Source organism: Zootoca vivipara, chromosome 5, assembly GCF_963506605.1.
Source record: "Zootoca vivipara chromosome 5, rZooViv1.1, whole genome shotgun sequence".
Taxonomy (NCBI): Eukaryota; Metazoa; Chordata; class Lepidosauria; order Squamata; family Lacertidae; genus Zootoca; species Zootoca vivipara.
In genome coordinates, this window is record NC_083280.1 from 5504049 (window position 1) to 5789467 (window position 285419).

Consider the following 285419-nt stretch of genomic DNA (forward strand, 5'->3'; position numbering starts at 1 on the left):
CGAGGCAGCACCAAGCAGGAGGGGGTCACCCCTGCAGGCCTCTGCCAGACTTAACAGAACTTGAGCTGCTTTCTGGTTGTATTTGAACCCCGTGGACCCAACCTCCCCCCCCCCTCCGCCGCCCCCGTTTTTGTACATTTGTTGGGAGGCTTGAGAATTTACAGCCTTTTGTATTTTATTTGATATTTGTTACAAACTTAATTGAAAGTGACTTTGTCAGAAGGATTGTTTTCTTTTTCTATTAAAAAAAAAAGTCAGCGTTGAAATTCATACCCTGGCTGGAGGCTCAGTGTTTTGTCATTAAGTTGGTTTTAGACTTCAGAGAGCTCTGGCGGGTAGAGCAAGGCACTCAAGGGCAGCGGGGGGGGGGGTACAAATCTACGGCACAACCACATGTGTATACTTCTGGTCGCCTCCCCTCAAAAAAGGACATTGTAGAAAAAGTTCAGAAGAGAGCAAGCGATCAAGGGGATGGAGCGACTCCGAGATTCCCAATGCACAGAGTTGGATACAGAGCTCCAAGCTCGTGTGAGGCAGCCGCACCATCCTTTGGGGATCCAAAAGAGGTCAAACTGCAGGTGCAGTATATTTAGGGCCAGGGAAGGCTGGGGCAGCTGTGGTCATGCAGACAACCACCAGAGGGCAGCAGGGCCCTGTGGGTGGCAATAGCAGCAAGAGGGGGCCAGAAGCACCTCCCCTAAAACACACGGGGGTTCATGGCAGTGCAGTTTGCATACAATCACACGTTTTTTTAATTTTATTTATTGTTAAAAATGACATCCCACCTGCTGCACGTCGTATGGGGAGGCAGAACACTGGCTGGCTGTGCGCATGAAAGAACCACTTTCAAGCTCTCTTAGGCAATACAGAGAAATGGGTCCAGGTGGGCTTTGAGATCTGTGAGCCTCAGGCTTCCTGAGCTGGAGCAGGGGATTTCAACAGTGGAGCCGGCAAGGATGATGTGTTGAGTGCCTTGGGTAGTAGAAATCTGGGCTCCACAGACGATAATGAGCTCCACCACCGGCGCTTTCCATGTGGTGTTGACCTCTCTCGGTGCCAGCAGCGTACCGGGCTTTGAAACCACCTGATCCCAGTGCCTTATGGGGAGTTGGCTAGCTAAATTGCCAGGGGGGTAGGAAAGGAGAGGTCACATTTCCCACGTGCAAGTGGCCTCTCTCCTTCACTACCTGGGCCCATCAGCAGCGAAGGAAACCTGAGAGCTCGGTTGGTTAGAGCATGGTGCTGGTAACGCCAAGCTTGCAGGTTCGATCCCCGTAAGGGACAGCTGTGTATTCCTGCATTGCAGGGGGTTGGACTGGATGATCTCCGGGGTTCCTTCCAGCTCTCTGCTTCTATACAATATTTCCTGCCTACCTTAACCACTAAGGAATCCGATGATGCAATTATCCAATAAATAACTCCCTCCTAAATATGAAATACCTGGTTCAGCTTTGATCCCATCCCACCCATACTATGGTGGGGGTGGGGAGCTTGTGCCCCCCCCCCCGAGGATGCTGGAGCCGATCAGAGTTGGGAGTCCAACAACATTAGAAGGGACACCGGTTCTCCGTCCTTGTGCCTCATGACCAGGAAGCAAACGTGGCTCTCCAAATCTCTCCACCTGGTCCTCTGAGCTGTCTAGGTTGCACCTCTCCCTAGCCTGTAGCCACCCCACCCTGTATTTTTGCCTGGTTGGAAGGTGCCTTGAGCCATGCCAATGTCTCTCGCTTGTCCAGACGGAGGAAACCGAGGAACCAACCTCCTGTCCAAAGGCCAAGTTGACATTTGTTGCTCCACAGGGCAGAGCCTTCCTTGCCACTGAGCCTTCTGACACGTGAGAGGACAATCCATACCTCTTGAACATCTGCCTTTTGCACACCCCTTAAAACCGGGACAGGAAAGCTATGGTCCTCCAGGTGTGGGCTGCACTACGGCTCCCATCATCCCTGGCAGCCGCTCATGCTGGCTGGGGCTGATGGGAATTGGAGTCCCACATCTGGAGAGCCACAGGCTCCCAATCTCTGTAAGCCACACTCTGCACCCTCTAGTAGTAGACCAGGGTGTCTGGATCTCTGTGAGACGAGCGGGCAGCAATTTGATCCCGGGCGGGCACCTGCTGCACCTCATCCTGTGCAGGCAGCCAGGCACTGCATCAGAAATCCTGGTGAAGGCAGGATCGAGGGCCAGCCGGCTGCCATTAACTGGCTGTCTGCTCTGCCACACTCCTGCCAGTGGCCTAATTGGTGCCTTGTGACAGAGCCCAGCTGTGCTAAGGAGCCAGGCGCGCTCTGGTTCGTTGCCCCTTCTCCGCTTTGAGCCTCACCGCCCAGCATGTTCACAGAGGGACATGCCAGCAGCATCGCCTCACAGCTCGTTTTCTGCCCTCTTCCCCAGCCCAGCCGGATCACATGGGCAGAGCTGGATCACCTGTTGCAGAGCCCAGTCCTGGAAACAGGTGAGATTCTTCCAGCAGATGAAAAGTGTCTGGCAGCTCGGGCAAAGCAGGAGGGAGCTTATGCACCTTTTGGAAATTCCCTCTTTTATCTTTTATCTCTTGCTTGGCCTACTACAATGCGCTCTACATGGGGCTACCTTTGAAGGTGACCCGGAAACCCAGAATGTGGTAGCTAGACTGGTGACTGGGAGCGGCCGCTGAGACCACATTGAAAGACCTACATTGGCTCCCAGTACATTTCCGAGCACAATTCAAAGCATTGGTTCTGACCTTTAAAGCCCTAAACGGCCTCGGTCCAGTATACCTGAAGGAGCGTCTCCACTTCCATCGCTCTGCCCGGACACTGAGGTCCAGTGCCGAGGGCCTTCTGGCGGTTCTCTCGCTGTGAGAAGCCAAGTTACAGGGAACCAGGCAGAGGACCTTCAAGGTAGTGGCACCCTCCCTGTGGAACGCCCTCCCACCAGATGTCAAAGAGAAAAACAACTACCAGACTTTTAGAAGACATCTGAAGGCAGCCCTATTTAGGGAAGCTTTTAATGTTTAATAGATTTTTGTATTTTAATATTGTGTTGGAAGCCACCCAGAGTGGCTGGGGAATAATAATAATAATTATTATTATTATTATTATTATTATTATTATTATTATTAAACTATTAAAGGTGCAGGAGCCCTTGTCCCCTCTGTTCACCTAGCCACCCAAGTTTTATTTAGATAATTTATATGCCACCTTTGCTTAAGCCACAGAGCAGTTTGCAGCAGGCAAAAAGATTTTAAATACTCCATTAAAAAGGCACAACAAATTGCTAACAGCAGCAACCAGGTCTCTACTCCCAATGCCTGCTGAAAAAAGATGTGTCTTAACAGCCACTTAAAGTTATGAAGAGGTAGTGCCAGAAGCACCTCAGTGGAGGGAGGGAGGGAGGGAGTTCCACATACAGGGAGCCACCACTGAAAAGGCCCTCTCCTGTGCTCTCAACACCACAGATCTCGTACAGTGGAGAAGGAAGAACCCTCTAGGCAACCTTATCTGCCCAGGCAGAGCTGTACGGAACAAGTTGGACAACGGGAGACGGTAGTTATGCCATGTGCTGGTCAGGACCTCCTGCAGGTTTTACATCCAGAAGACAAATTATCAGCTCCTCCACCCCATTGGGTCACTGACAGGTTAGTCTCCCATGAGATCTCTGAGTGATTTGCAGGAGATTGGCAAGAGTTTCGGACTGAATTGTTTTAACAACAGCAAAACCCACAAATTGGCTTCCCCCTCCAACTGGTGAAATGGGGAAAAAAGCAGAGCATACATTTTTGTGTATGGCTGGACTGTGAGCGCAATTAAAGCTAATTCTGTTACATCTGTTCTTAGCACCCTGGTCAGGAGATCCTGGAGTTCTGGGATTTGACAAACAGATTTGACAAGCCTGTAAACTGCTCACCTCCTTTCTTTTTGTTCCACCATAAAACATGCAGCACAGGATTTTGAAGTGCTACAATAACCTCCTAGCACAGGGGTTGTCAACCTGGTCCCTACCGCTCACTAGTGGGCATTTCAGGATTCTAGGTGGGCAGTAGGGGGTTCTATGGCACAAGCTGAATTCTCCTTCCATCGAGCACTGGTGGGCGGTAAGGAACTTTTGCCATCAAGAGAGATGCATTAGTGGGTGGTAGGTATAAAAAGGTTGACTACCCCTGTCCTAGCAGATAGCACTATGGGCAACGGCACCTCCTTGGGCAATTTTCAGCTCTCAAATACAGTATTGTTTATTGATGGATTGAGAGCCACTTTCGTTTCCTCACCTGCGTGTGGTCCCCGGGAGAGGCAACAGCATGCCCTCCTGTCTGCCACATGTATGGCTGAGGTTGCTTCCTGCCTTGCGCACAGGAGGTCCCAGGGCTCAAGTGTTGGTTCTGACCTTTAAAGCCCTAAACGGCCTCGGTCCAGTATACCTGAAGGAGTGTCTCCACCCCCATCGTTCTGCCCAAACACTGAGGTCCAGTGCCGAGGGCCTTCTGGCAGTTCCCTCGCTGCAAGAAGCCTAGTTACAGGGAACCAGGCAGAGGGCCTTCTCAGTGGTGGCACCCGCCCTGTGGAACGCCCTCCCATCAGATGTCTAAGAGAAAAACAACATGCCCTCCTGCCTGCCACATGTATGGCTGAAGTTGCTTCCTGCCTTGCGCACAGGAGGTCCCAGGGCCTACCCCTGGCATCTCCCACTGCAGCTGGCATGGCGGACGTGTGGCTCTCTCACTGCTGTTGGACTGCAACTCACGTCAGCTCCAGCCAGCATGATGGGAGCTGGAGTACTACAACCACCTCTGGAGGCCCATTTATGTTCGGCATGCCCATAGAAATTGTAGATGGGGACGAGGCCCAAAGCAAAATGAGTACCCCAAATCATTCATGACCGAAAGCCCTTCCCATCAACACCACTTCTGAGAAAACTGGAGATCTTACTTAGTTACCAGCTACCAATTCCAATATATTTACAGCAGCTGATCTCTGAGCAACCAACAACTCTTAGAGGAGTAAAAAGAAAGACAGGTTACAAATGGTACATGGAATGGTGTTTTTTTTTCTTCTTCAACATTTTCCAACTATTTAGGACGGGGAAAAGAAGTTACAATGCTAGACTCCTTTTCATTTAGTTACATAAATAAAATTTTTATAAATATCTCTTTATAAACAATATATAAATAGCTTTACAACATAAATACATTTATGCGTGACATGAATGTACAAACAGCTTCCTCAGTCTCTGGGCGTGGAGCGGTCCTTTGTCGTGGGTGGGGTTGTTGGTGTGTAGGATACATATATGTGTGTGTGTATATATTGGGTATGATAGGAAAAGAGCTTTTGGATTTCAAAAACAAACCCACCCCGGACACCCCACCCTCACCACAACCCCCCCCCAAAAAATTGCTGGTTCTGCTACAAGTCCTCGTACCAATAGGATAAGCCCAGCCAGGCCTTTTCCGGGATGCCATCAACATTGACCCTGCAAGACGGTGAGGAGATGGCCAAGAAATGTCCTTGGGATGGGGTGATGGAATGCAGAATAACCCTTGTCAGTTCAAAGACCTGGAATGAGAAAAGAGAGGTGATGGATTAGGAACTTCCCAGGTCATCTCTAGGTAGATAGGTTAAGATGTGAGTTATACATCCGGTATATATATATAGACAATGCTGTTTTCCTAGAAAAAGAGGTGCCGGAGCTCACCATGAACTTCTACCCTGTTCTCTTAGAATGGGAATGGCACCCACCTGCCTCCTCTTTGGCTTCCTTCCCCCGCCCTGACTAAAAGCAAATCCAGCTTTTCTGATGCAGCACTACACATCTTCCAGTGGGGGCTGCGTGACGACAGCCTTACATTTCTCTGTATACAGGAAGATATGGTATCTGGTTTTGTATCTATATATAACTATAAATGGGACATGGAGTATTAATCAACAAAAGTCGCAGGATAATAATACAAGAGCTTGTATCCAAGGTAGCGCTAAGTTAACTCTATCTAGCGGTGTGCTTGTTCTACCGGTGAAATGTTTATCACCAGCAGAACATCGCAGTGCAAGAGAATGCATTCAGCAGGCTGCTGGCAACGTTGCTGCACAATAGATTGTGTTAACCTGTTGCACAAGAAGTTTCCACTAGCACAGCTGTTGCGTTGGGACTCCTTTGAAGCGCAATATTATTATAATTCTAGCAGGCAGAGAACATTGGAATCAGCCCAAAAGATCATTCATCAAAGCAGTACAAGGCCACGACATAACAATATTAGAAGGATAAGAATGAAAGAAAGTCCCTTCAAGCTAAAGAATTAAAACTTGCCATTACCAAGGCGGCGTCTCACATGTTTGGGGGCTAGAAATTGAACAGACAATGATCCCATGCATGCACATGCCCACAGCTGCATATAAAAAGCAGAATAATTACACCAACTCATATCTATCGCAGTAGTTGAGACACTTAGCAAAGAAAAGACACAGCAAAGGCGTTTGACCATCCAAACAGAGGGTTCTTCGTTGGGTTGCCAAGTTGTGGGGCTAAGTGAGCAGGCTTAGGATCCAGTTTAAGTTCCCCCTCACTGGTCCCATCCCACTTTTGGGGGACTCAACACCAGTCTCATCTCAGCCAGCTGAGCCAGGATGAGCAAATTATGCTGGTTTATCTTTGGCTGAGTCATGGTTGGGGACTTAGCTCAGTCATCTTAAACTGCTTAACCCAGCAGATCTTGCCGTAGGATTGCCCCGCAAGAGATGTTCCTTTAAGTTGATTAATCATCTGCCTTTGAGCCACAGGAAAGCAGCAGGCTACTTTGCTGCTCTTATTTGAAGCTTCCTCTCTGGGGAAGGGCTGGCCAGTCCAAGCCCAGGTTAAATTCAAAGAAGCCTGCGAAGGGAGAGCAGTCACCGGCTGGAGAAGCTACAGGCTGAGCCGGACGATCTGCTCAGTCTTCCCAACTATGCTGAGAAGTATATCTGTCTCTCGGTCTGTTACATTTATGTCACAGCCTTTTGCCTGAGTGCTCAAAGTGGTGTGCCTGATTCTCCCCACCTTCTCCCATATTTTCTCCCCACAACAAGCCTGTGGCACCCAAGGTCACCCTTGTGACCAAGAGGGGGTTTGAACCCCGGTCTCTCCCAGGTCTCGGTCCAACACTCTAACCACTATGCTGCACTGCCTGTTTTACTCTAACCACTAGACGAATCTGGCTCTTGCGGCAACTGTGGCAACTGTTTCTCTGTTGGCACCTAAGCATATAAATCAGCATAGGCACACATCCCGAAGCTATGTGCCCTCTGCCAATGCACTGGCGCCCCCCCCCTCAAAGTGTCTGTCTCTACATAAGAAAAATACAGCAAAGGAAGAGACTTGGAGCAGCCGAAACAGCATGGGGCGATCTGCAACCTCAGCTGTGCTTGTCTTCTCGAAATGAGCAAGTTAGAGCCACTTGCCCATCCATCCCAACTCTCATAATGAGCCCCTTGCCTGGGCGCTTTTCACGGTTTCCTAGTAAACCTGCTGCCAACGCCTGGGAATGCATATCCGCGCAAGAGGGCTGGAGGAGGGAGGCTGAGCTCCTGGCGGAGAGAAGGGCAGCTCTGTGAAAACCATCAATGTGGTGTTGTTTGCAGCCAGTGCTCAGCAGGAGCAGGGGAATTTGCCCCTGGCCCTGGGTTCAAAGGGGTCGTGCGAACAGCCCTAGCTGGAAAGGAACCTGTTGCTTGCAGCAGCACAGATAGGGGGGTTCTTGGCTTCGTGGCAGCTGTGGCTTGATAACTTTGTACATGACAGATCCCATTGCATGGATGTCTTGCCATTTATGCTCAGAATCCTCCGCAGCTCTGAAGAGGAGGTGGATCCACGCCCCGTGATCCATCCCTAGTAGGTTCCCCCAGGAACCTGAGTTTTCCCCAAGCCCTGAGGAGACGCCTTTGGCACTGGTTGGGTCTGCAGGCTCCTTGGGGTAACAAGAGGAGAGAACCCCACCGCTGGAAAATCAGTTTTCCCAAAGGTGTCAATGGCTGTGGCAAAAGACACCAGACTTTAAATGAGCTGGGAGGCAGCGCTGATGGACAGGGGAGCTCCTCCTGTCCATTACTACATAACCCTGCTATCAAACCAGTTGCTCCAGGAGCTGGCTGGGATGCCTGTAGTCCCAGCTGTGCAGTTCCTGCGCCAGAGGGAACCTCTGGCTTGGGCTATGATCCCACCTTTGTGGTGGGCATCCCTGTGGCCTTTAACCCTGGCGTTGAAGTTGCTGAGGTCCTGCCAGGCTACCAGATACCAGGCTGCTGAAACCAGGAATCTGGGCAGGACGAGCACTGCCTTCCTCCTCCTGTCCCTCCACTGCGCCACCAAGGCTGCCAACTAAAGGGGAAATGAAAGGGAGTCTTGACCAGGCAGTGGGTCTGGCTGGTCAAGCAGCTCCTCCAAAGCAAGGCCTGTGGCACCCTTTCAGCCAAGTGGGGCTGTTTGGCTGCCTCTCTGGGCCACTTGCTGTGATTCTGTGATTCCCCACTAGCCAGCTCCCTGGCCTCGCCAGCCCCACTCTCAGATGTGGTGACTGTGGCCCTGGATTCCCCTCATTTTCTGCACCACAGATGCCACTGCTGCTATTGCCTTGCCCTTCTGCAACCCTCCCATTCACAGGGATTGGATGCTGCAAGCGTTTCGGGGAGAGTGTCTGCCCAAACCTGGCACTTTCCTGTGGCCAGCTGGCAACCTCAAGAGACACTTGGACATGTCCTCCACTACCTGCTAGTCTCTCTTGCAGATCAGCTCCAGCTCATTTCAAAGGGGTCTGCACAGAACTTTGCAGTGAATTGTAGTGCACCCCCCCCGCTACAGTTGGTTCCCCCCCCCTGCCACTCTTCAGAGACCCCCACCTCACATGGCTTCAGAGCTCTGTCCGCTAACAATGGACACCCCGGTTTAAAACAGCTCAGCTCCACTTCGCTTCTTATCGCCCGTGAACAGCATTCACGAGGCCACACAAATAGCCTGTGCGGGAAGTTCAGAGGGAGTTCTAGCATCCTGGCTGCAAACAAACATTCTGAGTGCATAGTTAAATGATGGAACTCCCTCCCACTGGAGGCAGTGGAGGCCACTGACCCAGATAGTTTTAAAAGAGGGTGAGAGGGCGAGCAGTTTCTACACGGAGTTTAGCTCAGTTGGTTGGGCATGAGTTGCTCAATCTCAGGGTTGTGGGTTTGAGCCCCATGCTGGGCAAAATATTCCTTTCAAGGAGTTGGACCAGACGACCCTCGTGGTTCCTTCCAACTCTATGATTAATTTCAATGAGAGCAATCTAAAATGGGCAGCTGGATTGAAGGGAAGCTATGGGCACACATCAGACACCTTTCCAAACCTCTGCCCAGCTGGATCTTCACTGGGGAAGGGGCTGTTTGACACGGGGAGGCTGGTACATTGGGGAAAGTGGGGCCCTGCCCTCAGACAGCCCTTACCTGCCCATCTTCCTTCTTACAACCAGACTGAGTTGGCTCTGCCGCCACCTACTGGCGGCCTCCCTGCCTTCTGCCCTACCAGTCGCAATGGGCACCAGCCACCACTGTGTATGACAACCTTGACACAGACCCGTACGCTGTCTAGAACTGGGCCTCTCCAGCCTCCTATTTTAGTTTCCGGCTCTCAGCAGGTGCCTTAGCCATCTTTGCTGTGCAGGCGAAAGGAAGGAGGCTCTCTGCAAGGCAGCATGGGAGATGTATAAATAAATAAGGAGCCCCCCCCCCAAAAAATACCCTTTGGATTGTTTGAAAGCCTAACTATAGGAATAAATTCGCAGCGCCTAATTTGAGAGGAAGCAGGTGTGAGCCAAATCTGAGGGCTGTCTTCAGGAAAAACAGCTCCCTGCTCCGCACATGTGGGGGGGGGCAGGCCAGTTTTGGATCTGAGGCATTTGTCACTGCTCCACACCCCAAACCCTCACTGTTTCGGCCTCTGAGCAAAATATTTAGTTATTTTGTGGTCTGCCTCTCGGACCCCTGCGGATAATTTATGCACTTGCCTTTAAAGAATAATTTGCTCAGATGTTCTCCTAAAATGCCCCAAATTCTTATACACACATCAGAGGGGTGGATTTAAAAAAAAAAAAGAAAGAGGAAAAGTCCCCCGTTCAAATCTCACATTTACCAAGAAGAACCTGCTATGTGGCCTTAGCTGAGCCTTTATCTTTCGGCATCAGTCCTGCCTCCAAGGTGGGAACAATAACACTGACCTAACTTAAAGGCTGGTTGTCAATATTATCCGGACATGAAAAGTGCTTTGAGAACTCGAAAGTGCCACATACTTACATGTTTGATTCATGGCAAATTTATGCAAGAGACTGGGGGGGGGGGGGTAGGAGAGCTGGGGGGAGGAAGAGGATCACATCTGGCACCCAAGGAGGCTTAGTTTGGTCAGAATCGAGTATACACTTCCAGAATTAATGTTAAATATATTACTTAAATATATTACACGGGTGGCGCTGTGGGTTAAACCACAGAGCCTAAGGCTTGCCAATCAGAAGGTCGGCGGTTCGAATCCCCGCGACGGGGTGAGCTCCTGTTGCTCGGTCCCAGCTCCAGCCAACCTAGCAGTTCGAAAGCACCTTAAAGTGCAAGTAGATAAATAGGTACCTCTACAGCGGGAAGGTAAACGGCGTTTCCGTGTGCTGCTCTGGTTCGCCAGAAGCGGCCTTGTCATTCCACATGACCTGGAAGCTGTACGCCGGCTCCCTCAGCCAATAACGCGAGATGAGTGCTACAACCCCAGAGTTGGTCATGACTGGACCTAATGGTCAGGGGTCCCTTTACCTTTACCTGTATTACTTCCAGTCAATGAACTACCATAGCTGCTAGACAGCTGTGAAAATTTGTGTCCCAGGCTTTTTGGACTGGTCTACCCATCTGAAAGCGGTACGTTGGTTGCCAGATATGAAATAGATCGGCATTATTTCCAGCTCTGCCTCCACAGCTTCAGGCAGCGGTGCTTTCAAAGAATAGTTTGTCTGGATTCAAGCACAAGGGCAACTCTCCCTTCCTGTGGTTTCCAGCAACCGGGATTCAGGAGCATCTCTACCTGTGATCTTGGAGGCAGAGCATAGCCATTGTGGCTAGTAGCCCTTGATAGCCCTCTCTTTCCACGAAATTGTCCAACGCTCTCTTACATTTAGGTTGGTGCCAGCGCCAGATTTAGGGCTGTGTGGGCAGTTCTGCTGCACAGGGCACTGAGACAAGGGAGCGGCCAATTGAGAAGATCCCTAACTGAGAAGGTCCATTTGGGGGGTGCCAAATGTTGGCCTTGTACAGGGTGCTATATTAGGAAAGATGACCAAAGGGTCTGGTGGCCAGTTGGTGGACATTGCCAATGGCCGACCTCTGAAATTTCAGTGGCGCCCTGTGCATTGCTGCGCCTGAAGTTCCATGCCAACTTGAATAAAATATTGGGGGAAGGGGCAGGTAAGCCCTGCTGCGCATAATTGATCACATGACTCAGTGCGCACACATCATTTGAATGGCGATGCCCTTTAACTTTGGGGCAGCCCGGCCCACTCAAATGTTTTAGGGATTGACGAAGACCCCTTCTCACCAGGGAGTTGGCTCCCATGCTCCGTGCTCAGTGCGGCAGAGCTGGGAACGCTCTCCTAAATCCTCCTCTGATATCACTGCCTCCTGCGGGAAGGAGTTCCGTAGCTTAACTACCTGGTCCCTGCTGCGTGAAGAAGGAAGGAGAGAACCACTTGCACCCCGTCGAGCTCCTGGGAGGAAAAGGTGGGGTACAAGTGCAACACACACAGAGAGGGGGTGGTGGTTTTGAGGCGCTGAAGGTTAGAGCTCACTTTTTGCGCAAGCGTTAAAACGAGCGCCGTCTGGGTTCGGGATGGACGGCAGCACGCTCTGTCTACTCACCGCCGCGAGGTGTCGCCCGCCGGCCGCCCTCGACGGCTCAGCAGCCCAGGCCGCTAATGGTGCCGATGCGGTCCAACTTGAGGCCGAAGCAGCTCTTGGAGGAGCCCTTCTTGGAGGGGCTTTTGAAGCGCCGCGACCCTCCGCCACCGCCGCCTCCTCCTCCGCCGGCGTGGTGCTCCGGGTGCGCCCCCCGCGCCCAGGTGGCCCGCGACTGCTTGGTGTCGGTGCGCAGGTCCCGCATGAGCCTCGACGACGACGACGAGCCTTTGCCCTTCTGCTGCGACGAAGAGCCCTGCTTTCCTCCTCCGCCGCCGCTCCGCGCACCGCCGGCTGCGGGCCCCGACGACGCCTCCAGCAGCTCCGCCAGTTCGCGCCCCAGCGCCGCCAAGCTGCCCGACGGACCCTGCGCGGAGGAAGCGAGATAGAGGGGTTAGCGGGGTGCTGGATGGGGTGCAAGTGGAGGGAATGAGGGGCAGGGCTGCCCCACTGCAGCAGCCGCAGGAAATAACAGCCCAGATGGTTTCTCCAAAGCCGAGATCTCGAGTTTCACTTGGGGGAACGGTTCATAGAATCTGAGAGTTGGAATGGGACCCCGAGGGTCATCCAGTCCAACCCTCTGCATCGCAGGAATCACAGCACCTCGAGGAACCTCGGATTGCCCAGGGCTGCGGGGAGAGCGATGGCAGGGGAAGGAGGGCCGGGTCAGTGCAGGTGAGAATAGGACGCATCAGGACGTATTCGCGCACCCCAACACGTGGAGATTCCTCGTGCGCTCCCTGCCACGCCAGGGCTTCCCCCCCCCCCGAGGAATATCCCCCGTCCTGGGGACTGGGAGGACTGGCGGGAGGGCGGGGGGCGCGAATTGGGCGGGCGGCATCCTTCCCATTTGTCAAACCCACCTCGCCGCCTCAGCCTCAGGCCAAGAGAACTGTCCGGGCCACAGGTTTATTCGGAGAGAAGGAAGAGAAATGACAACGCGGAGTGAGAGGGGGCTGGAGGAAATCCCGCTTGAACGTAGGAAGAGGTTTTTCTTCGGGATTTATCTTCTCCCCAGATCAGACCTGTATAGAAGACCTCCCCTACCCGATACAAAGCAGCCTAGATCTCGAGTTTCACTTGGGGGAACCGTTCATAGAATCGTAGAGTTGGAAGGGACCCTGAGGGTCATCCAGTCCACCCCCCGCAATGCAGGAATCTCAGCGCCTGCTTGGCAGATGAAGAGAACTGGGGGTCTCCTCCAGGAAAGTTCCTCCGCTTCCAGGCTCCGCCTGGGACAAGGATGTCCTCACCATTTCCACTGTCACCCCATAGATCTCCAGAGGAACACCCACCTTCTGGTCCCCCTTCAGCGCTGCCCCTCGGAAGGCGCGGGGGCTCCCGGTGGGTCCCCCAGCTTCCCGCCCCGTCTGCTTCTCCTTCTAAAATCTAGGGGGATCGAATCCCCCGCTCCATTTCCCTAGCGCCTCACCCCAAGGAGAGGCTCCTCTCCGCGGGCACGGAGCTCGGAAGGCGCCCCGTCGCCGCTTGCCTGGACGCCCTCCCCTCTCCCTCTCAGCACCACGGGGCGATGGAGAGCAGCCGGCGGCAGCTGGAGTCGCCGACCCACCTACCCGGCCTGAAAGGAGGACGGCGGAGAGAGTGAGGGGCGTCCCTCTCACCCAGCCCTTCCTGCCCCACTCGCAGCAGAAGCCACCCCGGGCTGGACCGCCCCGTCGGAGATGCAAGAGGCAGGGGTACGCGGGCGAGAGGGATCCTTCTTCTACAACCGGGGACCCAGGCAAGATCGCGCCCGCTGACTCCAGAAAGTTATCCGGACGTCAGCTCTACCCGTCAACCGGCTTTAAGGCAGGAGACGACAGCCACTCTTTCAGCCAACCACCCTATAAAGCGGGGCAACTTAATCCGAATTAACGTTATTGTGAGGACTCCGGCAGACCTCGCTTCTGCCCCTGTGCAGCCATCTCTCCTCACCTCATCCCGAATCTGCCCGTCCATCTATCCTTTCCCTCCTATTCCCGAAGCTTCCAGAGATCGCCCTCGACAGAGAGGCAGACCAGGAGCTTTCCCGTCGAATCTCCCCGCGCCGCCTTACCTTCTGCAGGTTCTGAGGAGCCGGCTTCGCCTCCAGCGCCAGGGCGAGCAGGGCGAGGAAGAGTCCGCAAGCAACGACGTGAGAGATGTACATCCTGGACCGGGCGTCAGGAGAAGAGAAGGAAAGAAGAGAAAGGAGCAGAAGACTCGGGAGGCGGCGGGCGAGGGCGGCCGGACAGGAGTCCCCTTGACGGCAAGGCGAGTGAGCGCAGCTGCGGAGGATCGACGGTCGGCGAGGCGCGCAGGGCAGGCTGCAGTCTGTGTCTGAGGGCGGCGCGTCTGCAGACTAACCTCTCGCTCTCCTTCGACGGCCAGAACCGATTGTAGCGCCGGGATGGCCCTCGGCCCTTTATAACCAACCTGCGGGGTGATGTCATCCTCTGCCTCACTCGCACGCGCGCGCGCGCGGGGTGGGGGGTGGGGAGGTGAAAGAGAAGCCGCGATCCCGGAGGGGGACTTCGCGCTTCTCACTCGACGGGGCGCACGGGGATTCTCACTGGAGGGAGAGCCTTTGGGTTAGTAACCTGCAGCGTGTGAATAGAATGGACGGGTGTTTGTGTGCATGTCTGGAATACGATTCGTGGAGGTGAAACGGCCGCGCTTGCGGGAGACTTTAGGGAGCAGGCAGGCGCGTCGTGGTGGCGGTGGTGGGGGCGCTCTGCAGAGATGCCTTATCTCCCCCCCCCCCCCGCACCTGTAGGCTTGCAACGCGTGGGAAGTCAGCACCGAAGACCCTGCATAGACTATTGCAAACTTGTAATCTCTCTCACAGACACGTGTCATAATGAAATCACACACGCACACGTGTCTCTCCCGAAATAACGCTGCTGCTTCCTACCTCCGGAGAGCACGTTGGTGGTGGTTGATTTAAGTGCGTGGGGGAGGGTTGTTTGTTTTTTTAGGTTTAGGAGGATGGGACACACACACATCAGATTGAAGCGTACACAAAGTTCTTCTCTTCAGACTTTCGTCTGAAAACCCACGGGTGAGCCGTTTTGAAACGGAGTCTTGGGGGTGGCGGCGGCATAATTTGTCAGCTAGACCTGTAGCTTTGGGACGCTTTAGCTCCGAAGGCGGCAGCTTGGGTTCCCCCCTCGGGGATCCGGGAGAGAAGGCGGTGAGATCCCCCTCCGCTCCGCACCTAACCGAGAAAGAGCGGCCGATGGTGGGACTTCACCCGTGAAAAGCCTCCCGCGCGAGAGACGCGTGAGAGAGGCAGGTTCTTGAAGACCTAGCAGCCGAAACTCAGAATGCAAAGTAAGGTATGCAAGCAAGCAAGCAAACAAACAAACAAACAAACAAACAGCAGCCGTGTGTATGTATCTAACAACCAAGCCCACGTACCAATGCTTGGGGAGCTGGTGTTGGATAACCACGCCTGATTGTGTACATACACACATGCACACGCGTGTATGGCTTGGCATATCTATCTATCTATCTATCTATCTATCTATCTATCTATCATCATCTAGTTACAGGTAGGTAGCCGTGCTGGTCTGACGCAGTCAAAATAAAAATTGGTCTGACGCAGTCAAAATAAAAATTCTTCAGATATCTGAAGAAGTGTGCTTGCACACGAAAGCTCATACCTATGACAAACTTAGATGGTCTCTAAGGTGCTACTGGAAGGATTTTTTTAATTTTTATTTTGACTATCTATAATCTATTTATCTATCATCTCCCCTATATTTAGGGGAGTGAGGTATGAGGGTCTTGTGGCATTTCTGTGTGTGTGTGTCCATACCCAATGGTGTGAGAGAGGATATCTCCCTTCTCCACGGATACAAGAGCATAACTACATGCCTGGGATTCACTCTCCCCTTGTCATTTTCTTCTTGCTGCTCTCCCCCCAGATTTTGGTTAGGGCTGCAGGGGGTGGGGGAATCTAACTCCTTCCCCTGGGTCTCTTCTGGCCCTGATCCAAATTGTCCCATTTCACGACTGCTATGGGGAGGATCAGTCGCTGCTGCTTGATTTCCACTCCCCACTTTGCTCTCCCGGCAGGACCTCTTCCTGGCCCTCACATAGAGACACGGCCTCTCCCCATCAGAATTAACACACACTTAAAAGGTTCCGTTATAAGCTGGTTTGAGACTTTAGCCGTCACCTAAAATGGGCAGCAGAATCAAAGTGGATTTACAATATTAGAGGAAAACGGGGTGGGGAGGGCAGAGGAAAACAAGCAACCAATGTTGTCATTTCATTTGCTAATCAATTTAATCACCCACTGCTTTGGCATCTTCCCCCACCTCTTCACCGAATGATACCTGATTTCCCCACCCTTTATTCTGCCTAACCTTGTGGCTTTGGAGTCCGCTTTATCTGACAAAACAAGACTGCAGAGTCTCTCTGTGTGTCTTTTAGGGTGTATAACAGGCATAGGCAAACTCGGCCCTCCAGATGTTTTGGGACTACAACTCCCATCACCCCTCGCTAACAGGACCAGTGGTCAGGGATGATGGGAGCTGTAGTCCCAAAACATCTGGAAGGTTGAGTTTGCCTATGCCTGGTGTGTGACAATCAGGCCCACTGGCAGACCAACTCTGCAGTACAACGATGTCTGCCAACGCGAGGCGTCTGCAAACTTGCAGGTGTCCACAGTGCCAAGAGACAGACAGTTGTGCATCTATAGCAGTGACCAGAGGAGGAATGGCTGCTGGGAGGAATCACAGAGAGAATAAACGCCACGGTGCGTCTGCAGCAGCACAACTGGACGCCTTCAACTGCCCCAGCTGCAACAAAACATGTCTCTCCCGCATGTCTATGGCCACAGCAGGCGATGTAACTCTCAAACAGTTTGATTTTGCCTCCAGAGGCACATTCTTCAATTGTCTTATGAGACAGATGGGTGTCAATGTTAGGGGAACCAAAATGTTAGGTTCATTCAGAACCAGAACCCTTGAATTTGGTACAAAGCCACCACCACAATCATTACTATTTGCATTTATTCATTACTTTCTTTAAAAATAAAAATAAAGCAGCTTGCAAATATATAAAAGACGTCATTCAAAACCAAATTCACGGAATAAAGCCCGATTAGAACAAAAAGGTCTTCATCCAAGAATGGGAATAAAAAGGACAGATCCTGCCCCACCCTACTGAAAGATGAAGAGTTATGATGATTAGGTAGGGAAACGGACAACTTCTGTACACTTTCTCTCCAAAAAACCAGGGAACTCCAGATGTACCCCAAATGGTTATATTAGCCAGAAAGCAGAGTTTAGGTATGCATTTTGAAAGGTCTCTCTCTCTCTTTCTCTCTCAACAGTGGGGCTCAAAGGGAAATGTTTGCGCTGCTCTGACATTCAGTACAAAACTGAAGTTTGGACGGCACATAGCCTGAGTCACTTTGAATACTCTTCAGAAAGTTGGAGCAAGAAGTGAACCCCAAAGAAGTGGAGGTGCTTGCAGGACAACGTGGAGAGAAAGAAAAATGAGACATTTTCATATTAAAAGAGAAAAAAACAAGCACATGAAACCATGAACATAAGACGTTGCTTTCCTAGAGTCATAGAATTGTGGACTAGGAAGGACCACAAGGGTCATCTAGTCCAACCCCCTGCTCTGGAGACAGAGCTTCCTCCGCCCACTAGGCCTCAGTGTTGCAATGGTAAATCCTCACCTGCAGGTGTTTTTATTTTTATGACAGACATACCTCTTGTATCCCAGCTCGATCACCGAGATCTTCTGTAGGAGTGCTTCTGAGTTGGTGAGGCTCGTTTAACAACAACACTAAACCAAGTCTCTAGAGTCCTGTGGAATTCTCTGCCACTAGAGATTCTGTGGCAACTTTTAAACACACACTGAAAACTTTTCTATTCTGCCAGACCTATACAGGTAATTAAGAGTACATCACCCACTATGGTCTACTGATGTATTTATTTATTATTGCTTTTAACTTTTTGATTTTACTGTCTAGTATTATGTTTTACTTTTGTTAAGTAAACCACTGTGATGTATTTTTATGACACAGCAGTATATAATTATTTTTATAAACAAATAAAATAAATAAAGATGACTGCTTTGCATTTTTGCCCAATGCAGACATTCTGACTTCAAATTGGTAAAGCATGAGACTCTTATTCTCAGGGTTGCGTGTTCGAGCCCCACATTGGGTGAAAGATTCTTGCATTGCAGGGGGTTGGACTAGATGACCCTTGGGGTACCTTCCAACTGTATAATTCTATGATTCTATGAAATCAATACCAAGGCCAATCCCCCACGCCTCTCAGCCCCGCACCACTTCTACTATACTGATGAATAAGTTTTCTGGAATCAAAGGCTTGCTCTCTGTTTTGTGACATTTGAGTTGGTAAGGGACTCTGGGATTTTTTTTCAATACAAAAGTTGGAGTTGAAGCCTTAACCATGTGTTAGCTCTTTCTCCGTTTAGATTATTTAGTGCGCTTTCTCTCAAATTGTGCATTTGGCACACAGAGAACTGGTAGAAACTGTCCCAGGAGGTTAAACCTTTGACTGCAGCACTTCATTCCTGTACCACTGTCTCTACTCCTGGGCTGCCTATTGTTCCCCCTAGTTACAGGTAGGTAGCTGTGTTGGTCTGACGTAGTCGAAACAAAATAACAAAATAAAAAAATTCCTTCCAGTAGCACCTTAGAGACTAACTAAGTTTGTCATTGGTATGAGCTTTCGTGTGCATGCACACTTCTTCAGATTGTTCCCCCTGACTGTCGACGACTCCCAAAGGTCTCCAGCAGAGGGTCTTCCACAGATTTGCTGCTTTTCATATCTCTCTCGGCTGCGGCTGCCAGGGATTTTAAACCTAGTTGTGCAAAACCAGAAGCTTTCTTATTAGGGATTATAGGTACCGAGATCCCAAAAGTTCAGAATAAACTCTTTATGTATGTTACAAAGGCCCTCTGGATGCTGCTAGCCCAGAGATGGCAGGAAGAGACAGCCCCGACTAGAGAAGAAGGGCAGATCAAGCTGATGGACTCTGCCGAAATGGTAAAATTAATTGGGAAGCTCAGGAACCAAGAAGACAAGAAATTTTAAAAAAAGAATGGGAAATGTTTATAATGTATATACAAAATCATTGCAAACAGGTTAAAACATTAGCAGGCTTTCAAATGCACTTGTAATGTAATAGAAACTACAGATATAACTTAGGAAGATGAAAATTTTGGAGAAGTATTGATATGCAGATGAAAACAGCAAAAAGCGGAAGTAGATTAATAGGTACCGCTCTGGCGGGAAGGTAAACGGCGTTTCCGTGCGCTGCTCTGGTTTCGCCAGAGGCTGCTTAGTCCTGCTGGCCACATGACCCAGAAAAACTGTCTGCGGACAAACTTTGGCTCCCTCGGCCTGTAAAGCGAGATGAGCGCCGCAACCCCAGAGTCGTTCACAACTGGACTTAACTGTCAGGGGTCCCTTTACCTTTACCTTTATGGATGGGATGGGGGGAAGTCAGGAGATTCAGAGTAATCTCGATATGTGAATGTGTAAGATATTTGGATTTAACCTTAACCGTATTTCTTCTTGTTTCTTTTTCTTTTTTCTTTCTAAAAATCAAATTTTAAAATTATAAAGAAAAGATAAGAAAGTTTTCTGGAAGGCCCCTTTCCAAGGTTGCAACCGCCTCGGCCGTCATCAACAATCAGGCAAAGGGCACTTGCAGATGACCTGCTCACTGAACATTCATTCAGATTTGTCTGCAGGAAGCTTAGAACATGCCAGCGATTGAATGAGCATTCACTCTGATTCGCTAGCTGGGAGGTTGGGTGATGCTGTGTCAAAGCAAGTGTTGCTTCACACTTCCCAGTGTGTTTCACCCTCACTTTCCTTATTGCTAAAAAAAAAATCCCAATCTTATTTGGAAGCAGGTTTGTTGCGCAAGACGCAATGTACTCTTAATTGCACAACCTGAATTTCCTGGTATGTGACTGAATCTCACCCAAAGACAGTGACAGTCTGGCGGTGCCAAAAGTGCCTCCGGAAAGCTGATCCTACCAGCAGACCGAGACAGGGGGCTTAAGTAATAGCGAGAGTGGGGCAATAGAAGCATTTGATCCAGAATGCCATGCCATGTATCTTTAAAATGATGTCGCATCATGTCACATTCTTTGTTCAGTTTTCCAACCAATCTGCATCTCAGGGATGTCTTACCCATAGAGGCTAGTGGTGCAGGGCGCCAGAGCACCAAGTTCTGGAGGGCGCCAGGGCAGAGGCTGGACGTAGCGGCTCCCGGCATCAGCTCACTGCCCTCACCCGCCTCCGCCATGCCGCGCTGAAGCGGCGCTGCACCCGGAGCCTCCGTCTGCCGTGGCCTCCACGCCATGAAGTGGCCAACTGAGCCGGGAGCCGCCGCATCCGGCCTCCGCCTCTTCCCCGCCGGAAGAGCTGTCCTCCAGCCACTGCCTGCCTCCTCCAGCCCCGCAAAGCTGGCTGCATCGCCAGCAGCGCTGTCCTCCCTAAAAAGGGTCGGCAACTCTGGGAAAGGGGGGAGGGCCCGGAGGGATCTTATGCTTAAGACGGCCCTGCTGCATCCTATAGATTTTTTAAATTATCTACCCCACATTGAACCTGTTTTACTAACTGAAAAATGTTGTGATGTTGTGATGTTGTGAAATGGTTTGCTGAAACCTAGTTATGTTATGCTAGCAACCCAACAAAACCTAGTTATGCTATGCTAGCAACCCCACAAAAACCGAGATAAGACAAGTTTGGTAGGATTCACAATCAACTAACCCATGCTAGTTTCTATTAATCATTGTGTCGTTATAAAACTGCTTCCTCCAAAGCCACTCCTTTACAATCCGTTCTTGTATCTTCCCTGGAATTGAAGTCAAATTGAGCTTTATGAAGACTTGAGGGAACATTAACTTTTTCTCAGTCTTGGGGCTAGAGATGGAGAAATAGTCTGACGACTAAGTATAAGGCAGCTTTTGATGCTTCTATGATTGTTTTACTCCAGGAACTGTCCAGCAGAGACTATCTGTCTCAGATCTCCATTGGGGGCTGGAAGGAGAAACGTCAGACAGAACAAATTCATTTCCTGACCTCATATTTACTGTAAATGTAAAACCATGCAGACCTTTTTCGCTGGCATTTATAAGAATGTATTAAAAGGGGATAAATCCAGCCAGCTGACTGAAATGTCGATTTCTTTGCCTTGGAGAAAGAAAGAAAGATGTAGAATTGAGACATGCAAAGCAGGTTAAAGTTGAGGTTTCACAGAATATTTTCCATTGGTGTCCGATAAATGACATCACCAAGCCTATTTTGTAACCATTTTTGACATCACTTGCAGATTCTGGTAAGCAGAACAGATTGCTAACCTTTCGGCGAGCCAAAACACCCAAGCAAGTCAACAGACAGCTCTTAAAATCAAAACGACAGCCTGGGGTTTTTTTAATAGCCATTTTATTAATTCTGATTACGACTCAGGCAGACATATTAAGTCACCCAGATGAGCTCCTCCCTGCCGCCAAATTTGCATGTGCAAGGAAAGGGTTGTGTCCAAGGATAGTCTTCCTCGGAGTAGACCCCCTGTCTGGAGATGGGCTGTGAAGCCAGTGCAGCTAGCTACCATCAAGCGGAGGGAGAAGGATGTTGCTAAGACAGTGCTTAGAGGATTTGGTGCTCAGGCCCACCATACAAATTTGCACAACCCCCACCTAATAACTTCATTGCAGGCTGTGGAAGAGCTGAACAGAACTGGCTGTGTTATAAGGATCATGGCAGAGCAGAACATAAAGTAGCAAGAGGCCCTAGAAGCGGAACTACAACCTGCATTATCTGTATTTTAATAGATCTGTTTTTTTAAAAAAATATTTTGATTATATTTAAGCTTGCTTTTTAACAAATATCCTTTATGTATATATTTTTTGCTTTCCTTATTTTATCCAGGCAAATTTGTGTAAGCCGCCTTGAGTCCTGGTCTGGGGAAAAAGGCAGGGTAGAAACAGAAACAGAAATAAAAGCAACAGCAACAAAACCTATATTGTACCATCTCTATCTCTCTATATCATGCGCTACATAAACTGAGATATAACGAAATAACCTGTGGTACGGAAGCTGTACTTCTCGGGACAGAGCAGGGCTGTGTAGAATTATTAAAACAACAGAGAGCATTATTGGCTGCTCACTCTCCACCTTAGAACAAATCTATATCACCAGGTGCCATAGAAAAGCACTAGACATATCAAGAGATCCAACGCACCCTGGTCACCATTTCTTTCAGCTCCTGCCATAGAACTATAGAAACCATAGAAATATAGAACTATGCAGGCAAGAACGAGCCGTCTCAGGAACAGTTTCTTCTCTAGAGCGATTTTGGCCTTAAATGGAAAGCCTGGACTTTGAAGTCATCTTATTTTACTTGTTATTTGTATTATATTTACTGTTTTTAATTAGGTTTTGTAATTTTGGATTTATGCCAGCAAGTTTGGAAAACTCAGCAATGGCCAGAGGATTGGAGAAGATCAGTCTACATCCCAATTCCAAAGAAGGGCAGTGCCAAAGAATGCTCCAACTACCGCACAATTGCGCTCATTTCACACGCTAGCAAGGTTATGCTTAAAATTCTACAAGGCAGGCTTAGGCAGTATGTGGACCGAGAACTCCCAGAAGTGCAAGCTGGATTTCGAAAGGGCAGAGGAACCAGAGACCAAATAGCAAACATGCGCTGGATTATGGAGAAAGCTAGAGAGTTCCAGAAAAACATCTACCTCTGCTTCATTGACTATGCAAAAGCCTTTGACTGTGTCGACCACAGCAAACTATGGCAAGTTCTTAAAGAAATGGGAGTGCCTGATCACCTCATCTGTCTCCTGAGAAATCTCTATGTGGGACAAGAAGCTACAGTTAGGACTGGATATGGAACAACTGATTGGTTCAAAATTGGGAAAGGAGTACGACAAGGTTGTATATTGTCTCCCTGCTTATTTAACTTATATGCAGAATTCATCATGCGAAAGGCTGGACTAGATGAATCCCAAGCCGGAATTAAGATTGCCGGAAGAAATATCAACAACCTCAGATATGCAGATGACACAACCTTGATGGCAGAAAGCGAGGAGGAATTAAAGAACCTTTTAATGAGGGTGAAAGAGGAGAGCGCAAAATATGGTCTGAAGCTCAACATCAAAAAAACCAAGATCATGGCCACTGGTCCCATCACCTCCTGGCAAATAGAAGGGGAAGAAATGGAGGCAGTGAGAGATTTTACTTTCTTGGGCTCCTTGATCACTGCAGATGGTGACAGCAGTCACGAAATTAAAAGACGCCTGCTTCTTGGGAGAAAAGCAATGACAAACCTAGACAGCATCTTAAAAAGCAGAGACATCACCTTGCCGACAAAGGTCCGTATAGTTAAAGCTATGGTTTTCCCAGTAGTGATGTATGGAAGTGAGAGCTGGACCATAAGGAAGGCTGATCGCCGAAGAATTGATGCTTTTGAATTATGGTGCTGGAGGAGACTCTTGAGAGTCCCATGGACTGCAAGAAGATCAAACCTATCCATTCTGAAGGAAATCAGCCCTGAGTGCTCCCTGGAAGGACAGATCGTGAAGCTGAGGCTCCAATACTTTGGCCACCTCATGAGAAGAGAAGAATCCTTGGAAAAGACCCTGATGTTGGGAAAGATTGAGGGCACTAGGAGAAGGGGACGACAGAGGACAAGATGGTTGGACAGTGTTCTCGAAGCTACGAACATGAGTTTGACCAAACTGCGGGAGGCAGTGCAAGACAGGAGTGCCTGGCGTGCTATGGTCCATGGGGTCACGAAGAGTCGGACACGACTAAACGACTAAACAACAACAACAATTTTGGATTATGCGGAATGCTTTATCTGAGTGGATGTAGCAACCGAGTAATTTCGTTGTTCCCGCAAGGGGACAATGACAATAAAGATAGCTTATCTTATCTTAATAAAACCAAGTGATATTAATCAGAAGATGGGACACTGGTTGAAAAATCTGTTTGACTGCTCAGTCTTTTCAATCCAGCTGTTTTTCCATTGATAAAGTCTCAGCCGTAAGCACATCTGACTACTAAATATCTAGCGCAATAATGCCAAAAACATATAAATAATATGCAATTGTTGCGCTTGCCCAGGTTGGATAACTATAAATGCTTTGCCCAAACAATATGCATGTGCTCCTCGGGGAAAAAGAGAATCAGCTCAGGTTTCCAAGAGACACCATTTGCAATCTTTCCCATGTGAAAGATTACAAACAGATGTTGCAAATAGGAGGATAAATCAAAGTTAACATTGGACACATTAGCATTTCCAGAGTTTAAAGTGAAAATCCAGCAAGCCTCACAGCTGCATGATACTAGATGTGGATCTTTCCCTTTGAAACAAGGCGTGTGAATCTGTTCTCTGTGTTCCATCTTCTGATTACAGTAATATTATTTGGTTTGGTTTCATTGCATCATAACTGATGCTGCTTAATCTATATCTATCTATATTACAGCACAGTAATGCTTTTATATTCCAGGTCTTGGTCTTGCTGTGGTTGATACTAGAGCATAATAATAATAATAATAATAATAATAATAATAATAATAATAATATTTGTATGCCACTCATCTGACTGGGTTGCCCTGGTCACTCTGGGCAGCTCCCAACAGAATATTAAAAACACGATAAAACATCAAACATTAAAAACTTTCCTGAACAGGGCTGCCTTCAGATGTCTTCTAAAAGCCAGATAGTTGTTTATTTCCTTGACATCTGATGGGAGGGCGTTCCACAGGGTGGGCGCCACTACAGAGAAGGCCCTGCCTGGTTTCCTGCTATATTGTTTTTAACACTCGATTGGGAGCCTGCTAGAGTGGCTGGAAAAACTCAGCCAGATGGGCGGGGTATCAATCAATCAATCACTCAATCAATCAATATTCCTGTAACCTCACTTCTTGCAGAGTCTCATGCTCTTCCAAATGAGCAGTTTTGGAGTACAACTCCCATAAGTCTCAGCCAGCACACTAACCGGAGGGCACCACGTTGGCGAAGGCTGCCCTAAACAATAAGGGTCCCGAGTATCTCAACCTCTCTCATATCACTCTACACCAGCAGCACAGTGTTAAGATCTGCCAATGAAGTCTTGTTCTGGGTACTATTAGTTTCAACTTCTAGGTTGTCCTCAAGAAGGAGCAGGGACTTTTTCTTCGTGGCCCCCTTCTTTTGAATGCCACCCCCCTGGAGTTTCTGCAGCCGCCATCTCTCTTCTTTTTTTTAGACAGGGAAAAAACACTTTACCTCCAGCAATTTGGTTCAACTACTTATTTTATTTGTTCTGATGCCCTTTTTTGCTTTGGTCCCCCTGCCCTGCTCCTGCTATTGTGCCAAACTTTTTGCCTTTTGCTTTTCAAATTTGCTTTTTTTTTAGATTGGAGCTGTTTGCACTGCAAATTGTTTCTGAGTTTTTGTTGCTGTTATTCTCCCCCCCTCCTTAAGCCGAGGTGTACACTCACTGCTGGTGTCTGCTTTTATGGTTTATCACCTGAGATGCAAAGTCCACTCTCAAGCAGACGTTGTCACTTATATTTATAAATAGAAGCTTTGCTTTTACTATGATTCTGTGATTGATAATAATGTCTATATTGTTATCTAGCTATATGCCATGTGGCGCTTTAAAGGGCTGCCTGTGCAATGATGTGAGGAGGCAAGAACAGAATCAGGTCAAAGGGGATCCACCTGGACCAGTATCCTGCTCTCAGAGCAGCCAATCAGATGCCCCAAAACGAAGCCCACGAGTGGGACCCGAGAAGAAAAGCAATGCTGAGATTTGATGTACCGATGGTATTTAACTCCTAGCAAATTAGCAAAACCAAGATCATGGCCACTGGTCCCATCACCTCCTGGCAAATAGAAGGGGAAGAAATGGAGGCAGTGAGAGATTTTACTTTCTTGGGCTCCTTGATCACTGCAGATGGTGACAGCAGTCACGAAATTAAAAGACGCCTGCTTCTTGGGAGAAAAGCAATGACAAACCTAGACAGCATCTTAAAAAGCAGAGACATCACCTTGCCTACAAAGGTCCGTATAGTTAAAGCTATGGTTTTCCCAGTAGTGATGTATGGAAGTGAGAGCTGGACCATCAAGAAGGCTGATCGCCGAAGAATTGATGCTTTTGAATTATGGTGCTGGAGGAGACTCTTGAGAGTCCCATGGACTGCAAAAAGATCAAACCTATCCATTCTGAAGGAAATCAGCCCCGAGTGCTCACTGGAAGGACAGATCCTGAAGCTGAGGCTCCAAGACTTTGGCCACCTCATGAGAAGAGAAGACTCCCTGGAAAAGACCCTGATGTTGGGAAAGATTGAGGGCACTAGGAGAAGGGGACAACAGAGGACGAGATGGTTGGACAGTGTTCTCGAAGCTACGAGCATGAGTCTGACCAAACTGCGGGAGGCAGTGGAAGACAGGAGTGCCTAGCGTGCTATGGTCCATGGAGTCACGAAGAGTCGGACACAACTAAACGACTAAACAACAACAACAAATTAGCAAAAATCTATAAAACATGCTCAAATGTATGCTGGAAATATAAGGAAAAAGAAAACACCTTTTATCATATGTGGTGGAACTGTTAGGTAGTAAAAGGATTTGGGGAAATGATATCTAACGAGTTGAAAAAAAATGTTTAAAATAACCTTTGCTTAAAAAAATACCTGAAGCTGTCCTTTTAGGAATTCTAGGTGCTGAAATCCCAAGGGAGCATGAAAGAAAGACTATTTATGTATGTGTCCACGGCTGCATACATGTTACTGGTCCAGAGATGGAAAGAAGATAAAGTCCTTCTACCAGAGAAGAACGACAGATGAAGTTGATGGACTAGGCTGAAATGGCTAAAATGACCAGAAGAGTCACAAATAAAGAAGACCAAAATTTTAATAAGGAATGGGGGAAATTTATAACTTATCTTAAAGACCATTGTAAGCAGTTAAAATCGTTAGTAGGATTGGAATATCATTTGTAGTTTAAGGGTGAATTCTAGATACTGTACAATGGAGATGTAAAAGATTTGGATCATCAAAAAAGATGCTGGAGAAAATGATTAATAATAGGACCCACAAAGAGGAGGATGGAAGTCCAGGAGATTCCTTGGAATCTTCTTTTTATGATTTATGTTTGATATATCCCTGTAAAATTGTAATTCGAAAAATCAAATAAATATTTATTTATTTATTTTTTAAAAAAGAACGAGAGCAACGCTCCCCACCTGCGATTCCCAGCAACTGGGATTCAAAAGCATTGCTGCCTCTGACTGTGAAGCTAGGTAAAGGTAAAGGGACCCCTGACCATTAGGTCCAGTCGTGACCGACTCTGGGGTTGTGGTGCTCATCTCGCTTTACTGGCCGAGGGAACCGGTGTACAGCTTCCAGGTCATGTGGCCAGCATGACAAAACCGCTTCTGGCGAACCAGAGCAGCACACGGAAATGCTGTTTACCTTTATCTACTTGCACTTTGACGTGCTTTCGAACTGCTAGGTTGGCAGTTCTGTGAAGTTGGAAGTTACTGTGAAGCTAGTAGCCACCAATAGCCCTCCCCTCCATAGATTTAATAATAATAATAATAATAATAATAATAATAATAATAATAATTTATTTATACCCCACCCATCTGGCTGGGTTTCCCCAGCCACTCTGGGCGGCTTCCAACAGAAAAATGAAATAAAAAAATCTATTAAACATTAAAAAAAAACCTAAACAGGGCTGCCTTCAGATGTCTTCTAAAAATCTGGTAGCCGTTTTTCTCTTTGACATCTGATGGGAGGGCATTCTACAGGGCGGGTGCCACTACCGAGAAGGCCCTCTGCCTGGTTCCCTGTAACTTGGCTTCTCGCAACGAGGGAACCGCCAGAAGGCCCTCGGCGCTGGACCTCAGTGTCCGGGCAGAACGATGGGGGTGGAGACACTCTTTCAGGTATACTGGACCGAGGCCATTTAGGGCTTTAAAGGTCAGCACCAACACTTTGAATTGTGCTTGGAAACGTACTGGGAGCCAATGCAGGTCCTTCAAGACCGGTGTTATGTGGTCTCGGCGGCCGCTCTCAGTCACCAGTCTAGCTGCCGCATTCTGGATTAGTTGTAGTTTCCGGGTCACCTTCAAAGGTAGCCCCACGTAGAGCGCATTGCAGTAGTCCAAGCGGGAGATAACTAGAGCATGCGCCACTCTGGGGAGACAGTCCGCAGGCAGGTAGGGTCTCAGCCTGCGTACCAGATGGAGCTGATAGATTTGTCTAATCCTCAAAGTTTGGTGGTCATCACTGCCTCTTGTGGCAGTGAGTTCCATATGTGCTGCACGAAGAAGTCATGCCTTTTGCCTGTCCCAAATCCTCCATAGTTCACTTCCCCAATTTGCTTACAGTGTTTATTTTGACACTCTCTCTCTCTCTCTCTCTCTCTCTCTCTGTGTGTGTGTGTGTGTGTGTGTGTGTGTGAGAGAGAGAGAGAGAGAGAGAGAGAATGCAGCAGGAGCTCCCAAACTTTTTTTTTTGTCCTGCGGGCACATTTGAAGATCTAAGAAACCACCATGGCCCTCACAAAATACCCACGTCATGGAAGGAAAACGTCAGGCAAAAAATCCAGGAGAAACACTTTCCCCTCCCCACAACAAACAACACACAGATATGACCGATCAAACAACAGGAAGCCCTCCCCAAACCAAACAACCAAAGAAAACAACTTCTTTTTGGAAGGGGCAAGCGTCCCTGACGGGTTTGTGTGTGTCTGAGACCCTCCAAGAATAGGGAGATGGCTGAGTAAAAAAAGGTAAAGGACCCCTGACAGTTAAGTCCAGTCACGGACGATTTTGGGGTTCCAGCGCTCATCTTGCTTTAGTGGCCAAGGGAGCCGACGTTTGTCCACAGACAGTTTTTCCGGGTCATGTGGCCAGCATGACTAACCGCTTATGGCCAAACCAGAGCAGCACACAGAAACGCTGTTTACCTTCCCGCCTATTCATCTACTTCCACTTTGACGTGCTTTCGAACTGCTAGGTTCCCCAAGAATAGGGAGATGGCTGAGTACTCTTAGCCATTTTGGGCATCTCCATTTGGAGGGGGAAGTGGGGTATCATCCCATCCTGACGGAGCCTCAGGTTGCAAACATGATCCGTGCGGGAGGCACATTCGCAACCCACAGTGCCATGTCTGCGCATGTGTGTGACGCGATTTGGCGCTTCTGCGCATGCGCAAAGCGTGATGTAGCGCTTCTGCGCATGTGCGAGTGCCAAAAGCCGGAAGTACCATTCTGGTACTTCCGGGTTCGGTGTGTCCGTAACTCGAAAACACCCAACCCACAGCGATCGCAACCTGAGATATGACTGTATAAAGCAACAGTGTCTTGTTGGCAATCTCTGACTGGAAGAGTGCTCCAGCGGGTCTTGTGGACGGGAGGCACTGAGCGGTCCCCCATAAAGAGGTGCGTCCTGAGATATCTTCCTGTGCAACTTTGAGATGAAAGTCCTTGTGGGACGTGCCAGCATGTGTGGCTGGTGTCGAGCGTCCTGCTGCCAATTTAATTAAAGAGCAAGAGTGGTGTGATGGTTTGAGTGTTGTCGGACCAGGACTTGCGAGAGACCCAGGCTCAAATCCCCACTCAGCCATGAAGCTCCCTGGGCGACTTTGGGTTCTCAGCCTAACCCACCTCACAGGGTTGTTGTGGGGATGAAGCGAAGAGGTGCACAACCACGTTCGCCACCCTGAGATCTGGAGAAAAGGGGGAGATATAAATGCAGTCAGTCAACCCAGCAGCATCCTCTAAAAGAGAGCAGACCAGTTGAGCTATGTTCTGACTCTGCAGCCGGAGGCCAGTTGCCGGAAGCTGCAGAAGGCAAGGTCGTTTTTTTGCTCAGCCTAAAGGATTCCCACAGGCATCTCCCACTGTGAAGACACGATGCTGGTCAAGATGGGCCAGCATGACTCTTATGTTTTTATGTTCTCCTGGGCTCCTTCCGTCAACCAACCAGCCTCAAGCACGTGCCTGAGGCCATTGGTTTTTCTGGGTGCCCATCCCAGATCCGTTTGAGTAGATAAGAAGGGATGCATACAGGCCACGAAGGAGCCAAAACAAATGCCCGCACTCTTTCGTCATCTCTAATTACCCTGTGGTCAACCTGGCTGCTGGGAATTCCCTGCGATAATCCATTTCACAAAAGGCAGAGAGGCAGGCAAGTTGCCCAAGATGCAAATGCAGAAACAGAGAAAGCTGGTTTATAACCAAGGCAAAGCACTGGCCCACCTGGCCCGGTAATGTTGCATACCCTTCAACATTTCTCCGGTGAAAATAGGGATGTCCTATTATTTAATAATAATAATAATAATAATAATAATAATAATAATAATAATATCCCACCCATCTGACCTGGTTACCCCAGCCACTCTGGGAGGCTTTCAATATATATAAAAACATAATAAAACATGAAACATTAAAAAACTTCCCTATACAGGGCTGCCTTCAGATGTCTTCTCGAGGTTGCATAGTTACTTATCTCCTTGGCTCGGTGGGGGGGTCACATAACTCCATACCCTCCAACCTTTCTCTGATGAAAACATCCTAAGGAAAAGTGGGACATTCCGGGATCAAATCAAATACTGGGACAGCTTCTGTAAATGATTGTCTCTGGGAAACAGGGACATTTGGAGGGTCTGTTGATGCACGCCACCCATACCTGCCAAGTTCCGGACGTAAAGATCCGGGATCGGCAGCGCGCGCATGACCGGAAGTTGCGTGACGCAACTTCCGGTGGCGCTTCGCCCTTCTATGGGCACCAGAAAATGGCGGTGCCAGCGCCGGAAGACGTTTCCGCGCATGACCGGAAACACGTAAAAGCGACTTCCGGCGCCGGCGCCGCCATTTTCTGATGCCCATAGAAGGGCAAAACGCAACCGGAAGTCGCGTCACGCAACTTCCGGTCATGCACGGAAGCGACTTCTGGCGTCGGCGCAGCCATTTTCTGGTGCCCATAGAAGGGCGAAGCGGCACCAGAAAAATGGCCGCCGGGCCAAAGCTGATTTAAGGGACAATACCGGGATTTTAACTTAAACGGGAGACCGCCGGGAAACGGTAAGAAAAAAGGGGTTTTCCCGGCAGATACGGGATACTTGGCAGCTATGATGCCACCCCAATGTTTGAGCGGCGGGAGACTCCTGTGGTTCCTGAACTTTCCCAGCCAGGGTTTGGTTTCCTTGGAATGAAGGTCAATAGTGACTGTGGTGTCTTGTATATGGTTTTATTTACACATACATACATACATACATACATACATACATACATACATACATATACATACATACATACATACATACATACATACATATCATGAGCGTAAGATGGAGGGTTCATAGAATTTATATGCCATTAACCTTCAGAGGTTAATGAAGACGCAGGTGGTGCTGTGGGTTAAACCACAGAGCCTAGGGCTTGCTGATCAGAAGGTCAGCGGTTCAAATCCCTGCAATGGGGTGAGATCCCGTTGCTCAGTCTCAGCTCCTGCCAACCTAGCAGTTCGAAAGCACGTCATGTGCAAGTAGATAAATAGGTACCGTTCCGGTGGGAAGGTAAACAGCGTTTCCATGCACTGCTCTGGTTTGCCAGAAGTGGCTTAGTCATGCTGGCCACATGATCCAGAAGCTGTACACTGACTCCCTCGGCCAATAAAGCGAGATGAGCGCTGCAACCCCAGAGTTGTCTGCGACTGGACCTAATGGTCAGGGGTCCCTTTACTTTTACCTTTAACCTTCAGAGGATGAATGGGTTGAGCAAGTCTAACTCTTGCCTGGGGCCCAGCACCCTCCATTCGTTCGCCTCAAACCATTTCCATCATCCTGCACAGCCCAGGTGTTCCTCTGTGCCACTATCACACAGGATAGTGATACAGGGATGCACTGAGCAGACCTTAGTAGCTGCAAGATGGCCAGCGGCCCAGGAAGACTGGGAAATCTTAATCATTGTGAATGATGACAGAGTGGCTGGAAGGAAGTGGGTGTGTGTTGTACCTTTAAGAGTCAGTTGAAAAAGGGGTTTTTCCCCTTCATAAGGCATTTTGTGAAGATAGAGGACTGGGTCCGTCTAGGTTGGTGGCCATCACTGGCGCCTGCAGCAATGAGTTCCATTGTTAACTAGGCATAGCACGAAGAACGACTTTCAAATCCTATCTGTCCTAAATCTTCCAGCATTTGGCCTAACTGGATGTCCACAAGTTCTAGAGTTAGGAGACAGGGAGGGAAACTTTTCTCCATACACTTTACCCAAGCCATGCCTAATTTTGTAAACTTCTTCAAGGTCGCCTCTTCCTTGCCTTCTCTCTAACCTAGACAGTCCCAAACGCTGCAACCACTCTTCATAGGTGAGTCACTCCCTCCCTGTGAACATTTGGCTGGTGGCCCTTTCCCGAACCTTTTCCAACTCTACAATATCCTCTTTGAGGTAAGGTGACTAGAACCATAGATTTGTCATTCAGATTGGTGGTGCAATCCACCAGCCACAAAAAAAGAATGAACTGGTAGCAGGTAGACCGTAGACCAGAGGAATGGAGGTCAGGCCTCCCCTGTACCTTTAGTTAAAAGCTTTGTTGCAGAGGGCATTTCAGCCAGTGCAGCTTGTTGTGCAAGAGTGGTGGTGGAGGAAGCTTAGCATTCCCCACAAAGGTTCTCTCTTTTTTACACCTCTAGAAGGTGCAGAAGCCCTCTTCTCATTGCAGAGCCTGGCCAGTAGTTGAGGGGACCAAAATTGGTGGGGTTGTTGGGAAGGTGCAGGAGCCGAGACCGAAAGAGATTTATGAGCTCTGGATGCAGCTACTGTGTGAGAATTTCGCTCCAGATCAGTGAGGGTCCTCAGAGCTTCAGACATGGCTGGGAAGTGGAGCTGCCGGGCTTCCCATCCTTCGAGGGGACGGTGTGGTGGGACAGGCCCCAACCCCCGCCTCTCGGCAGCCTGGTCCTCGGACGTGCCGTGCCACCGACCTCCCTTTTTGCAGCCAGACAGCACAACAATGGGAGGGAGAAGAATGGGCTGTGCTTTTCTGAGAAAGCTAGTGCATGAACTAATACTGATAAGTAGGGGTGGCGGTTCTCGCCTCCTGGAAAGCACTCGGTGTGGCCTGGGGGGGTCACCCCTCACAGCTGTGAGTCAGAAGCAATGGTGGCGTGTCTCACGTAGGAGAGAACCCACCAAGCATTAAAAAAACCCACCACCTGTGGTTCACTAGCTGGTACTGGACTCCAGCTCCTGACATCCCTGACCAGTGGTCATGCTGGCTGCTGGAGCTGCTGGGAGTTGGAGTCTGGCAACATAAAATAATAGAATTGTAGAGTTGGGAGGGACCACGAAAAGTCATCTAGTCCAACCCCCTGCAATCCAGCAATCTTTTGCCCAGTGTGGGGCTCGAACCCACAACCCTGAGATTAAGAGTCTCATGCTCTACCGATGGAGATATCCCATTACCATTCTGGGGTGTATGTGTGTGTGTCACCCCCTGAAGTATGATCAAGAAGCAAAATGGTCAAGGGGAATGGGGGTGATTCCCCCTATGAGAAAAGGTGAGTAACTTTGTGCTAGGCATGGAGGAAGCAGGCAAAGTTTTTCTCCTTCTCTCATAATGCTAGAAGCGGTGGACATCCAATGAAGCTGACCATTGGAAGGCTCAGGACAGATAAAAAAAAGTCTCCTTCTTCACGCAACACATGGACGGACTATGGAACTCACTGCCACAGGAGGCAGTAATGGCCGCCACCCCAGATGGCTTTAAATGAGGATTGGACAAATTCCAAAAGGGTAATACTATCATTGGATAATGGCTTTATTCTGCCTCCACAGTTGGAGGAGAGATGCTTCCAAACACCAATTGCTGGAAACCACAGGAGGGAAGAGAGTGCTCTTGTGTTCAAATCCTGCTTGCTGGTTTCCCACAGGCAGTGTTTTTTTCTTAAAAAATGTTTAGGGGTACTCTCATTTTGACTCAAGGAAATGTTTAGGGGTACTCTCATTTTGACTAATTTGTTTAGGGGGTATGCTTGCCCTTGCGTACCCCCCAGAAAAAAGCACTGCCCACAGACCACTGTGGAGAGCAGGATGCTGAGAACTAGGTGGGCCACTGGCCTGATCCAGGAGGCTCTAAAAGCTAGGATAGCTCAGTCCGTAGGGCATGAGACTTTTATTGTCAGGATGGTGGGTTTGAGCCCTATGTTGGGTAAACAATCCCTGCATTGCTGGAGGTTGGACTAGACCACCCTCGTTGTCCCTTCCAACTCTACAGTTCTATGATTCCATACATAAAACAATATAAAGGCCCTGTTCATTTAAAGGAAATAGTTTGGGTGGGGTGACAGAGCAGCATGAATACAAGCTACAATCAATGTTCTAATGGTTACTTGCAATAGCAGTTGTAATTAACTGGCTGGTTTGACAGTAGCTCAAAACAAAACAAAACAAAACAAAACAAAACATTTCAATCCAAATGGTTTCTCTCTTTTACTTAAAAAGGGATAGAAATATAGTGTATTGTGTCACACACTTAAAATGACACGATTTGTAGTTTTCTTGAAAATGTTTCCAAGAACAGCTGCTTTGCAGAGTGCAATTGATCCCACAGATACTCGGATGAGCAGGTTACATTGTTTTGCACTAGTAGAAGAGGAGTTCAGATTTGATACCCCGCTTTATCACTACCCGAAGGAGTCTCAAAGCAGCTAACATTCTCCTTTCCCTTCCTCCCCCACAACAAACACTCTGTGAGGTGAGTGGGGCTGAGAGACTTCAGAGAAGTGTGTCTAGCCCAAGGTCACCCAGCAGCTGCATGTGGAGGAGCGGGGGATCGAACCCGGTTCCCCAGATTACGAGTCTACCGCTCTTAACCACTACACCACCTTTACACCATTGCATTTATGAAGCACACATGGAAGGGAGCATCACCATGGTGGATATGCTTCAGCCACAGATGATTAAGACCCAGCCGACACCACTTCTACTTTACTTATCTTTGCCAGGAAAGAAGCTTCTCATATGCGATGCTCCCTGGCCAGAGGCAAGTGTCCTAATCTGAATTGTTGGCAGGCTCTGTTTGTTTTACTGTATGGAAGCCAGCTAGCCATCCAAGTTGGCTTTCCAGGTGTGTGGGGAGGAGCCTGTGGCCAGCTAGGGACCTTGATCTCCCTGAGCCATCATATTCAGGCTGAAGCTGAGTGAGGCCACAAAAGAACTTTCCCCACGCAATTGAGCACTTTGTGGAATGGGAGGCAGAGTCTGGCTCTTCCAAAGACTGTGGCCACATCTGTACCATATGTTTAAAGCACGACAGTGTCACTGTAGGACAGGTGTTGTGTATTAAAGTAATAGCACAGCCAAGTATGTATTGTAATATAATATATAGAGTTTATTTGAATGCATAAGTTCCAGCGGGAACGTATATCATTTGCTGGTTCAGAGTGCAGGATTTGGATCCGCTGCTGGATTGGTTTACGCTGGAGGGAATCCTTGCCATTGGTTCCCGCCAAAATGTATCTTTTCCCTGCTAGTTCTCTGTTACTATATAAGTCCCAGTTTTCCCCATTCCCTGTGTTCTGGCTCTTACTTGTTCTTTGAAGTAAAGAGATGTTGTACCAGATCCTCGCCTCCTGCTTCTTATTTGCACTGAGCTGAAATCACTGAAGACCCACTACACAACATGCTGGCGACGAAGGTGGGATCCGGCTTGCCCTGAATGGATGTCAGAGGTCGGCATCCGGAATCAGAAGAAGAGGAGGAAGAAGTCATAGACGCTCCTGAGTACACCATGGCAGGAAGTAAAATCATTGAGCCATTTAATTCGGGAACTGCTGAAATCACTGAAGACCCACTACACAACAACAGGCATGTCCAAAATCCATTTCGGGGGCCTAATTCGGCCCACCGGTCGATTTAATCTGGCCCCTGTGGCATTATATGTCCTGGGCTAAAATACTAAAAAAAAAAGCTCAACAACTTCAATCCTAAAACATGCTCAACAACTTTGGTTGGCCCTCACATATGTTCACTTCATCAAATCTGGCCCTCTTTGAAAAAAAGTTGGGGCACCCCTGCTGTAGGAGATGGCAGTCAAACATGCATGGCTGCTAGTTAGCACGTGAAGAGGATAAAGACCAGAGAGTTGTATTGCTAGATAGGCTCAGCTGGATGGTTATTTCCAGAGGGTGATGCTTGGGAAATGCTCTTCGGCTCCATGGAGCCTCCAGTGTGTGGTTCCTCATGTTCGTTTTTATCCCCTACGCTACTTAAAATATACATGAAACCGTTGAGTGGGGTTATCTGACATTCTGGAGTTTGTTGTCAGCAATATGCTGATGACACACACAGCTCTACTTCTCCTTTACATTGGCGGGTGAGGCAGTGGAAGTGCTGGACTCACTAATGGACTGAATGAGAGTTAGCAAACTGAAGCTCAATCCAGATTAGACGGAGGCACTGTTAGCAGGCAGTTCCCTAGACTGGACGTGGGGGAGGTTGCCTGCTCTTGAGGGGGTTACTCTCCCTCTGAAGGATCGGGTACACAGCTTGGGGCTACTCCTGGATCATTTGCTGTCGCTCAAGGCTCAGGTGGCCTTGAGTGCCTTCCATCAGCTTCAGCTGGTGACCCAGCTATGCCCCTATCTGGACAGGCATAGCCTAACTACTGTCTATGCTCTAGTAACCTCTAGGTTAGATTACTGCAATGTGTTATATGTAGGACTGCCTCTGAAGACGGTTCAGAAACTTCAGCTGGTACAGAATTCAATGGCCTGGTTGCTCACCGGGACAAGACGGTTTGAGCATATTACACTGATCCTGGTCCGACTCCGCCAGCTGCCAATTAGTTTCTGTGCCCAATTCACAGTGCAGGTTTTGACTTATAAAGCCTTAAATGGCCCAGGAGTGCAATGCCTCAAGGACCACCTCTCCCCATAGGAACTGACCCAGACCCTCTGATCATCATCGGAGGCCATTCTTCATATGCCTCCCTCCTCCACAAGAGGTCCAGAGGGTGGCAACACGAGAACAGGGCCTTTTCTGCAGTGGCTCCGTTTGTGGAATGTTCTCCCCAGGGATGCTTGACCGACGCCTTCATTATACACCTTTAGGTGCCAGGCAAAAACGTTCCTCTTTAACCAGGCCTTCAGTTGATTGTCATTCAATGCCCCTTTAAATGTGTTGTGGAAGTGGAAATTGTTGGGTCTGCCTTTGATTTCATTTTCATTATGTATTTTGTGATTTTTCTATCGTGATTTTATGTTGCGAACTGCCCTGAAGGACAGTATACAGATTTAATATGTAATAATAATGAAAATAATTTGTCAAAATGTGATCAGAGCCACACAACATTCAACATGTTTTTCTTCACATAATTGTTATCTAAAGTCATGTACAGTACTTTGCTCATGTGTTTTACACCCTAAAAAAGAATTTGTCAGGGTGCTACATTCATAGATCTTCAGTCATCAGTTGTAGTAACAAATATTCTGCTCCACTGCTGGATATTCCGTTTTCTTTCACATGCACACTCATCGGATTCCATTGATTCAACACCTCCACCTGTTCTTTCTTATCCTTCAACATTGTTAGTTTAACCACATTCAGCTACTCCCACGTTTTCCTACTGGTGTCTAATTTATTTTTGTTTCTGTACATTCTTCCATGCTGTAGCAAACACACTCCTTGCAGTCATCAACAAGACACACTTGTATTCCATAAACAATAAACAAGTATGCTCAGCAAACATATTGGGGGATCTAAAGGGACTTATTCCTGGAAAATGTATCTGGTTATTTCTGTTACTTAGGCCCTCCATAACTTGTTTTTGCAAACTGCTTGGCCCTTTTCCTTTAAAAATAAAATTAAATAAAAATAAATATTAAGCAGTTCAAAAATGCATTTAATGTAAACAAACAAACGTTTGCTTTTTTAACGATGGTTTTTCCTTTGTTTTTAGCGGTTCTTGTTTGCAATCTGTAAGCGGCCTCGAGTCCCTGTCAGGGAGGAAAAAAAGGCGGGCTGTAAATAAATATATAACCAACCAACCAACCAATAACTAACCGAAGCTAACTATATATATTAATAGAAACACAGACACCCGAACACGTATAGACAATCAATAAATAATAAACATACACATATATAACTAGAAGCTAACGAAATAAACGTAAACGCACAAATACACCGACAGAAGCTAAGTAAATAAATAAATACAAACACGCACGTGCAAACGAAGCGAGCTGGGCAGCCCCTGCTTTCGACGGAATACGGTAATGCCGGCTTGCAAGGGGCAACCGGCCCCCCGAGGCCACCCCAGGCCAGCGGGGCTTCGCGCTTGCGCGCTCTCCTCGAACCTTCGCGCGGCGAGGTGCAGCTTCGCGCCACGCGGGGTTTTGGGCCCTGCCGCTGCCCGTAGAGCCACACCTGACCCGGAAGTAGAGGGAAGGCAGGAAGTGGGGAAACCTTTGAAGGCTCCTCAGTGATGCGAGTGGGGAGTTTGGGGCAGGTGAGTGAGGGGCAGGGTGTGTGTGTGTGGGGGGGGGGGCTCATTGCCCGTTTGCGGGTTGGGGCCGCCGCCGCTTATGGCCATGGGGCTGGTCTTTCCCCGCATCGCCTTCCCCGCCTGGCTCCAGGGCTGGGGCTGAGTCACTTGTGTGTGTGTGTGTGTGGGGGGGGAAATGACCCGGTGGGCTTCGACCCCCCTCACCCCCAGTTGCCCCCGGGAAGCTGCCTCACACCGAGCCAGGCCACCGTCCCATCTAGCGTAGCATTGCCTGCACTGGCTGGCAGCTGCACTCCAGGGTTTCAGGTGGGGGCGTGTGTCTGTCTCTCCCGGTACTACCTGGAGATGCTGAGCAGGGGGTGAACTTAGGGCCTTCTGCATGCATGAGCTATGCGCTTTCTCAGAGCCTTCCGTAGCCCTGGGTCCCGAATCACTTGCCCCTCCACCTTTTTTCTTTTTCTTTCTATTTTAAAAAGGGATTTGCATATTCTTATCCTGCCACTGTTAGGTGTGCTGTATTGCCTTATGCATGCATGATATCTGTCTTGCCTACCTGTTTGCCCCTGTTCACTTCAGAGTGTGTTTTTCTTTGCCTTTGCCTGTTTGTCTTGTATGCCTGAATGGGGTCCAAAAACGCATTGGCAGCCAGTGCAGTCGGACCAGGATTGGTGTAATATGCTCAAACTGTCTTGTCCCGGTGAGCAATCTGGTTGCCAAATTCTTCACCAGCTGTAATTTCCAAACCATCTTCAGAGGCAGCCCCACATATAATGTGTTGCAGTAAGCTACCCTAGTGGTTACCAGAGCATAGAGGACAGGAGTTAGGCTATCCCTGTCCAGATAAGGGAACAGCTGGGCCATCAGCCAAAGTCAATGGAAGGCACTCCAGGCCACTGAGGCCACCTGAGCCTCAAGCGACAGCAATGGATACAGAAGTACCTCCAAACTGCCTACATGCTCCTTTAGAGGGAGAGTAACCCCCTCAGGAGCAGGCAACCTCCCAGGCATCTGGCATAGGGAATTCTTGGTGTGAACATTGGAAACCACCTTGTATTGCTGGGCCATATAGCTCAGTATTGTTTACACCAGGCATCCCCAAACTGCGGCCCTCCAGGTGTTTTGGCCTACAACTCCCATGATCCCTAGCTAACAGGACCAGTGGTCAGGGATGATGGGAATTGTAGTCCAAAACATCTGGAGGGCCGAAGTTTGGGGATTCCTGGTCTACACTGACATAGCAAGTGCCTCTCTAGGGTTTTAGACAAGAGTCCCTAGAGGTTCTACCTGGAGAAGCTGCTAGGAATTGAACTCGGGATGTTTGCGTGCGAAGCAGATCCTCTGCCACAAAGCTATGACTGACCCCCACGGTATGAGAAATATGTAAGGGTCTATCTACCAGTAATTCTATTTGTGATTATTTCATGTACTCCAAAGGGGTTAAAACATTATATAGTTTGGGCAGAATTGTTGGTAGTCCTTCAGTGGATTCCTCACAAGCCACAGCAATGTGCTGAAACTCTTCCCCCCTCCCCTTGCATTGTTTTCTGTGGTTGCCTGCTTCCACTTGTTATACTTCTAGCAAGGCATGGGACTTACCCTACTATAAAAGTGGTATACCGTAGCTAAGACCTAGGTATATTGTAACTGAAATAAATACATACGGTATTCTTCCTCTGTTTATCCCTGCCTCCATTTTCTTCCCCTTCGTCTCTTGCCTCCCCTGTGATTGCAAACTCTGAAGGGCAGGGACTTGTGCATTATATTTTCTCGTTACGACATACAGCAAAGGCTGCAACTAGGGCCTAATGCAGCTTTGATCTGCTGCCTTGGTGACACCCAGTATTTCTCATTGCAAGGGGTTATAGTGTGTTTAGATGAGTTTCCTAGAAAAGAGGGCGTTGTTGCCCAGGGAAATGTGTGTTTTTTTCTTGCTAGACTGTCTTCTTTCTTTCTTTCTTTCTTTCTTTCTTGGGTCTAAAGGGTGAGTGAGAGCAACTTTCTCCTAATCAGGGCAGCCTGTGTGCCCCTGTGATTGGGATATCCCCAAAGAACTGAAAATGTAGATCAGGCCAAACCCCATTTTCTAGTGTTTTATGATCTGGTATTCAGAGGTACACTGTACATAGGCGTTTCATTTGTGGGATGTAAATAAACTCACTGAGTTTGAAACAACAAAAAGGGAGCTATCTTCCAGTGTCTAGTCATTTATTGTGGCTTGCTGTGTTAGGAAGAAGTTTGATCTCCTTTGCATCACAAATGAGGGTGTTCATTCCACCCATTCGTTGGGTCATCCTGGACTGCCACAACATAAAAGCATGAAGTTGGGTGGGGCAACACTACATCCTCCGTATAATTTTGTTTTGGGAATACTATTATTAAGTATCTGGGTGTGATTATAGCACTGAGCATACTTAATAACCTTTTCTATTTTTACTCTGAGCTTCCTTGAGGCCGATATTAAAGGTTTGAAGGAATCCCTCCCCCTTGCCCCCACCCCCAGTCAAATGGGATAGAGACTCTGGGGTGTGTTTGTGTGTGGGAGCTTGATGGCTTGTATGCAGTTGGATACTCCTTTGTGAGACACGCAGAACCGTTTCCTCTGCAAGGTGCTGCCTTTTCCTTTGTACTTTCACTCTGCTTGTGAAACTCTCTGGTCTGCATGTTCTGGTGAGCCAATGGACCTGTGTTTGGTTGGTGGGGGCAGGTGTGTTGGGCTGTGTGGCTGTGGATCCCTATTGCTTTTTCCTGGAATTGTAAATATCTACCCACATGCAGGTGTGTGTGCAAGTAAAAGAGTGGTCGCTGGTTGAGCTCAGAGGTGTAGGTCACTGGGAAATATCTGCCACTGTGACAAGCTTTCCTTCTGAACGTCATACATCTCTGAAATATGTTGACACCATGAAGTCCCACATGGGGATGAGTGGGTCTGACCCTGGCAACACAAGATGGGGTGCCTGAAGGAGAAAGGAGTGTTTAGGTGAGAGATTGCTGGGAATGAAGGGGAAGGTTCAGCTCTTTTCTCTCAGGTGCCGCCCCCCACTTTATATGTGACTGGAGCAGATGTGTGTCAGGGCTGTGTGATACCTCCTTTTCAACATCATGATAAATCATCCGCTAAACATCGTGATATGCCGATATATCACGACGTCTGAAATAAAGATGTGTAATTTCCGTAGACTTAAGGGTCTAAAGCTGACACATTTTTACTTGCCTTTAACCAATTGTTACAACCATTTTTTTATAAAAATAATACAGAACAACAGAGGCAGCAGGAATCATGAGAGAAGTGATGACTAGCTTCACGTTTTTCCCCATATCACAATTTTTACATAGCACAGGCACACATCGTGGCCCATGATTTATCGCCATGTCAAATATTATGAAACTGTTATCACGATGTGGACTTCAACTGATTTTGGACTGTGTATTGATACATCACCCATCCCTGGTGTTTTGTGTGCAGTTTGATGCTCACTTTATAGCTCATTCCACTTCCTTTTAGTTTTACTTCATATATACCAGAGAAGGGGTATCTGTGGCTTTCCAGATGTTGTCCCACCTGCCCCAGCTAGCAGGCCCGCAGTCAGAGATGATGGCATCTTTGGTCCAAGAATATCTAAAGTGGCACAGATTGCCCATTCCTGATAGAGGGAAGGAAGATAGCTAGCTGGTGTGACTCTGTTGCAAAGATCTGGAGCCTCTTCCTCCTGTCCTGTGTGTGTATTGGTTTTAACTGCTGATGAATAATTACATTTTTAGTGCTTTTGCGCTGAGCTCCCTTTAGGATTTCTACTGTTTTAAGGTTATAATAACTTGGCCGAACCCTCTTGCCTGTCAGTCCTACTTCCACCCCTGAATCTAAAGTTGGCTGGAAGTTCCTTGGGACAGAGAACTATCTTCTGCTTGTCCTACTCTGCCCTGTGCCCTGTACACTGGTCGATACTGCTGTGCAATTAAATGATCAGGGTGGTCCTTCATACGGGACTGAGGAACTGTGCTGTCCTCAGTTGCCGGAGTTTACCACTTACGAGGTTTGTACCCTGTTTCTCATATTTTAAGGCATCCCCATAAAATAAGCCATAGCAGGATTTTTAAGCATTCAAGGAATATAAGCCATACCCCGAAAATAAGACATAGTGATAGGAGCAGCAGCAATGCCGGCCGCGGCAGGAGGAGGAGGAAAAAAATAAGACATCCCTTGAAAATAAGCCATAGTGTGTTTTTTTTGAGGAAAAAATAAATATAAGACGTGTCTTATAATATGAGAAACACGGTATTGATGTAAACCTCTAGAACTTCTTTGGTATAGCTAACTATTTAGCTCTATCCCCAGTATATTTTATCTTATTGCTATGGCTAGCAGCTAATGCAAATAAAGTTTCTATCTATCTCCACCACTTACGAGGGAATCTCCACCCTTCCTGTTGAAACCATCGTAAGAGTTTCAGAAAGAGAGAGAGAGAGAAAAGAAACATGGTTATTTTTGGAGAGCCATGATCGGGTTTTTGTTTTTGTATGATGACTGCTCCTTTAGCTTGGCCACATTTTCTTCTTAGGAGCAGAGTGGGTTGAAATGATTTGTGGACGGCTAGGATGGAAATATTTGGCTCAGATGCTTCTCTCTCCCTCTCTGGAATACCGCCACATGCACTGCTCGGGTCATAAACTGGTCACTCCTGCCCCAGTTAAATATTGCGAGTCTTCTGATGTAATAAAACTACAGAACTACAGAAGTGCTGCTACCACGTTCTACATCTCTCGCTCTCCACTCCCCTCACAAATGAAAAAGAGAGAAAGACTAAAGGGAAGGTTTAGTAGCTCTGTAGTAGAAAGCATGTTTGGCAGTGGAGAATCCCCAGCCCAGCGTTCCAGATAAGGATCTCCACTTGCACTCTGTTTAAGGCTCTGCGTGTGCATCTCTTTAAATGGGCTTTCACCAGTACGCAAACCATTCTTCCAAGTCTTGAGCTAAATTGCTTTGCAAATATTCCTATCCCCAAGAAGAAGGCACTTGTAACAATTATTGGAGCTTTACATATTTATTTTTAGAACCATAGAATCATAGAAAGTTGCTAGGGACCTCAAGGGTCATCCAGTCCAACCCCCAGTGCAGGAGTCTCAGCTAAAGCATCCATGATATATGGCCATCCAAACTCTCCTTAAAAACCGCCAAGGAAGGAGATGTCCTGTCAGACTCTCCTTTCTTATAACTCCAACCCATTGGTTCAGGTCCTACCCTCCAGAGCAGCAGAAAACAAGCTTCTTCCATCTTCCATGTGACAGCACTTCAGATATTTATTCCATTTCCTCTCAGTCTTCCCTTTTCTTGGCTAAACATACCTAACTCCCTCAACCCTTTCTCAACAGGCTTAGATTCCAGACCGTTGATAATCTTTGTCATGAATTTATTTATTGCGTTTATATCCTGCCTTTTTGTCCAGGGAGCTCAGGGTGGCATACATGGTTCTCCCTGTCCTCATTTAATCCCCACAACAACCCTGTGAGGTAGGTTAGGCTGCGAGACATGCAGTTTGGGGGAACTGAGAGCCAAGGAACCAAGGGAAGGGTGGGATGAGAGCCTCATACAGCAGGGTTTCCAAACCAGTCTGCCTCCAGATGTTTTGGGACTACAACTCCCATCATTCCTGACCACTGGTCTTGCTAGCTAGGGATGGTGGGAGTTGTAGTCCCAAAACATCTGGAGGCACACTGGTTGGGAAACACTGTCATACAGGACCTAGGGCAACCTTTCCCCAACATGGTGCCCTCCAGAAGCTTTGGACTACAACTCCCATCAACCCCAGCTAGCACAGCTGATGGGAGTTGTAGTCCAAGTGATCTCTGGGGGCACCAGGCTGACCCAGAGACAGGAGCGGCTGTGTGGCCTTGGTGGGAAAGGATGTGGGGAAGGGCCATTTAAAACAACGGAGCCAAATCTCTGTCCTCGTGGCGTTCACATCTTCCTTCTTGCCTGTCTTCTTTGTGTCTGATTTGCTCGTGCAGTCCTGTCGCGTAGTTGTTCTGACGCTAGTACGTAAAACTGCTCATCTGCTCAACGCCGACCTCATGTTTACGCTCCTTTGATGGCAGGTGACACTCCCGGGATATGGAACCGCAAGGATGTGCACGAGGCGCTCCCAGCCACGCTCCGAGGGATGGACCCAGCAAGTCCGCCATCCCTCAGAAAAACGCATACGCGAGGCTCGTGCAAAAGCACCACAGCGGGAGGTTCCGTTCCTACCTGAACCACATCGCTCAGAAGCTGCAGCTGGAAGAGGGGACCCTCAACGACTCTGGTTCGGATGCAGAGCCATCCTTGAAAAGAGGCCTGGTGAGGGAGGCCCTGTCGAAAAACGGGGTGAAAGCGCCCGGGACTTTGCTGGCCAGAGCCCTGCATCCATGCCAGCTGGAAAAGTCTGAACGCCTGAATGAGGAAGGTTTGATCAAGAGGCAGAGCCTTCAAAGCGAGGCTGGCAAAGGTGACTACGAGGAGGATGCCGTGGAGGAAGAGGATGATGACGTCTCTCCCAACCGCCACGGTGATGCAGCTGCCTCTGCAAGGGCAGGGCAGGCGTTGGGAGGCAACAGGACGTTGTCCACAATGGCCTCTTTTCTGCCGAAAACCCCCAGCTCTGGAGAGAGGGGCAGAGAGGAGTATTGGAGGAGCAAGTGCAGCGGCAGTGACGGTCCTGCTGCCTCGGAGAGAGCAGACAGATCCGTATCTGCTGGACAGTTTGGCGTGGATTTGCCCGCAGTGAATTCCAGGAAGGCCAGTCCCTTCTCCAGCCAAATGCATGGTGAGCTACCGAGTGTCTTAAATGGTTGCAGTTGTTGATGCGAATAGCAGCGTGTGGCTTATCTGTGCAACCTGAGATTGTTACAGCTTGAGTGCTGTGTTAATCGCTGGTGTTACCCGGGCTCGCATTTTGTTGAGGATGATGGTGATAAGAGCAGCTGAAGGCTTGCAGCTGCTTTAACCTGCTGGCATCCTCAGCAAGGAACAAATAGGTTATATATAGATTTGGGTTGCTTAGAAGCCACCTCTAACCGAATTGTTAGGCATTGGCCTCAGATGTTTGGGTGTCTGGAATATTTTTCAGCCCTGTTTCTCTCTCTCGCCATTCGTCCATGTGCCATGTGGTCTGTACTGCTAGCTTTACCCATCAGCAAGATCCCATATAGCTCCAGTGATTCCTTGCTTGGGCTTGCCATCAAGGCAGTGAGCTTGTTTGTGCCTGCTTGTTATTACAGGGCGCACAGAGCGCCTCTTTGTAAACAGGGGCACACCCTGGTCTCATCAGGCCTACATGCCTGTCCCAGCAGTTGCCAGCTTTGTAGGGGATGCTGGGGCTCTGTATATAGGGGGTCCTGTTACTCTTGCCTGTGTAATCTTACTGCTGCAGCACCCCAATATGATATCCTGCTGCTGTCAAGTTTGAGGCCAATCTAGGAGCTCATTTCTGGGCGTAGGGTACCACAAATGAGGCATGTTGCGGCGTAGCATAGTAGCCTTGAGACTGAGCTAAATTGGGAAGCTCAGGTCTTGCTCCAACTATGAACACATTAGAGGGCCTCAGACAAGTCACACTCTCTCTCAGCACCTGCAGATCTGCAGTATTGGGATAATATTGGCCTACCTCCCAGTATTTTTGTAAGGATCATAACAAAATATTGTGTGTTACTCCCTTGGAGCATTCTGAAGTGCTACACAGATGCCAATAATTATTCTTAGCATCTGTTATGTCTTTCTTTTCCCTTCCCCGTGATGACGGGAGTGGGCAGAGGGCACACACTGGTGATGGGAGGGTCTCCCTTCCTCTCCTTCCCAGCCCTTCCTCTTCTTTTAAGCATTGTCCAAGCCTATTGAGCTGGTTGCAAAGGGTGGGTGGGTGTCTGCCTGCACACCATGGAAGGAATTCAGGGTAGATCATGCCATCAGCGCAAACATTTCTACTTTCCTGATGGAAGAAGCTCCCCTCTCATCCCACTGTGTGTTGTTCTGGTGGTTCTCTGGCTCCTCTCCCAAGCCAATTTGGGGAGAGGCACAGGGGGAGGGGATGTGGGAAAGCCCCTTTGAACTGGTGAAAGGCTTTGTGCTGGCTTTTGCTGGCAGGACCAGTTAGCTGAAACCAGCCCCCCACCCATACATTTAAAGCACATTCCCTACCTGCCTGTGTTTGAGAGGGAAGCATTCCAGCTATTTTACGTGTAAAATGGGGGCACACACCTGTGCTTGTTTCTAGCCACTAAGCATCATTGCCTCTCCTGCTTAAGGTTTTTGGCTCTTCTGTAAGTTCCTCTCTGCCTGCTGTATCTATTTGATGTGTGATCAGATTTCTGAAGCAGGCAAGTTTGTAAACTGACCGCAACACTTCTCTTTCCTCATCTGTATTTCTTAATTTTTATTTTTCAAATACATGCCAAGCTTTTTAGCCTTCAAGGGGTTTTACATTTTTAAAGACCCTTGGAAGTGTTTAATAGCCTTTCCGGTCAAGGTGTGATTGCCCTTGTAAGAGAATAAGAACTCGCTTTCATTCAGCAGCAAGTTAAACTAAGTGGATAGTTAAACTAAGCGGATAAACTGAGTGTGTGAGGATGAAAGAGAAGCTTGCACCAGCCACTTTTTAAATATAAAAAAATGCACCAGCCCAAAATGGTGGCAAAATTGGGAGAGCTACTTACCAGGAACAAGAGCTGTAGAAACCTCTAGGACCAGTGACTGTTGATGTTTTGTAGAACCCTTCCTTAGCAACAGCTCAGATTGGCTAGCAGTGATTCCGTCGCAGCAGTTGTGCTTGGTGGTGACTTTTGCCTTCCATTGCAGCAGGCGGCCAGTCAGGTCAAGCTTGCTTAAGCCGCATGGAGTTTCTGTTCTACAGGCGCACCTTGGCGTAGGTGGGGCGCTTAGTTTACTCCTGCTTTCTGCACAAGACGCGGCGAGGTGTGGATTGTACAGGTTGAGCTGGCTGTGGGATGGACAGGGAGATGAGATATTGAGAGACGGTTTCAAACTGTTGGCCATTTCACGGTATGAAATGAGCTTCCTGGCAAGTAAAGTGCCATGGGAGAGTCCTCAGTTGTTCTAACCAGGAAGATGAAAAGATGTGAATGGCAGAAAGATGGTGATAGGTGGAAATTCTCATGACGCCGGGGAAGGGTTGAGTAATTGAGTGTCTTGAAATCTTGTGTAATATATTTGATTCCAGCCCATTACAATAGTAATACTGCCACCTTTTGATCCACAAGGCAGCGTATTTGAAATCCTTACAAAAAACAAAATAAAGACTGGACAGCACAGCAACAAAAACTAATAAATGGAAGTAAGGAAGTGGCAGAAAAGGGCCACCAAAACAATGAAGGTGCTGGGCGTTGGAAGTTTCAGGGCAAACAGAGCATAGTTAAAACTCTGCTGGTACAAGGTGGAGATGGCTGGCAAACTGAATGGCTTAAAAACAAGTTTAAACAAATTTAAAGAGGGCAAAGCTGTCAGTGGCTACTAGCCCAGATGGCAATGTTCTGTTAGACATGGCCTCTGAATGCCAGTTGCTGAGAAACACAAATCGGGAGAGCGCCGTTGCGCTCGAATCCTTTTTGCTGGTTTCCCATGGTGATCAGGTTGGCTGCTGTGAGAACACATTCTTGGACTAGGTGGTTCTTTGGTCTGATCCAGCAGGACTTTTATTGCATTCTCATGCGCAATTAACCATGGCAATATTTTAGCCCGGGGTTTCCCAAATTTGGGTCTCCAGCTGTTTTTGGACTACAGCTCCCATCATCCCTAGTTGGCAGGACCAGTGGTCAGGGATGATGGGAATTGTAGTCCAAAAACAGCCAGAGACCCAAATTTGGGAAACCCTGTTTTAGTCTATCAAAAATCTAGGCTTTGGGTCTGGTTCATTGGCGAAGCTCATCTCATGTTCTTAGCAAAGCAGTAGTGATAGTTAAAGATGGCAGTCTTTAAGGTGCTGTAGGACTTGGTTGTGTTTTCTGCAACTAACTTGACTGCTGCTCTGGTAGTAAGAATGCATTAGCACACAAACTCAGTGAACCCCCAAAGATTCATCTTTACCTGGAGTTTCAAAAGCCCAAAAGATGGAGTGTGACACATCTACTTAGGAAGGGAGTTCTGCAGTTTTGGTACCACTATTGAAAGGACTTTTGCCCTCATGGCCACCCACTGTAAGGTGATGGAGGGGCATGGGTTGGGTCCTCCAATGAGCATCTTTATATATGAGAAGGTTCACTTCCATGTTCAATATTTAGCTTCAGTGTCTTGGAAAAACCCTGTTAACTAGCAGTCTTTGTTCTGGACACTTGATCTTCAAGTGGTCTTGTTTAAATAGAGAACCAATAGAGAAATCTGTCTCCTCACTTTGGATATCCTTTTGCAGTGCACAGTTGCATTGGCTAGGCCAAGCAGAAGTTGAAATCCAAAATATCTGGACATCCCCTGGTTGAGGAAGGCTTGTGCAGTGCAGTAGGTCTGTGGACTCTATGACCAGAAGTTTTGGGTTACGCTTCTGGGCTGAATGAAGACTGTATTTAATAGCAAACACACACACATACCGTGTTTTCCTGAAAATAAGACCCTGTCTTATATTTATTTTTCCTCAAGAAGACACACTATGGCTTATTTGGGGTGGGCGTGTCTTATTCCAGCGGAAAGGGCTCCGCGCTGAGGGCAGCGAGCCGTTGCTGGGAGGCGCTGCGTCTATGTCTTATTTTCGGGGTATGGCTTATATTGCGGAAATGCTTAGGAATCCTGCTATGGCTTATTTTATGGGTATGTCTTATTTTCAGGGAAACGGTATATTTGTATAGCAACGTATTGGTACACACAGTACCCAATAAAGAATACAAATTAGGAAGCTGGTTTAAACCAGTGATTAAACTTGACCCCTTTTAAATCAAGCTATAGCTTGTTCACCTGGGAAGATGAGAACTTGGCATCTGTGAGCAACACTTTGAACACCACTAATGTTTGGGGTTTGTTTCCTGCAGGTGGCTTATACACTGCTATATATTAACCAGCTGTAATTTTTGACTCAGCCTCTCCCCCAGTGCCTCCCAGATATTTGGAGCTAGGACTGGTCTCGAGGGCAGTAGGTTGAAGAAGGCTTCTCCGGCTATTCAGGGTTACTTTCAGTCTGGCAGGGTGATGGAGCTCCTTGTTACCGTAACAGTTTGCAAGACAGAAATCTAATAAACCCTGGACACAATTTCATATTGCAAAATTGCACCCCTCTGGTCCATTTAGGGTGAGTCATATGCCACATTACATGGAGCCCATCTTTGCTGTGGAAACTGGGCCAGGGGACCTTATGTCCTCGGCTACTAAATGTGAGTTTTTCTGAAGTGTTGATTCAGGGGTTGCGCAAAATGTGCTCAACAGACCCAGCTTTATCGAACCCATGCAGGTGCCAGGAGTCGTAATTTACAGAGCAACGTTTTGGCGCAAGGGACCAAAATCCGTTCTGTGTTTGTTTAGACCGGTCTTCTCTGGAGACTGTTCAGATTTATCTTAATCCAGGTTCCTGATCGAATGGAAGTGTATAGGAAAGTGAGATGATTTAATTCAGTTCCATTGCTGGTGGGTGGGCATGAAACTGATCTCTGCTGAGATCTGTGGGATCTTATGCTGACTCTGCTGAGGGTACTGAGCCTGATATCATCTCTAGGCCTGGGGTGGCCCAGGAGGTTGAGACGCTGGGCCTTTTTCACTGGGATTACAACCATCTATCTAGCCAAGACCTGTGAGGTTCCAATTTATTGGAAGGCCAGAGCACCAGTTGGTGTGGAAACCTTCAAGCGCCAAACAATTCCCCCCCCCTTAAATCCAGTTTACTATCTGTAAATGACGTTAATCAGAGTAATAGGATACAGAAAAGAAGGGAGTCTGGATTTATGGATGGCACTGACTCTCCAATTGTTTCAAAATGTCTTTGCAAATTTCTCTCCTGATTTCTTGGTAGGGAAGGGATGGATGCATTCCTAAACTTTGTGCTGTTGCGATGTGATGTTTTTTTGGCTTGCACCAAGAACAGTGTTAGTACAACAGTGGATAGATCTTCTCTTGGGAGCTTATTATCATGCTCTTGTGCAGGGCTACCGTTCTTAAAACCACATATTCAAAACACAGTGTCAGCAATCGGAGCCCCTGTGAAATTATCAAAAAAGGAGAGGAGCGTGTGTCAGTGTTCCCAAAGATATGTGCCCTCCATATCTTTGTGACTACAGCTTCCATCAGCCCCAGCCATCACGGCCTTGTTTGCTGGGGTTGTCAGGAAGTATGTCAAACACCTGATGGTTCTTGTTTATCCTCTCTGCTCTTCCTCCTCCTCCTCCTCCTCTGTCTCCACCATCATCCCCAACTGTTGGTTTCTAGCAGTGTTCAAGTTTAGCCAGGCGCCAGGTGCATTTTGGACCTGGCTTTCGTCCACTTGTGACCAAGTGAAGATGCCTAGGTGCCAGGATGGCGCCTGGCATCTCCGCCACCTGGGGATCCTTGGATCTTGACTGTCTTCACACGCTAATACCACATCCTGTAGAATTCTATCTGTTATATTTTATCTGCGCAATTGGAACGAATTTCAGGAATCAAAATGCTTTTTCTGTGCATCCTGAGCAGAAGCTGTCACTATTAAGAAAAAGAGGTAGGAATAGGCAAATGCATACTGCAAATGGACTGTCCCTGGCTCAAGTAACTTTTCTTCTTTAAGTTCTTAACCAAGCTCGAGGTTGTCATCTGAACTTGCCAGATGTTTGACAAATAATCAATCACTGTCAGTCCATAATTTGAAAAATAAGACTTTAGTTGCCCCCAAATGGCAACTAGATGCCCCGTTTTGGCGACTGCAGCCTAGGTTTAAGGAGCCATTTGTCTCCTGGCTTCATATATCTTGAGTTTCTTACACTGGCTTCTCAGACTTAGATGTCACCTGTCTTTCTGCTAGCTTTGCCCCTTCATATCTCCTTGCTATCGCTTTGCAGGCTTCTGGGTGAATCTAAGTGCTCTTGGCACTTGTTGTCTCCTCTCCCAGCAGTTGGGACCTTCAACTAGCCTTGCCTGGTCCCTCTGTCATCTCCACTGAATGTTGCTGACAGTTTCCCTAAAAATAAAAATAAAACCTTCTTGAGTATAGAAAGCTATTTGGGAGAAAGGTTCCTGCCTACTCTTCTCCCTGCCCTGCTATGTTTCTGCATGCAAAGAGAGGCTTGTTTGTTTTAAACATTGGAACATGCCACCAAAATTTAACTTGTTTTTATTTTTATTCTACCTTTCTGCTCTTAAGGCAGCAAATGTGGGTTTCCCACGCTGTCTCTTAGTGACCAGATCCAGGCCTGCTTGGTTTTCAGCAAGACAGCTGCTTCTTCATGTGTCTTCAGAGCATGATGTTTTAGCCCCCCCCCCCAACCGCTTGCAGCCTACAAGCCCCTTTCACAGGTTTATCACCATAGATGGCCAGGCCATTCTCACGGTACAATTGCACATTTCACTGTGCTCTGGAATATTTAAGCTCCCTTTTGCCTTCTTTCTCTGCCTTCTTTTAAGAGTTTCCTGTAGGCTTTTTATATTTCTTTCTTTCTCGGTCCAAAGAAAGCAGAGAAGTATCCTTGGCCATGTTTTCCTTTGCTTGCATTGTGAACCATCTCCGAGGCTTTTTATAGTGCAGTGGGCCTGCCCTTGGCCAAAGAGTAAAAGGGGAAATTTCAGCTGGTGTCTCGGGGCAGATGGGTGGGTGGTAGGGGTGGAGCCTGTGCAGCAGCTGGAAGGAGAGACCCATGACAGCGTCTGGAGCCCAGTACTGACGGACAGACGGAGAGCAGCTAGCAGGCAGAGGAGGTGGCCAGGGGGTCACGAGCAGGGTGGAGCAGGTTCACGGAGAGTCCTGAAAAACCATTGGCGTGCCGCAGCCCCTCCCTGACAAAGCAGATGTTGCCTTGCGCTCAGCTGGAGCGCGGGAACTGTTTTGATAAACTTTCGGCCCCCTGCTACTAAATGGCTCTGGGGCCAAGCCTCAGCCGAGCCCGCCAGGATGGTGTATCTGTGGGTCTTGCATAACTTCCTTGCGCTGGGCTAGTCTGAGCTCTTTACGGTATTCTGTTCTGTATTTGCTAAGGTTGCTGATTGGTTCAAAATTGGGAAAGGAGTACGACAAGGTTGTATATTGTCTCCCTGCTTATTTAACTTATATGCAGAATTCATCATGCGAAAGGCTGGACTAGATGAATCCCAAGCCGGAATTAAGATTGCCGGAAGAAATATCAACAACCTCAGATATGCAGATGACACAACCTTGATGGCAGAAAGCGAGGAGGAATTAAAGAACCTTTTAATGAGGGTGAAAGAGGAGAGCGCAAAATATGGTCTGAAGCTCAACATCAAAAAAACCAAGATCATGGCCACTGGTCCCATCACCTCCTGGCAAATAGAAGGGGAAGAAATGGAGGCAGTGAGAGATTTTACTTTCTTGGGCTCCTTGATCACTGCAGATGGTGACAGCAGTCACGAAATTAAAAGACGCCTGCTTCTTGGGAGAAAAGCAATGACAAACCTAGACAGCATCTTAAAAAGCAGAGACATCACTTTGCCGACAAAGGTCCGTATAGTTAAAGCTATGGTTTTCCCAGTAGTGATGTATGGAAGTGAGAGCTGGACCATAAAGAAGGCTGATCGTCGAAGAATTGATGCTTTTGAATTATGGTGCTGGAGGAGACTCTTGAGAGTCCCATGGACTGCTAGAAGATCAAACCTATCCATTCTTAAGGAAATCAGCCCTGAGTGCTCCCTGGAAGGACAGATCGTGAAGCTGAGGCTCCAATACTTTGGCCACCTCATGAGAAGAGAAGAATCCTTGGAAAAGACCCTGATGTTGGGAAAGATTGAGGGCACTAGGAGAAGGGGACGACAGAGGACAAGATGGTTGGACAGTGTTCTCGAAGCTACGAACATGAGTTTGACCAAACTGCGGGAGGCAGTGCAAGACAGGAGTGCCTGGCGTGCTATGGTCCATGGGGTCACGAAGAGTCGGACACGACTAAACGACTAAACAACAACAAGGTTGCCCGTGTCCTCCTGAAGCACAGGGGCTACTAGCCGTACACTTCCACATGGCTATGGAGGACAATTCTCTCTCTCTCTCTCTCTCTCTCTCTCTCTCTCTCTCTCTCTCTCTCTCTCATTAATGGTTAGTGGCACATGATTCTATTCTCCTTTCCTAATATAATTAAAATGATAATGATAATAATATTTATATGCCACCCACCTGACAGGTCGCCCCTGCCACCGCCCTGGGCGGCTCCCAACAAAATATTAAAAACTCAATAGAACACCAACCATTAAAAACTTCCCTGAAGGCCTTCAGAGGTCTTCTAAAAATCAAATAGTTGTTTATCTGTTTGACATCTGATGGGAGGATGTTCCATAGGACAGGCACCACTACAGAGAAGGCCCTCTGCCTGGTTCCCTGTAACCTCGCAGTGAAGGAACCGCCAGAAGGCCCTCGGAGGTGGACCTCAGTGTCCGGGCAGAACAATGGGGGTGGGTACGCTCCTTCAGGTGTACTGAGCTGAGGCTGTTTAGGGCTTTAAAGTCAGCACCAACACTTTGAATTGTGCTTGGAAACGTACTGGAAGCCAACGTAGATCCTTTAAGACCAACGTTAAATGGTCTCGGTGGCCTCTCCCAGTCACTAGTCTGGCAGCCACATTCTTCCTCTTTAAGTTCTCAAAGTTCTTAACGTAGCCCAAGGCTGTCATCTGAACTAGCCAGATCTTTAACTGGTAATCAATCACAGTTGGTCCATCATTTGAAAAATAAGACTTTAGAGCTGTCTTGCTCAAAAATGGCAACTAGACATTCTGTTCTGGTGACTGTAACCTTGGTTAAAGGAGCCATTTGACGCCCGGCTTATATACAGTGGTACCTCTACTTACGAATTTAATGCGTTCCGAACGCACATTTGTAAGTCGAAAAAATTTGTAAGTCGAATCCCATAGGAATGCATTGGGAGAAAAAATTCATAAGTCGAGGCAACCCTATCTAAAAATCCGTAAGTAGAAAAAATCCTATCTAAACCGCATCCAAGATGGCGGACGGAGCTCCATTCGTAAGTAGAAACATTCGTAAGTAGAGTTATTCTTAAGTAGAGGTACCACTGTATCTGAGTTTCTGACACTGATAGGGATGCATATCTGAGCCAGACTGCAATGCAACTGTGAAAGCAGCTTAAGCATATACAAACTATGCTGGATCAGATCAATAGTCTGTCCAGTCCAGAACCCTGTTTCCACCAGGGACTACTGGAAAGCCCCTCCCCTCACTGTTTATCCCCACACCAAGTATTCAGAGATATACTGCCTCTGAACATGGGTGCTCCACACTGCCATCTTTACCAATAGCCATTGGGACACACGCTGCTCCTCTATTAACTTATCTAATCCCCTTTCAAAGCCACTTGAGCCAGAGGCCATCACCACATGAGCTGGAGGGGAGGTGTGGAATTTGTCAAGAACGCTGCATCTGTGTGTGTGAGTTTGGTTAAGCCTGGGTAACCTTTGCCTTGGCTCTGTGACTGCTTCCCATCAAAACAGCACAACCAACAGCTGCCTCTGTTTTCTTACAAAAAACTGTGTTTGACGGGGTTTTTCAGGCAGGACATTTGATCTCTCGAGTTATTTTGATAAAACAAGAGGGTCACTTTTGATCTGTCAAACAGAATCTGTGTGTGCCGCTGCGATCCACATTCAAGACCATGGCACCCGTGTTTGCTGTTCTGCCTGGTTTGCGCAGCTTGACGTCGCCGGCTTCCTTCATACCAGGCACACGAGTAATTGTGGGAATTTTGATTTGGCAACTTTTTCTCCTTAGGTAATGCTGCACCGGCTGGAGCAGCAGTGAGCTGGGTGGAAGGTTAGGAAATGCAACACCCCAGACCTGTTCTTTCTTCCTTGCAGAGTATTTAATTTCATGTTGGAAGCTGTCTTTTGTCCATTGATCCCAGTATAAACTACTTAGAGTGGCCCTCCAAGCAGTGTTAGAAACTCAGATATATAGGGTAAACTGGGTGCCAAATGGCTTCTTAAACCAAGGTTGCTTAAACACAACGTTTAGTTGCCATTTTGGGGCAAGGCTGCTCTAAAGTCTTATTTTTCAAATGATGGACTGACTGTGATTGATTATCAGTTAAACATCTGGCTAGTTCAGATGACAACCTTGGGTTCAGTTAAGAACTTTGAGAACTTAAAGAAGAAAAGTCCCTTGATCCAGGGAGAACCCACATATCTATTGGCCTATTCCTACCTCTTTCTTAAGGGTGACATGGACCATTCATAATCTAAGAATACTCTTCGCAACTGAGAGCAGGGCAGTGCGGTGGGGGAAGTGAAGACAAGCGACAACAATTAACGGTAACCTTGTTCACTGCTCCTGCTGAAGTTGCACAAAAAAAGCATTTTGGTTCCTGAAATTCGTTTCGATTGTGCATATAAAATATAACTGATAGAATTCTACAGGATGTGATATTAGTGTGGGAAAACAATCCAGATCCAAGGATCCCCAAGATGGTGGAGATGGCAAATGCCAAATGCACCTGGCTAATTTCGAAGAGGAATTAGTAAGGAGGAATTAAAGAACCTTTTAATGAGGGTGAAAGGGGAGAGCGCAAAATATGGTCTGAAGCTCAACATCAAAAAAACCAAGATCATGGCCACTGGTCCCATCACCTCCTGGCAAATAGAAGGGGAGGAAATGGAGGCAGTGAGAGATTTTACCTTCTTGGGCTCCTTGATCACTGCAGATGGTGACAGCAGTCACGAAATTAAAAGACGCCTGCTTCTTGGGAGAAAAGCAATGACAAACCTAGACAGCATCTTAAAAAGCAGAGACATCACCTTGCCTACAAAGGTCTGTATAGTTAAAGCTATGGTTTTCTATCTAGGTTGATGGCCATCCTTGCTTCCTGTAGCTTGACTGGGTGCAGAGAAGTCTGTTAGAGATACCTAGCCCTCCCTAGCTATGGTTTTCCCAGTAGTGATGTATGGAAGTGAGAGCTGGACCATAAAGAAGGCTGATCGCCGAAGAATTGATGCTTTTGAATTATGGTGCTGGAGGAGACTCTTGAGAGTCCCATGGACTGCAAGAAGATCAAACCTATCCATTCTGAAGGAAATCAGCCCTGAGTGCTCACTGGAAGGAGAGATCGTGAAGCTGAGGCTCCAATACTTTGGCCACCTCATGAGAAGAGAAGACTCCCTGGAAAAGACCCTGATGTTGGGAAAGATTGAGGGCACTAGGAGAAGGGGACGACAGAGGACGAGATGGTGGGACAGTGTTCTCGAAGCTATGAACATGAGTTTGACCAAACTGCGGGAGGCAGTGGAAGACAGGAGTGCGTGGCGTGCTATGGTCCATGGGGTCATGAAGAGTCGGACATGACTAAACGACTAAACAACAACAATTTCGAAGACTGCCTCCAAGGTCTCTGGCAGAGGTCTTGCTATGGATGGCGTGGGGGGGGGGGCGTTCTAGAATCAAGAAGCTCCTATAAGCAAAGTGTCATTCCTACCTCTGGGCTGTGAGATTTTTCAAAGTATTTTGGGGCTTTGTGCTTGCACGCATATTTGCCACACCGACAAGAAGGCATTCTTGAAGTGCAGTGGGTGCTCACCCAGGAATTGCTTTAAGAACTGAGGACCAGGCTACATGTTGCATTGCCCGTGCCCTGTTTGCATCCTTGTGGCATCTCCCTTTTTGGATAGTTTATTATCGCCCCCCCCCCCACATTGCATGGGGCTTTTCCCTTCCAGTATCCTCAAGCAAATCTCCACAAAACTGCTCCCTGCTCCAATTGTCTGGTGCAAGCTCGTGTTCAGCTCTGCAGAAGGTAGGACGGGTCTTGCGTGTTGCTCTGGGATTTGCAACAGACAGATTCTTGCTCTGCTTTTGCCACCTCCCACGTTCATCATTATGTGAAGGCAAGCCCCACCACCATTATCACACCCTGCAGTTCCCTGGCATGTGCAGAGGACTTGTGGCAGCCACAAATTATGTCTGGCTAGTAAGCAAGCCAACATTTCTGGACTCTGAACTTCATAAAGCTCTAAATGGCTTAGGACCATGGCACCTAAAGACCTAAACTTCATGCATGTGGATTTGCCCAGTTTTTAAGATCAGCTGCAAACCTCCTGCCCTGTATCTCTGCTCCTCCACCAGCTAAAGTAAGGCCCATGGAGACTGGCCACAGGGCCTTTACAGTTGTAGCACCCCATTTATGGACCCTCCTTCCCTGAGAGGCTCTCCTGGTGTTGTCTCTGTTTTTATGTTCAGCACCAGTTGAATAGTTTATTTGCCCAGGCCTTCTAATGCTGGGTTTTGAAATCCGTTTAGCGATCTCGGCTGTATAAGTGCTGTTTTTTTTGTTGGAGGTATTTCCTTTTGTTTACGGCTTTGTTCGTTTATTTCAGGGGTGGCCAATTCCCAGGAGACTGCGATCTACTCATAGTTAAAAACTGGCAGTGATCTACCCCCTTTTTGGGGGGTTCAGGTCAAAGTTGCTGAGTTTTTTTTAAGGAAGGAAGGCCCTGTTTTTGGGGATACAGGTCACAGTTGTTGAGCTTTTTTAGGGAGGAGGAATGCAGGGCTAAAATCATGAGCTTTTTTTAGGGGGGCCAAAGTTGTTAAGCTTCTTTGGGTGGAACCAGTGATCTACCAGAGATGTCCAGTGATCTACCAGTAGATCACAATCTACCTGTTGGATGTGCCTGGTTTAACTGTTTCATGTATGCCACTCTGTGAGCCTTGCTGGCCGAGTGGCAGATTTCTATTTAAGCTTAAATAAGTAAATTCCCACGCAGTAAGGTTAAGAGTCATGTTGTAGCAACGGCAGAAGTAAGGCATGAAAAGGGATTTGGCTGTGGCGTGGTTGCTGCAACAGAAGGGTGGAGCACCTTTGCTCTGGGGCAGACTTCCAAGGGGCACAGGTCGGGGGTGGGGTGGGGTGGGGGGCAAAAGTGGGAGGAAAAACGGGTGCAACTCTTGCCTTTAGGTGTGCTAGGTTGCACTCCAGCCACCCAAAAGCCAGTGGTCTCTATGCGCTCACAGTCCACGGACCCTCACCCCTTCCTCCCTCATCCCAGCATGCATCATGGTTCAAGAGCGCACTTGTAAGGGTTGTGGCCTTGTGAGAGGGCATGGCTTGGCAGAGTCAGGCGGGCCGCGTTTGAGGGCTGCCATTCACTTCTAGGCCTCAGGGCAAGGCTCTTAAGGAGCCGTGGGAGGGCTTGGCACCCCTCATCCCACCCCTACCCCTTTGTTGCAAAACCCCATAGCTGCCAAGTTATCCCTTTTTTTTAAGGGATTTTCCCTTATGCTGAATAGGCTTCCTCGCGAGAAAAGGGAAAACTTGGCAGCTATGAAACCCAGGGGACTCCCCTCCCCAACTCCTACATATTCTTGGACAGCTGTGAATTAAAGCCAAAGGGATTGGCTTGGCTCCTTTGAACTCCTCATATCTGCAGGAAATACATGGAAACAGTGCAGAGCCTTCCTATCTAGGGACAATGTATCAAAACCATCTTGTTACCTGAAAGCAAATTCTTCTAATTAGTTTCATCAGTACTTTGGCTTTGATCCTGTTTCCTCCCATGTTGCTGCTAGCAAATGTGGAAGTTTTTCTTTTCATATATATATATATATATATATATATATATATATATATATATATATATATATAAAATCCCCCCCTCTCTCTGTGTGTGATATTAGGTTCACTTTGCCTATAATTAGATTATGATCTAACACTGAGAACAATGAGACGCTACTTGAATGCAAGTGGAAGAAACCGAAAGGGTCTGACACCTAGTTATGGACTAGCCTCAGAAGGTTGCAGATGGAAGCGTTTTAGTGGGGAAAGTTACCGAACAATGGGAGACTTTGTCCATTCTCCCCTGCCCTCCCCCCATTTCAAACACTTCTACGCCAAATTGTGTTTAAAAATCAAAAGGAACAATTTAGTGCTGTGAGCTGACGGTCGGAATCCATTGCTCCGCTTGGTAGGGAGTCACCTGGGAACCGTACAAGCCTTTAACAATGCTCTCGCCTGGTTCCTCTCGCCCTGGGAGATCTGGGTTAAAGACATAAATAACTGCAATGTAAACAAAGCTGAGAGTTCATCGGCAGGCGAAAACGCCCAGCGCTTGAGTTGCAAGATTGTGTATGGGCAGAGAACCTCTGTCTCCTCCTCTCTTTTCTCTGACTTCAGTTGGTTTGTTGTCTCTCATGACTGAAGCTGTTTGCTGGGTGAAAAGGTTTTCTAGGAACCCACTGGCCTTCTGTCCTTTGGGTTGCCTTCCTTTCTCAGTGTGCCATGCAGTACAGGAGCTGTTGTTCTGGGGCAGAGCATGTGCTTTGAATGTCAAACACCCCGGGCTGAATCCGTGGCATCCCTGCTTAACTGAACTGGCACAGCAGAGCTAGGGCAAAGAGGTTCAGCCACCCCTCGTGTGCGCGCACACAGGTGGGACACACTCAGGCGCACAGCTTCCGCATGTGTGCTCTCTTCCTCCTTTCCAAGAGAGATTTCGCCCATCATTTTTGAGACACAGGAAAGTGGGTGAGTGGGTGGGTTGGCTCTGCTTTTCTGCAGGAAGAAGTTTTATCTGCTTCAGGCAGCACTGTTGGTGGGGGATGTATGAAGACAGGAATCGATGCCTCTATAGTGCAGCAATGTGTTAAAGTGCTGACTGGGGGTGGGGTTGTTGTGCAAAATAAATGAATAGTAAAGGAGCCAGGTTTTGGTGTGAAATTTGATGATTGAGCCCCCCAAGTGCAAAGGTGCAAAACTCAACTTAAGTTCATAGATTGTAGAGTTGGAAGGAACCCTGAGGATCTTCCAGTCCACCCCCCTGCAATGCAGGAATATGTAGCTCTCCCACCCTTGGCATTATTGGCACCACACTCTAACCTACTGAGCAATCCGCTTGGATAATCAGGCCAAAGATCCATTTAGGCCCAGCATCCTGTTCTCGCAGTGGCCAAACAGATGCCACGGTGGAAAGCCCACAAGCGGGATCTGAGCACAAGAGCCCTTTCTCACCGGCAATTTCCAGAAACTAGAATTTGGTGTCATATTGCTTCCAAGAGGGCAGGGACAACATGGCCATTGAAAGCCTTATCCTCCATGGCCATTGAAAGCCTTATCCTCCATGAAATTGTCTCATCCTTTTTCAAAGCCATTCCAAGTTGGTGGCCATCATTAGTTTTTGTGGGAGCATTGTAAAATCAATACAGTCATACCTCGGTTTAAGTATGCTTCGGTTTGAGTACTTTCAGTTTAAGTACTCCGCGGACCCGTCTGGAACGGATCAATCCACTTTCCATTACTTTCAATGGGAAAGTTCGCTTCCGGTTAAGTACGCTTCAGGTTAAGTACGGACTTCCAGAACCAATTACACTCATACTTCGGGTTAAGTACGCTTCAGGTTGAGTACTCCGCTGACCCGTCTGGAACGGATTAATGCACTTTCCATTACTTTCAATGGGAAAGTTTGCTTCAGGTTAAGTACGCTTCCAGTTAAGTACAGACTTCCGGAACCAATTGTGTACTTAAACCGAGGTACCACTGTACAGTGAGAGGCTCTAATGAGGAGGGGCAGGATTATAGCCAGCAAGAGGCCTTGCTCTGAGACTCTTTTGCCTATATTTCACCCTGGGCTTTGATTCTTCTAGGTGCACACAAGCAAGGCTTGGCGAGGACCAGAAACCACTCTGAATCGGCCAGAGCCCCCCCAAATGTAGAGAGGAGGCGGCAGCTGTCTGAATCACACACAGACACAATGAGCAACTCTGACTGCAGAATGGGCCAGCGGCAGCTGGGGGCCCCCAGAGGTATGAATAGGGAGGTTCCGCAGTTGAAAAGTGAAGCTTGCTTTCTGCATCCATGCTCTCTATGCCCATAAAAGATGAGCTGCATGGAAGTCTGCTCAGAAATGGGGGTCACGTTGGATGACCGGCTGTGTGCTCTTTTAAACCATGATGTTGTGATTCTGAATTCTCATTCAGGTGTCTCAGATCAGCTTTACAAGTCACTGTGCATCTGCAGGGCAGTCTCGAGCAGGTCGGGCGCCCTGGCGCTGAGGTGCGGAGATCGCTCTGGTGCCCCCGCCCTCACAGCCAGCCCTGTGCATCTGCAGGAATCCAGAATCAGACCTCATGCAAACCTTGGGTCCTTTATTCTCTTCAGGCAGCCAATAAATTTTTGGTGCTCATGGTTATAGATCAGGCTTCCTCAAACTCGGCCCTCCAGATGTTTTGAGACTACAATTCCCATCATCTCTGACACTGGTCCTGCTAGCTAGGGATCATGGGAGTTGTAGGCCAAAAAGATCTGAAGGGCCAAGTTTGAGGAAACCTGTTGTAGATGAAGCAGAACACCTGTCCTGTAGATTCCCATTCTCTTCTCCTCTTCCCTTCTAATTTCCATGTCTCCCCATACTTCCTATCTCTCTTGCTAAAATGTCCAGGTTACTGACTGTTGCAAAGTACAGTATACCTGCAGTTTGGTTTTTTAAAAATCATTTGGTGCAATTATGGAATAGAGATAAACAGCAAGGAGTAAATATCAAGGAGTTACAATCGTTCAAACACGGCCATTATATCTGAGCTTAATCAGCCAAGATATGAACAAACTCATTTCTGTGCCCTCAGCCCTGCTGCTCGAAGGCCCATCAAGTCCAGCACCCTCTTTCCTAGAGAGGCTTTGGAAGTTCTGCCCTCAGAGCATGCTGCTTTTGGAGTAAACATATTGTTGTCATGACCAGCAGCCATTGATAACCTTGGTCCTCCATTAAGTTGTTTGATCTCTTCAGAAAACCACCTAAAGTGGAGGTTGTTGCCCCAACTTGTGGTAAAGAATGCCATAGTTTTAACCAGTGCTTCTCCCCCCCCCCAAAAAAAATGTTCAGGGGTACTCTCTTTTTGACTCAAGAAAGCCACCATTTTATTGTTCAAATCGGGAAAAATAAATACAGTAAATGGACAAAAGTACAAAAAACGTTCATTACCTCATATTACACAGCTCACAGAAACTTCCATATTGGCATGAAGTTGTGTGCACTAACACCTTCCCGAAACTGACCAGTCACCGTCCTAGATTCCAACTCCTACTTCACACATTAAATGCTTGCTTCTGCCTGAGACTCAGGAAACACCGTGACAGGAAATGTGGCTGCCATTGTGGGTAGCAATGGAACTGACGATTCACTGTGCTAGAGAACAAACTATTTTTAAAAAATTTTTTTAGTTTCTTCTTCCGTTAGATTCACAAAATATTTAGGGGTATGTGTACCCCTGTGTTGCTCCCAGAAAAAAAGGCACTGGCTTTCACTATGCCTTAAATGTGGAGAAGTTCTCCAATTTGTTTGTCCCTGACCTTCTGCCATTCAGTTTTACTGGATGACCCAGGACCCAGGAAGAACAACTTTTTTCCTGGTCAGTTTCTCCACAGCATCAATAACTGTCTGTCACGTCCCCACTTACTCATTACCCTCCCGCCAAATACCACAACCTTTCCTTATACAGAGATGCTCCAACCACTTGATCATTTTGGTTGGCCTTTTTGAACCTTCCCCAGCTCTATGATGTCCTTTTTGAGAAGGCAACCAAAACTGGACACAGTGCGGAAGCACCCTAGGTTCTTAAAACAGCATTTATGATACTGGCCGTTTTATTTTCAACCCCTTTCCTAATGATCTCGAGCATGGAATTTTGTTTCTTCACAATAGCCGTGCACCAGGCCAGCATCTTCTCTGAGCTTTCCATGACAACTGCGAGATCCACCCTTTGGGTGAACTAGGGAACTAGCCAGGATGTCTTCTGTTGACAACCATTTCCTGTTTTCTTTGAACAGGTAAATCATTAATTGAAGGCTTCCCGGTTTGTTTGGTGGCTGGTGCAAAGGGTGGGTGGCTAGTGTGAAGAAACGGCTCCCTTAAATGATCATTCTGGGTTGCTGGAAAATTAAGTTTCCTTAGCCATGGTTTTTGCCTGTCTGAACTGAGCCATTGGTCTCTGTAAAAACAAACAGCTTTGTTATATATATGGTGGGGCAGTGATTCTGGCCCTTTTCTTCTTCCAGGCGGCCCCTACACCACCTGCTTGGCCCCTGGCGACAGAAAGAATCGGAGCAAGCCAACTCGGGGGAGGAAGAAAGTATTTGAAGCCTACATGTCAAGGGAGGATGTCTCAGCAGGACTGAAAAGGAAAACACTTATCCAGGTACTTTGAACTTGGAACGACCGCAAAAGCAGCAAGCTGTTTGTTGCTGTGGATTTGCATTTGGGGCTGCTACGATGGAGGCAGTCCTTCTGTATTACCCCCCCCCCCAGTGCTTGTTTACCTGTGTAGCTCTCAGGTGGGACTGCAGGCATCAATGGGCTGAATTGGTAGATGGGCATGTTAATCAGTGGAACAGATAACAGCTTTTCAGGTATTTATAACTATTTCAGGCAGAAGAGGGGAAACCTTTTACTTATATTTACTTATAAAACAAATGGTTTTATAGTGTAGGAAGGTGGGATGTTCTTGCCTAACCTTGAACCTGAATCTCCCAAGTTAGTGGGCTTCAAACGTTAGGCCCTCCTCGAGTCCCCACTGCGTCACCCCTTTCCCCGACTCCACATAACTTCTTAAGCCATTTTGAAGGCTAGGAACCAGTGCTGTGTGCTCCCCTTTCTTCTGCCTGAATAGGAAGCCAGGTATGAAAGATGAGAGGCTGAGATGGGGCTAATCAGAGCAGAAGTGGTGGTGAATTCATGCAGGGTTGATATTGCTGGTGGAATAAATTAGCTTTCCAGCTCCTCTAAGTTCTCTGTTTCTGGTCTAGCAGATCAGCAGCAGAATACAGTGCTATTGAGGAGGCTTGGGATCTCTTTCCTCTGAGATTTTCCCAAAGAGGCATCTGTCAGGGGATGTTTGAGGCGTAGATTATCCACTCTCAGGGGGTTGGCTTAAATGACCTAGTGGATCCTGTCCAGCTCTGTGGTCATGGTCATGGTTTTTGAAGGAGAAAGTCAGAATATTGTGACTGAGGCCCTACAAAAAAAGTCTTGAGAGTACTGACACCCTCTGGCAGGTGTGGAGGTAACCTGCCCTGAAGAGTCAAAAGGACATTAGTTGTGTGCGTTTCCCCCTCTTGAATGCCTGCCTCTTCCTGCACAATTGGGGGAGGAAAACGCAAAAACCTCCACCGATAAATATAGCAGCTATTGTTTGTGAGTGATTGCAAAGTAATGCGGGTTAAGGATGACATCATGAGATTCTGCAGCCAGAGCCTCGGCCCCTGACACACATGTGAGAACAGTTGTTCTTTGCAGATGGGGAGAGCGGCTGGTTCCAGATATGATATCACAGCGTGAAATGCACAACATTGTAAATAGGATTTTCATAGGCACAGATAATAAGGCCCATCTGCTTTCGAGGAGGAACGTGGGGAGTTCCTCCCTTTTTCCAGAAGAAAAGCACTGGGGGGGAAAGTGAGGTGCATATGCGTGTGTTGCGAGGCTGACTGTCTTTGCTTTGGAGTGGGGCGGAGTATAGAAGCCCTTTCTATTTTGGTTTGTTGACGTTTGGGTGGTAACACACGTGGTGGATCATGTTAGGTATGCGCCTGCCACGTATGCATCATGCTTGCTATTGCTGCACAGATGGGCTGCAGTCATACGGCTGCAGTGGCATAGCTTGAGTTGCCAGCGCCCGGGGCCACATGGAGAGGCTGGGAGGGAAACGGGACGGAGTACGCATGCACATTCAACTGCCTAATGACATCCGCGTCACCCGGGAGATCGCAGCCACAGAGAAAAGAAGAGTTGTTCCATTGTCTCCTGGTTCGCAAGGAGAAGCCGTTTTCAACTGAGCCCAGTGACGGAAGAGAGTAGCTGTATTGAGGCAGCACCAGTAATTGAAATGTTGTGCCCCTAACAATTTTGCACCTGAGGCAACTGCCCTGGTGGCCCCCCCTACAACTCCACTGGTAGGGCAAGCTTCTTACATGTCAAGAACTAGAATTGAATGATGGGTTGAAAGAAGAGTTCCTTTCAGATGTTCTCTCTCTGTCCAAGGCTTCTTGTTACCTCTGGTGGTTGGTTTGCTCAGAACCTCTCTTGCACCAGCCTCTGCCAGATCTGGTTCCTGCGCAGTTAAAGCGGAGGAAGGCAAAGGTGGCCTGTAGCCAGCAAGGACAGGCCTCTGAGCAGCCTGATTCAGAAGTGCCTGGGAGTTAAACATACTCTCTCCTGGCCTGTTGGTATCAGGAGGCTTCCTTGGTTGAGAACGTAAGCAGAGCCATCTGGGATCAGGCCAGTGTCCCATCATCCAGCATGCTGTTCTCACCTTGGTCAACAAGGTGCTTCGGGGAAGCCTGCAAGCAGGACCCAGGAGCAACAAAAGCTCTCCCCATTTGTGATCCCCACCTCCTGGTATTCAGAGGGCATTCTGGTGGGGTGGCCACAGGCTGGCTGCTCACCTTACATTACTCCCTTGGGGCAGTGGCTCAAGTCCTGATAGGTCCATTGGAATGAAATAGAATTGCACTTATCCATTCTTATGCTACTCCTAGTTCCAGCAGGGCTTGCCCAGCAGGAATTCCCAATGCTTTGTGCTCTCAGCATTAAAATCACTTTCTCTCTCTCTCTCTCTCTCTCTCTCTCTCTCTCTCTCTCTCTCTCTCTCTCTCTCTCTCTGTGTGTGTGTGTGTGTGTGTGTGTGTGTTGCGGCACAGTTCCTTGCATACATGACTCAAAACTCCCGCTCCGTTTTCCACATGTGAGCAAAGAACGTTAAAGGGTCTAATGCCAGGCTATACAGCGCAATACCTTTGTTCCTCAAATGGTTTGGAATGTGCCTGCTAAGTGACTTTTAGCCGTGCAAAACAAAGGAATCTTTCTGTAGAAGTATAGTCTGGAGGATGAGTAATGTGTCCTTTTTCAAGTGGTGGGTCCCTTGTGCGAGGGGGAAAAAAATCTCAGAACTGGCTGCTTCCCCCCCCCCCCCATAAATCAGCATATTTTTCATGTATGGTCACCTACATTCCAAGTCCTTCCAAAATGCCACCCTCCCCCAACCCATTACAGTGAATTTATATGGGGGAATAAAACATTTTCGTTCCATGATTGTTATCAATTGTAAATGGGATAATTATGAAAACTTCCACTTTAAAGACTACTTAAATGCCTCTAATTAAAGTTTGGCTGCAATTTCAAATGCTGACATGAATGCTTTATGTAAACTTATATGCAGTTTTTAACTGAAGGCACTTGCTATGTTTCCCAGAATGCTTTATGAGTTTACTTCTAAAAAGTACCCATAATAAAATAAGGTTCCTCAAGTAAAGCAATGAGTATGACCGAATCCAAGGAAGATGAGAGATTAGGTGCTATTCTGCTAATGCATCCTGCTAGCACAAGGATTTCTGGTTGTTCAGTGGGACTCCCCCTGACACGCGCCCCATACCCTCCCCAGGATTTCTCCAGAGCATTGGGATTCCACTCATTTTATTTCATTATAGATTCATATAAATAATAACTTGACATGCTTGCTTCACTTCAACTCCTTGATTTCAGCTTGAATGCAAGAAAAGTCCTATAGTTTTGCAGATACATACCAAATAGTTTTATAGTTTAGTGGATGCATACCAATCTAAGATGCTTGCAGTAGCTACCACCTCTGGACAAGAAAGATGGGCATTTATTTATTTAAAAAAATAAAAGCATTTGGACTGCTGAGACAAAATCCTTACTCAGCCATAAAGATCACCCTGGATAGTTCAGTTTAAATCATAGAATCGTAGAGTTGGAAGGGACTCCTCAAGTCTAATCCAATCTTCCTGCAATGCAGGACTACAGCACCCATGACAGATGGCCATCCAACCTCTGCTTAGAAGCCTCCAAGGAAGGAGGGTCCATAACCTCCCGAGGGAGACAGTTCCACTGTCAAGCAGCTTGGTTCCTGGTTGTTAGAGCATGGTGCTGATAACAGCAAAGTTGCAGGTTTGATCCCCGTATAGGACAGCTGCATATTTCTGCACTGCAGGGGGTTGGACTAGATGATCCTCAGGGTCCTTTCCGACTCTATGATCTACGATTCTGTGATCAGTGGGGAGGCTAAAGCGGGTGCAGGGAGGGTTCCAGGTGTTGGACTACAACTCCTATTCAGTGGTAGGCCATATCATCTGAACATAAGAAGAGCCCTCCTGGGTCAGGCCAATGGCCCATCTAGTCTGGCACCAACACCATCTCCTTTGTCTTGCCAATGTTTAGGTGCAGATTGTTCTCTGAGCACCATGTGAAACCCTCCCCCCAGTACGCAGATTTGTCTCCGCCTGTAATTAAACCCATTATGGTGCTGTCATCAGCAAACTTAATAATTGCAGTAGATGGGTCAGATGAAATGCAATCATATGTATACAATGAATACAAGTATGGACTTAGTAAAAGGTAAAGGTAAAGGGACCCCTGACCATTAGGTCCAGTCGTGACCGACTCTGGGGTTGTGGCGCTCATCTCGCGTTATTGGCCAAGGGAGCCGGCGTATAGCTTCCAGGTCATGTGGCCAGCATGACAAAGCCACTTCTGGCGAACCAGAGCAGCACACGGAAACGCCGTTTACCTTCCCGCTGTAGGAGTTTTTCTTTTCTTTGTTCCCGCTGTGATACGCGGCTATTTTATCTCATTAAATGCAAAAATAAGGAAAGCATTTTGACGTGCTTTCGAACTGCTAGGTTGGCAGGAGCTGGGACCGAGCAATGGGAGCTCACCCCGTCACAGGGATTCGAACCGCTGACCTTCTGATCAGCAAGCCCTAGGCTCAGTGGTTTAACCCACAGCGCCACCTGGGTCCCCTGGACTTAGCACGCACCCCTAATCTCTGATCCCCAGGCTGGTGCCCTTCCTTTACTTCTGCAGTCTTAGGGCGGTTGGTGGTCAATGCAGGGCGCATTCTGGCAGGGGAGGTTGAAGCAAGATTTCTGCCTCCCCCTCCTCTGGCTAATGGCTGAGGTTGTGGGATTCTTGCTGGGAGAAGGAGGGTGGAGATTCCTGGTGGCCCCTGGTCCTCTAGATTGGGGGTGGGGAGCTAGATCTGGCCACCCGCTGCAGGCCAAGCTTGATAGGTGACTCATCCCCCTGCACCCTGGTTTGGAATCAAGCCATTACTTGCCCTAGGCATGGCTTGGCTGACACAGCCTTGCAGACCAAATGGAGGTGCCTGGTGAGCCTAGTTAGGCCTGCAGGTCAGAGTTGCACAGCACTACTGTGGCTGGGGGCAGAGGTCAGAACATCCGCTTCCTTACTTCAAGCTCTGAACCTTGGACAGAAATGCCCTTCCTGTGGCCAGGTTTGACCCTCACTTCAGGCCACTGTGAAAGATGCATGGTTGGTGGCATGGCCCAGTCCTTTGACTTTCTGGGGAGCAAGCGATTCACATTTTGGGCAGAGGCAAAACAGGAAAAGGTGACCTCGCCTGGCTTAGGTTCCTCTGTGTGCTTAACCGGCCTTTTACGGCCTTGATGTGGCTGTAGCGCTGACCTCCCAACTTCCTCATCTGGAGCTCCTCCTGACTCTCTTCCAGTGAAGCCATTTGAGGGCTGCCGGTGTTGCCAGGAGCAAGTCTCCCATCTCTGCTGGAAGAGCTGGACTTACACCCAGCTCCACTGAGCTCCATGCTGTTTGCATTGTTTGCTGCCAGAATGTCCAGACCCTGCATGGGGGCACCTCTGACCTGCAGGTTGAATCCAGCCACCTATGCCTCTGTAACTGCCCTTGGGGTGTTCCCCATTCCATGTCCCTCTTCCCAGTCCGGGACACTTCCAGGACCTCCACTGTGGCCTCCCCAAATCCTTTTGTCCCGAGCTAGAACGTGTCCTTGAACTCTGATGGTGCCTTTTGCTTGTCTGGCTGGAGGATAGATAGGAGTGGCTCGTTTTGCATGGCTTGAATGCACACTGTTGGTGTGCCCATGTGGGGAAAAATTCCCCTGCCCTTCACCTTTTCCCACTCCTTGCTGGTGTTACTCCTGATGAAAGCCCTTGTTGCTGACACCAATGCAATTATTATTCAGTCTTTTTCCAGGACTATAACATGGAAGGGAGGGTTAAGGTGGCATCATCACAATAAACAAAAAGCAGCAAATTGGCTCTGGTAGTCTTATTGGTATTGCATTAAAACAACTCGTTTCTCCCCTGATCTAATTTCTGTTCTTTTCTCTCTCTCTCTCTTTTTTTAAAGGGACCCCTGAGAATAAACCCCAAGAAATACCACGAGGCCTTCATTCCATCTCCAGTAAGTAATGTGTAACACAGTAATCAGCAAATGTGCAGAAGGTGAACGGCTGGAGCACCAAGGAATTAAGTCCCAAGACATGCACAGAGCATGTAAAACCTTTGGGCGCAATCCACGAAGCATTGCTGCTACCCTGCCTCTGATCTGGGCAAATCTCGCTGAAACGAACGCCAGTATAACAGGAGGGGAGATTGGTGTTCTGGTACACGACGATCCGAACTTTTAGTGCTAGAGGTGATGTTCGTTCTGAGCTTGGCGAAGCCAGCTGAGCCCAGGTTGGAGACCACCAGCTAGCTCTAAACCCAAGGGTTTATGATTACGCTTACAGATGGCTTACAGATTTTCCCCTGACTTTAAGTTAAGCTCCCCCAAACAAATGTGCTTCTCTGCTGCTGGTTTGCAGCATGAGCTAATTTGCGAACTTGATATCAAAGTAATGTGCATGCTGCATTTTAACGTTCTTGTGTCTGAATGCCAAACCACGTGCGGTTTGTGAAACCTCTTTCAATCACAGACTGTGCATGCCTCCACTTTCTTTTTTTCTTTTTTTGTGGGGCCATTGGTTAAGAGAAATTAGGGGTGCTGGGGTTTCGGCTGTAGGGTGCCTTGTGAATGCAGGGTGTGCTCGCGCGTTGCTACACTAGTAGGAACCAACTTATTCATCCATTGAAGCTGAATGTTGAGAATTCAGGACACATACAAGGAAGCACTTCTTTACGTAGTGCGTAGCTAATCTATGGAACTCACTGCCCTAGGAGGCAGTGAGGGCCACTGAGTTGGGTGGCTTTAAAAGAGGATTAGACAAATTCGTAGAAGAGGAGAGGGCTATCAAGGGCTACTAGCCAGGATGGCTTTGCTCTGCCTCTACAATCGGAGTCAGCAATGCTTTTGAATAGCAGTTTCTGGAAACCACAGGCGGGAGAGAGTGCTGTCCTGTTGGAATCCTTCTAGCTGGTTTCCCATAGGCATCTAGTTGGCCTCTGTGAGAACAGGATGCTGGACTGGATCCAGCAGGCCTGATCCAGCAGGCTCTTCTTATTTTCTCATGGGTGGCTATGAGCCTGCTTTTGTTTTCTTTATTAATTTATTAAATTTGTATTACTGCCCACCCCTTCATCTGAAGATCTCAGGGCAGTTCACAGCATAAAAAGACAAGATAAAAACACAAAATATGCAATAGAAATAGGAACAGAAACAAAACAATAATCCCCGTTCCCCCCTCCAACAAACCTTTGGATGCTTTGTTTGCTTATAATCCTGTCCTTTCTCAAAGGACTTCAGTGTGGTATACATCTTTTAGGCCGGCCAACAACAGTCCTGCAAGGTAGGTTTGTCTGAGAGATCAAGCAAGCTTTATAGCAGAGTGGGGCTTTTTGCCTGGCCCGGGGGGGGGGGGAGAGGAATAGCTTAGTCGGTAGAGCAAGAGACTCTTAATCTCAGGGTTGCGGGTTCAGGCCCCACATTGGATGTAAAGATTCCTACACTGCAGGGGGTTGGGCTAGATGACCATTGTGGTCCCTTCCTGCATTCTAAGCTCTCAACCCTATTGCTAGAAGTCGTTCATGAGAGGTTGTAAGGCATCTACTTCAGGATAGTGTCAGCCCATGACTGGGGTGATGCAGGGATTCAATGATTAGTTAGCGTTAAGCCTGCCCACTTCTAGATGGGCACAACAAGGTTTGCCTCATCGAGGGACAACCTGAGCACCCTTAAGTCACTGCATGTGAGCAAGGGCAACCCATGCAGGCGCTCAGTTTGGCAGAGGCCCACATTGCACGGTTCTTCCCCCTTTAAAAATGTGTGTGGAAGAGGGCAGCTGAGTGGGTTCTTCTTAGCGCTAGTTCACATATTCCTTGTCACTTGCCCAGGGATGCATGAACTAGGCGGTAGACCGATCACATTTACTGATGTGCTATTGAATCTAATGCGCACCTCCGTTTTCAGAACCTTGAAACTGAAAAAAAGTATTTGCTGGCGAATGTAAACGTGCCATCAAATCTAATGCACACCTTAATTTTTGCAACATAATTTGGCAAAAAAATGGCATTAGATTCAAGTAAATCCGGTATATTGAAATGCATGCTGTTTTGAATATGCAGTTGTGCTGGTGCATAAAAAGACACCTACCGGTATTTGCATTTTGAGGGGACTGTATATTCATTATCAAACAGACAAAACAGCCCTGTAGATAATTCCTGTTGCTCATTAGCTGTGAGCTTATTTTTAAGAGCTTATTTTTCCAGTTTTATACAGCACAGATGCATGGATATGTGCAGGGGCCTTGGGTCACTCGCTGCGATCCTCTGCTTTGCTTTTTACCACAGGGTGGGCAGCATCCCAGTGCTTGCAGGCGCTTCCAAGGGGTCAAAGGTTGTGTCAGCTGACATCTCCAGAAAAGCCAGCCATTCTCCTTAAGACCCAATCCTAGGCTCATTCATAATTTTTAGTCATCAACAGTCCGGCGGGCAAATGTTAAAGTGGCACCAGGATAAAATGAGGCCCTAGATCTGCAAAGAATGAAATAATGTTTTTCAAAACTGAAATTTCATTGACGCTGACACAAAACCCCACACATACGCTAGGTAGAATAGAAGCATTGCCCCCCGATCCCACCCCACTCACCATTCCCCCCTCCACCTCTTTCCCCCTTTTCTTCACAGCAAATGAAAACCCAGCTTGAAAAAAGAGACATTGCATGCACAATGCGGATGGATGGCGGCTAACAGATTGAGGTTGTATCCTGACAAGACAGAAGTACTGTTCATGGGGGACAGGAGGCGGGCAGGTGTGGAGGACTCCCTGGTCCTGAATGGGGTAACTGTGCCCCTGAAGGACCAGGTGCGCATGCTGGGAGTCATTCTGGACTCACAGCTGTCCATGGAGGCACAGGTCAATTCTGTGTCCAGGGCAGCTGTCTATCAGCTCCATCTGGTACGCAGGCTGAGTCCCTACCTGCCCACGGACTGTCTTGCCAGAGTGGTGCATGCTCTGGTTATCTCCCACTTGAACTACTGCAATGCGCTCTACGTGGGGCTACCTTTGAAGGTGACCCGGAAACTACAGCTAATCCAAAATGCGGCAGCTAGACTGGTGGCTGGGAGCGGCCGCCGAGACCACATAACACCAGTCTTGAAAGATCTACATTGGCTCCCAGTACGTTTCCGAGCACAGTTCAAAGTGTTGGTGCTGACCTTTAAAGCCCTAAATGGCCTCGGTCCAGTATACCTGAAGGAGCGCCTCCACCCCCATCGTTCTGCCCGGACACTGAGGTCCAGTAGCGAGGGCCTTCTGACGGTTCCCTCGTTGCGAGAAGCCAAGTTGCAGGGAACCAGGAAGAGGGCCTTCTCGGTGGTGGCGCCTGCCCTGTGGAACGCCCTCCCATCAGATGTCAAAGAGAAAAACAGCTACCAGATTTTTAGAAGACATCTGAAGGCAGCCCTGTTTAGGGAGGCTTTTAATGTTTAATTGTTTTATTTCATTTCTCTGTTGCAAGCCGCTCGGAGTGGCTGGGGAAACCCAGCCAGATGGGCGGGGTATAAATAAATAATAATAATTATTATTATAAACTACCATAAGAAATCTTTAATAAAAATATATTAAAAACAAAAAACAAAACTGAAATTTAATTTGAGTTTCCTTGAAGCAGCTCCTGCTGTGTTTCGGTGTGCATAGGATTGTAGCCTTAGGCTTTGCTGAGGGCTGAGGAGGAATCCATTTGGGAAATCCCATGCACTCTTGGGGGCGTATGGGGACTGTGTGATTTAACCTCTTAGGTCCCGTTCTTTTGTGCAAACAACCTGTTTATGATAAACGACAGAACAAAGAGAGAGACGTTTCTAGTCTCCCTGGCTGGGGTGGCCTGTCTGGCATTGCAGCTGGCAGCTGGCAAGCTCACTTTTTAAGTCTTCCCTTATTGAGAAAGAACTAAGCGATTGGGGGGCGGGTGGGTTTTGAAGAAACTGCCACCTGTCACCTCCTGGCATGGCTAACTTTTGTAAGGGGAGGGGTTGCTGCAGCACGCGGGTGATGACTGAAATAAGAGGGCCCTTCTCCCGAATGATGATGTAAAGCATTTTTTAAGGACGTGGTGGGATTACTTGGGGAGTTGAGGTGAGAGGGGGATGGGGAAAGAGAAAATCTGGACTCGTCAGAGGAACAGCTTCCAGGCGGAATTACGCTAGTCCAAGAAGCTTTGCAATTTTTCTGCATCTTGTCATGGGAGGCAGCCTTTGCACAGCTGTTGAGCTGCTGCTACGGAGGGTAGCTTGTCTTGCTCTGGAGTCGCCTCCGTTTCACATCAGGGCAGCGGCCTTCTGCCTCTTTAGCAAAGAATCCCAGCCTCGGAGCCACGTGGAAGTTGGGCCTTCCTAGGCAATAATTTACTCCTTCGTAATAAATGCACAGTTCTTGCAGGTGTGGTGCTGATGCAAGACCTCTTCTCCCGGGACACTTGCCCCAGCGATACCTTGATGAGAAAATGCACACTCCATCTTTCTTCCCCCATCCCACAGTGTTGGGGTGAGGGGAACCTGGGAGGTGGCATCCCACTCTTGCATCCCTGAAAGCCGCATCTACCCTCTCAGCTTCTCCAGGTCAGCCACCTTGGCCTCAAGGGAATGAAGCTGTTCTCTGAAGGCCAGGAGCTCATTGCAGCAAGCAAACACCCACAACTTGTATCCAGCAGGCAGATGGTCAGAAATGTGACGTTCTGTACCTTAAGCTGTTAGCTTTCTACCTGCATGTCTTCTGCTGTTGTCCATTGACTTGCTCCTTACCTTGATGCCTTGTCACTCTTCACATGCTGGCCTCTTTTTCACAGTGCAATTTCTTTCTTAAATCAAGTCTATGTGGGTTGAACCAATTTTAAGGAAAGAGGATTTTTATTGCCAGCAAGGGAAAGTGGTGCTTCTGTTGGCTGGCAGCAATAATTAGCAGATAATTAAGGCAGCCTCTGAGCTTGCCTTAGAAAAATAAGAGACTCCATACTGCTAACATCTAATAGTGTTTTGCTAATGGATAAACTCCTGGTTTTGGTCATTTGAGTGGTGGCATCTTACTGTGGTTCAAAAGACTGATGGGATTGCTTCTCATTTCAGAATCTGGAAGGCTTCTGAGTGCGATTATTTGAATCTTCTTGCTTTTATTGTTGTGGGAAATCAGTAACTTGTGTCTCTGCTCCTCCACATGCAGCTGCTGGGTGACCTTGGACTAGTCACACTTCTCTGAAGTCTCTCAGCCCCACTCACCTCACAGAGTGTCTGTTGTGGGGGGGGGAGGAGATTGTTAGCCGCTTTGATACTCCTTTGGGTAGTGATAAAGCGGGATATCAAATCCAAATTTGACCACATAACCCGGGTCCTGAAAGACCTACATTGGCTCCCAGTACGTTTCCGAGCACAATTCAAAGTGTTGGTGCTGACCTTTAAAGCCCTAAATGGCCTCAGTCCAGTATACCTGAAGGAGCGTCTCCTCCCCCATCGTTCTGCCCGGACACTGAGGTCCAGCACCGAGGGCCTTCTGGCAGTTCCCTCGCTACGAGAAGCCAAGTTGCAGGGAACCAGGCAGAGGGCCTTCTCGGTAGTGGCACCCACCCTGTGGAATGCCCTCCCACCAGAGGTCAAAGAGAACAACAACTACCAGACCTTTAGAAGGCATCTCAAGGCAGCCCTGTTTAGGGAAGCTTTTAATGTTTGATGGATTTCTGTATTTTAATATTTTGTTGGAAGCTGCCCAGAGAGGCTGGGGGAACCCGGCCAGATGGGCGGGGTATAAATAATAAATTATTATTATTATTATTATTATTATTATTATTATTATTATTATTATTCCAAATCCAAACTCAAAAACCCACCTCTTCGTTGAAGCCTTTGGCTTACCTTTTCAGTCCTCTTTCTCCTCCCCGGGGTCTGTCTGCCTTCTGTGCTGCTTCTGCCCACCCAACAGACAGACAGAGGGGCTGTGGTGGGCTGGAGAGCTTCATGCTACCCTCAGGGGACACGCATGCAGAGGGGTATTGTCCAGCAGTGGCCTATTGGACCTGATCCTTGAGTCTTTTGGATTGGGCTCTGCATCTCTTGCCCCTCCCTCCTTTGAAAAGCCATTAAGACAAAGCAAAACACAGAACATTCCTTTCAGGGTGGCTGGGTGGATAGTCCAGGCTGTTGAGGCCACAGCCTTCTGCCTCCTTAATTTCCCCAGAGGCACATTTGTGTCCTTGTGCTTATGTGCCCCATGCCTTTAACTTCCTTACCGGTAGCAATGCCCCTGCATGTACCCTCGAAAAGCCATCCCATTTCAGACCATTGTGGCTCCAGGCTTTCACTACTACCGGTAGGGTGAGGAGACAGTGAACGTGCAATTCTGCGCAATTCTGCGGGCTTCGGTGAGAGCTTGACTTGTGAATCAGGCCAATGAATCCCATTGTTTCTCAAAGCCTTTATTATGCGCATCAGGATAAAAAGGGAGAACCAACTTGTAAACCCCCCCCCCCCCCCGGGAGACTATCCAAATCACTACATGCTCTCCTGGAAAAAGATGGAAGCTTTATTTGGTTCTGAGTGGTTTAATGTGTTGTCACCCACTCCCAACATTGCACACTGAAATGTGCAGAACTCTGAGAATTGGAAGCAATTTCAGACAGGGATCCAGATGTGCTAATGTGCTGGATTCCCCCCCCCCAAAAAAAACCCATGTAAGAATTAAACTTCTTGGCCTGGGTCACAGTCCTGGGTGTTTCACTGGGGAGAGTCTACATGGGGCAAAACTGCTTTTGATCCTGGAACAACAACAACAGCAACAACAGCAACACCCTGCCCACCTGGCTCTTCAACATGCAACTTTTAGAGTCAACTCTCCTAATGAAGGTGTCGATTCTTCTTCCAGGTGCATGTGACAGGCAGCCTTGTGATGTGCTAGGAAAACATCTATGAGCCATATGGCATATAGAAATGATGGGGGTCCTTGCGCAAAGTGCACCGAGTGAGGTAACTGGTGGTCTCATTCTGCCCCATGGAGGCTTACTACCTAGCCCCCAGCACAGATCCATATACCAAAGATCTCCTTCCTTTATCATGGAGGTGTCGTAGCTGGCGATGCTTTGGTAGGTCGTACCGTAAATTTGTGTTATTCTGACAGGCGCCGTACATTGGCGTCTCCTTTGCAGGTGCGATTCTGAAATTGCTCCCATGCTTCTGAAATTGCTCCGAACACCTCACTTTCATTGCCTCCTCAAATGACTGCTGCGGTTTAGGATTGGTTCTCTATGTCCCCACCCCACTTTTGGTATGGCTGAAATGGAGATTTAACAGAGGAGACCCTTGCTGAAAAGATCCCCCATGGCTCTGTGAAATGAATGAGGACAGGTTCCAATGTTTCTCTGCCTTGGCAGAAGACATTTTCACCAGCACATCTCATTTCCAGCTACTTACCTGTCGGCTGTGCCTTCATCCCCTCGGTGAGATTGGTCCAGCACAGCTTTCGCTCGGGATCCAATTTCTCTCTGCGATGGTCGCCCTTTTCCCTGAGCACTGTGCTATCTTGTCCATTTCACACCACTTGCAAGATTTCATGCCTGGGAGTGGCCGGGAATTCCTGGCAGCAGAGGACTCCCTCTGGCTTTACCACCAGGCAGCCCCATGAGGCTGCATGGCACGGCACTTCCGTTCCAGAACTGCAAAGCTGAGAAGCCTGCTCTCCGGGGCTGTTTTGGTGAACACGCTTCTGCTCGGGAAGGGCTTGGGGCCAGGGGAGAAGGGGGGGCCCTTGCCTTACACTGAGCCAGACCTATGGGGCCACTAGGTATATTGACTGGCAGAAGCTCTTGAAGGTCTCAGGCAGGGGACAGTTTTGAGCCCTACCTGAAGCTACCATTGGAGATTGAAGCTGGGTCCTTCTGCAAACAAAAGCAGATGCTTCATCGCTGAGCTACGGAGCTTCTCCAAGGGGAGTCAACAAGGGGCTATTGTTTTTATTTTAATGATGTATTTTTTGTTTTTATATTGTGATTTTATCCTGTGAACCACCCTGAGACCTGCAGTATAGGGCAGTATATAGAATAATTATAATTATAATATTCTGCTGGGGACAAATGAGGGAGGTCTTCATGGATGATGGAGATTTATAGTTCTGCAACATCTGGAGTGCCACAGACTCCCCACCTCTGCTTTAGTTGTCCAGTGTGAAAAGGATGTTCTTCTGAGAGACAGTTGAGGCCAAAAGGAGGGTCTTACCTGTGTCTGTGCAAACAGTACTCAGCCAGTAGAAGCACACTTCAGAATGCAAATACGTGGTTGCTTCCTCTCTAGCTGTAGACCATGTTCTACCTTCAAAAATCCTTGGGTGTCCTTGCAGTTCAAAGGGCAGTCATCTTGTTTCGAGGTTTTGATTCTTGTATGCACCCCAAGGGAACCCGCAAGAGGCTGTAGAGACTGACTATCCCTGACTTCCCCTCTTCTCAGGTGCAGGCTCTGAAAAGACTCTCATGGCATTCCTTGGTTTGTTGTCCTCGAGGTGTGATCATGCATTCTGAAACCAGCTTGTAGCTTTCCCAAACCCTCTTCCTCTGTGTAAGAGCCCTTTCTTTCCTTGTCTCTTCTAGGACAGCACCCGAGATATCTTCATTGATGGCGTCGTTGCTCGGAACAGAGCTCTGAATGGTGACATCGTGGTGGTGACTCTGCTTCCAAAAGATCAGTGGAAGGTCAGTGCTCAACCTTACCAGTTGAATTTATTTGGAAAGAAGACTCTGACCCTTTCTCGCAATTGTGAACGGTGCTGTTATCAAATTTATATGCCAGTTCAGCCAACCATCACCTTCTAAATGTTTTCCTTGTGGTGATGGTTGCTCTGACCTCTTTGTGGTCATTTTTCTTTTCTGTGTACCTTTGCTTTTTATGCAGCTTCATTTGGGTCCCTCCGCATGTTCAGAAAACTGGAACTTCTTGTTCTGATAATGCTTTCTATTTCCCTATTTATTTTTCGCTTCAGAATATAACAATGCTTTTTTTGGGTGGGTGGGTGGGGTCAGAGGACTTTGGTTTGTGTCCGTTCTGTGATCTTATCCTACTGCACTGGCCTTTGAATGCTTGGTTTTGCTTTGGTGCATTTAAACCGCCTTAACCTTATTTTTTTACTCTGCGCTGGATAGGAGTTCTTGGCCATTGAGCAGGCCTAAAGATTACCTTGAGAGAACTCTGGCTTGTCTGCTCGCTCGCCCTTGCCGTCTTGTCTCCCAGACCATAATTGCTTAGAGACTCTTGTTTGGGTGCCTGCGTGTGCTTTGTACAGTAAATATCTCGATCTCACCCTGAGGTTAGCAACCAAACATTAGGTAATTTGTAAATCCGAGGAGGAAATGGGATTCGTTTCCCTAAGCAGTCCCATGTGTTGAGGTGTTAATTCCATCGTGAGAGAGTGCGGGACAAGCCTGCGGCGATGGGTTTGCCCAGACAGAGTTGAATATTATTAGAATTGAATTAATTTGACTTAAAGGTTTTACTATTTTGAAGGACGAAGGGAAGTGCAGATGGGTGTAACTGAACTGAAAACAAGGGGCAAGCCAACACAATACTTAATCTTCTGTTATGGTTTGTTCATCCACCCCCCCACCCCCCCCTTCGCTTGTAGGAATGATGTCTTGAGTACAACAGATTGTTTGCTTCCTTTAACATCCAGCTCTTTGTGAAACGACTGATTTAAGTCCTTCCCTTCCAAGCCTTTTTCTAAACATGGACACATTACGCTAGATTATGGTTAATCCAATCTCTTATATAACTGCTGTCATTCTGTGCCTATCTGCATCTTTGGTTCTCATGGAACTAATTTTTCTTAGAATTGTTTTCCTTCTACCAGCATGGACTCATTTGCAATGTAATTGAATTGTATGGGTGTCTTGGAATCCACGCTTTGGAAAAGTCCGCTTACCTGTTGCTCCCAATCGAATGTTCCGCATTAAAAATTCGCCCCGATTGTATTTGCAATGTTCCTTTGTTCTTGGATCCTTTTTGGATCTGCCAAAGAGGAATTGTTTGAGAAGCTAACTAGTCTGATGATAAAATGGCTGAAGGAAGAGAAGCAAGGAACAATAGTTTAATGGGAAGCGTATAATCCACGTAACGCCTTTCCCAAAACAGGCTGCCTGCTCTAGCGGTGTTTAGCTAATCCTAAACAGCATGAACCTGGTGTATCCAAGAGACCCTCCTCCAAATGTTTTACCACTACGTCCAACATTAATTTAGATGTTGATGTCTGTCTTGTTCACGTTGTGCTGAAATAGCAAAAGAACACAAGAGGAGCCATCCTGGATCAGGCCCAAGGCGCGCCTAGGTTCAGCACCAGTGCTTTCTCAACTTGTGATTCCCAGCAACTGGTTTCCAGAGGCACCTTGTCTCTGACAGAGGAGGTAGAACACAGCCAACGTGGCTAGGAGCCATCGGCAGCCCCATCCTTTGTTCAGTCCTCTTTCAGAGCCACCCAAATTGGTGGCCACCATCACTGCCATCCCTTGCAGGAGCAAATTCCATAGTTTTAACTATTCTTACTGTGAAGTAGCATTTTTCTTTTGCCTGTCCTGACTCTTCCAACGTTCAGCTTCCCTGGATGTCCGTGAGTTCTAGTCTTATGAGAAAGAGAGGAAGAAAAACTTCTTTTTATTTGGTTTGTACCCTGCAATACACAATTTCATAGCCATCTATCATGCCACCTTTTTCTTGCCTTTTCTCTAAAGAGTCTGCATCCTTTCCTCACAGGGCACTCATTCCATCCTCATGATAATTTTGGTTACTCTTCCCTAAACCTCTTCCAATTCTATAATATTCTTTTTTTGAGGCAAGACAACCAGGCTTGTATACTGTAGCTTCCAAATGTATTCCAAATGCAGCTGCGCTGTAGTTTTGTAGAACAGCATTATGAAATTGGCAGTTTTATTTTCATTCACTTTCCGAGTGGTTCCTAGAATGCCATTCTCATTTTTTGTAACTGCTGCACCCTGTACTTACAGAGATTCACGCAGAGATGGGTTGCTGGGAGTTGCTGCCCATCTCTGGAACTCGCTTCCACTTGAGAGTGCTCAAAATCTGTGCCTTAGCATATTCTGAAGGAGATCAAAAACTTCCTAGTTTGGACAGTGTTTCGCTTATAGGTTTTTATTTATGGGTAGATCTTATTTATCCAAGCAAAATGAGAGATTTATTTAACTTGCTTATTTGGCGTTTCACTGGGAGCCAGTGTGGTGTAGTGATTAAGAGTGGTAGACTCGTAATCTGGGGAGCCGGGTTCGCGTCTCTGCTCCTCCACATGCAGCTGCTGGGTAACCTTGGGCTAGTCACACTTCTCTGAAGTCTCTCAGCCCCACCCACCTCACAGAGTGTTTGTGGTGGGGGAGGAAGGGAAAGGAGATTGTTAGCCGCTTTGAGACTCCTTAGGGTAGTGATAAAGCGGGATATCAAATCCAAACTACTCCTCCTCCTCCTCCTCCTCCTCCTCCTCCTCCTCCTCCTCCTCCTCCTCCTCCTCCTCCTCTTCTTCTTCTTCTTCTTCTTCTTCTTCTTCTTCTTCTTCTTCTTCTTCTTCTTCTTCTTCTTCTTCTTCTTCTTCTTCTTCTTCTTCTTCTTCTTCTTCTTCTTCTTCTTCTTCTCTGGCTTAAAAGTTTCCTTGAAATGCAATAACTCCATTGCACACTGAGATATCTGAAGGAAACTTAGCGTACATGTTCAAGGTACAGTTCTGTGCTTCAAGTTCAAATAGTAGCTTAAGCTCATGCTTTTTTCCCCCAAATGAGAGGAAAATGTAAAGTAAACCAAAACATGTTTGCATTATATTTGCATGTTCAGAAAACAAGTTTCTGTTTCCTGTTGAAAACTGTGCTCCACTAGTTTTCAAGAAAGCCAGGAACTGTTTAAATTAAAAGGCAATGTAGCAATGTCCTCTTCAGCATTAAAAGATAACAATATTTACTTTGATTTCTACTAAAAATGTTTTTTTTTTGGGGGGGGATCATGATTGGAAGGAGTCCCTCCAGTGTTCTGCATCATTGTGTAAATGTTGAAGGTTCCACTTTGTCCTGTACAATTGAGTGGGGAAAGATCATGGGAAGTGCTTCTTATGTACAGCAGCTTAGGGCTTTGCAAGAGAAGAATTTGGGTAGAACAAGTCTTTATTAAGTCAGTTTGCATCATCTCCTTTCCCCGGATCTTTATCAAAACTTGCAACTTGCTAAATATGAGCTGAATAATTTAGTTCCAGCTCAGGTTGAATTTGCATTGATGTGTTTGTGCCAGAAGTATCAGGAAACTGAAAGACGTTGGGTGAGATTTTGGCTTCCCATTTGGAAGAACTCAGAATTATGATTCTGGGTGTATGCAATAATGTGTACTCAACGCCAAAGGATATAAATTTAGATTTCAAAAGTACTACTCTATAGGAAGGATATTGAGACTATGGAATGTGAAATGTCAGTCCTTCCACAGTTAGATTTGCAGCAAAGGGAATTTCTTTCGGAGACTTTGCAGAGGGATGAAATCAAGAATTCCATTAATAGTATGAAGGCTAGGACAGTTCTGGGGCCATATGGTTTTTCTATAGGATGGTAGGAGGTATATTCAGATTTTTAAGTCACTATTTGTTTTGGCTTTATATAAAGCCCTAAACGGCCTCGGTCCGGTATACCTGAAGGAGCGTCTCCACCCCCATCGTTCTGCCCGGACACTGAGGTCCAGCACCAAGGGCCTTCTGGCGGTTCCCTCACTACGAGAAGCCAAGTTACAGGGAACCAGGCAGAGGGCCTTCTCGGTAGTGGCACCCACCCTGTGGAATGCCCTCCCACTAGAGGTCAAAGAGAACAACAATTACCAGACCTTTAGAAGGCATCTCAAGGCAGCCCTGTTTAGGGGAGCTTTTAATGTGTGATGGATTTCTGTATTTTAATGTTTGATGGATTTCTGTATTTTAGAATTTCTGTTTTGTTGGAAGCCGCCCAGAGTGGCTGGGGGAACCCGGCCAGATGGGCGGGGTATAAATAATAAATTATTATTATTATTATTATTATTATTATTATTATTATTATTATTATTAAGGCTCTTGGTCAAGGTACCCTTCTCTCGTCACTGTGCGATACTCGTATCTCTATTATTCCCAAGCCTGGTAAAAGAACTTGCTAGTTGTGCATATATTATCAGCAATACTTGCTAGCAGACTTTGGGCTGCGGTAGCAACTTTAATACACACAGATTAACTAGGTGAGCTTTATTTGTCAAAGGTAGAGAGCAGAGACTGTAAGGTTGGTAGCAAATTTTGTTGCTTCATATGGTAAGATAACTGATGTGACGGCTGTTCTTTTTCTTGATGCTGAAAAAGAGTTCAACAAAATATATTGGCAGTTTATTTCTGTTACTTTGGCGGGTGGGGGAACTGGGGTTCTTCAGGAATTTATGAATTGGATTAGACTCTCATACCTGCCTCCTCAGTCACAGGTGAGAATACATGGAATTCTTTCAAGCGTGTTTGGTTTAGAGAGAGATACAAGGCAGAACTACTCTCTTTCTCCTTCAATATTTGATTTATATTTGAAGGTGGTGGCATATGCAGTTAGGCAGACTAGAGGTTGTTGGTTTTGTGCATGAACAAATGGGGTTTAAAATAGCTGTGTATGCAGATGATTTATTATTATTATTTATTTAGTAGGCCTGAATCATCCACATCTGAGCTAACAGAATTTATCCATTATTTTGATGCAATTTCTTGCTATACAGTTAATTGGTTAAAATCGAAATTAAGTTGTCCAGTTTATGCACTAATTGACAATTTTTTTGGTGCCTGGAGGCATGTTTTGGATCCTAGACATATTTCTCAAATTATTAAATTGAATTTAAGTAAAGTCATAGAATAGAATATTGTAGAGCTGGAAGTAGATGACAGAAATAACTCATGATTTAGAAAGATGGTGATTACTTAGAATTAGGGATAAAGTTAATACACTCAAGATTAATATTTTGCCACAGATCATTTATTTCCTTTGGAAATAGAGAGGCAGTCCTTTTCGTGGCTGATCATTATATTTATACATTAGATCGAATCAGATGGCAATTCTTTTGTCATTTTCATTTTTGCCGTTGAGATACCCTTTACCTGCTTGTGTTGAATGGCAATTTCCTCAGCTATAGCACCTTTGGGTGCCTCTTTACAGCCTGCCAGTTCCTATATTGTTTGATGAAAAAGTTGTATCTCTGCAGAAAGCTTAAACCCCTAATGGTTGTTTATAAATGTTTCTTGCAAGGCAGCAACTTGGGTGCTCGGGATCTTTGAGATGAACGGAATAGGGAGAGTGCTCCATTCAGCCCAATTAATGGAAATCTTGCTACATACAAAATCTATAATGAGCATTTCTTTAGATTTAAAATTGTTGAATCTCTTGCCACTTTGTGCAGTTTAAGCGGGGAGGGAGGGAAGGCAATTATTTTAAAGTACCCCCTTGTAAATTTCTCTAATAGTTAGCAGATTAGGAATGAGTTTTGGGCTGACTCTGTGAACAGAGTTGAACAGGCTAACACGCTTTGGTCTGCCTTGGTAGGACTCCCCACCCCCAGTGAGTCTTATTTTGCAGCTCTTCCTACTTCTATGGGCTGTTAAAAGTCCTAAGCATTGCCTTGGAATCTCTAACGGTAGTAGGATTTCTGACAATACAATATCCTTCTCTTCATACAATATCCTGAGAAACAGCGTCCAGCACTCTTAAAATCGAGGTCCAAGATCCGTGAGCACCAGTAAAAGCACTGAGAGGTGAATGTCGGCTTCTTCCTGGTTCCAGCAAATTCTGCTTGATCTTAGCGGCTATTGCTTCACGCAGCTTCTGCCTAGGCTTCCAGACCTTTTCATTCCAAACTGCTTTCATATGATGTTTATGCTGGGATTTTATTGCATGCATACACACACACACACACACACAGAGAGAGAGAGAGAGAGAGAGAGAGAGAGAGAGAGAGAGAGAGAGAGAGAGAGAGAGAGAGTGGGTGAGAGAGTGTGTCTATTTAGCTCAGGGTCCCGAAACTAAGGCTTGGAGGCCGGATGCGGCCCAATAGCCTTCTCAATCCGGCCCGCGGACGGTCTGGGACTCAGCATGTTTTTACATGAGTAGAATGTGTCCTTTTATTTAAAATGCATCTCTGGGTTATTTATGGAGCATAGGAATTCGTTCACCCCCCCCCCAAATATAGTCCAGCGCCCCACAAGGTCTGAGGGACAGTAGACCAGCTCCCTGCTGAAAAAGTTTGCTGACCCCTGGTTTAGCTGATACTGTTCTATTTGCTGCTGCTATATTTCTTTTTATTTATTTGAAGAATGTATTAAATGCTTCCTATATATATTTTTAAAATGGAAGTGATATATGATGAAAGATTTTACAGAATCACTACATGCAAAATGATGCTAAGAAGATGCAAACAACAAACACCACCACAGTATAAAAAGGGAGTTGGCATAAAATTGACAGCAGGCATAAAGACATTATGTTGTTACAGTTTTATTATGTCGTGACAGTTGAAGGGTTCTAATTTTGTGTGCCCCCTTCAGAGTGGTAGACTTGAGAGGTGTCCTAAAAGAATGGAGAAGAAGTAAACAAATGAATAAGATGACGAATCTGGCTGGCATTGGCATGGAGACCACTTGTTTGGAAGTTCTGGTAGGGTGGATGAGGAATGAACACAGGCTTCCATCAAGTCGTGCCCTTGGTCCATCCAGCTCAGTCTACTGGTCTACTGGCAGGAGCTACTCTAGGGTTGCAGCCAGAGTGTCTTTTTAAACCCTACCAGGAGATTGCAGGGATTGAACCTGGTACCTTCTGCATGCAAAGTAGATGCCCTTCTACAGAGCTATGGCCTTTTCAGCAGCTCTAGGCAATGGCGCAAAGGAACCGAGTGGGCCTTTCTCCACTCCCTGTTTGTGGAGTTCCTCCTGCTCAAGATAACCTGCTTGTCCCTCTTCCTGCAAATCTTTCTCACCCCTTGGATTGTGCAGTTTGGGGGCTGCTCTCCAGAATCTGGGTTTTGGAGGCCTGTTGTGATCTGCTGGTTGAGAATGCAGTGCTCTTTGCTTTGCAGAGCTGGTTGCCGTTGAAGACTTCTTCTGGTGTCCCTTTGGAAAGGCCTGTGCGGATGTAGACAGCTACTTCCAAGCACCAGTTGTCAGCCCAGCTCCTGGCCTGCAATTCCTTTGGAAGGTGCAGCAGAAGTCAAGGCCTTTCCCAGGGCAAAGGGTGTGGTCCTTCCAAGTGAACACTCTCACTTCCTTTCCGTCATTTTATTAGCTGGGAAGTGGGCTGGGTCGCCATCTGCATTGGAGGTTAATGGGAGGGGATGCCCCACCGCGTGGAGGTTAACAGGAAGATAACCTGGAGGTTAACAGAAAGACATGGGATATGCAGAAATGGCGAAACTTACCAGAAGAATAAGAAATCAAGATAACAAACTTTTTATAAAAGAATGGAAATGGCTTATTGAATATTTACAGATAAATTGTAAACAGATAAGAACATGATGTTAATTTGGATATGCAGAAGGTATTAAAAATAAATTTAAGGAACCGCAGAAAGAGGGGGAAAGAAGTCACGTTTTGAAATGTTAAAGTGATTGTAAAATCAGTGAAATGTATAGAACTGAAAAGTATAAATAAATTTTAAAACAACAACAACAACAACAACAACAACAACAACAACAACAACAACAACAACAGAAAGATAACCTGAGTTGGCATGGTTAATCAGATCACGCCAATTCCAGGGATCAAACTGGGGTGTTTTGTCTGTGGCTGCCTTTGTAGAGGGCTGCCTTTGAAGATGCTTCCAAATGCCACACAGCAGTGAATAGATCAGAGAAGAGGCATATGTTTGCATTTGGAAATTTGCGTGCGTTTTTTAGAAAGCCCTTTGGGCGGCAGCACCTTTGGAACTCCCTGCCTGTTGATGCCAGGCAGGTGCCTTTGCTGTACTCTTTGGTGCCTGCTTAAAACGTTTTTGTTTAGAAAAACCAACCCAGACACATAGGAGTTGCATGTGCTGTATTTCTTTTTAAGCTATTGCTGGTTTTAGTCATATTTTGACTAACTGTTTTTATTGATAATTTTAATGCTTTACTTTAGATTTTTATACAGGTTTCTTGCAAACAAAAGGTATATAAATTGAGCTAGTTAATTAACTAATTAATTAATAAAGAGCCACATTTTCCACACCTCAATGCAGTTTTTATTTCTTGTGTCGGATAAAAAGTTGCATCGGAAGCATCTCAGAAGCTTTCGGCACAAAGCTGGCACTATGCACTATTGTAAACATGCATGGAAACCCTAAGCCATATTTCCCTCTTTTTAAAAATGATAAAAATGATTATTATAATGCGATAAAACTTACTATGCCCTGACACCATCATGCTTCACAGCTCCATGTGCCCTCTTTGATTTAATGGCTGCCACTGGTGGGGAAATGCTCATTCTCACAATGTCGTGGAGTAAGCACTCATGTTCCATCACAGGAGGGGGGGGGGAAACATGACCCAGAACTGCTCTTTTCAGTGCCAGCCCTTTGAATGTTATAGTTCCCCCTCCCTGGCAACAACCCTGATTATTCAGCATAGTTACGTCTAAGCAAGTGAAGTAAGCTGGTTTATTTGGGGGTGATGAACTGGCCTGCAAATGATGCATCAAGATTGTATCCCACTTTTTAAAAAAAATTATTTATACTTTTCGAGTTTATACATTTTACTAATTATACATTTCACTAATTTTACATTCATTTTGACATTTCAAAACTTGACTTCCTTCCCCATCTTTCTGCGGTTCCTTAAATTTATTTTTACTATCTTCTGCATATCCGAATTAACTTAATTTGCTCATTTATTCATCTTCTTTAAATATATACTTTTATGAAACTGCAGGTTATTACAAGAATCCTGCCAATGTTCTTATCTGTTTACAATTTATCTGTAAATATTCAATAAACCATTTCCATTCTTTTATCTAAAAAAATTGTTTTCTTGATTTCTTATTCTTCTGGTAAGTTTCTCCGTTTCTGCATATTCCATAAGTTTTGTATTCATTCTTCCTTTGCTGTGACTTCTGCTTCTTTCCATTTTGGGTCGAATGACATTCCTGCCGCTGTAGTAGCATACATGAATAAGTTTCTACTGTATACATTTTAGGTAGTTCTGTCCCTAAAATTCCCAAAAGAAAAACTTCTGGGTTTTTTTTTACAAAGGTTATTTTAAACATCCTTTTCATTTTCTTATATATCATTTCCCTAGGAAATGTATCCCACTTTTTTGCCTTGGGAAAACTGGGACATGGTGGGTCACGATGGCTGTATTTGTTGGAGAAAGAAAAGATTTGCTGGAAAAAGAAAACATCCACTTACAGTGATATTGAATGGAACTCTTTCTCTCTTTCTCTAAGGAGACTTTTCCTTCTCTTGTAGACACTGAGGGATGATGTCTGAAAAGGGGCCCACCCATGTCTGCTAGCTGGACAAGCCAGTCTTTTGGCCACTGGTTGCTTATCAGGTCGTTTCAGACCAGCCTTCCCCAATCAGGTGCCCTCCAGATGTTTGGGACTACAGCTCTCATCAGCCTCAGCCATCAGTTGTGCTGGCTGGGGCTGTTGAGAATCATAATCCAAAACATCTGGCCATCACCTGGTAGCGGAGGCCTCTTTCTACCGTAGGAGATCTGGTCACCCTTTATTCTCACCTACTGGAGAGAGATAGGGAGTGTCTGCTTGTCTTAATCTACCATTGACGCTACATAAATACAGTGGTGCGAATTTGCCCCTTGCTCGGCTTATAAATAGGCCCTGTCTTTTTGCGCCATCCCCAGACCAACAGCACTTCTGCTGGGAGCTGCCATGCTAGCAGCTGAGCTTCCCAAACAGCACAGAAGCAGATGGTCGACCTCTGAGCTGTTCAAAGATTTTGTAAAGCCCAGATGTGGGAGAGGGGGGGGGGCGAAGCAAAGCTCTAGCTAGTTTCTGAGGTCATCCCTTCCCATGGGTTGCATCCCAGCAGTTCTTGAGATATGGCAGAGGTCCAGCCTAGGTGTGGCTTCAATTGTAACTTAAGTAAAGGAAAGGCAGGGAGAGCGGAAGCTGGCCTTGTCAGGGCTGGGTCATGCTTTTCTTTACAGTAATTTCCTCTGAGCTTTTTGGGGCTTGGGCAAACCCTGCTTTCAAAAGGCATTTCTCATTTCTTATTGTTTCCTCCTTATCTCTGAAGTGGCCTTGATTGGCCAACTGCAAGCCTTTCAGTTGAACCACTTAATCTTGGAGTCAGCTTTAGCATCTGGCTGAACTGGCGCTTCCCACAGCTATCAATGTATCAATCAGTGTGGAGGGCCTAATGGACTATGGGCGTGCCCAGGTAGAAAATCCTGAGTCACTCTGTACCGTAAACTAACTTTCTTTCTTTCTTTCTTTCTTTCTTTCTTTCTTTCTTTCTTTCTTTCTTTCTTTCTTTCTTTCTTCCCCATTTTTCAACTTCTAAGGCCCAATAAGAATTTCTGAAGACCATAATGGCCTGGCCAAACTCTGCCAGCTACAAATCCTTTTTTTAAAACATAATTCTTTCATTTGCAATTTTACCAAAAATTAAAAATGGAAGACAATAATTAAAAGAAAAGGTAGTGTATAATTAATAACAAAAAACCATTTCACAATCTGAATGAAATAACCATCAGTACATGCAGCTCAGATTAAACCTTGTAAGTTAATATGAGCTCTCCAAATGTCCAGGTAGGTATTTGTGCAAATTTGACGTCTATATGAAATATGTTCAAATGTAGCCAGGGGAGTGACCTTTGCAGTGAACGATGGGTATGATTCATTCCAGGGTTGAAGTATAAGTCATTTAGCAACCACGAGGGTTTGCAAAGTCCATTTTTGTTGTCCTGCTGTTCATCCCCATACAGCAGGAATATACAGTCATGGGAAAAAGAAAGTACTCCCTCTTTGAATTCTGTAATTTTACATCTCAGGACATAATAACAACCATCTGTTCCTTAGCAGGTCTTAAAATTAGGTAAATACAACCTCAGATGAACAACAGCATATGAAATATTACACCGTGTCATGATTTATTTTACAAAAACAAAGCCAAATTGGAGAAGCCACATGTGATATTTTTCAGTTTGGGTAAATATGTACGCTGCCCGTCTTGCTCAAAAGCTAGATGACAAAGCAGTGATGCTTCCTCACTGAGCAACCTTAGTCAAATGACAGAGACTCCTGGCAGCTTAATTTAGGACTGATGGTATAGTTTTATTGTTAATGTTGGCTGACATTATTGTTCGTGCCAGTTTCTCATTATGCAAAATGGATGCGAATGTGGCTAGTTAGGCCAAAGTGAGCTTAGAAAGATCCCAGATTCTGGGAGAGACCCAAAACGTTGAACTGGGAGTGCTGAATAATAGGAAGACAGTGGCTGGTAGTGGAAATAGCAGGATGTTAGATGCAGGACATTGGACAGCTCCCATGGAGGACAGACGTTGCTCTGAGGATTGCTTGGCTGATGAGACTTGGCTCTTAAATAGCAGAGGGAGGGGGTTGATTGATGCCTAAGCCTCCCCACCTCCAGCTATGAAGTGGAAGGTTCTTAAAGGGAACAGAGTCTTCACTTGGGAGTTCAGGTCCCTCTGAATGCAAATCGCCTTCTGTTGTTGTTGGTATGTGTGTGTCTTACAGGGGAGTGGGGAGCTTTTGGTGGCAGGTGATCTGATGAGGGAGATGGAGCAGCCTCTCTGCTGGTTGAACCCAGAAGCACATTTCAGGGTTGCAGAATTGAGGAGTGTTTGAGGCAGGGGCTCCCCGCCTCAAGGCCACTGAGATATTGGGGCATTGGAGGACTGGGTTGCTGCAGATATAAGAAGAGATTCAGGCATGCGGTTTAGGTCCCACCACTGCCGTAATTTCATTTGGTAGCCCTGAGTAAGTGGCTGTCATTCAGCCTCGGTTTCCCCCATCTGTAAAATGGCAATGACATCTCATGGTGGGCAAATTAAAACAAAGGCCGAATATTTGCTTTGCGTTTCTTGCAGTTAATTTATCTGGACATCTTTTTGAAGGGCATGGAGTAGAGATGAACACATGAACCGTTGCTTAAACTATCATCATCATCATCATCATCATCATCATTTTATTTGTGTGACACCTTTTCATAGTTAAAGCCATGCTCACAACGGCTTGCAACATGAAAATATTTGCATTATTGCAAACATAATCGAAGTAGTAATAAACAATAAAACACATCAAGAAATAAACAACCAAGACGAACAATTCCCACATAATTCAAAATGCGATATAAAAACAGCCTCGGTCCGGTATACCTGAAGGAGCGTCTCCACCCCCATCGTTCTGCCCGGACACTGAGGTCCAGCTCCGAGGGCCTTCTGGCGGTTCCCTCATTACGAGAAGCCAAGTTACAGGGAACCAGGCAGAGGGCCTTCTCGGTAGTGGCACCCACCCTGTGGAATGCCCTCCCACTAGAGGTCAAAGAGAACAATTACCAGACCTTTAGAAGGCATCTCAAGGCAGCCCTGTTTAGGGAAGCTTTTAATGTTTGATGGATTTCTGTATTTTAGAATTTCTGTTTTTTTGGAAGCCGCCCAGAGTGGCTGGGGGAACCCGGCCAGATGGGCGGGGTATAAATAAAAAATTGAAAATTGAAATTGATTGAAATTGATTGAAGAGATCCAAAATCTCATTATATTGTGTTGGGCATTTGTTCCATCTAACCTAGAACTGCCTTCTTTGACTGGCAGCCACCCCCAGGCTCTTTATTTTCAGTGCTGCTGCCTGAAATCGAACCCGGGGTCTTCAGCCTGCAGGGCACATGCTTTTTCAGTGAGTTGTGGGTCCTCCAGAGTTGATTCTTCCTCTTCCCTCCCTGTGGTGGGAAGTCCTTTGCCAAGGGAACACATTCTCCCCCCCCCCAAACAGGCCCCCACCTTTGTCTTTTGGAATGCTCTCTTTGGCTGCCTGCTAAAATAAGCAGATGTACACGATGGCAGCCTTGGGTGATGCAATGGTTTCTTTTCTCTGCGATGCCGGGAACCAAGTGCTGTGACTTGCATTGCGTCACTTGCAATTTAAATGCTTTCCAGGTAAGCAAACAGCCGCCGGCAGTTGCTGAAGTGGTTTCCTTGTGAATTCTTCAAGCCTGGCTTCTTCGACCTGTCAACGGTGGCGGGGCATAGTAAGCAAAGACCTGCCGGATTGGACCAAGGATGTGTCTCCTCCAGTGCCCGGTCTCCCTCCACGTGCTTCCGGAAAGCCGGAAGCAGCACGAGAAGTCAACTTGGCCCTCTCCTGTTGTTGCTCCCCAGCAACTGGGACTCAGAGGCGTCACGGATTGACGTAACCTCCATGATATACCTTTCCGGGGATTTGTTCCATGGTGTAATCTCACGAGTCGCACCACGCTAGCATGAGAGAAGCTAGGAGCGGGGCCAAGGAGTGCTGTGTGGGCATTCACTGGCGCAACCTCTCTGCTGGTGATCCAGCTTGGGTGGCTATAGCAGCCTTTTGGGCAGATGTGGCACAATGGTGGAGCACAAAGTAATTAATTCACTATTCAAGGGGTTTGGCATCAGCATCAAACCAGGTTGGGCGACTTCCCAGGGACCCTGATGAGTTGAAGGACGTATTGAGGTGAACGCAGGGCTCTGTCGGATCTTCACTCTAAGCTGCACTCCTGACATGTGGGAGAGGGGATTGGCAGAATGGATGTAGGATTTTGGAAATGAGTGGGTTCCATGCCCTTGACACTGTTTTGGGGTGGGGGTGGGGAGGAGAGAGGATGTTCTCTTGCCCTTTAGGCCCACAGAATCTTGGAGCCTTCCCCAGGTTTGGAGAGGGCAGAATGGAAACAGAACCTGCTTTTTAGAATTATAGAATTGTACAGATGGAAGCGACCATGAGGGTCATCTCGTCCAAACCCTTTCAATGCAGGAATCTTTTGCTCATCGTGGTGCTCGAACCCACGGCCATGAGATTAAGAGTCTCATGCTCTACCGACTACGGACTGAGCCCTTGAAAAACCAGGCTTCGGTGTTCAGTTGGTCAGTTAGATTAGTTATTATTATTATAATAATTTTATTATTTATACCCCTCCCATCTGGATGGGTTCCCCCAGCCATTCCTTTTTAATGGGTCAGTCGGTTATCAGATTATTATTATTATTATTATTATTATTATTATTAAAAGAGGTAATTTTATTTTATATATCAGTAGTTAAACACCAGAACAATTCCTGGAAATGAGTCTCTCTCTCTCTCTCTCTCTCTCTCTCTCTCTCTCCCTGCCCCCCCCCCCCCACAACCCCAGTGGTATGATCAGAACTTGTAGGGCTCTGCATTAACATTTTTTTAAAAAATGGTGCTGTCTTTATTTGGACTTGAGAAAGCATAATGCGCATCAGAAAAGAGCACACACAGTCTTCCCACTTTTATATATATATAAAAATGTGCTTATGAGCTATGGACAAAAATATGCTAGTTGGATAACTGAAGGATAGCCTACCGAGATGTGAGGATACTTATTTGAAGGCATATCCAGATGTCTACAAATAGCAAATGTTTCTGTCGCTGCTGGAATGGTGCTTGTCTGGACCCAGGGGTAAACGAGGTGGAAGCTGGGGGTGGAGGGATGGGTGGCTTGTGGGTGCAGTTGAGCTGCAAGATTGCCAGCTGGCCACATAAAAAGAAGAATAAGTGATGTGCACATTCTCCAATAGTGCAGGGGCTGATTGCACGCCTTGGGAATTGAGTCCTTATAGGTGGGGCATGCAGGAGTGAGTTGGCAGGTAATAGGCGATGTCACAGGCACCTGTATAACTGGTAGCCGTGGTATACGTGCATCCCAAATAGGCTTCTCTGCTCGGGAGATGTGGAGGGAAGGGTGTTTTCCGCCAGCAATTCAAATTTGCATTTTGAGAGCCGGGATACAGTGATCTTCCCCACACGGGTGCTTGTAGGTAGGGGAATGTGGTCTGGCTCTCATCCAGTCATCTGAGCCACAATTCTAGTGCAGGACACGCCCTGAGTATTGCTGGGGTCACTGAGGACTTCTCCGTATCTGCTACCTGAGAGACCTTCCTTAGTTTTAAGATTGTGAGAAGGGCCTGGTAGATCATTCAAACATCAATCATAGCCCAAAATCCTCTTCTCACAGCGGCGAACTAGGAGGAGCTGAACATAACAGCACTCACTCCAGCTGGTATTCAGAGGTGTATTGTCTCTGGCAGTGGAGGTAGAAAGCAATTCATCAGGGCTAGTAGCTGTTGGTAGCCTGACCCTCCATCAATTTGTCTTAATATTCTGTAAGAAACTTTGTGGGTGCTTTTTCAGAACGGCTGATAAATGACTGGAGGTGCCTGGGGTTGTATTTGGGGGTCCTGTGCATGCATTCCCAATTCTATGCTTCCCCCCACACTTTTTTGGAGTCCCCAATCCAGCCTGCAAGGAAGAAAGAATGGGGCCGAGCATTTCAAGAGCTCTTGGGGCATTTTGCTGTTGAACAAACGCCAAATATTATTAGATGACAGTTGAGAGTGTGTGAAGGTGAGCACACGATTTCTTGCGGCCAACACATTCCTGCTTTTCCTCCGGAGAGGATTTAAAGGTAATTCTGCTTCTGTTGTGAAATATTGTACATGCATACTTGCATAAACATTATGGTTATAGCCGAGGTTAGTCAGCCTTTCCGTGTTACAATCTTCTGAGAAAATGGAGTATAACTACTGTAAAAGTTGTTCTGGGCAGAAAGTTGGCACCCGTGACCAGCCTTGGGAGCCAGCTTTTTTTATGGGCAGAACTTGATAAATGTGTTTGAGTGGTTTCTGAGTTAAAATAAACCCAGCATGTGGAGTAGCTTCAAGTGTTCATCAGATATTCTTAGAAATGGCACCCTTTGAATCTCGTTGCGTTTTACTGGGTGGAAATTGTGCTGATCCATAAGAGAGTGGAGCACACTGGAACAGGAGGGAGCTGGGTAGAAGCCGAAAGTTACCAGACCAGCTTCTTCTCCCATGTCCCTGCGGAGTGTAAATCTGTTTGCTTTTAATGGGATAAAGAGAGAGAGAGAGAGAGAGAGATGCTAATCAAAAAGTCACTCGTTTGACTAATACAGCTCCCACAAACTCGTAGGCTGACTTGGGGTGGGGTGAGGCACTCTCAGTGTCAGACCCAAATTTGCCATATGGAGATGATAATACTGGCCTACTTTGTTCCTTATTCGATTTTTAACCTGCTGTTCTTCCAAACGTTGCTGAGGGCAGCAAACACAACAATGATAAAGGATTAAAAACAAGCGACACCCAACATTCAGAAAGCAAGGGGTTTGGGGAACAGTATCTTTCTGCTGTCAGATGCCTGGGTAAATTGAAATGATTTTAAATGAGGATGACAGGCATGCCTCACCAGGGAGGGCATTCCACGCACAGGGAGCCACCACTGAAAAGGCCCTGGCATGGGTAGGAACCAGCCAGGCAGCCCCCAATGGTGGCACCACCAACAGGGACTCACCTGCCAATCGTAGGGGCTGTGATGGTTGATATTGAGGAAGGCGCTCTTTCAGGTACTTGGGCCCCAAGTCATTTAAGACTTTATATGCTAGTACGGGCAGCTTAATGGGAGGTTACCGGAGCAAGGTTCCTGCATTGCAGAGGTTTGGATTAGATGATCCTCGTGGTCCCTTCCAACTCTACAATTCTATGATTTGATTAGGCAACTGAGGGCAGGCTATCCTGGTCCCGGAACAGCCGTAGCTGGCGAACAAGCCTAAGCTTGGGCATAAGCACTTCCAGCCACACTGAAGCCACTGGAGACTGCATGGAGAAGTTGGAATCCAGGAAGTACTCCCAGAATCCCCTATTCCTTCAGGGGGAGTGCAACCCCTCCCAGAGCAGGACTTCTGCACAATTCCCAGGAACCACCAACCCACAACACTTCCACTTTATCAGAATCTAGCCTTATCCATATGAGACTTTAGGGGGCTGTTTTACAAGTTCCAAGAAGATAATGCATGTGCAGGTATGCTGACTCTCTGAAATAGGAAGAGAGAGGATTGTGGGTAGCATCTTGGCCTCTTCCATGCTTTTCAATGTGGAGATCAGTCTCCTTGATGGAGGTGGTGGGGCAGCTATAATAGTGCCTGATATATTTTCACCAACTGACTGATCAGACATCTGCTGGAAAAAATCCTAGTTGCCTAGAGGCCCAAGAATTGGATGCTGGCACGTATAAGAATTGGGAATCCCCCATGTGCAGCTCTGCCAAATAGTTGTTGTTGGCATCCGTCCGTCTCGAGAGACAATGGAGTGCGCCTCGGGGGTGAAGTCAAACCGCTGCGTTAGCAGCACTGAAGCATCCCCCCTGGCGCTCAAACTGGGCTGCCCAGTCTGGAGGTCCTGGGCTGCCCAGGAGACAAGACCTCCCTTTCGGCCTTGCTGATCGGGTCCAAAGGAAAGCCGGAGTTGCTGGGAGGAGGCGTACAAGGCGCCATCCAACTGCCTAAGGGACTCCACTCTGGATTTCTGTAGGGTTTACAGTGGTCCCTCAGTAATGGGGTGGACAATATCCTGTGGACAATGTCATGGGATGATTGCCATTGCCAAGCAGCTTGAACGTGCATGCCAAATATTTGTGACTCCATAAAGTGGCAGTTGTGTTGTGCTCTTGGTTCTGCAGCTGACAAAGCGTCACACTGAAATTGTATCATACTCATATAATGATGATGGCACACAGGTGCCCTCAAATCCTCCTAAAGCGGTGTTGTTCCTTGAGCTGTCATTCCTCTAGATGGGGGGTCCAGCTCCCATCAGCCCCTGCCAACGGCCAGTGATGATGGGCATTGTAGTTCAACAACCCCTGGAGACCCCCAAGTTCCCCAGCACTTCTTTAGCTTATACTGGTGCATTTTTGTTTTGGTGTATCCAGGGTGGATTTGATTTAAATCAAACTGATTTAAATCACGATTTAAATCACGATTTAAATCACTAGTCAGTAAGGCTTGATTTAAATCATAGTTGATTTAAATCATAAAGACTAATTCTTGCTGGTATAACTTTATTATGCAAGTAGGTGAAGATTTTTAGAATAACAACTTTTCATATTAGTTTTTTTATCCCCAGTTTAATAGGTTAATCATTCATATTTGGACAACTTTACTGTTGTACTTAGGAAGGAGAAAAATAATCATTACCTTAATAATAACAATTTAAATAGATTTATTCAACTGAAACAATAACATTTCAGCAAATGTTATTTGCTTAAACAAACATCCATGTTTGTTAACTAATTGGCTAAACAAAAACAAAATATATATATTTTAAGAAACTTAGACTGTCAGCCCAGCCTACACATGAAAAACTTACTGTCCACTCCAAACAATCAGAAAAATATTGTTTCTATTCTATTCACTGAACTTCTTGAAACTTAGCACTGAAGGGGTTGCTTCTGTATTTATAGGTTTGTAGAACAATAGGATTAAGGTCTTTTTCTCAACTCTGTTCATGTTATAACATTTTTGCTGTGAAGAAGAGGCATGTGATCTCTGTTGAGTCAAATTCAGTTTTGAGAACTGCAAAAGTAAACCAAGCACCTGTGATAATATCTTGTAGGCAGAGAAACTGCCCAATAATCTTACAAAAACCTCTGGAAGAGGTGAATGGATTAATGGAATTTATTTACCCCAAAAATTAAACATATACAACCTTATACTACATAATTAAAAAACTAATCTTTATTTCATGATGGAATAACCTTTGGATGGTAATATGTTTTCCTCAAAAAGCATTTTATTTAAAAAAATCCAATTTAAATCAAAAAATCGATTTAAATCAAAAAAATCCGATTTAAATCAAAAAAATCCGATTTTTTTGATTTTTTTTAAAAAATCATTGATTTTTATCCACCCTGGGTGTATCCATAAACAAAAACCCTTTCTTTGGTTTAAGCTTCAGCTTCACACCTCATTTCGCCAGCTTTATAATTCTTCCCCCCTGTTTTTATTTGTTCTGTTGTTGTTGTTGTTTAGTCGTGTCCGACTCTTCGTGACCCCATGGACCAGAGCACGCCAGGCACTCCTGTCTTGCACTGCCTCCCGCAGTTTGGTCAAACTCGTGTTTGTAGCTTCGAGAACCCTGTCCAACCATCTCATCCTCTGTCATCCCCTTCTCCTAGTGCTCTCAATCTTTCCCAACATCAGGGTCTTTTCCAGGGAGTCTTCTCTTCTCATGAGGTGGCCAAAGTATTGGAGCCTCAGCTTCACGATCTGTCCTTCCAGTGAGCACTCAGGGCTGATTTCCTTAAGAATGGATATGTTTGATCTTCTTGCAGTCCATGGGACTCTCAAGAGTCTCCTCCAGCACCATAATTCAAAAGCATCAATTCTTTGACGATCAGCCTTCTTTATGTTCCAGCTCTCACTTCCATACATCACTACAGTACTGGGAAAACCATAGCTTTAACTATACGGACCTTTGTCGGCAAGGTGATGTCTCTGCTTTTTAAAGTGCTGTCTAGGTTTGTCATTGCTTTTCTCCCAAGTAGCAGGCATCTTTTAATTTTGTGACTGCTGTCACCATCTGCAGTGATCAAGGAGCCCAAGAAAGTAAAATCTCTCACTGCCTCCATTTCTTCCCCTTCTATTTGCCAGGAGGTGATGGGACCAGTGGCCATGATCTTGGTTTTTTTTATTTGTTCTATTTCCCTTTTATTTATTAAGGTGCTTCCTTTGAAACATCGCAGTGCATTTTAACAATTAAAAACAACAATTAAAACACTTGCATGTAGTGAAAAAAAATCAATGGCATACTTAAACAATTTCAGACCTGATGATGAAGATACCTGGTGGGACAAAGACCTCTGTTTTAAAAGGCTTGCTGGAAAATGAAGGTTTTCAACAGGTACCAAAAAGATAATAGATAATAGCACCTGTCTTATTGATCGGGAATGAGTTTCAGAAATTCAAAATAAGGTAGCTATAGAACAGTCCAAGTCTATAGCTGAGAACAAGACTAAACAAAAACCCAAAACACCACGGTTCCCAGCTTTGTAATTCTGAATGTTATTTTTCCCCCTCCCAATGTGTCCCTTTCCCCTTTAGGTTTTTCAGCCTAAATTTCTTCATAGTTTTCTTATGATATATTTTTAAATTTGTGCTTCTCTGGTTTGCTAGCCCTTCTGCCGTCTTTAATGTATGTAGTGCTCTTCCCCAATCCAAGTCCCCCCAGCCACACACTCTGGCACCGGTGTTGTTCATTGCCAAGCATGGTTGTGCGTGTGCGAGAGAGCATGTGAGCATTTCCTTATTTGCAGTCCAGGTGTGCGGCTGTTTGTTGTAGCAGCTTAATGGGAAGTGGAGGGCTGTCTGTGGCTCTTCTCACCCTGTGGTAGCACAGGTGCCCTTTTCTGATAGGGCAGCGGAAGTGAAAACAAAGCCAGCTGCTCCCGTCGCTGATAACCTTTTGCTCACTGCCAGGCGTTCAATTGTTCCCCTGCCAGCCTGTGTCGGCTACCGGATGTGTGCCTTAGGTGTGGGATCCACTTCAATTTGTTTTGGATCAGGTAGCCTGAAAGAGCTTCTTCAACCATCTGTGAAATAAAAACCGGGGATTCATTTCGGTAAGAGGCAATTAAAGGAATGGCATGCGGTTTATTAGGAACACTACATTTGTGAGGCCTCTCCTCCAACCCAGGGGTGGTATGGAAGGGGTGGGTGTGTTGCCCAAGGGAGAACGAGCTCGTATTCAAAGCCTCTGGTGACTCCTGCTGAATCAGCAGTCCGTGTTTTAGTGTTGGTTCTGATTGCTGGCTTTGATTGGATTCTCAGTGCAGATTTGCAACGAGTGGGAAGGTACTGCTGACTGGTGCCAGATGAAAGACAGCGAGAAGGTTTTTGCTGCACCATAGCGGCTAGCTGCCTAAATTTTTGTTGGGACTGTCTTACGAACCTGCCAAGATGCTGTATTCTGGCACTCGGGTCCTTGGTTCATCTTCCCCAGTACTGTCTACAACTCAATCAATGGTCCTCCAAGGCCATGCGTGAGGGCGATTTCATGTGTTTATATCTTTGCTTTCTGCTGGCTTTCAAGGCGGCTTGCAACATTTAAAACACCACTTTTCTCTGGAATGGGAAGGCAGAGACATGCTACCTCCTGCAGTAAGAGATAGAATGCAGTCATTGAAAGCCCCATCATCCATAAATTTGCCTAACCCTCTTTTAAAACCACCCAAGTTGGTGGCCACTAATACATCTAGTGGGAGGTGAGCTTGTGACCCAGTAATGCACCTCGATCTTTTCCACATGTATTACTGCCAAGCCAGCTCACCCCCATCCTATACTGGTGCTTAGGGAATTTCAATATCGCTGCAGGGGAAAGGGGAGAGCTTCTGCGTTGCATACAGAAGGTTCAGGTTGGGCTAGGGATACTCCTGCCTGGAGAGCAACTGCCCATCGCTGTAGTGTGGAGAATCCCAAGCTATACCACGGTATAAGGCAGCTTCCTAGATTTTCCTCAGTGGCTATAAGGGCTTGAAATCTACGATACTTAGAATTATGCACAAGTACTGCACCCCGCAATAAAAGATACAATTGCTGGAAATTATCCTAAGTGCTTGGCCACCTTAATCCAGCACTGGTACCTTTGAATTTAAATCGATTTCCTCATTTTTGCCCAGAAGGCTGTTAGGCAAAGTGAGACAGCTGCTTCGGGCGGCTGGTACAGGTGGGTGGGGAATGAAGGCAAGGCACTGGAGGGTTGAGCTGTATGTGCTTTGCGGCCTCTGAGCTAGCTTGCTATCTTCAGCTGCAGTGGAAGGTACCGACCCATCATCATTGGGTTTGGGGCAAGATTCAGCTGCCACTCTGGTCAGCTTCTGTACGTGAAATGGGAGGGGTGTGTGTGCCATCTTGTCATTTGCCTCAGGTAGCTGAATGTCTTGGGCTGCCCATGACCTGTATCCTATGAATTAGAGCAGTTTTTCTAGCCATAAGTGCTTCAAAGCCTGTGTCCTACCAGTTTTTCAGACCTTTCTTTAGAACACCACATAGAGGGTCCGTACCTTTCAGACTTTCCCAATGCTGCAAACCTTCTCATGGCTGAGAAATCCAATTCTGGCATTTCCAGAGCAAATAATAGGATCTGAGAAAGCCCAGTGTCCGAGCCATTGATTCATCTTCCACTGTGGGCATACAATAGACAATGGGATCCTGGAAGGCTGGTTGGATCACGGGAGTCCTGTTGAGGTGACAGGTGTTGTTTGGTAACCGAATGATTCCTTTCTAACCTGGAATCCATCTGTAAATATTAAGAGTAGCTGTGGAGCTCCTGGGGGCAGGTTATGAAATAAAATTGACAGGGTAATTATAGAGTACTCTGTTAATCATTTATGCAACTCAATAAGCAATGTAAACAACTGGGGCAGATACGCCGTTCTGTATGCCGTCACCCAACTTTCTCCTCTGGAAGATCATTTGCAGTGGAATAATTAGAGAAACGGTCTCACAGCACTTTTGCTTTACTCAGCCTGAGTCTAAGAAGTTAGCAATATCCACATGTATCCTGATATTTAAGTTCCATAAGCTTTTCTGCTTGCACCTGCCCTTCCTGGTCTGTCACGTTGTTTTTGAGTTGCAAGGCTCCCATGTGGGACTCCCAGTTCTTTTAGACGAGGGAGGCAACCCTCTTGCAATAATGAATGGGTCTTAAGTGTGCATAGCTCAGCACCCCGTCACTGTTTCCATTATAAACTGCTGTTTTTTTTAAGGGGGATTTATAAGTCCTCTGTAAAAATTTGTTCTTGGATGAAATGGTATATACAAAAGGTCCATTTGAATCAGGCGTGCTTAAAAAAAATCAAATCAAAATTGAGAGCGCAGTTCTGGACCGCGCACCTAACGGAGCTTGTGTTTGTGGCAGGCTAGAACTCAGTTGTGAAGCCTTGAGCTGCAGGGTTTTCTAGCCCCAGAGCCTCGTTTGGTGGGTTTTCTACTAAGGAAGAAGCCAGCTCGTGAATCTGGGCCTTTGGGATATCCAAACTGTGCTGGTGTCACTGAGAATCCCCTGCTTGAAGGCCCTGATCCAGTGTCACAAAATCAATTCATGTGTTCATTTCCCTTGGCCAGCTGCATTAGCAAAATCAAGATATTGCTGGGACGTTAATGCTGCTTTGAATGTGCGGTAGGCAGCTCATTGGGGATCTTCATTTAAGCCTCCTGGTTTTGCTCACTGCCTTGGATTGCAAAAGCAAGGAGGATACCAAAAGCTTGGCAGGGCAGAATGGCTGGCTGGGTTTGGCTTGGTGGGCCGCAAGTTACACTGGCCTAGTTCAGGGGATAGCTCTCATGCATAATGCCCCCTATATGTGCTGCTTGATGTTGAGGGAGGATAGGGGACGGTCCTGGCAGAGGGCAGCTAAACCAGCTCCATCTCCTGTGGGTAACTGAGAAGAAGCAGTGTGGAGAGGGAATATTGGTGCCTTCATTCTCAGTGGGTGAAACTCATGGCATCTTCTGGAATTGATAACTGGGAGGTAAAAGAACCCAGGGACGTGGGTGGTGCTGTGGGTTAAACCACTGAGCCTAGGGCTTGCCGATCAGAAGGTCGGCGGTTCAAATCCCCGTGACGGGGTGAGTTGCCGTTGCTTGGTCCCTGCTCCTGCCCACCTAGCAGTTTGAAAGCATGAAGTGCAAGTAGATAAATAGGTACCGCTGTGGTGGGAAGGTAAATGGCGTTTCTGTGCACTGCTCTGGTTCGCCAGAAGCGGCTTAGTCATGCTGGCCACATGACCCGAAAGCTGTACACTGGTTCCCTTGGCCAGTAAAGCGAGATGAGTGCTGCAACCCCAGAGTCGTCTGCGACTGGACCTAATGGTCAGGGGTCCCTTTACCTTTAAGAGAACCCAAACATACTTGTGCACCCAGGGCATCGTGACCCTCTTAGCGTCCTTGCCACAGGACATTGTGATAGATAAATTTACATAAATACATAAATGTAAAAGATACCATGGTTCATGCAGAGGATGTGCATGGTCATCTGTATGTTGTCATAAAGAAAATAAAACTTAAGAAGTCTGTTGCACGGTAACCCAAAGTCTGTTCGAAGGAAGCCAAATACATACATGGAAGCACATGCAAGCATATTTTATTCTGCTGCTTCTGGTTGTGAGAATACGCATCAGCCTTGCCATTCCAGCTTCAGGGGCCCTTTCCCTCTGAGCACCAGAGGCTTGGGGCAGATGCTCTGGGAAGTTTGTTGCCTTTTCTTCTTCCCTCTGTATGAACTTCCGGGGGCCAGCGTGGAGATGCTGCACTTTGGGGGGGGGGGTTGGTCTAATCCCGCAGAGCTTTTCTTATCCTGAGATGGTTTCAGTTACCCGGGGGCTGCTGAATTTTTGGTGGCACCTGGCTGGCTTTCCACAGTGAGAATCCTGAGCTGCATAGACAATTATCTAGGCTTTTTTTAAAAAAGTGAGCCTCAAATGCCATTTGTGGTTGTGGCCTTTCTTTCGAGGGAGCTGATATGAGGCAGGCTCTGCTCCTGGGCTTCGTTTTCCCGCTGGTTGGCCACTAAAGTGGAATGAAAAGTGTATTTTCTTTTGAGTTAAGCAAATTTGGATAGTGACATCAAGAAGTGAAACCCAGAAGGCCTGGTGGGGTAAGCTGATGCACTTCCTTATAAGCCCTGCTTTGAAGTCTGGTTGGGCCACACCTTGCTTGGTAAATGCAGGTGACGTTCCTTTTCCAGGTAACTTACTCTTCACTCAATACAAGTGGTCACGAAGTGACGTGTGTGCCACCTCAGAAGGGTGGGAGGAAGCTGCTGCTTCTGGATAAAGAATTGGGCAAACAATTTGGGCTGTTGATGGAGTCGCAGAGTGTCTTGTTTCCAGTTCCCTGAGAAGCTTCAGGCACAAGCTCAAAACACTCCCCATGCCAGTGCCAGCGGAGGGGTCTTTGCATGCATTTCCCCCCTTTTAATGCGTGTGCAAAAGATTTTTGCTTCAATGGGGTAAAAAGCCAAGGGCCTTAGTACAGGGCTGGGGAGCGCTTTTTCTTCTGTCAAAGCCTGCATACCCTCAAGTGATGTGCTGGGGGAATAAGAACATAGGAAGATGCTGCTGGATCCGACCAGTGTCCCTTCTAGTCCAGCATCCTGTTCTCACAGTGGCCAGCCAGGTGCCTCTCGAAAACCTGAAAAACCAGCAGGATCCGAGCACAAGAGCCCTCTTCCCTCCTGCGATTTTGAGCAACCGGTATTCGGAGGCATTGCTGCCTCTGACTGCATCCTGCTGGTGGATGTGGCTGAAGCCAGCAAAGGGGGGGGTCTTGTTTGTTTGTGGCATTTTTCCACCCCAAAAAGGTTCTGTATGGAAAACCCCAGCACAAAGACGATCCCTGCCCTCAGGCTCACAATCTAAACAAGACAATGACACACAAATTAAAAGGGATGGGAAGGAGGAGGGGAAAGCCAGTTGAAGCACAAGTTCTTCAAGTTACATTTCTTATATAATCCAAGTATATATTTCAGCTTTTATTTATTAAATTTATTTCATAAAATTTATGCACCGCTTGATTGTAATGAATAAAATAAAATACCCCAGCAACCTCAAAGCGGTTTACAAAAAGGATTTGTTGTTGTTTAGTCGTGTCCAACTCTTCATGACCCCATGGACCAGAGCACGCCAGGCACTCCTGTCTTCCACTGCTTCCCGCAGTTTGGTCAAACTCATGTTCGTAGCTTTGAGAACACTGCCCCACCACCTCGTCCTCTGTCGTCCCCTTCTCCTTGTGCCCTCCATCTTTCCCAACATCAGGGTCTTTTCCAAGGATTCTTCTCTTCTCATGAGGTGGTGGCCAAAGTATTGGAGCCTCAGCTTCACGATCTCTCCTTCCAGTGAGCACTCAGGGCTGATTTCCTTCAGAATGGATAGGTTTGATCTTCTTGCAGTCCATGGGACTCTCAAGAGTCTCCTCCAGCACCATAATTCAAAAGCATCAATTCTTTGACGATCAGCCTTCTTTATGATCCAGCTCTCACTTCCATACATCACTACTGGGAAAACCATAGCTTTAACTATACAGTACGGACCTTTGTTGGCAGGGTGATGTCTCTGCTTTTTAAGATGCTGTCTAGGTTTGTTATTGCTTTTCTCCCAAGAAGCAGGCATCTTTTAATTTCGTGACTGCTGTCACCATCTGCAGTGATCATGGAACCCACCCACTGCCTGTATATGTGAGCAGGCTTGTCTAAACAAAAAATGTTTCCAGCAGGTGAAGGAAAGAGTACAGCAAGTGCGCTTGCCTGATACCAATAGGCGAGGAGTTCTGAAGTGTAGGTGCTGCCACACAGCTCTTACAAAAGAGGAGCAGGTATTATGTGGAACATGTAACAGTGCAGGTTCTGGCTGCCTAGAAGAGCATCCAGCTCTTTGCATGTGTCAGTGGCTATTCTGGCTGCCTTGGCCCCTTGAGAAAGAGCAGTCCCTTTTGGATGCACTCCCCCATAGGATGAGGAGCAGAGATGACCACAATGCCCAGGCCAGGCAAGACAGGGCAGCTGCTGCCACCCAGATCTCCCTCCCTCCCTCCCTCCCTCTTCTTCCGCACCCAGCACTGACTGCATGCAGAAGGATCCCTTGGCAGAAGATTTCCCCTCCCTGCCCAGCTCCTCCTCTTCCCATTGCTTCTTTGGGTTTGGCCCCATATCTGACCTCCTCTTCCTCACACCTCTAGGCTTCCACCGCTTGCATGAAATTGGGCCAAGAGGGGCAGGTCACCCATCCATCCCTGCTCTAGTCTGTAAGGACAGAAGCCCTGCGCAGGCAACAGCCCAGTTAGTCTGGGCATTCTGTTTGTTTCCATGGGCAGGCAAGTGCCTCCAGAAGCCTTTGAAGCAAGGCATTTCTGTATTGTGGGGGGTTGGGCTAGATGACCCTCAGGGTCCCTTCCAACTCTGCAGTTCTCTGATTCTATGAACTTGATTCCAAGGTGTGGAGGTGGTGGCCACCCACGGTTGCTGCTCCCAAGTTCCTGGTGGGAAGAATGATCATTGCCTTTCTAAACCAGAATGCAGAATCCAGGCATTTTTCCCCTTGTGCTTTTCAATCCCTTTTTCAAATTCTGGTTTCCAATTGGTAAGGACATCCTGCACCTAAAAGCATTTCTGGTCCTTGCCCAACTTTCTTTTCCTTTGTGGAGGGAGACTCTGCACGACCCCTGAGCAGCTTCTTCCATTGCAGAAGTGCTCTTAAATTTCTTTACCCTCTGCTGTTTTAATGCTCTTCGTTTGGATCCCTGCGATGCTTCTTGCCTTATCCAGGGTTCTGAGGAAAAGGCTGGTTTCTTTGAGAAACCTTTAAAATAACCCAGCGGTGGCTAACGAGACTACTCCTTCAGTCTTGGCTAAACAAAGTCCAGGTCTGCTTTGTCTTCTGCGGTCTTGACCGGCCTCCTATTTCTCTGCATCTTTCCAGCCTACCCTTCTCTAACTCTGGTACCCAACTCAGTGCTGCTGGCCTTTCTCCATAGGTCTGCTAATTGCGACCAGCAGTGGCTGATGAACCTCTGAAGTTGCATTTAGATAGACTGCTGGCCCAGCTGGCCCAGGGCTCCCAAGTCTGGCTTGTTGTGGCTGCCCAAGGTCTCAGCAGAGGCTCTCTCTCCATCCTTTTTCTTGAGTTCCTTGGAAAGGAAGGTGCCAGGGTTGGAACTTGATCTTCTGCATGCAGAGCATGACCTCTACCACTCCAGTTACAGAACACCGCCTGGGGTGCTGGAAACGGGGCTTTGGCCATTAAGAACCGTGGTGATTCATGTGGTCCACCTACAGCCTTAAATAATAATAATAATAATAATAATAATAATAATAATAATATATTTATTATTTATACCCTGCCCATCTGGCTGGGTTTCCCCAGCCACTCTGGGCGGCTTCTAACAGAAAAATAAAATAAAATAATCAATTAAACATTAAAAGCCTCCCTAAACAGGGCTGCCTTCAGATGTCTTCTAAAAATCTGGTTTAACAACCAGATTTGGTTTAAAAATCTATTTAACAACTTTCCTCGCTTCCAAGGGAACACTGGGAATTGTTAGTGGGTTAGGGCTGTTGTTGTTGTTTAGTCGTTTAGTCGTGTCCGACTCTTCGTGACCCCATGGACCAGAGCATGCCTGGCACTCCTGTCTTCCACTGCCTCCTGCAGTTTGGTCAAACTCATGTTGGTACCGGTAGCTTTGAGAACACTGTCCAACCATCTTGTCCTCTGTTGTCCCCTTCTCCTTGTGCCCTCAATCTTTCCCAGCACCAGCGGCTTTTCCATGGAGTCTTCTCTTCTCATGAGGTGGCCAAAGTATTGGAGCCTCACCTTCAGGATCTGTCCTTCCAGTGAGCACTCAGGGCTGATTTCCTTCAGAATGGATAGGTTTGATCTTCTTGCAGTCCATGGGACTCTCAAGAGTCCCCTCCAGCACCATAATTCAAAAGCATCAATCCTTCGGCCTTCTTTATGGTCCAGCTCTCACTTCCATACATCACTCCTGGGAAAACCATAGCTAGGGAGGGCTAGGTATCTCTAACAGACTTCTCTGCACCCAGTCAAGCTACAGGAAGCAAGGATGGCCATCAACCTAGAGAGATGGCTTTACAAGAGGATTAGACAAATTCGTGGACAAGAAGACTATCATTGACTACTAGTCAAAATGGCTGTGCTCTGCCTCTACAGTTGGAGGCAGCAATGATTGTGAATACTGATTGCTGGAAGCCACAGGAGGGGAGAGGGCTCTTGAGAGCCAGTGTGGTGTAGTGGCTAAGAGCAATAGACTCGTAATCTGGTGAACTGGGTTCGCGTCTCTGCTCCTCCACATGCAGCTGCTGGGTGACCTTGGGCTAGTCACACTTCTTTGAAGTCTCTCAGCCCCACTCACTTCCCAGAGTGTTTGTTGTGGGGGGAGGAAGGGAAAGGAGAATGTCAGCCACTTTGAGACTCCTTCGGGTAGTGATAAAGTGGGATATCAAATCCAAACTCTTCTTCTTCTTCTGCTCAGATCCTGCCCACAAGCACCTGGCTGGCCATTGTGAGAACAGGATGCTGGACTACATAGGCCATTGGCCTGATCCAGCACATATCTTATTATGCTCTTACAGGTCCCTGAATTCTTTGGGTGTGGGAAGGGCCATGCTAGTCAAACTAGCATAAAACCAGTATAGGTTTATACAGTAGTGAAGTTTAGCTTGTGCCTTAAATCATTCATAGAAGTGCTATGCTAATCTCTCCCCACTTCTCCAACCCTATACTCATGCTTGATTCTTCTTTCCAGTCTGCAGCGCTTCATTAAACCCCTCTTACATAATGCCCTGTCTGCTATCTGCCCACTTCATTTTTCTTTTGAAACTCATGGATGCTACAGCGGGAAACGGCCTGTCCTCCCTGACATCTGGGAGAGCTTGCAAAATATTTAGCTTGCACCGTTTGATGCTACTGTTGTTTGCCTTGGTGCATTTTTCACATAAATTGCTAATTTCAACCAGCAGTTGTCAACAAACTAAACAGCGACCTCCACGTCTTGCTGGGGCAGAGACTATAAATATCGCCAGCCTGCAGCTGTAAAAACCAAAATGGGCTCTGGAGTTGTGCAGCGGTCCCTGCTAGTACGAAAGAGCATCGAGTTCCTAGAAAGCAGGAATGTCCCTGACCTCAGAAACCATGCAGCCAGAGGAATTGCATCAGGCTGGACTTGAGCAAACAGGACACTTCTTCCTGCCATCTCTCTTAGCAGCAAGAATGCACCTCTGAAGGCAGTTCACCTTCTTGTTCTGCTTCAGTTGCCCTTCCTTGCTGGCCTTTTCTGCCATGCAAACATTCTGATCTGTATGGTTTTAAGTCTGCAACTGTTTTTTGTTTTTGTTTTGGAATCTGTGTAAGGCAGAACTTGGGGGCTGGAGCCCAGGATGCTGAGAACAGATGGACCCAGATTTCAGTTCGTCCTTAAGTTGTTGCTTAAGTTGTGTGGGGAAAACTCTGGATTCCATCTGGAATGGAAACCCACTGTTTTGACACTGGTCACAATTGTGATCTCTCTCTCTCTCTCTCTCTCTCTCTCTCTCTCTCTCTCTCTCTCTCTCTCTCTCTCTCTCTCTCTCTCTCTCTCTCTCTCCAAACATATGGGCTAATATGGAAGTCATTGTAGTTAATGGAATGTGGTTGGACAGGAGTCACCTGGACCAACTAATTGCCTATGGCAGGGGTGGCCAACTCCCAAGTGACTGTGATCTCTTGGTTCAGGTCAAAGTTGTTGAGGTTTTTTTTGCTTTTTTTACTGAAGAGGAAGGCTCGTTCTTTAGGGGTACAGGTCAAAGTTGTTGAGCTTCCTTTTATGGGCTGCAGGGCTAAAATGTTAAGCTTTTTTTAAGGGGAGACACTTTTCTTTGGGGGGAGCCAGTGATCTACCGCAGACGTCCAGTGATCTACGGGTAGATCACAATCTACCTGTTGGACGTGCATTGTTGTCAGAGGACACGATTCCCTCCCTCTATCGCACCACTTCTGTGGCCGTTTGAAAAGTTTCACGTTGTTTGTTTTAACCTCCCGGTGTGCCACAAAAATGCAAGAGCGCCCATGTTGCAAGCGCCAGCAGGAACTCGCCAATTTTGTGAACGTTTGTTTTCCTAATGGTTCCTTGACTTCTGTGTGCTCTCCCACCATGGTGTGTGTCCCTCCAGATTTTAGAACTCGACTCTTGTGATATGCAGCCCTGATTTATTTATTTATTTAAGAATCCCTTCTGCCACAAGCACACACACCCATCACAACAATGTGCATTTTTCCAGATTAAAATAACCACGCAGCCTGGCTTTTGACTGGGTGCATTTCATAGGGTGGAAGAAGCTTGGGGAATTCATGCTACGGTTCAGCTTGGTCTGTCTGTCTGTCTGTCCCTGCCCTCCCCCCCAAAAAAATCTTCTGCTACAAGCATATCTTGGGTGGCAAGTAGCAATTGGGGAAATTTCCCACTGATGCTTCCACACTTTTTTGGAGAAGTTTCCAAATATGTCAGATTTCAATTATGCCCCTCCTCCTCTCTTTCTCTTCTCACTCTCTCTTTCTCTTTTTCATTAATCACAGCAGCCTTCTTGTTGGCAGCCAGTGGCGCGAGTTAACTGTGGAAATTTCTATTGCTTTCCTTGGCCACAGCCTGCTTCCTGAGCAGTGCGTGCTTTGTCCCAGGTGTGCCATTCTGGCCTTTGAAAGTGTGTCAAGGCATGTGCAGCAGTGGGGACCCCTGGGAACTGGCACTTAAAGCCCCATCAAAAGCCCAAGTGCCGACACAGCAGTAAAGCATGGACAAGTGCTTTGATCCTGAGCTCAGAGGTGCGCTTCTGTGCATGTTGAATGATTGTGTAAAAGTGTCATTATTGTTTCACTGTACCTTTAAGAGTCAGGAAAGATTTAATGACTGGGGCTCTGCAGCTGTGGAGCAGCTCTACAGGTGTTGCTGTGAAGCTGATGATGCAGGGTATATCAGGGGTGTTGTGTGTTGCCTCTGTGCTGGGCGTTTTCCCAGTGTGCTCTTGGTGGGTGGTTTGGTTGTGTGGGTATTTTGTATAAGCCTGATTTAATTTTTGTTAAATTTACTTTCTCCATTAAACCAAGCATTTGTTTAAGTCTTGGTCTCTATGTGTAAGTTTCTCAACCAGTTTCTGCTGATTTTGCTTTTAACCCCAACATCTTGGTTATGGGCCCAGTGGTTGAGCGTGGAACTGCACATGTTTGTTTTTGGAGAAAGGTTTAGAAAGGGTTTTTCCTTCTTTTTGCTGCAACGGTTTTGTGGGCTGGTGGTTGAAAAGTTCCGGCATGGCAGACCGTGTTGCTGAGGCTGAGAAGGCTTTAACATTCCCGCAACTAACGGCCGAGAACTACAGTCTATGGTCCTTTCGCATGGAAGCACTTCTAACTTCCCGTGATGTGTGGAAGTACGTGACCGAGGACCCTCCTGCTCCTATGACCGATGCCTGGTCGAAAGGTGATGCTAAAGCAAGGGCATTAATTAACTTGTCTGTTAGTGATCAGCAAGTTGTGTATATAAGAAATAAGAAGACTGCCAAAGAAATGTGGGACAGTCTTGCGGCAGTGCACGTTAGAAAGGAGTCAGCGTCTGCCATAGCTAGCCAGATATCTGCTGTACCTCCAGCACAATTAACTGTGGAAGGGGTAACAGGAAGATTGATGGGCGAGCTGGACAGAAGGGAGGCTTGTGGGATTAGCACTCCTATTTCTAAAAATAATGAGGAACGCCGTATGCAAGTCTGTGGTGATTCATCTGCTTTCAAAACTTCCAAGCATTGCTGGTTTTGTAAAAAGCAGGGGCACCTTGCGAGGGACTGCAGATTTAAAAAGCAAAATGTTTCAGGGTCCGTTCCATTTCGTAAATCACAGACAGCAACCCAGCAGTCGGCAGCACATCGTAAAGATGGACGCGAGCCGCGAGCGTTCCATGTTCGTGAATTAGGTCGTAAAGTAATTAAAGATGACACGTGGAAATCGTTTGTAGTAGATTCCGGGGCATCAAGTCATCTTTGTAACGACCGAAGTCTGTTTGTTTCTTTCGAAGAGGAAATTGGCACCATTCATCTGGCCAACTCCGACGTTCTACAGTCGCTTGGCAGAGGTACTGTGAAACTTGACTCCTTAAACATCACAATAGCAAATTGCACTTACTGCCCATCAGTGGACAATTTATTATCAGTAAGTTGCTTTGCACGCCAAGGAGTAACTGTGTGCTTCACAAAATCACTATGTGAGTTCTACAAAGGGGGAAAGCGTGTATTGTATGCCAGAGAGTCTGAAGGTTTATATAGACTATATTTTAAAAGGCATTCACAGCCACCTGTGAACTGTAGAGTAACCCAGCCAAGGCAAGGGTTGAGAAAAAGTCAGGGGCTGAGAAATGTAAAGCCTCACTCCGGATGTATTCATGAGGCGCATAGACTTTTGGGACATTTAAATTTCACAGATGTGATAAAGACAGAGAAGATTGTTGATGGACTAAACTTGAAGCCATGTAAATACTATATGCAATGTGTATCTTGTTGTAAGAATAAGATAAAAGTTGCAAGAAAGGGTAAATGCTCAGGCAGGAAAGTAACAGAGCCATTTGAACGTGTGCATTGTGATTTAGTAGGGCCACTCCCTCCTTCTTTAGGAAATTCAAAATATTGGCTTACTCTTATTGATCAGTACAGCAGATATTGTTTTGTTTACACCATTGCTGAAAAGTCACAAGCACTTGAGAAGTACAAGATTTTTTGCAACTGGGTAAAAACCCACTTTAACAAACCTATAAAGCATTTGTTTTCTGACAGGGGGGGAGAGTTTGTTTCTGAGGAATTTTCACATTTTCTGGAAGCGCAGGGGACTGTTCACGAGTTGTCCTGCCCTAGAAGTCCTTGGCAGAATGGGATTGTAGAAGTAGTGCAACGTGATTTGCAGGCAGGTGTTAAAACTTACTTGCATGATGCTAATTTGGGGAAAGAATATTGGGCGGAATCTCTTCATGCCTATCTTTTTGTTAAAAACAGATCCTATCATTCTAGTTTAAATGTTACACCCTATGAAATGTTGTTTAAAAAACGCCCTAATTTAAAATACCTGCGAATTTGGGGTTCAGACGTTATTATTCACTACCCTGCTAGACACAAGTTGGATGAGCGTAGTGTTCAAGGAAAGTTTATGGGCTACCAGCAGGGGGCGTACAGAGTTTATGTACCAGCAACTGGTAAATTTCATATTACCAGAAGCATGATTGAAACTGTGAATTGGAATAGAGTTGCTATTTTTCAAGATAGTGATGGTTTAGATAATGCTGATGAGGAGGAAGTAGAAGTAGAAGAGGAAGACGCTGGAGCAGGGGATACTAGTGAATCTGAAGACGAAAAGCCTGTTGTGTCTGGTGATTTGTTTGAAAATTTAAAGACACAGACACCTAAAGAAAGGTTAAGTTCTTCTGAGTTTTCTGAAAGTAAGAGAAGCCCACAAGAGTCTCATCAGTCTGATGATAGCAATTTACAGTCTGAAGCTAGAGGTCCAAATAGTTCTACTGATTCTGAAGGGCCTAGCTCTTCTTCAGGACTAAGACGTTCAGACAGAAAGAGACAGGAACCAAGACGGTTTTCAAAAGAGCAGTTATATACTGTGTATGCCAATAAAGCAGTTTTTGAGCCAAAATGCTACAACGATGTTCAAAAATTACCTTTGCATGAAGCTGCAAATTGGTACAAAGCTATGGATGATGAAATAGCTTCTTTAAAAGAGCATAACACTTGGTCTCTTGTACCACAAACCCCAGACATGAGAGTTATTGATTCAAAATGGGTTTATAAAGTGAAAATGAATGATAAAAACGAAGTTGTAAGGTACAAGGCTAGGTTAGTAGCCAGAGGTTTCCAGCAAATCCCAGGTGAAGACTATGATTTGTGTTACTCACCGAGCGTAAAGTATGAATCTGTTAAGCTTTTGTTAAAAGATGCATCCCAGCGTGGACATTCTGTCTATCATGTAGATATAAAAACTGCCTATTTGTTTGCAGATTTAGAAGAACAAATTTTTATGCGTGTCCCTGATGGCGTAATTGCCACTAAAGGAGTAGTGTGCAAACTAAATAAATCTCTTTATGGTTTGCATCAGAGTGGTAAAAACTGGCATCAGACTTTAGTGAAGGAATTGCTGAATTTTGGTTTTACACAAGGCAAGGCAGATAACTGTGTATTTACAAAAGAAAATGGAAATTCTGTGACCAAATTATGTGTGTTTGTAGATGATTTACTAATTTCTACAAGAACTAAACATGAATATACACAGATAGTGTCACTGTTACAAGAAAAATTTGATGTGGTAGAATTAGGCAAAGCTAAAAACTATATATCCATGCAAATTGAAGAAGGCAAAAATGGTTCTTATCTGATTCATCAAAATGCAAAAATAGATGATCTTGTTGAAATGTTATGTTTAAAGAATGCAAATGGGAAAGAAACGCCTATGGTATGTGGTTTTACTTTTACAGATGGCAATAACATGTTCTCTGACAAAACTTTGTATCGCTCTGCCATAGGCAAGCTCAATTTTATTCAAAGAGTTTCAAGGCCAGATGTAACTTATGCTTTTCATTTTCTGGCAAAATTTGTAGAAAAACCCACTACCCAATGCTTCAAAGCTCTTAAGAGAGTGGTGATGTACCTCAAACACACAAAACATTATAGGTTGGAATTTACACCATCTATTGACAAAGGTTTTGAAATATATTGTGATGCATCTCATGCTGTAGAGCAAAATAATTACAAAGGTACATCTGGTATGGTTTGTTTTTATAATGGGTGTCCTTTTGAATGGAAAGCACAGAATCAAAGGATTAATTGTCTTTCTTCAACTGAAAGTGAGTTATATGCCTGTACTCAGGCCATTCGTGATATAGAGTGGTATTTACAAATATTTGAAGACTTAAAGATGCCAGTATCACTCCCAGTAAAAGTTTATCTCGATTCCCAGAGTGGACTTGCTATCCTGTGCTCAGAAACCAACACACAGCGCACTAGAGTGTTGAGATTACGTTTACAATTTGTAAAGAATTTGATTGCTGACAAAACAATTGTTTTTGAATATGTCCCCGGTGACAGACAAGTTGCAGACATCTTTACTAAAGCACTTCCAAAAGTTGCGCATGAAAGACATGTACAAAGTTTGTCTCTGTTTCACAATAATGAACTGCAGGGGATATGTTGAATGATTGTGTAAAAGTGTCATTATTGTTTCACTGTACCTTTAAGAGTCAGGAAAGATTTAATGACTGGGGCTCTGCAGCTGTGGAGCAGCTCTACAGGTGTTGCTGTGAAGCTGATGATGCAGGGTATATCAGGGGTGTTGTGTGTTGCCTCTGTGCTGGGCGTTTTCCCAGTGTGCTCTTGGTGGGTGGTTTGGTTGTGTGGGTATTTTGTATAAGCCTGATTTAATTTTTGTTAAATTTACTTTCTCCATTAAACCAAGCATTTGTTTAAGTCTTGGTCTCTATGTGTAAGTTTCTCAACCAGTTTCTGCTGATTTTGCTTTTAACCCCAACAGTGCACTCACGCACAGAAGCAGCTGACATTTGCCAGGTGGTGGCTTGTCACGGGGACACCTGAACTGCCCTGCCACACCCCAGTGAGAGTCTTGCCACGCTTTTAGAGGGCTGCCACATGGAAGGTGGAACAAGCCTGTTTTCTGCTGCTCTGGAGGGTAGGACCCAAACCGATAAATTCAAATTATAAGAAGGCAGATTCCGACTAAACTTTAGGAAGAACATTCTGATGGTAAGAGCTGTTTGAGAGTGGCAGGTGGTGGACTCTCCTTCCTTGGAGGTTTTTAAGCAGCGGTTGGATGGCCACCTGTCTTGGATGCTCTAGCTGAGGTTTCTGCATTGCAGGAGGTTGGGGGCTAGGTGACCCCTGGGGGGTCCCTTCCAGTTCTACAGTTCTATGATTCTAAGTTATAAAGGTTGCAGAATTCAGGGGTGTTCCCCCTGGCTACAGAATTTGGAATGCCAAGGTACACTAGTTTTTGAATTGTTAGCACTGAGAACCCCCACCCACCCTGAGCCAGGATAAATTGATACAACTATCTGCGTTCTCCAGGGGTCAACGGGGTACCTGGGCTCTGGAAGGAGTTGCAGATGCTGCCCAGCACAGACCTGGTGGACGACTTACTTATATACCGTACTGCCTCTCTGCCCAAGGAGCCCAAAGATGTACAATGCAGGGAGATGGTCAGCAATCAAGCAGCAAAGCTCAGCTAAATCAAAAATCTATGCAGTTCTGTTCTCGAGCAGGAATTCAGAGTCTTCTTAAGATTCTTCTCAGTACTTTTCAGGGCAACACAGACAGACAGCTTTCCAAGTGGCTTCATGTACCCTGTGGTAAGCTGCCCCATCGTAAATCTTGCTCACGTTCGCTGTGTTTGTGTGTGCAGTGGGCAAACATGTGTGCAGCCTTTTGTGATAGTATTAACTCCAAAGAGCAGCATAGCAATTCTGAACACATCTTTTCATTGTGTGCTTTTAGCCCTTAGGAGGCAGGTTTATGCAAACATTTTGGAGAGGAACCCCGCCATTAGGCCCAGTTAGCATTGTCAGTTTATTTTCTCCCTCCGGGCACGTGCTGGTGCAGGCTTGCTCCTTTTATAAGTGTTAAATAAGTCTCCAGCAAATATCTTTGGGGGTGGGGTGGGGGTGGGGTGGGGGTGAATGTCTTTTCCTAAATAAACAGGCTTGTAAAACGCACAGGAATATGTAACACTCAGAGTTTATGTAAGCGCATCTCATGCTTTTGCTCAGCATTTTATAAGGATTGGTGAAGATGGCAGTGTAAGGGTTTAGTCACTTGAGTGGCCCAGAGCATAGTATTAAGAAGGAAGACCACCCCCCTCTAAGATAAGCTTCCTTGGAAAGCATGTTTCCAAGAGCACAGAAAAAGCCCTTTTTTCATGGACACCAACAGATCCAGCAGTACCCTGAATGGGATGTCTGAACATGACTTGATTAGATTTGGGTACTGGTGTGCCAATCAGGCACACCAGTATGGCCTTGGTCAACCTGATGGATGACCTTCTATTGAGAACGGGACAACCTTGCTCCTCCTCCTCCTTGATCTCTCTGTGGCTTTTGATACTATGGAGCCATGGTCTCCTCCTAGAGAGGCTCTGTGGGATTGGAATTGGGGCAGTCTGTTACAGTGGTCCTACCGAGTCCAGAGAGCACCACTGGGAGAGTGCTGTTTGGCACCCTGGCAGTTATGCTACAGCAGGAACGTAAATGGTGTTTCTGTGCGCTCTGGCTTCCATCACGGTGTTCCGTTGCGCCAGAAGCGGCTTAGTCATGCTGGCCACATGACCTGGAAAGCTGTCTGCAGACAAACGCCGGCTCCCTTGGGCTGAAGCGAGATGAGTTACGCATCCCATAGTTGCCTTTGACTGGACTTAACTGTCCGAGGTACTTTACCTTTTACCTATTTCAAGAGACAGTGGAGGCAGTGAAATCAAACTGTTTCATTAGCAGCACCAAAGTGACCTCCCTGGGGTGTAAGCGTGAGCAGTGTGTCTGGAGGTCCTGGGCTGCCCGGATGACAAGACCCCTTGGCCTCACTGATGTGGTCCAAAGGAAAGCAGAGCAATATGTTAGGCACTAGCTTGGCTTCAGGAGTCGCCAGAAGGAGGCACACAAAGCGCCATCCAACCATCTCAGGGACTCCACTCTGGATTTGTGTAGGGTTTACTCCTGAACCCCTTTTCTCCCAAAGAGATCCTGTAAGGTAGCAGAGGTTTAGGATCAGAGTTTTCCTTCTCCTAGATGGGCTCCCTTCCCAAGTGGAGGAGCCCCATCGACCGCTGGACCCACTCTTGGTCTCATCCACTCAATCCTCCAGAGCCTGTCTTTGCATGCAGGAGACATTCCTAACTCACCAAGGGTTTGAAACCCATCAGCGACCCTCACCTGGTTTAGCCAGCCAGTCGAATCCATTTCCGGGGATGTGGCCATTGTCACATGCAGACAGCTTCTAGCAGCAACAGGTGAGAGCTGAGTGCAGGGTGGGGACCAAAGGTGGACAGACCACCTCAGAAGGAGCATGATGTGTCCCCCACCAGAGATACTAGCCCTCCCCTAACACCCCATATGCCCCACCAGGCTCTTAAGGGTTTGCATTTCCTCATCCCCTGTCCCCCCCCCCTGCAAAATCAGGTGCATACTGTCAGACAGATAACTGGGATGACAGGTAGTTGGCTGGCAAGTGGGGTCCACCCTGATGCTAGTAGCTTCCCTTTACTCATAAAATATATTGTTTAGACAGGAGGATCTGAGGAGAAGCTGGTGGAACTCCCTCCTGTCACCTGTCATTTGCTGAGCTAGTAGCTGTGCTTTCTCAGCATTGACAGTAGTGATCCTGCACTGTAGCAAAAATGAAGTTCTCAGCACCCGCTTCTGGCAGTGCAGACTTGAGAACCTGGGTTTGACTGGCATATTTCTCTCCTCCCCCATTGCCTGCCTTAACGCCCTCCCCCCATACAAATGCCTATAGCATTTGTACTGTGCTGCCCATCCCCTCTGGCAGTACAGGGACAGGGGACAGGTGGTTTTCCCTTTACTGGAACCAGCCCCTCTCTATTTAGCCAGGTGGGAACAAACAAGAGCCGGTGTCCTTTCCTTTCGGCAAAGCCGCGGTCCTTCCTTCCAAGATGCTAATCTTTAAACTTGCTTGGCTTGAGCTTGCAGACACACAAACTCTGGCCTTCCTCTCCTGGCCAGGCCCTGCTGCGCTTTCCCTACTCAGTGGGCATTTGGGATGTGTGTCCAACTCGGTGGGGGAGGACGAGATGGCAAAACCTCATGGGCTGATGGATGCAGGTGCTCGGCAGGAATGGTGTGTTGTGTTTTTTGTGGTGTGTTGTGGTGGCAACGCTGCGATGACTGCTGAGGCAGCAGTTTTCTCCAAGAGCATCCGGTGTCCCCTCCCCACCCCCAAAAGAAAGCCTTGTGGTCAAGTTGGCGTGCTGGATCCAGTGTCTCTTCCCCTCTGAAGTCCAGCTCTTCTGGTTTTTGTGTTAGCTTTATTAACACGCTGGCCTGCTGCAGGGGTGTATATGAGGCGTTTGGATCCAGACGTGAGCTAAAGATTTTCGTTTTTGTTTTTGGGGCAGGAATTAAAATGCCTTTTTGGGGATTGTTCTCTGCAGCAGTGGGCAATGTTGGCGGAGGTTTTTGAATTTCCTGCCTTTAGAGAGCCATTTCCAGAGCAGCATAGTAACCTACGAAGAGCCCTGCGGCTGGATCAGGCCAAAGTTATCAGCATGGCACAGCACCCTGCTCTCACAGTGGCCAGACTGATGCCTACAGGCAGCCCACAGGCACCCTGCGTCTGACACTGGAGATTGCCTCTAAACTATAGTTTGAAGTGGGGCAAACAATGGTTTGGAGGGAATTCTGGTTAGCAGTAACCATAGTACAGTGGAACCTCGGTTTACGAACACCTCGGTTTACGAATTTTCGGTTTATGAACGCCGCGGACCCATCTGGAACGGATTAATTTACTTTCCATTACTTTCAATGGAAAAGTTCGCTTCAGTTTATGAACGCTTCAGTTTAAGTACTCCGCGGACCGTCTGGAACGGATTAATCCACTTTCCATTACTTTCAATGGGAAAGTTCGCTTCAGTTGATGAACGCTTCAGTTGATGAACAGACTTCCGGAACCAATTGTGTTCATAAACCGAGGTACCACTGTATGTCTGATTGGGAGGGAACATCAGGCTACGATTGGAGCAATCAAGGGAAGGGTTGGAGGGCATCTGAGCATAAGAGGGCAAGAGACCTGAGGACAGAATCTGTAGCTTGTTTCCAGTTTATAAACTAGCACATCCTCACATTGAGTCCTCCAGATGTTTAGGCTGCAACTCCTATCAGCCCCAGCCAACATGGATGATGGTTAGGGAAGAAGTTTCTAGTCCAGAAAAATCCAGATTGCATTACGTAGGTTAGAGCAGGCCGCCCTGAACCATGGCTTGAGGATGGGTTTTGGAACCAGTGAACAGAGTCACTTATTTTTCTTTGCACCTGGAGTGTGTCAGTTGCAATTTGGAAGCCTCCAGCTTCCAACCCTGGTGACATTAAAAGTGTCGATTTGGTGTTCTCCCCCCCCCCCCATTTCCAGTTTTAAGATTTAGGGACTACAAGTTAACTGTTTGGAGTTGTCCTGGAAAAGTCATGTACTCCCCAAAGCAGAGGTGAGACTGGATTCCTTCTGCTTCTTAACTGTGCCTGAATAAACTGAATAGCAAAGCTTTGTTCTTGGCCTAAAACTAATTCCTTCTCAAAAAGAACTGAGTGCTCTTGGAGCACAATTCGGAGAGAGATCCCCTGTGTGGTTTGGGTATTCTCTTGCTCCTGTGGGGATGCTTCTCCCTGCTCCCCTTTCGTGCCATTAATTATGGCTGTGAGCTGCTGGCTCTCTGCTCCAGGCCTTCTTTTCAGAGGCTTGCAGTCTGCTCACAGTGTTCCCCCTGAGCTGGAAACTTGGGAAGAGGGCAGAACTTGTTAAAATTGGAAGGAGGCACATTTGGCCCCAGTACCTGAAACAGCAATGTTCCATATGCTCAGGGTCCAGACTATTCTCCGGACAGTGGCCTGGTGGCCATCTAAGGAAATATACTTTTCTGGTCAACCTGATCCTCCAATAGGTGGCCAGACTTTGATAATAAAGTCAATCTCATCTAAGAGTTAGGACCTCACAGCTATGGAACACATGCATGCAGGTGGCAGGAGGCTTATCAGTTGGGGCTGAGGATTGAATGTCCTGATCCAAATCTCCCCTTCTCTCAAGAAACGGATTGGCAGTGGCTCCTTAGGCTTTCTGGGAAGCACACTGAGATAGCAGCGTGATAAAATTTGCCCGTGATGCATCGGTGTCTTCTTTCTTCTTCAAGTAGCTGTCAACCCACCAGGACGATGGGTCCTGGAATGCCTGGAAAAAGATGTGACATTCAAGGCTGATGGTCCTCTGTGCCTTTCACGCCCCCTTAGGAGCAACTTCACATGCCTTGTGAGCGAAACTGGGGGCCAAAAGGCAGAATGGTACCTGTTGGCCTTGGGGATTTAGGAATTCTGGCAAGCCCCCCAAGTCAATTATCTCAAGATCTCTCACAGCAGAGCAAGCTGTTCTTGCATGCTGTTTATTTTATCAGTACCTTTCTTCTCCAGGCAGTTTACGTGCCGTTCCCAAGGCTAATCTCCTGCCCAGGCTGCTTGTAGGAGGGGAGCCGCTTAGGTTCGGTAGCAGAGCCACACCACAGACCTTAAAGAGCGTTCCCTGGGCTGTAAAACTGCTCTCCGCCCTTACCCTACTTTTGGGTTAAGTTCCAGATTTCCTGATTAAATCCACCGGGTTGTTAACTAAACTTGCCTCCTCCTTGAATGCGCTTTGAGGGGCTGCAGTGAGGCACAGAAACTAGGCCAGGCAAGTGTCCGCTGAAGGGCCATAGCCCGCAACCGGGAAGAGGAAGAACAACACCGCAGCTGACGGATGGCTCACTCAGGGGCTGTTTTCTTGCTGAGCACTTCCAGCCGTCCGCTGGAAAGCTGCTAAGAGCAAGTGCAAAATTGCTTTATAGAAAACTATTGACGCAGGCAGAGCCTAATAATGGGCAGGGGCTGAGCGCTCGCTCTGCGGAGTTAGGGCTGCAAATTGCCTGAGCTAGCAGCCCGAAATGGTATCTCCCTAATAATTATAGTTGCCTTGCGTTTTATTGCTGCATGTACGAGCTGCAGTAATAGAAACATGAAGTGTAATTAAATTTGGGTTTCATAAATGCGTGACATCCCTGGAGGCATCGTATTTATAACAACCGGAATCTGCAATGCTGTTCCAGTGAAATTCTGCTAATTGCTGCAGAGTCTACCACCTGTGAGCAGGAGGACAGCTCCTGCAGGGCTGGCTTTTGCACCGAGCTGAACCGCTGTGCCTGTTTCTTGCCTTTGCTGCTTTGATGCACCAGCTCCCTAAAATCCCAAATTTGGCAGAGGAATTGGGGAAAGGCTGTTCAAGGCTCGCCCGCTCAGCTTTGGAACTTGTCCGGATGAGCTTGATTTGGCACTACGGACCTGCGATGGTCCAAGACTAAGTTTGCTTCCCACCCCCCCAGCCCCCATCCTTCTGAATATGTTACATCACAGCAATTTTCTTTCTTTAAAGGTCAGGAGTGTATTATCCTCCCCTAAAGCAGCAGAATAGAATAGAGCCAAAAAGGAAGGAAGAAAATTATGCACCAAGGCAATCCATTTTCCGTGGCACAGAAAGCTAAATTCTGCGACTGGTATATTTCATGAAGACTGACATCAACTGTACCTTTTACTTTTTGTAATTTATTCTGGTTTTGTTCAACCTGGGGGTTGGCAGGAACATCCCCTGCCCCATAGATGCTGAAAATCCTGCTTATTGATTCCTCTGGCCTGTGAGATCTTACTAGGCATTGTTTGCATACATTTAAGTTCAGGGATAGAAGCTTGCGTTTCTTTTCTTTTCTTTTTTTAAAAAAGTCAAATTCTTGGATTGCTGAATTATTCTCTAAATCCCCATGTTCAGTTCTTGAGCCGAGCGCTTACACAATCTTGGAGGACCAACAACCCTGTCAATCGTCACTTTGCTGAAAGGCTTTTTTTTGCCTTTCTTTTTAAGGACTTCAGGATTTTTAAATTTTTAAATTTGCTGTGGTACAAATTAAGTTAAATTTTGTCACCTTTAAAAAAAAAAAGTTACCAGCATGGGCAGACCATAGTTTTTCCTGTCATTGAGTCCACAGCTATTCATCATGACATCATGATTACTTGTGCAATCCCTTTTCATTAGGTACCAATTTCCATGTTAGTCCAGAAGTTGGCAAGGGAGGGAGAGATGACAATTTGTACCCTTTTGATCACTCCCTGGCCCCTGCCTTGATTTTAACCTGGCCCCTTCCAGCAGTTTCAGGAGCCCCTCTTGATTTTGCATGTATCGTCTTTGGCCCACACTTGATGATGGAATACTGGATTTCTAATGGGACGTGGTCAAAGCTTCCTTTAGGCCTGGGGGGTGGGAATCTTTTCCAGCTCAAGGGCCTCATTCCTTTCTGAGCAACCTCCTGGGAGGAGCATGGCAGTGTCTGCTGGAGGGGAGTGTAAAGAGAACGGTTCTTTCCAAACCACATACACATATTTCTAGTTGGGGAAAATGCCATTTGTGAAGGAGAAAGCAATAGTAGAACTCTGCTACTCTTCACAACGTGTGGTTTGGTGGAAAAGATCTACAGTGGTGCCTCGCTAGACGAATTTAATTCATTCCACGGGTCTTTTCTTATAACGAAAAATTCGTCTAGCGAATCCCATAGGAATGCATTGAATTGTTTTTGAATTTTTTTTGCCCATAGGAACGCATTAATTGAATTTCAATGCATTCCTATGGGAAACCGCGATTCGCTAGATGAATTTTTCGTAAAACGAATTCGTCTAGCGAGGCAGCCTCCACTAGAAAAAACCTTTCGCTAAGCGAAAATTTCGTTAAGCAGGGCATTCGTTAAGCGAGGCACGACTGTATTTGGTCTACATTTTTAATGACCTGCAATAAATTGTTTGGTGTTGGTCTATCTAGGAGCATGAACTGGACTTCCCCCACAGGGTGTATTTATCAGACAATAAATCACGCTAAGCGGTGCCTCCAGAGAAGGGTTGCACCTGGACTCCCCCAAACTCTCACCTCTTCATGAGCAGCACTTGAGCAAACCAGTTGTCTCAGCTCTTCAGGCAACATAACCTGTTGGTTACCTTTCCTTCCAGAGAGCTTTGTCTTCTGCCTGAGCACTGCAGAGATGGCCAGCTGCAGTGAGTGTGGGGCGATGAATAATGTTGCACCAGGGAGCATTGTGTTTCCTTGCCCCAAGGACCAGTGAGGAGGACGGGGGAGCCCAGGTGCCGAGGAAAACAGGATGCTAGACTAGATGGCTCCCTCATGAGATCCAGCAAGGCAGTTCTTAACATTCCTTGAGTGTTCTCTTTCTTTATTATAGAAAGTGCCTTCCAACTATTTGTAAAAGGTGTTTTGTTCGCAAGGTGTGCTTTGCCCCTTTCACAGTTACTTAGTGTACTTCCTTTTTTCCTTATCCCATTTCCTTCCCCCCCCCTTTTTGTAGCTGATGTTTTCAGGTTCTTAGTACACTTTTAAGAGGGTGCATGTGTCTGTCTACCTATCAATCTTTAGAAACCTGATACTCACTCATCAGAGGCAGATGAAATCCTGTTCCTTGTTTGCAGGCTTGCTTTTTAAAAAATATTTTATTTTAAGGGTTTTTTGCTTACATTTTTACATTCATATCAACTCAACAAAACATTTATCTTTTGGGGGTTCTCAACCCCTAGACTCCTCCCACCCTCCTCCCCGGTTTCCCATTGTTACCTACTATCTTTTCTGCATCTTTATATCTTCATCAAAAAAAATTCATCTCCCTTGTTTCAAAATTTACCCTACTTATATCACTGGTGCTATTCTAATGTTTACAGTGCTCCTTCAGGTATTCTACAAAGTTAGTCCATTCTTTTTTAAATCTTTTATCTTCTTGGTGTGTGATCTTCCCTGTCATTTTTGCCATTTTGGCAAAATCAGTTTCGCTATCCATGTTTGCAGGGTTGCTTATCTCAAGATGCTCAACAGGGTGAGTTGAGAAGCATTCACCATTTTCCTGCTGAGCTCCTCATTCTGAACTCACAGCAGACTCTCTGTCCATCAGGATGCATCAGTAGCCTCGTGGCTGATAAGATTGTTAGTTAGTTAATTTATTGTTACGGTTCTCGACCAGCACAGGCTGATAAGACCATAGGGGATTCAAACAGTTTCCCATGAAAACTAGTCTGCGCTGGAGTTGTAGGTGCCTCATTTTATGATTGAAATCGGTATTGTTTGCACATAACACTAAACTGTGGTTTGTTTAACAAACGCGAAGTGACACGAGTTGTCCTGCAGACGATCATACAAATAACAACAGCCGTCCAGTGAAGCAGAATGGTTTCAGGACAGATAAAAGGAAGTGCTTCATATAATATAAAGGTAAAGGACCCCTGACAGTTAAGTCCCGTCGTGAACGACTCTGGGGTTGTGGCACTTATCTCACTTATGGTGTGTTTCTTTCTTGTGTGCTAGTACAGGATTGCTTTCTGGGTGAAGTTGACCTGGACGAGTTGCCATCCAGGCCAGTTCCATCCTGCTGCTGCTCTTCACTGGCAGCCACCTCTCCCATATCAATGTGAATGGGCTCTGGGATGAAGGATTTGGAGAGGGGGAGACTTAGCAGGGTCCGATGCGGTGTATGGCTGGATCATGCAGTTCAGCCATGCTGGATCATGCAGTTCAGAATGCAACTTTTCTCCCTCTTTACACTCCAGGTAATCAAGCCGGATGGTTGTGACAATGAAACAACAGAAACAACTCAAGGATCAGATCCTCCTGGGAGTTCTCCGGGCGCTTGTGTGCTTTGCGATCCAGGAAAAGGCGATGTTAACAGCCCGGACGTTGTTATAGAGGCTCAGTTTGATGACGAAGATGTTGAGGGCAAGCAAGATGGCTCAAGGGAGATCAAGGATCAGAAGCAGCTGTCCCTGGGGGCTGGAGAAAATGGTGAGGGGGTTCAGCTGCAAATGGTTGAGCCAGCTTTTCTTTCCCCCCTTTTCCACTTCTGTTTCTTTTAAAAGCAACTCAGGAGCTTAAATTGCTTTAGTTCTGTTGTGCAGTCTATAACCCCCACCTTTTTTGGTGGGGGGGGGGGCGGGGCGGGGAGGTACAGATGTCTATAGACATACCTGAAAACAAAACCACAAATAAATAAAAATATAAGGAAAGCAATGTTGAGTGGACCTGAAGGGCTGCTGGGCCTGGGTCATTTGTATTGTGTCTGAAAGGCAGTGGGGAGCCACTGAATGCATTTTTGCAATGGGGAGCCACCATGAAAGAGTCATTTGTGTGGCAGGAGTGATTCTGTGGGGCCCAGAATAGACTCATCTGCAGCCTGACATTTAATAACCAAACCCTTGCAATGCAGTTTAAGCAAATATTGGCACTACCAGTCTGTGGGAAAGTAACCCACAACTGCATATCAAAAGGACCCCAACTTTAGGGGCCCACTTCGTTGGGATCCCTTTGATTCCCTTGTTGCTGTTGTCTTTATTCACTGCAGACACACCAATAGGATGCATTTATATAAAAGTTACTGCATGTAGAAGCACCCATACGGTTTGTGACATTTAAATGCTCACGTGGAAAGATTTAAACAGGGCAGGCTGCAAGAGCTTTGAAAAGACATGCAATGAAACGCATCAGAAATGTCTGCAGAGCTTCATCACCCGATGTTTGACCTGGTCATTGAAAGGGCATGTGAGCAGGATGCCAAGCCATTGATAAAGGAGAGAGCGGCATTAGATCTTTGCCCTACGCAATTTAACTCCGAAAGGTTTCAGTGAGGAAATGGATTTTCTCTCTTTGCTGGGAATATCCGCATGCATGTTTCCCTCTCTTTCATTGTCACTGTTTTTCTGCTACTTTCCGAGTTTTCCACTCTGTTACCTATTTATTCTGGCTTTCTGCCAGTCAGGGTCAAAAGCCCTCCCTTGATTCCATTATACCTGTTAAAAGTTATCAACTGCAGAGTTCCGTTCCATTGATAGCACTGGACTATTATAGGCAGTTGGTTCCAGTTGAAATAAAAGGTTTAATTTTGGATACCTCTTGCAACACGAGTCTCTCTGGCGTCCTTTCCTTTTGAGAATTGCAGCTAGACATTTTTATTTAATTTTCTTATGTGTGTATGCAACTATTTAGGCCTCTTTGCATATATTTTGAAGAGTTTTATGCTATGATTGGAGCCTTACTAATCAGGCTTTTGGAGTAGCTTTCAATTTCTACAGGTTGTTTTAAGTTTTTGGGGTCCTGTTGCTTACTTTGTTTTTGTTCTGCACGTTTTCTCGATACATCTGTTTATACATTTTAAATTCTTGCAGTAATTTTTATTTTGCAGAACGAAGGTTGGCATTAATTGGGTGTGGGAGTATTGCAATGTATTACATTTCGTACCTATTACCTCATTTCCTATTTATCTATATGATTAGTGTGTCTCCCCCCCTCCAAAAAAATGTCCACCCCCCCTCCCCCAAAGGCCCTGCATTGTGCCTGGAGTAAATCTCAGTCTTAGCACCTGGAATCTTTTGCCTGCCAGTGATTCTGTCTCTGCTTTTGTGGTTGGTTTTGCTTAGAGATGGTGCTGAAATAGTCTTCAAGAGCAGCTCCTTGTAGAACAGGCAGAGAGCCACAGCCCGCAGGGTTGTGATGAAGTCTGAATGAAAAAGCTCAGAAGCACCAGCTAAATCATTAGCAATATCCAGAGGGTGGCAGGCTTCCTTGCACTTCTTCACTCGCGGTCCTTCCTCCGAGGCCCTTTAGTCCTGCAATAGCCTTTCTTATGCTGTTGTGCCTTTCCCTTTCATTTGGCACAGTATTTAACAAAGCATTTCTGTGAAAATGAGATGCTCACCATTTCTGTTGATGCCAGGAATCTGCTGGTGGTTTATTTTACAAAATGCTGCTTTCAGGGAGACATGGTTAATCCTCCCCAGGCTTGATTCTACACCTGGGGGGGGGGGGTGGCGGCGGAATTTTGACCATGTTTTAAAAAGAAATCCCCTCTGCTCTGTGCAGCCTTGAAACATAAGCAAATTGCTCCGAGGGTATCCTTGGAAGCATTCCCAGGCATGACTAACACTGCTTGGGTAGCCGAACTTTGATGCAGATGTGCTTGCCACTTGCAATTGTGATGTTGGTAGGAGAAGATACTGCAGTTGTGTGGGTTCCTCTTGCATGCAGAGTGTTCAGTGAGCCTCAAATTTTCAATCTGCCCAAGCTCGGGGGAGGCCTCGGAAATGCTGCGTCCAGGGCTCTATTATGCAGCAAGCCTAGCTGGACTCAGATGCAGCCAAAACTTCACGCGATCTTCCCTGATTTTGAAGCCATTCTTAGCAACACACCCGGGAGCTTTTGGTTGTGAAGTGCTCTCTGGCCTTTCTAGCTAAAGCAGCCTTTGCATGGATGTGCTGGCTGGGAATGATGGGAGTCTTTAAAAAAACCACCCAACCTACACACAGAGGCAGATGGGAGGAAAACAGCACTCTTTTCTGTACATACCCTTTGTAAGTAAGGCTGGTCCTAGCACCTGAGCTTGTCCCAGCCCTGAGATGCGCTCATTTGTCAGATCTTCCAGCCTACCTTGCATTTATCCACATTGTTTGCATTTTCACTCAGTGCTCCCAATTGTGTAAACTCTCTTAGCTAAATAGGCACAGCAAATACAGGAACTGGGAAAGAGGAGCTATGGTAGCAAGGTGGGATTTCCAAAGAAATAGTTGGAAGGAAACAACATCAGGGAAGTTGCATTTGGTGGGTTTTTTGAGAAACTTTCCTGAACACTTTGGGAATGTACTGTATAGACTGGCCTGGCTGGTGTTCCCTTTCTTCTCCCCCCCCCCGCCCCCGCCCCTGCCAAACACACATGGCAGGTAGGCGGCATTTTACATTGCCTGATCGGGCGATTTCAGGCAAGATGAGCTAAACCTTTAATTGAGAAACATTTCCAGGTAAGAGGACGTGTGGTTAAACACGTTGGTCTGGCACTTTCTGGTTCTGGGAAAGGGGATATTCCATGTTTTGCTCACCAGGTTTGCTTCTCGCCTCCTGGCCCTATTGTTACGTAGCTGGAAATTCCAGTCTCACCGTGGGATCTATAAGACACGGAATTTCACCGTTGATGAAGGAATCTGAACTTCTTAAGGAGAAGCTTTGGAGTCTGAGCTTGGTCTTGAAAACAGGACGAGCTTGTGTAAACGACCAATAATTAGGCTTCATCGGCTAGCTTGGATGTTGTAGTTCAGGAATTTGGTGCAAAGATATCTCATTTCTGGCTAACAGCAGCATATCACAAGTAGAAGTTCACAAATTTCTTGGAAGGCATGGTCTCTCACCGGGAATGCCCATTTGCGGCCAACAACTGGAAATTAAATGTTTCGGCCCTACCTGGTGCTGTGTGTACAGGACCTGCAGGGGTTGATTGATTGATATTTAATACATATTCTGTCCTTCATCTATAGATCTCAGGGCAGTTCACAACATAAAAATACAAGATAAAAACACAAAATACCATACATAATAAAAACAAGAGCAAAAACAACACACACATGCACCCCCGCAGCACATTTAAAAGTATAGGATGTCAAATCAGCCAAAGGCCTGGTTAAAGAGGAATGTTTTCACCTGGCGCCCAAAGGTGTTTAATGAACATGCCAGCTGAACCTCCCTGGGAAGAGCATGTCACAAATTGGATGTCACTGCAGGAAAGGCCCATTCTCATGTTGCCACTCTCCAGGCCTCTCATTGAGGAGGCACACAAAGAAGGGATCTGTCTTCTAGACTGTGCTTGGGAATCTCAGGCCATACAACATACAGACTTACCTGTGTTGAGGGAGGGGCTGTAGCCGAGTGGCAGAGCATCTGCTTTGCATGCAGAAGGGCCCAGGTTCAATCCTGGGCATCTTGGATGTAAGGCTGTGAGAGACCCCTCCCGAAACCTGGAGAGCCAGTGCCAGTCATAGTACTGGGCTAAGTGGGGGCCAATGGCCTCACTTTGCATAAAGGCATCTTCCGATTTCCCCATCTTTTAAAAAAGTGCTGAGTGCAGATGTAACTGTTCCGTGCACAGCTAACCAGTGCCTTGTCTCGTCCTGGCTTGACCTCTGCATGCAACTTCTTATCTGTGCTGTTTGCAGTTTCCACTTCCTTGATGAAGCCCTTCGTCTTTGCCTTTTCCCTGCCCACCACGAACACTGGGAGACTTCATGCTTTGCCCCCCACCCTCCGGAAATAAGGAAAAATGGGTCGGCAAGGAATCTTGAAGCCTGTCTTTCTCTCCTAGTGCTATTTAATTTACCATTATCTCAAAGTATCTCAAGGTATCTCAACCATGAGAGTCACAAGGGTCAGATGGAGGTGCTGTGTGTGTGTGTGTGTGTGTGTGTGTGTGTGTGTGTGTGTGTGCGCATCTCATTTGGCCCATGGGTGTGAGGTTCCCCACCTCTGATGTAGCTGTTAAAGCCCCAGGTGTGTGGATGCAGCAGGTGGAGGAGGAAAGGACAGGGATGCTAAGTCCTGAGCTATCCTTTCCTTTTACCTGATGTTAGTGCACTTGGGGTAGCGCCAAGCACACACCTGCTCCTTACTTCTTGCTCACCTGGGCAAGAAAACTAAGGGGCAGCTTGGATCAGCTTGGATCTGCAGCAAACACAATCATTACTGTTGCTAGAATTTTTATAACTGGGATAGTGAGCATCTCCTCACTGCTTTCTTTTCCATCCAATCTGGAGGATGCATTTTCTCACTGTTTTCTGGATCTTTCTTTCTTTCTTTCTTTCTTTCTTTTTAAAAAAGTCAGAAAACACAATATATTTTCATTTGGAAGTGGGAATTGCTAACATTAATTGTGCTCCTCTTGGAGAGCATCACAAATTTCCACAGCAGCAAGCCTGGAAAAAATAACTTTGGATCTGTCATGGTTAATAAGTGTTTTAATCTGACGGCTTTAAGGGCTCGTTTTGGCCACTTCAGCTGTCCTGGTTAATCTAATTTGTGCAAGAGACTTTCAAGAAAAGGTTTAAATATGTACATATATGAATATAATCTCTCTCTGTCTTGGACCAGGAGGAGGGGCTGGTGGCTCAAGCGCAGTTTACCAGGCCTCTGAAAAGCTGCCGTCTCGGAGGGGTGCTAACGCTGCAATTCTAATTTGCTGGTAATAACAGAACTAATTGGAGAGGTTTCTTGCCATTAGTGCCTAATTTTCTTTTCAGCAAAGCTATAACAATTTTGGGTTTTGTCAGGTAATCACCCAAAAGGAAAACAAGGGGATTAAAGCACCGTTTTTTTCCCTGGGCTGGAGCTTCTGGCGGGTGTTTTCACTGTAAGATAAGCTTAGCAAGCCCTGCCCAAGCTAACATAGTAAATCTCCCACTGCAAACACAGCGCTGCCCAGGGTGGAAATATTGAATGGTCACCGGATAACCACGACAGCAAAGGTTCGGCATAGTTTATTTCTGGTTTGGCAAATGGCAGCCGCCTCCTTTTCTCTGCCCCTCCCCACCTTATCCCCACACTTTTACCTCTCCATTCAGCTGCCTGGGATTTCTCCCAGTTTCCTTGATTCTCCCTGTGCTCGCCTGCATCTTTGCTGATCCAAACTCGTCTGCACAGCAGTTCTGATTGGGCGTGTAACCCACGTGACTCCCCACCACTGGAGGCCAATAGAAGTCATGGGCTGCTGGTGCCGCTTTTTAAGTTTCTCTGCCTCTGCCTGATCGTGGCCACTCATTGACTGCTGGAGCAATGGGTGCAAGCGTTGGCCCTTTGTTCATAAGCAGCGTGGGCATGCAAGGTTGGCGAGGGAGCAGCCCTCTTCCTAAGATGGTCCTGGAAGCACCCAGTTAAATGCCCGTGCATGATTGCTGCTTCCTCAGTGTCTCAGATCTTCCTTTGCTGTGAAATGTGAAGGTGCACGTTCCAGTGATGAAAGGATGGGAAAGGGATTCGGAACAGACAGAAGCAAAGCAAAATGAAACACACACAAGGTGTCGGGGCGGCCACCAGATTTAGATGGCTTTTGAAGGATGTTAGATAAACCCAAGGAGGCTGTGCTGGAGCGCCCCCCCCCCCCCCGGCCAAGCACCAGTTTCTACGGTGCCAAGTTCCTCCTGCACAGTCGTAGGCTGTGTGGGCCGGATTCAGCTAACTCGCTCCACTCGCTAGTGAAAGGATTCTTGCTATTATAAGGATGCTTTCACCCCTTTCTCCGCATGCCCCCTGGGCATCTTGCCCAAAATCTGCTCTGGAGAACAGGGGAACCTCCCAGAACATCATGCAGGGGGAGCAGAGGGGATGATTAATCCATTGGGCAAGCAGGAGTGCTTTTGCAGATGGAATGGTCTTTTCATTTCTCCAATGAAAATTTCTCCAATGAAAATAGAGACACCCTAAATAATCACAACCACAATCATTTTATTATTTATACCCCACACATCTGATTGTGTTACCCCAGCCACTCTGGGCAGCTTCAAACATATATAAAAATATAACAAAACATTAAACATTAAAAAACCTCCCTAAACAGGGCAGCCTTCAGGTGGCTCCTCGAGGTTGTATAGTTACTCATCTCCTTGGTTTGCGGGCTGCATAACTCCATACCTTCCAACATTTCTCTGATGAAAATAGGGATGCCCTAAGGAAAAGCGGGACATTGCAGGATAAAATCAGAAAGCAGGACGGCTTCTGTAAATCCAGGAATATCCCTGGAAAAGAGGAACCCTTGGAAGTTCTTCAACAGTGGGGAACGGGAGAGGAAGAGGAGGGGCACCACAGCAGCAATATTGAACTTCAACAGTGGCAGCTTGAGTTTTGGGCATTCCTCTGGTTCTTTTGGTTCTTCTCACACACCCATGTGGAGCAGAGAACAACGGTGCCTGGTCATTATGAGAATTAAAGTTTGTTTATTTATTTTTATTTATTTGTTACATTTATATGCCACCTTTAACTTCCAAGGATCTCACGGTGGTATACCCGGTTCTCCTCCTCCCCATTTCACCCTCACAACAACCCTGTTGAGGAAGGTTCGGCCAAGAGATGGTGACTGGCCCAGGGTCACCCAGCGAGCTGCTGCGGAGCTGAGTGGGGATTCTAACTTACTCTCCCAGGTCCTGCTCCGAAACTCTATAGCCATTGTACCACACTGGATCTAAGAATCAGTGCCTGAACTTGGTTTCCCCCCTCTTCCCTCCCTGTCCCTCACTTTTTGCATGTTGTGGCTTTTTTTAAAAAGAAAGAAAGAAAAGGATTACAGGGCCTGCCTCGTTTTAATTCCTTGTTCAGTAAGCCACTCTGGGAGCCCACCATAAACAAATAAATGGATAACTGTTGCCTCTCGGTTTACGTCTTGCTGGCATCCTCTCTCTCTCCCTCCTCCCTCCCTTAGAGCAGGGTGGGGAACCTGCGGCTCTCTAGAAATTGTTTAACTCTGACCATCCCATTGGCCATGCTGGCTGCTGGGGCTGCTGGGAGTTGGAGCCTAGCGGCATGTGGAGGGACACACGTCCCCCCCCCAGCCCTGGACGACTGATGCAGGACTTTTCCTAAGCTTTATGGAATAACTACGGCTGGCCCTTCGCCGGAGACTATCTCCTTGCAAGGTGCGGTTTTGAATTCTAGGCTAAATGTGCATTTTATAACCTTTCATAACATTCTTTAAAGGAAATTAAATATTTTAATGAACGCAATCACTTAAAGGGGACTATTTATGTAATGCGAATAGTTAAAGTGACCCCAACGCGAGAAATGCCAGGAAACTCTAACACTTTTTATTTGCATTTAATAAATAGAGCGTGTTTTCCACCATTTTGTTTATTATGGCTGGTATAGATGTACTTGTAAATTTTGGGGTTTATTTTTATTTCAGCAGATGTGCACAATGGAAGTTGACCATATATCTGTTTCCCATTGCAGCCTGGAGGGATATTGCAATGCCGCTATTTGTTCCAAGGCAATTTTGACATGCCCTTTCCTCTTCCTTTGGCTTCTTTCAGCCTGGGCCAGCGCTCCAAGCTGCCCCTGGGGACTGCCAAACAGGGACATTAAAAGGCTTGAAGGAAGGGAAGGAAGCAATTGTAATGTGTGCGTTTTTATGTGTGTGTTCCGTAGGCAGGGACCTGGAGACCTGCGGCCCCCGCCATGCGAAACAGGAAGACTCTTCCAAGCCAAACGATCCGGACCAGTTCCTGCAGAAGACTGCCAAGGTAGCATCCCATTGGAACTGAGCTCAGGGTGCTGTCAGGAGGGCTCATTTCCACTCCCCTGAGAGCAAGGCATAGGGTCCCAGGTCCCACCCAGGTCCCAGGCATCTCTAGGTAGGGCTGAGAGAGAGCCCCATACCCTGAAATCATGGGAGAGCTGCTGACAGCCAGTGTAGTCAGTATTAAGCCTAATGGATGCCGTGACCTGGCTTGGTATAATGTCGCTTCTTGGGCATAAGACTCTCATCCAAGCCTTTTGCTTCCTCCAATCACCCACTCACTGCCTGTTTGTGAGATGCTTAGCTTTGAGTGCCACAAATGCTCAGGGCGACATGTGGGGTCATGGTAAGAAATCCCCTCTCAGCCATGAAGTCCTCCCCCCTTGGTTCATTTGGGCTGGTCGCTCTCTCTCAGCCTCACTTACTGCACCGTTCTTGTTGGGGTGATAAGACAGGGCTGTGCTGTGGGGATCTTTGCACTCAGCCTTGAGCTCCTTGCAGGAAAAGCAGGATGCCGGTGCAATAAATAAAAAATCCTATTTCAGCTCAAGGACATCTGATATTGGGGGGACCTGATTTGTTTAGGGCATGTGAACAAACTGGCAGCCAGCGCTGCTATTTTAAACCGGGTTATGCGAGTTCTAAACGTAATCTGGCTGCTGCATTTTGGACCAGCTGAAGCTCCCAAGTTGTCTTTAAGGGCAGCCTATGCAAAGCACATTGTAGTAGTCCAGTCTGGAGGTTATCACAGCAAACAGTGCCATGGCCAAGTCAAGGGGCTGTAGCTGCCAAACCAGCTGTGGGTGGAAATAGGCACTCCTAATCTCTGATGTCACCCCCTGCGCCTCCCACGAGAGCATTGGATCCAGGAGTTCCCCCAGAGATTTGGAGCTCCTCCTTCCAGGCGAGTGCAATATCCAGTCCAGAACAGGCTGCCTCCCCTCCTTGTTCTTATGTGGCCGTTGCTGTCCTGTAGGCACAAGACCGGCCAGCTGCTTCTCGCCTCTGGGGAGTGTTCTTTAAAAAGAGGAGTAGTCATGGCCCATGTGAAAGCATTTCGATATGCCGTGGGTTTGTTCCGGGCTTGGCTCCTTTGCTCTCTTTTTTGGAATTAAATGCGTCCCTTTCCTGCGCTTCCGTGGGCAATTCCCTGTGGCTCCTGCAGGTGGTCTACATCTTGGAGAAAAAGCATTCCAGGGCAGCGACCGGCTTCATCCGCCTCCTGACCGACCGCAACAGCGAGCTCTTCAAGAAGTGCGCCATGTTCTCACCTGTGGACCACAGAGTGCCTCGTGCGTACGTGGCCTTGGCTGACTGCCCGCCGGACTTCATCACCAGGCCTGAGGACTATTCCAACACTCTGTTCATCTGCCGTATCGTGGACTGGAGGGAAGACAGCAACTTTGCCCTCGGGTATGTGTGCACTGTACATATGTCTTTATTTATGTATTCACAGGTTTCATAAGCCGCCTTGGCAGTCAAAAGAATAAAATCAAAGCACAAGAGGTTACAGACTCAGTATGCTAAGAGCAATAAAACGATTCCTACAATTCTGAAGTTAATACTACTATAAAATGACTGGGTGACACTTAAGGGGGAAGCCTTCTCAAACAAAAGATGCTTCAATAGACGCCTTAATGTCAAAAACACTGGGCACTTGTAGATTAATTTATATCCTGCCCTTCCTCCTGAAGGGGCCCAAGGCAGCCGTAGGCAACTGATTCCAGAGGGCTGGTGCATCAACACTAAAAGCCCAGTTCCTAGTGCATATGAAGTCCACCGCTGGGGGTATGTATCATTCTCACCAGTGAACCATTTGAGGAGTGCTGTTGCCAGGCAGCGATATACTGGGCAAGATGGTGCCTTAGGTAACCTGGTCCCAGGTTATTCAGGGCTAAGGGTCAAATCTTGAACTGCACTGGTAACATAGTGGCAAGCAGTACAGCTCCCTTAGCAGGAGCGTAGCATGGTGCTGATGGGACATCCCAGTTAGCAATCTTGGTGCCGCATTCTGCACTGGCTGCATCTTCTGGACCAAGCCAAGGGAAGCTCCACATGGAGCACATTGTGGTAATCCAGCATGTGGCTGTGGACTGAAATTGGGTGAAATGAGGGGGTCTAGGAAGAAGCCCACAAGCTTAGCCTGCAGGAGGTCCCTGGCATCTCACTTGTGTGTGGCTCAACATGGCTACACAGCCTTTCTGCTGTACCAGTGAAGGCGGTGAAGGTCCTGTGTGAGTGCCTGGAGGCGGTTGGAGGATGGATGGCGGCTAACAGATTGAGGTCGAATCCTAACAAGACAGAAGTACTGTCCGTGGGGGACAGGAGGTGGGCAGGTGTGGAGGACTCCCTGGTCCTGAATGGGGTAACTGTGCCCCTGAAGGACCAGGTGCGCAGCCTGGGAGTCATTTTGGACTCACAGCTGTCCATGGAGGCATAGGTCAATTCTGTGTCCAGGGCAGCTGTTTATCAGCTCCATCTGGTACGCAGGCTGAGACCCTACATGCCCGCGGACTGTCTTGCGAGAGTGGTGCATGCTCTATCTCCCGCTTGGACTACTGCAAGGCGCTCTTCGTGGGGCTACCTTTGAAGGTGACTCGGAAACTGCAACTAATCCAGAATGTGGCAGCTAGACTGGTGACTGGGAGCAGCCGCCGAGACCACATAACACCAGTCTTGAAAGACCTACATTGGCTCCCAGTATGTTTCTGAGCACAATTCAAAGTGTTGGTGCTGACCTTTATACTCTAAACGGCCTTGGTCCAGTATACCTGAAGGAGCGTCTCCAGCCACTCTGGGCTGCCTCTAACAGACTATAAAAATGCAATGAAACATCATTAAAAACCTCCCTATACATGGCTGTCTTCAGATGTCTTCTAAATGTTGTATAGGTACTGTCGGGACCTTCCTACAGGGAACCTCCTCCCCTCCTGCTGACCAGCACTTTGCCCAGTGAGAGCAGCAGCAGCAGCGGGTCAGGTGAGGGGAATCAGGAAGTTAGCAGGACGGAGGTGTCAGGGCTCAGTGATGTTGGAGAGCCCTTGACCAAGAGGTGGAGGGGAACAGGCAGCCCCTTCCGACGCCCGAATTAAGGCGCACCACCAAACGTAAGGTTGGGAGGAGGCGTTTTGGGGTGCCCAAACTCTTATGCTGGTCACGCAACAGGAAACGTCCACTCCCGGATTCTGCGAGTGACTGAGAGGTCATGTTTTCTGCTATCTCTGCACTGTAAATACTATGCACAATAAAACTCTTAAAGACAGAGCGGATTTGGGCGTCTTACTCAAGAGCAGCCGCAACAGCACCATTACAGTTACTTATCTCTTTGACATCTGATGGGAGGGCGTTCCACAGAGAGGGCGCCACTACCAAGAAGGCCCTCTGCCTGGTTCCCTGTAAGCTCACTTCTCTCAGGGAGGGAGCCACCAGAAGGCCCTCGAAGGTGGACCTCAGTGTCCAGGCTGAGCAATGGGGGTGGAGAGGCTCCTTCAGGTATACAGGTATGTTGGGGCTGGCCATTCATTCTCACCAACTGCAGCCGACAAGGCAAAACCAGGGCTCATTTAGTTTCCCTGGCCTGGGCTTTCTGGTAGCTGCTGAAAAATAGAAAAAGGGACGGAGGTTGCTTTCACGGTGGGTGGGTGCCCATTGTCAAAAAGCTCTGTTGTAGAGCACCCTTTTCCAACCTGGTGCCCTACAGATGTTTTGGAGCAAAAAAATCTCCAAAACATTTGGCTGGCAAAGACTGTTATAGAGCCTCTGTGTGGCTCAACTTGCCTCCCAGCCCAGAGCCTTCTGCTCGCCTCCCACTTTGTATCCACAATGGCGTTGTTCTTGAGGGTTGTTTCCAGTTCTGCCCTTCACTCTGCCTTGCCTGTGCTGACATTCCTGCCCTGGACCTCCCTGCTTTGTCTCGTCTGACAGTCCTTTCCACTCCCTGCACAGAGACGTGGCTGGTGGGGACGAGGGTGATGCATAAGGCCACAAACACACTGCGTGCCACAAGGCCTGCTTTCATCTCCCTCTCACCCAAAAGGTGTCACTGTCTGCAGCTTGCCGGGGTTTCAGATAAGGGACTGCCCTGGCCCCACCTGGAAAACGTTGGTCTTGGGTGGTGTGAACCTTCTCTGCCTGCCCTGCCGCTTACTCTAAGAAATGTGGAAAAGGGAATGGGGTTTCCTTTGAGGTTCTGCCCTCAGAATCCCCCTTGGAAGTGGATCCAATCAGGAGCGAGTGAAACCTGGACTGTGTGTCCTGGTGGTGTGCTTTTAGGGGAGGGGGTTTACTTCCGCAACTCTTGGGTGCCACCTGGTGGTCAATTGAAAGGTCCTTCCTCTTGGAAGGTGGCTGCTTTGACAGGTGAACAGAGGAGAGTGGTGTGCTTTCCCCCCAATTTGCTTTACGTGGGGAAAGTAGCAGCAGAGGAAAGATAATGGTATGTGCAGGTGTGGGTGTAGCTGAAGGTGTGGCTCTGTGGAAGAATCCCATCATATCCCCCCCACAGGGCTTAGGGTGGTACCTGCATTGGCCTTGGCTGGCTCATAGCTTCACCCGCAAGAGAGCAACTGCAGGAGGCGGATAAGAGGCAAGTTTGCAGGTGTTTCAGGTTTAAGCATTTTGCATCTCTGGAGGGGCCAGGATTTAGAGATATCACTTGGGACACTTGACTGGAATACACCAAGGGTTGCTGGGTGCAAGTGTCCCAAGACCTGGAAGCCTTACTGAGCCTCTTGGCGCTGATCTTACTATCATCTCCTGACCTCTGTTGCCTCTTTGGCTTTTGAGAGCAAGGGCACACTTGGCAAATCAGTCAGAGCTGAGCACCCAAGCTGCATTGGCTCCTACCACCCACCAAAATTTGCTCTTCAACAGCGGGCAAGCGCCTGAGATTGATAGAGATTTGAGTTTGAGCTGAGAAAGAGCTGATGCAAATGTTTTCCAGTTTCGATTTTGCAATACCAAATTCAGTGGCGTAGGCATTTTTCCTGAAAATGTAAAAAATGCAACCACTTAGATATTACGACAATTTTTTGTTCTTTTTTTTTAATAAAAAAAATCTTGCCTGGTGCCATTGTTTCCTTTGTTGTCTGCATTTTGGCATCATTCCTCCTTCTTTCCTGAATTACTTACCTGGGTAATTTAGTGAGGTCACCGTGCTAATTACCTAGTTGGCTATGGCTACGAAATGAGGTCACTGAGTGCAGTTGGGCAGTGAGGGCAAGTGAAGGGCATTATAAAAGTGAATATTCAAATTTTTTTGCACGGGGTGTGGATAAATCACCCAAAGGGAAAGTGCTTTTTGGCATTACTGGAAACACTTACGAAAAACTGGGAGTAGCTCTTAGCTGTTCGACGTTATTGAGGCCCTTTGGCTGAGATCTGCCATTAATACGGATGCATCTGCACAACATTACCATTGTCTTCTTTTCCAACTGCCTAAGATATCCTCTTGCTGTTCTCTGTAGCAGGACATTAGTGTTGTCTGGGGATCTGCAGAAGGGTATTAAGGAAGTTCCCTGGGGAGCTGTAATGCCCAGACTGGCATTACAAAAAGGGAACGGATAAGAACTTTACCAGTAGTTCTGCTGAGTCTCTAACACTTGTCGTTGCTCATTGCAAAAAGTCTCTTGATCAAGGCTCAGGCCGGCCTTGGTGTTGGAACTTTGCTTCCCATCTCTTTTCCTTTCTTGCCCCAAAGTACTTGTGTATGAAGATGCATGACCATGGAGGGGCTTGGGTGTGTCAAGGAATAAGGCACATGTCTCCCCTAGGTGTAGGAAAAGCTTTATTTCCAGCACAGGGTAGATGGCTTGCCGGCCTCTAACAATTCAACTTTGCACAGAACGGCTCTGCTTGGCTCCTCAGTGTTGCCTCTGGGGAACCTCCCTGTTTCCTGTAACTTGCTACTTCATCATTTGTCTCAGAGATTTCCCCAACAAACTTAATGATAGAATAATTTTCTTTTTCAAATGACTCATCATTATTGCCAGGCCAGACAGCTCTACGCATCCCATTTTCTCCAAGAACCAGTCATGTCTGCCTCTTAGCTCTGTCTGAAGCAGGTCTGCACAATGTATTGTCCTGTCCCGTGGGGACAATCCCATTGTTTGTGGCCCTTTCTTGCTGGATATAAAAAGCACCTGCAGCAATGTGCTGCTCCCCCCCACCATTTTGGGAAACTTAATCCTGAATTTATCCAAGAATCAGTCTTTGAACCTTGCTACTAATCTCCCTTCCCCTTCTTTAAGTCTGAACTGGTGTGTTTTAAGTCAGAGGAAGCCAAATGGAGGTTTATAGTGGGGTGTGTGTGTGTGACTGGTCTCTCCCTGAGCTGGAGAGACCCACTTTGTTGGCCATGGCCCGAATATAAGCCACACCCGAATATAAGCCACACCTTTAAAATTCAAGGGGATAAAAGAAAAAAAGACAATACCTGAATATAAACCGCTCCCTTAAAATTCTGCAGGCACTCACACCCATTCCGTTTTACCGTATGTCTGTTTCAGCAGCGATATCGTAAGGGCCAGCTTTTGTAAGGTCATGAAATTAAGATGCACTCTAACTTTTCACGGTTGGAATTTGGGAAAACGTGAGGCTTATATTCAGGCCAATATGGTAACTAATCCTTGCATGTATGTGGCAATCCCTAAGGAAGAACTTCTGCCCTCCTTCAAATCTTTTGCTGCAGAGTAGAAGGAGCCCTTTCTAACACAATGCCCAGAAAGTGTTTCAGAATTTGCCATTAGTTTACAAGCTAGCAGGCAGTCGTGTGATCAAGCAGTAGCCCAAGTGATTCCCCCCCCCTCCAGCTGAGCGAAGAATTTGAGCCTGGGTCTTTAGTGTTCAGACCTTACTTTCTTGTCTACTGTGTGGCGCCTCCCATCCTAAGTGTAGAATATAGGCAGGTTGGTTTCTGCCGCTCTGCAAGGTTTCATGCACATTGTAATCCAGCAAAAAGTGTGCCCCAGCCTTCCCCCATTTTGGTTCCTTCCAGATGTTTTCGAATAGAACTCCCATCACCCTGTGTGGCCAGTGGTTGTCCGGACAGCATCAGGATGGAGCAACTGTTTCTCTTTCTCCCCCCCCCCCCGCCCTACCTGCATGCTCCATTGGGGGTTGTTGAAGTATCCTGTAACCTGCTCAAAATGATTATGCCCTTTTTCTTCGACTTCTGTGTCTCCTTTTCATAGGCAGTTGGCTCAAAGTCTCGGGCAGGCTGGTGAAATTGAGCCGGAGACGGAAGGCATCCTCACGGAATACGGTGTAGATTTTTCGGACTTCCAGCCCGATGTCCTGCAGTGCCTCCCCCAGAGCCTCCCCTGGGTTATCCCACCAGAAGAATTTGCCAAGAGGAGAGATTTAAGGTAAAAAATCTCTCAGCCGTTTTCTTTCAGGCCTCTTGTCCGCTTGCAGGTTGCCTTGGGGGGGGGGGCTCTAGCGGTCTGGGATTCTTTCACATGGAAAATAGGCCAAGTTGTCTTGAGTTTAGGCTGGATGCAGACAGCTTTTGCGTTTGGGAGGTTTTGCCTTCAAAGGACTTGTGAGGACAGGAGGGCATATTTGAATGAAAGACTCAAACTGGAGAACTTTGGGACCTTTACTTATTTATTTTTGGTCCAGTATTACAGCTTCTGGCATGGTGGGGGTGCAAAATGTACAGACAGTACATTTAATTTCATTTTCTTTTTCATGGTTCTAATTGTGACTGCGACAGTAGCAGTTTTCTCAGTAGCGTGGATCCCTCTTGCCGGGCACATTTTAATAGTAAAACTGTCAACTTTGTAGAACACGTTTTATGGGTCGTGTCCGTTGACCAGCGTATGGAAAGTAGGAAAGGCGGTGAGGATTGTTGGAAATCTTCAGACCTGCCTGTGGGCTTTGGTGGCTCTTTGCAACGAAAGCTCTGAGATCAGCTTGTGCTTCCTCTCTTTTCATAAGCTGCGTCGCTCATCAAAGGCCCATCTCTTGAGTCTACAGATCTTGGCTTGGATTACCAGACAGCCTCTAAGCAGATTACATAAAACAACTTAAAATATTCATTAAAAAAAACCCGCCGAAAGAAAACTTTAAAAACAAGTTGACGCGAAATGTTAACAAAAGATAAACAAAAGCAGTATTTTAACGATTGCACACAATAAAACTATAAGTAATTGACGTGTCTGGGTAGCTTTGTTGAAATGAAGGTTTTTTAGCAGTTGCCAAAAACAATACAGCAGAGAGTTCCAGAGAGTAATGAATCAGCAGCCAGTGCAGATATCTGAGCAGGAGTATAACATGCTGGCAAGGTCTCACTCCTGTCGGCAATCACGCTGCAGTTATCTGCACTAACCGTGGTATTCCACTTCCTCAAATTCAGCAGCATGCAAAAAGAGTTTGGGATCGAGGGCTACGAGCCACAATGCCTATGCTCTCCTTCCACAGCTAGAGGTAGCAGTCCACCTGAATGCCAGTTGCTGGAAACGGCAAGAAGGGGAGAGTGCTCTTCTGCTTGAGCTCTTGCACGCCTTCTTTTCCAAACCACAGCGTGAGCTTTTGGGGCTGGGGCGCGACTGGGCCCCATTTTCCTAGAGCGCCAGGAACAGTTGCTTTGACAAGCTGGCAGATGGGTGCCTGGTCCATCTATTAGGATGATCAGGGCAGCAGACACCCAAAGCATGGGGGGAGGCCTCTGCTGGGGATGTTCCTTCGGTGCTCTTGTCCAGGAGCGCCTCCAAACGGCACTGCTTGGAGTGTCAGTTCCGCTTGTCATACACCCCTGTTCCTTAGGCCTTCTGCTTCAGCGTTGGAGGAGCCTCAGAACCTGCCAGTGCACACAGGAGTTCAGGCCTAATTCTCACTGTGGCGAGAGCCCTGTCTCTGGACTGTTTCGCTTCCCATTACAGGCGGGGACTTGTATCATTGAATCCTCTTTCGTGCAACAAAGCAGGACCCCTTCCGGCATATAGAAAACCAGCATGTCAAGGAGATGAACAGGGTTTGAAAAGGATTAAAACTCTTCTCCCTTGTGGGCATAGGCATCTGGTTGGCCACTGTGAGAACAGGATGCTTGACTAGATCAGCCGCTGGCCTCTAGATCCAGCTGCAGGACTCTTACCTTCTTACGGTAATCTTATATGTACAGGGATTTTGTGTATGCGCACACAGCAGAAACTCCCACCTGCAGTCTGTAGTGGTGTAGCCCAAGTCCTTTCTACCCTCAGAGCCCATTGCTACTGCAGGCAGTGTGTTCCAGGTTGCTGAGTTTCCAGGAGACCCAGCCCCCTGCTCTCTACGTAAGCCACCCTGTATTACAGACTTCCTTAAAATGCCTCCACCATCTTCACCTTCTCTTGAGAAAACCCCCAGGGAGGAAGGCAGACAGCTTGTTCCTTTGCTCGCTAGTAGGAAGTTCTACTTAAACCACTGAGCTTCTTGGGCTCTGCTAAAGTCAGCGGTTTGAATCCCCGCAACGGGGGTGAGCTCCCGTTGCTCTGTCCCATTACCTGCCAACCTAGTAGTTTGAAAGCACGGCAGTGCAAGTAGATAAATAGGTACCACTGCGACGGGAAGATAAACTGCGCTCTGGTTTCTGTCATGGTGTTCTGTTGCGCCAGAAGCGGTTTAGTCATGCTGGCCACACGACCTGGAAAAGCTGTCTGTGGATAAACGCCGGCTCCCTTGGCCTGAAAGCGAGATGAGCGCCGCAACTCCATATTCGCCTCTGACTGGGGTCCTTTACCTTTTACCTTTACCTGCAATGGGAGCCCATCCATTCCTGCCCTGTCCTCTCTGAGAACAGTGAAAAATAAAATCTCTGCCTTTGTCATGTCCGATATGTCTTCATTTAAGGAAGCGGGAGGTACAGTTTCATTTATTTTTTGCTCTTCTGGCTGGATTGATTAGAGCCAATGTTTCAAAGCCGAACAAAGCAAGCAAATACGAAGGTGGAAACCAGGGTGGATTTTATTTAAATCAAACTGATTTAAATCACGATTTAAATCACTAGTCAGTAAGGCTTGATTTAAATCATAGTTTTCTACATAAAGACTAATTCTTGCTGGTATAACTTAAATATGCAAGTAGATGAAGATTATTATTAAGATTATTAGAATAACAACTTTTCATATTAGTTTTTTATCCCCAGTTTAATAGGTTAATCATTCATATTTGGACAACTTTACTGTTGTACTTAGGAAGGAGAAAAATAATCATTACCTTAATAATAACAATTTAAATAGATTTATTCAACTGAAACAATAACATTACAGCATATGTTATTTGCTTAAACAAACATCCATGTTTGTTAACTAATTTGGCTAAACAAAAACAAAATATATTTATTTTAAGAAACTTAGACTGTCAGTCCATCCTACACATGAAAAACTTAAATACTGTCCACTCCAAACAATCAGAAAAATATTGTTTCTATTCTATTCACTGAACTTCTTGAAACTTAACACTGAAGGGGTTGTTTCTGTATTCATAGGTTTGTAGAACAATAGGATTAAGGTCTTTTTCTCAACTCTGTTCATGTTATAACATTTTTGCTGTGAAGAAGAGGCATGTGATCTCTGTTGAGTCAAATTCAGTTTTGAGAACTGCAAAAGTAAACCAAGCATCTGTGATAATATCTTGTAGGCAGAGAAACTGCCCAATAATCTTACAAAAACCTCTGGAAGAGCCTGACATTGTGAATGGATTAATTAAACATATACAACCTTATTCTACATAATTAAAAAAACTAATCTTTATTTCATGATGGAATAACCTTTGGATGGTAATATATTTTCCTCAAAAAGCATTTTATTTAAAAAAAATCTGATTTCAATAAAAAAATCGATTTAAATCAAAAAAATCCAATTTAAATCAAAAAAATCCGATTTTTTTTTAATAAAAAAATCATAGATTTTTATCCACCCTGGTGGAGACGGCAATGTGTTCTTTTGGAATTCCAAATGGCATTGAGAAGGCTGAAGGTATGGAGTGGCCATAGATAGATTTTTATCCACCCTGGTGGAGACGGCAGTGTGTTCTTTTGGAATTCCAAATGGCATTGAGAAGGCTGAAGGTATGGAGTGGCCAAAGTTGTGGGGTCCAAGACCTCTTCCTCCTTCCCACCTTCTTCTGTCTTTTTACTTGCCTCCTTCCCCCCCTTGCCAGTTTTTATGGCACAGAGTGCAGGAGAAAAGCAAGGGGTATGTGTCAAAGGAAACGTTGAAGTGCAACTTTCCACCCAGGGCGCAGGGGCAACGCTGGGGAAGGAAATGTTACGTGAACCTGAGAAACCCCAGAGCTGCTTCTGTGGCTTCTTCCAAGTGTTTTTAATTTCATTCATATCTTTTTGTTTCTCTTGCTGCTAAACTGGGGCAAGCAACCTAGCCAGGAAAGTCCTCCCAGAGTGGGAAAAGAAAGAAAACCCCAAATCCTGGAGAGAGAGAGAGAGAGAGAGAGAGAGGGAGAGAAGGGTCATTCTGGGCTGAGCCGCACTGCCTTTTCCATGTCTCCTGTTGTTTAGATGACTGCGGGAAAAGCATCACGTCACTTTTCCTGAAAAGGGCAAATCCCTTGCTCGAAAGGAGATGGCGTACACGGTCTTAACAAGGGAGAGTTTGTGGGGATCATTCTTCACTCCTCGCCTTCGGTTGTGAGCGAGACCAGTGACCTCCTCTGGACCGTTGCAAATGTGAAACTTGGCACCAAAATGTGCTGGCTCTCAATTTTCCAGTTGCTTTCTCTCTCTCTCTCTCTCTTTCTCTTTATTCTTCACTCTCTCCCTCTTTTTTTCCACCGAGTGTCATCCTGCCAACCAGTGATTTTATTATTATAAACAGGATGTTGTATTCACTTTTAAGAAGGAATATGAAACTGGAGGTAGAATTACACACTGCACTTTCTCAGCTGCCAAAATAGAAAACAATGAACTAAAAATACCTAGTGCAGTAAAAGGGTGTTGCGGCAAGGAAATCAGACGGATCCGTGAGGTGGGGTGCCGTCCGAAATGGGGAGTTTGTTCTAAGCCGTCCTGAAACCCTGTCTCAGACGTTAGGGGTGCCAGGCTTTGAACACAACAGACAAGCAAACAAGCATTGTTGCCTGAGAGACCTAGGACCAGAAGAGGAGCTCTGCTAAAACCAGCAGTCGTTAATGAACCTCCCGCATCCCTGTAGGCGGAGTTAATGAAACGTTGCTTTCATAGATGGGACTCTCCAAGGAAGACCCCCTGTGGTTCTTGGGGGGGGGATCCCCCACCCACATATGAGAGATGTTTACAGGCAGAAGATTTTTGTCTGAGTTAGTTTGCTGGTTAGTTAGGAGCATGAGCTGTGAGACAGGTGAGGTCTGGCCCATGGTCCCAAATACATAAGCTGGCCTAATGCACTACTCTTTTCCTGAGCTTTAGCCTGCTTGGCTGCAGCATGTGAATAAGGCTGACCAACATTGCAGGGTCGTTGTCAGGGTTATAGTTGTTGGGTTTTTTTTTAAAAAAAGAGGCATTGATAAAAAGGGGAAGAATCCAAACCGCAGGCACATACTATGCCCGAGTGCACCCTGTTTCTGCTCCTTCCTCTTCTGGTCCTGGGAGACAGCGAGGCAGGAGGAGGCGGTGAACCACCCTGAGATATTTTGATGGAGGGTAGTAAATCAATCAATCAATCAATCAAACAAACAAACAAACTTGACTCCCCACCAGCCTGACCTTCTCCTATACTTGTTCTTCCCTCTCCAATCCTGCAGCTTCTCCTGCCTCTGCCTCTCGTCTCCCGGCTGATCCACTGACCCCTTTTTCCAAGTCAGTCTCCAACCCTACTTCTCCCGCTGCCCCACTCATCAGTTTCCACCCACCATTCCCCAGTGTCCTGACATGGATCAAGGTGATCCGCTTGAAATCTTTGCGGGTTCAGAGATATGGTACCAGGTGATTCTGGATGTTACTTAAAATGGCAAGCAGGGTCTTCTGAGCGGACTAAAGTTTTCCTTGTTCGTCAGTCGAACAAGCGTGCCACAGGATTCCTCACCTGGCTTTTGTTCTGTCCTAGGCATGGAGGTGCTGTTCTTAGCACTGTTTCTAGCTGGAAACTCCAGGCAACGGGGCGGTCCCTGCATTGCAGCACTGCCTGCCCGCTGGGATTAGCAATGCTAGTATTTAGAGGCTTGTCGGCTGAAAAAACGAGAGGTGGAGGGGACAGATTTGGCTCAGGGAGCTGGAAGGGAAGAAGGAGCATGGCTCCTGGGGACAGAGGGTTCCCCTCAGCAGGTGGAAGGTGAAGATCTGATAAAATAGCTCAGTGCCTGGAAACTGTCCATGCCACAAGCTGGTGATAACTCTAGGAACAGCAAAACCTGTGCTCCTGGAACAGGATGTGTAGAAATGTGCAGGGAACTGATAAGTTGTGGGGACGGCGACTGGTGGTGTGGAGGTTGCTAAGCCGTCTGTCAGAACCTGTTCTCCAACGGAGGTGCACCAAACCACAAATTAATGGGTCTCATTCAAGTCGAGTAGTTTATCGCTGCTGCTATTATATTTATTACCTGCCCTTCACTGTTTAAGGTCCCAGGGTGGGTAACAGCATCAAAAGAGCATTAAAAGCCATTTTAAATTGGAGTCCAGGAAAGGGGATATTGTGGTGTTAGAAACAGTGGGATATAAGTTGGTTCATAGCATGGAAAGGGGGCTAAAGAATAATAAAACTGTCGAGTTGGAAGGGACCCTGAGGATAATCTGGTCCAACCCTCTGCAGTGCAGGAATATGCAGCATAGGGGGATCGAACCTGCAACATTGGTGTCTTCAGCACCACGGTTTAACCAACTGAGCTATTCAGGCCTGCCACTTCATGCTAGCAATTTACATGGGCTTAGTACCCCCATGTATATAATTTGCTGGGGTGTCTAGCTCTTCCTGAGATGGTTGACCTGGGTTGGGGCGGTGCCAATTCAGATGACAGACAAGGGAATCGCCAGATAGAATTGAATGTCAGCCGGTTGGAATAAAAAGCTCCATTTCGAAAACCAGCATGTTGGGAGCCAGACCCTTCTCCCTGACGTGGTTGTGTTCTGTTTAAGGGGATATTGTTTTCTACGGAGGAGCATTCTGTCGCATGATGGAAGCTATGAAAGGAAAGAAGGCTTCTTTGAGGAAACAAGGCTTTCCCAAATGAGAAGAACAGAAAGGAGCACAGACTCTGGCAAAACCAATGGAATGGCAACTGGGAAAGGAAGAGGGAGAAGAGAGTTGGTGTAAACGGCCAGCTCTCGCAATGGAGAGAAATGTATTCTCCCAAGAATCTGCACTTGGAAGTTAACTTATTCATAAATGATGTGGAGTTAGGGCTGAGCAGTGGATTTAACAAGTCTGAGGGCGATACCAAATGGTCTCAGTGGCCTGTCCTTCTGTGATTTCAATAGATTAGTTCCATCTAATCTAGGAGACTGCAATTGTGGGTTTTAACAAGCCACTCTTCTCCCTATCTCCTGCAGTTGATGACAGCTTCTTGATAACTTGGGACCAAGCCTGAGCAGGTCTTAACTTCTGAGCTGTAATGCAAAATGGCGGCCCTGAAGCCCTGCCTCACCAGCTTCTCAGCCTAGACAAGGCGGAAGACTTTCAGATGCACAAAACCATGTGACAGAAAGCCTCTCTCAGCCCAGAGGGATTAGATGAGCCTGTGTCTCCTGATTAAAAGTTGTTTGGCATGATGATGCAAGTGGGTTTCCTGCGTAGGAGTGAAAGTGGGAGCATAACTGGATCACAGGAGCCCAGAAGTCTCATTTACTCAGCAAAAACAGCGGGGCCAGCTTCCTTTATTACGTCAAGGTGGACATTTGAGGAGTATTGATGGTGCTGAAACTTTGCTTCTTGAAGCTTTCTTAGTCTCTCCCCTATCCTCTTCGCCTCTGTAAGAAAATTTAGCTGTAGACTACCGGTAGTGCTGGTGGCTTGCAGCTCATGGAGCAGACTGGTGCTTTGATGGTGTGCCAGTTCCAACCCCCAGAAATCTAGCAGGAGGACATATTATGTTTCCCCGGGTTGCAATAGCTAGATTATTATGGATGTGTGTACCTTGCAGTCACAGACAGGTTTAGCTTTCACTCCAACCAGAATGATTTGTTGTATAGCTGTGATTTCTGTTACATTTTTCGGCAGAATGGGAGTCCTGGTGTCTGTAAAAAATGATAGATGGGGTTAGCATAGCAAGATCTTTTCTTTTCTTTTTTAAAGAGCAACAGTGTAATGCAGCAGCAGCAAAAAAAAAGCTAATTCTATTCTAGGCTGTATCAACAGAAGTACTGTATAGTGTCCAGATCAAGGGAAGTAATAGTACCACTTTATTCTGCCTTGATCAGACTGCACCTAGAGTACTGTGTCCAATTATGGGCACCACAATTTAAGAAGGATGTTGACAAGCTGGAAGGTGTGCAGAGGAGGGCAAGCAAGATGGTTAAGGTTCTGGAAACCAAGCCTTATGATAAACAGTTGAAGGAGCTGGGTAGATTTAGCCTAGGAAAAAGGAGACTGAGAGGAGATATGATGAGATATCTCAGGGGCTGTCATATGGAAGAGGTACAAGCTTGTTTTCTCTTGCTTCAGAAGGGAGGATCTGAACCAATGGCTTCAAGTTACAAGAAAGGAGATTCCGACTAAACGTCAGGAAGAACTTTCTGACAGTGAGTGCTGTTCGGCAGTGGAACGGTCTCCCACAAGAGGTGGTGGAGGTTTTTAAGCAGAGGTTGGATGGCCATCTGTCATGGATGCTTTAGCTGAGATTCCTGCCTTGCAGTGGGGTTGGCCTAGATGACGCTTTGGGGACCCCTCTGACTCTACAATTCTATGATTGTATGAGTCTAACTTACCCAATGATTGGGGATGGGTGTTTGCTTTGACCATATTGGGGTGTATTCCTGCAGTTGCTATAAAATACTGTTTCATGCATAAAACATACTTGAAGCAAGGAGGGGCGCCTATTCCCGAGTGAAAATGGTTGTTTTCCAGGCCTAAGATGCATCGTTCCAAGAAGGAGCTCATCAAGGTCCTAGAAACAATGATTGAGACTTTCAAGGATCTAAAAATACCCCACCCACCCAGTTTTGAAATGCCAGTCCTCTTGAGTCGAGAGAGCAAGTGCGCAGAAGTCTGGGTGCCGGGCTGAATACCTCTCAGGTCAGCGTTCCCTTGTGTCTGCTCACAATGGGAAGAGAAGTGAGACCAGCTTCAAGATGTAGTTGTCTAGACATGCAGTCACCTTTTACAGTTAAATGTCATGGCGGTGCCTTGTTAAAGTTTAAACGAGACCCACAAAATCCAAACTGTAGTAAACAAAAGGCAATAGCTGAGCTCTCACCTCTCATGGATGACGATTGTTGCTGAAGTGTGTTTATATTTTACATTTTGTCTTTGTGAAGTTGACTGAGTGAAGGGAGGCCTCTGGTTCAGCTTGCCTGCATGGCCTCTCCATTCTGTGCTAGGAGATCAGAATGGGAGCTAGTGTGCATGTTCAGGATGTCATTCTACATTTCAAGTTGAAATACTGCTTTGGGCCGTGCATGGTCATTTCCAAAGGATCAGGGGTTCAATTAAGAGTGTCACTGAGCCTATACTATTGTTTGCCTGATTAAATAGATCTTTCTTACTTGCAAGTAAGAGCCTCTGCTTGTGTGTTTTGGAGTGGGAGCCAGGACCAGGGTGGATAAAAATCAATGATTTTTTAAAAAGAAAATCAAAAAATCGGATTTTTTTGATTTAAATCGATTTTTTAAAATTGGATTTTTTTAAATAAAATGTTTTTTGAGGAAAATATATTACCATCCAAAGGTTATTCCATCATGAAATAAAGATTAGTTTTTTAATTATGTAGAATAAGGTTGTATATGTTTAATTTTTGGGGTAAATAAATTCCATTAATCCATTCACAATGTCATGCTCTTCCAGAGGTTTTTGTAAGATTATTGGGCAGTTTCTCTGCCTACAAGATATTATCACAGATGCTTGGTTGAGTTTTGCAGTTCTCAAAACTGAATTTGACTCAGCAGAGATCACATGCCTCTTCTTCACAGCAAAAATGTTATAACATGAACAGAGTTGAGAAAAAGACCTTAATCCTATTGTTCTACAAACCTATGAATACAGAAACAACCCCTTCAGTGCTAAGTTTCAAGAAGTTCAGTGAATAGAATAGAAACATGTGTAGGCTGGGCTGGCAGTCTTAAGTTTCTTAAAATATATAAATTTTGTTTTTGTTTAGCCAAATTAGTTAACAAACATGGATGTTTGTTTAAGCAAATAACATATGCTGTTATGTTATTGTTTCAGTTGAATAAATCTATTTAAATTGTTATTATTAAGGTAATGATTATTTTTCTCCTTCCTAAGTACAACAGTAAAGTTGTCCAAATATGAATGATTAACCTATTAAACTGGGGATAAAAAACTAATATGAAAAGTTGTTATTCTAATAATCTTCATCTACTTGCATATTTAAGTTATAGCAGCAAGAATTAGTCTTTATGTAGAAAACTATGATTTAAATCAAGCCTTACTGACTAGTGATTTAAATCGTGATTTAAATCAGTTTGATTTAAATCAAATCCACCCTGGCCAGGACACTGATGTGCTGCTTTTCCATGTGCAGGGATTTTGTGTGTATGTGTTTGGAGAGGAGTATTCAACTATGTGAGCTCTCAGCTGCTGCCCCTGAAATGACTTAGCAGCCTGGCCGTTTGACAACTTTTGTTTCTGCTGTAAGCCACTTTGGCTTCTGTTTGAATAAATATTTTGCAAGAAGCAACAAGCCTCAGGGAGAACAAGACTGTTGGACATCATCTGCTCATTGCAATCAGTCACCAGAGGCATAGACAGAAGTTTTAGCTCCCACCCACCCACCAGTTATTACAGTCTGAATAAGTTGCATTAATTAGGAGTGAGCTTGGGGTTTTAGTTTTTCTTCAAGCCACCTTATAAGGCTTCAGGATGGGGTAGGCTACAATTGCGAACAAGCCCATGAAGGCTGCATCCAGGGCTGCTTTAAATAAGCTGCCATAAACTCAGCCCTGCAAGTCCATCAGCAGATCTGTTGCATGCTGCCTCTCCCTGCTTGCACAGGAGAAAAAGGGGGCCTGATGTGTTTTGGGCGTTCAGTGGTCCAGAGCTGGGATTCCACACCGCACTCCCTGCAGGCATGGACTCTCGTGAACCAGGGCCCCATTGTTGACCTCGCTAATAGATTTAATTGGCCGAGCGTCTCAAAGCGGAGCGCCTGCTTGTTGCTACATTTCCCTCGATGTGCTTTGAGAGTTCTGGCACTGGCGTATTTATGTTCCGTTCATTTCCAACGCAGGCCCTTTGCTGCTGCCAGCCTATTAATTTCTAAACTGCCTGCAGCTACAGATCGCGATGGGTGGCAGGGTTTTGCGGTTGCAGCACCAAACAGCTGGACTAAGCGACCTGTTCCATTGAAACAAAACCCATGCGGCCTCTGGTTTCTCGAGGAGCCCTTAATCCTTTCTCTTAAGACCTGTCAGCATAAGAGAGCAGTTGTTTTAAGCTCCCTGCTGTCTACCGCTGCACGCCCTCTGCTCGGCCGAGCTCAAAGTGTCCGAGGGCTGGCGTCCGGGGTCACAGTCAAAGCACCCAGGCTCTAACGCGGCCTGATAAGGGCACATGGGACCCCGAGCATGAGTGGGGTGTTCCCTTTCTGTTCCGACGTGATTCTGCCGAAGACTGTAAATTGAGACGTTATGTAAGCAGTGTATCTTGGAATGCGGCTGCTTTTTTGAAATTCCATTCATTAATGGGTTTTTAATTGAAGGAATATGTATCTGTGGAAGCAGGTTATAGCTGCAGTCGGCTTGTCACCAGATAACGGTTCTCCGAGCACATGAAAGAGGAATTCTCTCGCTAGCTCTAAAGCTGCTGTAGCCCGAGGCAGGTTAGGCAAATCTAACAACAACAACACCACCACCATGTGAAGGGCAAACATGAAGACATAAAAATTGGCAAAATAGCCCCACCTGCCATTCATATTAAATACATAAATAAATAAATGTGTGTGTTGTAGGTACAGTAGTATTTATACACTGCTTTTGACAGGCGAGTGCTATTGCCCCAACCTGCAGACAGAGGGACTGAGGAGGGAGTTGGTTCACGGCATGCCATTTTATTATGCATGCTTGTTCTGCGCTGTGATAATTTTTATATAGTGGAAGCTTGGTTCTCGAACGCCTTGGTACTCAAACATTTTGGCTCCCCAATGCTGGAAACCTGGAAGAAAGTGTTCCGGTTTTCGAACATTTTTTTGGAAGCCGAACGTCCGATGCGGCTGTTGCCTATTGTTTCCGGGGTGCCTGCGCCAATTGGAAGCCGAACCTTGGTTTTTGAACATTTTGGAAGTCAAACGGACTTCTGGATTATGTATGAGAACCAAGGTACCACTGTAATGTCTTCTTGGTTTTAAAGTGTTGATTTCATAGACACTTTCTTATAAATATTTCATATTACTTTAGGTAAATCACTTAGTGATCTTTTTATTGTTATTAAGTGGTCTGCAGGTCATAGAATCGTAGAGTTGGAAGGGGCCCTTGCATTTCAGGAATCATTTGCCCAATGTGGGGCTAGAACCAACCACCATGAGATTAAGAGTCTCATGCTCCACCTACTAAGCTTCCCCACCTACTCCTATTTATCATCATGGATGCTTCAGTTGAGATTCCTGCATTGCTGGGGGTTGGACTAGACGGCCCTCAGGGTCCCTCCCAACTCTACAATTCTATGATTCTAAATAAATAGCAGAGGAGGCAAGATTTGAATTGGCAGTTTGCTGGCTCACAGCTCAGCCCTGGTGATATACTATCCCTCAATTAGGAGACACGTGATCTGAACAAAGCCCAAAGAACCTAAGAATTTCCCTGCTGGACCAGACCAAAAGTTCACCTACTGTAAGATCCATGCCACTTTCAGAAGCTGGTTTTCAAACAGATGAACTTGTTGCCTTCAGTGCTGAGTTTTCTTTGTTTATTCTCTGTTTTTGATAGGCAAGAATGCATCTTCACCATTGACCCGTCAACCGCCAGGGACCTTGACGACGCTTTGTCTTGCAAGCCGCTTCCGGATGGTAAGATGCGTTTCCTACGTCACTTTAGTGTCTGTGTGGATGGATGTCCATTTACAGCAGCTGCTTTGTGTCTTCAAACACGTAGCTCATTAGGGGCATTAAGAACTTGAACAGGGCTCTTTGTGGGTGGATGTTAATCGTGTTCACACCCCAGCAGCCCTGCTGAAAAGAATCTCCGCTGAGAGACCTTTGTGAGAGCCGCTACTGGTCAGAGTGGATGGTCCAAGGTTAGCTTGACCATTGAGCTGCTTCCTTATTAGGAAGCCTTGGGTGTACAGGCAACTCTCAATTTACATGGGGGTTACACTCCAAGACACCATGTGTTTACGTGAAATTGCATATATTTGAAACACCATTGGAAAAGCCTGCAAACACCCTCTGACCTCTGGCAACTCTAGAAAAAAACCAGCAGCACTTCTTCTTCTTCTTCTTCTTCTTCTTCTTCTTCTTCTTCTTCTTCTTCTTCTTCTTCTTCTTCTTCTTCTTCTTCTTCTTCTTCTTCTTCTGTCGTTTAGTCGTGTCCGACTCTTCATGACCCCATGGACCAGAGCACACCAGGCACTCCTGCCTTCCACTGCTTCCCGCAGTTTGGTCAGACTCATGTTGGTAGCTTCGAGAACACTGTCCAACCATCTCGTCCCCTTCTCCTTGTGCCCTCCATCTTTCCCAACATCAGGGTCTTTTCCAGGGAGTCTTCTCTTCTCATGAGGTGGCAAAGTACTGGAGCCTCAGCTTCAGGATCTGTCCTTCCAGTGAGCACTCAGGGCTGATTTCCTTCAGAATGGATAGGTTTGATCTTCTTGCAGTCCATGGGACTCTCAAGAGTCTCCTCCAGCACCATACTTCAAAAGCATCAATTATGGTGCTGGAGGAGACTACCAGATGCCAAACCCCACCACAATCGCCCAAATTCCAACTTGCCACAGGCCTCAATGGTCAGTGCAATTGCTCCTGGGATTGCCCTTGCAAAGTCTTGTGGGATTGCTAGGTGCTGTTTTCGTGCCTATTTGGCCTTTCTGGGCTCTCTCTTTAGGGCTGTTTTTGCCATTTTTACAGTCACTTCTGGGTTTGAAGTGATGCGTGCATGTGCGATTGCGTGTCAACTGGATGCACGTCCGTTAGGAGTTTCCTGTATATGCTCATTGTCTCCCATCTCCTCTTTGTGCTTTGTATGCAAAAGGTTCCCTGATGCAATTTCTGGCGTCCCTAAGGAGGACGGGGAATGACTCCTGCCGGAAAGCCTGGGTGCTGGCTGCCACTCTGTGTCGACCGGTGTTCCCCAACACATTGCCCTCCAGATGTTTCAGTCCACAACCCAAACCAGCAACTTTGTGATGGGAATTGTAGCCCAAAACATCTGGAGCGGGCATTGGGTTGGGGAAGGCTGCTATAGACAGTAAAATGCCAAGCAGACCAGTGATTTGACGTGGTGTGAGGTTACCTGCCCGTGAACTGGAGCCTGATTTCAAGTAGGTGCTGCTGGAATGGCAGGGAAGAAGCTGGAAAAGCTCTCTCCTTCTTTTCCACTTGGGCTGAGTCACTTTCCAGTGATGGGAACTTCTTGAAATGAGGTAAGCAGTGACTATGTTGTCAATAAACTAAAATGGGAAGCCGTCATGTTTGCCTCGCCACCTCTGCATTGTTACAAAGCTTTAATGAAGGCTGCTGGCCTTTTATTTTAGTAAATAAAATAAAGCCCGTGGCTGCAGAGGCAGATGGAACGAGGCCTTTCTGTGTACAGGAGAGTTAATGGAAGAGATGAGGCAGTGGGGTCTCTGAGATGCTCAGCTCTCCAGGCCTTGCAGTTCCTTCCAGAAGACTCATCTTAGGACACAGAAATAAAGCCTTGCATAGCATAGGAAGCGCACCTCCTGATTCCACTTTTTAGTATTCTTCCATCTAATGGTGAACTTGGCTCGGGTGGTTGAGGGTCCTGTACCCGTTTTGCATTTGTAAGAATTCAGACGCTTAGAAAGTTGAGGCAATTTTAATCTGTTTTAGTATTTTATTTTTTATTTATAAATTTATTTATTTATATGGTTTTTCAAATTAAAGTTCTACGATCACATATCCAACATACATAATAAAAACAAGATTCCAAAGAGTCTCCTGGAATTCCCTCCTCCCCTTTATTGTTAGTCCTTTCCTCCTGCATGTTTTATGATAATCCAAATCTTTTGCATCTCCATTATATCCATTAAACTACAAGTGTTATTCCAATCCTGCTAATGATTTTAAATGTTTACAATGATTTTTAAGATAAATTATAAACTTCCCCCATTCCTTATTAACCTTTGTATGTTTTAAAGTAGGGTTGTGAATTTTTCTTGATTTTCTTGCTTTATGTTTGTAAACCGCTTTGAGGGTCGCCGTTGTCGTTGTTGTGGTTTTTACAATCAAGCAGTGTATAAATTTAAATAAATAAATCAAGTATAAGCAAGCATCTCTACTGAGGACTGAAATGCAAGGCAAGGTGTACCCACGGCTAACCTGCTCTGAAATTGTTCTGAGCTTTAATATCCCAATGGCAAACTTGGCCCGGTAGCATCGCAGGAGCCGGCGCAGCCCTTTTGGCAAAGGGGATGGATAACAGGATGCAGCCGTGATGGGGATGGAATTGAATATGGAGGGGAGAGAAACCCACAAAGGTACCGCAAGTGACGTCTGAATTCCTGGGATGGTTGATTCAGTGCTGCAAGATGGCCAGGGCAGTGGCAGCTTCCTTGGCCTGTGTTTTGTCGTTAGAAAATGAGTGCTGGCAGTACATTACGGAGATTGGAAACAGGTCGCTGCCTCTGCGTAGTTAGGAATTGGTCTTCAATGACAGCTCGCCACATGCCCTCTCCCGAATAATGTTTGCTGCGTTGTGTAGCTCCTACTGGTGGATATTTCTGTCATGTTTAATTTAAAAGGCTGCTTGCCCACATATTTCTGCATATTGCACCCAGCTTGTCAAAGTGATCAGGTTGTATCTGAGCAAAATCTCAGGCTGGGAGCTTAATTCAATTGAGGGAGACATGTCCTCATGCTGTTGCTAGACAGTCATTCATTCATTCCTTTGGAGGAATGTTTTAGGAGGCTGCTGTGAAAGGCCAATTCACCATTTAGCCCCGGACTGGTGTCGGTTCTGGTTACCAGTGTTAATACTGGGTTTCACTTTCCATCCTTGAAACCTGGAAAAGCTGGGACTGGAATCTGTGACAACTTAGATCAGAGGTTTTCAACCTTTTTGGGTCCACGGCTCCCTTGACCAACTATCTTCTTTCTGTGGCACCCCTTGCCTGCAGAGCTGGCAGCCTCTCGCCCTCTTTCGAACACCCTCCCTTGTGGAGTGTGCCCTCAGCCTCCTCTCTTTGAGAATCCTCCGGGTAGGCACTGCTGCCACCCCTGGACTCTGAACGCCCTGCTCCCCCACTGCCCCAATGAGAGGTGCACCCGGTATTCTGAACTGATGCCGAAACAGTGTGCTTATTTCTTGAGTAAAGATTTTGGGTTTCCTTGAGCCGTAAGTCTGAATACTGTGTCCTAGGGTGGGAGCCAGGACCCAGTCGCTTTACCCTTGTTGAACAAGAGGCATTGATGTGTCTTCTCCTCCAGAGACTGCGAAACCAAATCAGAGCAAAAGTTACCAGGGATGTTCTCGGAGTTTCGAGGAGACCTTCTTGCCAGCCTCTTTTACTGAAATATTATTTGAGCTAAGAACTCGTTTCACATCTGGTGCTCTGCGTCCTGGAACGTCTCCAGAGGCCAAAGACCAAGCAACATGCCCGGCCTTAGCAGTGTTCAATGTAGATACGTCAAAGAGGACCTGCGCCCTCCCGACCCCAAGGCTTTCCTCCCAGGAACAGGATTAACTTCCTCTACACCCAGAAGGATTCTAATTTGCGAAGGCTGTTGGGTGCCGCTTCCCATCTCTGTAAATTCAATGAGTATTAATTTCCTGGTAGAATTAGCCCTCTTGAATGGAGCATGGAATAGTAATAAAAACAGCTTGAGGTGTGATTTGCCAGAAATTGTCCTTTCTCTCTTCATCTCTTCATCTCTTTGGCTGAGAGCCTTGATGTTGAGTGGGGGCTTCTAGCATCAGCCAAGTTCAAAAAGTTCTCCCATTGTCAGAACTGTCATATTCTCATATTCTCTCCCCCCCCCTCTCTCTCACACACAGAGAGAAATCTGATTTTAACAGAAGCACTGTTGCCTCTTGGATATGGCTTTGTTAGCTGCTTGATTTTCTGGGAGGTTTTTTATTTTGAACTTTGAAGCCTTGGGAAAGAGGCCTGAGGACAGATTGAGGGCAAGCCTGAATGAGCCAGTTTAATAGTTTAGGGTGGGGGCAGGAACAGAACAGGAGTTTCAGGTGGGAGAGTTCTGGGCTGAAGTGGGACAGGTGCAGGTGGGAGAGGAGTGAAACAAGCATCCTGTGGTCCATGGAGGGAACGTGGATTAGTCTTTAAAAGAAGCTTGGAGGAATGAGCAGTGCTGCACAGATGAGCCACGGGCCTCAGGCAACTTCCTGTGTTCTCATTCTGTGTTCCCAGAATGGCCCAATTGCCAGAAAAATCTCAAAAATAGGGTAGCTGTGTTTCCCCCTCCCTCAAAATCAGGGACCCAAAGCGTACTACAAAATGGTTAATCCAGAAAATTGAAATTTAGAGCACATACATTTCAAGAATGCTCCGATTGCTGGAAAAATGTGAAAACGAGGGAGTTTTCACGCAGAATAGTCAAAACTTGGGATATTATTTTTTTCAGCCAATTTGAACATGGTGTGGGGCATGGGAGGTGTCGGACTCGGTAGCAGCCAAGAATGTGCTGAGTATATGCCCCTTCTTAGGGAAAGGGAGCAGGATTGTTTTGTCCTAGAGGGGCTCATGGTCTGAGTGATTTCTCGCTGGATACAGGGGCTATCTCACAAAGGAGAGGCTAGTTAGTACCAATGTGGGAGAGTGAAGTTGCGCCTGTTGACTTGCCTGCCTGTCCTGAGTGCCACAACTTCGTAAGCCTGTGACATATTTTACAGAGCAGCAATCTGGCTAAAGCATCCTTCAGGCTGGCTAATGGCAGGAACTGGAGGCTCAGCACCCATCCTTAGGACAAGTCTGTGCACCTCACTTCTGTGCTCACGGCAGGGTACCACCTTGCATTCTGTCTGTTCCTCAGCCATATGCTTTACCTATGTCCACTTGGCACCCATGCTTTCGAGCTGGCAGGAGCATGTGGAAATCGCTCTCCGCAGAGGCTTCAAAGGCCAGGCCTGTCCCACATATAAATTATTTGTCAGGCTTAAGGTGCTGGCGAATAGAGCTGGAGCAACCATACACCTTTTATTTTGCAATGTGGAGTGTATCTCTTAATGCTGCTTCATAATGGGATTTAGGAGTCTGGATGCATGATTTATTAGCTGCTGCAGACAAAACACGCACGTAACCCTATCGGGCTTTTAATTTTGTAATGCACGGCGTTGGGGCTCCCCCTCCCCCCCCAGTACAACTCCCACTTCAGAGGCTTCCAGTGCCTCATGGAAAACTTTGAAAATGCGTCTTTCGAAGGCACGGTCCTCAGCTCCACTTTCATTTCTGCTATTTGGTGACTTTCCATTTGGTCTGCTGCTGCTGATCATCAGATGGGCTATGCAGAGCTGAGTGGACAAGGAGGAAGCCTTTGCGCTCACTCACAGTGTGTGTGGCTGATCCCACCCCTACTGCACGCGCACGCGCACGCACGCACACACACACACCGGATCTAGTTCCTCATAGCCTCTCTGGGGATCAGGTGACAGTCAGAAGCCATGTTGACCCAGGGTCATCATTCAGTGTGTGTGTATAGAAAAATTGGTGACATGCCTGTGTGTGAGCATGCAAAAGTGATTCCTGTGAAGCCCAGTTTTGTTTTAATCCAGGCCGAAGTGTGAGGAGATGGGGTATTTCAGATTGCATCCTCTTTTGCACTCTGCTTTTTGAGGTGGAGTTGTGCAGATGCTTGCACATACTAGTGTGCAAACTTCTAAATAAATAAAAAAAATCTACTCTGCTTCACAGCAAAACTCCAGAGTGACTTACCCACCTATACCTCTGTTAGTTATGAACATTATTTATCTGCCCTTCATCAAAAGAACAAAAGAAGCTAACCTGCTATAAGGCTGTTTGCCCACCCTGGTACGCATTGTCTGATTTGACCAGGAATCACTCAGAGGAAGGTGTTTCCTGGTATCTGCAAACTGAGATCTGTTACCGAGAGGCTTCGTTGATAAGGAACTCCGCACATGGTCCAGTACTGTATGTGTGGTTAGGCTTGGGAATTCTGTGGCCACCTCCACAAGCTTTCAGTGGACTGCTTGAGGGTGTATGTGTGTGTATACATTTACTGGAGCAAGGAGAGGAAGCTCCTGGAGCCTCCTCTGAGCATGTTTTCCCAGTGAAGTCCTCTTTGGGTGAAAAAAAAAGAGACTTTCGTTTTCCCATCCACTTGGAGCAAGGCCGGCCCAACCATCGGGTAGAGAGCTGTCTGGGACATTAGATTCAGGGGCGTTGGAGGATAGAACTCTGTGGTCCTCAGGTGTGCTGGAGGATGCTATTCCACCCACGGTGTGGAAGTGAGATTCAGCTGCGGCTCTGATCCGTTTCTGCATGTGAAATGGAGAAGGTGCCATTTGGTCTTCTGCACCAAGCAAAATATATTGGAACCTGTCCTTGAGATGATTTGAGGAAGTGCGTTTTTGATGGTTAGGTGGGTGGGAAGCCCTGGGGAGACTGACCTCTTCTAACCCCCCCCCCCGCCCCCAGTTCTTTGTTTTGGAGGCTCACCCGGGAGGTTCTGAATCTCCGAGAACATTGGGTTCTCTTTGGGTGTTTTTTTCTTGCTGTGTTTTTCTTCAGTGTTTCATGTCAAAAGGAGTGAGGGGCGGGGAAAGTTGGTCACTGTTGAGTTCAGTTTGAGGGGGGAAACACTGAGTGGATGGAATTGGGCCTGCCTCCTTCCATGTCCCTTGGCTGAATCTGCCTACTATGACATTCAGTTTTACCGTGGTCTGGTAAACAAAGCCGCCAATTCACGTTCAGCTCCTTGGCACTTTGCGAAAACCAGAATGCCCCCAGGCCAGGCAAGGAAGGTTTATGTAAGCCAAATAAAGCCCTGGACAATGAATTGGCATGGTTTTTGGAGTGAAGAGGGACCGACCGGGCTGCCGGCCTTCAAAACGCCAGCTGATTTCAGGGGCCCATGGCCTCCCACTGGCAAACCCTGGTTACCTCGGTGAATGCCTTCAGCAGCTATAGAAGCGATAAATAAACATAGCTAGCTTTGAGGATGAATTGGCCCCAACTCCATATGAGAAAAGTTGAGGTATGCTTGAATGCTTTCAGGAGAATTCTTGCTTTACTGTTGAGCCACAGCCATTCCTTGTCAACAGAGGTTAAAGTTAGCCTTGGAAAACCAAGTTGTTGTCTTGGTGGCATCCCTGTTTCATGCCTGTTAGCATGGCTCAGATCTTGAGATGGGGCGTGTTAAATTATCTTACGAACTCTGCAGTGGTGATCATCTTTCAAGCTGCTTTCAGAGCACAGCATCTTGTAGTCCTGCTTGACGTAATACCTCCCAGTGCCAGTATCTGCTCTCACAGAACTGGCTAATTTTCTCTTTCCCTGTTTTAATCTGGATGGTGAAAAAGTTGCTTGGGAAAGTGAATGTGAATTTACCACCAGGGTCTCTCTCCTGCTCTTCCTGCTCCTGCTGTTCACACAAACTTAAACTCCAATTTCCCCATTCAAAGAGTGAACACTTGATTCAAATTGCTGCGTTGGCAGCTTTTACTGAGTACTTACAGACCCTTCCTCTCTCTTTCTTCATCCTGTTTTATTATTATTATTTCTTTGGTAATAAAGGAAAATTGAGTTCTCTGGGCTGTTTTTGTTCGGGGAGGTGAGGTCATCAGTGGAGAAGTTGAAATCCCAGCTTGCTTTAAACTCTTCTCATAGGTGTGTTGTATAAATCATTCCTCGTTCAGTTGCCACATAGGGTTGGGGTTACGCACAGCATCCTGGAATGGGTTCAAACCCATTAGATTCTTTTTTCAGATCTCAACAAGCCCTTTGTATAACCATGTGTAACATGGGAAGAAACTGTTCCAATGGGTGGCTGCCATTTTTAACTTCAATCATTGTGAGTTTACATATGACACCGGAGTTGATTAGGGCTAAGCCAAAACTGCTTACTGTTTTGGGGGCATGTTTTTGGCAGTGTTGAAGGAACGTGAAAACATTTTCAGCAGTGACCGTGAAGAGGTTTGGCCTATTCATTTCCATTGCCTCCTTTTGCTCTCTCTCAGCAGAGTTTGTTTTCCCTTAAGGATGCCACCTTGTTCATTCTGTGGTCTTTGATTGGTTGAGATTACCCATGTGAATAATCCAGGAGGCATTGCTCTCGCTCTCAGCTGATTTTTCTTCTGTGTGATGTCATCGTGTGACCAAATTCAGTGGATTTAGTAGAGTCATAATGGCATTCCATTTGTTATGTGATTCATGATTGGTTGGGGATTGCCTTTGGGGCTAATCAGGCAAATGAGATGGTTTGTTTATTTGCATCATTTATTATGCAAATCCTCGATATAATGATCCTCGATTATAAAACCCCGTAAAAAGTTGTTTCAAAAATTAGGCAAATGACAGCAGTAGTAACTGCTGAAGTGGGAGTGGGATCAGATATGGTATTCTCAAGAGGTATGTGGTATTCATTGTGATAGTTGGGTCAGATTTACTGTATTGATGTGATTGGTCGTTCAGCCCGGACACTGAGATGCAGCACCAAGAGCTTTCTGGCAGTTCCCACACTGCAAGAAGTGAAACTACAGGGAACCAGGCAGAGGGCCTTCTCGGTAGTGGCACCCTCCATGTGGAACGCCCTCCCATCAGATGTTAAGGAGATGAGTAATTATATAACATTTAAGAAACATCTGAAGGCAGCCCTGTATAGGGAAGCTTTTAAGGTTTAATGTTTTAGTATGTTTTTCTGTATGCTGGAAGCTGCCCAGAGAGGCTGGAGCAACGCAGTCGGATGGGCGGGGTACTACTACTACTGCTGCTACTACTACTACTACTACTACTAATAATAATAATAATAATGGAATTATTATTGCAAACATAGACACTTAGGAAGCCTGCCTTATATTGAGTTGGACCACTGGCCCGTCTTGATCAGTATTGTCTACAGCAGAGCTTTCCAAACTTTTCATGTCAATGACACTCTTTTTATCTAGTTTTAATTCAGTTTTTTAAACTAACCCCTTTCCTGCTCCGAGAGGAGCACGGGAAGTGTTCACACTAACATGTTGCGGCACAGAGTTTGGAAAGTTCTTGTCTACAGTGGCCAGAAGCAGTTCTGTGGGATTTCAGACAGAAATCTCTCCCAGCCCTACCTGGAGAGTTCTGGGGATTGCAGCCAGGACCCTCTTAATGCAAGGCAGATGATCCGCCACTTCGAGGTCAAGTGTGAAGGGTGGGGTGGGAATCAGGAGGCGTTAGGCTGCCCCCTCGCTTTAAGAACCTGGGATGGGAACCCCGAGGGCGAAACGAACAACGGGATCCCTCTCGGTTTGTCAACATTCGGCTTGGGGCAGAGAGTTCATATCTTCAAGAGCCTGGATATCGGATTAGGCTGCGATTAACACCATGATGTAATGACTCCCTCCTTTTCCTTCCATCAATATTTGTCCTGTAGGGTCGGTGTATTAGAATATAGACTTCAAAAGGGGTGTCTTTTTTCCTTGCCTCCTGCAACTGTTTGGCTCCTGTCGCTTGCAATATTCTCGTTGTTAGTCTAAGGCTTAGCATCTAAGTAGTTTTAGGCTTGACCCGCCAGCCTCCGGGTGGAAGAGCTTTGAGAGCCTGTGATAACACTGGGGGGGAGGCCGTAGGTGCTCTTGGGAGGTGGGCTGTTTGATCTTCAAGCTGCAACGTTTCCTCCCTAGTGCTTCTGAAGAGTTGTGGTATGCATCCCTTGCTGTGGGGTGGTGGTTCCTTCTTTTCCCTTGCACATTTTTAATTATTCTCTCAGCAGGCCATTCTAATGAGAATGAGGGTGGGTCTTTTGTCCTTCTCACCGCTGATGGCTTGGGAAGGAACTGGGGAAGGAGGAGAGTTAGAGAGCTGCAGAAAGGCAGGGACCTCCTGTCCTTGCGACTCTCTCATTGCGGCAAGATCTACCCGGAACAGTTGCCGTGCCCTCTAGGCCTGTTTGTTTCTCTGAATAAAGGGTTTATTTCACCGGCACTGTGTGAGTTATTGGTGACCTGGCTTCCACCCCTGTTCAGTTTCCTAAGGATAAGGTGGTGCTAAGGTCAGCTCTTTTGGTCTTGCCTTAGGAAGATTCCTTGTTGCTCTGGGCCGTCGAGATTAGTTTGTGCTGCTTTTTGCCAGAATCTGGAACACAGGTTACAGACAGACACTTATTTAAGAGGGCACTAAAATTCTACCTGACCAGGACTCGGACTCTGAGGCAAACAGAAATGTGCCTCGTTTCCTATAGGCAGCGTCCCCCAAGAGAGAAGATGTTGGAAGAGCCATTGAGGCAAGATATGCATCAGCACAGGGTATAATGCAGCCGTCTCCCGCTCCCCCCCTTGTGCATCCCCTAAATCTGCTCTGGGTCTCCCCCGACCCTGCATAGTAGACTTGGGGGTGATGGTGTGGGTGTGTGGAGGTGTGAAAATCTTCTTACATCAACACTAGTCCCTGCGCTAGGTAAAAAAATATAATGCAATAACACCCAGAGACTGTACCATAAAGGTTGCATAGCTTTTGTGAATCTTTCTAGCATACAAAGTTTGTATGATATAAAAAAGAGGTGGCTGTGTTACTGCTTTAAAAAGAAAACTTGCTTCTGTGCGCAAAATAGAATACAACTGAGGTCTTATAATCAGCTGCCAATCCATGTACCACCTACAGATGTGAATCTCAAAAATGGCCATCACACTTGAGTGGAACAATTACTTTATGAGTAGAGCTACTATTTTAAAAAGAAATCATTTATTAAATAATCATAGAAATACACTTAAATCCATTTTGTCATTTAAACCACCAGAGGACCTGGAATTAACTTGTGTATCCAAAATACTTCTCATTGGGAAAGTAGCAAGTCCAAAGATAATCTTTTTTATGGACTAGGATGAATTCTTTCTAGAGCAAAAAATAATAATAACCAGAAGTCCTGTGATGGCATTCCAGAAAATGCATGGTTAATGGGGTTTCTAGTACGAATGTTGGGCTTGTGTTCAGTTAACCTCAGCTTAAGAGGTCTAATGATCTGACCAACATATAATTTTGAACATAGTCACATAATACAACATGAATTGCAATTAGAAAAAGCTTTCAAAACATAACTTTTTTAATATGAACAAGATAAAAACTATTTCGTTTCCAAACTTTGTGGACATTGTGTACAGTGACCATACTTACCGTGACTGATTGGATCATTTCCAAGAGATTCCATGTGCATAATGTCTGAACTGGCTAATTTATCTGCCAAACTGATAGTTCTGCAGAATCCCACAAAAGGAACTCCTTGGCACCCTAGCAAACCTTGAGCAATATGCCAGGGTTTCTATACAATATGTTTGATATTATGGGCTACATGGTTGAAGTCCAAGGACCAAAATAACCCACTTTTTAAAGTGTTGGATTGAGTGACCGTGTGCTGATCCTATCTGCTCTTAACTTGGACTCAAAAGCCATCTGTTTTGGGAAACTCCTGCTATATAAAATTGATCGGCGTGAGATTCCTAAACTTGATCAAATGTGCAGTCTCTTGTTAAATGTAAAAAAAAGTGTCCATACAATCAATTCTTCTTAAGAAGCCTGATGTAAACTTCTGTCTACGGGGTTTAGTATCCACTGCCATACAAAGGATGTTGTTGTGGCAGCAACACATCCAAAAACAAAATATTTATTTGGTCCATTTGGCGAGTGAATTTGACATTATCATTAACGGAATGGATCCAGCCAAAAAACTCACCCGCCTCAGATAACTTGGAGAATAAAATGAAAATATATTCTATGTGGCATCCATAACATCTGATATGTTTCTTAGGGGGACCATGCACAGAGTTTAAAATACAGTCATACCTCGGTTTAAGTATGCTTCAGTTTTGAGTGCTTTCGGATTAAGTACTCCACGGACCTGGAAGTGTTTACTTTCAGGTTCCGCCGCGTGCGCATGCGCAAAAGCGATCTGTGTGCTTCGTGCATGCGCAGAAGTGCACTATCGGCGCTCATAGAATCATAGAATCATAGAATCATAGAGTTGGAAGAGACCACAAGGGCCATCCAGTCCAACCCCCTGCCAAGCAGGAAACACCATCAAAGCATTCCTGACAGATGGCTGTCAAGCCTCTGCTTAAAGACCTCCAAAGAAGGAGACTCCACCACACTCCTTGGCAGCAAATTCCACTGCCGAACAGCTCTTACTGTCAGGAAGTTCTTCCTAATGTTTAGGTGGAATTTTCTTTCTTGTAGTTTGAATCCATTGCTCCGTGTCCGCTTCTCTGGAGCAGCAGAAAACAACCTTTCTCCCTCCTCTATATGACATCCTTTTATATATTTGAACATGGTTATCATATCACCCCTTAACCTTCTCTTCTCCAGGCTAAACATACCCAGCTCCCTAAGCCGTTCCTCATAAGGCATCGTTTCCAGGCCTTTGACCATTTTGGTTGCCCTCTTCTGGACACGTTCCAGCTTGTCAGTATCCTTCTTGAACTGTGGTGCCCAGAACTGGACACAGTACTCCAGGTGAGGTCGGACCAGAGCAGAATACAGTGGTACTATTACTTCCCTTGATCTAGATGCTATACTCCTATTGATGCAGCCCAGAATTGCATTGGCTTTTTTAGCTGCTGCATCACACTGCTGACTCATGTCAAGTTTGTGGTCTACCAAGACTCCTAGATCCTTTTCACATGTACTGCTCTCAAGCCAGGTGTCTCCCATCCTGTATTTGTGCCTTTCATTTTTTTTGTCCAAGTGTAGTACTTTACATTTCTCCTTGTTAAAATTCATCTTGTTTGCTTTGGGCCAGTTGTCTAATCTGTTAAGGTCATTCTGAAGTGTGATCCTGTCCTCTGGGGTGTTAGCCACCCCTCCCAATTGTCCGGTGCTCAGATTGAGTACTTTTCGGGGTGTGAATGGCACCCCGGAACCAATTAAATACTTGACCCGAGGTACCACTGTATACTGTAAATGTTAATTTTTTTCATCTAAAATACTGTCATATTTATTTTATAGTACAGTACATTGATTATTGCCTTCATTTTATGGATCAATGGTCTCGTTAATAAAATAATAATGTTAAATTGCTGTTTTAGGGGGTGTTTTTCATCGTCTGGAACAGATTAATCCACTTTCCATTACTTTCAATGGGAAAGTTCGCTTCAGTATAAGTTCACTTCAGGTTAAGTACAGACTTCCGGAACCAATTAAGTATCACTGTACTAGCATTCTCAAGCTCAGCCATTTACAGATTGGAAATACATGGCACTACCAGACTAGCCATAGCGACCTCTTTTATTTGAAAAGAAAACTGAATGTCGAATCAGAAATAGTTCTTTTCTAAAACGATGTCCATCAAATCCATTTTTTTTTAAAAAAAGAGTAGATTCATCAGCTGAGGAACGAGAAATCAAAATGCATTCAATTATGGACCTTGCTCCCTCATAGGTTATGGAAGTATATATGGAGTTGGCATCCAATGTAGTAAAATATTCATGATTATCAATACTTAATCCCTCTACCTGTTGGATGAAATATGTGGTATTGATATATGAGGGCAGTTGTATAATTGTCCTTGTTTTGTGGGATCCCTGTGAGTTTAGTTTGTTGCTTCTCTGTAAAAGTAGGGCATCCGGCCACCTTGCCTCCTGGAAGTCGGAAGTAGGCTCCACCTCCAGACCAGAGGGGGGATGCTTGTCCAAGGTGTCAAGGCTGTACACATTGAGGCATGAGAATTTGCAATCAGAAAATCCTCCTCTTCTGGCAACTTGGTTGAAAGGAAGTCCACTTTGCTCCCCTCAGTCCCTCCTCCAAATTGGCTGGTAACCCTAATTTGAGTCAATTCTATTCCTTCCTCTACCCGCTCCCCCAGTGCAAATGTAACAGGAGTCTTAGAGTACATGTCTGGAATGAACCACCAACAGCCAGTCAATTCAGGGAAATTCATTTTCCCCTGGAAGAGGTCACGTAGTGAATGTCCGGTGCCTGAGCTTTGTCCCATAGAAGACCACCTCAACATTAGGAAGAACTTCCTGACAGTAAGAGCTGTTTGGCAGTGGAATTTGCTACCAAGGAGTGTGGTGGAGTCTCCTTCTTTGGAGGTCTTTAAGCAGAGGCTTGACAGGCATATGTCAGGAATGCTTTGATGGTGTTTCCTGCTTGGCAGGGGGTTGGACTGGATGGCCCTTGTGGTCTCTTCCAACTCTATGATTCTATGATTCTATGACCTGGTCCTCCTGCATTTTGAAGAATCTCAAAGCTGCAGAATAGAATTGCTGTGCATTTGTTTTATTTCCCGCAGCTTCCTTTTCTCACCTGACATCTCACCTTCCCTCTGCCGTTTCAGGTAACTTTGAAGTGGGCGTCCACATTGCAGATGTGAGCTACTTTGTGACGGAGGACACGGCTCTGGATGAAATTGCGAGCAAGAGGGCAACAAGTGTCTACCTCGTGCAGAAGGTGAGATTCACATCAGTGCCCCAGAGCGAAACACAGGCAGATAATGTTCTTCTGGATGCTGGCCACAAGTCCAAACAGATAATGGTTTTCTGCCAAGAAACTGGGTGGAAATGAGACATGTGTGACTCCTGTGCTTTATTATCGTCCTTCTAAGAAAGCTGGCAGGGGGCACGGCTACTGCTCCCAAACGGGAAATTCCATGGAACTGTCACGGTTAATAGCTATTGACAGGTTTGTATCCTCCAGGCTCTTTAATTATATGAGTTATTTAGCAGTTGCTTTTCAGAGGCCACCCCTCCACAAGGTGGTGTCCAGTGAGAAATAAAAGCAACAGAACATGCAGGCAGACTAGGAAACATTCACTGGATGCAGCGACGGGAGCTGAATTCGCTCACCGGAGCCTGCTCAAGGCCATAACAGCAAGTTCGATTTTTAAGACCTTCTGGAATGCCAAGCCAAGCATTAACTGCATGGCACCCATGCAACTGGGACCCCAGACACAGATCTAAGATTACAGGCAAGTTACAGTGGTACCTCTATTTACGATTTTAATCCGTTCCGAATGCACATTTGTATGTAGAAAAATTCGTAAGTCAAATCACGATTTCCCATAGGAATGCATTGGAAACGGATTAATTCATTCTGGAGCCTAGAAAAAAGACTTTAAAGTGCACTTTAACTGCACAGCAACATTACCTTTCAGTGCAGGGAGTGCAGGCGGTGGTGGCAAGGGCCAGATCCGGCGGGAACCGGCTGAGCATGGGGACGGCGAGGGCCCGATTAGGCCCAGCAGGGGTGGCAAGAGCGCTGGGGGCGACAAGGGCCGGATCTGGCGGGAGCCGGCTGAGCGCAGCAGCGACGAGGGCCCGATTCAGCCCAGCAGGGGTGGCGGGAGCGCTGGCGGCGGCAAGGGAGCAGGCTGTGTGCAGTGGTGGCGAGGCGCGATTCGGCTCAGCAGGGGTGGCGGGAGCACTGGTGGCTGCAAGGGCCAGATCCGGCGGGAGCCGGCTGAGCGCAGCGGCGATGAGGGCCCGATTCGGCCCAGCAGGGGTGGTGGGAGCGCTGGCAGTGGCAAGGGAGCCTGCTGTGCGCAGCGTCGGCGAGGCGCGATTCGGCTCAGCAGGGGTGGCGGTAGCCCTGGCGGCTGCGAGGGCCGGATCCGGCGGGTGCCGGCTAAGCGCAGCGGCGACGAGGGCCCGATTCAGCCCAGCAGGGGTGGCGGGAGCGCTGGCGGCGGCGGAGAGGGCCCTTCGGATCGCGAAGAAATTCGTAAGTGGGCCCCAATTTTTTTTACTCGTAAGTAGAATATTTCGTAAGTAGGGTCATTCGTAAGCAGAGGTACCACTGTGTATGAGTACCAGTGGTCCTTTAGGTAACTCGGTCCCAAACCCTTTAAGGCCTGAGTGGTTACTACCAGCACTTTCAACTGGGCCCAGAACACACTGGTAGCCAGTGCAATTGGTGCAGAATTGATAGTGAAGTCCATACGTTAATTGTGTTCATTGTGTAAAGCAATCTTCGCCTTTCAGGCGCCTATGTTGCTGCAATGCAACACTGTGAGACTTCTGAATAGGCATGTTTTGCTAATTGCTGATTTATTCCTTTGTTCTTAGTATTAATTGTGCTGCTGCTGTATTTGACTCTTTATAGAATAACATAAAACCTGCCTGGAGCTTATAGCTTGCATTCGGACTAGGGAGAGACAAAGGAGGAGGGACAATAAAATGGAATATTTCAGTTTAGAACTCCATTAGCTGCTTGTGTGTTGCTGATTATTGTTCATGGTTCTTTGTTAGGGAAAGGGCACCCAAGCAGAGTGCTTACCCCCCAAGAGGCAGAAGCTGAAAATAAGAAATACTCTTTATTCAGTAGGCAATAGGTTTTGTAAAAAACAAACAAACAGGGAAATGTGTATTTTTCCATGCAAATCTTTTTTGTTCTGAGTGCTAAATGTCAGTATGGTAGAAATATCATGGGAAAGCAGCCTTGGAGAAAATCAGGCTTGACGTGGGTAGTGTTGCAGCTCCAGTTGAATATTGTGGTGGTGGTGGGGGACCGACCTTGCAAGGAAATCAAATAGATCTGCATAACTAATTCACTTGAACTTGCCTGTCTGGGAGAGAAGGAGTAGTTGTGCAAAAGGCTAATGGTTTGTTTTGAGAAAGTGCAAGGCTTAGTGATGAGTGTATCAGTTTTCTCCCTTCTGGCACGTCCCTGTGTGTTGTTTTAGGTGTGAAGTAGTTTGAGTGGGGAAGGTCAGCCATAAATCCCTACAATATTTTACTGGTCCTCTTTTATAATGGAGATCAAAGATCGGAACTGGAAGCCGGTCTTCATGTCGAGTCCAAGGGCCTTAAGACTTTCACTTCTGACACCAGCAGGTTGTCGGGGTGTTGATATTTTGATAGCGTCAAGCGGAATAACAAAAGAGGTGATCGAAGTTTGAATTCATGGAAGTGTTGATACAGAAAGTAAGAGGGAAAGAAAGGAAACTCTTGAGCAGAAACTCTTGGCTCATAAACAAATTGCCTGTTTCCTTTGAGTGTCTTTCAGTGCATGAGGCCACCCCATGATTAAGTCTCTGAGTCCCCTCCCTAAACCACTGGCTCAGAGCCATGGAAGCCATCAGGCTGTAAGCATGACTCCACCTGATTCAAAGGCCACTGGTGGAGGGCCTGTTCTGGGAAGCCTGAGCGAGCCCTCAAACCGAGTGGGTGTGGGCAGGCAGCCAGGTTGAGCGGTGGGAACAAGATTGTCAGTGGGACTTGGTGGAAGCGCTCCATTTTACTTTCCATGAAAAGGGGTTTTGTCCTTTGGCCGTGCTGATTTACTCCAGGCTTCCCCGTCGCGATTCCTGCTGGGAATGGACCTTCGCTGGCTGGCCTGCATTTGAACTTGGTGGCCCCCCGAATCCTACTGGAGCTCAATTACAACGCACACCGTGAGCCCTCCTATCCCAGGGCTAGCCCAAAGTCTGGAAGCATAACTGCTCAAGGCAAAATCAGGAGAGAGGGATGTTTGGGGAAACTGGAGGCCAAGGCTGGTATGGTGCAGTTGGTGGGTTTGGGCAGAGGAGGGTGGAGCTCAGACACCCGCTCATCTCGCTCAGTCCAAACCTGGGTGGGCCTGTATCTTGGTGTAGCCTACCCCACGAGTATCCTGTTCTCATGGGGCTTACAGGGGAGGTGATAACAGTTGCCAGATCCTCTTCCAGTAAGTCCAGGCAAGGCAAGGCAGATCAGGACCCTGGCCAGCTCCCAATGGATTCTTCTGGCTGAGCTATGAAAGGTGGTGACTTAGCAAAGGACCAGAGTCACCTGAAAGCTGGCAGGGCCTTCCTTTTCAGCAGCTCTGAAGGCTGGCAGAACTGTCTGCGATCCTCAAAGAGCCCAGAGCTTATTCTGCCATTGCTGCATAGTTGCAGAGCCCTCTTTTGTTTGGCTTTTTGGGAATCTCAGAAATGCCATCACACCATGTCTTCTATCCCGGATCTGCTTCCTGCCCTGTCGGAATGGCAAAGATATGATTTCATTGGGTTGCTCCATTGTACAGTTCAAAAGCCATGTTATCCTCTTTGTGCACTGATGTCTAATGCAAAAAAAAAAAATTCTTACTCCCTCACCCACCCATCCTGTTCCAGGCATGGGAGGAAGGAGAGACAGCTTTCTCTGTGATAGAACTCCACCTTTAGAGTTCTCTCCCCACGGAGGCTTGCCTGATGCCTACCTTGTTTTATTTTGGGGGACAGGTGAACACCTTTCTATTCTGTCCTTTAAAATATTCCATTGTTTAAATGCTACTAGAATTCTCTGTTCTGTTATTGTTTGGTGATGCTGCATTTTTAAATTATTGTTGCTGTTATTATTAAAAACCATCCAGGAAATTTTGTGGCTGATGGCTGGTGCTGTATAATTATTTCAAGAAACAAGGTGGGACCCATCTCTCCTATTTTGTTTAATCTTGTGCTGCTTTTGCTTGGAATTTTGTGTGTGTGTGTGTATATATATACATCTATATCTATATAAAATTGTATATAAACTGTTACACGTTTTACTTCTTTTTAATTATATTATATTGCTGGGATCTTACGGTGAAGGATGGGTAAGAAGTCTTATAAAGTAACATGGAAAAACATTACTGATGAGGAAGCCGGCTTCTTGTAATGTAAATCTAAAAATGCAACACCAGCGATAGGAATGACAATTGTGGGTGTGCTCTCTTTCAGTTTACACAAATTGTTGTCGGATTGCTGCCACTGTGTGCAGCCTGACCTATACAGGTTGTGCTCTTACCTTAAGGAGAGGCTCGGATGTTCAGTGGCACACTGCAGGTCGCCAAATAACTTCATTTATTTGTGTATTTAACAATATCTGATGGCCTGCCCTTCTTCAGTTTCAATCAGAGTTTCCAGGTTTACAATCTGTAGCCCAAATATGCAAAGAGGGAACTTTCAAAATAGTAGTCGAAACAGCGGGGCAGCCTAACATTATCTCAGCAGCATTTAATGGATCTAAGCAGAGAGATTAAAAAGCCTTGGCGAAAAAGCCGTTCAGAAAGACCTTGCTTTCAGCATCAGGCAAACCTGTGGGAGAGTTCTCCCCAAATAGGTGCTGCCACCACGAATGATGCCCTCTCCCCAGTCTCCACCTACCTCACCTCTGAAGGTAGATGAACGGAGGAATATTGGACCATACTGAGCCAGACCACTGGTCCATCTAATTTGGTAGTGTCTACTCTACTTGGCAACAGCTCTGCAGGGTTTCAGGCAAGGTTTCCTAGCCTGACCTAGAGATGCTCGGGATTAAACCTGAGGCCTTCTGAATCCAAAACAGAAGTTCTACCACCCAGCTCTGGCCCTTATCGGGGGCACTTTAGATGAGGGATCAGTAGCAAAATGCCCTTCTTTTTACCAGTAGAGAGTCTTAGTAGGTGACTCTTGGTCACCAAGAGTCGCTCTCCAGCTGCATCCTTGGCTCCAGCTGGGCTTTTTGCTAATCTCTTTCTGCTGCTTGCTCCCTGTTGTTATCTGAGATTGCAATACCTTGCAGCTAGCGCTCCCATCTTTGATTGGCGGTGGGCTTTTCTGGCATCCCTTGAAGGGCTCTGCCCCTTCTCAAGCGGATAACCTCCCATTAAGCAGGCCAATGCATGGCCGGCCTCACGTAGGACATCTGTGAGTTATGGGCCGGCTCCTATTGTCAACGTGCTCCCTTGCCGTTGGAATAACACAGCTGGCGGCCTTTTGTGTCTAGAGGAACAGCTTATCGGACCCTGTTGCCCTCCTGACCTTCCAGTTCAGCCTGCCCTGCTGATTCATGTGGAAAAGTGATTTCTTTCCCGGCTGGCTGGAGACTCAACAGCCAGGCCTGCTATCCCAAACTCTGCCAGGCAATTAGAGTGGATTTATGAGCAGGGATTGGGTGCCAAGCCACAAACGTGATTAAATATTTTAAGAGCTTTCCCGTGAAGGCTTGGCATGTAGATAGAAAATGTTTGCATTCTGAAACTTACACAGGGTCCTGGGATTTTTTCATCCTCCATCCCACTTTTTTTGGCGGGACTGTTTTTTTTTCTTTTTTCTTTGTAACCTGCGCGCTCACTTCGTTTAGCAATAGTGGTGACGTTATCGGCAGGTTTTTGCATCACTTGGTGTAAATGCAGTCAGTGACCCAGAATGGTATGGGGAGCCCTGTTGGCGGGAAATGCAGCTGTTGCCTGTGCTTACCCAGAGAACCCCTAACTGGTAAAAAATATCACATCAAAAATAGCAGTTTAAACACTAACAATGCAATATCAACACCACAGAAAGGCAACTGTAGAAAAACTGCTGAGAACAATGGCCTTTTTCATGTGGTACCTGAAACCAAACCTTAGGTACAGCTTGAGCTTAGCAGGGGGGGAGCTTAACCACAAGTCCTAGCTCAGACACGGTGCTAAGCCAAGGCAGCACAAAGGATGGGGCGGCGGCGACACAAATTGGCTCTAGGCTCTTCTCATTTGCGTGGTCTCCCAAAGCCAATGTTTGGCTTAGTGTGTTGTGTGAAGCAGCTCAATGTTGTCAACTAGAAGGCTGATAAAGGAGGTGTGTGTGTGTCCCATCTTTTCCGAAAAGCCATCAAAGAACTGCACCTTTCCTCACCTTTGGGAGAAGGAGATTCCACACGAGAGTAGGACGTTGTTGGAAAAGCCCAATTCTTGACTGTCACTGTCCAAATTTGCCATACAGATGGTGCAGACAGTAAGAAAAAAAATCGATGTACATAGCATGGCAGAGTAGAGTAGTAGAAGCACAACATTATTGCTTATGGGTGGAATCCAATGTAGCGCTAAGGCAATTGTTCCATCGGCGCAAGGACTTTATTTGCTTGTGCGACCAAGCATTCTCCTCCCCCTCCCCCTGCCTGCTGCTAACTCTGCCCTTGGGGCTTCTTCCAACTCTCTGGAGCAGATGGGGGTGGTGAACAGAGGGAGGAAAGTCTCTTTGTACAAGCAGAAATCTTTGCACTGGTGTCAGTGGAAAACTAAAATACTGTTTTCAGGGAAACTGAATTCATTTTCACATGCAATCCTTTTGTTTCCCAGGTGATCCCAATGCTCCCCAAGCTCCTCTGTGAGCAGCTGTGCAGTCTCAATCCTATGACAGACAGACTCACCTTCTCCGTCATATGGAAGCTATCTCCTCAAGGCAAGGTAAGCCCGAGCAGCTTTGCAGGACTAGGTAGAAATCATTCAGCATTGCCCCTTGAATTGTCCCATTGATTGACCAGATAAGCTCAAAAAACACAACATCAGATGTGCAGGCATGAGTTGGCAGCGCTGACGACACAAGGGGGAAGACTTGAATCGGAGGCTTCCTGCTAGTTAGGAAGCACAAGAGCTGTTGTGTGGAAATTGGTCGAGTTAGGTTCATTTCTGGGTGGAACATAAAACTTAAGAATTTCCATATTGGCTCGGTCAAAAAGTCCATCTTGTCAAGCACCTTGGTTCCAATTGGTTTAACCAGCTGTCTCCAAGAAGCCCATAAGCTCACACACCACCCCTGCAAATGGTATTCAAAGAATCATTGCAGGGTTCAAAGATACATCTAGGCCTTAGGGCCACATTCCTCTCTATCTTCCAGGGGGCTCCTGCCCAGCGGTGGGCAGGGCCAAAGTCAAAAGTCAGAGTTCAAGGACACATTTAAGCCAGGAAAAAACACTTGGGGTGCACAGCAGGGTAGAAAAGCCTGGAGTTATTTCCCACCCCGGTTACATTGCCTCTGAATGCAGAGACCAGGGCCGGCTCTACGGCCAGGCTGGGTGGCGCAGTGCGCCACGGCGCTGGCCCGCCAGAGGGGGTGCCACGCAGCCACGCCTGCCCACCCGCCGCCCGCTCTGCTGCACTGCGCAGCAAGCCCGCCCGTTGCGCAGCAGCGCCCTCGGCGACCGTGCTACGCGCTGAGCCCTGAGCCCGCCTGCCCGCCCGCCGCACTGGAAAACGGGGCAGCAGGGGGATCCAGGGCGCCAAAGGTGCTTAAGACGGCCCTGGCAGAGACTTTATTCAGCCACCCTGGTTAATAGCTATAGACAGATCTCTTTCTTCCATGAATTAATGTTGTTCTCCACCCCTTCATACCACAACTGTTGCCTGCATCTCCATTGCTTCCAATCCCTGTGAATCAGCCTTCCACAAACCACTGCCATCTCAATGTTCTTTGAACCACAGCTCCCATCAGCCCCAAACTGAACAGCCAAAGGGTTCCTCTACATCCCAACCAGTTCACCTGGCCTGCATTCAGATCTCTGCAGCTTTTGCATTGGGCTGGAAGCCGCTTTCATCCTCCCTCCTCCTTTTTAAATTTATTGCATCTTGCCCAGAGGCTGTGCTCTGGTTGCCCTTGACTCTGGAGAGCTGCACTTGACGGGAAATCTCTGCCTATGCCCATGCCCAGGCAGTAACACCTTTAAGGCAGATTTGCCTGGATTTATGGAATTAGCTCATGTACAGATCGGCAATGTTAATGCTTTCAATAGCTCTGAGATGTCTTGCATTGAGCTGTAACGGCGCGGGTCGAGATTAATGAGGACCTTGGCTTAATGCAGCTGTTCCTGACAGCCAGGGATTAAGAAGGGTGAGCAGAAGATGGAGGGAATGGCTTAAGAGCCGTTTAATGTGTCGCGCTAAGAGGGCACATGCCTCTCTTCATGGAGAGTTCATATGGTTGCAGGCAATTAGGGCTTGTCTCCAGCAACACAATTCTTCATTTTTCCTCCGCAGCAGCTTGCAGGAGGGGGCCTGGGAAGAAAAGTGCCTTGCCGTGCTACGCGGAGCAAAAGATAGGAACTGTGTATTCCTCATTAGCTAGCTAATTATTTGTCTCCCACTGGCTTGGCTTCTTCTTCTTTTTCCCTGCTGATGGCCTGATGTTTAGTGGGACAGCAGAAAATTTCCACTAGAGTGTGAGCTGCTTTTTGCCTCTCTTTTCCCCCTGCCTGCCCACTTTTCCCTTCAATTTCTTAGTATCTCATCCTCTGGGTTTACTATTTATTGGTGGGAGGGACCTTTAGCCTGTTCCTTTTGGAATGTATACAAGACCTCATGGTCAGTTTCTGCTTGAGATCACGAGAAGACACTGCTAGTACTGAGAAGGATGGACCCTGGGGTGTCATCCTTACATCCTTTGTAAAGTTGCAGGCACTTATTTGGACAGTGTGGATTCTTTGGTTATGTGAAACACACTGACTCTCATACGGCCATGTCTGTAAGGCAAGGTAAGAACCGCACCCTTCAAATTTTTCTAGACACGTTCCTCCAATGAATTTTCCTGGAGCATCTCTTCTACATGAAAAAGAGCCCTAACCAACTCACTTTTCCTCGTTCGCCGTCTTGTCGTTGCAGATTATTGACGAGTGGTTTGGGCGGACTGTGATCTGCTCCTGCGCAAAGCTCAGCTACGACCATGCCCAGAGCATGATTGAGAACCCCGAGAAGGTGTTTGCGGCAGAGGAAATCCCCGCTATCTCCCCCCAGCATTCGGTAGATGAAGTTCGCCAGGCCGTCCTCAACCTCCACCAGATCGCCAAGAAGCTGCGTGAGCAGCGGTTCGTGGACGGGGCTCTTCGCTTAGACCAGGTCAGTCCCATCCCTACTTTATTGCGAGGATGATTAAGCAATAGCAAGCTCACGCAAACTGTATTAACAACAGAACCTGCAGGAAAGCCCTCGGAAGGAAGGCAGGTCTGAGCAAATGCTACCAGTGCTGAATGTGCCAGGTGTGCTGCCCTCCGTAAATGGTTGAATTCCAGCTCCCATCAGCCTCAGTGAGCACAGCCACTGGTCAGTGTCTAAAGCACTGTATACATGCTGACTATGATTGCTAAGTGTGCAAAGGTTATCCCTCACATTGAGAGGACCGCCGCTCATATGAACCTAGCCAGACCCTGAGATCATCTTCTTGAGGCCCTCCTTCATGTGCCTCCTCCCCAAGAGGTCCGGAGGGTGGCAACACAAGAACGGGGCCTTATCTGCAGTGGCTCCCTATCTGTGGAATTCTCTCCCCAGGGAAATTCACTTGGCACCTTCATTATACACATTTAGGCGCTAGGCAAAAACACTCCTCTTGGTCAGCTCCCAACAGGCCTTTGGTTGACCTGATCGACATCCTATGCCCTTTTAAAATGTGGCTCCTTTTTGGGAGTGTGTGTTATTGGGTTATTGTTTTTAATTTAATTTTAGAGATTGTGATTTTATTTTGAACTGCCCTGAGACCTCCGGGTATGGGGCAGTATATAAATTCAATAAGTAATAATACTACTACTACTAATAATAATGGAAAAAGACCATTTAGGTGAGTGACGCGCACGGGGAGAAATTGTCGTTGGTGTGCTGCATAGACTTGCTGCCTGCTTATCGGAACTGATGACGAGGGCACCATGGACACATTGTTTGCTCTCCAGACTTCCCGGTGCCATGGGCAGAGAGGAGATGCCCATGTAAGTGGTGGCACAAGCAAATTATCCGAGTAGCACTCTGCAAAACCAAAGCAAAACTGGGCCTTTTGCTGCTGTCTTCAGCATGTCGAACTTGCAGCTCATTCTGTGGCTTGAGATAACTGCATCGCCCAGTCGCTTTTCTAATAAGGGCAATGGTTTCGTAATTTTCCAGATAAGCAGGGGTAGTGATGCAGTGGGAACCTGGATGGCAGGAAACCGCTCATTGTCCATGAGGCCAGCACATCTCCTGGATATTTATTTTGTTAATGGCATTTCCAGTCAGCCATCAGAAAACGAGCTTGCAAAGGGAGGAATGGGAGGGGGCGAGACTAAAGTTCAGGCCATATAGAAGATATTCAGGTCCTATTGCTAGGGCACAAAGGCAGGGTTTGAATGCTTCGGTTGCAGGTGACACTCACAGGTCTGGCTAGTGGCGCTGCCTGTAACGTCAGAGGCCAGTCTTGGTGCACGGGTGGCGTGGGAAGCTGCCTTTCCCCACACCGTGGAACACATAAAGATGCAAGAGACAAGGTGGTATTCTGGATGCATGTGGAGAGACTGCTTCTCTGTCCATTCCTCCCCCCCCCCATGGTTTCTCTTCCCAGTGCTGTTGCCTCTGCTGTGGCTGAGTCTCTGGGCTTTTCATTGTTTCCCATTAGCTATGGCACTGAAGCGTCTGAAAGGCACTTGCAGCCGACCTGTCCACACAAGATTGATTTAACGGAGAACCCTTTTTTTGCTGTTGGGAGCTGACCAAGTTCCTACTCTGGAGAGCAAAGAGCACCCACTGGGAGGAGAAAGAGTGATGGCCCAAGAGCCATTCCTGAGAGTTCTCAGAAGTGCTGGGTTCCCCTTGGAGACCAAACAGGGCCGTCCTGCAGCTCAGCTGCACTGCTCTTGAACTGTACAGGGATTTGGAAGGGGTTTTTTTCCAGGCTCCCCCATGGCTCTTGCCTGCCTCTCTTGCCTACGAACTTCCCAGAGGCACCTGCACCATGCTGGGAAACAGAACCGAGGGGCTAGAGAGAGGCCTTGTCGTCTGATCCAGCTGCTCAGATCTCCCGATGATCCTTCCCGCCCCATTGCCAAATGTTTGAGGGTGATCAAAAAGTGCACAAGTGCTCTGAGATTATGGGATGCCCTGTCCTCTCGAGCTCGGCTTTTTAACATTCGCAGCAGCAGCAGCTGAGTGAAGCCGCACACCGGCCTCCGGGGACTGGGAAGCCAGCAGAGCATTTCGAAATGAGCCGTGGCGGAAAGATGAGTGGGAAATGGGGCTGTGCAGTAATTTCATTAAAATGAGGAGGCAAAGTGGTGTTTGCTCTACAGGCAATCTGGCCTCCTGCTCCCCTTGATGATTTCAAACACTGGAACTGCATTCATTTGATGGGTGGCCTAGTTTTCTGGTGTGTGAAAGGAAAGGGGGGGGGTCTTCAAGGAAGCAATATTCCCCCTACCCCATACCCATTCAGTTACTTTTGCCTTCTCTTTAAAATGCAATTAGTGGTCATTATATGTATGTATGGGTGTGTTTTCTGAAAGGATAGCCTGTGCTGTCCCAGTGGAGCAGTACATTTTAAAAAGCAAATATGACAATATTGGTTTAAAATGCTATGAAAATCCAGTTTAACCAGCTGAAAACATATCTGATGTGAAAACTTGCAGCTCTGTCCACCGGCTCATTCCTGCCTACCAGCTCACCTGTAAAGGTGACTCATACCTGCTTGAGCCGCCAAATTTTTGTGCTCTGGCTGCAGCAGTTCCTCAGGGTCATTCCAAGACCCCTAACTAGGATCCTTCTGGCTAGAGATGCCAGGGGGGGTGAGTGGAATGTGCAGTGTCATGTTTTCAAATAAGAGGTGGAGAATAAAACATGGCAGTTCCAGCCTTTGAAGATGCTTCAGGTGGAAGTTGGAGACCAGCCGTTTTCCAGCTCTTCCAGGTTTCAGCAAGTTCATTCATAAGCCCATTCCACCCTACTTCCTCATCAGTGTGCAGTTTTTCTTAAAGAAACAAACTGTACAAAAAGAATGCATATCTATATTTTTCTCAGTGTAAGCATTTCTAAAACATCTCTCTCCACCCACCCCCCTCTTAAAAGTGGCATTTAAAGCGCTTCTTAACGATGGCTGCGGCAAACCGGAAGTCCTCATTTCCAGGGAAGAAATCTGATTAAACTTGCACCCTCCAGAAGGTGTCCGAAAGCCTTCCATCCTTTCGGTTTCCCGTGGATCTGGGCCAGGCCTCGAGGAGGCTCTTGTAATTTTCTTCCAAGTATTAATTACAGCTGCCGACGTGGCCGGTGTTTTCTTTTCTGTCACCCTGAGTCACAGCGTGTCGAGTGATGTGAGCAGAGGCCGAGTTAAGTGGCAACGTGACCACGCCAGGGTGTCAAAAGTCTGCATTGTTTCACCTGCCAGCAAATGTCTGGGTGAAAGTTCATAGAATTGTAAGGAGACATGTGGCCTGGGGAAAAGGAGGCAAGGATTTAAGAAACCTTTCTTCCTGCACGCCCAGAAATGCCGATGCTTGGCTCTCAATCTCCGTTATCACCTCAGTGACAACGGTGAAGTCTGCACGGCGCTTTAAGAGAATGAAAAAGCAAGAGAACCTTGTCCTAAGGAGCTTCCAGTTTATAGTTGACCCTGAAGAAAGACAGAAAGGTGCAGGAGACGAAGGGAATGGGGGAAAAAACATAGTTTATATGTCTTGGGACATAGGGAAGAGATGTGGGTTCAGCCTTGACCATCACTTTGGGCTTGAATCAATAAATCTCCATCTGCCTCAGTTCAACCTATCTGTAAAATTTATGGCATCTGAACTGGCCCTCCAAGTTTGTCACCACAGTCCTACCCTCTAGCATGAACAGAGCTTGGGGTAGGCTTATACAGGCTTGATTCTACCAAATAGCTTTGGACTGTACCTTCTTACTTGTGCCCTGTCGTCACAAACAGGTGATAAACCCTGTTTGTGGATTTTGCCACATCAGACTGCAAGTGGGGCAGGGATGTTTTATAGGTTGGAGTGCTTCTCTGCATTGAACAATAAATATGCATCCCTGCACACAGAAAACAAGCGTGCCAGGGGAAGGGTTGTGGCCTCCCCTCCCTGTCTTGCTAGCTTTCTGAATAAAGTGACTCTTTTTACAATCGTGTAGGTCCCTCTCCTGCATTCCAAGGCAGACCATGCAGCAGAGAATGTGCTGTTCATAAGAAATGGGCCTTCATCTTTGTTTAGCCTTTGCGAGGCAAACTAGGGCAAAGTTTCAGCCAACCTGTGGTCCACCTGCTGAACAACTCACAGTGCCACCTTCAGCCTTGACACGTGTGTGTGTGTGTGTGTTTTAAATTATCACCAGTGAAGATCGCTTAATTGGTCATTGCCCCGAGTAATGTGGGGCTTGAGTCACAGAGCAAAAGTGCATCTCCACGCAAGAGGGAGAGATCTTGGGGCATGAGGGCCCCCCCTAGTGACTGCCTGGTGGCACTGCTGCTTCGCTCTCCCGTTGAGCCAGAGAACTTGTTCCTCTTCCCCTCTGGTGGGTGGGCAGCACACGCTGCCTTGCGAAAGGGGCACATGTTGGTGGCCGTGCGCAGGAGCCTTTCTCAATGGCTGCGGGTTTGCTCAGAGGCACGCTTTCAAAGAGAGAAGGCCTTCCTTTTTGAGCAAAAGTCCATTTCACTTCCACAACTTCAGGCACTGCATTGCTGCATGTTGTTTGCATCTTTTGGCATCTTCACTTCAAGAGCTGTTTTGGATTTTGTTATGGGGACTTGGCTTTGCTGTGGCTTCCTTCATATTGGTTAGTTCAGCAGTGATAGCATTATTGCTGTTTTCGTGTCGTGGATTGTAAGCCGCGTTGAGCATCATTGCAAATTAAGCAGGCTATATATCATTGCAAATTAAGCAGGCTATATATCTACTTTAAAAAAACAACATGAGTATTATTATTAATTAGGTTTCTCTGCTCGCACCACAATTCACTAAAGCAGGGTTTCCCAAACCGGCCTCCTGTCTAACCAGGAAGGAGACTTGCAGAAACCAGTGAAGACACAGGTGGGTAATTCTCACCCTTTGGAGGCTCCGTAACTCAGTGACAGAGCATCTGCCTTGCTTGCAGACGGTCCCGGGTTCAGTCGCTGGCCTGTCCAGATAGAGCTGGAGGAGAGTCCCCACTTGAAATCCTGGAGAGGCGCTGCCCGTCAGTGTAGGAGGACCGGTGGTTTGGACTCCTGCATAAAAGCAGCTTCCTGTGCACCTAAAGACCAGCAGTTGCATCTCAGTTCACTTCCGCTCAGTAGTCAAAAGAAGCTAAAAATATAGAACGGAGGAAGGAATTCGGCATTATGGTAAGGTGATCTTTCAGCTTGCCAGATGGGAAAATCCCACCTCTTCTGCCCCTGCAGGCTGTTCTGTGGGTTCCTCTTGTTAGGGAAAAACCCAGTTTTCCGTATCACTCTGACACCCTCCCCAGAGCAAGTTTCAGGGGGCATAGCGGGGAGAAGGAAAGCTATGTTGCATGAGAGGAAGACCCTGTGCAGTTGTCTGCTACTGGGGCTCATTAGTTGAACCCCGTCCAGATATATAACTATAGATATCAATATTGATAGCTGCTGAGATCACTGATAAACTTTTGAGAGAATGAAATCTAACCTGGACCCTTTTATGGTTTCTGCTACTGAAGCTCCAGGTTTCTGCTTCTCCACTGCGTTTACAATAATATGCAAGAAGCGTAGTCCTCCTGGGCTCTCTTGCAGAAACATACACACACACAATCTTCCGCACCAACAGGCCTTGTGTCACCCCCCCTTCCCTTCTCCCACCAGCTATGTTCAGTGGCTGAATGTGTTAAACTGTGTTAGGCCTCAGGTGCACAGCTCCTGCAGCGGTGCTGCTCTGACCCAGCCCTCACCCCTTGCCAGGCCAACCAGCAAGCGGATGGCGGGTACATTGAAAACATACCTCGGCACTTCAAACCAAAAAGGAAACATTTGGTGGGTTCAGTGTTGCTGTAATAGCTGAGCGTTCCTGTCCTGTAGTGCCCGTTTTGTGTGCCTGCTCTGTTGCTTCATTCAGCATAGCGAGGGCACTCCTGCCCTGCCTGCCCCCTGGTGCAGATGGCCAGCCCCTCACCCTCGCCTCCGTCCTCTTTGCCACAAGCTAGTCTGGTCCAGAGGCAGCAGCCTCTCAGGCCCAGCTCCTGGCAGTGGAGAGAACCTCTGGGCTCTCCTCCTCTTGTGTCTCCTTCCATGTGCCCACAGCCTTTCCCACTGCAAAAGGAGAGAAATGCCCGCAAGACTTTAGAGGGCTCTGTGTCAGTGATGGATGGGGAGGCAGCTTTCTGTGGTTTCAAAGTCACAAAGCCTCTAATGCGGAATGGAGTTGAAAAGTCAACTTGGAGCTGGGGGGTGGGGTGGGGAGGATTCATGGTGTGCCCGGGCTCTCAAATCGGGGCACCCTGGGAGGCTACCCCTACTGGTGCTACGGAAAAGTGGGAACAATTCCCTGGGGTATATTGAGGCTCACTGAATGCCCACTTTTTTTCTTCAACCCCCCCCCCCCTTGCTTTTTTTTTTTGTTCTGTTTGTCAGTGGCCTTGGGCACATCACTTAATAGAGGATTTGCGGTCTGCCAGCAGCTCAAAGAGGCCCCCCCCTCCCTTGAATAATGAAGGTTTCAAACACGTTGGGAGTTTTGTTAGTCTCGTCTCCCAGCATGCATAGCTAATCTTGTTAGAGGTGACCTCCGGGGCTGGGACTTGCATTGTTGCCGCAGTTTTTGTCCGGTGCTTGAGTGACAATCCACATTGGGGTGCAGTCATGCGTCCCCTAATTTAATCACCCACTTTGGTCCTCTGTTCCTCTCCCAGAGGGCCCTGAATCCCCGGGGGAAACCGATTCCGGCTATTTTGAGAAAAGCAGAGAGAAGGGTTTGCAGGAGCTGTGCTGGTGCTGCTTTGGCGATCCCTCGTAGCCGAGTAAGGTTGTCTTCCATGAACACGGTCTTAAAACAGTGAGTCCGTAGGTGAGTGTGGAGGCCAATTCTGGATCCACACATCCTTCAACAGTGGGCACATAGGTTTCCGGGCAGGAGTTGATCCTGGTGAGCGTTTGCCAAGCGTGCCTTCCCCTTAGCACATTTCTCCCTTTTGTCCTGAGTTTGAGCTTCTTCAAAGTCCATGACATCTTCAGTAAAGGCTGTTCTCCCACTGGAGCGCTCACAGGAGCAATAGGGCCTAATTAACGGAAGGCGTCCGCCCCCCCGCCCCTGCTAATGCTGAATTATCCTGCTTCTCCTCCTCGCCCTGTGAATTTCTCCTTGAATGCTTTTCCAGGGCAAGAGCCGGGATTGGGGTTGAAGACTTAAAAGAAAACACCACGGATGGAAAATTTGCTACGAGAGCCATTCATCTCCTCCTTAAAAAAAAAGAAAAAAATTAGAATAGAATAAAATAAACTTTTTGGATAAATAATTCGTTTTGAGAGCTCGAGTGTCCATTAAATGTGGTATTAGTTTCTGCTCCTTAAAACCTACTTCTGAAAAGGAACGTGGCCAAATTGCAGGCTGACTTTACCCTACCAAGTTCCCCAGATGTGTGAAACCAGCCAGCAGAAAGGCGTGGGATGCTTGGGAATAGCGAGAGAGTGCAAGGCTGAGCTCCTTCAAAGAATCCTCTCTCCCTCCCCACTGCCACCACAGCGAGGAGTATTTTTAGAGTTCACCCAGGGAAGCATCTCCCTGTCTTAACACCTGACCCAGCTTCTAGGTTTGCCTTTGTCTTCTTCTGCTCCATAACAGGGTTTGGGGTTCCTGTTGACCATTTGAACCTCATGCATGCTTAATGTGCTTTGCCTGCCGCCTTTGCACTGTCAGTTCTCACAACGACCCTGAGAGGAGGGCCACCAACATTCCCGGTTCACAGGTAGGATTGTCGAGGCTAGAGATGTAGCGAGTTGCCTTGCACTTTCCAGTGAACATGGTGCTTTGCAGAGATTGCTTGAAGCAGCCATGTTTTGGGGAGCCCCAGCGGAGCCCAGGGAGGAGAGTTCTCCTAGATTTCTGTGCAGTGCCTCTGGATTCTTCCCTCAAACGCCTCTCTCTGATTATGCAAAGCAGGCACAACAGCCGGAAAGAAGCTTTGGCTGGAGTTTGAACCCAGGGCTCTGTCGGCCTGATGGGCAAGCTGCTGCCCTGCGCTGGATCGCCTAATAAATATCCTCTCCTCTGGCTGAGGCTTGGCGCGCGGCTGCCGGTTTTCCATCTGAACTTTCCCACCACTCTTCTTTGTTGTGGTCAAGATTGAGTAGGTGGAAGGAAGAGTGACGTCAAAGTTCCTAGATTTGCAAGTGGCTCTAAAAGCACCGTTTATATTGGAGGCATGCGCGTATATCTATATATATGGAAAAGAAAATGTTTGGCAAAAAAATTGCGATCCTGCCTGTGAACCGTGACCACAGCCGCTGAACGGGGGGCGGGGGGGCAGGGGGGAGGAGAACCATGTTGAATCTCCAGCGAATCAGCACATTCAAAAAGAGAAGGTTATAAATGGGGCTCTTTGTACTCTGAGCTTAAGTGAGTTTTTAAAATCTGCTGCAGGGGAACCCAAATTCCATCCGATGAAAAGCTGAATTTGGGGGCCCCAAATTGATTATGCAAATGAATTGCATTTAAATCCACTCTCAAGCCCAGCACAGAACAAGACAAAAGAGGCATCGAAGCATTCAAGTTTCCTACAACTTTCATCATACCATCCCCCCACCCCCACTATTTTAAGTTTGGTTTCACAGCCGTAGGGACTAGGAACTCTGCTTTCAAAAAATTATTGAGGTAGAGGTGTTGAATTTTATACTCTGTATCGGCTTTGGTGGTGTTGCTCACAGAACCCCAGGGCTCACACACAGCCCTGTCCGATGTGTGGCACCTGTATGTTTCCCCATCAACACTTCCCTTTTTCAAAAGGATGGGTTTTGCCCCCACCCCCACCCCGGGGCTGTAACTCGGCCACGTTCTCGCTTTCCATTCATGCAGGGAAAGATGCTCCGCTGTGTCCACACTGGCGTGCCTTTAGGAAAGACACACTTCTATTTCTGTCAAGTGCAGAAGGTTGCCCTGGGCGCAGGCAGAGGGAAGGTTACTGTGACAGAACCCCTTCTCTTAGGGGAAAGTTCGTACATTCTTTACTGAAGGCAGGCTGGCCAGCGGAGCAAAGGAGATCGTCATCCAGATAGGGGTGGGTGAAGCTGCTGCACAGCAGAACGGTTTTGCTTGCTGTGGCTAGAAGCAGCTCTCACAATCTCGAGTGGAAAGAGGCCGTCCTGCTCAAGATCTTTTTGTGACTAGAGGTGCCAGGGACAGTCGGAAGCTGCCTCCTACCAGATCAGGCCTAGCTCAGCGCCTACATGCTTCTAGTGAATGGACCCAGGACCTTCTGCGTGCAGAGCGCATGCGCTGCCACTGAGCTGTGGCCCCTGCCCCCATGAGCATGTGAAGCTGCTTTAGCTGCCCATTCTGCCTGGAAGTGGCTCTCCAGAGTCTTGGCAAGGGCCCTTAGGGTGGCACCTGTGCGCACGGAGCTTTGCACAAGAGAAGCCATGCCCCCTTTCTCAAAACTTCTGCAGGAGCTGGCAAAACCTATAGTACCTTAAAATCAGAACAAATTCTTTCAAAATGCGTAACGATCTTGGCAGCCTGGCTGACCCCTTTTTTTCTCCACCCGTTGCCTCTTCTGACTCCACTGTTGAGATACAGGCTGTATGTCAGGTATTTCTCTTGCAAAGGCAGTTAACCTTTGCCCCTGCAGGTGTTGCTGGACAGGATAAGTACCCCTCACAACACATCACACCTTTTAATGGCCCTGTTGAATTCTCAGTCAGGGCAGCGATACTCTTAGATTTCTCCCACCACCTCAGTACTTGCTTGTAGGTGAAATGAGGACCCCAAGCCTGGTCTGTTGCACAGGACCACAAAACTAGGAGGTGGGGATAAGTTGAGAGGAAGAAATGCACCCTGTTAAAGGGCCTGATCTTCAGCATGTGACACCAGACAACTTTGGGGTAAGAACGCATGGGAATCGAGCCTAGGTTTGTTAGTAGGCATTCAGTCTGCTCACCAGGGGTGGGCTGGGAATTTCTTCCAGGCAGCCAGACAGAGACGATGCAAATTGGAAGAACATCCGGCTTCCTTTTATTTCTGAGAATGTGCTGAAGGTTACAGGCCAGTGGACAGGAGAGCGTTTAAAAACAGAGACGTAGAAACTTACGTTTGACTAACTTTAACCACCGTTGGTTATGTTCCTGCCAAGCAAAGCTGCCCTCCCCCAATGCCACCTCGGGCATTTTTCTGCTCATGTGGTGCTGAAGGCGTTTGCCACCCTCAAGAAATCCCAACTAGTCTTCTTGGCAGCTCTTATTCAAGGGCCTATGACATCTTAATTTATCAGTGAGACTCCTTGGGTAGGTGAGCCTTTGTTGTTCTCAGCCTTCCCAATCGCCCCCGTTCCCACTGAACCCCCCCCCCCGCCCCCCGGCATGAAGAACGGCCCTTTTGTGCCCAGTGCCAATGAGCTGGAAAGGGCATGGAGACTGCTGCGCCGCAGCGCTCTCCTCCGAAGAATGCGGCTGGGTGATGGATGAGCTCCGTGTCTCTCTACCCCGCTGCAAGTTGAACCTGGTGGCAAGTTGATGGAACAAAATGACGGCAGGCATATATCCCAGAAACGGCTTGCCGTGACGGGATCCAGCAGGGCCTCGGCTCGCCGTCCTTTCTGTGGGGTGCTCCCGCGGTCCCTAAGCACGGAAGCAGCAGTGAACTTTGCCTTTGTGAACAGAAGGGCCTCCTCGGAGGCTTTTGTCAGAGCTCACTTGGACCTGGACCCCAACAAATATGGGGTGGGGTGTTGGTCAGCTGGACCAATTGCTACCACTCCTTATGGTCTGCAACCTGCGAGTTTAGCATTGCAACATTTAGAAATTTCCTCCTTCTTTGTCAGACCTCGCAAGCCCCGGCATGTCTGCTCTCCGCGACAGACCTCCCCCATATTTAAATTGAATTTTATATTTATTTTTTGTTTGGAGAATGACTGGAGGGTGTGAGCCTCTCCTCCCCCTGCCCTATGGTGTGGCTTACATTACTCCATGAGAACTGGTCTAGCTTTCCAGGGTGGCAGGGAGCCAAATGCCCAGCTCGCCACAGGGCCCCCTCCCAAGGCTGCTCCCGATGCAAAATCTGCCTGGATGTCCCATGAGAGTTGCCGACGCGTCCCAGCGGAGCGACATCACGTTGCGGCTGGTCAACCTGCGCCAGATGAGACTGAGGCATCGGAACAAACTGGAGAACCCAGATTGTGGGTGTATTGGGCTTTGGTACACAAATAGCCGGGTTTGAGTAAAATTGCATGTTTGCACATGTGCAGAGATGTCTGGACTCTGCAGCAGCTGCACCTTGGGCAGTCTTAATTAGGGTCAGGGGAGCTCGACTGCTTCGATTTCCACTCGCTGCCTTGCAGGGGAGTGCGAATTGGCTCAGCATCTAATGAGCCGGCATGCCGGCTGCGCAAAGAGCCCACTGGTGGAAGGGCGACTTAATAAAGCCTTTGCTCTTTCAGAGGCTGTTAATTTTACTTCTCGGGTTTTCCTCGGGTCCAGGAACTGTCTGCAAATAAAGCCAGTCTCTCTGTGGTGTTTGCTTCGTTTGCAAAGGCCAGGTCTGCCGTCCATTCTCCAAAATGTCCAGAAGCGTTGAGTGCAACCTCCAGCTTGCTCCAGGAGTCCTCCTTGTGAAAACTGTTTCCTTAGCATCTCTGCCACACCTCATCAGCCTAGATCAGAATAACTCCCTCTTCACGCAAGGCAGACTGCCAAGAGGTTATCCAGTCCTAAAGAGCTTCTTCTCTAAGAGTAGCTAGTCTCCCTGGAGGCCATGAGTGTTTGGTGGGGGAACAGGACTCCTATAATTGAATTGGGGGGGGGGAGATTCCCACTCACACAAGACCAATGTGTCAGGGAGAAGATAAATGAGGAACGTGCTCCTTGACATACCAGTTTTTGTGTGTGCAGGAAAGCTTTTTGTTTGAAGTAGGCTTATTTGAGAATTTCACTTGGTTTCACTTTTAAGCAAAGTTGTCCTCTCCCGTGTTTGCTTCCGAGACTAATGCGCAGATTGGGAGGCGCTTATCCTTTTGATTGTGCTCTGAATTTTGTGTTTCTGTTCTCGGCTAAAAATGCTGAAAATATGTGTTTGGGGTGGGGGAATGTGTACAATTTAAAATGTGTGTTTTCAAGTCCCCTTTGCTAAGTTTGGAAAGCATGACAGAATGGGCTGGTAATTGAACACATGCAAAATGGGCACATCATAGAATTGTAGAGTTGGGAGGGACCACGAGGGTCATCTAGTCTAACCCCCTGCCATGTAGGAATCTTTTTGCCCAACGTGGGGCTCGAACCCACAACCCTGAGATTAAGAGTCCACACTCTTATCAACTGAGCTATCTTGCTGGCAATGTGTGCCACCCCTAGTTTGACAAAGCATTCATTTGCCGACGTGAATCCTGATCTGTAGGGAACCCTCGGTGAGCACCTTTGGCCAAGGTGGATTCTGGACTGCAGACAGCGCAGAGGGTGCTCTCTCACACCCTTTTATTAAAAACCTCCCTGCATTTAATAAACTAGTGGATGAGGGAAAGGGCTACACTCTATCTTCAACCCTGATATGCTAGATTACTGCATGCCAAAAGTTGTTTTTATTTTAATGTGGTGAAGCATTCAAAAACATGGCATGTGTGCGCGTGTGCAAACAATACTCTTCCTCCTCCTCTAGGAAGGGCCACAGCTCAGTGGTGGAGTTTGCATGCAGAAAGTCTCAGGTTCGATCCCCAGGATCTCCAAGTAGGGTAGGAAGAGGCCCCCTCCCTGCCTGTGGGCATGGAAAACCACCATCAGTCGCAGTCAACAATATTGAGTTCAGTGGAACAGTAGAAGGCAGCTTCCACCATGCCTAAAATTGACCAGCCCAGTGCTGCTCTCAGGGACTGCCGAAGCCTCATACTTGGGATGGAGAAAGACTTTTTGCTTAGATTGAATGGGCCTGAGAATCTGGTCTCTCTCTCTCTCTCTCTCTCTCTCTCTCTCTCTCTCTCTCTCTCTCTCTCTCTCTCTCTCTCTCTCTCTCTCCCTCTCTCTCTCCTGCACACACCCGCATTTCCCCCCCTTCCTGACACTCTTCTCCCTTTGTGGCTTGGCACAATTGCTCGATTCATCTGTTTGAGGAATTGTGGCCCTCGAGTTGTTGCTGGATTCCATCTCCCAGCAGCCAGCATGACCCAGGATGATGGGAAATGTAGTCCCACGACATCCACATATCAGCATGTTCCTAAGCCCCTGGCTTAGGGCGATAAGTATAGGAACAGTGGGTGGCTCATTCTCGCCTTAGACCACGCTTGGTTTGGATGGCTACCATGTCCCTTTCAAATCCATTTCAGCTGTTTGGGGGGGGGCTCTAAGTAAGCCCCAATGTGTGTTTCTTAGCAAGCTGCTTGTTCAGAAACTCCATCATCCTTCAACAAAATCTGTGCAGATCTGTATTGAATTCCATTTCTTCTTCTTCTTCTTCTTCTTCTTCTTCTTCTTCTTCTTCTTCTTCTTCTTCTTCTTCTTCTTCTTCTTCTTCTTCTTCTTCTTCTTCTTCTTCTTCTTCTTCTTCGCCAAATTAGTTTTCCCCTGCCTTAAATGAACTGGCCTTAGATAACACGGGACTTGACCCACTATTCCAAAACCCTTTCTTGGATTTCCAGCAAATAATCTCTCCCAGCCCCTCCTGGGCTCCCCATGTTTTTTTCCAGGTCACCCTGTGTGCAGCCCCCTGCTGGACACGGGGCCAAACTGCAAGCTCTTCCAACTGGCTTTTGGATTAACCCTGTGCCAAAGGAAGAATTTGTCACCTTTCCCTTTGTGGTTTTCCTCCTCTCTCTTTCTCTCTCCCTCCCAAATGTGCTTGGAGGGCCGCAGGGCAGAAACTTTCAGAGAAAGAGGCTCGTGGGAAGTCCAGCCGCTGGTGGAGAATCCTCTACCCCAGAGGAGGCGGAGAGCCCCTTCGCTGCTGTTGCTGCTGCTGCTGCTTGCAGGGCCATGGATGTGTGTGGGTGGTGGATTTGGAGTGTGTTCGAAGGTGGCGGGGGAGGGAGCTGTCATGACCCACGCCATTTCGGGAGAACCGCAAACACTTTATAGCAACAAAGGAGTGGAAAAAGCCAGTGCTTTTTCTGCAAGGCATGTGACTCTGTCTTCCCTGAGGTTTGGAGCCCTGCTCTATGTTCCAGGCCTCAGCGGTTGAGTGTCAGCCTTGGTGAGGTTGGTCTCTCCCCTCAGCCTTTCATGGGGTTGCTGCCGCGGCTGAGAACATCGCCTAAATGTGGTTGTTGTTGTTGTTGTTTTAAAAAAATCTTTCTCTTTTTTCCCTCCCTCCCTCCCTCCTTCCTTCCTTCCTTTCTTTCGTTCTCCTCCTTTCTGCAGCTGAAACTCTCGTTTACTTTGGACAAGGAGAGCGGGATGCCACAAGGATGTTACATCTATCAGTACCGGGACAGCAACAAGTAAGGCCTGCAAAAGCCCTACACAACTAGTGTGTGTAAGTGTGTAAGAGGAAGGGGAGTGCAAGGCAGATGCCTGACCCCTTCTCCATCCTCGCTGGCACCGGGGAATCAGAACTGCTTGGACATGTAAGGGGCACAGTGGCTTTTGGACTTCCTTCTGCTTCTTTGCATCCCACCCTTCCTCTTGGAAACTCAGGGTGGCAGTTAATCCTTGCAGCTACAGCCTTGTAAGGTAGGCTAGGGCAGCGACTGTTTGCCTCCCCACGAGCCACGTGGTTAAGCATGCATCGCAACCTCGGAACGACTGCATTTGCAGCTCAGCCCAGGCATGCCCTCCAAGGCAAACAAATGTGGCATCCCTACCAGGGGTTCGGCAAACTATTGGTGGGTCGGGATCTAAGATGGGTGGCCACAGCAGCACTCCCACCATAGACATTTTTGTTTTGTTTTGTTTTGTTTTGTTTAAATGGATCCCCAACTGCACACTTGGGTGAAAGGTGAATCCCAGGTCTGAACACATTGAAGGTTGTCAGTTTCCTTGCAGGTAGGCTGCAGTAGATGCATCCTTAGCTGCTCTTGAAAGACAGAATTCTGGTGGGTGTGGGATTTGGGAGTGGAGGGGTGGAAGCTTGCAGACGAGGGGGCAGAGGAGAGTTATAGATAGGCACTGCCAACCCAGCCCAGGTACAGGAGCACAGTGGGATATACAGCAGAGGAAACATTCTGCACATTCAAGGTGCACAGCTATTGCCTGTGTTTGCAAACATTCTACCACCCAGACCAGGCCAGGATAGGGTGGGAAACGTCAGGCCCAGGCAGTGAGCGTGGCCCTCTCTGCCTGGCCCTCAGGACTCTTGACTTGGCCACCCCTTTCCATGCCACACCCTTCTCTGGCCCTGCCCCCTGCCTTTCTCTAGAGATTCTGCGTGCCTGTCGTGTGACCTTGAAACTCTTGAATGCATGCGTGCAGGATGAAGTATGGTCTCTGCCAGATCATGCCCACTTTTGGTGCACCCTCCAAAAGGGAATGTGCTCCACACCCAACACAATGTCTGGGTCACAAGCACAAAGCAAGAACTGGGAATGTGCAGCACATCACTGGAAAGAGTGAGCCAGTTTAGCCATAGACAACAGGTGAAGTAACATTGTGTGTTATAAGGAGAAGGAATTTGGCATCTAGAAAACATTTGCCGGTTGTACGTCTGCTCCCCACTAGACACACACAGAAAGTACTTTTTCATACAGTGTAGAAAAGAAACATACTCTTCCTCCCTGTTTGTTTGGGGTTTTTTCAGCTGCAAGGAAGTTGGAGCAACCACTTCTGCTTTTGAATTAGCCTAATTCGTCATTGCATCTGAAATCAGGGAACTGTGGTTTGTTTTAACTTTGGTTAGGATCAGACATGGTTTTTGATCTGGGCTTGTTCACTTGCTAAAGTTTAATTAAGCTACAGCTCCTGAATTTAGGCATAATGAGGAACCGTGGCTTGTTTGAAAGCAGGTGAATTTCCTCCACATGCCTGTGAAAGAGAAAGGGATTGGGGAGCGGGGAGCTTGCAGTCCCAAGCTTGTGCATTCACAAAGCAGGTTCATTCACAGAGCAAGAAGTTAAGGTTTCACCTTAGCACCTGAGCCTCTTAACATCCCTGGCATCTCCAGGCAGGATGGGGAGAAATTCCCTGTCTGGAACCCTGGAGAACACCTACCAGTCAGCATAGCTGACCTGTAGGACTCAATGTAAGGCATCTTTCTATGTTCCTAACCTGGCTTAACTCTTCCAAATCAGTGGGTCTGGAAAGCACTTTAGCCAGATAACACACCCAGATGCTTTGAACTTCATCTTCTAAACAGATCGGCTTTCAGTGCACCTTCCTTACTTGTGCAACTTACATACTCAACAAAACTTGGGTATTTTTGCCATTGAAAATCTGTTCCTTTCCCCCACCCCCCGAAATACTCTGGAGTCCATTGATGGAAAACTTCAACCACTGCGGCCTTTTGGCATTCCTATCAAATTGGTTAATTGCAGCTTATTGTAATCTGCAGTCTCAACATGGATTTCTAAGGTGGCTTAAAGCAAGTCTGTTCCAAATTACGCAGCTTGTGCATGCCACGCCAAGCGCAGCAGTTGTTGGCTGTAATGGAAACCGAGCAAGCAGCAATTAATCGAACTTTTAATGAAATGCGTCCATCACTGTTTGGGCCACTGTGGGCGCATCGCTGATAGCATTGCTGTGTGACGTGAAAACACAGCATCCACCAGAATTGAACTCTGTGTCTAGGTTTTTGTGTTCATACGTGTAGACACATGTATTCCTGTAGTTTATTCAGGAATTGTGCATGTCTGTAGGAGGCCCCAGTTCAAACGCCTTCTCCAATGTGGGTGGCTTTAGGTGGCCTCTTATCTCTCATCCCTGGCCTGTACATTGCCTTGATATGCTTGTGTATTGATTGACTTGTAATATTGTCACCAGGGACGCAGGTGGTGCTGTGGGTTAAACCACAGAGCCTAGGGCTTGCTGATCAGAAGGTCGGCGGTTCGAATCCCTGCGATGGGGTGAGCTCCTGTTGCTCGGTCCCAGCTCCCGCCCACCTAGCAGTTCGAAAGCACCTCAAAGTGCAAGTAGATAAATAGGGATCGCTACAGCGGGAAGGTAAACGGCGTTTCCATGTGCTGCTCTGGTTCGCCAGAAGCGGCTTTGTCATGCTGGCCACATGACCTGGAAGCTGTACGCCGGCTCCCTCGGCCAATAATGCGAGATGAGCGCGCAACCCCAGAGTCGGTCACGACTGGACCTAATGGTCAGGGGTCCCTTTACCTTTTAATATTGTCACCATGTATCGGTAGGATGGCTTTATTATTATTATTATTAGGTTTTTTTATCATGTTGCTTCTAGTTCTGCTGACTGCTCAGGTCAAAGTTGCCCTGGCAACTGGGAGGACATAATGCCATAGGATTCTGAAGGACAGTCTCTTTTTTAGATGGATGTTCCCATAGCTTGATGCAGCACCTCTTCTCAGATTCCACCCAACACTGCACCAAATTAGCTGTTGAAATACGCTTAGGCTGTGTTCACACTCCCATTTACTGTGCACTTGCTGCCTTTCCAGTGCTGGGTTTTTAGTCTGTGCTCACATGAGGTGCGAACGCATTAGCATTTCCTTAAAGCTAGCTGTCTTGTGTTTCTTCCCCTCCTGGGGCTTGTTTCCTTGAGCCCACAGCTCAGATAACTCTGCCTGCTTCTGTTGTCTGTTTACTGGGGATTGGTCTTTGATTGCTCAGATGAATTCATTTCCAACAGCAGTTGCCTGTTATTAAATCAACTTCTGTCAGTAATTCATGGCACTGGATTAATTCCTTTTGGTGATTTACTACCTGACACCATTTGAGTGGGGGGGGGGGCTCCTATCCATTTGAGTCCCCCAGCTGCTCAGCTTGCATTTGAGTCATCTTCTGTAATGTTTTCTGAGATTGATTGACTTAAGCCCCTGCTAAATTACCTGCTTTTTGAGCCACAAAGATCACCTTAAACCTGCTTCATTTGTGTCTTAGATCCTGGGATGTTTTTTCAGTAGCTCTTGCCTTTTGACTTCTGCCCAGAGCCTCCTGCCACCCCCGTCCCCGCTCGCCCCATTTGAAACCACAGCCTCCTGCCCTCCTGTACCTCAGCTGACCTCAACTCCTGTGAGCATGCACTGGTGACAACATTGAGCATGCATGGGGTAAAGACCCCACACACTGTCAATGACCCCTGGTGTGAACACAAACCGAAATGAATCAGACACTAAGGAAGCTGTGCTGATGTGAACAGCTAGGCGGGGAAGCCCTGTGGAAACACACCAGAGGGCAAGCAGGGAACAACATCACCGGCTCTCAGGCAATAATAATAATAATAATATTTTTTTATTATTTATACCCCGCCCATCTGGCTGGGTTTCCCCGGCCACTCTGGGTGGCTTCCAACAAATATAAAAATACATTCAAATATCACACGTTAAAAACTTCCCTTAACAGGGCTGCCTTTAGGTGTTTTCTAAATAATGTGAATGCACCCTTAAAGTGGGTGAGATCCAGACCTTCCTTCTCTCAGAGACAGGCAGAGGGGAGAGACAGACAGAAGGAGAAGAAGGAACTAGCCATGACGTCTGTCCTCCATGTTCATGGTTGGAGGCCGTAAAGTTTCTGAGTACTAGTTGCTGGAAATAAGGGAGGGGAGAGGGCTCTAGTGCTCAGATCCTGCTTGTTGGTTTCCCACAGGCACCTGGTTGGCCAATGGGAGAACAGGATGCTGGACTGAATGGGCCATTGGCCTGATCCAGCCAGCTCCACTTATGTGCTTAGGCTGTGCGCTCAACACCGGCATAAAAGGCAACAGGACTGCGTTCCAAAACACATTTGCATGTCGCTGCACACCATAGCTGCCAAGTTATCCCTTTTTAAAGGGATTTTCTTTTATGCTGAATAGGCTTCCTCGCGAGAAAAGGGAAAACTTGGCAGCTATGCTGCACACATCAGTACAGCTGGATACTTTTCCAAGTTGTGTACCATCCATGCTCACCGGTGGTCAGAGAGAGGGCATGGGTGTCTTCCCATGGTTCACATTTTCCATCAAAGCTGGTTTGGGGTGAAATGCATGGGGGGGGGGAAACGACCCTGCAGCCTTTCTTGAGAAACTATGGGATGGACGTGGGTGGTGACTAACATTGTGTGTAGATGGCTTCACAAAGCAGAGTTGGGGGAGTGCTGCATGCAGAGTAAATGTGTGTGTGTGTGTGTGTGTGTGTGTGTGTGTGTGTGTGTGTGTGCGTGCGTGCACAGTCACAGTCTCGTGAGGGATTGCTGCTGCCCACTTTTTATAGTTGCAGAAGACTTTCCCGGACCAAATCTGTGCAGTGAACACCTGCATTCTCCCTTGGAAGCAAAGGAAGACAGGTCCCCTATGCTTATTTCAAAGATTTTGACTCGGTAAACTGCAGACTTGCTTCAGACTCAGGATCCAGCAGATTTGGGGTTGGGAAGGCATTTTCCCGTAAGGCTGTGTGTTTTCTTCCCCCCTTCTCCTTTAGAACGTGGCTTGGCTCTATTGCTCGAGTCGTGTGGAGCTACTTGCCCTTTGCTTTGGCTCGTTGTGAGCCAGCCCTCGATTTTGCTGGTTAAGGGTGTCAGAGTTAAAGTAAGGAGCATCCTGCCTTGGGGTCAGGGCATGGCCCCTGGGCTCCCTTCCCAGCCTCCAATTCAGTGGCCTTCCTTGCAAACAGGGGGGCTCCTTTGCCAGAATGCCGGCTGAGTTCTAAGTAGGTCTGGCTCTGAGTTTTACGGTGGTGCTGCTGGCAATGCATTTTGTGGTCTTTCCCATATTCATGGCAAGTGATGTTTGTACTGAATCCACTAGAAATCCAGTGGGGCAGGCATAGCAAGGAGGCTGCAACGTCCACTGTGGCCTTTTTGGAGGAGGTTGGCCTGATCACTGCTCTGACAGCGAACTTGGGTCAAGGTGCGGTCTCTAACCCTCAGTTCCCCACCTGTAACTTTGTTGGCTTAAAGAATGGGATTCAAATACTACAAATGTAAACCTGTTTCATTTCCTGGGCTCTCCCCCCTCCCCTAAGCACCTTGGGAATTGTAGTTTCTGGAGACTAGCGGTGATTCCTTGCAAGAGAACACAAACCTCTGTGCAGTGCCAGGGTCCCTTGCCCTGCGGCTCATGGACCAATCTGAAACTTGGCTTCCGTTTGTGCTGTGGACATCGTCTTAAGGCTGCAGAGGAGATGTTTAAAATACAGGTGGTGAGGACCAGAGCCGCAGTCAAGTGGTAAATCTGAATCAAGGCTCCATCGCTTCCACGACAGGAATTTAGTTCTGAGTCAAAATGCCCAGGCCCATTGAGGGACATGCTGCAACTTTCTGAGGATTGGCTCGGGAGGGGGATAGTTTTGGGATGGGAGAGAAGTTGGCAAACATCTCATGGTAGGGGGCATTTGTCACGGGACTGAGGTGGGAAGGAATAGCAGTTGCTTTGGGGAGCATACCTGCCCTTGCCGCCATCACGCAATACAAGTGGCAGTGGCAAAGGAAGTCAAAACGAGGAGAGTGATTTCAAACACATTTCGAGCTGCAAATCCCCACCCAGTACAGGCCAAAAGCTCAGGGGACAAAGAAATCTCAACTTGGCTTTAGAGTAAACCACCCACTCCCCCCAAAGCCCTGGCTTTCACAGCAAGACACTGATGCATAGGAAACCAACATCTCAGGCAGGAGGTTTGGCTTGGAGCTTCTCCTTGAAAGCTGGTTTTCTATGTGCCAGGAATTGTTTTTGTACAGGCACGCATACCCAGCCGGTGGGATGGTCCAGAAATGGGGTTCTTCCTGCCTGAGATGTGGCCCTAAGATTCGCTGCAGTCTTTTGAAGTGTCAGGCATAGCTCTAGTGGTTTTAGCCCAAACGTAGCAGAGTTTTCCTGCACAGTGCAGAAGCTAGTTGAGGTGGAAATGACTAGTTGGCTAGACGCAGAATAACTATTTACAGGATTTATTAAAAGAAAATAAAACCAGCAGAGTTTCTGCATACAAAGCAAAGCAAAATAAATCCTTACTCTCTCTCTCTCCAACCATACGCAGCACTCCTACTCCTAACACCCACAAGAAACAACTGTGCTAGCATTCCTAGATAACAGAGTTCAGTGCTGGTCATTAACCAATGAGAGGGTTGTTGCCAGGCCAGGCAGACCTTGGCTTTCTGCCAAGAGTAAATTGACACTGCCTTGAGTTAATTGTGTGAAGCAAGAATCTGTAAGTTTCCCATGAGAACCAATTATCAGAAACCGAACAGCTCCATAGATTCAGCCTGAGTTAGGGGCTGGTGCCCACTGGAGAGGCCAGCACAGAAGGTGGGGAGCCTAAGAGGAAGAAGAAGAGTTTGGATTTGATATCCCGCTTTATCACTACCCGAAGGAGACTCAAAGCGGCTAACATTCTCCTTTCCCTTCCTCCTGAGAGACTTCAGAGAAGTGTGACTAGCCCAAGGTCACCCAGCAGCTGCATGTGGAGGAGCGGAGACGCGAACCCAGTTCCCTAGATTACGAGTCTACCGCTCTTAACCACTACACCACACTGGCTAAACAGCGGGTAGAGACAGAGCCATTGACAGACACAGCCAACTCTGCTGAGTTTCAACAAGGGCAATGCTGAGACTAAAGAGGAGGATGAGGAAGATGCCACAGGCAGTGCCACCCCCTGGACAGGTGGGCAGCTGAGGTTCGTGAGACAGCCTCCCATTTGTCCGAATGGAGCAGCCTCCATTGGCTGATGGAGTGCCTGAGCTGTGTGATAATTGGTACTGAGCATCTTCCGGGGCAGGGCAGCTGCATGTCTCCAGTTCTCTCCAATTCTGTGCTGCTCTGGCCCCTGACCCAAAGCAGGGCACGCATTCTTCCCTTCTGCCCCTGTTGTGAACTTAGATATTGCGTAGGTTTTGGGTACCAACAGGCCAGGCTGATGCTGTGCTTTGCACATACACACAAAAACACACTGCGGACTAGGAGAGGAAAGGCATTTGAAACGTTGACATTTCTGATGAGTATTGGCCCCAGGATGTTTGGAAAGAGAAGTGTCTCATTAACAACAGCCCAGCAGACATTGGCATCTTGCTAATTAACTTCCTTTAAGACAAAGCCAGGCCTGTTCCTTGAAGTTCTGGCTGAGAGGTGAATGAGGCTCCCTGAAGACATAAATGCAGGCAACATCCAGGAAAAATTACAGCTGCCATCACAGGGAACATGCTGGGCGTTAAAAGGATTAGAGAGAGAAAGGGAGGGAGGGGGAGGTTTTCTGGTTGCCTATAACAAATCTGTGCCTGCTCTGAGCTTCTGGAGGGGGTCAACCCAGCAACCTAACCTGGTAGGAGGTCAGGAAGAGTTGGAGCACTGCAACTCTCCTTAGTTTGTGCTCCCTCTGCCCCCCCCCCCCAGTACCAGAGCTTTGTTGTTTTGTCGTTTAGTCGTGTCCGACTCTTCGTGACCCCATGGACCATAGCACACCAGGCACTCCTGTCTTCCACTGCCTTCCGCTATTTGGTCAAACTCATGTTTGTAGCTTCGAGAACACTGTCCAACCATCTCGTCCTCTGTCGTCCCCTTCTCCTAGTGCCCTCAATCTTTCCCAACATCAGGGTCTTTTCCAAGGATTCTTCTCTTCTCATGAGGTGGCCAAAGTATTGGAGCCTCAGCTTTACGATCTGTCCTTCCAGTGAGCACTCAGGGCTGATTTCCTTCAGAATGGATAGGTTTGATCTTCTTGCAGTCCATGGGACTCTCAAGAGTCTCCTCCAGCACCATAATTCAATAATACCAGAGCTACCATATGTATATTTTTAAATAAGTAAAGACCAGCCTGTTTTTAGCTCTGAAACCGAGGGCAGTGTTTTTAACGAGTTCCCAGCAGATCTTTCTGGTGGGCTTGTGTTTAAGATGTGGGAATGGGCAGCAGTATTGAAGCGAAAGTCACTTTCCTAAGAGCAAAGATGGTGAGCCTGATGTGACCCTCCAGGTATTGCTGGACTCCAGCTCCCATCAGCTCCAGCCAAATGATGGAAGTTGTAGTCCAGCAACATCTGGAAGCCTACAGGGTTCCCACTTCCCAGGTCTGATATGTGGGAACCTGCCTTGGAACACAAGATCGGAGCAGATGGCACAAAGTACTGGGGACCTGTTTGTGATTCTGCAGAGAAAACACAGCACAGTGTTTCTCTAGCTTCCTTCCGAAGCCATGAGAACTAGAAATTCACTCTTTAAAACTGGTAGTGAATGAAGGTTTCCAACTGGCCTCTGGATTTGCCAACGGGCCACACAGGAACTTGGTTTGGGCAGTCCTGTGCAGGTCCCCTTCAAGGAATATTGGCTGTTCTTACAGGCTTCCATAGGCATTTGGTTGGTCACTGTGAGCCGGTGGCCTGATCCAGTATGCCAGGCTCCTGTGATGTTCTCATGATGTGACTTGGCTCTTTGCGTATGCTCTGCACCGCTTGAAATGAGCTGGCAGCCCCCTCTGCAGAATGGTCCACTTCACCTTTCAGACAATGGGGGAAGCCTCCCCTGAGAACCAGCTGGGAGCCAGGCTCCTTTTGGCTCCCCCCCCCCATGACTGTAAAGGAACAACTTAGACTTTGACATAACACACACCTCTGGACCGTGGCCCTTTTTGCCTGGCCAGAGAGAACAAGGGGCTTTGTTGCTGAGATGACAGATGAACTCCACTCAGCCATCCCTTTGCGCCAGGATTGCCTGGGGGCACAAGAAGCCCAGCTGCGGAGAGAAAGAAAGCTTTGGGCTCTTTGCAGGATTTGCTTCTTGCAGCTCCTCTCCTTAGATCGAGCTCCGTCAGTGTTCTGGCAACTCCCTCACCTGTTTGTAGTGTTTATTACAAAAAATAAATAAAAATACTGGTGTTTGTTCTGCTCCTGCCTCCCCTCCAACAGCCCAGATGGTTCCTCGCCTGCTCAGATGCACCAGTTAATCATCTTGGGTGGCAGGGTGGGGAAGAAAAAGGAAGAGAGAGCAGGCATCAATAACTTACGGAATGGTGCAAACAGGTGAGGGAGCTGCCAAAACACGGATGGAACTAAGTGCAAGTCCTCTAAAGGCTGAGAAGAAAGCTGGCCTTTTCTCAACTCTCCTCTTTTGTAAGGGCCATAGCTGGCTGGCCGAGTGTCTGCCTTACAAGCAGGAGGTCCCAGGTTCAATTCCCAGTGGCATCTCCAGGTAACATTGGGAGAGACGCCTGCCTGACATCCTGGAGGGCCTCAGCCAGTCAGTGCAGGCAATACTGAACAAGATAGTTTGACTCTGTATAAGGCAGCCTCCGATGTTATGTGCTGCTGTGTAAGTCTGTATGCATTGGGTGCCGACAGGGGCGGCCCGTCCCATTCCGCCACCTGGGGTGAAATGGGAATTGCCACCTTCTGGCCATGCCAATGGTGTGCCACTTCCAGCGCTTCTCCAAGTGTTGCCGATCAGCTTCTGCCTTGGGGCAGGGGGAGCCTAGTGGCAACTGGCACATTGGAGTGCCCCCCCCCCCGGACTCTGGCCAAACTCGGCCACAGTAGGCAGAAAAAGAGGGAGAGGGTTGTTTGGTGGGGGTCATCTGGAGACCCCGGTGGGGTAGAGTTGAGAAGAAAATCTTTAATGAAAACAATTGGAGCATGAGCAGGCCGAATCATGGGTGGAAAAGGAGAGCCTCGCATCTGGTTGGCTGCAACGACTGGAATTTACCGTGCTCTTTACAGCCACCTTGAGTGTGAGGTTGGCATTTGTGTCTGCTTTTTCCTTTATCAGGTGTTGAGGTTGTGCAGTACCAGGTTTGTTATGATGCTGCAGTGGGCGGAAGGGGTTCTGTACCCTCCAGGGTGAGATCCTGCTCTGCTATGGTCTGGGCCCCTTTCAGATGAGAGATGGATGAGGAGCATTAGACACCCCAGTCTGGGGCCATGAGTCCATTACTCCTTTGGATATTAGGAGTGGTATCTTATTTCTGTCTGCTTGGGTTGTAATATTATTGAGTGTGAGTGGTTTATGTATGAGTATTTGATAGATGTCATGTTTGAAGTAGTGAACCTTTATATCAAATGGATAGAGAGTGAGATTGAATGAATTGGGTGTTTTGAATTGCGTTGTTTGAAATTTTATATTATGTGAATCATTTGATGCCATTTTATTGTACTTATTGTGTACTGTATATAAACCACCTCAAGCGGTCTATAAATGGGAATAATAAATACATATATAATACAGAAGAGGTGAGCTTGGGGTGGGGACAAGGAAGCCTGGAAGGTGAGCAAACTAGCCGCTTCCCAGGAGTCTGTAGCTTGTCCATTCACTCAAGAAACTGAGTTGCTGACATCGAGGATCCTTGCCAGAGTCAGCAAGAGCAGGAATGGGAGGATCAGTGGCCCTCCCAGAAAAATCCAGGAGTTTCCCAGCAAAGGACAGCTTAAGGACTGACACTGTTGGTCCCTATAGACTGAGAATGGAGAACCTTTGGCCATCCTAAGGTGGTTGAGCTACAGGTCCCATCATCCCTGGCCATGGGCCACCATGTTGATTGGGACTGATGGAAGCCACAAGCCAGCAACAGTGAGAGGGACCCAGTTTCCCAGCCCTACCTTTAAGGACCAGGCAAAACCCTACTGAGCCTTTGTGCCACCTGATGAGCTGCAGTGCCTTCTTAGTGGTTGCACCCAAAGGCCGTGCCTGGCTGAGCAGTGATGGTGCACTGGCTGCCACAATTTCTGGTTCAAGGCCACACAACTTCAGCGCCTTCTGAGATGTCTTTCTGTTGCACACAGGCAGAACAGGGACCTGGCCAGAGATGCAATATGGGTGAGGCTTCCCTGCCCCAAGTTTGCTGTTGTGGGTAGGGTGCTGCTGTGCCCCCCCAATATCTCTCTGTGTGTGTGCGCGCGTAGATGTAGGCCTCATTATAGCAGCACCAGGGGAGAGGCTGCAAATGGGGCACGGCAGTATCGCCATTGTTGCAGATCCTGATTTAATAGCCGGGCTCGGCTGTGCCATGCAAATGCCGCTGCTGAGGGACCGGCCCCACATTTCACAAAGATTAGCTGCTAAATTGGCCAGCGAGGAAACATTTAATAACTGCAGATCGTAATTACTCATCTCCCGCTCCCGCCGCTCGCTCAGAGGAGCAGCAGCTTCGCAGGCAACCGAACGGGGCCTCGTGCTGCAGAAGGGGGTCAAGGAAGCGGCACGCTGAGAGCCACACGCTGCGGCCTGTATTCATTAGGCATCTGGCATCTGGGTGCGCAACGAGCAAAGTGGGTTCAGCATTATGATGGAGTGTCGTTTTGAAAATGTGCTCTGGAGGAACAGCAGGCTCAGCCTTTGCAGGTTGCGGCTTTGTTTGTGCCTGAGTTTCCGGCACGTGCTGGGTTTTGCGAGTTGCAAGACGCATATGGCTCTGTTTCCTCCAGCCTTCTCTGAACTCTGATGCTCCAGGCCCAGGTTTATGCTTTGATGAATCGTAGAATTGTAGCCTTGGAAGGGACCCAGTGAGTCATCTAGTCCAGTGGTTCTCAACCTTGGGCCTCCAGGTGTTTTTGGCCTACAACTCCCATGATCCCTAGCTAGCAGGACCAGTGGTCAGGGATGATGGGAATTGTAGTCTCAAAACATCTGGAGGCCCAAGGTTGAGGACCACTGATCTAGTCCAACCCCCTGCAATGCAGGAATCTCAACTAGATTGGACATGGCAGATGGCCACCCACCCTCTGTTCAAAAACCTCCAGTGATGGAGAGTCCAGCACCTTCCAAGGGAGCCTGTTCCAGATTCGAACAGCTCTTGCCATCAGAAACTTCTTCCTAATGTTCGGGCCCAACCCTCTGGGACTCCCTTTTCTCGTCATTTGAATCCATTGATCCGGTTCCTACCCTCTGGAGTAGCAGAAAACAAGTTTGCTCCACCTTCCATGTGACAGCCATTCATGTATTTGAAGATAGCTATCATATCTCCTCTCAGTCTCCTCTTATCCAGGCTGAAGTTACGCAACTCCCTCAACCCAACTCCCTCCTCTTAAGGCTTGGTTTCCAGACTACTAATGATGCCCAAAACTTTTTACTGTACTGTACAGCCTTGTCAGAGATTTAGAAATCCATTATTAGGGTTGGTGTTTCTGACGGCCCTTGGAGTTTAAACGAATACCTTGGAGTTTAAATGAATAGCTTGGATTAGAGCACTCTACCCTTGATGTAATCACACTGAGGCTTTTGAGTCTGGAAAATAAAAAAGCCAAACTTATTATAGGAAATACACGTCCGATAGGAAAGATGCTACCTCTAGCTAGCTAAGGTGGATGTGCAAACAGCCGTGCTTGCTTTTTGACTTTTGCAGGAGAGACACAAAGGAAATACCTCTGCAAGGTGGAGCAAAGGAGGAGGGGGAAGTAGGAAGCGAGGTCAAGGGTGTCAGTCTAGCATCTGAGAAAAGGTCCACACAGTGGACACAGAGAAAGTCCAGGAAGCGCGGAGGTTCCTCCCTCCCTCCCTCCTTTCTCTCCATGCAAACCCTCCAGGCTTCAGTGCAACCTGAGTTTCGTGTCAGCACTTCCAGCCGTTTCCTTAGTGCTTGAATTTTGTGCTTTGTCTGTGGGAGGTGTTGCTTCTGTTGCTTTCAATTACCAGAAAGCTCATAATTCTGCAGCCCCTATGAATTCTGCTAATTGAGTAGACCTGGATTGCTTTGCAAGAGCAAAGGATTGCTCATCCCCTCCAGTTCAAGCTTTGCTGTTGGTTTGGGGCAGGGGGGCTTACGCTCCCATCAAAGATTGCCCGAGTGCTCAGAGGCAGGTGGGGCAGGACATCAAACCTAGAGAAAGCCTCTGCTGCACCGGAACACAGCAAAGTCGTTTCTCTTAGGAATAATCCCAACGTGTTTCCAAAGCACTAAGTCTGAGTGATGCAGTGAGACAGCAGGTATATTTGGAATGCTAGCTATATGGCTTTTTAGTTCAGAAAAAAAGAGGTATTTGGGACAGAGATGATTGGAGAGTGGAGCCTAGAATATAGCATTTGCAGATAGGGAAGTCAGCTGAGGGGTTAAAGGTACAGGGATAGTCTGGGAATCTGGAGGTCCCTAATTCTATGTGTCTTAACCCCATGCAAACCCTTCTTCTGCAAGATGAGTGTGGTCCCAGGCTCTAGATTTTGTGAGTGATAGAGAAAAACCTCTGTCTATCCCACATCTCTGTCATGCCCCACCCACCCCATTTCTAAGCTAAAAAACTTCAAATGCTACAACCTTTCTTCATTGGGGAGTTGCTACATCCCCTTGGTCATTTGGTTACCATTTTCTGAACCTTTTTACTGCACTACAGTATCATTTTTAAAATAAATTACAGTGGTACCTCGGTTTATGAACACAATTGGTTCCGGAAGTCTGTTCATAAACTGAAGCGTTCATAAACTGAAGCGAACTTTCCCATTGAAAGTAATGGAAAGTGGATTAATCTGTTCCAGACGGTCCGCAGAGTACCTAAACTGAAGCGTTCATAAACTGAAGCGAACTTTCCCATTGAAAGTAATGGGAAGTGGATTAATCCGTTCCAGATGGGTCCGCAGAGTACTCAACCTGAAGCGTATTTAACCCGAAGCATGGGTGTAATTGGTTCCAGATGTCTGTTCATAAACTGAAGCGTTCATAAACTGAAGCGAACTTTCCCATTGAAAGTAATGGAAAGTGAATTAATCTGTTCCAGACGGTCCGCAGAGTACCTAAACTGAAGTGTTCATAAACTGAAGCGAACTTTCCCGTTGAAAGTAATGGAAAGTGAATTAATCCGTTCCAGATGGGTCCGCGGCGTTCGTAAACCGAGATGTTCATAAACAGAAGTTCCACTGTATTAAATGAAGTGAAAAAAATGAAAAAAGGAACCAAAAAGTGCATAAAAATACTGTGTGTGTATGAGAATGAGTGGTGAGCACAATGGCACATGGTATTCCAAGTGCAGCCACGCAATAGATTTGTATATTGGCAGTTCTGTTTTTGATCCCTTTCTCCAATGACCCCCAACATGGAAACAGCATGCAGCCTGAAGCAAAAGAGCCTGCAAGAGACAGGATGGGCCACCCCATTACCTGAGGATTCAAAGTATTGGAAGCTGGTGATTAAACGCTGGCGAGAGCATCTGCTTTCTAAGAAAATGAGAAGCACCCTGTTGGGTTAGATTAAGGGCTAGTGTCTTATTTCCAGGCAGATGCTTCTAGGAAGCCCACAAGCAAGGCGTGGAGACAGTAGATCTTGACTGTTGTTTGGCCCCAGGACTTGGATTCAGGGGTACAGTGTCCCCCCCAATTTCACATGCACACTGATGGGATCCGAGTCGGCAGCGACTGACCACCAGGGAGCTATCTTTGGGTTTGTGATGGGCACCTTGGTTAAAATACTGAGCCAGTATATGCAGCTGCTGTGCAAAAGACCGGCTCCCAACCCACCTGACAAGAGATGCATCCTTCTGTGGAGCCCTGGTGCCCCATACTGATAGCATCTGACCCACTGACCTTAGTGGAACCAGCCTTGGGTAGCGGCTCCCCCCACCTTCCGCCCCACGCTGCAGACGTTGGAAGAGAAGCAGCCAAACCAAAGACACTCAAAGCGTTCCAAGCTCCAAGTGTCAAGTTTTGACTGTGAAAAGGCAAGATCAGCAAAACTGATTATGCTGGGCGGTTATTAAATTTTTACTGCAAAGGCTGACACTTTGCGCTGCTTCCGATGAGGGGAGCTGCTATTTTTCTTAATAAGGCCAAGGGAAGGAGCGTTCCCTGGAAGCTGCACCTCGCTCTGTAAAGGCTACAGCAGCCCATGCGCAGCCCTGAAGTTCCGGGAACAAATTGGAGAGCAGGGCTTGGGTGGCAGGGCCTTGTTTTAGACAGCACAAGCAAGCCCTGCCTCTCTGGCTTGAGCTGGCTGAGCGGTGATGAGCCTGTCTGCTTTTAATCCCAAGCAAACCCCTCTCAGCAAGCTGAGATGCAGCCAGGCTTCCGGCGATCGTTGCAATCTCTTCATTGCCTTACACCAAGGGTCTCCAGGTGACTTATGATAGGCAACGTAAACAGTGGTTTCCCCAATGACACATACCTTTTCCCTGCTTCATACAAGTGCAAGAAAACCTTTGTCCCATTTGAGGGGAGGTGAAAGGCTGCCATTTGGAAAACTTGGGGCTACAAAGGATTGGTTTCTATTTTCCTTAGAAGATATTTCAAAGCCTGGCCGCCCTGGAATTCTGCAGCTGACAGCTGCTTGCACAGCCTACTGGGTTCAGGAGGCCTTGGGTTTTGGCCCTGGGGACAGCTAATGGTTAAACTTCAGGTTCTTGTGCAGCTAAGTGCCACCCTCACCTTATTGTGTGGCCTGCAAACCCTAGTCAGGTAAATAAGCCGAGTTGTTCAGCCCTAGAGCTGTCGTTGAGATACGAAAATCCTCTTAAGATTTCACTCATCTTACAAGCCTTGTGTGAAATCTCTGCAAGTTCAACTGCAGTATTGCTTCTTTGCTGATTTGACGCCGTGTGTGTTGAGTTAGCAAGAGATTTCTGATGGATTGCACGCTCAACAAACAAACCATATTGGCAGCCTCTCAGCTTGCCTTAAGGGGGGGACTTGAATCCTTGAAGAAGAAGAAGAAGGGGAGGCTCCTTCTTCAGCATTTACTCAAAAGGTTGGCCGGGCTGAGCATGCAGCCCTTTGGCATCTTCGGACCTGATGAAAGCCTGGCCTCTTTTCTGCATGCCCCGTAAAGTCGAGTTTGTCCAGAAATCCTGCGCAGTCACTGTACAAATAAACCAAATCCACTTCCACCCCCTTCACCCTTGCCAAATGGCCCTCCTCCTCTCTTAACCCCTTCTCGTCTCCTGTGATCATCTCCGTCCCCCGTCCCCCCAATAGGTGATTCTACATTCTTGCTATTCTAGAGGTTGGGCTTCAGAATTCATTTATTTCCATTTATGAGTCACTTCCCATAAAATACATCAAAGTGATTTCACAATAAAAACACCAGCAATTCATAATCAACCTTTTTTCATTCCTCCCTCCCGGAATCAGCAAACCAAGAGCCAGGGGGACTGCATGCTACTTGTTCGCCTAACCAGCCTGCTCACACTGCCCCCTTCAGACTCCAGTTGACAACTGCAGTCTGAAGCATGCAAAACACTGCGGCCTGGGAACGCAACCCAGAGGAAATATTGAACGTAAGGAGGGGTGATACAGACAGGAAGGCCTGTAGCTCAGTGGAAAAGCACATGGTTTTCATGGAAAAGGTTGGTTTCAAGGAGAAACCTGGTTTCAAGGTTGGATTGAGAAACCTGGAGCTCTGGAGAGCTGCTGGTGGTCAGGGTGGACAATGCTGAGCTAGATGGAGGAAAGGTCTGGCATGGTGGAAGGCAGAAGGAGAATAGAAGTTCAGATTGTAAACACAAAATGGTTTCGAATAGGAGTGTAGAAATACAATATTTTCGAATAGGAGTGTAGAAATGGGCTCTAATCTGTCGGAATTCCCCCCTCCCCCAGCACCCTGCTCCCTCCTCAAATCTGTAGCAGAAAGTTGAGGAAAACCCAGGACAGATTTAGGGGGTGCATGGGAGGGGGAATTCCATTGCTTGAAGAGCACCCAACAGGTGGAATTTGTGGGGAAGCAGATTTCAGCTAAGTGTTAGGTGCATCTCACTAGCAGAGGAATACACTCCCTTGGCAGGTGATGGCTGCTCTTCTGAGGCTGCAAGGCCACCTGTCACAGATGCTGTTGTTTCAGCCTGCATTGCAGATCCTGTGCTTGGCAAGGCTGTGAACTAGATGAGGCTCCCAAGATCACTTCCAACTTTGATTCCTCCTTAAAGATATGGAAGGAAAAGCCTGCCTATTGCCAGCCAGTGATGTTCCACCAACACTTCCCGCACTTTCCCCAGGATGCCTGATTCCAGCTCCTTGTATGCCTAAGGCTGTTTTTGGACCCTTTTGTTTCCTGCCATCCATCAGTCTCCAACATATCTCGCCTCTCCCATTAAGGCACAAGCTCTTCGCTTCAGTGGCCCATCTGCAGTATGGTTACAGTCCTGGCCTCCCATGCAGAGGGGTTGCAGAGCCAACTGAAATAACCTGAACACACACAAGGTGCTCTATAATGCTAGGATGTCCCTCTCCACCTGCATTTGCCCTTCGTCGACCTACCCACCCCATATTTTAAATGATTTTTTCTTAGATCACACGGCACCATTGCACTCATTCACTTTCCTCAGTAAATCTGCTGCCTTGTACCAAAAAAGCATCCCCTCCCCTATCAAAACGGCATGAGCTTGAAACATGAAGCAGCTGGTTTTTGCAGGGTTGTAAAGAGTGCACTCTGAACATCTTTGGAAAGGGGAAATGTATCAAGGGAGCCAGGGTGCTTCGGCACAAATAATCCACGTGCCCCATTTCCTCGGCAGTGAAGTGAGAATTTGGCACAGCCACTATATCCACAGTATCCTATGGCAGCCGCTGAAGCTTGTGACGAGAGGGGCTGCTATGCTGGGGTGGGGGCCGCATGCACAGTGACCCTCCTGGCTCCTTCAGGAGGGCCTGGGAGATGTGGCGATGGCGGCTGGGGTGTGCATGTGCAATTGCCCCTACCCCTCGCTCTGGTTTTTGTGCAGAGCTCTCTCACACTCACACCGCAGGTTCTGTTGGCAGGTTGCACTTGAGATTTGGTACCGTCCCCTTCGCCGCTTGTTCACAGTTTTGGAGCGGCTTAGCCCGCTGGCTAAGCAAGGACTTCTCGGAGCCAGGCTTTCGACATGCAAGAGTTGACAGCAAGATGCAAAACAGTTTCTCTTGCTGAAGTTGGCTGGGCCCTGCTAGTGCAGACACAGTATGTACACAGCTAGCTTCCAGCGCCTCCCCCTGCCTCTTGCCTGCCCATTTTGAACCAGCTGTTTTGCATGTCTTTCTCTCCGAGGGCACTGAGGGCACTAATCCGTATCAGATTAAGGCCTAATCCCGAGTTTGTGTTCTCAAAGGGCCCTGGACACTGTTTCAAGCTCTTCTTCTTCTTCTTCTTCTTCTTCTTCTTCTTCTTCTTCTTCTTCTTCTTCTTCTTCTTCTTCTTCTTCTTCCTCTCCCTAATTTTGTGCCTCTGTCAACAGTTCCTTCCCCCTGACAATCCCTTTTAATCTTTTGGGATCACAGCACAGCTTTCCAGCAAGCCATTTTGCATCTCAAGCAAACCTTGGCTCAGTAGCTGCTCTCAGTCTTTTGGGAATCGGCTCCAGGCGTCTCCCAAGTGCCATGGCATTCCAGCAGAGAGGTTCCAAATGGGGCTGGGGACGAGATATTCCAGCCACCGGCCCTAATGGATTCTCCGCTTGCATTTTCTGGGTGTTGTGTTGATATTAATGTGTTGCCTGCATTGCTGATAACATTATCTGCTCAGTGTTGCACTGACAAAGCCCATGTGTGTATGGGAGAAGAGACTGGGTGGAAAAAGATGGGCCAGTGACGATTGTACAAAGGGAAACGAGAGTCTCCCAAATGGCTCAAGCAACAACTTGTCACATGAAAGCAGCTGCAATGCCAAAGGTTGCGAGGCAAACCCAGGGCTATTTTTACACCTGCTCCTCTAACGTACATTTGAGCCCTTTCCACACTTACTTTTGCCCTGCTTCTTCCAGGCACAGGTCCACTCTTAAAAGCTCTCTGGCTGAGTGGTGTTGTCGGTGGGTTTCCTTGCGCCCAAGCTTTCCCTGCAAAAACTCACTCTTTAGCGCTCAGTCAGCAAACTTCAATTCGAGTTTCCAGCAGATTGCTGTTTCCCCGAAGGAAGCTTTAAAGAGTAAGTTTCCGTGGAGAAAGCTCTGGTGCAAAATAAAGGAGCTCCTAAGGCCTATTTTGCCCCATCTCCTGGTGTCTGGCTATTTATTTATATTTATATACTGCTGTGTCGTAAAAATATATCACATCTGCTTGCAACCATATAGAAACATAAAATTTGCAGCCCCTGGTGGAATTCTAATACCTGCATATAGCAAACGTGACAGTGAGAGGTTGTCTAGGGCACCATCTCTGCATTGCTTCTCCTTTCCCTGGATTTAGATGTTTTTGATAGACTCGGCACCAGTTTTGCCAGCCAGCCATCCGGCCATGCTGTCTGTCCCTTCGGTGCCTGAAATTCCCTCTGTGCCTGAATTGCTGGGAGAGGGGAATCCTTGTGTGCTTTTTGCCTCCAAATTCAGCAAGTAGGAGTTGAGGCAGAGACTGAAGGAGGGAAAGGGGGGAACGGGCTGCAGAAGAGAAGACAGAAAAGGGGAGCTGAAGGGGAACGCAGTAGGGATTATGGTTGCAGGAGAAGAGTATGCCTGTTTGGGGGCACAGAGAGGGAAGGCTAACCGATGGAGATGCAGAGAGACCTGCGAGTAGGGAAGGAGGAAAGCTGGTGGCCGAAAGAGGGGTGTTCAGAGGGAAAAGAAAGTGCGGGAAGATGTTAAAAGAGGCTGGCCAAAGGCTCTGTTGAAATTGTAATGAGGATGCTTGCCCACAGCTCATGCAGCAGTCAAGTTAATTGAAATGTAGAAGTAGCTCTCCGAGTAGGTGTCTCCCCTCCCACACCCTCCCCACGGGTGCCTTTAACACCAAATGTGTTTAAGGAAGTGTGCCTTAATGGAGCCGCTATCATAAAGATCAAATGGTGTTGTTAACCTTTCCGACTCTGTGCTTTCGCCTAATGGGTCTCAGCGCTTCGCTGGGCTGTGCACTGCAGCCTGCCAGCAGCCTTCGCTTTCCATATTTTGCCTCTTCTTCACCACCACCACCACCTGCTGATTGTTATGGGTTGTATTTGGCTAATGCATCCTGTCGGTGCAAGGATGTCAGTTTGCAACAGGACTGCCCTGGCGCCTTGTGCCATCCCCAGATCTGCTCTAGAGGGTCTCGAGAACCACTAAAACAATTGGGGAGGAGGACGTTCCATTGCGTAAGCAGAAAACCTTGTGTTGACCAAATGTTCCCATAGCACTACATTGGATATGGCCCCCAAGTCCCTTGCATTAGATCTCCTGTGGCTATTGAACTTCAAAGGAGAATTTGCACTCAGTTGCTGGCAACTGGGACGCAGGAACCCTCTTCTGATCTTTAACCCCTCCAACCAGAGGTCTGTGGTGCCTTTTGTTCCTAGTGCTCTTGTGACCCTTCCCTGTTCCAGGAAAGAGCTGTGGCTCCTTTTGTGGATATGGGGCAGCACAGTGCTATTCAGGCAGTTTTATTCCAGCTGCACGGTCTGCTAATTCGCTGCGAGGAGCACAGAGAAAAGAAACACCCTGGTGCATCTGCAGCAGCACAACCAGATGCCTTCATCTGCCCCAGCTGCAACAAAACATGTCTCTCCTGTATCAGCCTCTACAGCCACAGCAGGCGCTGTAACCTCCCAACAGCTTGCCTTCACTCCCAAAGGCACAATCCGAAGACAGACGGTTGCCAACCAACCTACACAAAACCCTTATCACAACCTGGGTACCGCATACCCCGGAGAGCGCCTCTCTCTGACACTGTCCTGCCACCCCAGCTCTGATCTTTGTCTCAAACATGGTTCAGAGCTCCGTCTGCCCAAAGTGAGGACTGTCGTGGCACAGAACAAGCCTTTTCCATCCATTTCTTATGGCTGCACCAGAATCATGGCTCAGTGGAAGGGCGCATGCCCTTGCACACAGAAGGTCTCCGGCCCCGGCATCTCCAGGTCAGGCTGGGATAAGCTCCTCCCCAAAGCCCAAGGGAGCTGCTACCATTGAGTGTAGAGCAGCATTCCCCAACCTTGTCCCCCCCCCAAGGCAGTTGGGCTCCAACTCCCACCAGCCTCAACCAGCATGGCCGATGGTCAGGGGCGGTGGTAGCTGGAGTCCGACAAGAGCCCCAGCATCCCTGAGCTAGATTGGCACAGGATATAAGGTAGCTTCCTATGAGGATCTGTGATCCCACCCTCCTTACGGCCCTTCCCTGGTTGACACAGGAAAGATTGCAAAACACACCCTTTCCATCTGGTCTTTTCAAAACAGAAGCAAACGGGGACTATTTTTCTGGTTTTGCAAGCCATTCCGTTTTGTTTTCTGCTTTTTTTCTTCATTGGATGGCCCTTTGGGCACCAGAAAGGCACTGGCTAATAAAGGATTTGAATAATTCATAATAGTACGCTGGTTGGGTTTGCGTTCCTGTGGCAACAGAAGGAGGCGGGGAGATTCTTGTGCCTCATTCCTGCACTGAGGGGCCGAGTTGGACCCTCTGCGTGAAAAGTGTGCCATGTCAGCAAAAGCAGAGGCTGTGCTCCGCTAAGTAACTCTTGTGTGCTCCGTGCCATTTTGAGGGTAACGAGCGGCGAACATTTTGGCCCAGACAGGATATTTAGCTGTCTAGGATTAGGTCTGTGGTGCTCCCAATGACACCCACTGGTTTTTGCATAGCCCTGTCTGGATTTTTCTGCATCTGCCTTCCCTTTCTTCCCGGAGTGGGAGGGAGCAGCTCTGTCACCCGAGTCTTGCTTGCTCTACCCTGTTTCTCATATTTTAAGACATACCCATAAAATAAGCCATAGCAGGATTTTTAAGCATTCAAGGAATATAAGCCATACCCCGAAAATAAGACATAATGATAGGCGCAGCAGCAATGCCGACCGCGGCAGGAGGAGGAGGAAAAAAATAAGACATCCCTTGAAAATAAGCCATAGTGTGTTTTTTTGAGGAAAAAATAAATATAAGACATGTCTTATAATATGAGAAACACGGTAGGCATCCTTTGCTGGGAAGCGGCTCCCGCTGACATTGAGGAGGGCATCACGCTCCTGCGTCGGAGTTCATTACCAAGGGAAACCATCAGCGCTCATCCCAAAATGCCTGGTGAGAGCTAATGGAGCAATCTTGGGAAAGTTGCTCCCTTCCTGTCCTGCCTTCTCCAGCTCCACTACTATGTTCATCCCTGGCTGTGCAAAGAGACAAATGGCCTTTTGGCAGCAGGGCTGGACCAGGCAGACATGGACCGTGCTGCAGCGGCGTTTTAATGGAAAGCTGCTGGCGACGCAGCAAAGCCGGGTGTGATTTTGAGGTCCTTTTGTTTTTCAAAAGCCAGATTGTTGAGCCGAGGATACAAGCAGGCTTGTTGCTAAGCAAATCCTGGCACTCCTCCCCCATTTTGGGTCTGCCCATAACCACCCTGAGACCTGCAGGTTTAAAGCGGTATACAAATTTTCATCATCGCCCAGATCTGGCAGTGAGAGGCATCCTACGCCTGCAGCAAGGCTTTGTTTATTCCTACCCCACTTTATCAATAAATTAAAAGCGGCTTACAAAAATACTAAAGCTAAATATTGTTTATTAAATTTGTATACCTGTAGATCTCAGGGCGGTTCACAACATCAAATTACAATATAAAAAAAACCACAAAATACATTATAAAAAGGAACAAAGACAACCCAATAATCCCCCCCTTCCACAACACATTTGGAAGGGCATCAAATGTCAATCAGCCAAAGGCCTGGTTAAAGAGGAACATTCTCGCCTGGCGCCTAAAGGTGTATAATGAAGGCTACTGCCTGGTTCTAGGGAACCGTCCACTAACATTGCTTCTGTCTTACCTGGATTGAGCTTCAGTTTGTTGGCTCTCATCCAGTCCATTACCAGCGCATCCACTGTCTCACCTGCAGGTCTGAGTGTCATTGGCATATTGCTGACATCACACTCCAAAAACTCTGGATGACCCCACTCAGCTGTTTCATGTAGATGTTAAATAACATAGGGCAGTGGTTTTCAACCAGTGTGCCATGGCACCCTGGGGTGCCTTGAAGGATGATCAGGGGTGCCGGCGGCAACCCTGGCCTCTGTCCCTCTTTCCTTCCCTCCCTCCTCTGATGCCCTCTTGCATCTCTGCCTCCCAAAGGCTTGCACTTCTGTTTATTGCAGCAGCTCTGGCTATAAGCTCTGCAAGCAAATGGTGCCTCCCAGGGGTGCCTCTTTTTGGGGGGGGCAGCTCGGAGACCAGGGATGGAAGCAGGAGCTGCCCGGAGGACTCCCAAGGAGAGAGGAGGCCGAGGGAACACTCCACAAGGGAGGGTGTTTGAGAAAGGGTTGAGGAGCTACCGGCTCTGCAGGCAAGGGGTTGACATAACTGGGCTTCTGAGCCCCACGGAGGAGCCGCAGAAAGAATGTAGTTGGTTAAAGGAGCCGTGGACTCTTGAAAACCTCTGGCATAGGGGATAAAATTGAACCCTGAGGAACCCCACATTGAAAGCTCCTTGGGGCCAAAAGCCACTCCCCAAGCATCACGCTCTGGGAACAGGAGCACATTTCCCCTGTCTCTCTCCTGACAGACGTCATCATACAGGACGACCAAAGCAGTTCCTGTGCCAAAACCACCCATTGAAATAGAAGCCTCTTAGCAGTGCCCTGGAAGCTTAAAAGAAAGGACTCACATTATTGGGTGCTACAATGGAAAAGGCCCTGCCTGGCATCCCAGCCGGCTTTGCTTCTGAAAGTGGTGGGACCCAAGCAGGTGCCTCTGAGACTCTGAACACAGCGAGCAGGTGGGAACACCTGGAATATCATGGATATAGCCTATCTTGATTTCAGCAAGGCCTTTGACAAGGTGCCCCATGAGATTCTTGTAAAGAAGCTGGTAAAATGCGGGCTAGACAATGCTACCATTCAGCGGATTCGTAACTGGCTGACTGACTGAACCCAAAGGGTGCTCATTAATGGCTCCTCTTCATCCTGGAGAGAAGTGACTAGTGGGGTGCCACAGGGTTCTGTCTTGGGCCCAGTCTAATTCAACATCTTCATCAATGACTTGGATGATGGGCTTGAGGGCATCCTGATCAAGTTTGCAGATGACACCAAATTGGGAGGAGTGGCTAACACCCCAGAGGACAGGATCACACTTCAGAATGACCTTAACAGATTAGACAACTGGGCCAAAGCAAACAAGATGAATTTTAACAGGGAGAAATGTAAAGTACTACACTTGGGAAAAATAATAATAATGAAAGGCACAAATACAGGATGGGTGACACTTGGCTTGAGAGCAGTACATGTGAAAAGGATCTAGGAGTTCTCATAGACCACAAACTTGACATGAGTCAACAGTGTGATGCAGCAGCTTAAAAAGCCAATGCAATTCTGGGCTGCATCAATAGAAGTATAGCGTCTAGATCAAGGGAAGTAATAGTACCACTGTATTCTGCTCTGGTCAGAGTGTGGTGGAGTCTCCTTTGGAGGTCTTTAAGCAGAGGCTTGACAGCCATATGTCAGGAATGCTTTGATAGTGTTTCCTGCTTGGCAGGGGGTTGGACTGGATGGCCCTTGTGGTCTCTTCCAACTCTATGATTCTATGGAAGAAGGAAGTGCTTCTTCAGGTATCATGGCCTCAAACCTTGGCATCTACAAGCTGATCCACACATCACACTTAAATGAGATGAGTGAGGCGAATGCCTGCATTGTAGAGGTAAATGTGCCAGAGAGCCAAACTGCCTCAGCCACATACCTGGGTGTGTTGTGAGGCCCTAATAGGAGCCCCTCCCATGCCCAGCAGGTGGAACATATTCTTGCCTTGCATAGCCCCGAACTTACGGTAGTAAAAGGAAGACAGGGGTTGGGCATTTCTGTCTGGAATGGAGAAGCAGCAGAAGTGACGCTCAGGAGCTTCTCACTTTCGGTTTTAAAAGTTTGAAATTCTGTATGGGGTTTTTTCTTTGGTTGTCTGATTTCCCATAACTTCAGAATGTAAGATAAGAAATATATCTCTGTGCTTTTTTATTTAATAACCAAGCTTTGTATACTGTGCACACACATACATACATACATACATACACACATGCCACTTACGTAAAATAGTATAAAATGTTTATTTTTTAAAAAAATGCGCTAAAAACAGATTTTTTAAAATAACATTAGACTTAAGAAACTTATCAAAATATGTATAAAATCAAACAGTTTTAAAAACAAATACACGTAATAAAATTACATGGCTGGGTAGACTTAGCCTAAACAGAAAAGGTTTATAGCAGGCGTAAGAAGCAGACCAGCGAAGGTTCAGCTTGCCTCATCTTAATGGGCAGGAACATCCAAGGATCCAAAGATGGATTCCTTGCAAGTGTGGAATGAACGTTATGTGGCACTGGCATAGGAGTGTGTGGTGTTCTGACTGAGCCCCTGCGCTCCATATTTGTGAAAAGTGCTCCCTGCCGCATGGCCTTGGCTTTATGAAGGGGCTTGACCTCTCCCGAGGGGGTCTCTTTGTATGGCCAAACACACTTTCTGGCTACTGAGCCACTGCCTGGAGCATAGAGCGGCTTCCAAGAGTACAGAATTTGGCCGTCTCTGTGCCTGAGCGTGTCTGGGCAAAGTTACTTGGGGATGCTGGTCTGGGAGCCAATCTTGGGCAAGTTCCACCCAAAGCACTCTTTAGCCTCCCTTCCTCCATGGTAGAAAAGAATGAATGTATTTCCTTCCCCCCTGGCGCATGCCCGCGGATGAAGTCATTTCCTCGTGTTAATAACTGAGCATGCTCAGCCTGGAGACGCGGTCCTTCTTCTGGATTAATTAATTAACCCCCATTTTTGTGAATGTGGAAAACAACTGGGACCGAAGGCTGCTGCTGCTGCCCTGTTTATTTTATTTATTTGAAATGTTGTGTTCTCGCCCACCAGAGCTCCGAGCTTCCTCTAAGGCAATGAAGCAGCCCCCCGAACCAAGGAAAATATAGTCCTATGTCAACCAGCTGAAAAGCCAGAAATAACCTGTAAAATGTCAACCTATCTTCACTGGGGGGGACACCACATTGTGAGAGTCTCCTGGACGCCTTTGTCCTTCGGTCGGGTGGAGGGCGGGGGTGGGAGGGCAGCTCTCTCTGTCCCCTTGGGGCAAAACGGAGCACCTGTTTGATGGGCACCTCTGGGTAGCTGCGATGGAAACTTTGCCTGGATGCCCCAAAGGGCAAAAGTTCAGGTCTCACCACTTTGTGGGATCTGCCACAGAGCCGGGAGCCAAGGCTGGCTCAGACGCCCCGGAGGAAACCTGAGCGATGGCCTGGGAGTGTGCCTCTCACATGGGATTCATTCAGTGCGATTTCAAAGAGTCCTAGTCTCTCTGTCTCTGTCTTTTGGGGTTTTGTTTTGTTTTCTTGCTTCCCTGTGCCATGAAATATTTTTCTTCTCACTTCGGCCTGCCAGGCGTCCTCAGGCCAAGCCCAGCTGTGTTCAGGAAAAGAAAAGAGGAGAGAGAGAAAACCCTCCTGCCTTTGGAGTGGCAGGCAGGCAGGCAGGCAGGCAGGAGTGCTCCGGCCCTCTGCTCCTGTTAACGGCTGAGCCAGGATCCGGCTCGGCCTCCCCTCGCTGCCAGCCGGGCTCCAGCTCCAGCTTTGCCTTATGATCCATTTCTTTTTCCGAACCACAAAGCAGCATTTCCTGACTTAATCTCTCTTTCTGCTGCTGCTGCTGCTGCTGCTGCTAAGGGAGTTGCAAAATTCCCAGCGCCCCTCCATGTGCCTCAAATGTTCCTGCTTATCAGGGCTGCTTCTGGAGCCCACCAAACGCTGAGAGAAGCTCAGAAGCACCAGCTCCCTCCCACCCCGTCCTTCCTCGGAAACCCCGGGCAGCTGGAAACCAGTGTCTTATTTCTCTGTATTTCCAGATCTGTAGAGCTCTGCATGCCCATTGCCCAGTAGAAGCTCTGCTCTAGATTCTGACTGCTGCATGTTCTTCCTGGTCTCTCTTAAGCCGGCACACTTAAGCCGGTGTGGCATAGCGGTTAGAGTGTCGGACTAAGACCTGGGAGATCAGGGTTTGAATCCCCACTTGGCCATGAAGCTCGCTGAGTGACCTTGGGGTCCGGTCACTGCCTCTCAGCCTACCCTACCTCATAGGGTTGCGGTGAGAAAATATGATGGGGGGGGTGGGGTAGGCGAACCACGTATGCTACCATGAGCTGCTTGGAGGAAAAGGTGGCATATTACTGCAATAAAGGTAAAGGTAAAGGGGCCCCTGACCATCAGGTCCAGTCGTGTCAGGTCCAGTCGGGTTGCGGCACTCATCTCGCTCTATAGGCCGAGGGAGCCGGCATTTGTCCGCAGACAGCTTCCGGGTCATGTGGCCAGCATGACAAAGCTGCTTCTGGTGAACCAGAGCAGCGGACGGAAACGCCGTTTACCTTCCTGCCGGAGCGGTCCCTATTTGTCTACTTGCACTTTGATGTGCAATAACCTTTTAATGAGGGTGAAAGAGGAGAGCGCAAAATATGGTCTGAAGCTGAACGTCAAAAAAAGCAAGATCATGGCCACTGGTCCCATCACCTCCTGGCAAATAGAAGGGGAAGAAATGGAGGCAGTGAGAGATTTTACTTTCTTGGGCTCCTTGATCATTGCAGATGGTGACAGCAGTCACGAAATTAAAAGACGCCTGCTTCTTGGGAGAAAAGCAATGACAAACCTAGACAGCATCTTAAAAAGCAGAGACATCACCTTGCCTACAAGGGTCCGTATAGTTAAAGGTACGGTTTTCCCAGTAGTGATGTATGGAAGTGAGAGCTGGACCATAAAGAAGGCTGATCACCGAAGAATTGATGCTTTTGAATTATGGTGCTGGAGGAGACTCTTGAGAGTCCCATGGACTGCAAGAAGATCAAACCAATCCATTCTCAAGGAAATCAGCCCTGGGTGCTCACTGGAAGGACCTGAGGCTCCAATACTTTGGCCACCTCATGAGAAGAGAAGACTCCCTGGAAAAAACCCTGATGTTGGGAAAGATTGAGGGCACTAGGAGAAGGGGACGACAGAGGACGAGATGGTTGGACAGTGTTCTTGAAGCTACGAACATGAGTTTGACCAAACTGCGGGAGGCAGTAGAAGACAGGAGTGCCTAAGTCCATGGGGTCATGAAGAGTCGGACACGACTAAACGATTAAACAACAACACTTTGATGTGCTTTCGAACTGCTAGGTGGGCAGGAGCTGGGACCGAGCAACGGGAGCTCACCCCGTTGCAGGGATTCGAACCGCCAACCTTCTGATCAGCAAGCCCTAGACTCTGTGGTTTAACCCACGGCGCCACCTGGGTCCCTATTACTGCAATAGTAAATATAAATAAATTAGCTCCCCCTCCCAACCAGTGTAGTGGTACATTCTCCCTCTACACTCGCCCCCATATTAAGTCTTTTGCATTTGAAGGGCTGTGCCACTGCGAGCTCCTCATGGGTAGGAATCAGCCTGCCAGATGCACTCCTTGATTGTCTAGTAGGAAGACTGCGGTGGCAGCCCCCAACATGGCAATAAAAGCTGTGCCAGGTCTTTGTGGAAGAGGGCAGGTGGTTCTTTACAAAGAAGGGCGTTTCAGAGCGCTTACCTTTTCTTCTGGCAGCAAACCCCTGCAGGGTTGAGGGAGCAAGTAAGGTCCAAGCTTGCTCAGCCCTTGGAAAGGAAAAGCCCCCTAGCAGAAGTGAGCTTTGAAGTGCTGTTTGCCCAGCATGGAGGGCGAGTCTGCAGAGGGGCACAAACTGGGTAGCCTAAGCTGTGCCCAGTGGGAGAACAGGATGCTGGCCATTGGAGGGCCATTGGCCTGATCTAGCAGGCTCTTCTTGTTTTCCCATGTTCACAGTGTCCCCACAGGAACAAAGGGTGAGTGGGAGAGCTCTTCTGAGGTGGGCATACTGCTTTTCAGTGTCCCTTTCTCAGAGTTCAAACAGGGAAGGAATGTCTGTTGGTCCCAGCTAGCACTTCCATGAGGGCGCCAGGCCCAGCGAGTGGATAGGGCCGCTTTCTTCCTAATCGGCAAAGTTTTGCTCATATCCTGACATGCTTTTGCACCAAAGGGATTGTTGGGGAGGTGGTCTGGCAGACACAAATCCCTGATAAGAACAGGAGGATAACCAGAGATCAGGCCAGGGCAGGAAAGGTCTGCTGGATCCGTGCTGCTTGGTGTTGTTTAAAGGGTGGAGGGGTCACCTTGGGAAGACGTAGCTCAGCCTCACACGTCTTTTCTTCCTTGAACCCTGTTCACCTCTGGCCCCTGGAAGGGGAAGGAAGAAGTAGCAGACTCCACAGCAGCTGTGTTTGGCTCTCTCACCTCACCTAGGGACAAGCTGCTGCCATTTTGACCTCAGATTTTTCCTCTATGAAACAGGGACAACGGTGACCTCAAGTAGGGATGAAGAGATCAGCTTTAGTCTGCCTCATCTTGTTTCCACTCACGCTCAGTCACAGATCTCTTCCGATCCATTTTCTGTGGGCTTTATGAAAGAATGCGTGGAAAGGCTCCCGTTCAAATTGTGCACTTTTTCGTACACATGCCCCACCCCTCCCCAAATACGTATCTTTCCATGTGCATCTCTGTCAAACGTGCATTCTGTATAAATGTAAATATATGGATTACTTTGCACACTTTTTGTGCACCCAAACTGCACTGCAAACTCTGGGAATGTCCGCAATCTGATCAGGGCAGGGAGCAACTTTGGGACCCCCAGGTTGGGTCAGTCGGCTGCAAAAAGCAGAGCAAGCATAACCCTCCTCCATCCCTAACTTCAATTCAAGTGACTGTCAAGTACCTTGAAAAGGATAAACTAGGCTAGAGTGGGAAAGGGGGCAGCAGGAGGGGGCTGGGCCAGGAGTGCCATAAACGGGGGTGTCTTTGTTGCATTTCTGCCTGCCATTCTGCTATAAACCACACATGGGCTTAGGCAAAAGGAATCAATGGGCAGTGCTAGGCTTTGGTGAGTGTTAAATTTTACACCCAAGCAGCTTGGCTTCCACAGTCGTGTGGACATTTGGTCACTCCAAGTGCAATTGGGAACCTGGTGTGTGAACTGTTCGTTTAATTAATTGTTATTAACATTGCAGGGGAGGGCAGACCCCAAACTTTCCCCCTCAGACTGCAGCTGGGCTGCATCCTTTCCCCTGCTATGACTGGGCAAACGCAGAGCTGAATGTGGACAGGATTTTGCAGAGAAGCGTTAAACCACAAGGACAGGTCCTTGCCCCAAGGAGCTTGCAGGCACTCTTTGTGTGCTTCTCTCCTGTGCCGCAGGTGGAATTCTGAGCAGGTCCTCCTGCCTGCTTTTTATATGTCTTTTCTTTCCTTCGGACTCCTCGGAAGAGGGGCTGCTCAGATCCCGCTGGGGATTTTCTTGGGTCCATAAAGGAAGCAACACTGCCACCTGGCGAGGATTTGTTTGCATAGGCAAAATATCTCTGCACCACATCACTGGCAATGTTGGTGTTGCTCTGGAGGAAAAGCCCCAGTAAATGAACAGGTTATAAGAGGTGGGGGTGGGGTAGATTTGGGGTGCTGCTAGAACGGCAAGAGTGGCAATGGATCCGACTCCTCAAGCCAAAGCCTCTGCTCCAAGGCCCGTCTTCCAACGTGGAGACAGCCCCTGGGCCTCCTCTTGGCAGCCGTCGCGAAAAGCAACTCTGTTTTGAGATGTACCAAGGTTATGGGTGCTCAAGCGCCTTTGACTGTGACAGTTCGAGGGAGGTAGAAAAGCAAGGAGAAGGAGAGGGCTCTGGGATCAAGAGAGGCGTAGAGCTGGAAGGGACCCCGAGAGTCATCTAGCCCAACCCCCTGCAATGCAGGAATCTCAAGTGGAGCATCGCTGACAGGTGCCCATCCAGTATCTTTGGCAATTCTCAAATTGTTCTCAAGATATGCATTAGGAGGAGCACTGCAGTGGTTCTCAGTCCCCACCACCCTCCTGGGCCACACTTTCAGAATAAAAATTTGCTTGTTACTGATAAGAAATACATTGGGTAACAAAAAGCAGCAACTCCCAGCAGTGCTTGATTTATAACATAGAAAACAACTAAAAATAAAGATTATTTCTATAGTATGTTGTGCTGTGCTTTGCTACAGTGGAATGCTTACCTGTTTCTTTGATTGCCCTTGAATCTTCCTGCCGCCCTTGCCATCCCCTCCTGCCACCCTCCCTCCCCCTTTGAGAACCATTGTCCTAACGGTTCCTTCCTCCCCTCCAGGCTGGTGGAAGAGTTTATGCTGCTGGCAAACATGGCCGTTGCCCACCGGATGCACCGCTCCTTCCCGTCCAAGGCCTTGCTGCGCCGCCATCCTCCGCCCCAGAGCAAGATGCTCAAAGACCTCATGGATTTTTGCAGCCAGATGGGCCTGGAGATAGACTGCAGCTCTGCCAAGGCCTTGCATGTGAGTCCGCCCATGGGACATGCTGAGAGCCAGGGCCTTTGCGGATTCGGTTGTGTGTGTGTGTGTGTGTGTGTGTGTGTGTGAATGCGGCTGCCTCTCACTAGACTCGAAAACTTTTTTTTTCCTTTTTTAAAAAATGGATTGTTTTATTGTGTGTTTTAATCGTGGATACCTATATTTTAATGTGTGCGTGGTTGGTTTTCGTGCTTGCGAACTACATTTGGCTCGAAGCACTACATAAATTGATAATACCGTAGTAGTAGCAATGAGTCTTGTATGGGTTTTTCAGTGGCTAATAATCTCCCTGTGCTGGGCTGCTTTTTAGAATGTCCTGACACTTGGAGAAATGGCTGCCGGCAGTGCATTTTGCAAGAGAGGCGAGAGCAAGCGGTGTGCCTATCATTGTGCTTGCAATGATGATCGTTGTGTAATTAATATTAGTATTATTAATGCCCAAGGTGGCGGGAAGGTGATTCCCATTAAGAGTCTAATAAGAAAGAGGCTGCCTTTTGAGTTCATAATAGAGGCCAGGCTCATTCTCTTAGACCAGCCTTCCCCAACCTGACGCCCTCCAGATGTTGTTGCGCTCCAGCAGCTGGCATCACCAGGGGTCAGGAAGGATAGGAGGAGCCGGGCAACTTCTGGAGTTTAGGCTTAGACTTAGACATTATGCTACATCAGCTGCCAGAGACCCTTTTTCTTTTCTCTTCTCGCCAGGAAAGCCTGAACGAAACCTTTGGAGCTGACAAATATGCCGAAGCCAGAAAGGAGGTGCTCACCAACATGTTCTCCCGCCCCATGCAAGTAAGTGGGAGCCCTGCAGTCACTGCCACCTGCACTCATGTCATGGAGCAAAAGTAAATCTCGCACAGTTCAGAGCTGGAGTTAACGCCTCTTTTTTAAAGCAGAAACACGATCGTCACAGATTTGGCTGAGTGTCAGGCCCAATGAGCACAGCAGCTCATCCCCGGTGGGTTTTGCTCCCTGAAATCAGTTGCCTTGTAGCCCCTTCAACTTCCGATGCCTCCTCTTCCCAGTCTTCTCCCTCTCCCTTCTGCCTCCCCATGCACAATTTCTTGGGTGGTGCTGTGGTCTAAACCACAGAGCCTAGGGCTTGCCAATCAGAATGTCGGCGGTTCAAATCCCCGCGGTGGGGTGAGCTCCCGTTGCACGGTCCCAGCTCCTGCCAACCTAGCAGTTCGAAAGCACGTCAAAGTGCAAGTAGATAAATAGGGACCACTCCGGCGGGAAGGTAAACGGCATTTCCATGTGCTGCTCTGTTTCACCAGGAGCGGCTTTGTCATGCTGGCCACATGACCTGGAAGCTGTATGCCAGCTCCCTCGGCCAATAAAGCGAGATGAGCACCGCAACCCCAGAGTCGTCTGCGACTGGACCTAATGGTCAGGGGTCCCTTTACCTTCAATCAAGCCCACAATGTGTGTGGGTTCATTTTTCAACAACCCATGAAATCGCACACCTCTATAAGCTTGGTGGAGACTAATTGGGCTGCTTTTCTGCTGATTAACTTATGGAACTCACTGCTACAAGGAGTGGCGGTAGGCACAGCCTAGGAAGCCGCCTTACACTGAGATAGACATTTGGTCGATCTAGCTCAGCATTGCCAGCACTGACTGGCAGCAGCTCACTGGGGTCTCAGTCTAGGGCACCTTCCTTGTGGGTGCCAGCCTCCCCTCCAATGGAGCTGGGTGTGGAGTAGGGGGGGAAACCATGGGGAAGAGCCTGAGCTGATAGAAGTTGAGAAGGGACTCTGCCCAGCATGAGAAACTCAGGAACCGAAGCACAAATGGCGTCAGCCTAGATCCTGGCTCCTGGCATGTGGCTGCATCCCACTTCCTCATGTGAATATCAGCATTTGGAAACTGCCCCCTCCTGCTCAAGCCTCCCCATGGCCGGTGTTTTGCCGTGTTTATCCAAAGCCCCAGAAGAAAGCAGCCTGACCTGCTGCGGTTTAGGCAGCCGACTTGAGGAGATTGCGCCTTTCCACAGAGGAAGGCGGTCTGCGCTGAGTGGGCCTTGATTTATTACGGGGCCGATCTTTAGATTGAAAGCCGTCGGGAGGGGGAAGCGCACGGTGCCAAGTCCCCAGTCCTTCCCTCGGTCTCCATGAGTGATTGCATCAGGAGATGAAGGATGACTCCCGTTGCCAACGGCGAGAGAGTCAGGTGTGTGCCTGTGCATGTGTGGCTGCGTGGGAACCCTGCCGACGGGAAGCCGCGCTCTGCAAACAAGGTCAAGGGAACCTTGGACCGCTCCGAGGTGGATTTGGGGTGCCGGAAAAAGCCAATCCCCTGGCTCTGACTCCCTCGCTCCGAGGCCAGTGGCAGCCCCAGCGGAAATCCTTCCGTGACGTGCGAGCCCATCTGTTCAACCGTTCCCCTGGTCCCCCTGCCCCATCCATCACCTGGGCTTGCCCTGCCCCTTCGCAGGCCCAGCCGTCCCTCCTGCTTTTCTTTTTTCCAGCCTTCTTGCCTCGGACAAACCTGGCTGAAGAAAAGGAGGCCACACTCCTGAGTTTGGCAACGCGAGGGATGGAGCAGAGCCTGCCTAAAACTCTGGAGAAAGACGACCCCAATTTGACGTTCTCTGTTTCCTTAATCCTAATAATACTTGCTGCTGCTGCTGCTGCTCCCCCCCCCCATTTATATGTTAGCCCTGTCACTCAAACAGCTCTTCTGTCAGGTAGATCGCGCTTGCATTATTACTCTCCACTCGCCGACCCCCATTTCAGAAGGAGGGGTGAAGAGAACAGGGGCTTCTTTTCTCAGCTGCTCCTTCTGTGATACGGAGGCAGGGCTAAGAACATAAGAATAACCCCACAGGCCAGTGACCCATGTAGTCCAGTATCCTGCTCTCACAGTGGCTACCCAGAACATCATATCAGATAGTTGGAAGAGACTCAAAGCGTCCCCTAGCCCAACCCCCTGCAATGCAGGAATCTCTGCTGAATTATCCATGGATGGTGGCCACCCAACCTCTGCTTAAAAACCTCCAAGGAAGGAGAGTCCACAACTTCCTGAGGGAGTTTCCGTAAGTAACTCAGAAGCAGGATCCGAGCCCTCTCCCCTCCTGTGATTTCCAGCAACTGGCATGCGGACGCATTGCAGCCTCCAATTGTGGCAGCAGAGCAGAGCCATTGTAGCTGGTACCTCCCTCAATAGTCTCCTGCTCCACGAATCTGTCCAGTTCTCTTTTTAAAGTCATCTAGGTTGGTGGTGATCATTGCCTCTTGTGGGAGCGAGTTCCGCAGTTTCACGATGTGCTTTGTGAAGAAGTGCAGTGGTACCTCGGGTTACAAATGCTTCGGGTTACAAACACCTTCAGGTTACAAACTCCGCTAACACCTCAGGTTGCGAACTTTGCCCCAGGATGAGAATGGAAATCGGGCGCTGGCGGCGCAGCGGCAGCGGGACACCCCATTAGCGAAAGCGCGCCTCAGGTTAAGAACCGTTTGGGGTTAAGACCGGACCTCCGAAACAAATTGAAGTTCATAACCCGAGGTACCACTGTATTCTCTTTTGTCTCTCCTGAATCTTCCAGCATTCATGAAGCAGAGCAGAGCCATCACGGCTAGCAGCCATTAACAGCCTTATGAACCTACCTGGGCCTACCTTGCAGGAGGGTTGTAAGGAAGACAAAGCTGATGAAGAAGTGAGTCCCCAACTCAGCCTCTCGGCCAGAGGAGGTTACACTCAGTTAACATTTCCACTGCTAATCCCACGGATGAGAACCCAAAGTGCTGCTTTCTTTTTTCCCTTCCCTTTCCTAACATTAATGCAGCAATTGCAGCTAGCAAGGGCTTAACAATATCCAGCCGCCTCCTTGCCTTGAGCTTCCGCTCTCCAAAAGCAGGCGTGTCTAAGAGAAGGAGGAAGCAAGAGGTGGTAGCTGTTCTGCTTCATTAAATGCTTGATGGGCAGTTGTCAATCAGTTGTCAGCAGGGCAAGACGGCGGAGGAGGAAAAGCTGTCAGAAAAGAGATGGGGTGTTCAAGGCCTTTTCTGCTGGGGGCGGAGTGGGGTGGGGAAAATCCTGTTCCAGGCACTAATCCAGCCTTCTCCAATGTGGTGCTGCCCAATGATTTTGGACCACAGCTCCCAATCTATTAGGTGTCACAGACTGGTTGGTCACAGATAAATGGTGGGAGGCGTCTCTCTGGGGTCCTGGGTGCCCGAGCACCCACAAAATTCCCCATGAAGGGACCGGGCACCCACAAATTTCAGTGCCAGGGCCATGCATGCTGCATGGCACCCACAGCCCCAGGCAGGGCCAGTGCTATGGCTTTTTGCGCCCTAGGCAAAAACAGCTTCTGGCGCCCCCTGGGCGCATGCGTCATGATGCATGTGTAACACCGCTGATGCCCCTGCGTCCCCTCCATTGGCGGGAGGAGCGTGGGCCAAGGGGGGAGCTCGGCGCCCTCCCGCCTGTGGAGGGGATGCTTTGAGCTCCTCAGCGGCGGCTGTAGCGACTGAGCGGCGGCAGCAGCAGCGCCCATAGCTGAAGGGTTCAGCTGTGGGCACTGCCGCCGCTTGCTCGCTGCAGCCGCTCGGGAGCTCACAGCGTCCCCTCCGTGGGCGGGAGGGCGCTGAGCTCTCCTTTTGGCTCGCACTCCTCCCGCCTATGGGGGGGGACACTGCGCGCTCCTCAGCAAGCGAGCGGGCGGCGGTGGTAGCGCCCATAGCTGAAGGCTTCAGCTGCGGGCGCTTGCCGCCGCTACCGCCACCGCTTGCTCACTGCAGCAACCGCTGGGGGGCTCTCGGCGTCCCCTCCCCTAGGCGGGAGGGCCCTGAGCTCTCCTTTTGGCTCGTGCTCCTCCCGCCTAGGGGGGGGGGACGCTGTGCGCTCCTCAGTGGGCGGCGGCGGCAGCGCCCATAGCTGAAGGCTTCGGCTGCGGGCGCTTGCCGCCACTACCGCCGCCGCTCGCTCGCCTCCGCTGAATAGCTGAGAGGAGAGGCGTGGCGAGGTAGCCCCAGGCTCGCACTCCCTGCGCACCTCCGGGAGGCGGCCCCAGGCACCACCGGGCAGCGGGGGGGCGAGCTGGCAGGCGGGGGTCGAGCTGTTCAGCGCCCCCTCCATTCTGGCGCTCTAGGCAGTGGCCTAGTTTGCCTTAATGGGTGCACCGGCCCTGGCCCCAGGCACCCTTGGTCACGGGGCCAAGCTGGCACTCCTGGTGAGAGGCACCAGCTGGGGAACCCCCAAGGGAAGAAGGCTCAGAGCCCAGGGAGTGGCAGTGAGTAGTCAGAGGGAGAAGAAGACTTGGAAGAGGAGGTGTTGGAAGCTAAAGAGGCAACAGGGTTGAGTGAGAGTCTGTGGCAAAGAGAAGTCCAGACTCGGAAGGAGAAACTGAAGCAGGCAAGGGGAACGGGTGAGGCCAAGAGGCAGAGATGAGTCCAGCTGGTGAAGAGTCACAGGTGTCTTCCCCTCCTGCCGCAACAAGCTCTCCTCCCCACTTGGTCTCCCAGAACCAGAAGAGGCATGAAAAGGGCAGGGCGGCAGCAGCAGGCTTCATGCAGGCGCAGTCTCCAATTGCTTGGAAAAAAGCCCTAGAAGTATGACCCATTCACCCGGGTACTGAAAGAGGTACACACTACTCTTTATATACTATACCCAATTGCTGGCACAGCTTAATTAACACAACTTAACAGCACCTGCTTCACAGCTGTAAAACTAGGTCATGATATTTACTCTGGCCTTTAAAGAAATACACATCTTGTGGAACAATAATGAACCTTAATACTTGAACCATTCAACAGATTCACGGGGATGAGTTGCTGTCCTCATTAGGCTTGCCACCCAGCCAAGTCTGTGGAGATGGTGCTTTTGCTAATAACGAGTGAACTCCAACTTTGAACGGTGTGATGTCCTGCCGGCTCGCTCCTTGACCTTAGGAAATGGAGACATTTCCACCACTGCTACCACATGGATCCCAAAGCTCTGCCATAGGGAGCCACTTGTGTGGCCGTGCCCTCTGCCCCACGGGGGTCAGCCGTGCCCCCCTTTGGGCCTTGTTCTGCCTTTGGGGCCCCTGCACTTGCAAGAGCTCTGACCTGCCTCCTTTCTCTCCTTGCAGATGGCTGTGTATTTCTGCGCCGGGACCCTGGAGGACGAGACCCTCTTCCGCCACTACGCCCTCAATGTGCCTCTCTACACCCACTTCACGTCGCCCATCCGCCGCTACCCAGACATCATGGTGCACCGACTGCTCTCTGCTGCCCTGGGTGGGTTTCCCTGGGGTCAGGCTGGGCTGCTCAGGAGAAGGGAGAGGGGCTTGGCGACTGCAAGACCCACCATGCTGGGTCAAGACGAATGAGTGTGGCATCCTGCCTATTGGTGGTGCTGCCTATTGGTTTCCTCCTCCTGCATCTTAGGGTTGCTCTTGTTGAACTCAGCCGGGAAGATGATTTGGGGGCTGCGGAGGGGGAATTAGGGTGACAACCCCTTTGCTATTGAGAAATAATATATGCATGATAAGAATAATATAGGAGAAAACTGGGTATTGAAACTTGCTTAATCTAAATCATATATCCCAGTTTTACAGCGGCCCTTTAAAGTATGCTTCACGCAGAGTATACGCAGTCAGAAGTTGACCTGGCTAAGAAAACACCACCAAGAGCGTAGGGAATTATCTCCCTTATATGAAACCCCTTACTAGCTGCACACTTGTAAAAGTATGCAGATGAAAATACAAACGGTTGGGTTTCTTTAACTGAAAAACAAACTGAATCTAAAGAGACTTTAAACTAAAGATCAATGCTTTCTCTCTTAGCAATGTTGTCTACCCACTTTCCAAACCTCCCACAAAACTCCCATTAAACTACCCGAGAATTAACAGCAAACTAGCTTTATAACTAAGCAACTCTCATGCTAAGATTCAACTGGGAATCTCTTGAACTGAGAACAACTGAGAGAGTGATCTACTTAGAGATGAATCAAACTGAAAGATCTAACTAAGAGATGCAGAAGGCTTTGGGCCTGTGGGCAATTAACAGAAACACCGGCACCTGTTTCTCTTAAACAGACAGTATTTACATTAGACCGGCTCTAAAGTAACTTGACTATTCAAAAAAAAAATCCAACATTTGCATCCCCTCATGTTCCAGCTACTAGCCAGGATGGCTCTGTTTGCCTCTGCAGTTGGAGGCAGCAATGCTTCTGAATAATAAATAATAATAAATTTTTATTTCTACCCCGCCCTTCCTGGTTTAAAAACCGGGCTCAGGGCAGCTAACAGCAAATATAAAACATTGATTCAAACGTGACTTAAAAACAGCATAAAATACAACATAAAATGCAGCGTCAATATCAATAAAATTCAAAAATCATGGGGTCATTTTTTGGGGGAAAGGGGGGGCTAGTCAGTAGACATCAAGTGATTGCCAGGGCTAACTGGCCAAGTTGGTCCTACTAGGGCCAGCAAGGAGACCAGGGAGGAATTTAAATGTAGGGTCCCAGAAAGGGTTTCTTCATAGAAGACGAAAGGGGAAAAGGGAATAGAGGATCAGGCTAATTCAAACTATAGAATCATAGAATCATAGAATTGGAAGAGACCACAAGGGCCATCCAGTCCAACCCCCTGCCAAGCAGGAAACACCATCAAAGCATTCCTGGCAGATGGCTGTCAAGCCTCCGCTTAAAGACCTCCAAAGAAGTAGACTCCACCACACTCCTTGGCAGCAAATTCCACTGTCGAACGGCTCTTACTGTCAGGGAGTTCTTCCTAATGTTTAGGTGGAGTCTTCTTTCTTGTAGCTTGAATCCATTGCTCCGTGTCCGCTTCTCTGGAGCAGCAGAAAACAACATTTCACCCTCTTCTGTATGACATCCTTTTATATATTTAAACATACATTGAAGGCAAGGTGGAATAGCTCCTGCGGAAGGAGATCAAGTCCTGCAGGGCCCTAGTCTCGTGGGACGGAGCATTCCACCAGGTCGGAGCCATCACTGAAAAGGCCCTGGCCCTGGTGGAGGATAATCTGCCTTCTTTAGGGCCTGGGACCTTTAAGCTATCATTATTCATGGACCTTAGGGTCCTCTGCGGGACATATCAGAAGAGGCAGTTCCATAAGTATGAGGGGCCTAGGTCCCTTCCAGTTTCTGGAAGCCGCAAGAGGGTAAGGGGCTCCTGTGCTCCAGTCCTGCTTGTGGGTTTCCCGTAATAGGCATCTGTTCAGCCGCTGTGAGAACAGGATGCTGGACTAAATGAGTCTTTGGCCTGATCCTGCAGGGCTCTGCTTATGTTCTTACGGGGGAGGTGTTTGGCAGAAATCACAAGCCCTTGTGGTTAATGGAAAAGCAAGTTGGGATCCAAGCCGCAGCGCCCCCCCCTCCTGGTTTGGCCTCAGATGCAGCCCAGTCCTTGCGGCTCCAAAGGGGGATAGCAGGCCTCTGCTCCCTCTGCCTCTTCTGATGACCCACCACCCCCTTTTCCAGGCGATGGCCCTGCCCCAAGGATGGAGGAGGCCGATATCCAGAAGCAGGCTGAGCACTGCAACGACAGGAAAATGGCTTCCAAACGGGTGCAGGAGCTCAGCGCCGATCTCTTCTTTGCCGTCTTTGTCAAGGTGAGGAGAGGCAGCCCTTGGGGGTGTGGCAGGGGGCTTTTTCTTGGGTCTTTTGCACAGCACGCCTCTGTTGCCTGGGGATGTGGCTGGGCAATAATATCCCAGGGTCCGCTAGGAAGGTGGGTCTTGCTCTGCTTAGCGCACCCTCCCTGTCGCCCCTCCCAGGAGTGTGGCCCCCTGGAGTCGGAAGCCATGGTGATGGGCGTCCTCAACGAAGCCTTCGACGTCCTGGTTCTGAGGTTTGGCGTCCAGAAGCGAATCTACTGTAACGTAAGTGTCCCCCCCCCTCCCAGCCGTGCAGGCGCCCAAGATTTCCAATCATGACATTGGCTTGGATGTTTTTAACTTGGTATAGATTTTTTTTATTTAACTGCGCTGTGCTGCTTGATTGCTTATCATCTCCCAGCGTCGTACATCTTTGGGCTCCTTGGGCAGAGAGACAGTTTATAAGCAAATTCCCCCGCCAGGTCTGTGCCTTGCAGAGCCCAGGAACCCCTTTTTATCCCTGGAGGACGCAATCAGGTGGTGCATTAATTTCTGTAATAATAATAATAATAATAATAATAATAATAATAATAATATAACACAAGTAATTATTTGAGTAAGTATCATTTCCCACATAAAGGTTGAGGAATTCAGGATGTTTTCCCCCACCCCCAGCTACAGAATTTGGAACGCCAAGGAAAAATCATTTTTTGAGTTGTTAGCACTGAGAACCACCTCCCCCTCCCCATATTGATGCCCTCTTGGCTCGTAGCTTCTTCCAAGGACCTCATGCAAAAGATGTTCCTGTCAGATGGTGTCCCATAGCCTTACGAGGGGTGGGGGAAGCTCACTTGTAATGTTACAATTACTGTGGACAATATGGATAGATAGAAAATAGAGATTACAAAATAATACGCAGTAGAAAATGTTGGCAATAGGACCCGTGGAGGGGATGGGGGGGGGGTCTCGAGATTCAGATAAATCTCTTTATATGGATATATATTTGGTATTGTTTAAATTTATATTTGTAAAATCAAATAAAAATCAAATAAAAATGATTTCGAGGGGAAAAAGAGTAGGGGAGTCCTGGAGCTGCTTCTGCAGTCTGTCTTGCACCACCGTGCTTCAAGGGCTGCATTTTTTCCTCCCCTTAGCTCTCTTTAAGGCCTGTTTTCTCAGCCTCTGCTCCTCCGTCTGTGAAATGGGCGTGAGGCAGGGCTGGTGGATAAAACGCACTCGGGAGAGAGGCATGCCTCTTAGTCGAACACGGCCAGGGCTAGGTTGCCATTTCTGGCAAGCACTGGGTCTGAGGGGTTTTGGGGGAATCCTGGAGCTCTCCAATTCTTGGAGACGCAGCAGCCGTCTTCTCCAGGCAGCTTCCCTTCCCCATCCCCTGTAAGTCCTCTTTGCCGCCATCCCGGCTCGTTTGCCTTCTCTAATTGCTGTTTGGGGGGCTCTTGTGCCTTGACATTCAGCGATAATGAACCATCCTTAGCGCAGCTGCCTTGAGGGGGTGCCTCTGAGTCCTCCGCCCGCCATCTGCCCCTCGATCAGACCCTTCCAAGGGGGGTCGTTATCCCTTCGCAGCAGCCATAAAACTGAGGAGAGGCAGCGCGGCGAGGGATTTTGCCTCTTCAAATGAGGGAACGGGGAGACATTGGTTTTAATTTCAGGTTCAGAAACGGGAGCTCAGGGGCACTGGGCGCTCGGTCCGCTGTTCCCTGGCACTTGTGAGAGGTGGCAGCTTCTGCCAGCTACAAGGTTATGCAACATGGGGGCGGGAGCCAGGGGGGGCTTCTGCTTTGCACAGAGAGCAAATGGAATCTGTACGCACACAGGCAGACTCTCCTGCCTCATAAGCCGTCGCCCACCTTGGGGACAGCCTGTCCGATCAAGGCAGACTTTCAGGCATCCCCTTCTAATTACATTTTAAGCAAGGGGTTCCTGCAGCAAATTGTTGCAGTGCAAAAAGGCTCCCTTTCAGTGTCTCAGTCAGTCGACCATTCCCTATTCCTTGGATACTCCATTACATTTCCTCTGTTTTGTTCGGTTTCCTGGGCTTTTGTGCGGGGCAGTTTCTGCCAACTGTCAGTCCTCCTTGGGCTATTTTGAGACACACACACACACATTTTTCCAGCTTGCTGACACCTTCCTCCCCTGTGTGGGTGGTGAAGAAGAAGAAGAGTTTGGATTTGATATCCCGCTTTATCACTACCCTAAGGAGTCTCAAAGCGGCTAACATTCTCCTTTCCCTTTCTCCCCACAACAAACTTTTGGTGCACTTTTGGCAACGTTAGCACCAGCAGTCATCAGAAATGGAGTGAAGGTGAGGGGTATCCCCTGAATCCCGGGGTAAATTACTCCTGGTTCCATCCCTTTGAAACCAGCAGCCAGCCTTTCTCTGGTTGTTCTCCACCTATGCTGAGCTTTGGCAGGAGCTGTCTCAGAACCAGGGTGGTTGGTGATGGGTGAAATCAGGACAACACTTGAGGAAGATACACCTGGCCCATTCCGGGCCCCTCTGCTCCCTGAGATCCCAGGGATGTGCCTAGCCCAGCCTTCACCAATCACGTTCCTTCCAGAAGTATAGGACCACAAGTCCCATCATGCAACAGCCAGAACGCCCACTTTAAATTCCCCCTCTTTGGTTGGCAATGTTTTGTGTGCTTCCTGCCCTTTGGGAGGAAGGACGGAATAGAAATCTAATAAACGTGAATAATGTAAATGCAATAAATGGCCGCCGTAACAGTGGCAGCACCAGGACACGATCCCATGCACCGTTCTGCGCATTTCCATAAGAGAACCTGGCCTCTTCTTCCTCTTGCAGGCCCTGCCACTGGTGGGCTTCCAGTTCCAGAAGCTGGGCAAGAAGCCGCAGCTGACTCTGATGTGGGAGCCAGAGAGCTTGGAGCAGGATGCTGTCCAACAGGTAAAGCCCCCTGCCTGCCCCAGTCCTTCCCTTCCCCAAGAGTGTGGGGCATGGCTGTGGGTGAATGCAGGAAGTTGCCTCGTGCCTTTCCTATTACTTCCTCCCTGATCCTTTTGACCAGGGGGTGCCATCAGGGGAGTGAACCAGAGACCTTCTACATGCAAGGCAGGTGTCCTACCACTGCACTTGCAGCCCCTCCTGCTGCCTTGCTTGAATTTAGGCTCATTCGCATCACTTGGCAGCTGTATTGTCTGACTTCTTTGCAATGCCTTCCTGGTTAAGCCCTCTTCCAAAAAACTTAATTGACACACCGTTTGCTCCTTCCCCTTCCAGGCTGTTGCTCTTCTTGTTCTTGCCTCATCTCTCCTCCTGGGGAGGCCATGACCCCCACCCTTCCCACTGTGCTGTCCTTGCATGTATCCTGCTCGGCTTCCAATCCCCACGGCAGTGCTCAGATCCATGAACCCTTGCATGCCACCCCCCGCTCCTAAAACAGATTTCCCCCAACGTGGTGTCAGATGCTTTAATATAACCTCTCTCCATCTCTCTCCCTCTCTCTTGTGCTTGTCCCTCGCATCCATTAAATCAGTAACTCAGCCGCAGGGAGGCATTTGTTGGGCTTGATTAAGCTCTGCTCTGGTGCCAAGCGCAAGTTGGCAGCCCTCCCTTCAGCGCCCTGGCTAATTGTTTTGCAGTCCTTGGCAAGGGCCCCCTGGTGCCGCCACCTGGTTGGGAACGAGGGGCGCTGGGTGTCTGGCAAAGGGACTAATAATGCACATGCAGAGAGCTCCCTAATCCTTCCGAGGAGATGCAGCGAGCCCTGAGTGCAAAGTAAAGCAGAACCAAAGTGTGGAGCAATAGGACTGCCTCTTGCTGTAGGAGAAAATTCCCGGGACCTTCAGCTCACATGCTGCCTGTGGCCCACAGTTGCATTTCACACGGCCCACAGTGCCATCAGCTGCAGAGAAAGGAAGACCCTGCTCCCCCCCCCCCCCGAGAACTTCTGCATGCACTGAGCTGTGGTCCTTCCCTGAAGAATCCACAGGGACATAGGAAGCTGCCTTATACATACTGGCGAAGTTATACCCTTGCACCCCTCATTGACCTTTGCCATCCACACAAACTAAATGGGGCTTAGCACTCTAATCATTGGCACTGGCCTTTTTGCACATTCCTGCCTGGGTAGTGCTTGTCCCCAGCTTCAGGTATTCTAAGATAGACTGCCTCTGTGCAGGGAGGTTCTGTTTAGCTACCAAATACCTTCAGATCACCTTCTGTGAATTTCCTAGCAAAATAAAAAAATTCCTTCAGTAGCACCTTAAAGACCAACTAAGTTTATATTTTGGTATGAGCTTTCGTGTGCATGCACACTTCTTCAGATACAAGTGAATTTCCTGCTTTCCTAGACTGGCTTTCAGGGACATCTCAGCCTTTTCAAATCAATCACTTGCCAGCCAGCTAACCTGCTGCCCTTCTTCTTCTTCTTCTTCTTCTTCCTTGTCGCTCAAGGTCATTACTGTTTTCACCTTGGTGGAGGTCGTCCTGAGGTCCGACAACGTCCCCTTGAAGTACAGTGCGGTGCTGAAGAGGCCTGGCGGTGAGGAGTGACCGGCTCCCACGTCCGGAGATGGATCGTGCCCAGCTGACACTGCCAAAGCAACATCCCAAAGGGCCTCATCCTACAGTGACTCTCTCTCTCTCCTGGCGAAAGTCAGGCTGTGGGCCTCTCATTATCCATTTTTGCGAACGGGTTTTGTTTTATGTCTGGATTTTAACCCAAGCCAGCAGCAACGGGGACGGCAGCCCTCAAGGCATCCCCAGCTGCTACAGGGACCTGAACTTCTCCTCGGCTCCTGGCTTTTTAGACCCTCCTTTTCTTAAACGAGCCCTTTACAAAGGACACAGAGGAGCTGAGAGCAGCCCGTGGTGGGATTCCTGTGCCTTAAGGCATTCCTTGCTTCTGTGTTCGTGGCTGTGGCCGTGCGGGCGTAATAAAAAAAACCTTGGCCAACAACAGTGTGTGTGTGTGTGTGTGTGTGTGTGTAGGTTTCCGTTCTCCTCCTGGCATCTTCTCCTTTGACATTTCAACAGGAGAGGAAGTTCCGAAACGGTTGTGAAGCAGCAGCAGTAGTGTTGTTGTTATCTTCCTCTTTCAATTTCCACACACCCATCTCCATCCTCTGCAAAAAAAACAGCACCGTCGCTTGGGAGAGAAACAAAGGTGACAAACAATCAATCTGGTTCTGTGTGTTTTAGCCGGTTGAATCAGGGCTGGTGAGTGTGGAAGGACTAAAAGAAGACTGGGAATTTTGGAAGCGGGGCGGAACTCCCTCTCCCACCACTGCTGCCCAGCGAAGAAAACCTGCTAGGAGGTGGGAATAAATTGCTATGGCACTTTTGAGACCGGCAGAAGGGGTTGTTGGTTGTAGTTCCATACAGGAGCCAAGCAAGCAGGTTAAGGGGTGATATGATAGCCATGTTCAAATATATATAAGGATGTCATATAGAGGAGGGAGAAAGGTTGTTTTCTGCTGCTGCTGCAGAGAAGCGGACCCAGAGCAATGGATTCAAGCTGCAAGAAAGAAGATTCCACCTAAACATTAGGAAGAACTTCCTGACAGTAAGAGCTGTTCAGCAGTGGAATTTGCTGCCAATGAGTGTGGTGGAGTCTCCTTCTTTGGAGGTCTTTCAGCAGAAGCTTGACAGGCATATGTCAAGAATGCTTTGATGGTGTTTCCTGCTTGGCAGGGGGTTGGACTGGATGGCCCTTGTGGTCTCTTCCAACTCTATGATTCTAAGCAGCTCCAGACCCACCCACCCCACCCCCCGGGCCGGGAGAAAACTCCGCCAGCTTCATTCTTGGACAACTTGCACCCATTCTTCCTGGCAGTTCTTCCTGCCTGCTCTCCCTCTGCTTGCTGATGGGGCTGCCCTGGGAAGCTGCCTCTTGAATGGAAGCATTGGAGGAGCTGGGAATTCTGTAGGGGTGGGTGGGAACGAGAGCCACTGAGTTAAGCGGCCCCTGTCAAAACATAAGAAGAGCTTGGTGGATCAGGTTGGTGGGCATCACTCCCTCCTGTGGGAGTGAGTTCCAGTTTCTCTACGCTCTGCATGAAGAAGGACTTTCTGTTATCTTCACTGAATGTCCACAAGTTCTAGGCCGGTTAGGAGAGAAGGAGGAAAACACTTTATCCACTTTGGCTGGGGCGGGGAGAGAAGCAAGACTTCTCCCTTTCCTCTCTTCCCAATTCTGCTTCTCCAAATTTCTCCATTTCCTTTTTTAAAAATCATTATGATTAGTTTTCATTTTCCACTCGTGAGATCCGGTTGCATTTCAGAAACACTGAGCCCTGCTTTGGATCCTCGCCACTTAACATCTGGGCGCTTATCCAACAAGTCCAATGAAATAATAAGCAGAGTTAAACAGAGGTGCCTTTGGGCAGCTTCTGCTATTTGATATTTACATGAGCAGATGGCCTCAAAAGCCCCAGTTTGTTGAGAAGCGACTATGAGGGCCAATCGCAGCCCCTCGGCCTGGCCTACCTCGCTGGGTTGTTTTTGTGCGGATTAAATGAGAAGGGGGAGAACTATGTCTGATACTTTGAGAAGGTGGGATATAAATGCTTGTTGTTGTTGTTTAGTCGTTTAGTCGTGTCCGACTCTTCGTGACCCCATGGACCATAGCACGCCAGGCACTCCTGTCTTGCACTGCCTCCCGCAGTTTGGTCAAACTCATGTTCGTAGCTTCGAGAACACTGTCCAACCATCTCGTCCTCTGTCGTCCCCTTCTCCTAATGCCCTCCATCTTTCCTAACATCAAGGTCTTTTCCAAGGATTCTTCTCTTCTCATGAGGTGGCCAAAGTATTGGAGCCTCAGCTTCACGATCTGTCCTTCCAGTGAGCACTCAGGGCTGATTTCCTTAAGAATGGATAGGTTTGATCTTGCAGTCCATGGGACTCTCATATAAATGCTATAAATAAATAAATAGAGAGAAGCACACTTAACACACAGTCCTCCTTTATTCAGAAAGGACTGCGAAGCCTTTATGAAGAGTTGGAATCTGCCGGCCATATCTCCTGCTTGCTTATTTTGGACCCTTTCTGCCAATGTACCCTGAGCCATTTGTGGTGTCTTAACACTACAATAGGTATACAAAAATTGAGGGGAGGGGGTTGGGGAAGGAAGAGGGAAATCAGCAAATGGAGAAAACAGTTCTTACATTTGGATGAAAGTAGAACTCATTGTAGGAGGAGAACCCTCTGGGATCACAGAACCATAGAACTGTAGAGCTGGAAGGGACCACGAGGGTCATCTAGTCCAGCCCCCTGCAATGCAGGAATCATTTTGCCCAACGTGGAGCTCAAACCCATGACCCTGAAAAGAAGCTAAATGTCAATGGGATGGGGGGGTGCAGTCAGCCAAGGGGCCACCATCACTTTGAATGCAGCAAAAAAACCAGCGTAAACTGTTTGCAGTCGGAGGCAAGGGAAAACCGGCACCTATTTTTCCTCTTCTTGCTTCCTTCCTCAAAGTACAACCCAAGGAAAGTCCCATCCAGATAATTGTGAGCCTGCTGGATCGGGCCAATAGCCCACCCAGTCCAGCATCCTGTTCTCACAGTGGCCAACCAGATGTCTGCGAGAAACCAGGGAGCAGAACGTGAGTCCTCTCCCCTCCTGCGGTTTGCAGGAACGGGGATTCAGAAGCGTCGTTGCCTTCAACTATGGAGGCAAACCTCAGCCCTCATGGCTAGAAGTCATTGGTAGCCTCCTCCTCCTCCATGAAGCCTCCTCTCTTAAAGCCAGTCCAACGTGGCTTCCTGTGGGAGTGAGTTCCACAGATTCACTATGCACCGTGTGAACTACAGCTCCCATCAACCCAAGCCAATTGTCAGGGATAGGAGTTGTAGTTCAAAACAACTGCCGGGCACCACATTGGCTGCCTTTGGTGTGCTGCATCTTACTGCCCATTTAACTCCCTCAACTGGCTGCCTCCAGATGTTTTGGCTGGAACACCTGACGGGAGTTGTAGTCCAAAACATCTGGATGGGAGGCCAGCAGGTAGGTGATGCCTGATTGAGATGGTGGAGGAGGCTTTGCTCTACATTTCTGTTAGACTAAATCTGCCAACCTGGGTGCCCTTCAAATGTCAGCCTCTCAAGCCCTGGACTAGCTACTTTCCAAGGCGGCTGCTGTCCCGCACCAGCTGCTGTCAACTACAACTCCCATGAGCTCTGGCCAGCATAGCTCTGCTAGATGATGCTGGTGGGAATCGTAGTCTGAAGCATCTAGCAGGCACCAGCCAGGGGGAGGCTGGTGCACTCTGGCAGGCAGAGCCCCCCCCCCCCCCCGGGTCCCAGACTCTTTCCTGCTCCTCAGGAGATGGCAGGAATCAGACCCTGTGCATGCCAGGCATGTGCATTTCACCGGGCTACATTCTGCCCTGCACTTTGGACTTGTTTGGATTTGTAGGAACGTTTATAATATACTTTAGTTTAGTTGCAGAGTCAAACGTTTCCTTACTGAGGTCTGCACAGCAGCAAAACGGCTTGCTGATTTTGTTAGAGTCTTTCTTAGCTGCGAACCGCTTTTATCCCTCTTAAAAACAATACACATGAATCTGTGTTATAATAAAACATACTAGTTTACTGTCAGATTCGTACTTGGGTTACAAAATAATAATAATAATAATAATAATATAATTTATTATTTATACCCCGCCCATCTGGTTTCCCCAGCCACTCTGGGCGGCTTCCAACAGAAACATTAAAATACACTAATTTCTTAAACATTAAAAGCCTCCCTAAACAGGGCTGCCTTCAGATGTCTTCTAAAAATCTGGTAGCTTTTTGACATCTGATGGGAGCACGTTCCACAGGGCAGGCGCCACCACCGAGAAGGCCCTCTGCCTGGTTCCCTGCAACTTGGCTTCTTGCAATGAGGAAACCGCCAGAAGGCCCTCGGAGCTGGACCTCAGTGTCCGGGCAGAACGATGGGGGTGGAGACGCTCCTTTAGGTATACTGGACTCACATATTAGTGAGTCTTAACAACTCCTTCATAGCATCTATCAGCAGCAGCAGCTTAACTGTTCAACGGTCCAAACAAACTGACACAGAGATGACAGCTGGTCCTTCTTGAAATGATGGAGTTGACTGACACATCCCACAGGATTCACCTTGACTTGTAAACTCCAATGTATTTGTATGTATTTTTCAAATTCCGTTGTTTGACATGCCCGGACACCGTTTCGCATTGCCCTTCTGGTTTTAAGCGAATAAATGCAACATTGGGCAGGAAGGGAAGGTGCATCCTGGGCAATTTTCAGCCGTCAGCAGCCCAGAACCAGATCTGCCCAGTTCTATGGAAGGAAGCAGGACTCGGTTTTTCCATGCGTGTTGACTTCCCAAAGTGTCCTTGCCACTCGGTTCAGCGGAAGCAGCTAAGGAGGCAGACATGAGCTTTGCAGTGACCTCTGGGGCACCCTTTGTGTCTTAGAGGACCCTAACCGCCTGTCTCTCCACTGGCTGGGCCCACAGAAGGAAGACTCCCTCTCTCTCTTCGTAGAAACCTGCAAGTGACTGCGTGGGACCCTCAACAGGGCTGTAGCCTTTGATTTCCTTCCGGAGCTGGTTTTCAGAAGAGGTGCCTGGGAGGAGCCTTGAAGCCTACAGATAGGCTGGCCGATTCAGCAGGAAAAAAGCTCTCCCCACTGTAGACTTGAAAGGCTGTGATGAAACTGTGTTGTGGGCAGTTACCGGTACTTCTCTCAGGACAGAGGATGGGACGTCATCTTCATTTCCTTTCCCACCCCTCCCAGCCTTTTGGCCCCGCGCCCCCCTGGGTCCAAAGGTGAGAGGAGGAGCATAAAAACCCCAGAGCCTCAGAAGCTCCAGCTTTCATCAGGGACTCTTTCCATCCTTGGCTTGGCTGCAGGATGAAGCCCCTGGCTGCCCTGAGGATCCAGTCTCTCTTTTGCTTCTGTGTCTGCCTCTCCGTCGCATCCTTAGGTGAGAAGCAAAGTTATCTGTTGTTGTTTCACAGCTTGGGAGAAGGTCTTCTGGACCCAAATTGGCCACCAGCCCAAGTTTCTGGAAAAGAGTGTTGTTGTTATTGTGTGTGTGTGCGTGTGTGTGTGTGTGTGAGAGAGAGAGAGAGAGAGAGAGTATAGGAAGCTGCCTTATACAATTTCAGACCTGTGGGCCCCTCTAGATCAATGTTGTCTGCACTGACTGGCAGCAGCTTGCCAGGATTTCAGCCAGGGAGTCTTTCCCGACCCTACCTGGAGACGCCAGGGATTGAACCTGTGACCTTCTACATGCAAGGCAGACACTCTGCCACTGAGCTATGGCCTTCCTCTGCTTCACTTGGAAATAAACTTCATCTAAATCAGTGGGTGCTTGATCTGATGAGAGCAGAGAGTCTTCTGTAGACATTCAAAGCCCAACCATGGAAAGGGCTGTTCTGTAATATAAGCATTCAAGCTGGCTTTGTTTTCTGCACAGCTGTGATGATCTGGCTAGGGCAGAGGCGAGTGTGCCATGTTCTGGGGATCTGCCTGCCTGCTTTTAGGGATCCTGACTTCTGACTCCCCGAGCAAAGGAACCAGCTTCTGCTTTCAATCACAGCCCAAGGAAATTACGCCTCTGGGCTTTGGGCTGCTGACTTCTCTTAAAAAATAAAGCAAGCTTAAGGGGGCCCTAGCTTCTGCTGGTTTTATACATTTTGTCCTGTTGCATTTGAATGTCTGAGAACTTGATGTTGTTTTTAATAGTGCTTCTTGTTGATTTGCTGTTTGTACGCTTGGAAGGATTTGAGTCCCTGCTCCCCATGTAGCTGTTAGGGCAGGTCAGCCACTGCAAGAGCAGGATACCCTATGGGATGGGCCTTTGGCCTGATCCAGCTGCAAGGCTCATCTAGCATTCTTAAGGAAAGGTAGTGATGCTGCTTACGAGAAGAACAGGAGCACAGGTCCAAAATCAGAGGCACGACTTCATCTACACAGTTTCTTAGTTTGCAGAAAGTCTGTGTCCCGCTTTGCTCTGTTGCCAACCTTTGCTAAGCAGGGAGGGTGAGGGCAGGTATTTTGAGCATTCTTCAAAACGGAGGAAAGTTGTGTTAGCCCAAATCATAAAGCAAGAATGTAAAACCCAGCCCATACAGTATAATAATCATCAAAAAATAGGCTGAGATCAGTAGGCGAACTCACAAGGTTCTCCCCACTCCAGGTTTTACTTTTGCAGAAATTGTGCTTTTTCTTTCTCAGAGAAGTTGCATCAATGCACAGAGTGTATCCTGGAAACAAATTGCCCACTTCCTTCCAGTTGGTATCTTATGGTCCGGTCTGGTCTTGTTTAAAGAGGATGTTGGGCAAGATTTGCAAGGCATTGCTGCTTCAGTCACTCTGCTGGGATGGTTCCTGTGTTATCCTCTGCAAATATCCACAAGAGGGTTGTGGAACAAACTGGGCCAAACAAGACTGTGCAGCAAATCAGTCAGTTGCTTCCATCACAATGCAAAGTTGCAAAGAATGGCGGTACAGTTGACCCTCAAGAAAGGAAGTGTGTGGGCAGGGAACCAGCAGTCTGAGAGGACAACCTTGGTCGAGCCTCCTGCACTTTGACCGAGGCTCAGTTTGGGGGAAGCAAAATGTTGCGGATGTGGGATGAGTGGAGAAAGTGGGCAGAGAGAAGACCCATACAACACCAAGTATGGAATTTGCTACTGTGAGATACGGTGATCCCCCCCAACTTGGGTGGCTTTAAAAGAGGACTAGACAAATCCATGGAGGAGGAGGAGGAGATGCTCAATGGTTATATCAGGAGTCAGCAACCTTTTTCAGCCATGGGCCGGGCCACCGTCCCTCAGACCATGTGGTGGGCCGGACTTTTGGGGGGGGGGAATGAACGAATTCCTATGTCCCACAAATAACCCAGAGATGCATTTTAAATAAAAGCACACATTCTACCCATGTAAAAACACGCTGATTCCTGGACCGTCCGTGGGCCGGTTTGAGAAGGTGATTGGGCCACATCCGGCCCACGGGCCCTAAGTTGCCTGCCCCTGGGTTATATGGTTGCCGTGCAGCACTCTCTCCAGCATCAGCATGCCACTTGCTGGGAACGACAGGTGGGCAGAGTGGCTGCTGCGCCCAGTCCCTGCTTGCTGGTTTCTCTCAGGCATCTGGTTGGCCACCGTGAGAAGAGGATGCCGGACTAGGTGGGCCATTGACTTGGTCCAGCAACCAGAGTTTCCTTATGTCCTTATGCACACTGATCTGCTTCAGGTTCTGGGGACGTTGGCACAAACAAGGCCTGCCCAAAGTTGGTAGGTGGGAGGTCAGAGGCAAAGGACGGGAGTTTGGGGGGCACCTGGCTGCATAGAAAAGGGATTGCGGGCATGCAGAGCTTCCCTTGATCATTCATGGTTTGGCTGAGTGTTCCATGCCAGCTGCACCAGGAAGGTGGGCAGAGAAGCAGGACTTCTGAGGGATCATAGTGTGGGATCTGAAATCTGGTGTGGGGGGGGGGGGAGAAAGGGAAGGAATATGATTCTCTCTCCCCTCCCCCGAACTTTCTTTATGGATGATGAAGTTTTAATAATTGTCGTTTTAATTATTGGGTATTCAACATGGTTTTATTGCATTTTAGGCTGTTATCTGTCCTTCGGTGAGGGAGAATGGGACATAAATTGTCATTAAAAATAAATAAGTTCTGCCCACACTCCTCTCCCCTGGATGAATGAGTCTGTGCATATCAGGCACTTTTTATAAGCAACAAATGAGGATGCTCTGCCTATTTGATTCCTTTGCCTATCGCACAGCTCTACCTAAGCAAAGAGGCTCAGTCAGTTAAAAGGCGAACCCCTGATCAATGGGTGATTAATGAGCACCCAAGGGTTGTGAATGGGCAGGGTCTGTTTTGCTAGGAACCAGGCGACTGATGCCTGTGACCTTTGCTCTTTGTGAGGTCAGGTCCCAACTGGATCTGTTGATCCCATGCAGCCTTGCTGATAAGAATTCCCTGGGATGGGCAATTCACAAGCCCCCTCCCTCCAAACACAGGAAGCAAAGGCTAATGGGGCAATTTTAGAATCTCATTTCCTAAAGCTTCACAAGAACATCAGAAGAGCTCTGCCCATTCACAATCATTGCATGTTCATTAAGTTTGGAGACTAAAGCAACCTAACTGCCTCTGGCCCCTTTTACCTAAGGACATAAGAACTTTCCAACTGTGTTTTCTTTGTGACAGTCAGCTTCCATCCAGATTCCCCTAGGAGCCTGGCAAGCAGGCCACAAAGGTGATGGTAGCCTTCTGTCCGTCTGAGTTCCTGGCATCTGGTAGACTGCCATCATCTGTGGAAGGTCGCCATCATACTCTAGCCACCGCTAGCTCACTGCTGTCCCAGTTAGTGGCTGCCAAGACTGAGTGAGGAATGTCAATTGGGGTGCTCTGGTCTTTGAAGGGGCTATTTCCTTTGGGGAAATTGCCTCCGAGGGCTTATCATGTCCTTGGCAAATGAGCTGCTCCTTCCCAAATGTATACACAGCTCCGAGCTTCAAAGGGGGAGAGCAGCAGCAGACATTTGCAATCTTTTGTAATGGGACGCCGAAATTTGGTGCCCTCAAAGGAATCTTCTCAATTATGGATCTTCTCAGTTTTGTGCCTCCTGGGCTTCGCACCCTGGTGGTGGAACTGCCCCCACCCCCCTAAATCTGGTGCTGGGGGAGAGGCATATCCTTGGCGTCCCGGTGCCAAGGAGATAAGATTCAAGGATGGTTGAGTTGAAGTGTGGGATTTGGGAAGCAAAAACATGTGGGCAGGAGCTGGAGAGGAATAGAGACATTTCTGAAAGAGACTTCCCTAAGAGACCCCTTGTGCTACTTCAAGTCCACTTGATTGGTGCCCTGCCCCACTTTCAGCTTCAAAATTTAAGAAATCAGATTCCACAGTTGAATGCCTTAGGCCAGTCCTGAGGAACCTGTACCCAGATGTGAGGGGATCTAACTCAGCCAGAATGGCCAATGGTGGGGTGGCTGCTAGAGTCCAAGAATATCTGGAGACCCACAATGTGCTTCATCCCTGTGTTAGGCAGAAGCTGAGTTTTCACTCAGACCGGCTACCACATACGGAGGGAGCCAATCCAAAACACAAAGGCATAGAGAGCAGTAACTTTCTCCTCCCCTGGTTCTTCTAGAAGAGGAAAAGGACCCAGAATATTGGAACATAAAAGCCAAGCAGACCCTGGAATCAGCACTCAAGTTGACACCCATGAACCACCGAGCAAAGAACGTCATTCTCTTCCTAGGAGACGGTGAGTTTGCACATGGGTGTACAAGCTTGCGCACCCCAGAGTGGGTCTGGGGGCAGATTTATAGGTGCACACAACTATGGGGCGTGGGTGGGTCTCCAAATCTGTGAAGCAAAAGCTTAGAGTTTTGGACTAAGACCCAGAAGAGCAGAGTTCCAATCCCCACTCGGCCATGGAGTTCCCTGAGTGACCTTTCCTGAGTCACTGCCTCTCACCTGAGCCTACCTCACAAGGTTGCTGTGAGGATAAAAGAGGGAGAAGTGTGAATGCCACATTGAGCTCCTCAGAGGAAAGGTGGGAGAGAAATGTAATAATAAGGCCAAATGCAAACATTTGAATTTTGGATCTTTTCCCAGTCCATATCTACACATTGCCACCAGAACCAGCCATGCTAATTTGGGTAGCAGAGGACCACTCTAACCATCCTGACCCAATTAAAGCAGACCTAAATAGGAAACGTGCACATACTTTTTTGTCCATTGAGGCTGGTGGAGGGTACCAGGCTGCCATCCTAGGCCAGTCCCATTGCCATCTCTGGGACTTCCTTTTGAATAGAAAGCAATAGAAAGTCCCAGCTCCTGCCAACCTAGCAGTTCGAAAGCATGTCAAAGTGCAAGTAGATAAATAGGTACCGCTCCGACGGGAAAATAAATGGTGTTTCCGTGCACTGCTCTGGTTCGCCAGAAGCGGCTTTGTCATGCTGGCCACATGACCCGGAAGCTGTATGCCGGCTCCCTCGGCCAATAACGCGAGATGAGCTCCACAACCCCAGAGTTATCTGCGACTGGACCTAACGGTCAGGGGTCCCTTTACCTTTTATTCCATTAATAATAATTTTACTATTTGTACCCTGCCCATATGACTGCGTTGCTCCAGCCACTCTGGGCAGCTTCCAACATATATAAAAACATAATGGAACATTAAACTTTTTTTTAAAAAAAAACTTCCCTAAACAGATGGTTTGGGGGTCAGATATTCTTCAACATTTCTCCGATGACAATAGGGCTGCCCTAGGAAAAGCGGGACACTCTAGGATCAAATCAGAAACCAGGACAGCTTCTGTAAATCTGGGACTGTCCCTGGAAAATAGGGACACTTGGATGGTATGCTGCCACCCCAGTTTCTCTCTCTCTCTCTCTCTCTCTCTCTCTCTCTCTCTCTCTCTCTCTCTCTCTCTCTCTCTCTCTCTCTCTCTCACACACACACACACACACACACACAATTCTACTATATATTCTTCAAAGTTGTTTGTCCATTTGCTGTGCACCTGGACACTTCTTTAGCTATTGTAGCCAAACTTTGTGCAATGCTCCCCGAGTTCAAGGAGCAAGTTTCCATCTCTGTTTGGACACAATTGAACCCCAGTTTGAGTCAAGAAGCAGCACCAAACCTTTTGCTCAACAATAGAGCATTTGCCTTTGCAGGCAGAAGATCCCTGGGTGCCATCTCCAGGTGGAGTTCGGCCCAAAACCTTGGAGAGCTGCTGCCAGCCAGTGTAGACAATACTGAGCTAGATGGAGCAAGGGTCTGACTTTGTATAAGGCAGCCTCTTGTGTCCCTGTGATTCAAGACCCTGGCCCAGTGCTTGAGTTCCAAAGGGAGCATTTCCCCGCTCTCTGCTCCCTCTGGCTCAGCACCGCCAGCGAAGGTCCACCAGGCAGGGGTCCAGCCCTCTCTTCCTCCTCCTCCTCTCTAAGGTGAGGCCCAGACTCCCTCCTGCCACTCTCCAGCTCCCCTTCACCAAGCTGATTTACACCCTTTGGCCGTTGCCTCTGGCGCCGTCAGAGAGCCGTCGCCGCATAACTCAACCCAGAGTTTGCGCAAAGTGGATTTTGGCAGGCGGAGGAGCAGCCGCAAACCTCGCCAAGACCCACTCATCATCATCATCCCTCGCAGGTGGGAGGCTCTCTGGGTCACTGCAGGCCATTGACTGCCAGGTCGTTCCGCCCTCTGGCAGCTTATCTTAGGGACTGGTGGCGGGATGGGGGAGACTCCTGGATCCGAGAAGGGAGGCGAGGAGAGCCAAGTGCTACGGAGACCCAAAGCTCCCAGTGGCCCATGCGCTTCCATGCAGAAGCGAAAGGCTGTGCAGAGTTTTCTGCACATTTCTTGTAGGGAAGCATATAACCTCCAACTTTTTCTGCATGCCTCCAGGTTATCTGAGGCCATCACAGGAGCATCCCTAGAGGCTGGCCCCTCCAGAACCTCTTTTCCTGGGACAGCCCTGGTTTTACGGAAGCCATCCTGGTTTCTGTTTTGATTCCGGAATGTCCCGCTTTCCCTTAGGATGTCCCTTTTCTCATGGGAGTAATGTTGGAGTTATGCAACTCCTGAGCCAAGGAGATAAGTAACTATGCAACCTTTAGAAGACATATGAAGGCAGACCTGTTTAGGGAAACTTTTTAATGTGTGATGTTTTATAAGGTTTTTATATATGTTAGAAGTCGCCCAGAGTGGCTGGGGCAACACAGTCAGTTGGGGGGGGGCATAAATATTATTATTATTATTATTATTATTATTATTATTATTATTATTATACAGGACATCCCTATTTTCATTAGAGAGATGTTGAAGGGTATTCCCCTCTACCCACGTGGGGGTTGGTGGGTGGAGACATTAATTGAGCTGATTAAAAAATAAATGAAATAAAATACAGATTTCAATGTCCAGCGGTTTGACAAAACTCTCAGCAACAAAAAGACACGTAGTGGATTTTCTTCAATTAACTGCACCAGCCGCGGTGTTTTAAGACAGTTTTTACTTGCTGGAAAACCACAAAATTGGAATCCACGGCCCTATAAGTTACACAGGCTTATTATAGAGGTGTTTCCTTGCCTTAGCTCTGCATGTAAAGTAGAAATTAATCCCCGCAGTAAGGAAAAGGTAGCTAAGCAGCAGTGTTATCAGAAGAGCAAAAGTAATATCACAAACACGGGCTTTGAGGAGGAGCGAGGCCCTAGAGTCATCTGACAGTGTCAGCAAATTCCTTCACAAGTCTTGCCAGACATCTTGACTCTTACGACATCCTTGCAGCCAGGATTCTCTTCACACTTACGTTTACTGCCCTGTGAGTTACCTTTCAATGTATACACATCTATAAGTTTATATGTCACAGCTGCCGATGGTGACCCTTAGTATTTCACAAAGTGCTTCAAGGATTTCACATGTATTCTTGTAACCCTTAACACCAACCCTGTAATATGGGCCAGGATTATCCCATTGACCCCCACATTTCTGCGATTGAGGGTGTCTTGCCTAAACTCATAGCACAGGTGAGATCTGGAAAAGGAAATTGCTGATCCTTAGTTCAGCCTGTTAGTGGCGATGCTTTTATTTTAAAATAAATAAGAAACTGAGTGTGGCTCTTAATCCATTTACCCTTGACTTTAGCACAGTGCTTGGTTCTGCTAAAACCAATTCATTTTAATGCTTGGCACTCACTGCTACAAACCACATCAAATTCACAAAAAATCATAGAACTTTAGAGTTGGAAGGGACCCCAAGGGTCATCCAGTCCAACCCCCTGCTATGCAGGAGCCTCAACTTAGATTGGACATGACAGGTGACCATCCAACCTCCAAGGAAGGAGAGTCCACCACCTTCTGAAGGAGATAGTAAATAATGGACCAGCTAAGCAAGACCATGGTCTTGCTTAATGCAATAGTGTCTATTTATACCATCAGGGCTGCAAGCTTTAATTAGTAGATTAATCAACTTAAGTTGCAGTTGATTAACTGGCAGAGGCTAGTGTCATTAATGAGGGTAAAAGTTAATGATGTGCTTCTTTCTCTTTAGAGTTATTTAACACTTGCGTGTGCTTCTGTAACAAGGGGAAATATGAAATATGTCCCTTTCTTTCCAGCAAGGGCAATAATAATAATAATAATAATAATAATAATAATAATAATTTATTTATTATTTATACCCTGCCCATCTGGCCAGGTTCCCCCAGCCACTCTGGGTGGCTTCCAACAAAACATTAAAATACAGAAATCAAACATTAAAAGCTCCCCTAAACAGGGCTGCCTTGAGATGCCTTCTAAAGGTCTGGTAATTGTTGTTCTCTTTGACCTCTGGTGGGAGGGCATTCCACAGGGTGGGTGCCACTACCGAGAAGGCCCTCTGCCTGGTTCCCTGTAACTTGGCTTCTCGTAGTGAGGGAACCGCCAGAAGGCCCTTGGTGCTGGACCTCAGTGTCCGGGCAGAACGATGGGGGTGGAGACGCTCCTTCAGGTATACCGGACCGAGGCCGTTTAGGGCTTTAAAGGTCAACACCAACACTTTGAATTGTGCTCGGAAACGTACTGGGAGCCAATGTAGGTCTTTCAGGACCGGTGTTATGTGGTCTCGGCGGCCACTCCCAGTCACCAGTCTAGCTGCCGCATTCTGGGTTAGTTGTAGTTTCCGGGTCACCTTCAAAGGTAGCCCCACGTAGAGTGCATAGCAGTAGTCCAAGCGAGAGATAACTAGAGCATGCACCACTCTGGCGAGACCGTCCGCGGGCGGACTGGCAAAGGCCACATTCGCTCCATACATTTAAAGCACTGTAGTACCATTTTTGCACCCTTAGCAAACTATAGCTCCCAGGATCCTTTGGGAGAAGCCACGAGCAGGCGATGAACCTGCTCCTCCCATTTGTTTAGCCCCTTGACAATTCTTCTAATGACCCTCCTTCTGCCCTTTCAGGCATGGGGGTGCCCACCATCACAGCCGCCCGAATCTACAAGGGCCAGCTGGCAGGAGGCTCCGGGGAAGAGAGCGTGCTGGCGATGGAGAGATTCCCCTACGTCGCCTTGTCCAAGGTGGGAGCCTGTGCCAAGGAAGAGAGTGCCTCTGCACGCTGCTGTGTTCGCCCTCAGCCAGTTCAGGGATAGGGCCCAGCTTGCCTATTTTCCAAGCCCTCTCTCCCATCAAGCCTTTACCTGGGATTTTTCTCCCAGGTAAGTGTGCCTAGGAATTGCAGCCTTAGCTCACAGAATCATAGGGCTGCCAAGTTGGAAGGAACCCCATGGGTCATCTAGTCCAGCCCTCTGCAATGCAGGAATGACAGCTAAAGCATCCCTGACAGGTGGCCATCTAACCTCTGCTTAAAAGCCTCCAAGGAAGGAGAGTCCAGCCCCTTCCAAGGTCACACCTGGAGTGAGACCATACCCTGACCACACCTGGAGTCCTGTGTCCAGTTCTGGGCTCCTCAATTTAAAGAGGATGTTGACAAGCAGAGGAGGGCGACCAAGATGATCAAGGGTCTGGAAATCAGGCCTTATGAGGAATGGTTGAAGGAGCTGGGCATGTTGAGCCTGGAGAAGCGGAGACTGGGAGGAGATATGATAGTCATCTTCAAATATTTAAGGAGCTGTCATATGAAAGAGGGAACAAGCTTGTTTTCGCCTGCTCCAAAGGGTAGGACTCGAATCCATGGCTTCAAGTTATAAGAGAGGAGATTCCCCCTAAACATCAGGAAGAACCTTCTGAGAGACTCCCACAAGAGCTGGTGGGTTTTCCTTCCTTGGCATTTTTAAAGCAGAGGCTGGATGGCCATCTGTCATGTCCAATCTAGTTGAGATTCCTGCATTGCAGGGGGTTGGACTAGATGACCCTCGTGGTCCATTCCAACTCTATGATTCTATGATCCAATGAACAGTCATGGAGTATCCTACCTATGGTACCTACAAGACCACCTCTCCTGGTATGCCCCGCGGAGGACCTTAAGGTCCACAAACAACAATATTCTGGAGATCCCGAGCCATAAGATGGTTAGATTGGCCTCTACTAGAGCCAGGGCCTTTTCAGTACTGGCCCCAACTTGGTGGAACGCTCTTTCCCAGGAGACCAGGATCCTGCGGGATTCGTCATCTTTCCGCAGGGCCTGCAAGACAGAGCTGTTCCGCCTGGCCTTTGGGTTAGACTCAGCCTGACCCCTGTGTTTTCCTCCCTCATGGCTTGGATTCATGGACTACTTGAAATGAGGCTGCACTTTAAATTTTAATACTGTATTTTAATCTGTATTTTAATTAATTGTTTTTAAGTTTTATTGTAATTCTGTTGGTGTGAGCCGCCCTGAGCCCGGTTTTTGACTGGGGAGGGCAGGGTATAAATATTATTATTATTATTATTATTATTATTATTATTATTATTATTATTATTATTATCCTGGGAATTGTAGTTTGTTAAGGGTGCTGGCCTAATTGAGCTGCAATTCCCAGAATCCTTAACAAAGAAATATCCTCCTGGACAGCGGCTAAACATCCCTTTCCTGTAACATTTCTCAGGATGTGCTCCTGGCCCCTTGCTACACAGCCGCCTGCCAATCTTGTGCCAGGCCTCCCTGAATCGCGGCATCTCTCCCTTTCTATCGGCAGACGTACAATGTGGACCGGCAGGTGCCTGACAGTGCCGGAACCGCCACTGCCTACCTGTGCGGGGTGAAGGCCAATGCTAAGACCCTGGGCCTGAGTGCTCGTGCCACCTTGGGCCAATGCAACACCACCTTTGGCAACGAAGTCCACTCTGTGCTGCATCGGGCAACATTGTCAGGTAGGAGCTGAGAGAAAGAGGGAGAGATTGTGGGTCGGATGGGAGGGCATTGACAAAGATCCTCCTTTCTCCAGGGCTGGAAGCTCCTTCTCCATATAGTTGTTGTTGTTGTTGTTGTTGTTGTTGTTGTTGTTGTTGTTGTTGTTGTTGTTGTTGTTGTTTTTATTATTATTATTATTATTATTATTATTATTATTCCCTGCCCATCTAGGGTAAAATAAAAGCCACCCTGGGCGGCTCCCAGCAGAATATTCAAAACACCCTAAAACATGTGGGAGAGAGATTTGATTTGATTTCCCAAATACAGGAACAGAAAAGCAACTGCCCCCTAAAATCTGCATTTCTCTGAATTTTGCAATGTAGCTCTTCATGCAAAAAAAGCATGTATATTATTGGAAGGCAGGCAAAAACTCCTCCCCGAAGGAGTGTTGGTCCAACCCGCTGCTTATTTAGCGTTCCCATTTCCACGCCTTTCCCAATGACCCTTCTATGAAGGAGACAGATAACAAGAGTCTGTCTTAAAGTCATGTTGGGTCCCACGGCAGGACTACTCCCTGCCGCTTTAAACCCTTCAAAGGTTATCTCTCCTCGGTGTCTTACCTAATGCAGGCTGGCATGCCAATGGATACATCGTTCTTTCCAAAATGGCAGTTTGGAAGTGTAAAATTGTAGAGTCGGAAGGGGTCCCAAGAGTCATCTAGTCCAACCCCCTGCAATGCAGGAATTTCAGCTAAAGCATCCATGACAGATGGCCATCCGACCTCTGCTGAACAGCCTCCAAGGAAGGAGAGTCGACCACCTCCTGAGGGAGACGGCTCTGCTGTTGAGGTGGGGTGAAGCAACTGCCTCAGGTAGCCGAAGCACAAGAGACGGCGCCCCAACCGGCAGCAGTGGGGGTGGTGGGGAGGGTGGAGGGGGCGAGGCGAGCCCCATTCCTATCCCCCCCTCTTTCCAAGCCCGCTTCCCACATGCCCTCTCCTCCTCACAGGGAAGTCTGTGGGGATCGTGACCACCACCCGTGTGCAGCATGCCTCTCCAGCCGCCGCCTATGCCCATTCGGCCAGCCGCGAGTGGTACGGCGACGTCAACATGTCGAAGGAGGCCGCCAGCCAAGGCTGCAAGGACATCGCCTATCAGCTGGTGCACAACACAGACATCAATGTGAGTGGCTGCACAGACGTAGAGCTGCTCGAGGCAGGGAGTCCCATTCAGGGCCCTGGCCGGAGGAATGATAGAGCTGGAAGGGACCCTAAGGGTTCATGTAGTCCAACCCCCTGCAATGCGGGATAAAAATTCCAAGGATAAATAACTCTGGCGATGCTCTCTGGAACAGTGACGGTGCCTTATTCACATTGGCAGGTGATTCTCGGAGGAGGGCGGAAATTCATGATGCCCCGGAACATGAGTGACCCAGAGCATCCGAAACAGAACGGGACCAGGAAGGATGGCCTGAACCTCATTGAAATGTGGTTGAGCAACAGGATGGTAATGGGAATTGGGGAAGGGCTAGGAGACCAGCGGGATGGGGGGCAGGGGGCAGGGGGGACCCCTGGTTGTGGCTTAGAGAAAACATTCACTCCTCCTCTCCTCGAACACTTTCCATTTCCAGCCTGTAACCAAGAACTACTGCCTGCTTTCTTCTTCCTCCCTCCCAAACTCGCTTTCCTTTTGTGCTGTTCCTTTTATATTTTAAGCCTGAAGGCAGAATCTGTCTTGTTGGTGATCTTTGTAAGCCACTCTGGGAGCCTTTGTTGGGCTGAAGAATAGGGCAAACATGCTTTAAATGGTAATCATAACAACAATGGAAATATATCCACTTATTGTACCTGTTTAATGCAGCCTCTTCCGCCCTCTAGATGTTCTGGACTGGAGCTCATATTGTAGTTCAAGACATCAAGAGGGCACCTGGTGTAGGAAGGCTGGTGTAATGAATATGCTGTTGATTCCTGGTGTTTATGGACCCCGCATTTGTTTCTAGGGAGCTCAGTATGTCTGGAATAAAACAGGCCTGGCTTCCGTCAATGAAAACTCTACCAACCATCTTATGGGTAAGAGTACTATGGGGGTTTCCTGTTTCTCTCCTACTGGTCAGAGGAAGGGGACAAACTTTTCCTGATTCCTGACACCCTGCAAGGGAATGTGAACAGTGCAGTATCTGAAGAAGTGTGCATGCACACGAAACCCAAAGGGTGCTCATCAATGGCTCCTCCTCATCCTGGAGAGTAGTGACTAGTGGGGTGACCGAACCCAAAGGGTGCTCATCAAGGGGTGACCGAACCCAAAGGGTGCTCATCAATGGCTCCTCCTCATCCTGGAGAGTAGTGACTAGTGGGGTGCCACAGGGTTCTGTCTTGGGCCCAGTCTTGTTCAAAATCTTTATCAATGACTTGGATGATGGGCTTGAGGGCATCCTGAGCAAGTTTGCAGATGACACCAAACATTAGGAAGAACTTCCTGACAGTAAGAGCATTTGCTACGATTCAGCGGTAAACAGCAGATTTCCCCGGGGGGGAAGTGGTGGGACAAGTCGAATCTTGATTGAGCCCAAAGTTGAACTATGGAACTCCCTGCCACAGGATGCGGTGGTGGCCACCAACTCAGATGGTTTCAAAAGCGGATTAGACAGATTCATGCAGGGTAAGGCTCCTAGCCACAAGGGAAATGTCCAAGCCCACTGTTGGAGGCAGAATCTGCCTGAATGTCAGGAGCTGGGAATCGCAAGGGTGGAGAGAACTTCTGTTTGTGCTCTGGTCCTGCCTGCAGGCTTCCCAAAGGTGTCCTTTCATTAATTTCCCACTCAATCAACATTAAACTGAAATTTCCTTGAGGCAGGGAATCATCTCTTTCTCTCTCTGCACTTGTGACTCTGCCTAATAAATATCTCTCTGCAGCCGCCATCCCCATTAACGCCCACTCTCAAAAAAGAACAAAAAACCACAGAGCAATTTTTCCAACCTAATTCATGGGCAGTCGTAGCCAGGGGTGAGGAGAAGCCATGGACCATATCAAAGGGGCTGCCCTGTCCCTAATTAAAATAATAGCAATAGCATTATTATTATTATTATTATTATTATTATTATTATTATTATTATGCATTGATTTTAATTTTATTAAATTTGCATACTGCCCTCCATCAGAAAATCCCAGGAGCCCAGGAAAGGAGTGCCAGCTTAGTCCCACGACTGTGGGTGCCCAGGGCTGTGGCCCCGAAATTTGTGGGTGCTTGGCCCTTTTGTGGGGAATTTTGTGGGTGCTCAGGCAACCAGGGCCCCAGGGAGTTGGCACCTATGGCCCAGGGTGATATATATATATACTTTAAACGGTGAGCAACAATCGCCTTCTCCCAGCCCAATGATTTGAGGGTTTCCAGGAACATTGTCTTTCACCCATCAAAATGCCTGGGTGAGAGAGACAGGTGCTCTTTACCCAGGGAAGGAATTGCACAAACAGGGAGCCACCACTGAAAAGGCCCCGCTGGGAGCAAATGCCAACTGGGCCCACGCACCAATCTGAATAGCCAATGAGAATGAAAACGTAACGTTCCCTCGTCTCTGTCAGGCTCCTGCCATAGTGACGCTCACTTTCTCTGATCCAATCCGCTAGGCCTCTTTGAGCCGCACGACATGGCGTACGAGCTGGATCGCGACAACAACACGGACCCCTCCATTGTGGAGATGACGGAGAAGGCCATACGGATCCTGCGCAGGAACCCCAACGGCTTCTTCCTCTTTGTGGAAGATGAGTATCCTCGTTCTCCGTCTTGAAAGGGGCAGCAGACAACCCTGGGGATGAAATGGCGACCACTATGCTCTGGGAGGGAACCGGCACCGGCTCCTGTTGAAACTGAGGAGGGACTGGCAGGCCTCGTGTTGGCTAGGGCAGCGAACCTGCGTAACTCTGGGTTGCAGCTTGAGGCCATAGCTGCCAAGTTTTCCCTTTTCTCGCAAGGAAGCCTATTCAGCATAAGGGAATTTCCCTTAAAAAAAGGGAGAACTTGGCAGCTATGTTCGAGGCTGACGTGACTGGGTGGTCCTCCGAACAAACAAAATGGTTCCCTCCGCCTAGGAAACGAGCACTTTTCTGTAGCAGGTTATGCTATAGACAGGAGCTGCCAATCTGGGCATTTTTTTTTTCGAATTTTGAGAGAGTGCTAGGGCAGGCAGTCACAAAATGGCTGCCATGGAGGGCCTGTGGCATACAGTGGTACCTCGGTTTATGAACACAATTGGTTCCGGAAGTCTGTTCATAAACTGAAACGTTCATAAACTGAAGCAAACTTTCCCATTGAAAGTAATGGCAAGTGGATTAATCCATTCCAGACGGGTCCGTGGAGTACTCAACCTGAAGCGTACTTAACCCGAAGCATGGGTGTAATTGGTTCCGGAAATCTGTTCATAAACTGAAGCGTTCAGAAACTGAAGCGAACTTTCCCATTGAAAGTAATGGAAAGTGAATTAATCCGTTCCAGATGGGTCCACTGCGTTCGTAAACTGAAAATTCGTAAACCGAGGTGTTCATAAACCGAGGTTCCACTGTAGTATAAAGTGGCAGCTGTGAGGCTGGGCAGAACACAAGATGGCCGCCATACAGAACGTGTGTCAGGACACAAGATGGCTGCCATACAGAACATTTGGCAGAACACGAAACTAGAGAGACATCCACTCTGACCACCTTATACTTACTATGGGAAGTCAGATATTTCTTGCTGGTCCTGACGTATGGAGTTCGCACCCTGCTGCTCCTGCTGCCTAATAGCAACAGGGAACATTGTTTGGTACCAGGAAAAATATACCACACCGCTCTCATTCCACTTTGTAGGTTACCTGCACATTTTACCTCCTAGCTTTCATTTTGGGAGGGCTAGAGGCTCAATTTTAAAAAATGAACGCTCAGAGTCTGGGTCACCTGCTCTGTGTGGGGCAGCACTAGAAGCTTTGAAGGGTGCCAGGATGCCCATGAGCGCTGGCTTGGCGACACCTGTGCTAGAACCTTTCTCCCTGACACCCTACATTTCATGTTTGGGGGAATGTTCGGTCATGAGCTTGAAACAGTGTGGTTGGTGTCTTTTGCAGGGAGAAAAAGTTATTGATATGTTGTGCTTTTTCTCCTTTACGAGGCAGGATTGACCACGGGCATCACAAAGGCAGAGCCAAGCTAGCTCTGAGCGAGACTGTGATGATGGACCGGGCCGTGGAGAGAGCCGTGGAGCTGACCGACGCCTCAGAAACTCTCATGGTGGTCACAGCTGACCACTCGCACGTCTTCACCTTAGGGGGCAACACACCCCGGGGCAACAACATCTTTGGTGAGAATAAGTTTCTAGGTTCTTTGAAGAGGGAGACTTTTCTCCCTATCTCAGAGGCAATGGGCAATGCAGAGAAGCTTTCCCACCTCTTCTGGAAGTCTTACTCTCAAAATACTCTGACCCACCAGGACGAGAATTCATAGAATCTTAGAACTGTAGAGTTGGAAGGGACCCCGAGGTTCATCTAGTGTAACCCCCTGCAATGCAAGAATTCTCCTGGGTGTGAACTGCACTAGGAATCACATCACTTCTGAGAAACAGAACTGCCCTTCTTAAAACTTGAAAGCAAATTTCTAGCCCATATGATTTCCCAGGAGGGGGGGGAAATCCCAGAAGGACCCAGTTTCTGTTAAACCTTTTTAGCTAATGACTTTTGTAAGGGATTGGATTTTAGCACACAGATAAGAACATAAGGAAGGAGGCAAAAGGTCCCTCCAGCACAATTCCCAGGGTAGTTTGAGAATCATAGAAGTGGTGGGGGTCCCAATGGTCATCTAGTCCAACCCCCTACAATGCAGGAATCTCAACTAAAGTTTCAATGACAGGTGACCATCCAACCTCCAAGGAAGGAGAGTCTGCCACATCCCGGCTTTTAGCATTAAATAATTCTTCCTGGTGTTTAATCAGAGCAGGAGAAAACAATAAACCCCTCTTCTCAGGGAACTTGGGAAATTGTAGCTCTATGAGGGGGAGTAAGGGTATCCTAAAAACTCTCAGCACTCTTAACGAACTACAGGTGACAGAATTCCATGGGGGAAGCCACCATGGATGTTTAATATGGTTTCACTTCATTATTTATATATGATGTAAATTTGGCCTCTCCTGTCCTCAGATCTGAAAGCCTCTCCCTCTGAGGAAAGAGAATTGACTAAGATTAGCCAAACCAGGACATTTGCATTCTCTTTTTTAAAAAAATAGTGAGGGACAAACAGATAAATCAGATGCTCTCCAGGTATTTTGGATTACAACTCCCTTTAACCCCAGCATCATACAGATGTTGGTAATTGTAGTTCAAAACATCTGGAGGGGACCTGGTTTGGGGCGGGGGCTGAAGTAAATGCTCATTTATTCAGCCGGCCAGCCTGAGACCCTCCTCCCACTGATTCATCTCTGCTGTAAGTGTGTCTGACTCTGGCTCAGGTCAGAGCCAGCACTGAGCATCCTCTGTGTTTCTCCACAGGCCTGGCACCCAAGCAAGCGAAAGACAAGCTGGCATTCACCAGTATCCTCTATGGGAATGGACCTGGGTACAAGCTCAGGAATGGCAGCCGCCCAGATGTCAGCTCCGAGGCTATCGGTATGCAGAGCTTTTGGATGCGGAGCTCAGCGGACGCACCTCCGCTTATGGACTGGGGGGTGTTCAAAAAGAGGGGGAGGCCTGGGAAGAGGGGTGCCGATGAAAGCAGGGGTGTGCAAGGTGGTTGCAGGATAGGAAGGGCTGAAAAAGGTTCCTAGAAGTTAAGACGTGTGGGACGGGGAAGATGCAACTGGTTAGCATTGGGGTGGTCTGTGTGCGAGGGGGGATGCAACAAAAGAGGGGGGAGAAGTGAAAACGGGTGCAGAATAGGAGAAGCTGGGACTCTTTCTCGATTGGGAAGACAAGAAAAGGGTTTGGTAGCAAGCTGAAAATGCAGGTGAGAGCAGATTCCACCCGCCAGTATATACAGAGAAAACACGGATCCCACTTCTGACACCAGTGTTACAGCGGTTGCAAGCCACCCCCAATCTCTGTTGAGCAGCGACACGATTCCAGGGGATTCCAGGTGCCTACCCACGGTCATGTTTCCATTGGGAATTCAGACACATCAGAGACTGTAGTGTTTTAAGATATATGGTTTATTTTACACCTATATACACCTGGAGGGGGTGTGGAACATTATACCACAAGAGTGTCTCTCATTGCCCCTCTCATAGCTTCAGCAGGCTTGGGTCCAAAGCAGCAGTCAGTTATGGCTCCCAGTCTCTCAGTGCAGCCTCTTCCAGCCATGAAGTTCTCCTTTTTTTGTTCCCAAATCTAACTCCTTTAGATTTCAAAAAGGACACATTTTCCTGTGACAGAACCGGGGGGAAGGACAGTTCTTTGGCCCGTTATGCCTCAGTACCTGGCGAGCCGTTGTTCCTTAATGGCTCTGCACTTAGATAGCCCGGTCAGGCTGGTTTGCATAAGCCAGTCCAGGGTTTCCAGCTGTTTTTGGACTACAACTCCCACCATCCCTAGTTAGCAGGACCAGTGCTTTATCAGCATTTGCCAACACCATTTCTTGCATTGGCTGAGTGTGGGTTCAAACATGGATCATTCTGTCGCACCTTCCCTCACATCCTGGGCCTAGCAGCCCTTCCCTCTGAGGACTGACCCCAGCCTGAGTTTCTGCATGCAACCATCCCTGCCCCGCGGTGCTTTGCCCAGTTGCAGATTGTTCTCCTAGTTCCTTTCTCCTAGAGAAATGGCTATTAATGCTTTGAATTCCATTTGTGTTATTTTCCTTAGCGGGTTATGCAAAGAATGCTTTTGATGGGGGTAGGGGGCACTGGGGATGAGCTTATGCAACCCAGGGGCTGGTGGCCCACAGAAATTTGGGAGCCACTACAGTGGCATGGCGTAGGGGTGCTGGGGGGGGGGTGTTGCCCCAGGTGCATTTTCCAAGGGGGTGCAACCAGGCGCCCCCATTATAGCTCCCTCATCAAGGGAAGCCGCAGCTGGGGCATGGGCACGCCAGGTGCTCAGATGAACGAACTCCATCAGCCCTGATCCTGCGTGGTGCTGCGGCCAAGGGAGCTTGTTTCTCCTTTGGTGCACGGGGGTACTGCGGTGGGCTCCTTCACCCTCCATGCCCCACTCCCGACAAGCCCCATCTTACTGCCCCCCGGGTGCTATGGGCTCACGCAATGCCGCCGAGCCACTGTCCAAAAGTCTAGACTGACCTCCCGCCTCTCTCCCATCCAGAGGACAAGGACTACCGGCAGCAGGCAGCTGTGCCCCTGGACGTCGAGACCCACGGCGGAGAGGACGTTGCCATCATGGCGCAGGGACCCATGGCCCATCTCTTCCACGGCATCCAGGAGCAGAACTACATCGCCCATGTCCTGGCCTACGCAGGCTGCATCAAGCCATATGACAGGCACCCCGAGTGCCCTGAGCAGATCCGGACTGAAGGCTTTGGATCACGTGGCCTGGGTGTCTCGTGTCACCCCTCCTCGCTCCCCGTCTTTGCACTCTGGGCGTGCCTGTTCTTTCTGATGATGTGACACTGAAAGACACACACGCACACACACACGCACACTACTGGAAAGCTCGTCTTCAAAAGACCTCTCTGGGCATCACCTGGGAGGTTGCTAGAATATCCTTGGCTTCCTTGGACGTTCCCAAAAGGACACCAGTCTTGTTTGTTCATTTGTTTGTCTTCCTTGCATACAACTGTATATTAAAGGATGGTGATGCTCTCCTTAGCCTCAGCTTTCAAAGAATAAACCGTGATGTTGTTTCCTTTGTACCTGTATAAGGTTGCAAGCTTTCCCTTTCTGCAGTTCAGAGCTAAGGTGATGGAGCAGATGGAGCCTGAGACATTAGGGGTGGGGAGAGCCAGAGGTCAGAGTTTACTTATCAGTATGAATGGTGGATTCTGTTTGCATTTCAAGGAGAACTCACCAAATTTGCACTTTCTGAAGAATACGTTAGGTGGAACGCAGAGTGAGAACAAGACAATGAAAAGAAGTAATGGAAGAGGAGAAACAGTTGGGGGCAGAGAGAAAGCAGGCTTAAAAAGTGAGGACTGGAGACTTGAAACTGCTGCGGAGGTTGATGCTCTGCCATAACCCATGGTTCCTTGGCACTGGCTTGATGAAGGCAGCATTGTGCACTTCCTGTTCCCAGCAGCAGTTGTGAAACTCCCCAGGGTGGGGAGGAATCTGGGTGCCACTAATGATGGTTTGCAGCTGTCTGGGTGTCCAAAGGTCTCCCTGGGTTTAGTCTTATAAGTCACAGAGCTTCCTGAAATCTCTCCCACTCGCCCTGAAACAGCTCCGCTCCATTTGCAGCAATGTGGCTCTCCGGATGGGCTTTCTGCCTGGGGCTGGCATTCGCCAGTGCCATCATCCCAGGTAATGTGGCAGGGTGGTGAGGCTTGTGCCTGCCCATCATCCACTCTGTTGGGTTGGTACCAGAGCTTAGGGAGATGGACATGACCAGGGTGGAGAAATTGAGGGTGTTCAGGTCATGCCCACATTCTCCTGGGGGTGTCCTCAGAATGGGCAAGTTGGATGTATCAAGAGAGAGATCTCCACCTGCCTGCTTGCTACTCTCATGCCTGAGATTTGTGAAGAAAGTTGCCCCACTTGAATTATTGCCTGGTGTGTTACTGTGAAGTTCAGGGGCTCTGAGCGATTTTGGAGTGGGTCTTTAGTTGCAGTTCCCACCTGCAGTGGAAACCCCTGGAACATGGCCCAAAGTCATTGAAATACACCTTCCTTGTAGGTTTTTAAACAGAGGTTGGGTGGCCATCTGTCACGGATGCTTTAGCTGTGATTCCTGCATTGCAGGGGGTTGGACACTGAGATCCATCTCCAAGGGTCTTCTGGCGGTTCCCTCCCTGAGAGAAGTGAGGTTACAGGGAGCCCGGCAGAGCGCCTTCTCGGTGGTGGCGCCTGCCCTGTGGAATGCCCTCCCATCAGATGTCAAGGAAATAAGACAACTACCTGCATTTTAGAAGACATCTGAAGGCAGTCCTGTTTAGGGAAGTTTTTAATGTTTGATGTTTTCTTGTGTTTTTAAAATTCTGTTGGGAGCCACCTAGAGTAGCTGGGGAAACCCAGCCAGATGGGCAGGGTATAAACAATAGCAATAACAATTATGATTATCAGATGACCCTCTGGGTTCCAAGTCTACAATCCTATGATTCAATGAACTTCTGTGATCACTGTATACAGATCAGCATATTTCACCCCTTCCGATAGAACACAAAGGGTTCTCCGTTTTCTTATTAAAGTATTATTCCATCGCTTCCCTTCTCCAGTCAGTATGTGCAATGTGGAACTGTCTTTCATGTCGTTTATCTGGTCATTCATTAATAGTTGTGATACACTTGGCTTCTCTCCAATATGTTGCATATCAAGTTCCACTAGTCAAGGGTTTACAGATAAATAATTTGTTTATCAGATACTGGGACATTCTGCTGAATGTCTGTTGAAAAAGAGGATGGGCTCTAAAATTGAAGCAACAAGGTGTTCATCTATTGTAATTTGCATTTTCAACTTCAAACCAATATGTCTGTGTTACTGAGCATATCTATGGGAACATGGGAAAAAACTTATTTTATTTCAAACATTTCCATACTGCCCTCCAGAGAAGTCTCAGGGCAGTGTGCCGAAAAAACAAATAGTGGAGATATTAACACTTCAAAATAAAACTGCAGAAGTGCCGATTAAAATTGGGGGAAGGGGACACTCTTGCACCAATGGTTCTTACTCAGTACACAGCAGCTTCCTAAGTTTAAAAATATGTCTCTCTAATTACTACGCATAGCTAAATCAGCTTATGTGTCTACCTTTCTGTTTAAGAGTTCTTACTTTGGAATTATGCTCCCAGCCACAGAAATAACTGAGACAAATGCACATTCCTTCCTTGGTTTCTCCTGCCTCCCATCCCCTCAGGTGTTTTGGATTTTGAATTGTAAGCTCCTTGGGGCGGGGGCCTCTTGTACTCTGCACCTTGTGTCATGTGCACTGATTTCACTGGGTAAGTGATAAAGAAAGCCAATTAATTTTCACTCTCTATAATAATCCTAAAATGGACACTTGTTTTGGCTGCCAGGAAAAACATATTGAGTGTAATAAAATTTATCAAGGTTCAATAGTGATTGCCTGGATGAATCGGTCCAAAGTCTACGGCTCCATATGGAGCAGGTGTTTGAAGTTGAAATAAGCAAGTTCTATACCTGGAGCAAGTTCTCCATTCACTGTGTTTGTTTTTAGTATTTGGTTGAAAGAAAAATGTGGGTATGGTAAATAAAAAGGAGAATTATCTGGTTGCCTAGATCAAGGCTCGGGGCAAGTACCCTTTGGTGAGAGAGCCCCAGCAGAGATTTAAAATCACAAAACAGGCAGCAAAGGAAAGCGTGGAAATGTAGGCTGCTAGACCTTTAAAATATCCCCTTCTAAGTTGCTTCCAAAATTCCTCTTCCCTTAGCACAGCAAGAGACCACACATTTGGTAAGTTAAAAATGGTTTACTTGCAAACTCTTCAAAGGTCAGGTTCATGTGCTTTTCCATACGGCAGCAAGAAAAGACAGGCAGTATAACTTCGGTTCCAAAATGGTAAATGTTTCTCAATTATTTGTACAGAAACACAAAGATGGCTTGCTGAAGCCACACAGTCGAAGCTTGGAGCATCCATCTTAGACCTCTTCACTGGTAGGGTTTGCGTGGTGGAAGAGTAGGGAGTGGGAGAAGAGAGTTTGGTAAGGTGAGGGGAAGCGATCAAGCTAAGCCTGGCAGGCAGCTTACTTTATGGTCTTAACCCCTTCATGCAGTAATTAGACTTGAGCATGTTGGTTTTTTGAGGCTGATTTATCCCTCACACTGTTCCTTCCTTGCTCTCCAGTCCCTGACACTCCTCTTTTTCTGGGGATTTGATATGCAATCTCTCCCTCACCAGTTAATTGCAGATTGCATGTGCTTACTGAGGTTGCTTCCAGGCTGCCAGAATTTTGCAGGAGGAATATGAGCACATAGTAGACATTAAGGTCTGTGCAGTTAAAGTGGCTCTGCTTTCCTAGGGCAACAAATCCACTTTTTAAACAACAACAAACTTTGTGCAGTTTGGAAACTGACAAGAAAGGCATGCTGAAAAGTGTGTGGTCAACAAACGTTGATCCAGTTCTGGGCACCCCAGTTTAAGAATGATATTGACCAGGCATCCCCAAACTGCGGCCCTCCGGATGTTTTGGCCTACAACTCCCATGATCCCTAGCTAGCAGGACCGGTGGTCAGGCATGATGGGAATTGTAGTCCAAAACATCTGGAGGGCTGAAGTTTGGGGATGCCTGATATTGACAATCTGGAACGTGTGCAGAAGAGAGCAACCAAGATGATCAAGGATCTGGAAATCAAGCCATATGAGGAGCAGTTGAGGGAAATGGGTATGTTCTGTCTGGATATGAGGAGTCTGAGAGGAGATATGATAGCCACCTTCAAATATCTAAAGGGCTGTCACATGGAAGATGGAGCAAGCTTGTTTCTGCGGCTCCAGAGGGTAGGACCCCAACCAATGGATTTAAATTGCAAAGAGGAGATTCCGACTAAACATCAGGAATAACTTTCTGACAGTAAGAAGGTGATGAACTCACCTTCTTTGGAGATTTTAAGCAGAGGTTGGATGACCATCTCTTGTGGATGATCTAGCTGAGATTACTGCATTGCAGGGGGTTGGACTAGATGACCCTCAGAGATCCCCTCCAATTCTACAATCCTATGATTCTATGAATGGGAAGGCGTATATCCTCCCTGCAGACAACTCAATACTGACCAGATATAATCTATCCTCCATGTAGTAGGCTATGTGGAAGCAGATCAGGATGAAGTTCAATAAACCGGTCATCTGGAGGAGCCATAAGAAAAATTTGCACTGCCTGTTTGCCAACCCTAATTCCTGGTTGTTGTTTTCTGTTCCTCAAGTTGAAGAAGAGAAGCCCTCCTTCTGGAACCAGCAGGCATTGAAGGCCATCCAGGAAGCCCTGAGCCTCCGTCCCCGGCACTACAAAGCTAAGAACCTCATCCTCTTCCTGGGAGATGGTAAGTGGGCAAAACACTTGGGTTGCGCTCCCCTGTCTGTGTAACATGAGCAAGAATAAACTCTTTTCTCTGTGCATGCAGAACTAAGCGCACACGGAACAATGTCAGTCCCAGTGTACAACCAAGTCAGCACTACCAAGCCGAGGCTTCCGCAACCTGATGGTTTGCTGGTGTTGTTGGGCTCCAAAACGCCTGGAGGGCACCAGGTTGGGAAGAGTGGCGTAACATGGGTTGCCAGATCCCGAGGCAGCACGGAAGGAGGGAACCAGACAGAGTACGCTTGCACATTCAACTGCCTAATGCAGTGATTGCCAAACTTGGCTTTCCAGCTGTTTTGGGACTACAATTCCCATCATCCCTGACCACTGGTCCTGTTAGCTAGGGATGATGGGAGTTGTAGTCCCAAAACAGCTGGAGGGCCAAGTCTGGCCATCACTGGCCTAATGGCTTCCGCGTCACCTTGGAGATCGTAGCCACAGAGATAAGAAAAGAAAAAAACCATTCTGTTGTCTGGAGAGGTCACTTCCTGTATTGAGGTCACACAGCTGTATTGAGGCAGCACCAGGTGTTGGGATTTTGCACCCCTAACAATTTTGTGCCCAGGACAACTGCCCCATTGCCCCCCATGCTACGCCACTGGTTGGGAAGGCTGCAGAGTCAAACAAGCTCCTTTCCCTGAGCCTTGCATTTCCAAGAGCCAACCCCAAGGATGCAGAAGCTTGCTTTCCTCCTCCCCGTGCATCGTTTCCAGGTTGCGTTTGATGCTGAAAAACCGATTTGGACAGGAGTCCTATATCAAGGGAAGCACTATCTGTGCCTTAATGGCTCTCATTAACTTGCATTAAATGTGATTGTTCAGAAGGTGTGTCCCGTAATGATTTCCTGGTCATGTTGTCATTAGTCGTCTTTGGACTCTTGACGTGCACAACTCAGGGAAACTCTGGTTCCAAAGTCAGGAAGGAAACAATTCCGGAGGCTGCAAATATTATGGGAACGGATGGCTATGCAAATTAAGTGAGATAAATTAAGATCATAAGAAGATCGGGCCAAAGTCCCACCTACTTCAGCAATCATTTCTCACACTGGCCAACCAGGCACCTGTGGGAAGGTCGCAAGCGGGACATGAGTGCAATGTTAATGCGTCACTCTTTTTTAAATATAATTTCTATTAATTTTCAATTACAAGCCAATAATAGCCTCATTGTAACAATGCCAAATTATAATACAATTACTAATACCAATTGTTCAAATACCGAATTATATAATTTAGGTCCCATCCCTAAATGATGGATTTCTTTATTTCTGGGTTCCAAAACCTTTTGTTGTTGTTGTTTAGTCGTTTAGTCGTGTCCGACTCTTCGTGACCCCATGGACCAGAGCACACCAGGCACTCCTGTCTTGCACTGCCTCCCGCAGTTTGGTCAAACTCATGTTCGTAGCTTCAAGAACACTGTCCAACCATCTCGTCCTCTGTCGTCCCCTTCTCCTAGTGCCCTCAATCTTTCCCAACATCAGGGTCTTTTCCAAGGATTCTTCTCTTCTCATGAGGTGGCCAAAGTATTGGAGCCTCACCTTCAGGATCTGTCCTTCCAGTGAGCACTCAGGGCTGATTTCCTTCAGAATGGATAGGTTTGATCTTCTTGCAGTCCATGGGACTCTCAAGAGTCTCCTCCAGCACCATAATTCAAAAGCATCAATTCTTCGGCAATCAGCCTTCTTTATGGTCCAGCTCTCACTTCCATACATCACTACTGGGAAAACCATAGCTTGAACTATACAGACCTTTGTCGGCAAGGTGATGTCTCTGCTTTTTAAGATGCTGTCTAGGTTTGTCATTGCTTTTCTCCCAAGAAGCAGGCGTCTTTTAATTTCGTGACTGCTGTCACCATCTGCAGTGATCAAGGAGCCCAAGACCTTATTAATTTCAATTACATATCTGTCAAAATAATAATCCCTTATACAACAACTGCAATATTAATAACTTACTTGTGTTGACACATTAAATGATTTATAGAACTACAAGTGAGGCACTCAAACTATATCCTTGCTCTTCCTGTGTGTGGCAATTATTCTGTTTGTGGTGTTTCTTTCTGTCCTCGTAAAATGTTATGTCTATCTTTTCCCGTTGTTGCTGTTATCCGTCATGCCTTGGGCAGAGCTGATATCCCATTATTGTTTCAGACATTTCTCCGTTGCTCTGCCCTGTGCTTCGTTTTGCAACTTTAAAAACAGCTGCAAAAATTACTCTGTCCCAACAAATAGCTTGTCACTCCTGTTGCCCAGCTTTGTTTCCCGTGAATTTGCGAAGGAGGGCCTGCAGGGTCATGCCAAAGTCCCATCTTGTTCTCACTATGGTCAGCCACATACTCCAAAGGGGAGACCGCAATCAGAACCTGAGTGCAACCTCTTTGTCTCTGGTCAAAAACTGGGGTGCAAGCAGTGGTGGACCTACATTTGGGGCTCCCTGAACCTTCACAGGGCTCCCTTCACAGCCAGCAATGAGCTCTGGGTAACCTCTGTCATCTTCTTCAATTGGGTTGTTCCATGACTGATCTCCATAAATTTTCCACGAGTTTGCATTTTTGGGATCCGCCTAAGGGCTTGCGTGAACTCATCATTATTCCTCTTTGTTGTGACCTCTGTTTAAAAGGGGAGGGATACATCAGCCACAGGAGAACAGCCAACTTAAACACAACTCTCCACCTTTACAACAGCTGTGATTCTGACTCTCAAGCTTTGAGGTTCTTGAAATATATAGCCCCCCAAAATTAATCAATTTTAGTCATGCAACTCAAATTGGGGACTCAGCTACATTAGTAAAACAAAACAAAACAAAAACCCCAGCATTTTGAATGCGTTATAAACATACAACACCAGGTGGCAATGGAGAGCAAAAAAATTATTTGTGATTTTCCATAGTGGTTTTTTCCCTTTTGTTATTACGGTTCAATTTCCGACTTATTTATAGAATTTTATTCCTGTGTATAGATCCACCCTGGGTCTACTCCTGGGGGCCCTGGAGTATAAGCTTCATAGTTTCATAGTTGATCCAAAGCGCCCATCCCTCTTTCAAACCATCTTTCCTTCTGCTGCCTTAAGCTGGGTTTTTGTTTCGGTGAAGTCAGGGAGTGGGGAATAGATGTCGTTTCTCTGGGAGGAAACTGCTCTGGGCATAAGAGGTGTTTGTGTCAGGATCCTGTGGGCTGCAAACCTTCTCACTCTGTCTCCCTGTCAGGCATGGGCCTCCCCACCATCACCGCCACCCGCATCCTGAAGGGAGAGATGAAGAACCAGCTGAGCCCCCAGTTGCCTCTGGCGATGGACGCCTTCCCTTACGTGGCTCTTTCCAAGGTGCCTTCCATCTGTGCTTGACCCTGCAGTTCTGGGGGAGGACAATTGGCTTTCTGGGAATCATGCCTTCCTTTCTGCTGAGAAGGTTCTTTTTCTCTACTTAAGGCTGATCAGGCAGTAGTAATTCAACAGGTGAAGCCTGTACTGACTGCACCTTCTTTGGGCGAGGCTCGTAGCTCAAGCTCACACCTTGCATGCATGCAACTGCCAAGCGCAGTCTTAAGCAAGTTGGTTTGGGGAACATTGCTGGAAGAGGCAGCGGAGAGCCAGTAAAGGGCCTGTGGCAGCTATATCACATTTTCCCATTCATTGGGCATGGGAAAGCGCCGCGTGATTGAATTTTCACCTGCTGTCAAGTATTGTCTGCACTGACTGGCAGCCTCCCTCCAGGGGTTCAAAGACGGGTTCTTTTACTGAAGCTGAGACCTTCCTCATGCAAAGCTCTGCTACTGAGCTACAGCCTTAGTCAAGGTGGGGTTGAGGAACCACAGAGAACCCACCATCAATGCAAGTGGGGGGGCAAGTGTGGGGGACATTTCCCTTGGGTGTTCAAGTACGGAGACTCACACCCCATTCCTAATTAGATTGTATTCAGTAATGTAAGAAGAACAACTACCAGACGTTTAGAGGACATCTGAAGGCAGCCCTGTTTAGGGAAGCTTTTAATCTTTAAGAAATTAGTGTATTTTAATATTTCTGTTGGAAGCCGCTCAGAGTAGCTGGGGAAACCCAGCCAGATGGGCGGGGTATAAATAATAAATTATTATTATTATTGTTATTGTTGTTTAGTCGTTTAGTCGTGTCCGACTCTTCGTGACCCCATGGACCAGAGCACGCCAGGCACTCCTGTCTTGCACTGCCTCCCGCAGTTTGGTCAGACTCATGTTTGTAGCTTCGAGAACACTGTCCAACCATCTCGTCCTCTGACGTCCCCTTCTCCTAGTGCCCTCAATCTTTCCCAACATCAGGGTCTTTTCCAAGGATTCTTCTCTTCTCATGATGTGGCCAAAGTATTGGAGCCTCAGCTTCACGATCTGTCCTTCCAGTGAGCACTCAGGGCTTATTTCCTTAAGAATGGATAGGTTTGATCTTCTTGCAGTCCATAATAATAATAATAATAATAATAATAATAATTATTATTATTATTATTATTATTATTATTACCGGACGGAGTCCTAAGAGTCTGCCAGAGCTTACCAGGGGCACACACACTATAGTGGGAAAACATGTCACCTTGGCTGTGTCATCCTCCTCCAACCACCTTACGGCCACCCCCATCACCCCACAATTCCTCATCCAGCCACAGTGCTTGGAAAAGCTTACTCAACCCACTTTTTTAAACTGTTTGTGCAAATCCCTCCATGCACCTTATCTCAGTTGTTTTTCGCTGATGGTCAGCTGTTAGCTTCCAACCATGTGTTTTTGCCATGTTCTTGCGTATGTGACACTGTCACAATGCCACATCACAAGCAATTTTTTCTCATGTCCTGTTCATGGGCTGCGGGAAACGGCTGCCCACCATTCCCTTACCCCGATAGTAGGACCAGCCTCCCAACAGCTCACTGGAGGGTGTGAGAGGGCAGCCTTTAAGCCTCTTCCCAGCCATGTCTCCTTTGGTTTTGGCAGACATACAACGTGGACCGGCAAGTGCCCGACAGCGCTGGCACCGCCACCGCTTACCTCTGTGGGGTGAAGGGGAACTACAAAACTATTGGGCTGAACGCAGCTGCCCGGGTTAGCCAGTGTAACACAACAGGTGGCAACGAAGTCGTGTCTGTGATGCAGAGAGCCCGTGCAGCTGGTAAGATGGAGGGCACAGTTGGAGAAACACAGTCTCATTCACATGAGGGGTGGGATTAAAGTACTAAAGAACCCTGGGAACTGTAGTTACTGGCGGGCGCTGGGAGTAAACTACAGTTCCCAGGATACTTTGGGAGAAGACGTGTGCCTTCAATGTATGTTGTGTCCAACACCTGGCCTGCTAGGTCTTCTTGATACTTTAAGAGAAATGTTTTGAGTCAGGATAGGGCCCCTGGGTCAGAGCCTTCTTGGGTCTGGAGGTGGAACACAGCAGTTTGTGGCAGATCCATTTGCCCAAGAGGTACAGCTAAAAAGAACATCAGAGGAAGTGGGGTTCAGGGGTTGATGGAATCAATTTGCCACCCCATGGTGGTTGGCAACCATTTTTGTAGACGTCTATGGTTTATCCAACTAAAGCTTTCCAGTGCTTGTAAGGAGTCACAACACCTCCAGGCCACCAGGGGGCAGCAGCCCAACACTTGGCTACAAAAATGGTTCTTTGTGTGTGTGCCCCCCCCCCAAATACTTAGTTAAGTCTTAATTGGGCTCAGAGTTTGCCCTCACACTTGCAAACCCTTAATCCCAGAGATGTAGGTGGTAAACATGGTCCTTTCAAACTTAGAGGAGAGGCACTCTGTACATGCCCAGAAGCATTGTCTTCTCCTTCCTCCAAGTTTCAGATCAAAGACAAAACCCCAGTTGAATGAGGATCTCTTGCCTGGCTCAGAAAGTCCCTCTTGCAGACAATCTCTCTCTCTCTCTCCACCCAATTTCAGGAAAGTCTGTGGGGATTGTGACCACCACGCGAGTCCAGCATGCATCACCCTCCGGGAACTATGCCCATGTAGTGAACCGGAACTGGTACTCGGACGCCGACATGCCCTTCTCAGCAATTTCAGAAGGCTGCAAGGACATCGCTCAGCAACTTGTTGAAAACGTCAACCTGACGGTGGGTTGTGGGGAGGGCCAGCAAACCCCTCCTTTCTGGGCTTGCAATCCACTCCTGCCCTCTCTGCTCTGTTATCCTGCTAAGGGTAGGCTGTGGGGCAGCTTTCACCAACCCGGTGCCCTCTCCCCACTTGCGACTCCCTGCAGCTGTAACATTAATTCTTCCTTCCTGTCTGGGCTTCTCCCTCTTCCTCATCATGCTTCCAACTTAGATAGTTATAAGAGTAGTACAAAATGTAAGTTCAGAATGTGTGGTCAGCTACTTAGATAGTAGGGACCCAGGTGGTGCTGTGGGTTAAACCACAGAGTCTAGGGCTTGCTGATCAGAAGGTCAGTGGTTCGAATCCCTGCAACGGGGTGAGCTCCCGTTGCTCGGTCCCAGCTCCTGCCCACCTAGCAGTTCGAAAGCACATCAAAAAAGTGCAAGTAGATAAATAGGGACTGCTCCGGCAGGAAGGTAAACGGCGTTTCCGTGTGCTGCTCCGGTTCGCCAGAAGCAGCTTTGTCATGCTGGCCACATGACCCGGAAGCTGTCTGCGGACAAATGCCGGCTCCCTCGGCCTATAGAGCGAGATGAGCGCCGCAACCCCAGAGTCGGACACGACTGGACCTGATGGTCAGGGGCCCCTTTACCTTTTTAACTTAGATAGTAGTTATAAACCTGCCCCTCCATTTTTCTGCCATAGCTGCTGCTTCAAGACCTAGATTAAGGGGGAGAAAAGGGGAGATATACCAGGGAAGCCCACCCTGTCTTAAAAAAGCATCCTGGATTATTGCTTCCAGAAGGTTAAATCAACTTTGTTTTAGCTTCCAAGTTTAAGCTGCAAAGCATGGTATTCTGTTGATCTCACCCACTTGACCAAGGAAGGATAATAACTATATTATATATCCTCTCCAAGTGCCTAAGTCCATTCCTACAGTGCACCTCTCGAAGTGTCCTTGCCCTGGGTCCTTTCAAACCTGGAAAATCTCCTGCCAAGATGGCTCCCCTGAGTGCTTGCTTTTGCTTGTGTGCACATTCACACAACCCTTCCTAGACGTGTGACTTTCTCGACAGGTGGTCCTGGGCGGCGGCCGGAAGTACATGACTCCAGTGGGCACTCGGGACCCCGAATACAACACCAGCTCCAGCCAGGGCATTCGCAAGGATGGCAAGAACCTCATCACAGAGTGGCTTAATTCCTCGCCGGCAAGTTTATTGCACCCAAATGCTTTTGCTTTCAGAATTGTGGGCTTGACACGAGGCTGGGAAGCGGGTGTGTACGTGTTGTGCAACATCATTTGCAATGTACTTTGGCTGTGCACACATTGTACACCTCTGAAGCACGTTTCCCCTCACAAAGATTTTCGGGCACCATAGGGTTACAATTCTCTGCAACCCTTATGCAACTGCAGTGCATGCAATTCTTTGAAGGGTAAAATGTTTTTTGAGATGTGGCTGATGTTTTAGCTGAGATTCCTGAATTGCAGGGGGTGGGACTAGATGACCCTCGGGGTCCCTTCCAACTATGATTCTATGAGATAAGAGGTCAATGCTGGGTGTGTCCAAAGGGGGTCTTGTTATTTAGTCTGTGGGTCGCATTGGGCCACACAGCCAGCCATCAGGGGAGGGATTGTAGCTGAGGAGAAGATTTGTGCTCATGCTTAAATTCAAAAGATGCCAGGCTCAATTCTTGGCATATCCAGTTAAAAGGAGCACATGACAGAGAGCTCTTTCTGCTTCAACTTTTGGAGAGTGTCTACCAGTCATGTGGGGAGAATTTCCCTGGAAGCTCACACCCAATTCCCAGTTAGTCAGACTTTATTCAGCAATGCATTTCTGGACGTTCTAACAGTCTGCGAGAGCTTGGGTTGCTCTCTGTGTAGGAAAAATATGTAATCTTTGCTACTTCATTCTCTCCCCATCCACCTTCTGCTACCCCGTCACCCCATGATCTCTCATCCAACCACAATCCTTGGAAACACTTACTCAACTCAGTCTTTTTTACTGTATGCGCAGATCCCTCCTTATCTGGAGCGGTTTTTCACTTCAACAGTCAGCCATTAGGGAACTCCAAAAGTGGCTCTTACCAGTCTTCTGCTCAGGTCATGTTCCTGCGTACGTGATGTTGGCCTCACTGATAATTGGTTTAACAAAAATTCCACCTCACAGAGGAGACAATATTGGAGTAGTCAGGCAAATATTCTCCAAAAGGAAACACATTTTAATCTAGTTACAGGTAGGTAGCCGTGTTGGTCTGACGCAGTCAAAACAAAGTTTGTCATAGGTATGAGCTTTTGTGTGCATGCACACTTCTTCAGATGTGCATGCACACGAAAGCTCATACCTATGAAAAACTTAGTTGGTCTCTAAGGTGCTACTGGAAGGAATTTTTTATTTTGTTTTGACATTTTAATCTGTGGTGGATATGGCAAGCTATGTTGGGCCTGAGAGACGTAGAAAATACCCCCTCAATTCTTTGTGTTTCTTCCTAGGGCACCAAGTACGTCTGGAACCGAGCACAGCTGCTGAGCGCCGCAGACGACCCAGCTGTGAGCCGCCTCATGGGTAACGGGTTCAGATCCCTATTTGCCTCCCAGTTTCTTCATCCATGGTGTCTTAGGCAGCTTGCAGCTTTAAAGCACATTATTTCCCTCAAAGGATTATGGGCACTGTAGTTCACCCCTTGCAGAGTGACAATTCCCAGCAACGCTTAACAAACCACAGTGCCCAGAATTCTTTGAGAAAAAAAGAATATGTTTTGAATGTGCTTCAAAGGCACACACAGCCTTATTCAGCCCTGTCTTGAAATGCATATCACTCACCACTCTTCCCTGTTGCAGCAATTAGAAGCGTTTTTCTCAGAATGCATTTAAGACCGGTTTATACGCACAGGAGAATCAAGCAGAAATCCTGGACCGAACCGCTTCGGGCTGCAGATTTCCCCGCGTCTCTTTTCACGTGTGAATGTTTCCTCATGTGGGGAGCGAGGGAAGCCCCACAACATGTGTAAAATTCCAGGAGTCAGGGTTTTGTGGCAGAGCCTTCGGACCAGCACCTCTCTCCTCTCACCAGTCCCACCTGCACCCAAAATGGTGCCTTCTGGGAAAAGCTGTAACCCTGGGGTGGGGTGCCATTTTCAGCCCAAGAGACAAGTTGCTGGGGCCTGTCAATCACCTGACAGGACGACAAATTCAGAGCTCCCGAGGGCTCCTTTGCAGCCATCTCTTTACCTGCCCCACACCTGGCTTCACATATGATGCCCAGGTGGATGTGCCTTGGAGAAAACAGCCTCACATGCCAAAACAGGACCCTGGATGGTTCTGATTTATGCCAAGAGGCCGGAGGTTGCCCACCTCTGCTGTGGCACTTCGTTCTGCCAGTTTGTGTGAACTGTGGCTTGGAGAGGGCTAGGAACTCATTCCTTCTTCTGACAAATCCTCTGTCTTGGGCTGGTTGGATGCAGAGGAATGGTGGGAGGAACCAGCTAGGGAATCCCCAGGGGAAGAAGACTCAGAACCCGGGGAGTGTTGGTGGGATGACAATGAGTGGACAGAGAGAGAAGAGGGAGAGGACTGGGAAGAGGAGGTGTCAAAAGCTGAAGAGATAACAGAGAAGTCCAGAACCAGAGGAAGAAGACCAAGAGGCAGAGATGAGTCAGACTGGTGACGAGTCCCAGGTATCTCCTACTCCTCCTGTGACAAGCTCCCTCTTGCCTGGTCTCCCAGAACTAGGAGAGGCATGAAATGGGCAGAGGAGAAAATAGCGTCACACAGGTGAAGTCTCAGATTGCTTGGGGGAAACCCTGGAGAGGACTTAGACAACCGTAGGAAGGCAGGAGCCTTCAGTCTCGGCAACTGCTTCCTGGGGACCAGACCTACGGGGGTGAGCTGCTGTGCTCATTAGGCCTGACCCTCAGCCAAGTCTGCAGAGATCATGCTATTGTTAATAAAGACTTCACTCCAACTTTGAATGGTGTGATTTACTGCCAGCTGACTCTTGGACATCCTCTCACCCAACATGCCTCAAAACAGGCCTTTCTCCCATGATGCACTTAGGACAGGCTGTTGTTCTCTCTGCTATCCCCAGGCCTCTTTGAACCTGTCGACATGAAATATGAGCTGGTCCGCAACAATCAGACCGACCCATCTCTGGCAGAGATGACTGAGGTCGCCTTGAAGATCCTCAGCCGCAACCCCAAGGGATTCTACCTCTTTGTTGAAGATAAGTTGGGGTATCTCCTGTCCTGCGTTGACCAGGGTTTGGGTGGAAGGCAGACTGGGATCTTACAGTTAAATAGCCCAATGAAAGGGGGATCCTTTCATTGGGTGGTTGTAGGTGTCCCCCTCCCCCCAATCTCCCTCCTTCCGATGCTTGCCAAGCACGACGTCTAAGTTGCCCTTTTCTCCGCACGAGGCAAGATTGACCTTGGACACCACAACGGCATTGCCAAGCAGGCTCTCACCGAGGCAGTGGAGTTCGACAAAGCTATCCAGCGAGCAGGGGAGCTGACGCAAGAAAATGACACCTTGACTGTGGTGACCGCTGACCATTCCCACGTCTTTGGCTTTGGCGGCTACACACTGCGAGGCTCCTCCATCTTCGGTATGGGGCTGGCGATGAACCGTCGATTCTGGTTCTGGTGGGCTCAGCTGGATGTGTGTGTGTGTGGGGGGGCTGTAGATCAGGGTTAGAGCACCTGCCTTGAATGTAGAAGGTTCTGTTAGGATCTTCACATAGGACTGAGGAAGCCCATTCTGAAGCCCTGGAGAGCTACTGCCTGTCAGTGCAGACAATGCAGAGCTACATGGACCATTGACCTGACTTAGGCTTGTAGAGTTGGAAGGGACCCTTAGAGTCATCTAGTCCAGCCCCCTGCAGTGGGGATATCTCAGCTAAAGCATCCATGGCAGATGATTATCCAATCTCTGCTTTAAACCCTCCAAGGAAAGAGAGCCCACAACCTCCCAAGGGAGACCGTTCCACTGTTGGACAGCTCCTCCTGTCAGGAAGTTCTTCCTGATGTTTAGTCGGAATCTCCTTGCATCTTTAAGACATTGGTACAGGTCCTCCCCTCCGGAGCAGCAGAAAACAAGCTTGCTCCCTCTCCTACGTCACAGCCCTTGAGATATTTGAAGATGGCTCTCAGATCTCCTCTCAGTCTCCTCTTTTCCAGGCTAAACATAAGGCAGCTATCTATTTTCAAAAGGCCTTCCATGCAGGTCTTCAGAACTGTGGTCCACCACCATTAAAAAAGTTTAAAAAATTAACTCTGTGCCGCCCTATATTATAATTATGACTGTAAGAAACACTTGCCAAATATTGCTTTCCGGCGGATCTGTGTTTTGTATTGGCGGCCGCCAGGCTCGTTTGCACTGAGCTTTGGGAAAGAGGAGGAGAAATATTGCTTTCCGGCGGGTCAGTGTTGTTTATTGGCGGCCGCCAGGCACGTGACAATGCAAATCGCCCTTCTCGGCGCCGCACGTCGCGGCACACTAGTGTGCCGCGGAACAGCGGTTGAGAAACGCTGGCTTAGAGAGCAAAGCCTGTGTTTTGCCTGCTAAAGGTCCCAGGTTCAATACCTGCCATCCCCAGATAGGAAAAAAAAAAGATGTTTTCTAGTAGAGCTGAGAAATACTTCTGCTGTAGATCTTGGAGAGCCTCTGCTGCTCAAAGTATTGAACTAGATGAACTAACAGGCTGAGTAGTCCTCCAGGGATAAAATCATAGAATCGTAGAGTTGGAAGGGACCCCCGAGGGTCATCTAGTCCCACCCCCTGCAATGCAGGAAACGCAGCTAAAGCATCCATGACAGGCGGACACCCAACCTCTGCTTTAAAACTTCCAAGGAAGGAGAGTCCACAAGTTCCGTCTAACCCTTGCCACCACCCTCTCCTTTCAGTGGCTGTGCTTCAAGCCATGGGTGTTTTTGCCTGGCTGGAATGTGCCCTTAAACTCAGACCATGCCTCCTGCTTGTCTGAATGGGGGTTAGGAGGGGTGCGTGTGAGTGTGTGTAGAAAACAGCCTCCCGTACAAAGGCAGAACCGTCATGTCCTGTTCCCCCACTTTTGCCCTTCATCCCTCCCCCACTGGAATTCGGCCCTTGGAAGCTTGCCCAGAAAGGAAATTGGCCTTGGCCTGGAAAGAAGATTCCTCACTGTCCCCTGCGCTCCTTCCACAGGCTTGGCCCCTGCATTAGCAGCAGACATGAAGGCGTACACATCCATCGTGTATGGAAATGGGCCGGGCTACCAGATCACCAGCCAGGGCCGCCCCAATTTGACCGAAGAAGAGAGCGGTAAGAGGGATGGCGCTGCTGAATTGGGGAGGCCTGAGGAGGTGGCTGGACAGGGCGTGTGATCAATATTCAAGGCTACCGTAGTTTGACTCTATGCCAGGGATTCCAAGGCCATAGCACACGTCATCCAAGGGTGTTAATTGAGACGGTGGTGGTTGTGGTGTTTAACCCTCCCCTATGCCATTTTCCAGATCTGAGGTTCAAACGCCTCCACCCACTTATTGTTGCACCAATCCGCATTAAATGCCTAACCCACCACTCCATACTTGCTTTAAAGTAACACCCACCCATGCCCCGGAACTAAGAGGGATCCTATTCCTGATCTTCCACATTATGCGTGACCTAGACCCTAACCTTGTCCAGTGTCCTTCACAGTTGGAGGCAGTAATGCTTCTGAAAACCATTTGCTAGAAACTACAGGTTTCCAGCAGGCATCTGCTTGGCCTCTGTGAGGGCCATTGGCCTGATCCAGCAGCCTCTTATGTTCTTCCATTCTTACGTTCCTCTCCCTAGAGCGTGACGACTACCACCAGCAAGCTGCCGTGCCCCTTGACTCGGAAACCCATGGGGGCGAGGACGTGGCCATCTTGGCGAAGGGCCCCATGGCTCACCTATTCCATGGGGTGCAGGAGCAGACGTTTGTTGCCCATGTCATGGCATACGCTGCTAGCATAGACCCATACCAGGAGAATGGCCTGGGCAATAACTCTGCCAGGTTGACAAAGCCCACTTTGGTGGCTCTTCTCTTGGCCTCCTTGCTCCTTTGGGCCTGTTAATCCTCCCCTGGACGACAACTCAGGGATACATCTCTCTCCTCCTCCTCTCCTCTGGACAGTGCTTCCAACTCTGATGCCACATAGAATACACCCTCAAGAGCTTTGCTTCTTAAGCCAAACAAGTGTCCTCCATCCTATTGAAGGCTGAACCAATGAATGTCTTCCATCTTGTTCCACCAAAAGTGGGGTTGGCAGTTCCAGTCAGTGTTAATATGCAGGAGCACATGCAGGGGTATCCCTCATTTCAAGGAAACATGAATTCCACTTCTGACACCAGTGTTGCACACTATCCCCCAATCTCTGAGCAGTGTGAGATTCCAAGGATTCCAGGTGCTTTGGATTCGGAATGAGGAACTGGAGACTGTGGTGCCTTAAAAGAGGGTGACATGGTCAACTTCAGACCTGAGAGCTGCTCTCCTACCTGGACCTGAACAGTGGGTGGTAGTGCACCAAAGGCATGCTGCCATGAATGCCACAGGGAGACCATGCCCAGCTTCTAGAATGCCAAGCTATGCTCAAACCCTGCAGTGCCAAAAGCAGAAATCAACTCCCCCCTTCTCATAATTATTGTTACTAACATTGATAGGAAGAGGCTGGAGCAGTGTGTGTGTGTGTGTGTGGTGTTGTGAGAGGCAGTGGGTTCCTTGGGCAGCTGACAGGCTCCTTCCCATCAACTGATTCTTCGCTCCATGCCAGTTATCATTGACATGTGACCTGATGCTTCCTAACCCAACCATCACACTTCCACCTGGATTTGCCATGTCTTACTGGGAATGGTCTCTTAAATAACCACCTGTGTTCCAGATCAAGACCGCAAGGGAGCTGCCAGGGGCTGTGCTGAGGAGGGCTGCACTGAGGAAGAATGGTGGGAGTCACCCCCTCCTCCTGATCCTGAATCTTCCCAGGAGCAGGAGGACAGTATAGATTTGGAACAGTGGTTTGCAGAGGGGCATAGTTCAGAAGGCAGAAGCTGGGAAATACTGGATGGGGAACTGCTAGAACAAGGGTTGGCAAAAAATTTAAAGTGCGGGCTGTACCGCAGACCTTGAAGCTGCAATGGGGGCGGCAGAGCTGGAAGAAGAGGCAGGGGGGGGCAAGTAGTCCTCCTCCTCACCCCCAGCCGCTGCACTTACCTTCCCAGGGGCTGCCACTTCCACTGCCGCTGCCGCCACTGCTTCTTCTTGTGGGTAGGCAGAGCGAGCTTGTCCGCTCCACTCTCTGGCCCGCAGGAGCACCAGGGTGGAGGGGAGATAAGCGGTGTGAAAGGGCTGGTTCCAGAGAGGGGCTGCTTCAAATGGCGCTCAGCCAGCTCAGCCCAGCCCCCTTCCTCCTCTAGGCAGGGTGGGGAGAAGCCAGGAGGAGGGAGGGAGGAGGCGCCACCATGGTGTGTGTGAGGGAGAAGGGGGGGGGGGAGGAATGGAACAGGGAAAAAATGGCGCAGCCCGAATGAACAGAATCCCCATGCCAATCCACGGACAGTCTGCGGGCCGGATCCTGAAGGCAACTGGGCCTGATCCAGCCCATGGGCCTTAGTTTGCCAACCCTTTAGCTAGAAGAAGAAGAAACACTGGGAGAGAGAGGGTTAACAGATTCAGAGTCCCTGGATAGTATCCACCCCCTCCCCCAAAGTCCCAGAGAGCTCATAAAGTGTCAGAACAGCAAACACAGAGGCTCCAAACTCAGATTACAAATTGTAGGAGTGATGTAGATTAATAGGGACGGAGGGGAGGGTGGACATAATTGGGAGCGCAGCCATTCTGGTTAGATGCTTTCTTTTTCCCTTTGCTGTGTTTATTAAAGAAACTAACTGGTAAGAATTCTCTTTCGTTTGGTCTGCTCATTTATGGCCACGAGGGAAGAAGCTGATTCCCCGGAGCCCGACAGGAGCACAGAGATCGGCTGATTTGGTTTCCGATTGGCTGAGCCTCCACCTTGGAATTCTTTCTCCCAGAGAATCAACAAATTCTGAGCCCAAGCATCTTCTGGAAGTGACATAAGTGATAAATCTGTGGCCACTAACCTCAGTGGCTGTGTCCTGTCTCCACTGTTGGAGGGAGCAATTTTTTGAATACCAGTCGCTGGGAACCACAAGAGGGGAGGGTGCTATTGGGCTCGGTTCCAATCCTGGCCTAGAGACACCTGGTCCTGCGTGCTCTTCTTAAGCAAGACATTTTAATTCAACTCAGTTAATTCATTGAATTACAAGGCTGAGGTAGCATAGATAGCAGGTTGGTGTCAATTTGGTGTCTCCTCCAAGCCCTTGGGAAAGGGAGGGTTGCAAGAAGCCCAATGAATAAATGACACCCCTTTGCCCATGCAGACAAAACAGCTCTGGCCTTTTAATTCGACATGATCAGCAGCAGAAAAATACAGCGCAACATTTTCTGTACAAAGAGCCATTTAGCCCTACAGCCCAGACAGCGCCACCTGCTGGCTACGAGTGTGTGTGGAGGGTTTGGGAGGGTGGGGTGGGGTGGGGGGTCAGAGGTGCAGTTGGCCACACAGCTGACCATGCCAGCCTGCCTCCAGACTCTCACTATTTTGAAGACAGGAGTCGATCACGTATCAGCAAACTCAGGTTGCATTTGGGCTGGCCTCCTTCCACAATGAATCTGTTCCACCTCCACACACACCCAAAAAATCAACCCTTTTTGCAGCAAGGGGAAATGTGCTGGAAAGTATGGGATAGCGATCGCTTGATGCGATCCTGTATAACCTCCCCACAAACAGATCAAAATAAAGGCTCGACAAAACGGGGATGCCGTATAACCTCCCTGCGATTTTTGTGTAGGCAGATCAGGACGAGTGCTTGCCTAGAAATCACCCTGGTCCTCCCCCCCCCCCAAATATCTACATGCCCTGCATTCCCTGGTGTGCTTTTGCTCAGGAGAGAAGGGGGCAGGTGGTGCCTGGCATGCCAGGGAGGGCAGCCTGGGGCAGGAGGGTGTCCCTGAGCCACAGCTGCCCCTTGCCAGGCCTACTGACTGCCCATTTTAGAGAAAGCCCTGATCAATATTTCCAGCACCCAAGGTGAGTTTGGGAATGTGCTGGCCTTGAGAGGAGATCTGGAGATGCTGAGCTTTGAGGGGAAATTAGGAGGCACCTTGATTTGGCCTCGTCCGCCATCTTTTTTTGTTTTGTTTTTCCAGATCTGGTTGGAGAAAACAGGCCTCATGTTTGCCACCTCCATCTGGCTCAGCCTGGCCCAGCTGTAGTGTCCTCTCTTGGGTGGCCTTGCCTGAGTTTGACTGTTCCTCTGTGACACAGGTGTGCCCAGAGGTCTGTGTGAGGTCTTGGGGAGAAGAGTGTCCAATTTCTGCAGGAGTCAGTCCATCCCCACCTCCCAAAATAATGGACCTTGTCAGTCAGTGTGCATGTTGGTCCCTGAGAACGGGGCCAGCTCAGGTGTGTGTGTGTGTGTGTGTGTGTGTGTGTGTGTGTGTGTGTGTGTGTGTGTTCCCTCATTTTTCTATGTCCAGGCGGTGGGCAACGAGGTTTAGAGTGGTGGCAAGTGAGCTCGGCGAGTGTTTCAGGATGGAGCGGGCGGCTCTTTCACCAGACGGAGCATTTGTGAGCTGGGTTCATGGGCGAGTTCTTGGGGCAGTGGAAGACCCGGCCGAACTCCTCGAACTGCGAGACGCTGCCCAGGACCCTACAGGGGAGAGGGAAAGAAGGGAGGAATAACACAACAGCAGCCACGAAAAGCCTGAGAAGGATTGTTGTATAAAACGAGAAGCATTGCCTCCTGGGACTGCACCTAAGATGCCTCTCCTGTTTTGCAACCCTTGAGTCCTCATGTGGAGGCTGGCCGCAGGGGCTTGGTAGAAAGAGGAAAGCACTTTTCACATGCTCAGATTCACTCTTTGCTCCTCCTTCTCAAGATCTGGCAGCTGCACCCTGACCGCTGGGAGGGAACTGCTTCCGATTTAAGCCCCTGGCAGCTCCAAAGAATTAGAATAATAGAATCATAGAAGATTTGGAAGGGACCCAAAAGGCCATCTAATCTATCCTATCTAATCTAAATTTATTGTTAATTTAATTCCATTTATTCCCCAGTTTTCATCTGACTCAGGTATGAAATCTCTCATAGCCCCATTCCCCAAACCAGTGCATCTCTCAAATCAGAATCCAAAACACACGATTTCCCTGGCTGCAGTTGCTCGCCTGAAGGTTTCTCCTGCCTCACTCAACATGCAAACACACTATGTCCCAAACTGAGATATCAGCCTGCCTGCTTTTAGAGGAAAGGCCTGGGAAGGCTGGTCTACCAGGGATGCCCCCAGCCTGGCAGGGGAAATTTGCTGAGCAGTCAAGCAAGGAGACCACGTAGGGCGACCGTCAGCTGTGGGTTGGCAAGCAAGGCTCTCGGAACACGAGAGCGCTCACGTTTTATTTGTTTTATTTCAACAATCTATGCTCTGCTTAATCTCAGCAATGTACAAGAGCCATAATACAGTAGGAATAAAAATGAGTCAAAACTATAAATTCAGAAGTCAATTTTAAAAAGCCTGCTGGAGATGGAAAGAAGAAAAAGGCCCAACCCGATAAGAATGGCAGATCAAGTTGATGGACTATGTCGAAATAGCAAAAAATGACCAGAAGACTCAGAAATCAGGAAGACCAGAATTTTAATACGGAATGGGGAAAATTTATAATCTATCTTAAAAGAACATTGTAAGCAGCTAAAATCGTTAGTGGGATTGGAATAACACCTGTAGTTTAACAGTGAATTTTGGACATAACGGAGATGCAAAAGATTTGGATTATTATAAGAGATGCAGGAGGAAAGGACTAACAATAGGACCCACAAAGGGGAGGAGGGAAGCCCAGGAGATTCTGTGGAATCTTGTATCTATATTGCAAGTTATGTTCTTGTAAAATTTTCATTTGAAAAACCCAAATAAATAAATTTATTTTGATAAAAAAAAAAGCCTGCTGGGATGAAGTGAAATGAAATAAAAGTCTTTAGGATGTCCCGGACGTTCAATAGGGAGGGGATCTACCTGATCTCAACAAGAAGGGAATTTCACAAAATTGGGCCCACAATACAAAACACAGAACTCCTGTTAGATATGAGCCATTCACCCAAGCAGGGATTCCTGCAAAAACCTCAGAGGTCGAGCAGGAATATAAGGGATGGGATGGCTCCAGGGGTATTCTGGACCCAAGTCGTCAAGGGCCTTGTAAATTAATGCAAGCACCTTGAACCTGGTCCCATATCTTATGGGCAGCCAGTGCAAGCCAAACCCAAATGGCATCCCTTGGCCAGCCCTTCTCCTTCCTGCCTGCTACTCTTGCACACAAACACGCAGACGCACACAAAGCCAGGTACCTGTAGTGTTCAGGGGCGTGTTTGTCGGTCAGGACCTGCAGGTAGATGGATTGCGAGCGCCGTTTGATGCACCAATTCTGCAGGGAGAAGAAGCAAGAAGTGGGAGGCTGGATCTGTCAGAGAGTGGGGAGGGAGGGAGGGAAGGTCGGGCCTGTGGCTCCAAGGTCCTTAGCCAGTGTCTTAAGCATCTTTGTCTTAGAGACCAGGCAGCCCGCTCTAGCCCTCCACCGGAAACGCCTTTGTCTGTGCGGCACAATGGTGGTAGCAGCTGGTATCCTCCCTCAAAGAGGGCACGTGTTGCGGTGCGACCTGGCAACCGATCCCTGTGTTGTGGGTGGGTACGTTTGGATAGCCACAACACCCTATTGGTAGGTCCCTTGATGCTGGGTTCATCAGGCCAATGGGATGCTAGCCAAACCGATCAAGGGACCTATATATGCCCATGCACGTGACTCAGAGCTTCCTCTTTGGGTCAGTGCATCGGAACCCCCGCCCACCTCCTCTCCCTACTTTTAGGGCTTGCGCGCTTGACCTTGCTATGCCGTCATCTGTCCTTGGGACATGGGCACGACGGGAATTTTCCCCACTGGGCTGATTGGCTGGTGCCACTTGGCTTTCGCCTGCCGCGTAGCAAATCGCCACAACTTGTAAGGTTGCGGATAGGCTCTGGTTCAGGTGCTAGGGATGGGGGAACCCTCTCGCCATCCCTGTGTGAAGGGTATTCCGTTAAAGGAATCCAGGGACTCAATGGTTTGGTCAACCCTGCAAGGGGTTGTGCCCGTGCCTGAGTCCAGGGGGACGTCTGGGTGGTGGACATAGCATGCCCCCGGCTTTCCGCCATTCCGGGTGTTCACCTATGCTGGCGCCCTGGGTCAGTGCTACCTGCAGGGAGCTAGTCGAACCATTCACCTGATGTAATCAATAAAGTTGTGGCCCCTAAATTCTGCCAAAAACCAAAATTTGAGTCTTGTCTGAATTCATTTATACGGGGAGGTTTAAAGGTCTAAACACGCAACAGGGGTCTCTGGCAAATGTTAGGAAAGGCAGAAACAAGTGTGCATGAATCCCTCCCCTGTTTTGCTTTCAAAATGATTTTTGTTGTTCTTCATTTGTTAAAAATTGCATCCGCTTTTGATTCCTCTTCCCTTCCTCTCTTTCTTCTTAGCTTCTTGCTGCTGTCTGTGGCAATAGCAGAGTGCCCTCAAGCTAAAGGTCATTAAAACTTACACACACACCCACACA

General features: G+C 47.9%; 5 protein-coding genes across 9 annotated transcripts in view; 3 read left to right on the forward strand and 2 right to left on the reverse strand.

Moving 5' to 3' along the window:
• Positions 1 to 5375: 5375 nt before the first annotated feature.
• Positions 5376 to 14156, reverse strand: NPPC (natriuretic peptide C). Its single transcript, XM_035133821.2, has 3 exons — positions 13954 to 14156; positions 11862 to 12264; positions 5376 to 5531 (listed from the first exon to the last, which is right to left on the reverse strand). Exons 1-2 carry the CDS (start codon positions 14044 to 14046, stop codon positions 11899 to 11901), a joined length of 459 nt encoding a protein of 152 aa, XP_034989712.1. The 5' UTR covers positions 14047 to 14156; the 3' UTR covers positions 5376 to 5531; positions 11862 to 11898.
• Positions 14157 to 38285: 24129 nt separating this feature from the next.
• Positions 38286 to 237403, forward strand: DIS3L2 (DIS3 like 3'-5' exoribonuclease 2). Of its 5 annotated transcripts, none has more exons than XM_035132940.2 (22): positions 38310 to 38409; positions 44497 to 45203; positions 61133 to 61291; positions 63540 to 63679; positions 69682 to 69735; positions 78332 to 78433; positions 124732 to 124963; positions 133121 to 133215; positions 134377 to 134624; positions 140402 to 140575; positions 153214 to 153293; positions 167895 to 168007; positions 174590 to 174697; positions 176885 to 177118; positions 191484 to 191563; positions 223083 to 223266; positions 223984 to 224070; positions 229355 to 229502; positions 231715 to 231845; positions 232011 to 232115; positions 234658 to 234759; positions 236269 to 237400. In XM_035132940.2, the coding sequence occupies exons 2-22, from the start codon at positions 44513 to 44515 to the stop codon at positions 236365 to 236367; spliced, it is 3366 nt and encodes a 1121-aa protein (XP_034988831.1). In that variant the 5' UTR covers positions 38310 to 38409; positions 44497 to 44512; the 3' UTR covers positions 236368 to 237400. The 5 variants fall into 5 exon arrangements, with proteins under 5 accessions (XP_034988837.1, XP_034988831.1, XP_034988834.1 ...); XM_035132941.2 differs by lacking the exon at positions 38310 to 38409 and adding an exon at positions 40375 to 41383 and having other exon boundaries at positions 236269 to 237401; XM_035132946.2 differs by lacking the exon at positions 44497 to 45203 and having other exon boundaries at positions 38286 to 38409; positions 236269 to 237401.
• Positions 237404 to 240827: 3424 nt separating this feature from the next.
• Positions 240828 to 261406, forward strand: LOC118093567 (alkaline phosphatase). Its single transcript, XM_035132948.2, has 11 exons — positions 240828 to 241767; positions 245954 to 246070; positions 250754 to 250869; positions 252427 to 252601; positions 253590 to 253762; positions 253961 to 254086; positions 254580 to 254649; positions 256205 to 256339; positions 257715 to 257906; positions 259087 to 259203; positions 260851 to 261406. The coding sequence occupies exons 1-11, from the start codon at positions 241695 to 241697 to the stop codon at positions 261150 to 261152; spliced, it is 1596 nt and encodes a 531-aa protein (XP_034988839.1). The 5' UTR covers positions 240828 to 241694; the 3' UTR covers positions 261153 to 261406.
• A 460-nt stretch (positions 261407 to 261866) lies between these two features.
• Positions 261867 to 280688, forward strand: LOC118093568 (intestinal-type alkaline phosphatase-like). Its single transcript, XM_035132949.2, has 11 exons — positions 261867 to 262004; positions 265575 to 265691; positions 268927 to 269042; positions 270669 to 270843; positions 271619 to 271791; positions 272848 to 272979; positions 274266 to 274338; positions 275860 to 275994; positions 276184 to 276375; positions 277953 to 278069; positions 278583 to 280688. Exons 1-11 carry the CDS (start codon positions 261944 to 261946, stop codon positions 278843 to 278845), a joined length of 1554 nt encoding a protein of 517 aa, XP_034988840.1. The 5' UTR covers positions 261867 to 261943; the 3' UTR covers positions 278846 to 280688.
• Positions 280689 to 282307: 1619 nt separating this feature from the next.
• ECEL1 (endothelin converting enzyme like 1) overlaps positions 282308 to 285419 on the reverse strand; it is a 44914-nt gene continuing 41802 nt past the window's right edge. The window contains 2 exon segments of the mRNA XM_035133227.2: positions 282308 to 282497; positions 284178 to 284254. Coding sequence (XP_034989118.2) covers positions 282398 to 282497; positions 284178 to 284254 — 177 coding nt within the window. The 3' untranslated portion in view covers positions 282308 to 282397.

Bases quoted from the DNA above. Each gene is read 5' to 3' on its own strand.
- NPPC (XM_035133821.2), bottom strand. From the start codon at position 14,046: ATGTACATCTCTCACGTCGTTGCTTGCGGACTCTTCCTCGCCCTGCTC. The intron at 12,265-13,953 runs GTAAGGCGGCGC...TCCTCCGCGCAG, and splicing joins CTCCTCAGAACCTGCAGAAG to GGTCCGTCGGGCAGCTTGGC.
- DIS3L2 (XM_035132940.2), top strand. From the start codon at position 44,513: ATGGAACCGCAAGGATGTGCACGAGGCGCTCCCAGCCACGCTCCGAGG. The intron at 69,736-78,331 runs GTAAGTAATGTG...TGTCTCTTCTAG, and splicing joins AGGCCTTCATTCCATCTCCA to GACAGCACCCGAGATATCTT. The intron at 78,434-124,731 runs GTCAGTGCTCAA...TTTACACTCCAG, and splicing joins TTCCAAAAGATCAGTGGAAG to GTAATCAAGCCGGATGGTTG.
- LOC118093567 (XM_035132948.2), top strand. From the start codon at position 241,695: ATGAAGCCCCTGGCTGCCCTGAGGATCCAGTCTCTCTTTTGCTTCTGT. The intron at 241,768-245,953 runs GTGAGAAGCAAA...TGGTTCTTCTAG, and splicing joins CCTCTCCGTCGCATCCTTAG to AAGAGGAAAAGGACCCAGAA. The intron at 257,907-259,086 runs GTGAGAATAAGT...GTTTCTCCACAG, and splicing joins CCGGGGCAACAACATCTTTG to GCCTGGCACCCAAGCAAGCG.
- LOC118093568 (XM_035132949.2), top strand. From the start codon at position 261,944: ATGTGGCTCTCCGGATGGGCTTTCTGCCTGGGGCTGGCATTCGCCAGT. The intron at 269,043-270,668 runs GTGCCTTCCATC...TGGTTTTGGCAG, and splicing joins CTTACGTGGCTCTTTCCAAG to ACATACAACGTGGACCGGCA. The intron at 274,339-275,859 runs GTAACGGGTTCA...TGCTATCCCCAG, and splicing joins AGCTGTGAGCCGCCTCATGG to GCCTCTTTGAACCTGTCGAC.